This window comes from Pecten maximus, chromosome 18, assembly GCF_902652985.1.
Source record: "Pecten maximus chromosome 18, xPecMax1.1, whole genome shotgun sequence".
Lineage (NCBI taxonomy): Eukaryota > Metazoa > Mollusca > Bivalvia > Pectinida > Pectinidae > Pecten > Pecten maximus.
In genome coordinates this window covers 13,637,063-13,875,766 of record NC_047032.1, presented here as the reverse complement: position 1 = coordinate 13,875,766, position 238,704 = coordinate 13,637,063, and the positions used below count along the sequence as shown (strand labels likewise).

Here is a 238,704-nt window from a genome sequence, read left to right as displayed (position 1 = left end):
TCATTTTGGGCCAAACAATGTTGAGCTGGGGGATATGGAATTTTAAAACTTTTTGTGTGTAAGGCATTTATACATGTACACTGTCGGAGTTAAACTCACATGGTCAAGGCCTCTAGATCTATGTACATATAAAAGGGTGGTTAAAATAGTACAGACCAAATATAAAAACGAAAATAGATAGTTAATTGGAATCGGTTAAATGATGATAATGATGTGTGAAAAAAGATACAGTCTGAGAGTTATATATTTTCATAAGATTGATCGCTTTCAAATATTGTATCTAATGCCGCAGTGGTTAATAAAGTTCTACTATTTTAACTTGGAAGTGTCACAAATAAATCATAAAATTTGCAAAAGTGAATGGGGAGTCACATGAATAGCATACAAGTGGGTTTTCCCATTTTAAAAGATGCAGATGGTTAAGATAGGTATGTCCAGTGTGATGTTGAGTGAGAACCACTTCATCCTTGCTTTTGTGCTTTTGCTTTGGAGGGTCAGCACCAATATTTGGCTTGATTTGGAATAGTTTAACTGACAATCCCTAGAAAGAAGAAAATTGTTTTTGCAGTTTAATTCATTTTTACTCTACTATGTCTCCCTATTATTGCCTAATATCTTGTTTTCTGTACAAACCAACAATGATGTAGTCAGATTTTATGAACTAGTAATTATAATTTGTGTTCAGATTCTAGATACTTCGAATACATTTTTGTATATTGAAAATTTGTTACATTTCTTAGAGAATTTAATATTCCGTCTAGTCATGAAATGTTTAGGCAACTTCCACCTTGTTATCTTTGGGAATATTTAGATAAATCAATTGAACAGACAAACTAATCCTTGTAACTTCGCTGGGGTCCAATAATGGGCTATTACAGAGTTTTACATGGTTAGTGAGCCTCAATGCATGAAATCTTTTTATTTCAATTTATTAGAAAATCTGGACATGGTACTGCAGTCCTGTCTATTTTTCTAAAGGTTCATATATAATTTGTTTCCTATGGTTTAACACTAACATAAAATTTAGTATAAATATACACTTATCATAACTTATGGGCATATAGTAATTGTATTTTAATGTAGTTTATGTTAAAGTTTACAGGTAAATTGTTATTTTACTATGGGTGAAAGTATTGTATACATGTAGTTTGAATACAATTCAAAATAATGTAGTTTGAATACAATTCAAAATAATGTACAGTGTAGTTTGAATACCATTCAAAATAATGTAGTTTAAATACAATTCAAACCTTTTTTCCTCTAGTCTGCAATAAATTTGCTTTGTTTTATTTGAATTAATTTTCATATATTTTACAAGTAAGAAACTGATTATGAGCTAAATTTACTTATCAGTTTGGTTCAAAAGCATTTGTCTACTGAATTAATAGTGTACCTTGACAAAGTTTGTCTTTTTGCACGTAAAAAATTAAAACTGATTATGAAAAGCACGTTAGTTTTCACTCTGCCATTAAATCTCTAATTGATTTCTGATTAACTAGAATATGCTAGTTTTCATGAATATTTATTACAATCTTAATTGATTTCTGATTAAACTAGAATATGCAAGTTTTCATGAATATTCATTACTTTGTCCCACTTCTTTGTGCCACTTAACTTTACATTTTGATGAAATTGATAAGCATGTACATTTCACTATCAATGAAAACTTTGACTGGCGCTTCATAAAAAAAACATTTGAAATCTTCAAGTATTGAACAACTGATTTATGTTGTTATATGTCTCTGCTATGTACATTTAAATGCTAAGATTAAAAAAATAATCTGAAAGGTACCAATTTGAAACGTCAGTAGAGGTATTAAAGATGACATTTTTGTTCCACACTTCAGCTTCAAATCATAATTGTTTAATTGTGACTTTTTAAATTCTAAACAATAACAATTGTCCTGATGTAGGAAACTGCCAACAAAAGAATGAAGGTCTCTGAAACTGTCCTTGTTTGTTTTAGAGACCGCTGTATATAATGTACAGCCATTTTAGAATTATCTGAAAAATGTATATAATATCTTATTGTAAAAATAAAAATTGTTAGAAACTTACACAGGTGCCTGCATTCAGTTAGTATTTAAAAATAAGATAAAAGTATGGGATAATATATTTCAAAATATTTACTATCAACAAGATGCAAGTGCCGGTGCTAGCAGTATTTATAACATTAAATTTAAGTCTTGTAATATAGTATGATGTTCACAATGACGTCTTTTGTTCTTGGTGCATGCTTTTTTCGTGAATTGTAATAAATGTTGGTGTCCTATGGAACACTAAGGTATACATATATGTACAGAGGATTTTGTCTTTATGTGATAATGGCATTTTTGTCAATGCTGATAATACCAATCATGTGATATCCCTGTCAGTAACAGGAAAACTTGATGTACAAACTAATTTTTGTGTATAACACTGCATTAAATGCAAAAATATATTTATAAACTATTTTGAAAAGTTTTGAAATTCTTTTTCTATAGCTTAAAAAAAACATTTTAGTTACAGCTTGCTACAAACTGGAAAATATTTCCAGATTAAACTGTAAAAAGTCTAAGGAAAATTTTCTTTAATGGGTTAGTTGAATCTTCTCAAAACTGAAGCTTAGTTTCATTTCACTTAAATTCAAATTCAGAATGTTTCCTGAAAAAAAGGTTGCAACCAACCTCTGCATAAGTGAAAAAAATTCAGATAAATCCAAGCTCATAAATTTTCTATTTAAAATCAGTGAAAACAATTAAAATGGGAGGAAACAGTCTGCAAACAAATCTATAAAATCTGGTCAGGAATTCTTTGTACAGAGTATGATATATTATTGTAGTAAAAATAAAAACTACATCCATACTGTATATATCCTGTAATAAGCCCATGCTTGACAAGAAACATGGTCACTTACAGGGTTAATAGCCATATGTATTGACAACACCGAGCCAATATTGCATTTATGACATCATAATCATGATGACGTCACACTACTTCATTGTAAAAAAATCCTGTTATCAATATAAAAATATTAAAATTTGATTCTATCAGGTTGGTATAACACCATATTGACCTCACCAAAGGTCAATCCAATAAACATTTGATGTTCAATTTAACGCCAGAGTGTTAAGGTGCATAATTTATAAATATTATCGATTATTTGACATTATAAAACAAGCAGAAAAATTATGTTGTTTTTCATCTTTTCCCTTAAGGTTCTGCTTATAATTTAACTAGAGGCAGTTGGTGAAATTAAGATGATTACATTAAGAACATACAATAAGTGTATTTGATGAGGTTATGCTGTGGCCGGTCAAATATTAGTGATTTTTAGTGCTTGTGTTCATGTTTTCTTAATATTGGATTGGAACTTTTTGTTATTAATAAGTTATTATTTGAATTGATCTTTTCAACCAATAAACTTGATCTTCACAAAGGCTATCTTGTTCTTTGTCTCTTTTACTTGTAATTTGATATCCAACATTTATTCAGATCAGAAAGCAATTTGAAGAAAATAAAATGTCACATTGTAATGATATGATTGTGATGTAGGAAATATGTTCCTAGATAGGGGTAAGTAACCATTGTTTTCCTATGGGATCATATTTACATTATAATATATGTTTGTGTTTTTACCTACAATTAAGATAAAGACGCGCTTCTCCAGATAGGTTTTTTTTTTTTTTTATGGTACAAGAAATTTTATTGCCCCAGAACATTTAACAATTTGGACTGCTGCCAGGGTTGAGGCCCTGGATTCAGTATCCTGACAAATATGATAGGTTTCTTTTCACTATTTAGCCAACCATCATCAGATGATGGGCTCTTCAAATCGCCCTGTGTCTATGGTCTGCCATCCATCCGTCCGTCCCTTCATAAACAATTCTTGTTATCGTGCTATTTCTCAGCAATTACTGAAGGGACCTTTCTCAAATTTGATATATAAGTTACCCTTGGTTCCTAGTTGTTCATATTGCATTTTGGAACCAATCGGACAGGTGACTGTCTCAAATTTAATATGTAGGTCCCTAGTTGTGCAAATTGCATTTTGGGATCAATCAAAAAACAACATGGCTGACAGGCAGCCATCTTAGATTTTGATAATGAAGTTCGTTTCCAATAGATGTTTGAAAGTGATGAAGAGATCTTTCTCAAATTTCATATTGACGTTCCCCGTGGTCCCGAGTTGTGCACAAAACATTTTGAAACCGATCGTAAAACAAAATGGCCGACATACAGCCATCTTGGATTTTGACAATTAAGTTTGTTACTGCTAGTTCTCAAAAAGTACTGTAGGAATTTTCTCAACTTTCATATGTATGTTTCCCGTGGTTCCTAGTTGTGCATATTGCATTTTGGATCCGATAAGAGAATAACATAGCCAACAGGAAGCCAGCTTGGATTTTGATTATTGAAGATTGTCTCCGCTAGTTTTCGAAAAGTACTGAAAGGATCTTTCTCAAATTTCATATGTCGATTCCCCTTGGTCCCTTTAAGTTGTGCATAGTGCATTTTGGCACCGATCAGAAAACAACTTGTCCCGACAGTTGGTAATCTTGGATTTTGGCAATTGAAGTTTGTTACCGCTAGTTCTTAGAAAGTACTGAAGGGATCTTTCTCAAATTTCATAGATGGTTTCCCTTTGGTTCCTAGCTGTGGATATAACATTTCGATATCGCTAGGAAAACAACATGGCCGGCAGCGGCCCTGATTTATTTTGACAATTGCAGTTTGGTACCGCTAGTATTTACATTTTACATTTTACATTCCCCCTTGATCCCAAATTATTTTAGTTATGCATATTCCTGTATAGGACCAACTTGACAACATGGCCAACAGACAGCCATCTTCTCACAATTCTTCGGTGTTGTTAATTTTCTAGAAAAATCGAATTGCGTAATTTTCAAACCCTCTTCAGCATATGACTTTGACACGAGTGTTATAAGTAATCATGGCATAGTGATTTCTATACGGCAAAAACATTCGTATGCCTAGAGATTTCTAAATCGGCGTATTTGCAACTTCATTTTTCTTTATTTCTAATTTTTTAAATTTTACAACAATTTCGAAAAAATAGTTACACTTTGTATATCAACTTATATCAATCACTCTTGTTGGCCCGGATGGAAGCGCACGGGGAGGAAACCGGATTACCCGGGGGAAACCCACGTTGGTGGGTAGGTCAAACCAAACCTTTTCATATCCTGTCGTGGAATCGAACCCCGGTCGCCAAGGTGAAAGGCGAGTGCGGTACCGCTATGCCTCCCGACCACCCAGAAGAGTTGTCTTATTGCCCTTTGCTTCCTCCCTCCCGGTTTTTGACCGATGTTTTTTTAAACTTTGCAGATTTCATGATCATTATATGTAGTTATGATTCCCCGTTTGTTCTATAATTATTTGAGTAAGTCTTCACGTGCCAGTGACACAATATGGCGCCACCTTAATATGAAACCCAGGATGGTCAACGACAGCAATATTATTGCTGGTAAAGGAGAATGGAAAGAGCTGCAGAAGTGTTCCAATAACGAGGAAGTGAATCAGTTTAGCTTCCTCAGACAATATTCGCCCGTTCAGAAATGCATTCTATTGATATGCACATGACTTACTTTTGAAATTCAATATAAAAATATGAAAATATTGAGTTATTGTACTTTTACACCTCTACGTCCAGATTTTGACATTTCCTCCGACCATTTCGAGGTGATTTTTTTCAGTCGCCTCTGATTATATCCTTTTTAGACCCTTAGCATTACTGCCTGTTGTATGATGTCCCTAACATCGCTGACGGGTCCTAGAAAGACGAAACAACTGTATGATGTTCCTTACATCACTGACGAGTCCTAGAAAGACGAAACAACTGTATGATGTCCCTAACATCACTGGCGAGTCCTAGAAAGACGAAACAACTGTATGATGTTCCTAACATCACTGACGAGTCCTAGAAAGACGAAACAGCTGTATGGTGTCCCTAACATCGCTGACGGGTCCTAGAAAGACGAAACAACTGTATGATGTCCCTTACATCACTGACGAGTCCTAGAAAGACGAAACAACTGTATGATGTTCCTAACATCACTGACGAGTCCTAGAAAGACGAAACAACTGTATGATGTTCCTAACATCACTGTCGAGTCCTAGAAAGACATAACAGCTGTATGGTGTCCCTAACATCACTGACGAGTCCTAGAAAGACATAACAGCTGTATGGTGTCCCTAACATCACTGACGGGTCCTAGAAAGACGAAACAGCTGTATGGTGTCCCTTACATCACTGACGAGTCCTAGAAAGACGAAACAACTGTATGATGTTCCTAACATCACTGACGAGTCCTAGAAAGACGAAACAACTTTATGATGTTCCTAACATCACTGACGAGTCCTAGAAAGACATAACAGCTGTATGGTGTCCCTAACATCACTGACGAGTCCTAGAAAGACATAACAGCTGTATGGTGTCCCTAACATCACTGACGAGTCCTAGAAAGACACAACAGCTGTATGGTGTCCCTAACATCACTAACGAGTCCTAGAAAGACATAACAGCTGTATGGTGTCCCTAACATCACTGACGAGTCCTAGAAAGACGAAACAGCTGTATGGTGTCCCTAACATCACTGACGAGTCCTAGAAAGACGAAACAGCTGTATGGTGTCCCTAACATCACTGACGAGTCCTAGAAAGACGAAACAGCTGTATGGTGTCCCTAACATCACTGACGAGTCCTAGAAAGACGAAACAGCTGTATGGTGTCCCTTACATCACTGACGAGTCCTAGAAAGGCATAACAGCTGTATGGTGTTCCTAACATCACTGACGAGTCCTAGAAAGACGAAACAGCTGTATGGTGTCCCTTACATCACTGACGAGTCCTAGAAAGGCATAACAGCTGTATGGTGTTCCTAACATCACTGACGAGTCCTAGAAAGACGAAACAGCTGTATGGTGTCCCTTACATCACTGACGAGTCCTAGAAAGACATAACAGCTGTATGGTGTTCCTAACATCACTGACGAGTCCTATAAGGATGGAACAGCTGCATGGTCTCCCTAACATCACTAACGAGTCCTAGAAAGACATAACAGCTGTATAATGTCCCAAACATCACTGACTGGTCCTAGAAAGACGAAACAGCTGTATGGTGTCCCTTACATCACTGACGAGTCCTAGAAAGGCATAACAGCTGTATGGTGTTCCTAACATCACTGACGAGTCCTAGAAAGACGAAACAGCTGTATGGTGTCCCTAACATCACTGACGAGTCCTAGAAAGACATAACAGCTGTATGGTGTTCCTTACATCACTGACGAGTCCTATAAGGATGGAACAGCTGTATGGTGTCCCTTACATCACTGACGAGTCCTAGAAAGACATAACAGCTGTATGGTGTTCCTTACATCACTGACGAGTCCTATAAGGATGGAACAGCTGTATGGTGTCCCTTACATCACTGACTGGTCCTAGAAAGACGAAACAGCTGTATGGTGTCCCTTACATCACTGACGAGTCCTAGAAAGACGAAACAGCTGCATGGTGTCCCTAATATCACTGACGAGTCCTAGAAAGACGAAATAGCTGTATGATGTCTCAAACATCTGGTCCTAGAAGGACGAAACAGACATACATTGTATGATGCCGTGTAATTCATTTGACTTTACTGTACCCAACTCTCAATTTGCATAGAGGATAAACCGAGAATTATAAAAAGTGTTTGACATTGTATTGCATCAGTTCTCTGCAAGCTAAATTCGTAATATGATATCACTAAATCGTTACTGACCTTCAAAGATAAGAGCTTTTCACCAATGGGTCATTCACCATTTCTTCGAACGTATAAGGAAGGTGTATGTTATGTATAAAACTTTTCGATCAGAATTAATATCGTGAGTCATATTGGGGTCACGAGGAGTTCAGTGAAAACAAACACCTGCTAGTATAGAAAGGACGGATATAGATAAGTTTGACATTCACATATTGAAACTTGTTCTACCAGGATTGTAACGTATTCCGTCCTCTGGCTGGTGAGTATTTATGGACGTTGTTCTGTACTGAAGTAAATGTAACAGATCCCATGATCAATTTAGTTGAAATCGAGCTAAAGGTTGGTTGGTTGGTTGATTTTGTTTTACGTCCTATTAACAGCTAAGGTCATTTAAGGACGGCCTCCCGTGCGTGTGACATGCGTGCGTGTGGTGAGTGCGTATGTGTGTTTTGGGAGGCTGCGGTATGTTTGTGTGAAGTCTCCTTGTGATAGGCCGGAACTTTTGCCGATTTAGAGTGCTACCTCACTGAAGCATACTGCCGAAGACACCCAGCAGCACCCCCACCCGGTCACATTATACTGACAACGGGCCAACCAGTCGTCCCACTCCTAATATGCTGAGCGCTAAGCAGGAGTAGCAACTACCATTTTTAAAGATTGTGGTATGTCTCGGCTAAGGGACAGAACCCAAAGCCTTCCTCACAGCGGCGAACGCTCAACTAAAGGCCAAAAGTGAGGCATTGTCAAGGGAGACATTAGGAAGAAGAAAGTTTGTAAGAAAGTAGAGAAAAGATAAGATCCCAAATTCAGTCGCCTCTTACGATCATGCAATGGGGGCAGCAGGTACAATTCTTACTCCCTACCTGCAGGGCAGACCTCCTATCCAGGAAAGAACTCGTACTCGAGTCTCCAGGGGTTATAGCGATGCTTTCGCAAGCAGCGATGAATGCGGCTAGTCAGCGTCCTTGCCTCTGCCAAAGTCATATGAAAACGTTGCCTTAAAAATTGTAGAGAAGAAAGAAAGAAAAAAAGATAGAGATATGAAATTGTTAAGATATAGTTCTCACAATGGATGCAGCCAATGATATGTCAAATCTTTCCTTTCTCGATTCCAGGACGAATTATTCTGTATCCCTCTTGCTAATTTTGTCTACTCGTACCGTTTGTTGGGGTCTTTCACACAGGGACCCGAGAATTTGTTACAGTCTACGTGTATTTGGACCTTCCCTAGTGTATATAGCACATTTTCAGACGTTTTTATGGTCTGTTTTAAAATTCGGTAAAAATAACACCCCAATGTTCATTATAAAGTATGGAACGCCAGAGCTGTCTTAGGTGATCAAATATGATTATATTCGGTGGTTATGTCTTTATATGCTGTAGTTATACCATTATATGCGGTGCTTTTTACTTTATATTCGGTGGTAATGTCTTTATATGCGGCAGACACATCCTTATATTCGGTAGATACGTCTTTATATTCGGTAGACATAACCTTATATTCGGTAGATATGTCTTTATATTCGGTAGATATGTCTTTATATTCGGTAGTTATGTCCTTATATTCGGTAGATATGTCCTTATATTCGGTAGTTATGTCCTTATATTCGGTTGATATGTCTTTATATTCGGTAGATTTGTCTTTATATTCGGTAGTTATGTCCTTATATTCGGTAGATATGTCCTTATATTCGGTAGATATGTCCTTATACGCGGTGCGTTTCCCTTTATATTCGGTAGTTAAAATGAAACTTTATATGCTGTGCAAACTTCCTTATATGCGCTACAAACTTCCTTATATATGCTGTGCAAACTTCTTTATACTATGTGCAAACGTCTGTATGATGATGACCAAACCCGGAACTTTTTGAGTGGATGAATCCTACAACGACACCGTACAGAGAAGCGTCAAAGCAACCCAGACTCCAGAAACTCCAAACAAAATCTTGCTTGAAGATTTGAAACATGTTATATAATCATGAAATACTGGAGTTTCCTTAGCTGTATAACTATTTTGAAGAAAAGTTATGTTTCATTGTTGTTTAAAGGGGTATGGCGCATATTGGCATGTTTCGACCTAACGGTCACCGTTTTCAAAATCAAAAAAATAAATGTTAAAAACTGAGACCATAAATCTATAACAAATATTTTTAAGATTCTTATTTGCGAAAAATTTGTTTGTTCATTGCAATAGATATTTCATAAAATGACCGTAAAGTTGCATCATCGGGCTATTTGCAACTTTCGAGGGAAGTTTTCCCGCATTCATATCATTTTTTTTTACATAGAGCGCATCGGAAGACCAACTTTTACAATGTCTAATTTTATTCTATATATATCAAAAGATAACTAAAATCCTTTTCTTAAAAAGTGGTCCTCCGATGCGCTGGTATAGAAAAATTGAAAAAAAAATATAGTTGATAAAGCATTTTAATTTTAGCATTAACTAGACTGACTCTAAATGATAACATAAACGTTATTCCGCATAGATCATATGGTAGAACGATCGATTATCAACCCTAAGGTTTTGAGTTCGAATCACTAAGATGTATCTTATTAATATTTTGTTATGTTTCTAAAAATGATAACTTTCAATTTTTCTTGGTCATATTTGAAAGATATTTTCAACATTAAACACATATTTGATATGAATTATTTAGTATAAAGATAGAAATGTTGAGATAAAAAATTTTCACTTAGATAAAAAAAAGAATGAAATCATTACCTATTTACTCCGTATCATTCAAAGTAAAATCTTAATGAACTGAGGAAATCACTGGGGTCACGTGATATTTTACCTGTATTTTTAGCCCAGACTATCGCTGTACGTGGCCTAGGTCAGAATAATCGGAAAACGACCATACCTCTTTCTAAGTCAATGAAAATGATATTAACAATCATGATTAAATTGTCTAAACATACAGTGAGGACGTTAAGTATACCAAACTTTCCCACTAGAAAACAGACTTTGTAATTTGTTTCGTTGTGTGGAAAATGAAGCCTGTTTTTCATAACTTGTCCATTAAGCACTCACTTCTATGGTATTCCGTTAGGGCCAAATTTCCAATATCGCTCCTTCGACCTAAACGCGAAGAAGCGAAAACACGTTGGCAAAGGAGCGAAAAAAAAAACGCCATTGTATTTTCGCTCCTTCGCTCCTCCACCATCGTGTTTTCGCTCCTTCGCCATCGTAATTTCGCTCCTAATTTCGCTCCTTCGCCATCGTGTTTTCGCTCCTTCGCCATCGTAATTTTGCTCCTTCGCCATCGTAATTTTGCTCCTTCGCCATCGTGTTTTCGCTCCTTCGCTCCTTCGCCATCGTGTTTTCGCTCATTCGCCATCGTGTTTTCCCTCCTTCGCCATCTTAATTTCGCTCCTTCGCTCCTTTGCCATCGTGTTTTCGCTACTTCGCGTTTAGGTCGAAGAAGCGAAGGAGCGATATTGGAAATTCGGTCCTAACAGAACACCATACACTTCAGATTAAAAACCTCGATGTTTATAATATACACGTATCTCAAATAATAGTCAGTAAGTGAGTGATTTTGCTTCTTGTTATTTCAACCACAGAGAATGTACAAAAATGTACATACTGATATGTGTCCGTGCTTCAAAAACAAAACAAAAACAAAAACAAAACCAAAAACATGCATAAAACAAAAGATAATATACATAAACGTCGCAAGTTTTAATTGTAAATAGCTTATATAGTAATACGGTTGCCTTCTAGCCCTTTAGTTCTGTCTGAACCAGTAGGCAAGGGTCGCGGGTTCGATCCCTCCGCACTTTTACGTTGTTAGTAGCATATGAAATGTGGCAGTAGAATAATGATGTCATTATGCAGTGCACATGTCATCACGGATATGATATTTGTGATCATCTGGAATCCGACATGGCAAAGTGAAGACAATGCTTTGACAAACAATAAAAATTTCCGCCGATATACGTATAGATGTAATACATTGTGTTTACATGTTGTTGGTTTTTTTTTAATGGGGGATGTATAATTTACAGTCTATATGTATTGGATTAGGCCCTAATATTGGCCTAGTTTGTAGCATATTTTGCAGATGCGTTGTGTCATTATTTTAAATTAACATCCTCCCCCCCCCCCCCCCCCCCCCCCCCCCCACCCCCACCCCAAAAAAAATAATAACAAATGAATTAAATCTGAAAATGTGGTACATGTTCTTAGACTGTTATTCTCATGTCCCTGTGTTTCCTTCTTGATTAACAGTGAGTCAGCTGATTATAGCTGTGCTCTTCTAAGACTTTACCTTAATTCATATTATTTCATGATTATATACCATGTTTCAAATCTTAAAGCAAGATTTTGTTTGGAGTTTCTGGAGTCTGGGTTGCTTTGACGCTTCTCTGTACGGTGTCGTTTTAGGATTCATCCACTCAAAAAGTTCCGGGTTTGGTCATCATCATACAGACGTTTGCACATAGTATAAAGAAGTTTTCACAGCATATAACGAAGTTTGCACAGCATATAAGGAAGTTTGCACCGAATATAAAGTTTCATTTTAACTACCGAATATAAAGGGAAACGCACCGCATATCAGGACATATCTACCGAATATAAGGACATATCAACCGAATGTAAGGACATAACTACCGAATATAAGGACATAACTACCGAATATAAGGAAATGTCTACCGAATATAAAGACTTATCTACCGAATATAAAGACATATCTACCGAATATAAAGACATATCTACCGAATATAAGGTTATGTCTACCGAATATAAAGACGTATCTACCGAATATAAGGATGTGACTACCGCATATAAAGACATAACCACCGAATATAAAGTAAAAAGCACCGCATATAATAGTATAACTACAATATATAAAGACATAACCACCGAATATAATCATATTTGATCCCCTAAGACAGCTCTGGCGTTCCATAATAAAGAGCTGTGAACATTGAGGTGTCATTTCTAACAAATTATCACCTTCCTGTGGTATTTCATTAAAGAGGCTTGCCCGCAGAGAGATCAGAAAAATTGGCTAATAGAAAAAGATTTTTTACACATGACAGATTGTTGGAATTGTTGGGTTTTTCATTTTATTTTCCTTATAAAACGCTGAAAAGTGATATTAAAACCTCATTTTTTAAAATATTATTTATTTAATCGCAACCCGCAATAAGTCCCCGCTATAAATAAGTCTTATTTGATTGACACATCAAAGAAACAAGCACGTGCACAGTGTCGCACAGTGATAACTTCAAAGGCAGCGGCGATTTACAAAGAAGATTTGCCGTTATATTCCATACATTTCCCTCGCAGGTTGAGTTTTAAAACGTCTTTTAAATACATATTCTGTAATTGTTTTCAAGAAATAAAGTCGGAATCCTCTAATTTTGTTACATAGAAACGTGTACTGAAGTTTATTTAGTGATCGGAGATGTGCCGTTTACCGGTCCGTCTGCGGGTAAGCCTCTTTAAACAAATATACGAGCAAATACTCAGCCCCTACCGCCGATGTTTGTGTTTCAACATATGTAACTTGTGACAATTAGACAGAAATTATAACTCTATGGCGCGGGAAGGATGTCATAATTAAATATTTTTGCCTAGGCAAAAATAATATTGCCTAGGAAAAATTCGATTTCTGCCTTGGCAGAAATAATTTTGCCTAGGCATAAATCGAATATTGCCCTGGCTGAAATCGAATTTTGCCTAGGCAGAAATAGAATTTTGCATAGACAGAAATAATTTTGCCTAGGCAAAAATATTTTATTATGACTTCCTTCCCGCGCCATATAACTCTCCCTGGTTGACGTTTTTCTGGAATCAATGGTGAAAGTTCTTATTGACATCAAGATTGCTGCCCCTTCCCATCCAGATTTTGACACTTCCGTCGATCTGTTTTGATTTTTCTCCGTCGCCGACTTTTGGGATGGCGAAACAGCTTAGCCCGAGTTTCCTCTGGCCCGGCCTACACCAGACATGGTGACAGGGCCAGAGGAAACTCGGGCTAGAAACAGCTGTATGATGCATTACAATTTATTTATTTTGTTTTTTGCTCTACCGATTTGTACAAAGTAATGAAAGGCGCTCTTTCGTAAGAATCAAACTACGCCATATAGCTGTTTCGTCCTCCTAAAACTCCTCGGTGACATTATTTGGGAGTGTTAATAGGACCAAACGTCTGTATATACGTATAACAATTAAATGGAGTATCTAGTTAGATTGTTTCGCTCTACCGATTTTTATTGAAAGGTGTTAATATCTTGAATCTTTCGTGTAATCACTTTTAAACTATCACTGACGAGGACAAAACAGAGCTATATGATGCAATCATTTAATTTTTACCGACTTGTATCGAAAGGAATCAATGTTATTACACTTATTAATCTTTTCGACAGATATCAGAGATGTATAAGGGACTGTTTGGAGCCATTCTCCTGGTGTGCGTCATCATCAACGTACAAGCCTGCAGTGACCACTACCAGTCCAAACGTTGCTATTGTCTCTGCGAAGACACGCTTCTGACTCCCTGTCTCAGCGGCTGCAGCTCCCAAGCTACTTCCGCTCCAGACTCTGGACATCACCATCACCAATCGGTCTGTGATATCCGTTGCCATGACCACATGTCAGCCTGTCTCACACACTGCAATTGGGGTATATTTCCCAGCTCTCAGCCAATAGTAGGCTAGGTAACAAACAACTCTTCCGGTTTTCAACACCACCCAACGTCGACTACATATATATTTTGAAGAAAGAGATGCACTACTTTAGAAACCAACAGTGAAAATGATTTAATTTATTTGAACCAGTACAGGGCTTATATACATCAAAACCCTGTTAAAGGATCGAAAGACGCTGAAACAGTACTAAATAGTTACTCGTGCGGGTTTTTAAAGTCATCTATTATAGCTCTGTAATATTTGGATATTTGCCGTATTTTACTAGTTCGAAATAAAATATATCTCAATAACTAATTAACCTCAATAAAAATTGTGAAATTGTGTCTGTAATTATGTTTCATTTTTGTGACGCCTGCAAAAAGCAGGCGATATATACATGTAGGTACCACAATGGCGGCGGCGGCGTCCACAGAGATTTCCATGCGATAACTTGGGGCCGATCAAACTCAAACTTCATGCAAACTTCATGAAGATCTTTCTTATCACAAGTTGGGATTTCTTTTCGGGTCCAAAGGTCAAAGATTGAGGTCACTGTTACTAAAAATAGAAAATATGTTTCATGCGATTACTGAATTTAAGTTCCCTTGAGCTGATTAAATTCAAAACTTCACCAATAAAAATGATGGTTCTATGCAATAACTCTTGTAAAATTTTGACTCCTGTGACCTTGAATATGTGTCCGTCAATTTATTTTTTTTCAGCAAAATTTACCAGGCCTCTTGCCATGAATCTTCATTTTTATCTGACCTCTGTAGCAATGAATATGAACAAAGGTCATTTCATTTCAAAGACTTTGTTGAGATTTATCCAGGGAACCTACTAGCTAAATATCACCAGAAACCTTTTGAATGTGTATCACTTACTTAAAATATGGGTCAAGGTCATTTTTTGCTAACTTCATCAGGCCTCGTGCCAGGAACCTTCATATCTTTATTCTATGCCCTTTGCTGTTCATAAGCCTAAGAGTAATTCAACAATGTTGACCCCTGTTACCTCGAAAATGAGTCAAGGGAATTCCTTTGTGCAAATTCTATTGGAACCTATATGCATATCAAGAGAACCTCCTTCCCAAATATATTAACTGCATATAATCCGAGGTCGCATGAGCATATTACATGTTAGATGGTTGACCCATGTGACCTTGAATATTGGTTGATGCCATGTACATGTAGTTTTGAATATTTCTTGGGCTTGATAATGGTGATAACATATTAAATGTTGTGATTATGAATTTTTTGATTTCATGATGATGATGATGATGATGTGGGCAAGTCTGAATGAAAGTGACATGCTTTTTATGTATATTAATGTAAAACATTTAAAAAATAAACTGAATAAAAAAAAAAATTCCTTGGGCTTTACCCAAAGAACGTTTATCTACTGACTACTCTTATAAATTTTCTAAAAAGACCCATGAATGCTGTTTAATATTTTAAGGATCTTTCAAGTACACGCCTACACTTTCAAATAACAGACCAAAAGTATAATGTTAACAAATAACAAATTGAAAATTAAGATATAAATCCTCGAAATTTAGGTAAAGCTGCATTCGAAAAAAAAAATGTCTATAAAGATATTTGTATACAAAAACAAGATATGGGCAACTCACGAACCGTTACCAGGTCTTGGCAGATGATTGACTCTAGTCCAATACTCTTTCAAAAATTTTGATGAATACTAGTTTTTCTGACAATATTCTGTCTATAAACATATACACTTACATTATGAAAGAGGTATAATGCCAAAACAGTATACAGAAAAACAGAAAGCACACGTGCAAACTTCAGTGTGTGGCTGTGTGGTGACTATACATCGGTGAAGTTTCAGAACTTTCAGTTTGGACAATTGGATTTGGTCCAAAAAATAAGCCCAGGTGCACAATTTCAGAGTGTGATAACTAATCACCGAGTTTCAAAAATTTAGATTAAAACAGTAGAAGTTGTCGATACAAGGCTTTGTACACAGATTAACAGACAGATGGACAGACGGACAAACAATCTGATTACAATATATCCCCTCTATGTTACTGTGGGAATACAGATACACCAAAGCTTTTAATCAATTAATAATAACTCTTTGTTATATGATCAACAAGTTAATATTAATATTTTTATTTTCATTTATTAACTCAATATGAGTTGAACTTGTCATCCAATACTTGGATCCACCGTAACTTTGTCAACAAAGTCAAGTGGTAACAAAGAAACATCCTCCTCATCTATCCTTGAATCTGATTGGATAATAGAATCAGAATTTGAACCAATCACATGTTCACTTGTCCAGTAGCTCTGTTCACTTGAGTCAGATATTACAAAACAGTTTTCCACATACAGTGTGTCCGCAACACCTACCAGAGATTCATGGTGGTGTAATTGTTTCAATTCCTTAACATTTTCCCTATTTAATCTTTTTTGAACTTTGTCTCTTTCACGTTCCCTTTGACGGGCCTCTTCGTTCACATGTCTCACAATTTTGCGTCTTTCTCTATCCTTCCGTCTTTCCTTTTCCCGATACTCAGGGTCATTCCTCTTATTTCTCATTCTTGCTCTTGCCTGCTCCTTTTCTTTTTCTCTGAAAACATCAAGGATTGAAATTATTATTTTAACACATAACTTGACCGCTCTACCATATCATACAGTAATACTGCTATACATGTGTGTAATAAAGACTATTAAGTATGTATTATATAAATAGAAACTTTTTCAAAAATATTCACTTGTAATCTCATCAATATGATCATGTAATAAACAGAACCTTGCATGCATGGCAATGTTATAACAAGAGGCCCAGTGGGCCTGTATCGCTCACCTGGATTTCACGAGATTTGAAACAAGAATCATGATTAAGTATATTTGTCACTGGGTATTGCTATGTCAATATATCATATGCATTTTATATGGGTACGTTAGGTTTTTATGCCAAAAAATACATTAATTCATGAAATGAAATTGACTTTTGGCGCAACCTAATAGGGAATCTGCTACCACACAAATGTGAGTGATATCAATTGCTTAGTTTCACAAAAGAAGTTGTTTAAACCAATTGACCCCTTTTGACCCTGCCCTCTGTACCCCGGGGGGGGGGGGGGGGGGGGGGGGGGGGTCAGTTCCTTCCTTTATAAAATTTTGAATCCTTACCAAAAAGGATGCTACCAGTCAAACATGAGCTGTTTTAGAGAAGAAATTGATCATATCAATTTAGCAAAATTGACCCCTTTTAGCCCCACCCCTCAGTCCCCTGGTGGGGTCAACCCTAAGATTTGTGCAACTTTGAATCCCCATCCCATGACCATGCTACCATAAAAATGTGAGTGATATCCATTGGCCCTGTCATTTGTTCAATTTTGAATTTGTAACCCAAGGGAATGCTACCAGTTAGATATTAGAGATATCCATTGCTTAGTTGCAGAGAAAAAGTTGTTTATATCAATTCTGCCAAAATGACCCCTTTTGGCCCCGCCTCTCAGCCCTGAGGGAGGTCGGTTCAACTATTTGTACAATTTTGCATCCCGACCCCAAAGGGATGCTCACAGTCAAATATGAGCAATATCTTTTGCTTGGTTTCAGAGAAGTTGTTTATATAAATATAGCCAAATTGACCACATTTGGCCCCGCCCCTCAAGACCCCTGGGGGGGTCAGCCCGATCAATTGTACAATTTTGAATCCCCACCTAATAGAAGTTACTAGGCAAATATGAGCAATATCCATTGCTCGGTTTCAGAGAAGAAGTCATTTATATCAATGTAGCCCAATTGACCACATTTGGCGCCGCCCCTCAGGCCCCTGGGGAATCAGCCCCATCATTTGTACAATTTTGAATCCCAACCGAATAGTGATGCTACCAGGCAAATAGGAACAATATCCATTGCCTGGTTTCAAAGAAGTTGTTTAAATTAATATAGCCCAATTGACCACATTTGGCCCAGCCCCTCAGGCCCCTGGGGGGTCAGCCCCACTGTTTGTACAATTTTGAATCCCCTCCCAATAGTGATGCTACCAGGCAAATATGAGCAATATCAATAGATCGGATTCAGAGAATAAGTTGTGTATATCAATATAGCCAAATTGACCACATTTGGCCCCGCCCCTCAGGCCCCTGGGGGGTCAGCCCCATCATTTGAACAATTCTGAATCCCCGCCCCATAGTGATGCTACCAGGCAACTATGAGCGATATCCATTGCTTGGTTTTAGAGAAGAAGTTGTTAATATGAATATAGCTATATTGACCCCTTTTGGCCCCGCCCCTCAGGCCCCTGGGGGGTCAGCCCCACCATTTGTACAATTTTAAATCCTCACCCCATAGTGATGCTACCAGGCAAATAGGAGCAATATCCATTGCTGCGTTTCATAGAAGTCGTTTATATTAATAGAGCCAAATTGACCCCTTTTGGCCCCGCCCCTCAGACCCCTTGGGGGTCAGCCCCACCATTTGTACAATTTTTAGTTACCACCCCATAGGGATGCTTCTGACCAAATTTGGACAAATTCTGATCAGTAGTTATGAAGAAGAAGTCAATTGTTGACGAACGGATGGACGACGGACGACAGACGACGGACGAACGACGGACGCAACGGTATGGCATAAGCTCACCTTGGTCCTTCGGACCAGGTGAGCTAACAAACAAGACAATTCTGAGTCCCCATCGGATGTGAAATTATATGCCAATAATGCAAAGATGATAAAGTAATAAATAAGGTGAATACATATCCAAAGAAAAGATGTTCCAGTGACTAGCCCGGAAAAACTTTTCGATGTAGGTCAAAGGTCAAAATGTAGGTCAGAGTAACCTACTTTTGATAAATGTCACACTTCCTCACTGATTAAGAAGGACAACAATACACATTGTTTTAACTTTACATTCAGAAATGGAGAATAACACTAAATTGTCTGATATTTATACATCCCCGTGTTGACATAATATTGAATCAAAATGCTCCATTTTAATTGCAATAGATTTTCAAAATAATGTTGATAACGCACCTGAATGAAGGATTTCTACGGAGCCTCTGTTTCAGCAGTCGAGCCCTCTCTCTCTTTGTCAAGTCCTCCAGGGATAAAGCTGTCTGCGTGTCACATTCAGACATATCAGATGTAACATATGGAACGTTTTGTAGGTTGTTGTTCAAAGCTGGCCTCTGACTTTGTAAAATTAAAAAATAATGTAAATAAAAACAATAACGTTCAATACATAAGTAAAGAGAATAATCATAGAATCTTACATGGACCCATTCCGTGGACAGGTGTGTTATCTCAACCGGAGTGTAAGAGTTTAGCTGGTCAGCATGAGGATTTTCGAGTGCCAAATAACTAGCTAAACTCTTACATACTTGAAATATTCCTGTCCACAGGCCAGGCTCATGTTTGAGTTTCTTTTCACATACAGAAACAAAGAGTAATGGATTAAGTTGTTGTGAAACCTAGCTGACTCAGAAATGCCCATGAAATCAGCATCAGAATTGATGACATTTTGTGCCATGGTTACGTAACATAAAATAGTGACGCTACTCTTTTGTGAGTAACAAGTAATAAAAGATATAGATATCAACTAACATATCCACTCAGTCTTAATTCTGAGAATGCATCGATACCTGATGCTGTTAATGGTGGATGAAAACACAACAGAAAACCACAGCCAATCTAGCACATGTCACCCAGTGAGAATCCAACCCCATACTGAAGCAAGTGGTGTGCAGCTTAAGCATGCTTGACTGTATTCGGCGATTCCTAACAGAACATCACAGTTCACGGCTACTAAGGCATGAAAGGAATAACACAAGTCCTTACTGTAACAGAGCGAATGATTAACAAAATCTAAATCACTACCTCTGCTAGGGGTCCAAACCTGGGACCTCTGGCTAACTAGACTAACGCTCAACCGATTGCGCTAAACAGAAGATCTCTCTAGCCGAATGGTATAATGTGGCTAGTATTTACCAGGGCTAAATTACATTTGGCATCTCTTGAGGAAGAGCTTTAGTGTATTGCAATACACTACAATATTCCAGTGTTCTGATGATATACTGATTTTCTGTAACTGAATATAGCAAGTCCTCCTAGTACAAATTTTTCATCCTCGGCGTGACAAAAATCTTATCAGAAATGTCCCCTCATCATAGAGCTATGATATAGCAACTAAAGTTCTACATACTATTTTTTACGTAAATATATTACAGAAATCTATATTTTTCGTGATTTCTTTAATGTCAAACAAGTCTAAATTTTCATTTAGAATTGATATATGGATCACACCCTACTTACTAATGGAAGTTTTGTCTGAATCAATACTATCCATTTGGGAGGAATAGTCATAACAAGATTATTGTCACAGGCAGACAATGGGGGACATGTAGCCTAAGCTTCACCATTACATAAGCTATTCTGGTCTTTCACTAGCAGTTTCCACAAACTTAGTCATTTTCAGAAGATTTGAAAAGTAAATTGATGATAAATGAATTGTTTCCAAAATACAAATTTCTGAATACCTTGCAGTGCCAGAGTGTTCCAGACAAATATCAAGGGCGGATAACTCTGATTCTGTGATTACATCACTGGACATCAATTTATTTCCATCAGTTTCACTTGAATCGGACCCAGTGATATTTCTAACATCATCAAACAACAATGAAGGACACACAACATCATCACAGGTCTCTGATTGGGTACTGATAATATTTATTTCTGTATCATGTAGAGGCAGGTTCGTTGTCGTGACAACTGTCTCGGCCGCTATGTCAAACGACACTACAGATAAGTCTGGGTCATCTCCATCATGTGCATCTGTCAAAAATTAAATTAAAATTAACATGTAAATGAAAGAATGATTTTGGCCATATATTTTGAAAAAGTCAACATGAATTCAGTAAATAATACATGTACGAAAATATTTGAATTTGACAGATTTCTCTGAATCTGATAACACAGTTAGCATGGCTCTTGTCGGATTATCTACCAATTCAATACCACCAAGCAATATAAGCACTTGTTATATACCTAAATCCCAATGTAAGCATGAAGTCCAGACAATTTTACAACAGTGGCTGTTATATAGTGATGGGAATCAGGTTCACTTTCAGAATTGATACCGTAATCGGACACTCAAAATCGATTGATTATAAATATAATCAGTTTTCTAAATTTAGCACAGAATTGCCCTTTGCAGAATGCTTTTTTATTGCTGTACATCTCATTGATACTGTAAGACATTAGATTTTATTACAGTATACACATCTTAGCCTTTCTTATCAATATTTTTTATACTGAACACAAACAAGCATTTAACAGTTGTTAATATATTTAAATCTATTAAATCACTTATAAACAACCAATATATATCAGTAAAATATAAGATCAACTACAGTACCTCTTGGTTCGGTAATATTACAAAAATTCAGCCAAGATTTACAAACATTTTCAGAAATTTCTGATCAATTGCCTTTTGAAAATCATATTTTCTATCAAATGAGTGTAATTGTTTTTGAACTAGTTTTCAATTATTTTTGATCTTCAGCCTACTACTACTGTTATGTGCTTCAGAAACTGGAGCAGGATGGACAGTATCAAAAAGCCATTAAATACATCCAACTTCAAAGGAATGGTATCTTACCAAATTCATGTTCAAGATGGGCCATACTATGGTCTGGGATGACATGTCCATGTGGAGTGTACATTTCTACAACCTCATCGGTCTGATGGCTGTGATGACCTGTGTCATGGCAGCCATCTTTGAGATCCGAGTCATTTGCTTCTATCATCTTCCCATGTGATTGCATTGACAGCAAACACTTAAAAGACCTTTATGAAGTCATCATACCCTAATGTAAAAAAAAAAATCACTGATATATCTGTATTAACTTAGCATTTAATGGCATGCCCATATAAAAAGTAATAAGTATATATATAATATTGGTAAATGCCCATATAAAAAGTAATAAGTATATATAATATTGGTATATATATATAAATGCCCATATAAAAAGTAATAAGTATATATATAATATTGGTAAATGCCCATATAAAAAGTAATAAGTATATATATAATATTGGTAAATGCCCATATAAAAAGTAATAAGTATATATATAATATTGGTAAATGCCCATATAAAAAGTAATAAGTATATATATAATATTGGTAAATGCCCATATAAAAAGTAATAAGTATATATATAATATTGGTAAATGCCCATATAAAAAGTAATAAGTATATATATAATATTGGTAAATGCCCATATAAAAAGTAATAAGTATATATATAATATTGGTAAATGCCCATATAAAAAGTAAATAGTATATATATAATATTGGTAAATGATTAAAAGTATCAAATAATTGTTAATAAATAATTATGCACACTTTCCTGTCATGTACTCCAAAAATGTTTAGTGCCTTGATTGGGGAAGAAACAAGAAGTGGTCTAAGGGCCTTAACGGTCATCGGACTCTAAAGACCCTTGTACTATTGTAGTATACATACTCAATAGCAAGTATAGTGACACTGTTGGCCATGGCGGCCATTGCTGATTTTGAACCCATCCGAAAATAAACAACACTTGGTAAGGACCATCTCAGGATCATTTCAGGTAAGTTAGAGCTGAATTCCACTAATGGAACTTGCGAAGAAGTTTGAAATAGGTGTTGTTCATGAAAACCATAATTGTGCAATCATATTGCAAAATGGCCGTGATGCATGCATATGGCTACCATGTCAAGGTTTTTTGCGAGGCTGAAAAACAACAGCATTTTGTTGGCTCTCCTTCCTTAACATCCTCGCCAATTTCCAGCTCAATGGTACCAGTGGAACTGGAGAAGAAATTTAAAATGTGTTCAAGATGGCCGACATTGTGGCCATCTTGAATTATAGACCGACCCAAAAATTAACAACACTTGGTCACAACCATCTCAGGATCATTCCAGGCAAGTTTTAGCTAAATCCCACCAGTGGAACTAAGAAGAAATTTGAAATGTGAAAAGTTTACATACACGGCGGACGACGATGGCTATGTTACATCCAATCCATGAACAGCAAAATATCTTTAAACCTAGTTATATGTACATGTGTTTCTTCATTGTATATATGCCAATACACAAATTAAATGCATGATGCAGAATCATTGTTATGTCTTCATATACAGTATATGTAACTTACTCTTAAGCATTACCATATCACACTCCTCTCATATCGCATCATGACAGGAAAACTGGTGAGCTTAAAAAAAAAATAGACAATTACATTTAAATTAATTGTACATTTTATTTAAGACTTAGTTTCCTCCCACTCTTAGTCATGGCCACTTATACTAGTGGTAAATATATATGACATTAGAGGAAAATCCGGAGCCATTAAACTTCCCTATCAAAACCTTAATTGCAATCCACCATTTCCGATATACCTTCAATATCCATTTTCAAATATTGCAGTTATTCATGTGCATGGATTTCATGTACATAGATTCAGACTGAATCCTTTATTTGCTCTTCAGAATTGGAAAACATGAAAGGATACATTAACTTTACATGCTAGCTAAATATATTCAGTAACTGCTATTGTACAAATGGATCTTCTCTGTGTATTCATTGTCTCTTGATAAAAATGTTGTATTAAAAAAAAAGACTGTTAATTGATTTTTTTTCTGATCAGTCCCGTAATAAAACATTCGCAAATTTACATTTGGCATTTGGTGCGTTAATGTTTGGCTGCTTCGTAAGACCACAGGGGCAGGATTAGTCTTATACGATGTATTAAAATAGCCAGAAATACCTATATATACAAATGTATATAAAGTCTTTACATGATACTTTAGGTATATCTGGCTATTTTTTTAATATAAGACTAGGCATGCCTCTGTTGTATGACGCTCTGGTTTGAGTGGCTAAGCCGAAGAGTATTTTTCCCTCAGTAACTTACTGTCAACAGAGCCTTGTAGATCACGTGATATACAAGTCTCTGCTGTCAAACAGCTGTTTGAAATAGGTTTTTTTCACACGTACGACTACAAGCTACTGTACGTGCGTTTTTCAGATTTTCATGTTTCCGTCCCCTCAAAACGAGAATATGCATTTAAAACCAAAAAAGATGGACTACATCACCATAGGTAAATATATTATCATAATATTATTTTCACTGATAATGAAAACGAAACTAGAATACGTATGAAGTCCAGCGACACTACACTGTACCGATACACCTGTCAGGGTAACCATATAATCGATTTCAAAATGTTGTTACTGTGTGAAGGGATATTTGTTGTTATGAACCGATGTTTAGCGATCTATTACACAGATTTCTAGTACAATTTTTACGAACACAATCTTTTTTAAGTTTCATACCGTTACAGAAGAGAGATAGCCTTGGTTCTGTTTCTCCGGCATTCGAAAGCGGAAATGTCCCATAGATTCTAAATAGCAAAACATATAACGGTTCTTCATAATATTCCGGATTAATCAAATATTTTCGTTTGTTTATTTCTACACAGGGACTTGTCATAGGTCTCAGGTAGCTTATCATTCATTCTCAGTAATATAATACAATTTAATTTATTTTCCTGTTTCTTTTCCAAATCAATCGAACATAATCCTTTCAACTATAAATACTGTGTATTCCGTACATGTACATTTTGTATCACAGAATCACAGGCATAGTCTCGTTGAAAGCTTAGTTTAGCTGATTTATGGCACTTTATCATCATTTCTTTACTGCCTTTAATTTGTTTTAGAAAACATCGTTTCAGAGTGGCTTTACCGCGATACAAACGTTACTGCCACGATTTTAGACGATAATCATACTGCAGTTTTATTCCACTATAATTTAACCTAAAGGCATAACTGCAACGGATGTATTTTATTTGTGGAGTGTATACGTCGTATCATGCGAAAGGAAGATAAGAATATGAATAATTGTTTACGTGACCTACTTTGAAACTTTGAAATGGAATATATATTCTATAGCTATAGATTTTCCTTGTAATTTGTGGATACTACTGGATATATATACATGTAGTATATACATAAATTTCAGTTACAGATATAATATGGATAGCAAGACCGCATAAGTAGAAAAAAAAACAGGAAAAAGAAATCAAAAACAAAAAACTATTGCATTAAATTGGTTTTTATTGCAACTTAGTTTATACAGACTTAGGTTCATCACATTCAAGGACTTTTCCAAGACTTCTAGGACAGTTACTATAAATGATGAAATTTTGGAAAAATTTGATAGTACAAAATTACATAGTTTTATTTTGGTCATAGTAACATACAGTATGAAGTTTAGATAAGATCCCAAGTATAGTCACCTCACACGATGGGTAGCAGGTAGAATTAGTATTACGCCCTACCTGTAGTATGGAAAGCCGGTACGACATGCTTAATGCTTTTTGGCGAAATGCTTTATTTGAAATGCTTTATGCAAATATTTTAATTTATAATCGAACTAAAGGGATCAGTTGTAAACAAAACGACCATTTTTTGCTTCAAAATGGATAGTTTCCCTCTTTTAGGTCTAGAAAGCATTTCGCATACATGTATATAGCAATTAGGATGTATCATTTTGCATTTAATATTACGAATTTAGCATTAAGCATTTAGTAATAAGCATTTCGCATTAAGCCAAAATGCTCAACGTTGATTACAAAATGTTGTTTTGTGAAATAGCCTTACAGTTGGCCTAAGCATTTTGAAATGCTGAGCTCAGGACCAACTGTCTTTAAGCTTAGAAGCAAATCATGGGTGTTTTTTTTCTGTTTCTAGTATTGTTATCCTCAATTCATCGCCGGTTACCCATGGTTGATTGTACTACGCTACACTAATCACGTGAAAATTTAGCTTGGCGATATCCGACCACGTCCTCAATTACAAATGAACATTTATCCTAATTTTAAAACAGCGTGCGTATAATGGAAATATTTTTTTTTAAAGTACAACTCAAGCTTTTACCATTTCCCATTAATTACTGATCACATGACGATGTTTACACAGTTGACGAGGTCGATCTGTTTCTATGCCATGAAATACAGCTGAAAGGTAGGTCATCACTTTAGATATATAACATGCAATGTGACCCCAATGTAACCTCAAGCTAACCTCTAAATGTACCTATTGTTATATACGAAATGGGTCTCGCAGAAACACATAAGGCTATATGCAAAATGGGTCTCAGGGGAAAATGAAACTCACGAAAAACGTGGGTTAAGATAGTTTTTTTTTCTGTCTTTCCACACTACTCCGTCTTTCTTTGCTTTGTTTCCTTCTGTAGGTGTCTCCTTGACAGCCGTCCTCATATGACCCTGGCTGTTGGTGTCTCCTTGGCACCCGTCCTCATATGACCCTGGCTGTTGGTGTCTCCTTGGCACCCGTCCTCATATGGCCCTGGCTGTTGGTGTCTCCTTGGCACCCGTCCTCATATGACCCTAGATGTTGGTGTCTCCTTGACAGCCGTCCTCGTATGACCCTGGCTGTTGGTGTCTCCTTGACAGCCATCCTCATATGACCCTGTATGTTGGTGTCTCCTTGGCACCCATCCTCATATGACCCTAGATGTTGGTGTCTCCTTTACACCCGTCCTCATATGACCCTGGCTGTTGGTGTCTCCTTGACATCCATCCTCATATGTCCCTTTGATGTTGGTGTCCCTAGATACCCGTCCTCATATGACCCTGGATGTTGGTGTCACCTTGAAACCTGATCAATAATGCTACCTCATGATCACAGAACCATATACTGCCGAGGACACCCAGCAGGATACCTCATCCGGTGACATTATACCGACAACAGACAGACTCTCGCATTGTGAAGGGGTCATTAGGAAGAACAAAAAAGATAAGATCCCAAATTTAGTCGCCTAATACGACCAGGAAATGGGCGCAGCAGGTTCAAATCCTACGCCCTACCTGCAGGGCAGTGTAAGAATTGTACCTGCTGACCCCATCGCATGACAATAAGAGGCGATGAGAACTAAATTTGGGATATTACATTTTCTCTTTTTTCCTATCCACTGTCTCTTTTCAGTAGAAGTTGACCGAGATGTCCTTCAGCGCTTTCAGTATCAACATACCACAGCTCCCAAAATTACACTAATCATGTCATCTCGTGCACAAGGTTGGTCATCCTTAAATGAACGTTGCTGTTGATAGTACGTTAAACAATTCAGAATCAAAACTGGTAGCTCTCATAATTAATTAATATGCTTAACAACGGATTTCCTAGATAGTATTGAAATAACTAATTTCACATCGTAAATTCCTTCATGTATATGGACCTTGGTTTAAAAATACATGCCGATCCCCGTGTTTCTTATTAGATTTGACTAATTAAAATAGTTTTGTAATAAATACATCATTTATGGATCCGCGCTGTCATCCTTGACCAATTTCGTCAACTTTGAGGACGCCCTGTCCTTCAACTGCATCATGGTTGCTGTGACGTATACGTACAGCCGTTTTGAAGTGTCTTGAAGGAGGTTGAGGTTGGCCTGTATCAATGAAATTATTTCAGACCGAGACCACGGATGGCCCTGATATGCCCTGAGTATCGAGTGGATTTCCGCTTTAGTGAATTAAAGAACCAACTATTGTTTACTATTTGAATTGTGACTTATGACGTCAAAAAAAAGAGGAAATTAAAGAAAAATATAATAGAATGTTGAAATTATATGTTACCACGGGTATCCACTTGCATCAGCAGAAAATACGAAAAAAAAACACGTGTATGTATCACCGACCGAGACATCTACTTTGGCCAGTCAATGTTTAGTGAATTTCTACACAGGTAAATATATTTTTAGCTTTGATATTAAGATATATATGTAGACAGTGTGTATACATTGGTTTCCCAATGCATGATCAGGGCCTAGCCTGTCCACGTGTACATGTACATGTTATTGTCATTTGAATGAGAGTGGAATGTGTATCATGAAGCCCCTGTGTCTGTGCATGCATCTCGAGGATTTTCATAGGCGCATGCGCGGCAACATCGGCTCACACACCCCAATCCCTCGCACGTTCATTCCTAACTATGACATGGACCAGGATACATGAGTCCCCACTGATCATTCCCAACTACCTGGTAAGACAGCACAACATATAAATATATAAATATATATAATGCGCTTCTATTATATATTATCAAATATGCGTATTATATAAATTATATAAAGAACCTACTTTTATATCAATTATGTCCTTTGGACTTATACTTGTTATATTTATATTTGTAGGCTCTATTTACCAGAAATATAAAAGAAAACCCTACTACAGAGTTTGTGTTGTGATTGCATGTCCTCACAAGTCTAAATATAAATATCATTTAAAGAGGCTTACCCGCAGACAGACCGGTAAACGGCACATCTCCGATCACTAAATAAACTTCAGTACACGTTTCTATGTGACAAAATTAGAGGCTTTTCGACTTTATTTCTTGAAAACAATTACAGAATATGTATTTAAAAGACGTTTTAAAACTCAACCTGAGAGGGAAATGTATGGAATATAACGGCAAATCTTCTTTGTAAATCGCCGCTGCCTTTGAAGTTATCACTGTGCGGCACTGTGCACGTGCTTGTTTCTTTGATGTGTCAATCAAATTAGACTTATTGCGGGTTGCGATTAAATAAATAATATTTAAAAATGAGGTTTTAATATCACTTTTCAGCGTTTTATAAGGAAAATAAAATGAAAAACTCAACAATTCCAACAATCTGTCATGTGTAAAAAATCTTTTTCTATTAGCCAATTTTTCTGATCTCTCTGCGGGCAAGCCTCTTAAATATATATTTTGATATGACAAATATTATCTTAGAGCGTTCGCGATCGGTCAAGCAAGTCTAAAAGGTTGAGATTACCGTAAGGTGGCACATACCCGTGACGTATAGCGAGATACTGTGTGTAAGTCCCCACTTAACCTACGCCATTGTCGAAAAGAGAGCAGTTCCCGCTCGACATCAGAATGGGCCACCTCTCATTCATACAGATTCTGGCTCTCCTTATGGTGATTACCATAAACGCTTCTACTATATCCCGTTCAGGTAAGTTCATTTTTTTAAAACTAGAAATCATATAATTCAAATAAACATTCTACCAGAGTATTTTATACGCCCGTAAAAATGTATCAGGAGTATTACACAGGCAATATTCCTTCACGTGAATTTCACGTGATTTTTTTTTCATGTGAATTTCACGTGAAGGAATATTGCCTGTGTATGATATAGCGTTGTCAGTCGTTCATTCCAGCGCTAATTTCTCAATGTAATAGTCTTATAAGTAATAGATTTAATGTTTGTATTCAAAACTCCGTTTGAAACATTATTTTTTTTATTTTGAAAACGGTCACCGTAAAGTCGAAACAAACCAATGTGGGTAATACCTCTTTTAAAACCTAAGATGATTTAAGGGAATTTAAAACTCTCCTGTGATCTACAAACATAATAGGAGTGCCTGAATGACCTCTGAAATTTACTTTTTGTATAATATGTAAGTAAAATATAAACTTTATTTATTTTACAAAAATTGTGAAACAAGGTATATAACTTAATATTAATCACGCTTGTTTCCCGGAAAAAAAAATAAGTATAGAAAATAGTGAAATATTGAAATAAGTATAGAAAATAGTGAAATATTAAAAAAGTATAGAAAAATGTGAAATATTAAAAATGAGTATAGAAAATACATTTAGTAGTAGAATATCAAAATGAAAATAGAATATTAAAACTAGTATAGAAAATATTAAAATGTACATGTTTAGTACCCCATTTTATTGCTCATAAGTATACTATATAACAGACAATATTGTACATTACATTGTTGCAACATCACATTGTTTGAAGACTCTGTGTTGTGTGACAAGACAGTTTCATTTTGTGATTTTCATGGTATTTTATTAGTTTTCATGTTTAAATTGATAAAAGATAATAATATTCTAGTAGTGATTTTTGTTCTGTTCTGTTATAAAAATAGAATTAACCCACATGCGTATGTTTCTTGTCATCTCTATATTTAGAGTTTTAATCAAAAGTATTCGGAGTTGGCTGGTTTCTGTCATTTTCTGAGTTGCTATTCCAGAGTTTTGTAGTTGTTGGGGATAGAAGATAGTTATATAGTTGTAGTCTATAATTAAGAATATGGTATCTGTGTGGTCGTATATTTTCCTTTTTTTCAAACGTTTTTTTTTCAACCAAATATTCGTCCCTGTGAGGAAGATTTTGGGCTCTGTTCCACTGCAGCTACCAGTCTATAAAATGGTAGTTGTTACTCTGCTCAAGACTTTTTGTGAGTTGAATGTCTAGTTCGCCCGCTGCACTGCAGGTAGGGCGTAAGAATTGTACCTGTTGCCCCCATTGCATGATCGTAAGAAGCGACTAAATTTGGGATCTTATCTTTTCTCTTCTTTCTTAAAACCTTTCTTCTTCCTAATGTCTCCATTGACAATGCCTCACTTTTGGCCTTTAGTTGAGCTTTTGCCCCTGTGAGGAAGGCTCTGGGTTCTATCCCCTAGCCGAGATATACCAGAGTCTTTAAAAACGTTAGTTGCTACTCCTGCTAAGCGCGCAGCATATTAGGAGTGGGACGACTGGTTCGCCCGTTGTCAGTATAATGTGACTGGGTGGGGTGTCCTGTTGGGTGTCTTCGGCAATATGCTTCAGTGAGGTAGCACTGTAAATCGGTAAAAGTTCCGGCCTATCACATGGAGAATTAACACAAACATACGACAGCCTCCCAAAACACAGATACGCACTCACCACACGCATGCATATCGCACGCATGGGAGGTCGTCCTTAAATGACCTTAGCTGTTGATAGGACGTTAAACAAATAAAACTAAAGCAAACCAAATAGTTCGCCCGTTGACAGTATAATTAATTTTTTTCCGTCAGTAAACAAATTATATTTCTTACTTCTCAAAAACCCCTGAACCAATATCAATAAAATTTTGTAGAAATATTTCATTGCCAAAGGTCAACCAAACGTGTGGATTATGTGTCCTCAACCCCACAGAGGCCCTACGGATGGAACAAAAGGGAAAATCGACTGCAATTACAAAAATATTCTTTTCAAGACCTAGATATTGTAGAATAAAATACTCTTCATAGTTGACAGGGTCTAAATTGTGATCTTTATATCTCTAAGGTATCACGTTTCCCTCCAAGGGAAATAACATTAGTGGAGCCAAAAATTGGTCAAATTGGCTGAAATATCAACAAGGTTCTTTCCAAGACCGAGATCTATGCGATAAAACCAAATACTCTTAATTGATAGAAAAAAAAAGTATTTGGATACTTATGAATTTCTTGACACTTGAGTCTCACGATTCCCAATGGGGAGGAGGTAAAGTTTACTATAGTTTATATAGATAGATCACGTTTTTGAACATATTTGTTGAATTACTATTAGAGAAAATACTTGGTTAGAGTTACCAGTATAGGGTGGTAGTAAAATGGTATGGACATACTAGCCTTGACTGGCCCCAAGAGGCTGAAGGGCTTATATTAGAAATGAGATGACTGGTAATGCCCATTGGCCTTCTGTGAATGGAACCAACTGAACGGTCTATCTGTTGTGTATTGAATAAAACTAATGGGACGCTTTATCTGTTGTGTATCCGTAAGTGAACCTGTCACAAATTGACCCTTGATTATCGTTTTCATTTTTGTGGTGATAGCCCGTATAGTACCACGGCGATTAATGTTCAGCTTCGCCTCAACTTCACCCTGAAGGCAGATACCTTTACGTAGCGAGGATATATAGGGACATTATCAAAAATCAGAAACTAAACAAAAAAAACTTTCTTTTCATTTAAACTTACTAATCTATCTTAACAACACAAATGTATACTCCTTCCCCAGTATCAACACATTTGTACGCACCGATAACCACAGAACTAAGTGAATATGAAAGTTATGACCACCAAAAAGGGCGATTTAAGTATTCGATCACCCTCTCATAAGCGTAGTAATACGTCATTGAATGACGCAACGTTTCCTCAGAACAGGATTGAACGATGCGCGTTATAAAACCTCCGCGAAATAAAGTGCACTTGATATATAGTCAAAACCTGTGCGAACATTGAGGTTTTGATTGATAAGATCTCGATAAAAAAAGTTTGAGCAAATATACATTCTTTCTAATAATGATCCATGCACAATATATGGAGAAAACAGTTCTGTGTCGATGGCTGTTAACATATTATAAGATTAGATATTACATGTAGTTTGTTCAGAATTATAGAATATTTGTTTTGTGCCATTTAATGCATTAAATTCCCTACCAACATCTCAAGTCATTTCGGAACGGTCTCCCCTGTGAATTATGTAACGACCTATCAACATATATAATCATGTAAGGACTGCCTCCCCTGTGTATTGTTGAACATCCTATTACCAGCTATGGTCATTTAAGGACGGTCTCCCCTATGTATTATTTAACGTCCTATTACCAGCTATGGTCATTTAAGGACGGTCTCCCCTGTGTATTGTTGGACGTCGTATTACCAGCTATGGTCATTTAAGGACGGTATCCCCTGCGTATTAATTAACGTCCTATCAACAGCTATGGTCATTTAAGGATTTTCTCCCCTGTGTATAGTTGAGCATCCTATTACCAGCTATGGTCATTTAAGGACGGTCTCCCTTATGTATTATTTAACGTCCTATTACCAGCTATGGTCATTTAAGGACGGTCTCCCCTGTGTATTGTTGAACGTCCTATTACCAGCTATGGTCATTTAAGGACGGTCTCCCCTGCGTATTATTTAACGTCCTATTACCAGCTATGGTCATTTAAGGATTTTCTCTCCTGTGTATTGTTGAACGTCCTATTACCAGCTATGGTCATTTAAGGACGGTCTCCCCTATGTATTATTTAACGTCCTATTACCAGCTATGGTCATTTAAGGACGGTCTCCCCTGTGTATTGTTGAACGTCCTATTACCAGCTATGGTCATTCAAGGACGGTCTCCCCTATGTATTAATTAACGTCCTATCAACAGCTATGGTCATTTAAGGATTTTCTTTCCTATGTATTGTTGAACGTCCTATTACCAGCTATGGTCATTTAAGGACGGTCTCCCCTGCGTATTAATTAACGTCCTATCAACAGCTATGGTCATTTGAGGATTTTCTCTCCTATGTATTGTTGAACGTCCTATTATCAGCTATGGCCATTTAAGGACGGCCTCCCCTGTGTATTGTGTAACGTCCTATTACCAGTTATGGTCATTTAAGGGTGGTCTCCCCTTTGTATTGTGTAACGTCCTATTATCAGCTATGGTCATTTAAGGACGGTCTCCCCTCTGGGTATTGTGTAACGACCTATTATCAGCTATGGTCATTTAAGGACGGCCTCCCCTGTGTATTGTGTAACGACCTATTATCAGCTATGGTCATTTAAGGACGGTCTCCCCTCTGTGTATTGTGTAACGACCTATTATCAGCTATGGTCATTTAAGGACGGTCTCCCCTCTGTGTATTGTGTAACGACCTATTATCAGCTATGGTCATTTAAGGACGGCCTCCCCTGTGTATTGTGTAACGACCTATTATCAGCTATGGTCATTTAAGGACGGTCTCCCCTCTGTGTATTGTGTAACGTCCTATTATCAGCTATGGTCATTTAAGGACGGTCTCCCCTCTGGGTATTGTGTAACGACCTATTATCAGCTATGGTCATTTAAGGACGGCCTCCCCTGTGTATTGTGTAACGACCTATTATCAGCTATGGTCATTTAAGGACGGTCTCCCCTCTGTGTATTGTGTAACGACCTATTATCAGCTATGGTCATTTAAGGACGGTCTCTCCTCTGTGTATTGTGTAACGACCTATTATCAGCTATGGTCATTTAAGGACGGTCTCCCATGCGTATTGTTTAACGTCCTATTATCAGCTATGGTCATTTAAGGACGGTCTCCCCTCTGTGTATTGTGTAACGACCTATTATCAGCTATGGTCATTTAAGGACGGTCTCTCCTCTGTGTATTGCGTAACGACCTATTATCAGCTATGGTCATTTAAGGACGGTCTCTCCTCTGTGTATTGTGTAACGACCTATTATCAGCTATGGTCATTTAAGGACGGTCTCCCATGCGTATTGTTTAACGTCCTATTATCAGCTATGGTCATTTAAGGACGGTCTCCCCTCTGTGTATTGTGTAACGACCTATTATCAGCTATGGTCATTTAAGGACGGTCTCTCCTCTGTGTATTGCGTAACGACCTATTATCAGCTATGGTCATTTAAGGACGGTCTCCCCTGCGTATTGTTTAACGTCCTATCAACAGCTATGGTCATTTAAGGATTTTCTCTCCTATGTATTGTGTAACGTCCTATTACCAGCTATGGTCATTTAAGGACGGTATCCCCTGTGTGCGAGATGCATGTACTAAGTGGATGTATCCCTGGAGGCTGCGGTATGTTAGTGCCTGTCTCCTTGTGGTAACACGAATCTGATGTTGACTTTCTAGTGCTACCTCACTGAAGCATACAGCCAGACGCACCCAGGAGGATATCCCACTCGGTCACATTATACTGACAACGGGCAAACCAGTCCTGACACTACTAACTATACTGAGTTTTAAGTATTGGAGTAACGGAAGTAGATTTTTTTTATCAATTTTCAATATGTTAATTTGAACCAAAGGGACATTCCTAGTCCATACAATGATAAAGTCTATCACACAAAGATTTTGATTTAAGCACAAAGTTAATAATAAATATTCTATATTTGAAAATCTGATTTTATGTTTTATATAATCAACTACCTGTGCTCGATGAAACGTGTCCAGAAATATGCGACCATATTGTTAGAAATTGATTAGTGAAAAATAACACATTATTGATATTTTTCCACTTTTTTCCCGATTTGACCAATCAACCGGGTCTGTGAGTTCAAACTCAGACGGAAAAATATTTAAAAGAATCAGAGTAAGTCCGATATTGACACTGAATAGAACTTACTGCTACATGAGTGATGATATTCCATCATCAGGACCACAAAGTAAGCCGTGCACGCCTTGCTAGGTCTACTTGACACGTCATTTAGGATTAAGCGCTCAACGCGTAGTAATCTTGCTTGCGGGACTTTTATCAAAAAATTATATTTTGAAAACGATACGGCAACTTTTCTAAAGAAGATAAACTTAAATACATATGTAAATAAAACAATTGATTGAAATATATTTGTTTACTAGTGTTTATTTTATTTGCGGATTTTTTTGTTCTTTTGATTTTATTTTATCGTGTAGGATTGTCTAGACATGAAAGCGATAAACGTTGGCTAACCTTCGCAATAGGCCTAGTTAGCGTACACGGAAGGTTATTCGTTGAAAAAAAGATGAAATAAACAAAATATTGCGTCTTCAGTAATGTTAGAGAACTATAGAATCGTGTCTCGTTTTTGACGAATAGCATATTATATAGAATATTACTGAAATACCAATCTAATCAATACAATTATATATATTTCTTGACAATCCCTCGTTAACTCACAACCTTTGAAATGCTGCATTTATTTAATTATCTCTTATACATTGTATATTGATGCATGATTTTTTTTTTTGTGAAGGAGAGGGACGAGGGCGGGGGATGGGCTGTGCAGGACACCAACATATTTTCATGCCGATGGTAATTATTTTGTTTAGGAAAAGAAAAGGTTGATGTGGAACGTACCGAAGGGCTCGTGGAAATGCTGAGAGAATTTCTTGATGATGAGGAATTCGAAGATGATGACGAAGACTTCATAGATGATGATACCTCGCTTGATGTGAGTTTCAGTGTAGTATTACCTTGAATAAAAAGTGCAATTTTTTGAACCATTGGACGGTTTAGATTTTATTTATCAATACGAATGCAAATTCAAATAACTGTTACATATAGAACATCCACATATGATTAATAGTATAAATATGCCTCGCAGTATAATTGTCAACGATCTCGTATAATTGACAAACATACACACACATACACATTATTTATATGTATGTGTACATGCGAATATATCTTACAAATACAGTACCACCCATACATAAACAGCTAGCGTTATATCTTGTTCCACTACGTAACTAGACTATTTTTTATTACATTTTTACCAGTGAAATATCAAAAAGTATTCATTCTAAAAAAGTGATATTTCACTAGTGAAAAATATCACTTTTGCTGATTTGACCAATCAAATTAATGATTAGAAAATACCAAAATAATTGACCAATCAGAAAGCCCGACATATATGTCAGCACCTGGACAGGGGGAACTACTTTTTTGTTTACAAATTATCGCTGTAGGCCTAGTTAGCATACGGGGTAGGTTTTGAAGACACTGTTAGATATCCTCTATATATTTTGAAGAGCTGTTCCACGCAGTTCTATTTTCTTCCGCTATTACGTAATAACATATATATTTCATTTGGTTAAAACCTGGGATATTTAATACACAATCTAGCTATAGTTGTTTTAGGTATATATGTATTGTTGTCAGCTGTAATCTAAATTGTAATTATGTTATTGTTATTAGAATTATAATTTTTGTTTAATATTATGTTTAATTTGTAGGATGTGTGGCTTGATGACGAAACACGAGACAGTTTTAATGAAGACCAGGCCGCACTGATACTGCATGAAGGAGGAGAGTTCATACAGGTAGATAATTGATTAGTGGCATCATTAAAACAAACACACGTGTACGTGTGGGCTACGCGATGTTATCTGAGACATCGTTACACGTGTACGTGTGTACAAGTATGCTTAAAGCGAAATTTTTAACACTTGATTTTTCTATATATTTTGTAAATAAATCAAGAAAGACTACATTGTGTAAGAGAACACAGATGTTCAAAAACATAATTTACAGAAAATTTCATTCAAAAAATCCTTGTCTACATGATTGTGATTAATTGTAATAGTTGTACTAGAAGTTTTTTATATGTGTAGCAGGTGCAAGACCACATAATTCGATGACTTTATACACACAAAATCTCGGGAATGTCCCTTCTACATCCTTTCTAGTATTACTGAACTAATAATTAATGTAAAAATTGCAAACTAATTGCTTTATATCAACTAACATAACCAAAATTAATCTTAAAGTAATTACAAATTCGATCTCAAATTTATGGATTACTTACAGAATTAAAATTATTTGTTTGGATTTGGATTATTTCAATATTTCAAAAAAAATGTCTCAACGTGTTTCACCATATATGACTATTGTTCGATGTACAATTCATTCATGACATGCTTCATTTCTTTATTATATGTTGTGTAATACGCAAATGCATGTAGGTACGGGATATAATATGATATTGATATTTTTTCATGTTTATTGGTCGTATTTTATTTTTAGGGTTATGACGCACTGACTCATTTTGTTGATCTTGAGGAGGAATGGTTTAAGGATCATGACCAACATCTCGGCAGCGGCACTCGTGAAACACTGGGGGTAAACTTATTCATTATAATATCAACCCTTCCACAGCATACTGTATATTTGTAAATATTCCTTGGGCTGTCCCTAAAGCTGTGGATAGGACGATAAGGTATTCAAAACCAAAACCAAACGAGTAATAAAATACTTGCTGAAGCTTTGATTCATGTCTTCATACTAGAATGTTTAATTGCCGTGTTTAATTTTTTTAAGTGTTAATGCATTAATAAGACAATAACAATTTCAGATGAAACGAAATTTTGACAAAGGAACTACGACCTGGCCATCAGGACTAATACCATACACAACAAGAAACTTCGGTTTGTATTTGTTTTTATCACACCTCTACTTTATTTACTCTATGTAAAAGTTAACTGGTTATAGACTACTTCCCTCCATTTTGTTTAACCTCGCTTTGCTGTGCGCTAGTCCTGTGCGTTAGTCTTGAGAACTAGCGCACCCCTGTGCTAACACACACCTGCATCTTCGGGTATTTCCGCCGAGCCAATCAGACGCGAGGTGGGCGGAGCTTGTTTCCGAAGATGACGTTAGTAAAAACGTAGCCAAGTGGTCGGAGCTAGCTACTGAACGTGCTGCCTACTTGGCAACTGAAATGGCGCTGTGAAGATTTTCGGAGCTAGATGAAAATGATTTGAAGGTCCTAAAACACTAGGAAAACAGTGAAGGCCACTGTGGCAGTGTTTGTGCATTATTTGGAGGCAAGGGACAAAACAATTGAGGAGATTGACAGTTGTCAGTCTGCCGAATGCGATCAACTGTTAAGAAAAATTAACGCTGAATTTCAGGCGGTATTTCCCATGTAGCAGCTGATGGCTAGTCAATGAAAATTTAGTTTTGTTATGGGAAATATTTGAAATCATAATCCCTGCTTTGAATGAAAAAGGTATATCATCACTTGGCCCCTTTGCTACAGTGTATCAAAATGGTGGCTGGGACAATCACATTGAAGCTTGTTTCACAGCTTATGGTTTTAAAAAAATCTGCTAAAATAATTTCTCCAGTTTGTATCGGTATAATAAAACGGTTAAAGTATGTGGTTAAGGGATAAAGCAAGTTTCTGGTGTCCCTTGACCATGCCTATGGCTTCGTCTCGTGAAAAAGACATGGTCTCAGGACACCAGAAACTTGCTATATCCCTCACCCATATACTTTAACTGTATACTATAGTCAGAATTATATATTAATCGCCCAGAGTTTAGTTTAGGGATTCTCCTCAGATAATACTTATAATGACATGGCGTCATCAATGTTTCACATTGAGGGATCAAGTAGGAGAAGAGAAACATGTAAATGATTATTAATCCCTAGTGAGTGAGAGTTTGGAGTCTCAGCTCTCGTGGTAAGATACTTAAAATATGTTTACAGCCGAAAGCAGGAGTCTGGCAGCTATCAAAGAAGCGATACAGATAATTGGAAAGGAGACATGTGTGAAGCTCTTCGAGAAGGGAAGTTCCAGCGCTGTTGATTATATTACTTTCGACGGAAAAGGACAAGGGTAGGAAGAATTGTAATTGTACTTGTTTGAAAAAGCTAAATAATCCTGCATGTTAATATTGTGGTATAACATCATTAGAAATGATTGCAACTGATAGGAACACTTGAGATCCTAAATCTGTCCTCACTAATCTGTCTTTCTAGGTATCTTCTTGACATCCGTCTTCACATAACCCTCATATAATCCAAATTAAAAGTGTCATATAATGATAAGTTTTGTCTCGATATCAATATAAATGTAACTTTTCTGGAAAAAATTGTGGGAAAATATAAATATGAAGTAAAATATACCAAAAAAATACCTGTCACATATTTTCGGAATATTTTTTTAATGTGTCTTACATGTTACATGGGAAATCTTTTGACTGTTTCAAAATAATTTCTTTTTGTAAAAAAGGTCAATAATCTGATACATTAAAGAACATGAGAAAGGTAAACCATTTGAAAAACTTGTAAGCCTTTTAACTTTTTATCGATTCGAGTTAAGATATATTTTATCCGAACATTACCTACAGGTGTCAAAGTATCATAAGGTGACACAGTCACTGAAGCAAAGATTATTTGTTTTTTACAACCGTGATGTTGATTTATCGGTATGAAATTACATGCTTTCAGGAATAATTTTCTTTATAACCCGTGAGAAATTGATTGGTTTGGATTGGTTATTATTGTTAAACGTCCTATCAAAAAGTTGAGTACTTATGTGTGCTTTTGGAGATTGCGGTTTGTTCGTGTGGTGATAGATTGGAACTTTTGCCGTTTCATATTGGTACCACAATCAAGCATTCTGCCGAAAACACCCAGCAGGACATCCCACCCGGTCACATTATACTGACAACGCGCATGATAGATTAATTGGTTTGTTGAAATTTGGCATTTTGATGACTAGAATATATGGATGTGCATGAATGAACATAATTGAAACATTTCATTTTACATTTAAACAATGAATGGTATCATTTTAAAGACAATTTTAGAAGTGACATTATCAATAAGTAATGGGACAGTGTTTTCTTTTCTACATATATATGAATACAACTAAATACATTTCCTAAATGTTCGATTCGTTCATGTGTCGGGCACACGTAGCTCACGTACACAATATATAAAATATGCATGCACCAATTAGAATAAAATGCCTCACGAAAGTTAGTGTGCAGACACCCATTATATTTCTGAAATTTTTTAGCAGTGATTTATTTAAAATAGTTTGCCACCAAAATAAATGTCTGCATTCCTTCTTCATTGCATTGTCTCATTTCTATCGGTTTGCACAGAAAGTGTGAGTAACGAGTTCGCGCAGTGGTCTGCTTACGAGCGATATAACATTTGCATTCTTGTAGGGCCTGCTGAATTGTTGTGCTGTTGTTTTGCGGTGACTTAGGTATTTTAAAAACACAGCTGCGGACACTTTTAATTTTCGTAATAAAGGGAAAGTGTTCGTTTAATGACATATATTTTAAAAATCTTATGCCTGATAATATGTTCCTTTAGTACGTTTTACTGTTGTCGCTTCAAGAACTGAAACACATAATAAAGACGTAAATTTCATTTCATGACAGGTACCCAGTGGGCACACAACGTCTAGAGAACGTTGCAGTTACGTCAGGATGCAACGTTGCATTTAGGTTGTAGTAATGTTGCAAATGAAAGTTTGGGGAACGTTTTCATACAACGTTCCCACAACGTTACTGTGTAACGCTGTGACAACGTTTTATTTACGTTGTATAGACGTTGTCACAACGTCGTATTATTTTAATTTCTACTATTGTTACCTATTATGTACAACAAAAACTCAAGTTTTTTTAAACACTATTTTAATGTCTTTATTTCCATGTGTCCATGTGATTGCACTCCTCCCATCACTCCTATCTGATGTCTCTGATTACCTCGGTGCATCCAGTTATCACCATTTAATCTGTAAAGAAAAAATCAAAACAATAATTATTGATATACCGTAAACTTTTCGGCAATATATCATAACGTGCTCGGTTAACAAATATGCGTAAAACTAAACTTATGCCCGGTGATACCAAAAACGTACATCCGTTGTACGTACGTACGTGAAGATAAATCATAACATGTCCGATCTGTTTGTAAATAAACACAAGTCAAAATCAAACGCAGTGTAATAAACAAAATACGAATCATAAAGAACTTACCTTGAATTACTGATCTGTATTCGGGAAGAAAGCTGATTCCATATGTTATTTTGAAAGCAAATACATAATCCAGTACAGCAAGTTAACAGTCCGATTGAAATGTGTGTGTGTACGGCCCACGTGTGTTTGCAGAACAAAGAACCGGAAGTTAGAATTACCGCGCAAATATCAATACTGTTTTTTCTTCTCTTTATCTATTTCTTTTCCCGAAAAAAATTGCAACGGTTTCAACCAAAACATGATATGTTCATGCAGTTAAAACTGAAATTAAAGTCGTTTTAAAAAATATTTTTGAAATGAATGTGAATGTTTGTATTGCCCCCTGACGGATATATATTGCAACATAAAGGGAGGTAACACCGATTTGTTATCGTAACCCCGTAAGTTCGAGTTTGATCACATTTATTGGTATAAAAGGAGGTCTAACAGCAAAATTGGATCAGGAAAGGATCAATGATCGATATTATATTATAAGGGCACATTATAGGCGACGTAGATTGCTTTTAAACTAATCTAAACATATTCATTATTGACAAATAAAATTTCGAGCCAATTAGATAATTCAATTTATCATGAAATTTGATGTTTTCGTTCGGTATGTCTTTGGCATTTGTGTAAACTTGCAAGCCGTTTAAAATTAACAACAAATACACAAAGTTTGCATTAAAACCTTGTTACAACGTTGTTACAACGTCAAAAGCTAACGTTGTACTAACGTTTGACATGAAACGTTCTCACAACGTTGTAGGAAAGTCCCGGACGTTGTGACCTGAATAGGACGTTTTCCGGACGTTCTCCGAACGTTTTGTGTCCACTGGGTACATCCTGGGGCAAAAAAGCTTTTTGTTGTGTTTGACTATACAAACTACATTAATTCGAAAGTATTCGCAATCATTTAAATGTTCATTCAGGTGGCAAAACTGCCCACGGCTGGAACGGATTTTGTGACTGATTTATCTATTTACATTTATTTCAAATTCACCTTCAACACGCGTTTCTTACACTGAGATTACATCTAAATGACAAAATAAAATAAAATTTGAGCGCATGTTTCCAAATATATATGTCAAGCTATTTCTGTGATAAAAAGATTAAAAATCTCGTGTGAAAAAAAAAAATGATTCAAGAAATATGTTTTAATGTTGTTATTGGTGATATTCTAAATAAATTGGTCCCTATGGTAATTTTACATATACTTTTTCATGATATGAAGTTCACCATGTCTTCAATGATTTTTTGAAAAATAAAGTAAAATATAGTGACTGACGTTTAGAGGGGTATTATTATCATTTTCCATTTTATCTGTGGTTTTTAAAACGTGTATTACATTTTTCTTACTTACGTGAATCCCTCAAAAGACAATTTATTTGATGATAGTAGTACTACACTGACGTATGGTGATCTTAGTCTGTTCAAATAGTTTCATGGGCCATCGTCTGGCTGCCCTGCGTAGGATTTCACCTGCTATTTCCATTATATAAGTCTGAACAATCTAATCGCCTGACAGCATCTAGTCTAGATACATCATTTTAATCCCATAATATGACTGGGCTAGGAAAGGTTGTTTCAGTATTTTTTAATTTTTTTTGCGGTTTCACTCTGCTTGACGTTCAGCTTTGAATTTGAGATAAAGGGATATGCAACCTGCTATAATGTTTGGTATGGTTTTGTTTAACGTCCTACTGTAACAGCTAAGGTAATCTAAGGACGGCTTCCCGTGCTTGCGATATCCTTGCCTGTGGTGAGTGCGCATTTGTGTTTTGGGAGGATGCGGTAAGTTTGTGTTCGTCTCCTTGTGATAGCGCGGAACTGATCTGACATTATAGTGCTTCCTCACTGAAGCATACCGCCGAAGACATTCAGCAGGACACCCCACCCGGTCACATTATGATCACATCGGGCGAACCAGTCATCCCATTTTCATACGGCAAGGTGCTTAGCAGGTGTAACAACTACCAATGTTTATAGACTCAGGTATGTCTCGACCACTGTACAAAACGTAAAGCCTTCCTCTCGGGGACGATCGCTCAAATAAAGGCAAAAGTGAGGCAGTGTCAGGGAGATAGTATGAAGCTATTATGAAGAAAGGATAAAGTCCCTAAGTTAGCTCTCTTACGATAATACAATGGGACAATAGGTGGAATTGTTACGTCCTGTCTGCAGGGCAGAACTATTGGGGTGTCACGCAGTAGTGTCGATGTGTAGCATTCAAGCTTGATGACACTGTTAATTAAGCGAAAGCGGCTCGATCATTATTGGTTGCCGTCGTTACCAAACCGAACCCGAACATATTGTATCATTCCAAAACACAGATGTACACGATGTATCTCGCCCACGAGGGAGGCCATCCTTAAATCACCATAGCTGTTGATAAGAAGCAATGCAAACCAAACCTAGCCAAGTCATATGTCATAATATCGATAAGTAACCCTATATCATGTCTGTCTGTTTTTCTACAGATGTGCATCTTATGTTGGGAAAACTGGAAATCAACAAGTGGTTGACCTTCAGGAACCGGGCTGTATGACTGTAAGTAGATATGATTTCAATATCCGGTAGTTGCAGTATTTCGCAATATATATGTCTATTATCCCCCCTATCCACCAACCCCTCCCCCTTTCGAGCAATCATTTAAGGGTGCTTTTGATATTGTTTTCATTTGTAAGTGCTAACAGGAAGATCATATGTCTATATCTTCTGTGCCATTATGAACGTTTAACGGAAGCGAGACTATGGCGTTACATGTACTTGTTCGACGGCGACCGCATTTTGATTCAACTTTAAAGGAAAGAGCATGGTATGTAACTTGATCACTAAGTGGACATCGCAGCACACCATTTATGGTACATTATCCAGCTTCTATGGCCCAGTGACTCGGGTGGCTGGGGATCTGATTTGTGGTTAGATTTGTTTCTCAAAAATTACCATCAACCTTTTACTATAGATCAATTGTAATATGGAAATATCAACAAAAGTTCAGATTATAATTAATGAAATATTTATCAACTCGTCATTCAATTTATTTTAATGATGGGCTATTCAAATTGCTGTTTCGTCCGTGCCCAGTGGTCCGACTGTCCTTAAACAGTCCTTGTTTTCGCCAGTTATTGAGAAGGACAGAACGAATCTTTCATCAAACTTCACACGTAGATTCCACTTGATCCCTAGTTTTTCTGAGTCAATTTCGAGTCTGACTAGGAAAACGAAATGACGCACAGGTAGCCATTTTTTTTGCATTTTGATTGCTGAAAGTGAAGTAGTGTTATTGCTGAGTAGGTTCTTCTTGGATTTTTCTCTTATTTTGTATGTCGGTTCCCTTGGCATCTTTTCGTGCATATTGAATTTTGAGACTGATCGAAAAACAAAAGGAGTGATAGTCAGTCATTTTGAATTTGAATGTAGAAATTTGTTATCAGTATTTCTCAAAAACCTTTCTGGATCGCTCCTGATTTTTGGTAGTTCTTGAGAGATTATTATGTTCTTAGCATGGAACTGATGCCATATATATATTCTACATCACTGTATATACGAGATTGTTATATTGCTTGTTTAGTGTCTTTATTGTTTCGTTTCTTCTTTTAGCCGGAAACAGTCATACATGAAATCATGCATGCAATTGGTCAGCAACATGAACAGTCCAGAACTGACAGGGCACGTTATATAACTATGCTGTGGAAAAATATAGACAAAGGCAATTATGTCAACTACTTTACAGAATTGACACACGATGGAGTGTCTCCGTACGATTATTTCTCAACACTGCAATACGCACTTGGGGTTAGTATTAGCTGTTATTAGAAGTTGTATAGATGTTCAAATGTGAAAGAACTTATGATGTCATATTTACAGCATATATGGTTTATACAAGATACACACTATATAATCACCTTACGATATAGATTAATAGTTAGATACAATACAGTCATATCTTCTGTCAATACAGCTCTTCTCCTGAAAGCGGCTTCGAAGGATAATGATCCCAATCCCCATTATACACAACGCAAACACATATTGTTGTCTTTTCTCTACACATTTAGGGTAAGCTTGAGTCAAAAATTAATATGCATTCTGTATTAATGATTGTAGACCGAAATGAAAATACCTGACCAACGTCTCGCATTTCTCACAAGTGCCTCTAAAACACTCAGTCACTATGACGTCAAGGAGATAGTGACGGCATATAAATGTGACGGTAAGTACTCTTGAATAGTCTTCTTGTTGTTGTAGAGAAATGGTTTGATGTGTATCCATGTTGCAAGCTACGTTTAATGATTACGTGCCATAATTTTGATACTTTAATAATGAAATTGGACATCACTTACGAGAACTCGTGAGTCACAACTGTTACGATCTCTCCCCTCCAAAATCGTGCATTTGTAAACAAACATGGCGGCGCCAAAACGTTTGAATGTCGGAGACCGTGTATTTTACAACGGTGAAATTTGCCAGATTCTTAATTTCTATCAACCCAGAGCAGACTTTGCTAAACAATATGTTGTAAGGTCAATTTCCACAGGCAACATTTGGAGAGCATTTCTACATGATTTACTGGCCGACATCCCCGAAAGTTCTCGTAACGTTGCCGTCAACTGGCTTGGGATTGACGTCAGCTTTTGAATATTCATTAGCACGCGCACCTTATCGTTTTCTGTGAATTGTAACAGCCATGTAGCGACACATTTCCCGGGGTTTCGTTGCCGTTTTCCTATTAGAAAGAGGTGTATCTCAGAACTAAACAGAACATGGTAGAAAAGAAATAATCAGCATTGATTCGTGTATTGTTACAGGATATACAACTCGGACTCGGATATATTGCAATTTTAATTAATAACTCAGGCCTGCGGCCTTCGTTATTAATTTAATTGCAAAATATCCTCGTCCTCGCTGTATATCCTACAACAATACACACATCATCGTTAATTATTTCTTAAATAAATTTTCAGATGTGTATGCCTATTGTATTACTGATTTGATCTACAAAAATCTTTTTACCATGAATTACATTTTGCTTATGATATTTTCAAGAAACGTGCGGTTCTGTGGCATGTCAGAATCGCGGATTTGCACGTAAAACAGTTGCAGTCCCAGACAAATGTACTTGTCGATGTCCTAAAGGGCTGAAGGGGACATCCTGTACAGAGAGGGAAGGCGATAACGGTAAGCCTATTATATTGTATTGCAAGTGATAATCCGCTAAAGATGGGTCGTCTGGATAATCTACCACAGATACGGTACCTGGATATTCTACAACCTATATCTTATATGGATAATCCAATGCTTGTATGTTGTCTAGATCAATTACTGAAGCGTCATCTTGATAATTAAGTTTGTTATATAGATTACAGGCGATTTTATCTAGATATCCTCAAACAGTTATCTTATCCACATACTCAGCCATCAATCTGTTATCAGGAAAAGTCATCGGTTTATGTTGTTTCATATCCAGATGACGATTATTTATTTTTGCCCGGAACTCTGTTAATATTTGCAATGTATAAGGCATGATCTCATGTTAACTGAATTTAAATGATCTATTCAATTATAAATATTTCAAAAATCCCGTTATATTGTACATTTTTTATGATGAATATGCGTATGATTAAATTTTCATACCTTGTATATGAATAATTAAAGCTTCATTAATTAATTATAGATTGTGGAGGGATTATTGAATTGAATAATGGAGAATCTAGATCCATCAAAGCGCCTGGGTACGCTTCTGGAACATATACTACAGGCAAAGAGTGCATCTGGTTCATAAAGGTAAGTAGGTTTTGAATGCTTCACTTTATTGCTTTCATGTCCTTGCTGTTTTTAAGTACAGTCATCATTTACCTTATTCTATTATATGAAATACATTCATATTTTGTTTACTTGTGTCTTCATCTCGGTAACATACGCACGTTTGTGTTAAGTTATCTCAATTATGTTACTCTTCTGTCCATGTTTACTTCACTTTCATTATGATTTTATTATCATTTATACATTTGTGCTTTTGCTTTTTTCTTCTTTGTTCGACGACAGATCGTCCGTATTTTTCTAAAATTTGTTTCAGATTTCTTGGAAAATGCTTTTTTGAAAAGTCCTTACGACCATTTTTTGTGTAAACATTATTTCCCCTAAAAATATTTCCTAATCCAATACTATGTTTTGTTGTACTATTCGCTTTTTTTTCATTTTAATGATTTATTCAAAAGCTTTCCTTGATTTAAAAACTGTGATTTCTTTAAATTCAATGATGCCCATTTAATCACAACGATCTTGTCATTACCAAATATTATAAAAAATGTCCATTGATCCTCTAATAAGCCTTGTGTTGAAGCCATAATGTTGAGGGGAAACGTCATACAAAAAGTGAGACATAAGTATTTTGATGGCGTCATCTTTCTCTTGTGCGCTTAATTCTGATAGTATACTAAAGGTTTCGGTTAGTTTTGCATTGTGTAATGCCTTATTAACAGCTTAGCTTAGGACGACCTTCCCTATGTGTGAGATGTATGTGTGTGGCAAATTTGTTTGATAACATACATGTTGTTCATTGATAACTATTATTTTTGTCTACAGGGAACAGGCACAAACGCGAGAATAAAGGTAGAAGTTCAGGAACTTGACATTTTAGCCTCAACCACAACCTGTCCCCATTATCTGTCCATGCGGTACACACTTGTAGGTCAGCCAGGAGTAAAGTAAGTTCATGAACAGAGTTATTTCAATAAGATATCGCATAGCTGCTTAAAGACCTAGTAAAACCATCATATTTTCAGGATCACATGCTTGTGCTATTTTCAGGAGGCTTACTTGAAATACATTCGGTTATAGTAGACGTAGAAAACGTTAGTTAAATTTCAGTGCATTCGAATATATTAGCACAATGATGATGAATTGAAGCACCAACAAAACAATATACAAGCACTGCAATTAAAGCATTCGGAATGTTAACAAATGCACTCACAAAAAAAAACAAAAAAAAACAAAAAACAAAAAACAAAACAAACAAAAACACACAAAAAAACAACAACAAAAAACGCTGAATAAAAAAATATCTTTAAATTATTTTTTTTCTGCATTTTGTTACAGCTTTTATTTACAAGAAAGAAATACTGTATCAAATACTGTAGCAAATTGCATTTATGTTTAGCAAATTTCGTCACGACGGTCCGTATGCATGTATATTGCTAAAATATGTTTGTGTTTCCAGTCTGTGTAATAAGATCACTTCTTCAAAGACTTTCGTCAAGACTATATCTGATGAAACCAACATGTTCCTCTTCGAGTTTAACAGCAAAAAGCCTGCTGCCTCCAACATCGGGAAAAATGGCTTCAAATTATTCGTTTCTGCTTATCAGTCTGGTATGTGTTTTTATATATAACTTCAGGTATACATTGATTTAAAATGTGTACACACTTGTACTTGTGTTTATCACAGTGTGTTCAGTGCAAATAATGGAAATCACGGATGAATTTTATAGTTAACAGCGAATTTGTTCCGAATCAATTTGACAAACATTCTTTAAAAACACATTTACAATGTGAATATATGCCAAACAGCTAAAATATCAAAATAAATTATACAGTTTGCTAATTTAATCTAGTCTGATATACTTTCGTAATAACTTTTCTAGAAATAGCTGGTATTAGCTGAGCAGTTTATGCGATAGTGTTGTAGATACAATTGATTACTTTACTTATTTACAGGATGTGCACTAAAACCTTGTAAGAATTACGTTACCTGTACAGACTTGCCTAATGCGGGGTATAAATGTACCTGTCAGATTGGTTACTCAGGCGACAACTGTGACGTGGTGGCAGGTAAAATTCATAGACTCTTTATTGATTACTACAAAGATCTACGTAAGCTATTCCAAACTGGAGAATATAACTTTCTTTCATGCCGTAAACTTTCCGGAGAAATTTTTAATAAATCATTAATGTTCGTCTATCATAAGAGATTAACAGTTCCAACAAACAACTTTATATATTAAACAGAAGTCAAATTATTCTTGAACATGGTCACAATGTACTATTTCATTTCTTTGACGCACAGAACGTTCCCAACCAATACATACGGTGTTGTTATTTTTCATTTTAAAGAGATTTTAGGAATCGCTTCTTTACAGTAACGTTTACAACAAATATAATTCACTGCAGTATCCAAAACGTGTTTATTTTCTTGACGTAGAGTTTGGTTTTGTATTGTTTCAAGTCCTATAAACAGTAATGGTCATTCAATGACAGCCTCCCCTATGTGCGAGATACACGCGTGTATTGTATGTATATTTTGGAAGACTACGGTATATTTGTTATATATTGTTATATATTGACTTTAAAGTGCTAGCTCAGTGCCGAAGACATCCATCAGGACAGTTCTTCCGGTCACATTATACTAACTACGCGCGAACTAGTCGTCCAATACCCTAAAATGCTGAGCGTTAAGCAGAAGCAACAACTTCCATTTTCTTAGACTCTGCTATGCCTCAGCCAAGGGATACAAACCAATGCTTTCCTCGTGAGGGCGAATGTCAATAGATCGCATGTCCTTGGCCTGTATCTGTATGTGAAGGGGGCCACAATTTCACTAAATATTTGCAAAATATAATCACCAACTAAAAAAATAGAATCATTTATTCAAGTTATTATGTTAATGAAAAATTTGAATTATACATTTATTTTCTTACACCATTTAAATCTCATTTAAGTATGATAATCATATTGGAGTTATCTCCCTTCAATTGAATACATCTTAATTTAGATGACTATTTTTGTTTTGTTGTGTTTTGTGTTTGTGTACTGTTAATGAATGTCTGTATTTTGTACCGCTGTGTTGTTCTTAGGGAGAAGACTTATATAGGCAATGCCTGATGTCTAATCCTTTTGACAATTGTATTTTTGTCAATAAAATTGTTTGAAATTGAAAATAGATCGCAAAAAGTGAAGCAGTGTCAATGGAAACATCAGGGAAAGAAATTGTTTAGAAAAGAAGTGAGAAGTTCCCTGATGAGAATGCTATTGGAAAGCAGGAAACATACTTACGTCTCATTTGTTACCCCATTCTAACGATTTGAGTTAGGATTTTGGCACCGTTAGTAGGTCGGTTATCTCGATTGTTTTTTCTCATTAAATACTATACATTTCTATTTGTCGTTTGCTAGAAACATGTGTATGTACAATATTTTAAGAGCAGAGAAGATTAAACCGATTTTGCAAAAATATCTGGCTTGGTTCTGTACATAAAGAACACGTGTAACTTTGGTTGGTTAGGGTTATTTCATGTTTAAACGGATATTTATAGACTTGATTGATATGGTCTAACGCTCAAAAGGAGATTTGCCCATTCTTTGTTTACATGACTTGTAACTTAAAATTGATTGCGATTTAATATGATGACATAATACAATCTATTGAAATTGAAAAAAGAAACGGTAAACATATACGATTAAAGTCATTAATATATTTTCACAGCGAGTGCGGTGGTGACATGTAATTTCGAAACGGACATCGGAGGGAAGTGTTGTCTTAAGAATGACAAGTCTATAAAGAATGCAATATGGCTTGAAAAAGGGGTAAGCTACATTAAACAAACATCATGATTTATGCAGTACAAATGAAAAATTTTGATGTCATGAAAACACAATTTTACAAAAAGACGAAAATGACTTCAATCGTTTGTCTGTAGTGACATCATTATTGTAGCCATTGAGAAGGCGATAATTAACCCCGCTGTCATGACCGTTACATCTATGGAATATTTTCTGTGTAATAAGTGAATTATTCTAGTTTAAATCAAGTTGTAACCTTTAACAACTTATACATGCATGCCTTTTTGTAGTCTTTAAATTGGGCTCTCTTGGCCTAAATATTCGAATACGTTCTCCAGAGAGATAATTAGAATCGAAAAATATATTTTTTAAAAATGTGCTTTGAGGATTTTTTCTTTCAAAAGTTTTTCTTTCATAGATATAACTGGCGCTCTGTCAGCCTAAATATATTATTGCGTCATCGTGAGAGATGATTCAAATATGCACGCATGCCGGAAAAGAGTTAATTAAGAGTTCTTTTGAAATCAAAAGTAGGAAGTTGTCTTGAAACTATGTTAATGATGTCAGTGTTCACTGCTTTAACCTTTGACAATAATTGGTGTTTATTAGGTAACAATAGTTGATGTTACAGGTTTGCCTCCACAATTTTGAAAACATTAAAATTTGTCAAGCGATCAGTAACATCCACACAAATATGAAAAGAAAATGCAGTATGATTAGTTGATCAGAATTAATCAATATGTTGTAATTATATTCAACATAATTGTTTATGGTCAATACTATTTATGTTATTATGCACACAGAGCGGCCTGATTGGAGCACAGAAGGTGTACGCAAAAGACGGGGCCGTATTTGCACGTCCTTTTGGGCAATACTATGGGAATGTCGCCAAATTGCAAACGGAACTAACCTTCGCAGGTGCGTTATAATTTTTTTATCACATTATGGACCTGTTATCCAGTGAATTTGCACCTGTTTTTTTTTCCATATGTCACTAATACCAGTCAGAAATCAATTGTAGCGTCATATGTACAAAGACGTAACGTCATGAATGATGTTTATTGCAAAACTAATGGCCGTATCGATTTGTTTTAACTTGTAAATAGAGTTATTTGGTATAGATTATCTTGAAATTTGTTTTGCTATTGTAGATGGCGCCCGATGTTTACAGTTCACAGCTATAGTGGTGAAGGCACGAGAGGGAGAACAACAGTCTGGATTAGCTGTGTACACAGTTAAACAGGGAAGTCCCCTGGAAACACTTAAATCATTAGTGGAAACGACCTCCAACAACTGGCAGGAATTCAAAATACCAATTGAAACTCTTCATCAGAAAAAGGTTAGATGCATTAGAGGGTTATCCTATAATAATTTGAATTTTCAGGGCATTTATGTTTCGCAGTTGTCCCTGCTGGAACTTGTTCTCGGTTATTGATTTCGCCCAGCCATCTTCTAAAACATCAGTTTTATAAAACAGGTAAACACACCTGGACGTGTGTGTGTATGTATACAGGTATATTATAAAGATATGCAGAGATTGAAAATTCTTGGTACAAATACTTGCTGGCCATTTATGATATAGCGAAATCAAATTCACCGCGAACCCCACCACCTGTACAGCATATGCAAACCGTAATGAAAAAAAAAAAAAAAGAAAAAGAATATAGAGAAGGTCTGTTGACCGTATGTCTTACCAATGAAAGCTACATATATGTAGTTGAAAATCATAAATGTCATTGCGTCGTTGAAATTTGCATTCTCAGTCTGGTGTTGTATTCAATTTATTTGAATTGAACACTATAGTAAATTATGTTATGTAAGAATATTAATATTGGAAAAATGAAATAAGAACGATGCATTTCAGCTTCACCATTGTATCAACAAATGTATGTTGAGTATGTAGTGGTTCAATTTGATTGTGTATTATTTGACGTCATAAATATTTGTTTAATACTGACTTCATATTTTGTAAGTATTTCAGGTGCAACCTGTACAAATATGAGGAAAAACACCCAGCAATTGATTACATGAACAGTGTTTTCTTCATTTTGTAATTCCAGGTTGTTTTCGCGGGAAAAATTGGAGACACAATGTTGGGCATTGATAATGTAATCATATCAAAAGGCTGTAATGGAGAAGGGGGTATGTGTTTCCATTTCATAACTTAAGCTGACCCGGGTAAACCAACTTCCAAATGAGATTGAAAATATACAGAGTTTCAGTTTTTGAAAATCAAAAATCGACTTTAGTTATGAACACACGTGAAAAAATCAACAAATCAACAATTGTCACAACTTCTGACGGCACATGTGTTGTGACTGCAACAGATAAAGTAACATTAAGTGGGATGATCGTTAATCTAGATCGCATATCCTGATAAAGCTATTTTCACAACGGTTTGCAAAAGTATCATAATAATGACATACCAAAGATTTGTTCATTCGTTTTCATTTCATATGAAAATGACCAAACAAACCACATATCTATGTATTTGGAAGCAGTAAAGCATAATATATTAATGTATGTTTTGCAGCAAGTGTATGCGCCAATCAACCTTGTAAAAATGGTGGTGTCTGTTCGAGTTCTGGTGCTTCATTTACGTGCGAATGCAAGTCGGGTTTCAGTGGATCGACCTGTGAGATTGCCGGTAAGCATATGTGGATGAAAAAGAAGGCTTGCTTATATATGTTGTAATATCAGAATCATCTCAATGAGAATAATAAAATTTGTCACCCCTTTGATGGTGAGACAGGGGAATATCCACAGGAGAGTGGTGATTCTTAAGTTGCCAAACACAACGCTCTACCCATGGGGCCGGCGATCACAAAATCGACTATTTTTGTTGACCTTTTGGTCATGATTTCAATGAAATCGGTTCATTAGTTAATGAGAAGTGTACCAATAAATAACTTAAAGTCATCCTGACCTTTCGGTTCAGGTGAACTGCAAATCATATTGTACAAATTTAACTATTGATTGCATCTTTGGACAGCTAAACCCTGTGACGCCAAGCCATGTAAAAACAATGGACAGTGTCTCAACAAAGCTTCAGGATCAACAACGTATACCTGTGTGTGTGTGGATGGATACAAAGGCACAAACTGTAAAACAATAGGTAGGTACTCGGATGTCTATCGTTTGCTATTGTAGATCCATACAATTTAATACAAGATGCTCGCGATCCTTACCGATTACCTAAATCTTAAGCATGAAACTATCCCCTATGCATTTGCAATGCAATTCGTAACACTTCTTATATGAAATATAACCAAGTTTTAAGCAATCCCGAGTGAGAAATATGACCTTGATTTTTACAAGTACGATAAAGCAGACCCTTCAGTTTATGTTGAATATTCGATTGTGCTATATCTTGGTCTTGAAAAGATATTCGAAATTTCAATTCGACACCTGGGTCCGTCCTCTTAGTCCTAATGATTCAGCCATGGTCGTGGGGGCCATGTTTTATTTGAGGATTTTGCCTGACCTTATTCCAAGGAAGGTTTCTGCAAAATATCATCTAAATTGATTCAGGAGTATTTTAAGAGTTCGATAATGTGACAAGGTTAACGGACGACGGATGAAGACGGATCTGAAAAAGGTCATTGTGCTTCGCTAAGGTGACATAAAAAGTGTTTAACGGTACATTAATGATTGAATGCGATGCACTGAGGCTGATCCTGATGATGATGATGATGATGATGATGATGATGATATGATGATGATGATGATGATGATGAGAAATATGTAATTACTTTACTTCAGATCAATCATGTAATTCCGACCAATGGAAATGTGCCGATGGACAGTGCATAGCGAATGAATTCCGTTGTGATTGGCGTCTTTCACATTGCAATGATGGATCAGATGAAAAGGGATGCAGTAAGTGTACACATGTATTTATGTTCAATGGCATAGCGATAGTATATATATGTAAATTGTTGATTTTTCTATTAAAAAGTACATCACACAGATACATAATTTGACACCCAAATGCATAGCATGGAACAAATGAATAACAAGCCATATCGCAAAACTATAAAATGTGATATAATATGCGTATCGCCATGAAACCTTACAAACTCACCAATAATTCATCTTTATATACGTATGTAAACATGAATTATAATTAAGGGATACGTAATTTTAGCGCATTTATCTGTGAAAAAAAAAAGAATAAGATAATAAAACAAAACGGGAATCTCTGTTCGACTGGGAAATATTTGTCAATGTAGATATCTTATATACAATATATTCGATTATTTTCGATTGTAGATAAGTTTTTATTGAATGTTCATCACATTGTTATTTATACAATGTACCACCGAATCTTGTCTAAAAATATCCATTTCATGACAGTTTTTTTTAAATTACAATCGTTACTATTGTTATCATGATGTCGAAATATTTGCGAGGTGTAACATGCAAAAATAATTCATTATAATATTTAAAGCACTCGTTTATATTGCCACCAGCAAATTTGAAATGATAGAAGAGAAAGAGTATTTAATTCATATCCGTTAATACCTTTTCCCGAGAGCTACTTCCTTATTTTATATAAAGAGTATCGATGAATCAGTAACTAAGAGTACCTGATACGTCCTGATCAAACACAATTGTTAATTTATTTCATCTAAAAACAACTGAAAATTTCAATATTATTAAAATGATTAAACTCGCATAATTGTCATGTGACACTTCTCTTAGTTTAAACACCGAGTGTTGGTCAAGTTTATAAAGATCATTTCCTATCATAATCCATACATATATATGTTATATGCTAATACAAATATAGGACCAAGGGTTGGGAAGTTGTGTCTAGTAACTGTGATTGTAGTCACATTATTGTAACCAATTTGTTTATCTTACAGCCGACCACTGCTTATCAAAACCGTGTTAAAATGGTGGAAAGTGTCAAAGTGAAAAGACGACGTTTACATGTGAATGTGCTAATGGATTCGCTGGCAAAACCTGCACCGAAACACGTACGGACCCATTGTTTCCCTCAATATCATAAATGGTCGTTTCTTTTGTTTCATAATGCAATCTTTCTTTTCTTTGATAATAGAAACATATAAGTAAAGCATATTCTTTTCGTAAAATAGATCTGTTGGTTCTATATAATTCGCAAATACAAGATGTTAACTTCATCTCGACGATTACACTCAAGCATAAAGACAGAAAGATAATGTGGCTATGGTTAGTCATATCTCGTGGCAATGACCGACAGTTTTCAGATAGTAATGCTATGGTATTAGAGAAACTTTTTTTTTTAATTTTTAGACTTTAGATCAACATTTGACCATATGGAAATATACTTAATGGTACATGTGGTATGTCTTTTGAATGATGATACTACTAATTTATCGATTATATATCATTTGCAGTAGCAAATAACCTGCTAATATATCAATTATATGTAATTTATAGCAGTGAATAACCTGCTAATATAGCAATCATAGGGAATTATTGGCAGCAAATAATTTTGTTTGGATTTTATGTTAACTACAGTGACCTGCACATCAGCACAGTTTAAGTGTACCGACGGCGAGAAATGCATTCCCAAAGATTATCGTTGTGACAGTGTCCCAGACTGCAATGACAATAGTGATGAGATTAACTGTGGTAATGCATTTATTTATATATTTAAATACAAATCTTGTTCGATTTTTAATTTATGTACACTAACGTACATTGGCTACTTGATTCATACAATTTAACTATTAGGAGATTGACTAGAAATCATTTAAATATATATAGAAAATATTAGAATGGTTTTAACCCCCCCCCCCCCCCCCCACTTTGTCTGTCTGTCTGTCTGTCTGTCTCTCTCTCTGTCTCTCTCTGTCTGTCTGTCTGTCTGTCTGTCTCTCTCTCTCTCTCTCTCTCTCTCTCTCTCTCTCTCTCTCTCTCTCTCCGTTTTTCATTTATAATTCAGCGTTGTATTTACAGACACTGGCGGTACTGTCACGTGTAATGAACAGACTGAGTTTAAATGTACCAACGGGGAGTGTATCATTGGCACCTACAAATGTGATGGCATTATAGATTGTGGTGATGGAATTGATGAAGCAGGATGTCGTAAGTGTCGCCTTCTAAATTATTTACAATTTTATAAGTGTTTGTTTATTTAATACTATCCCACAATTGCAACGTACACAATCTATTTGCAGTGTTGAAAACTGAATAAACCTAGGGAAATTTTCATCGGGCAGTTTTAATGAATTTAAATACAAAAGGCATTAATTCGAATAAGGCAAAGTTCAAATTTATGCCAGAAAGTGTCAAACGAGATATTTTTGTCAAACATACATATAAAAAATTACTCACAAAGCAATCTTAATGTCAGCATATTTTACAGCGTCTACCCGGAGAGCAAAGTTGGTGGCGACTTATCCGATGAAGTCAGATGAGAAGAAGAGGACAGGTGGAAAGTTGGCAACCTCTCGATATCCTGTCAAAAAGGCTCCCGAGGAAACTGAGACGTCTTTCAAATCTACTCTGCGCAGAATGCTTATTCAACTGAGGAAACTTAACAAATCTGATGTTAGGTCTTCTCCTCAAACCAGAGCAAAGGTCAATACTAGGTCAATTCGTTAGACGACTAACGGAAACTCGTAAGTTCTGTTCTTAATTCTCATTATGTACAAGACATACAAAATATCTCAGAGGGAAAGTGGGCGCCATCCATTGACTGATTTTTACTACTGGGTATATGTAAAACTGATCATTTCTGGTCTTTGCCCTTTTTCCTATTTTCCATGATTTGAAAACTAGGGAAACCTATATACGAAATCCAAGAAGGATGCATCAGGAACTGTCTGTAAAACAGTCATTATTAACTTCAACTCGAGACAAAAACGAACGTTAAAGATCAACGAAGTAATAGAAATACGAAACTGGAATTGTTATAATCCAAGATGGTCGCCTTTTTGTCAATTTGTTTATGTGATCAAACTTTTTGAAAGTGCACAACCAAGCAACTAGACCAAAGAAACCACACATATGTAGTTTGAAGAATGTGTACGCAGGGCGCTTGAGGGAAAGGCGACAGCAAATTCTATGGTTTAAATCCAAGATGTCCCGCCTGTCGTTCATCAATCTCAAAATTTGTCATGCACAGTACAGTACCAGAGATAACCTATATATAGAATTTGAGAAAGATACATTAAGTACTTTTCGAGAAATAGCGCTACATAAAGTGCTAAAATTCAAAGTATCGTGTTGAAATATATAAAGTTGCAATAATGATTATTGTATGTATCGATTTATCAATGTAACACGCATGTATTCAATACGGCATATATAACATATTGATATCACACTATTTAATCAGTAGAATTTAAATATCCAGAAAAAAAACAGAATATGGAAAATTTCAGTATAACAGTTATATACTGAAGTGTATATAATAGTGTTTATGACAGTATATAAAACAGAGCATAATCAAAGGTACCATCTGATCAATACCGCTAATTAGTCGAGCTAGATATGTTAACTAAGATATGTAAATAAAGTATGAATTTTAGAAATTATTTTTACAATCTACATTACGAGCAAAAACTGGATGACTTCGTAAACTATTTTCGAATTACCAAATTATCGAATTTTAAGTATCGTCTTATTTTTATGTAATAATGATACCTCTCGATACAGTTGGTAGTAAATTATTAATCTCTTATTGATAATACTAATCTACAGACAGGGGTTAATGTACTATATATCGTATAAATAATACAAAGTCACGTGATCACCTTACAGTAAATATGCTGTTATATATATATATATTCATATTTCTAACACATGTGAGTAGTGCAAACAGTATACAGTAATATATTACATCATCTGTACCGGAGACCAATATATGGTCAATAAAAATGTTATTTAATGAACAACCTCAAACAAACGGAATATTTATACATTTTTAGTACATGCAAGTAGTGTAAATGTATGGAAAAAATCGTGATCACTTGCATTGGAGCTTTCAAATGATGTCATTGGTATAAATTTTCATGGTGTGTCCATGTAATGATATAATATCATTATAATACGTACAATAATATATATCTATATTCGTAATTCAACTGCAACCACGAAACAACGAACTTTTCATGTGGCACAGTATATGGTTTAAAATTACACATGGTATAGTTAATCATATCTTATGCTACAGACTTCAAAATATCAATATAGAGTAGCGGACTTAAATGATAACATGCTTCAGTTTATTCCAAATCTAAATTAATATTTCATTTGAAAAGGTTTCTTTCATGGTACATGTGTGCTTCATGTTTTCTAGGCATTGGTTGTTGACGACAAAGGATGAAGAGTTCTTCTACATTTTCTGCAGTTGTAATCGGATATGTTTACACTGACACACTGATAAACATTAGAATATACATTGATGTATTTTCTTCTGAATAAAACAGTATCCTTTAGAAACATAGACAGCGAATTTCGTTTTTCATTGCTTGATTTACTCTAGACATACTGCTTCGTATGATTATGTCTAGATCTACATGGATTCAAATCGATGAAGAGAACACAGTTTTTCGCAGAAGAGTCCGCTAAGGGTAAGCTCGATACTGTAATCAAAAGTCAATGCAACATGCAATACAATTTAAAGTTTTTCGTTAATAGAATATTCCCAAGCAAATGGAAAATTAAGTGATCGATATAGCTTACTTAATGGAGACTAATGCATTTATAAGAAAAACATAAAAAAAGAAAGACAGATAGGGAATTGAAAGGAAAACACGAACGAAAGAAAAGATAGACCACAAGAAATGCAATGATGCAGCAGATATATTTTGGTCTCTTCCGTGTCCCCTAAATAACAAACAAGAAGAAAACCCACCGATAATGTAAGTACCCCACGTTTAGTTGCCTCAGACGATCTACATACAGTGGAATACAGCGGGTCTATTTTTGGGATCTCTAATGGCCTCTGAATAGATCACGTTGGTTTTCTACCCTATTAAGGATCCAACACAGGACATTACAAGACACACAACTGACATAATTATCGACAACCTGACATGGATTATAGGCCTAATGTAAATGTAAAATAGTATGTTCAGCTTAAGACATTTGGCGAAAATAGCATACAAATGTGACTGCAGATAAAGTATATGTGTCAATAGAAAAATAAAGAAGAGAAAGTTGGCCAAATAATAATTTATAAGAGTTTCTAACAAACATTTATGACTATTTTAGCCTACAAATTAAGTGGTCTGTTTAAAAAAGTAAAGATAGTTGCCCTTAAGTTGCGATTTCACAATTGATCATATTTTATCTAAATCCGCGGCAAGTCCATTGTGATGAATTCAATTCATTTTAACTAAAAACATTGACGCATCACTGAATTCTCACATATCAAAATCCAGATCAACAGATCAACCATCTCCTTAGCAAACAAGAGTGCATCAGGACAGGACACATCTACCATGTTCTATTTAGGGGACGTTGAAAGGACGAAAATACATGTAGAACTTATGTCCCCATCCCAACACTTAATTCTGTCTTTCCATGCTTTATTTTATTCTATAGGTGTCTCCTTGACACCTATCCTCATATAACCCTGATTGTTGCAAGGACATTAACCCCCTAAAACAAACACAAACGTCTACCTTGTTGATGAGATTATACCATTCAATAGACCTGTGTATTTTAGTATAAAATGCACTACATCGTCATCTGCTGATGTATCGCATCTTATACACAACCAATCTTCCCGAGAGGTGCCCCGATAAAGTGCTAGTTTTACTTGATGTGAAGAGATTTTTGTTTTAGTCATCCTGAATTTGTATGATAGTAAGGTAATTTTTTGGTCAAAATGATGAATAGTAAAAGACAGCTTTCCATTCGAATAATGCTGGTTGGTTTTGTTTAATAATATTGTACGTCCATTCAACAGCTAAGGTCATTTAAGGAAGACAACCACGGTGTGCGAAATGCATGCATGAAGTGTATGCATGTGTGCTTTGGGGAGTTGCGGTATGATCGAGTTGAGTCTTCTTGTGACGGCGCGGAACGGATGCCGAATTACAGTTTTTTTTATTACTGAGGTCTTCTGTCAAAATCACTAAGCAGGGGAACCCTCCCGGTCACATTCATAATCAGACAAACCAGTCGTCCCACTCAATAAATGCTGAGCAGGAGTAGCAACTACTATGTTTTAAAGATGCTGGTATGTGTCGGCCAGGGAACAGAACCCAAGGCCAAAATTGAGGCATTGAATGTCAAGGGAGACATGCGCACTTTTAAAGTCTTTGGTAACTCTAGTTGCAGCCATGCCAATGCAGACATATAAATCCGAAGGAGTATAAAACCCTATATTTGGATTAATACCTAGAAATGAATACGTATCTACAGATTAAATCTTTATTTTTTTTTAAAGAGGAATTTCTGCCTGGTTTGGTGAACGTTTAAACATTAGAACATAGTATCTGGTGTTGATGTTTACTTCGCCTTCTGCTGTTCGAGTGACGGAGATAAAATAACCAGGTCGCCATCATGTAAAATTCTAATAATGCATTCTTTATAAGAACACAAATCTGGTAACTCCTCCGTGTGGGTGCAAGCAAAACACCCAGCTATAGTCACCTTAAGAGATATGTGCAAAAACATAAATGATACATAACTATGTCAGAGTTACCTTTCTTTGACGGAGGAATAGTAATTGAATGACAGACTTAATTCATCATGTATCCAGTTACAAGACAAATTACAATAGCAACGAAGTTTGATTTAGTTTAGTGTACCATCATTTCAACTAGGTAGCCCCTTTTTCAGTATCATGTGACCGGGTCGAGTATCCTGCTGGGTTTTTTCGCAGAGTACCTCAGTACGATAACACTTTAGCAGGGAAAGTCTCCCTGTAAGTGAGGAACATGCGTCAGTGAATGTTTTTGTGTTTTGGGAGGCTACGGTATATTTGTGTTTGTTTCCTTGTGAAAGCGCGGACAGATGCCGACATTATAGTACTATCCAATAAAACACACCACTCGGTTATAATGGAAGCAGGCGAGCAAGTCGACCCAAACACATGCATGCTGAATTGGTCGTTCTCATATTTCATATGGATGTTCTTTCTCTGATTAACTGTCTTCTTCCGAATGTCTCCATTGACACAGACTCGCTATTTTGCATTTAGTTGCGAGCTCGTCCCTTCGAGGAAGGCTTTTGGATCTTTCCCCTGGCCGATACGTGTGCTATGATCTTAAAATGTTTTTTTCTTAATAAGCAAGATGTCCAGATACCTGCACTAAAATGTCAACATAAGTTTTATTACGAGACAAACATAAATAAGCGTAGCCTCCCAAAACACATACACTACAGTGAAAATACGAATACACGGAGAGGGGAGGCTGTACTTAAATGTCAACAGCTAGATCGTAAAATAATGCAAAATCATGCCAAAGCATGTTTGGGAGTGGTACAAGAACAGATTTTCATTATAGTTCAACCTGATGATATGTCTTGCTGGGCGAATTAAGCAATATACGCCGGTGCTTCTCGCACACAGGGGACGTCGTCCTGAAGTGACTATAGTAGTTGAAAGGACATTAAACTAAACCAAACACCTCATTCAAACATTCATTATAATTTTGACAAGTCACTATTGTTAGTGAATATTTTTACATAAAATCAAAACAGGTCATTTAAGGATTTTTTTTTGTAATTTCATGTTGCTATTTGGTTTTGTTTTGTATTGTTTAACGTGAGTATATAGAAAGGTAAAACCTTTTGGTTATACATTCACGAACAGGGGCTAGCTACATAATTAACTAAAAGACATTGTGGATTTTATATTTTATTCACAGCTACGATATGAATTGTCCATAATGACAAGGATAATATTATGTACAGCATGCATTGTTGGTCAGTAATACGTAATTCGATACATTGTACGTTGATACAAAACGACAAAAATAAATATTGTGCCATAGAGAACGAAGATAAAATATACAAATTATTGACATACAATTACAATATTGATCTAATCAAATTAAACACAAACGCAATCATGTCCAAGCTTCCTCGGGCCCTTAATCCCTCTTGAAGAAGACAATCCACGTCAGCCTTCATTAGCCGGAGTTTGCACGAACTTCAGGCCGAGGAGATAGGGCAATATTTCCTTAATATGTCATGCGGTCCCGGTGTAATAATTTTGACACGTCTCCGTTTGAAAGAAAAGTTATTATGCAGTGTACATTTAATCCTGTACAAAACGTCGAAAGCAGAACATTTCGACAAACCTTTTTCGGAAAGGCTGTCCGAATAAACCATACAGAACAAAATTGAAAGAGTGATTTATGGCTGCACATGTGTATGCAATGGTATAGGGAACTGGGATCAGCTCCATGACACCATCCCAGCTTTTGTTGTATACGATTGCAAATAAAGATATACCGATAAATGGCAGGAAACAGAGGATAAAGAACGCAGTGACTGTAAACAACATGGTGACTGTTTTCCTGGTCGAATCCTTTATAATAGGGTGCTGAAGGCCCATTGGTCTCGTTGCCTCCAGTCAGATTTAGTCGTATGCTAGCTGACCTGTAGATTTCCTTATCATCAATATATTGAGGATGCTAATTATAAGGAATGGAATAAGAACATAATTGGACATATCGATGTAGAAACCGTATCCAAAACAGTAGTCATCGGTGAATGCTGGTGTAATACACGACGAGTGATCGTCATTCCATTCTAGACATACAACCGGAAAATTCAGTGCGACGATAACAAGAAAGGCAGCACCGACGACAATAAACGCACGTTTCCTAGTGCAGTACTTCATGACTTTAAAAGGATGACAGACAGCTATGTAGCGATCGACGGTAGCAGCTACTGTGATCCACGAGGATAAATGAGAGAATATTCGTAAACCTGCTTCGAAGAGAGAGCATGTGATTTGTATGGGGTTTTCAGCTGTTAGCTCCAGCAAAATGGAAGTTGAAACTAAAGCAATTGAAGCGATGTCGGACAGGGAAAGCAACGCAAGATACAGGTAGAATGAGGACTTGGCCAATTGAAACAATACCACAGACGTTATACTGTTTCCCACCAGTCCCACTAATGAAATGATGGCCCAGACGATTCCAGAAAAATCGAACCCAGTATCAATGTCGTTGCCATGGCGAGTGTAATTGTTGTCAACGCCACTTCCATTGAACATTTGTGACGTTTGATTTTGAAGACTAAGGTTCCGGTCTGCCATGATTTCACTGAAATTTATGAAATTAAATTCAGATCAATGTAATGAGCTATGTTAGGCCTAACACATTTAATTAACATCACCATAATTACAAAATTGTTTTTTCTTCGAGCGGGGGATATCTGTATAAGTGTGGTGGAGTTATAAGTTTTATATGATATAAAATAAAAAAATAAGATAATAAAGAGTTATTTTCATAGAAAAAAAAAGATATTGGAAATAGACTGAAAAGCTCCCATGATGGAGCGAAAGCGAAAACTAGTGTCTGTGTCAGTTTTTACTATTCTCAATATATATATTTATATACATATGGAGAAAAAAAGTTCTTGTCTATGCAGAGTTAGATATATATATATAAGAAAAACTTAACGACACACTTCCTAGCGCTTTCACAGCTCTTGCTGCTCTTCATGAAAATTTATTTTTGAAAGGACAACAAATAACGTGACGTCACAATGTATATTCGTTTACAAAACAAGTTTATTAAGTTGCGCCATTTTTGCTATAGTCTATTGAGACTAGATTTTAATATTTTCATTAGCTAGTTCTCTTTTTTCTCTCCAATAAACAGTATAGGATGAATGTAGTTGATATAAAGGAACAACATTGAATTGGTCACCAGCACAGTCATGAATATTCTTATTGACATAAATTACGTATTGAATGAGTCTTTGTTGCCTATGTAGAGTCATACGAGTTCTAAGTTCATTTAAGGGATAGTACGTTGTTTTGAGTGGCTATACTAGCGATTAGAACATGAAATTTTGGTTTGAACTCGAGACCGATAGGTCGAGAGTTTAAACCAAGTTTCATTTTCTAATCGCCAGTATAGCCACAAAAACAATGTACTATCCCCATTCTAACACGTTTACGGTTAAATATATCTAGAAACATTGTTTTACTTCGACACAAGTACGCTGTTAAGTACTCTGTGACCTCCGCTAGTGACATGTCATACTGTAGCGGACTGACCAATCAGAAAAAAATCTGTCAAAGTCGGTCAATTGGCCACGCCCATACTGGCGAGACTTCGATCTGTATGTTGACGAAGCGGTGTGTTTGGATTGTTGTGAAAGTCCTGTTACCTAAGATTTAAAGACATATTTGGATTTACTCTGCAGTATGCATAGCGATATGTACGTTTGGACAAAATCAATGTTTATGTGTTTCTATAAGCCCAATCGTTATGTGAAACTGTGTGCACTTGTTCCATTGCTTTTCGGATCTTACTTGGCTAGATGCCTACACACGGACGTTTCAATCAATAAATGACGGTAAGAATGATATTTACTATTTTTGTTCAAGATATTCAACTATTTCATCCTTTTCGATTTCTTAACTTTCATTCCAATCCCATGAGTAATCAGTCATATGCGGAGGCGAACTTGATGCAATATTGTTTTGACAAAAAACCTTGCGTGGCTAAACACGATTGATCACGGTTCTATCGCAGATTAGAACATAGTCCGTAACCAATTAAAACACGCGTTGCAAACGAATCGTGTTAGAATACTAGCCAGACAATACCCGCAGCGTATACCGCTGTGCCACATCGGCGTTCTTAAAAAAGGAACGTTTATTTATATATGTTTACTGCCGGTTGAATAAAAGATTTGTACCGTTAACAAACAAACAAGATAATCAAACAATCAAACAAAAAACAAAACCAAAAACGAATTGATATACTTAATGTTATTGTATGTAGTCAATTGGTGAATTCCAAATCCGTCAGGTATCGGAAATGTACCAATTTGCACTCGATACTAAACTACAAAATGCCAAATTTCCAATACCGTCACTGTTATGTCTTGGGAAAGCCGTTATTATTTTTAGTAAATGCCCGAAACAGAAACATACCGGCAGCTTTACGCGATGATGTACAATGGCATTCGATTACTTGATTAAAATCAAGTGTTTTATATGTGAAATGTGTATAGTCAAACTGTTTTAAGTAAACTCCCAATGTTCAACATAAGAGAAGTCTGCTTGCACACGAACTAAGATATCAATATGATTGAAATCAAGAAAAAAACATTTTTATATCGATGATTTAGAATTAACAATAATTGTGCGACAAGCATTGTATATAAAATCTCTAGAAATGAATGTTGATATGCCAAACTTTCAAGAGCATCAACACAAAATGACCCTTTTTGCCCAACTGTAACAGGGATGGTCGGTCGATTTGGTCTATAACTAGATCTGTGAGTCTAACTGATACCTTCATTACGCATTATTGCGAAGAACGGACTGCACCAGAGTACATCATGTTTTTTACTAAATAATTTGCTGTAATGTGGTGCAGTGATCGTTTTACAAAATTACGACACACACAGTTTATCAGATGTTTATATTAATTTCCATTTAGTATTGACGAAATAAACATATTGATTCTTAGCAGATACAGAGCAACGTAAAAAACAAACTATCAATGATGTCAAAGGTTGTTATTTTACCCAGACATGATTGATATTGATAAGACAGTTTTACCACACTAACAAATTCGACAAAAGACATTTTACTGTTTATAACTTTAAATGTAATTACTACTAAGAATTTCTAGCATTTTTATCTGTAACCTTTAAAGATTACATACACAATATACTTACGTTGGAATGTTGATACTCTGATGTTTCGGAGGAAAAATACAGATGATTAACAGATGGATCGGCTGAATTGATTAGTTTACCAAAATCGCGCTGCAGTGTTTAAGTAGTGAAAGTAATTCCGGAAAAAAATGATCACATAGCACAAGAGAGGTTGTGATTAGTATGGGATGCTGTGATTGGCTGAGCGACTATCCTATGCTTCGACAACATCCTCGTTAATTAATCACGTGGCGATTTCAGAGGAATTGATTGGTTCGTTGTTAGAAGGACATACAGAATTATGTTTGGCTACTTTATATGGAGTGTCGTATTGTCCACGTGTTGAACATAACGTGGCATTGGCAAGGCTTATATATCGTTTTTATGTCAATTATCGTTCACAAAACAACAGAAACGATATTTGACAAAAGCATAGTTAAGTCCGTCTTTAACGGGTACATGTACGAACTCAAACGCAACGGAACTTAAACAAACGAAACGAAACGAAAAGAAATCAAACAAAACGAAAAAATAGAAGTAAAATATTAGGCTGTTCACGGGCCTAAGTGTCCCATCCTCATCGGCGTAAAAATAACATACAGGAGAGATTAAATTTGTAGCAATATTCATTCAGTTCTTTAGGCATAAAATAACTCAGAATATATGCTCAGTCTACGATTTATAGTCATGCAAATCGCCTAGTGTATTTGGTGTACAAAACTTTTGTATATTTAACATTTGATTCCACCAAAAATAATCACATTTACTGGCGAAATATCTGTTTACCAACAACAGTATAACCATATACAGTATTTCTTAACCACCTACTTATTAATTATCACTTATAACAACTAGACTCACTTTCAGAATGAAGGGACGTTACTCTTGCAACAACATGTTTGATTTCCAGTCATTAGTTGACGTGGTTCAATTTGCTATAAGCGTTATTTTAGGCAAGTTCGGCTATTTGTATGTTATTTAATGCATGTCTGACATGGAGTTTAGATGGAAAGAACAAGTCAACCTTACGAAGAGCTCATAGCCAAGCTGAAATAAAATAAAACACATTCATTTTTCGGCCATAGGTACTCCATTTAAATAATTCAGCACTTAAATATTGCCTAAAAAATATCCAGAATTATTCAATGTTCATTAAAGGTACAGAAATGGAGTCGAGTCGTCCTATCATGCTTCCATTTTGTCCATACGCTAGACCAGCAATACGGTAACAACGTGTTGAGCCGGCGTTTTTTTTATACGAATCGTGCCTTTCAGGTATATTTATTTTTCCAAAACTCACTTTCATGGTCAGATACACAACTGGCTTTCCTACCATGAAAGGAGTAGCTTACACTCACCTCTGTCACATGGTTTGAGTGTGCACCAATACAATACCGATTTGCACGCCTATAAATCGTTGACTAAGCACATTACAATATATCAAAATAAAGCTATTTTATCTTTAAAGAACTGAGTCAATATTGCGAAACATGCATTCTTTTCTGTGTGTTGTTTTACACCGATGAGAATGGGACACTAAGGCCTATGTACAGTCTTACCACCACCCCCCCCCCCCCCCCCCCTCCCCCCAATTTTTCAATGCTCATTTTTCGTTTCATTCCGCTTGACTTCGTGTCGTTTTGCTTTCGTTTCTCACTTTTTACAGGTACCCGTCTTTAACCCAAACGAAAGTAATATTTCATTTGTCTCTCTCAAAAGAATTGTATATAGTCTGAATGTATCGGAAACTATCCTAACCCTGCAGGGTACTACAATCTGTCGCCGCTTATGCCACGCAGTGATGATAGCAGGCGTATTAGTCTCCGCCTCTAAAAGGTGGTGATGCCACTGAACTGCCACAAGATGTTCCTGGACAGAAGATGAGGACACTGACTTACAGCTCCTCCTAAAAACGACGCACAGTGAAGTCTGTTACGGGTGTTGCCCCCAATGTAGCAGTGGTCTATATCTGTATGTCAATACATTGCATCGTTGAAGAATAAAACCCCAATTTCACAATTGTTTCCAGGAAACATGAGATTAACAGGTGTAGGATTCACATTTTACCCCTTACTCTTCCCCCCGATGCCCGATAATTGTAAGGCAGAAGATAGTATACGCCAGCGGAAACAGGATTTGGTTTTATTTTGTTTAGCGTCCTATCACCAGCGAAGGCCATTTAAGGACGGCCTGCCCTGTGAGCGGTATGCATGAATTTGTTAATGTGTTTATGTTTTAGGAGGCTGCATTGGGTCTTGTTTTTCTCCTTTTGATGTCGACTTTATACTTCTACCTCAATGGAACGTACTGCCATTTCATTGGTAGAGAGGGAAGAAAAATAATACCATTGTGTTCAAGTGACATTAGTCCCGCAGTGTGAAGCAATATACGTTTATAAAATGTCATATATTACTATTTATTGCATTTTTGCCAGGTGAAATATTGAAAAAATTATCAAACTCATAAAATTATATTTTTTACTGCAGCTATTAGCAGTGAAAATATAAGATTTCCTTTTTAACCAATCAGAGCTAACCTTTGTATTCACCTCGTTGAAAATTGCTGATTTTTCCAGACGAAGCGGAGCTAGATAAATTGGGTATTTTGCTGTATTTCTGAAATATTCTGACTGGTTTTGACAAAATACTCACTTGACGTTAGCTATTCATGCACAGATTCTCCGATAACAGCAGAAAACGCTTACATTGCGTTGGTCAGTCCTTTCAAAATGGCGCCCTCAAGTTGAAGTGGAGTAACGTCACAAAGATATGACTTCATTACTGATTCTCGCACTTTTTGACACTATAATTTTTTCGATGTTTTCATTTTTTTTTTAAAGTATATGAAATGCAATAAAAAGAAAATTGAATGGCTTCCGTTTGACAGAATATTTCGATATGTTTCACTCATGCTTCGCACTAGTTAAATATTAATATTCTGTCATACTCTATATACTATATAAGAATAAGCTAAGCATCATCGTAGCGGAGGCTATGTGGCATGCTATATATCCCGTTTGTCACTACAAAGCCAATAATTACTAGTTGAATAAGAATTTCCTTGGAGAAACATAAGTTTATATCATCACTCTAAATCATTTAAATTTTCAAACAAATGACCAGGTAATCTCAAGAATAAAAAACAAATACTGAAATAAACAGAGGGCAATAACTTTTGCAAAAATTATGAAATAATTTTTGTTCTTGAAACACACAAAACTATCGTAATTTTAAAGCCTACTATAAGTTTCTAAGAAATTGGTTGATGTAGGAGGATATTTCCGGACAAAACAAAATGAATATCGAACCTTTGGTGTCCTTCGTATAATCGATCAGTATTGGCCTCGCTGTGAAATATATAAAGATGAGAAGAGAATACAACAAACAAAATAATTGTTACAAAACATCTGTAGATATTAACAATCAATCTGTACGGTAATCACAGCTTCTCAACATAATTACATGAAGCGACGGCGGTGTGGTAACTTATGAATAATTTCTTCTTGTTAATTATTCGTTACTTGAGACACATCAACATTATTCTGCAGCCACGTTAAGACGTAGCTCAAGTAGTAGCCAATTATATAGACTCTGTCTCGAATTTTGACTAAATTATTAACCACTCCATCTAAGCATATTTATTCTATCATCTATCATTTTTTGTTAAGATGATTTTCTTGTTGATGAACTTCAATCGTAAATCATATCGTTAGGGCTTGGGTGACTTCTTTTTATTAAAATATAGTATGGAATTGAACTGGCAATATTTGCGTATAAAACATGGCCACTTTTGACACAAGACCCACAGCAAATAGAAAGACAACATTTGAATTGCTTTTTTGACATTGCAATCCAATAGTTTCAACTTTTTCTGTTTGTATTTCACTTTCATGTTTTGACGGAATTTTTTCAAATCGAAACATTTCCCCCCTATTTTGCCCTCGTTTTATCGACCTTTAGATGAAATTGCGATTTCGCTAAAAGTGAGATTTTTCTCTGTTATAATAAAGCATGATATAATAGAATAACGGGTCTACTACATATTCATATTCTAATTATGACAGCGTTAACAACAAAATATAATACTGAAAATTAAGTTGGCTGATCAACACAGAAATATGTTTCTTTTATAATAGTGGTGTGACACCTTTAACGAATTTATAACGGTGTTGTGACACCTTTTACGAGTTTGTAATGGTGGTGTGACACTTTTTACGAGTTTATAATGGTGGTGTGACACCTTTTGCGAGTATATAATGGTGGTGTGACACCTTTTACGAGTTTATAATGGTGGTGTGACACCTTTTACGAGTTTATAATGGTGGTGTGACACGTTTTACGAGTTAATAATGGTGGTGTGACACCTTTTACGAGTTTATAATGGTGGTGTGACACATTTTACGAGTATATAATGGTGGTGTGACACGTTTTACGAGTTTATAATGGTGGTGTGACACCTTTTACGAGTTAATAATGGTGGTGTGACACCTTTTACGAGTTTATAATGGTGGTGTGACACCTTTTACGAGTATATAATGGTGGTGTGACACCTTTTACGAGTTTATAATGGTGGTGTGACACCTTTTACGAGTATATAATGGTGGTGTGACACCTTTTACGAGTATATAATGGTGGTGTGACACCTTTTACGAGTATATAATGGTGGTGTGACACCTTTTACGAGTATATAATGGTGGTGTGACACCTTTTACGAGTAGATAATGGTGGTGTGACACGTTTTACGAGTTTATAATGGTGGTGTGACACCTTTTACGAGTATATAATGGTGGTGTGACACATTTTACGAGTATATAATGGTGGTGTGACACCTTTTACGAGTATATAATGGTGGTGTGACACATTTTACGAGTTTATAATGGTGGTGTGACACCTTTTACGAGTATATAATGGTGGTGTGACACGTTTTACGAGTATATAATGGTGGTGTGACACATTTTACGAGTATATAATGGTGGTGTGACACATTTTACGAGTATATAATGGTGGTGTGACACATTTTACGAGTATATAATGGTGGTGTGACACCTTTACGAGTATATAATGGTGGTGTGACACCTTTTACGAGTTATAATGGTGGTGTGACACATTTTACGAGTATTATAATGGTGGTGTGACACCTTTTACGAGTATATAATGGTGGTGTGACCTTATGCATTTTACGAGTTATATAATGGTGGTGTGACACCTTTTACGAGTATATAATGGTGGTGTGACACCTTTTACGAGTATATAATGGTGGTGTGACACCTTTTACGAGTATATAATGGTGGTGTGACACCTTTTACGAGTTTATAATGGTGGTGTGACACCTTTTACGAGTATATAATGGTGGTGTGACACCTTTTACGAGTTTATAATGGTGGTGTGACACATTTTACGAGTATATAATGGTGGTGTGACACCTTTTACGAGTATATAATGGTGGTGTGACACCTTTTACGAGTTTATAATGGTGGTGTGACACATTTTACGAGTATATAATGGTGGTGTGACACCTTTTACGAGTATATAATGGTGGTGTGACACCTTTTACGAGTTTATAATGGTGGTGTGACACATTTTACGAGTATATAATGGTGGTGTGACACATTTTACGAGTTTATAATGGTGGTGTGACACATTTTACGAGTATATAATGGTGGTGTGACACATTTTACGAGTATATAATGGTGGTGTGACACCTTTTACGAGTATATAATGGTGGTGTGACACATTTTACGAGTATATAATGGTGGTGTGACACATTTTACGAGTATATAATGGTGGTGTGACACATTTTACGAGTATATAATGGTGGTGTGACACATTTTACGAGTTTATAATGGTGGTGTGACACATTTTACGAGTATATAATGGTGGTGTGACACATTTTACGAGTATATAATGGTGGTGTGACACATTTTACGAGTTTATAATGGTGGTGTGACACATTTTACGAGTATATAATGGTGGTGTGACACCTTTTACGAGTTTATAATGGTGGTGTGACACCTTTTACGAGTATATAATGGTGGTGTGACACCTTTTACGAGTATATAATGGTGGTGTGACACATTTTACGAGTATATAATGGTGGTGTGACACATTTTACGAGTTTATAATGGTGGTGTGACACCTTTTACGAGTATATAATGGTGGTGTGACACATTTTACGAGTATATAATGGTGGTGTGACAACATTTTACGAGTATATAATGGTGGTGTGACACATTTTACGAGTATATAATGGTGGTGTGACACATTTTACGAGTTATAATGGTGGTGTGACACATTTTACGAGTATATAATGGTGGTGTGACACCTTTTACGAGTTTATAATGGTGGTGTGACACATTTTACGAGTTTATAATGGTGGTGTGACACATTTTACGAGTTTATAATGGTGGTGTGACACATTTTACGAGTATATAATGGTGGTGTGACACCTTTTACGAGTATATAATGGTGGTGTGACACATTTTACGAGTATATAATGGTGGTGTGACACCTTTTACGAGTATATAATGGTGGTGTGACACATTTTACGAGTTTATAATGGTGGTGTGACACCTTTTACGAGTTTATAATGGTGGTGTGACACCTTTTACGAGTATATAATGGTGGTGTGACACATTTTACGAGTTTATAATGGTGGTGTGACACGTTTTACGAGTATATAATGGTGGTGTGACACCTTTTACGAGTTTATAATGGTGGTGTGACACCTTTTACGAGTATATAATGGTGGTGTGACACATTTTACGAGTATATAATGGTGGTGTGACACATTTTACGAGTATATAATGGTGGTGTGACACGTTTTACGAGTTTATAATGGTGGTGTGACACCTTTTACGAGTTTATAATGGTGGTGTGACACATTTTACGAGTTTATAATGGTGGTGTGACACGTTTTACGAGTTTATAATGGTGGTGTGACACCTTTTACGAGTTTATAATGGTGGTGTGACACGTTTTACGAGTATATAATGGTGGAGTGACACCTTTTACGAGTATATAATGGTGGTGTGACACCTTTTACGAGTTTATTATGGTGGTGTGACACCTTTTACGAGTTTTTAATGGTGGTGTGACACCTTTTACGAGTATATAATGGTGTTGTGACACATTTTACGAGTTTATAATGGTGGTGTGACACCTTTTACGAGTTTATAATGGTGGTGTGACACATTTTACGAGTTTATAATGGTGGTGTGACACCTTTTACGAGTTTATAATGGTGGTGTGACACGTTTTACGAGTTTATAATGGTGGTGTGACACGTTTTACGAGTTTATAATGGTGGTGTGACACCTTTTACGAGTATATAATGGTGGTGTGACACGTTTTACGAGTTTATAATGGTGGTGTGACACCTTTTACGAGTATATAATGGTGGTGTGACACGTTTTACGAGTTTATAATGGTGGTGTGACACATTTTACGAGTTTATAATGGTGGTGTGACACCTTTTACGAGTTTATAATGGTGGTGTGACACGTTTTACGAGTATATAATGGTGGTGTGACACCTTTTACGAGTTAATAATGGTGGTGTGACACATTTTACGAGTATATAATGGTGGTGTGACACGTTTTACGAGTATATAATGGTGGTGTGACACCTTTTACGAGTATATAATGGTGGTGTGACACCTTTTACGAGTATATAATGGTGGTGTGACACATTTTACGAGTTTATTATGGTGGTGTGACACATTTTACGAGTTTATAATGGTGGTGTGACACGTTTTACGAGTATATAATGGTGGTGTGACACCTTTTACGAGTTTATAATGGTGGTGTGACACCTTTTACGAGTTTATAATGGTGGTATGACACTTTTTACGAGTTTATAATGGTGGTGTGACACATTATTTTGAGTTTGAGAGCTAGATACAGCATACATTATCGCTGTATGCAATTTCATTGGTGCATCGGCGAAAAGAGCCCCGGGAATATTATTTTAACATTGAACTGTTACTAGATACCAGTAAACAGACGATATGAATACGACCTGGGTGACAGATAACGAACGATAATCCATTTTTCTATAACCCAAATTGTATTCATATCGACTGTGTACTAGCATCTGGTTGCAATTCAATGCTTACATTTGCATCCGTATGCTCTCCTTAGCTCAGCCGGTCTAAAGAACCGGTGAGCTTGCGTTCGCCGTTTGGCAACTTTTCCAAAAAAGCTACCAGTCAAGAACATCAAAATAGATTTTGACCAAATTTGGTCTGAATCATCCTTTGATAAAGGGTTACCATTTTTGTATGAACGGTTGGTCTGCCAATCCAGGGCATGATGGGCAGGGCCTGACAGTCCTAATGAGCAGAACCTAATTGAGGAAATAAGGAAAATCCTTTGAAATCCTTCTTCTGTAAGAATAGTAAAAAATTGGTCCTAATTTTGATGTGAAATATCCGTGCGTAAAAGTGGAACCAATTTTGAATAAATTGTATGTTATGTCTGGCTTTATGCGGTTCTGAGGAGCGGGCCCATTAGAGGAAACATTTCAATTTCTTTAAAATCCAGGTGAGCGATGGCGACCCTATGAGCCTTGTGTTTTTGTTTTGTTTTTTGTTTTTGTTTTTGTTTTTGTGTGTCTAAGGTAAATTCTGTTGAGCATATAAAATCCAAGAACAACCTTATTATCCATCACAAATTATATAGTTCCTTGTAGCATCGTTAATGTCAGGCCTATCCAATGGTTCCTTCATAATTGTAACTTTGTATGAATATATTTCCTTGCAGGAGCGGATCAGAATATGCCTGCTGTATCACACTACATGTTGATCGAGAAGGCGATTGAAAGTGGGTTCCCTGAATATTTGGGGAGTTTCTTCGGTGTTGTCTGTTGAGGGACATTGAAGAGACAAAAATAGTATGACATGAGGAGAGAGGCCAAAGAAACACCTAGAGTAAGAAAACAAACACAGAAAGAAAGAACATTGAGGAAAGAAAGGAAATATATATCTATGATTCAAAGTGTTGCAATCGGTGACAGAAGACATATTTTGGTATCTTTAATATTCCCTAAATGGAATACACGGAAGAAAACCCCTGATTCTCAGGGAGATAAAAAATAAGCTATGTTATGGTATGATATTTAAATTTTTATTTTTGTCAAATTTTGTTTTGATTTGCATATTTACACTGATGATACAGTGATGCAGGAGCGGTTATTATATATATTTTGATGATAGCTCCATGCATAATGTGCTATCTTTTAACAACACTCGTAAAAGTTGAGTATGGCGAAACTAAAGACAATAGACATTGCACGTCAGAGTCTTTGTTATAGTTGCTTTAGTTTCTAAAGAGTAAACTATCCTTTTTCTTAATTTGTTAGCTTTATCCGTGTCAAATTTACTAAAATTTATCAGTTTTTCTTCAGGTATTTTTACGTAGATAAGGTTGGGCCTTAACGCCTTCGTTTTTCATTGGTCCTGATTTTGCAGTATGCGATTTATAATGGTCATTGGTATTTTGTGTGTATATTGATTAAATAGACGTTACGCAATGAGTGGTTGTTGGATATGGAATTAAGTTCTCTCGAATAAGTTATGTTTTCAATGTTACAAAAGACACGAACTTTAGCGAGTGTCTTTTGTAACTTTTAAAGATAACTTGTGAGTGTAAAATGAATTCCATATTCAAAAATCATGAGTCGTGTGACCTGTTTCTACAACAATAATATCATCTAGAATCAAACGGAAACGTAGCCAAGTCTTATTTCGCGTATGTAAATAAGGTGTACAGGCGACGGCCGACCTGGTGAAGTGACGTCATTCAAATATTAGTGACGTCAATAACAATTGCATTTTGACTGCGTATATGGTAATATGCCCGCAGTTGGCAACGAAATTTTCCTATGGTTAGCGCGTTAGCATTAAACAAATCGATTAAATATAGTACGAAGTATATAAAATTCATGATGTTTTGTAACGTTGGTCACTACGGTATCCATGATTGCTAAGATAATATAGTTCCAGTAAATCGGCGTACAGACATCAGTATTGTTAACAAAATTAAAAGAAACAACTCAACAGTTTTGTCTTCGACCTTTTACGTTTTTAATTTATTGTTTTATTCACAATCAACAATTTCCGTCTCAGATTAACTTTGGTTGTCAAGCACAGCGTGTATTGACACAGATTTAGAAGTGACGTGGCCTTTGTTCTCTAAGAACTGGACGTTTCAGCCATTTGTTGTTAGCTTACCTCGTGGAGAAGTTAAATATACACCCATGTCCACAATCTTCAGTTTAGCTTTTGACAAAATATTCACTTCACGTTAGCTTTTTGTGCAGAGATCATCGGGTAACATGAGAAAACGCTTAATTTGCGTTGATCAGTCCTTTCAAAATGGCGCCGTCTAGTTGATGTACCGGTAACGTCACAAAAAGACGACGTCATAATTAAGTTACCGATTCCCGCGCTTATAAATACGCTGAGCCCTTTTTCCACTGCGTATATGCTAATTGAGTTAACCAAGCTGAAGAAAGGAGAGATGTAAATATATATGTATATATATCCAGCAGTCGGTACATTCATACAATGACTTGAGAGTTGAAAAATGTAGTAGAAATATATAATTATATATTGTTTAAATATTTTTACTGGTGCACCAATTTAACTGCCATGGACATGAAGGGGAATGCACCCTTAATATTTGTTTGTCACCTGTACCTGTCAATTGTATACTTGACATGACACCTGACTGACAGAGACATTTGATTAACAGGATTATAGAATGGGAGAAAGAAAACAGTTTTTCGACAGACGCACAGTTCGGAAACAGAAGGGGGAGCTCTGCAATAGACGAACTATTTGTATTGCAAACTTTAATTAATAAGAACGGAGAAATAAGGAAAGATTTTACTGTGGTTTTGTAAATTTTCGTAAAGCGTTCGATTTTATAGATAGAGTAAAATTATAGGATTCGGGGAAACTTTTTAAGAATCATATTTTCATTATACGAAAACGTGAAAGCATGTGTTAAACTCAATGGCCAATTGAGACAGTGCTTCCCAAACAGGACAGGGCTCTTACAAGGGGAAATATTGTCTCCGGTACTGTACTCAATATATGATTTTGAAATGAATTTCATTAATGATAATTGTTCTAGTGTAAAGCTACAAATGCTTAATCTTTTCTTTTTAATGTACATGCTGACGACACGGTCCTATTTGCTGATAGTCCAGAAGGTTTGCAATGCATGTTAAATTTCTTATCTGATTATTTTAGAAATTAAAACCTAGAAGCTAATGTCGAAAAGAAGAAAATTATTGTTTTTAGAAAAGGTGGAAACCTCAGAAGTAATGAATCATGGAAATACAACAATTTGAATGTAGATATTGTTAAAAGTTTTAAAAAGTATATATTTTTGATCATAATGGGAAGTTTACAAAAAACACAGAAACATCTCGCAGAACAAGGACACTGCTTTCGTTATCATCTTCCTTTAAAAATCATTGCTTGAACTTAGAAACGTATTGCCCAGTTTTTGATTCACATGTAAGCAGTATGCTATGTTATGCAGCCGAAATTGGGGGATTACACAAAGCACCGAATATAGAAAGTGTACATTTAATATTTGTAGGAGAATACTTAAGGTTAGACAATCTACAATGAATGACTTAGTATATTGTGAATTGGGCTGTTTACTACTAAATACAATAGTTGTTTCGGGTTTTTAATGCTAGAAGAATAAAACAATGTGATTTGTATTGATCTACATTTTTATATTAATTACATTTATCCATGCTTAGTTATTGCAATAGTAATTTAGCATTTGATATTGGTTAAATTTCCTCTACATGTAATTGAATTCATAATGTTATGTTATTATATTTTATATCAAAATATTACGTTTTTCAATCTCCTTTTTACCTGTATTCGTATGATATATTGATGCAAACTCATATGTTGTTATTTTCACCTATCGGCCAAAAGGCCTACGGAATATATGAACTGAACATAACTGAATTGATTGGTCAGTGACTTGCTAATCAAATCAGATGAGATGTTGAGATCAGGCTGGGCTAAAGGTGATACCTGAGAGGTCAGTCAGGTGAAGCATGTGTGCTGGACTGTGGGTCGACAGGATATTCACAGGTAAGTCATTCCAATGCTTGAAAGTCTTTGTCTTCGTAATAGTTTTTTGAAAGAAACCATCATATTATGGTAGTATGCTTTATGCAGTAAATGTAAAGTTTAGGTGTTATTGATATTTAGAATAAAGGTTATTAATGTATGTTTTATTAGAAAAATAGCCATGTACTTATTTTTTATATTTCAATGGCATCGAAGGTCACCATTTAATAATGTTCAGTAAAATATTCAAATTTGAGAAATAATTACTGTGTAGGTTATTGGTAAATGGCTTTGTTTAATAGTTACCTTAATTCTTTAAGCCATATACTGAGGTGTATAGATACCTAAAATGTTTCATTGTGTTTATATTGGAGATGTAAATTGAGTTTATCCCATAACCACGCTTGTTTCACAACTGATATGGCACGTGATAAAATTCGTAGCAGTGTGTTATTGTTTTTGTTTACACACCGCGGTGTGTAACCACTTTCTAAGCCTCCGATTGGTCATTTGTGACCTCCAACGAATCTGATTGGCTAACCTCTGGCCTTTGACCACGGACTATTTTTACTACTCTCACTTATCTTCTCTTTTTTTTGCCGTCTGTCTTCAAAAGATCAGCATGGACACATTTTGATGATTTTTTGGTGCTCAACATTAGCATATTAAACTGGGTGAGAGGGGTCCCCGGGTGTCCTCATGGAAATGTCGATTAATCTGGGGTTTGAGTCGTACGAAATGTAATTTGATGGTAAAATAGACGACGGAAGCGAGATATTGCATCGATTATAGGCCTACAAGTAGCGAATTAAAACTGACCCCCCCCCCCCCCCCCCCCTTTGATTCTAGATATGCAGTGGATCCCGATAGCAATGAATGAATTATCAAAACAATGAACAAATGTAATACAAAATGGTTAAATCGCTGTCTCTAAATCGTAGTCATTTGAATGAAACGGTCGCACCATCTAACGTAACTGTTAGGCAGCTTCCCTTTTAGTTGGGTGTCATTCGGTACGGACCAGGAAAAAAACCCCGAATAAACACAAGTTTTCTTATCATTCCACTTACCTTTATTACGAATATATTTATCCCAAACACAAAACTTTAAAAATCATCTTGGAATATTTGTCTCATGTCACTAAACTGACGAGATTTCTTGTAAACACACTGACAAACGTAAACTAGGTCTACATAACTGTTAGGCCTATATTGCTCAACACTCCAGCTCGGTTTCCGAAATATTTGTTGACATGCACGATGTCTTGAATGAATAAATCTCAGAATGAACATTTAACATCACAATAACCAGTAATAGCATACCTACGAAATCCAGGAAAGGACCGATAATTGAATCTGACAATGATTAGTCTAATATTCAGCGGTGACGTTCAACTTGGCGATGACGGTGTCGTCTTCTAATATTTCGAGCGGAGCTATTTAAACAAGTTACCTATTAATAAATTACACAGATACAAGGACTTTCAAACTTATATTTCGTTTTGTGAAATAATATCATTTAAAAATATAGTACAGAAGATATGAGTCGTGCATCTAAAATAGATGATAAGCTTTCGTTCATAACGACCTATATTTTGTCCCGTAGTGATTTGGTTCACGGAATTTAGTTGCTACGTTGGGAGAATTTGAACTTGACATGCTTACATTTGTAAGTAAAGAAGTTATGGGATAAACAAGTTCCCCTACTCGTGACGATTGTTTATCATTTTTATCCAACTCTCGTTAGTTAATTTTCTAATTTTGAAAAGACACTCGCTAAAGCTCGTGTCTTTTCAAAATTAGAAAATTAACTAACTCGAGTTGGATAAAAATGATAAACAATCTCCACTCGTTGGGGAACCTCTATATATACACTGTGAGGATGTACGAGTCAGATCTGTGTTAATTCCATAATGCTGGATCGTTATTAATTATATTAAATGATTAATAAAAACGTGTTCTGTGAAATGTATCTAAGGTTATACACAATGAATGTGGAATGCATAAATAGTGTTATAGAAACGTTACGCGGAAATATTAGTGTTTTTTTCTTCTAGAAAAGGGGTAAACATTGTAATTAATTGAGTCGGAGGTATTTCCCTTTCAACGCTGATTTTAACAGTGTCCATTGCATACTACGTAGTTCATATCTCGTTAGTGAATTATAGTTTACTATGTTGACAATATAATTAAGGAATATGATTCCGATTTTGTTAACTTCAGAGACTGGGTTTAACTTTGCGAAGCTGTTTTTTTTTTTTTTTTTTTTCACCAGCAAAAGCTAGACCTTTTTAAGTATATTGTCTCTTTTAGATTCAGTCTCGGTTTTTGTTCTAAACTCTCATTTTTGCAGCATTTACTGCTACTTATTACAGAGAGTAGAAATTTATTGATGACAACAGAGATATCAGAGAATTTGTAGTACTTTAAAGAACGAAATGAGTTTGAATTCAATATTTTTATTCGCACGTGTAGGTTACACGAACCAGCAGTAAAGCAGATATTTATTGTGTCCACAAGTAGTCTACATTTACCGTTACGTTTAAAGAAAACTGCATACGACTGACAAAACCTAAGAATAAATCAGGTAAATTTATTTTAAAAACAAACAGCCTCTGTCTAATACGATAACAATATGATATTTTCTTGATACTATCTAAAGCGAAGAATTGTTTTTATTGTTTTTAGGTGTTTAGGTCCTGATTTTTGTTAGCATATCTAAACAAGCTTGTTTTGAGGGGTTCAACGTATTTGAAAAGCCATGGTCATATGAAAACAAGTATCAAGGATACACCTAACACAACCAAGCACAGGATGAGTGTGCAGTGTGGGTAAGCATTTCCAATAAGAAAAGTAACCTTTAAGACCGTTTATTAAAATACACGGAAGGTCGAAATCGGAAACTGCTAACCAGGTGATGTATAAGATAACGTAGTCATCAATTGCAAGTGTCTAAAAACTTAGTCATAAAATTTTAAGTGTGTTAAGACTTAGTCATTAGTTGTAAGTGCCGAAAGACTAAGTCACAAATTGAAAGCAAGTTGAAAGACAATTGTAATTGTCTAAAGACATGGTCATGAATTGCAACTCCCTAAAGACTGAGTCATCAGTGTTGGTGAAATGACTTAAGATTCATAAGTTGTAAGTGGTCAAAGACTAAGTCATTAGTTGTAAGTGCCTATAGACTTAGGCATAGGTTGTAAGTGTCTTAGACTAAGTTACATTTTTAAGTGTCCAAAGACAAAGTCATAAGTTGTAAGTGCCTATAGACTTAGTCATAAGTTGTAAGCGTCTTAAGACTTAGTCACAAGTTTAAAGTGAAGTATCTAAAGACTTGTTCATCAATTGTAATTATCTAAAGACATGGTCATGAATTTCAAGTCCCTAAAGACTTAGTCATAACTTGTAGGTGAAGTGACTTAAGACTCATAAGTTGTAAGTGTGTAAGACTAAGTCATCAGTTGTAAGTGCCTATATACTTAGGCATAGCTTGTAAGTGGCTAAAGACTTGGTTATCATTTTAAGTGTCCAAAAACTAAGTCATCAGTTGTAACCGTCTTAAGACTTAGTCACAAGTCGTAAGTGAAGTGTCTAAAAACTTGTTCATCTATTGTAAGTGTCTAAAGACTATGACATAAGTTGTACGTGTCTACAGACCTTGACATAATTTGTACGTGTCTAAAAACTTAGTCATCATTTGTAAGCGTCTAAAAACTTGTTCATTCGAAATAGTTTTTGTCTCAACTTGGTCATCAATTGTTAGCGTCTAAAGACTTAGCCACGAGCTGTTAGTTTGATAGTGAAGTGTCTAAAGACTCATACGTTGTTAGTGCTGTGTCAAAAGACTTTAAATATAAAAAAATAATGCTTCTCCATGGCTTTTATCTCTGAGACTTTGATGTTACATTCCTTCATTGTGTAATGTCAACTTACAAGAACAAAGCTCAACAACACAGTTTTATAATACGATTATTAAATTGTAAGCGTCTAGAAACTTGAAGCCATAGACATACGTTGTAAGCGTCTAAAGAGTTAGTCACAATTTATAAATGAAGTTTCTAAAGACTCCTTAGTTGTAGGTGTCTAAAGACTAAGTCAGCAGTTGTAAGCGTCTTAAGACTTGGTTATGAATTTTAAGTGCCTATAGATTAGTCATAGGTTGTTAGTGTCTAAAGACTAGGTCATAAGCTGTATATGACTCATACCTGGTCATAAGCTGTAGGTGTCTAAAGACTAAGTCATAATTTGTAAGCGTCTTAAAACTTAATCACATGGTTTAAGTGAAGTGAATAAAGACTCATAAATTGTAGGTGTCTAAAGACTAAGTCCTCGACTGTAAGCGTCTAAAGACTTAGCCACGAGTTGTTAGTTTGATAGAGAAGTGTCTAAAGACTCATACGTTGTTAGTGCTAACTGTAAGCGTCTAAAGACTTGTTTATAAGTTGTTTGTGTCTTAAGCCTTAGTCATAAGTTGTAAGTGTCTAAAACTAAGTCATCAATTGTAAGCGTCTAAAGACTTGTCCATCAGTTGTTAGTATCTTAAGCCTTCGCCGTAAGTTGTACGTGCCTTAAGACTTACTCATATATTGAAAGTGTCTTAGACTAAGTCGTAGGTTGTAATTTCATAAAGTCTTAGTGATATATTGTAAGCGTCTAAAGACTTAGTCATGCGTTGTAAGTGTCGAAAGACTAAGTCATCAATTGTAAGCGTCTCAAGACTTAGTCACATGTTTCAAGTGTCGAAAGACTAAGTCATCAACTGTTAGCGTCTAAAGACTTAGCCACGAGTTGTTAGTGAAGTGTCTACAGATTCATAAGTTGTAAGTGTCTAAAAGGTTATTCATAAGTTGTGTCAAAAGACTTTAAATATAAAAAAAAATAATGCTGCTCCATGGCTTTTATCACTGAAACTTTTATGTTATATTCCTTCATTGTGTAATGTCAACTTACAAGAACAAAGCTCAACAACACAGTTTTATAATAAGATTATTAAACAACATTTTAATCAAGGTAGGAAATCTATATACAAGTTGAATTTGTACAAACAACTATTTACATATGAAAATAAATTGTGCTACTAGGATCAACAACTAACATTATACATTGGAGACTTCAGCAACAATGTATCGAACATTCGAAATACGCATGCGCAGACACACTCCGTCTCTATAACATGCAAATATATTTGTATATTATCAGGATAACCACACTAGGATATAGATAACTATGGCAGCTTACACAGATCATTCTCAAAACTAAAACCCCACTTAAACTCACTATAGTGTGTTGCGTAAATATTCGAACATACCATTGTTACCCTACATTAAAGCAAATACCTTAGTTTGCTACGACTAGAAATGATGTGGTGTTATAGTACAGTACTGGCCAAAGGTTTTATCTACTAGGAGATACATGTAGATGTAGCTGAATAATATTCTTCAATAATCTACGCGATGTTCACGATAGAGAACGTATCATCTAATTATTACTTTTGAAACGAAATCAAATATTTGTCCTTCTAGTGATGTTTTTTTTTTTTTTTGCTGTTTTTTTTTTTGTTAATATAACGTAAATTGTTTTGAAGCAATGTTGTATGATCTGTGGTATTTAGTAACATTAATGCTTAATTGAAGTTGGCGATATCATAAATTGATCATTATTGGACGTAGATGTTAATTTAATATTTCGTTATATTATTAGTGATGATGTTTGAAAGTTAAACTCCAATCATTTCTAAAAACCTAATGATTTCAAGAGTGCTACATCGCCGACAAACAGTTATTATCATCTATCGAAAAGAATAACCCGTTGTATATTTTTACAATTACAAAGTTACATACTTTAAGCCCTAAAGAAATTTAAACTTCCATTTATAATCTTTTAAATTTAATAATTGTAACAAATTATTCCTCATTCCGAATCTTACTTGCCTGTATATGCTGTATGTGCTATGCGGTCCTTAAGACGATCATTTTAGGGCATTGTTCATAATTGTTTGAATTATTTTTGGTGATAATTATTTGTTAATGGGTTTTATTTCTGTTTTCTTTTTCAGAAGCATTGTAAGTAAGAATTGCCAGGTAGTCATTACTTAATTAACATATTTTTTTTAAAGTTGTATTATTCATGCTCATTCGTGAAATTATATAGATATTACTCTATAATTTATAATACTAGTTCATCTGTTTAATTGTGACAGACTCCCTTTGTTTCGTTAATTTACCGAGTCTAAATCATAAGATAATATCAATGCGGTAAAATTCCTCGAGTTAAACATTTTATCTGAAACAAAAGAAGCACGATTTAATCGTGCTATACAAAATCACAAGATATCTTAACAAACTAATCAAAACAGCTTATCACAGAATATAACAACATCCGTCCACATGAAATGTTGACGACATCCAAAACTTATCCATCTCGAGAAACGTCATTAATTTCAGCTGACATAAGACAATAATAAAATTTTCAAACTATCAAAAGAGACTTGTAGTTTAATATGTATTTGATCAGGTACCGAAACTTTCTTACACTGAATGTTTTATTCATTTGTAATTGTGCATTATTCGAGATTCGGTGTTGACAAATATCAAAACAAAACTGTTAGAGCACCAGTAAGCAACAAAGATATTTAACTTTATATTACTATACTAATATCTAAGAGCAATAAAATACAGTACGCCATCGCTAAATAAGCCATCAGTGTTAAAGCTCATCAGATCATGTGTTTGTTATGTACATGTATGTTTTCTTACACTGATCAGCTGATTGACTCAATGTAATAAAAAAAACTTGAATCTGGTGCCAACTCCTGTGTCTGCTCTTACATCATTTGCTGAAACAAGCCACTACATGATCTATCTGAAATTTAACAACCACAAGCTAGTACAAACAACACAAAACATTCCTCAAACAATTGTATATCGCAGCCGAATAAAATATCTGCAGATAGATTAAACTAAGGGAAATAACTCGAAATATGAAACGCTTATACAACAGGAAAAATTGCAATAAAAGAGGGAGAATATAATTGAAAAGGTGGGTATATAATACATCTACCTGTCATCATCTTTGCTTGGAATGTTATATTGACAAACGAAATATACTTTAATTGGGGAAATCAAATACACAAAGGGAAAAGAATGAGTATTTATAGAGGTAAGTGTATCACAATAAAAAATCCGGTATAAAGTCCATATATATATATATCTTCTTTATAGTATGTCAACATATGGATTATTAGCCCTTGATTTCGCTAAGTGACGTCATTCTTTAACAAAAGATGTATTTATCTTACAACTAAGTCAATTATTCATATCACTACTTTGAAGTACTTATGAAAAGCTTCTTCCATGAAAGAGTACAATAAAATAAACATGTTTCGTCTGACAGGGATGCCATATTGAATTAATTTATATTGATTCGAATTCAGCAAAATATTCAAATGAGCCTGAATTCAGAATAATCAGTGATTGGATAGGTAAGTTTCACTGGATAACGTATATCTGAAATGTGATTGTATCATCAACATCTTTTATGATTCTTTGTTACAAACTGTTTCAGTGTCATAAGTAGCCATATAGTATCAATCCAACGAAAAAGTCTTTTAAATGAATGGAAAAAATCACGTGATAGAACGACAATTTTCACGTGATCAATAAAGAATACATGATCTTAATTTGTTGTGCATATTAAAGCGTTTCAAGCAGATTCTGTTGAAGTTATTTAAAACGTAAACAGAAGTTGTAATGTAAAAGTTATATCCATTCGCTCATTACATATTAAGACAACTCATGATGAGTTATGAGTTTTGAAGCTATAACATCCCTCCTTCAGATACCAGCGCAACACACTTTATTGTGATACGTAAGATCGTGGGTCAATATATGACATACTAAGGGAATCAAATTACTGCTCCAGCCGCCGACCAGTGTAAAACGTTAAGCGTTGTTGCCCTCCTTCACATTGACACATGTGCAATCCCCCATCGGTGTATCAACTGAGCCACTAAAACACCAGTTGTATACGCGTATAACAACGTGTATCAGCTAAGTAACTTAGACACCAATGGCCTAAAATGAAGGATATTTTCAACAGGACGCTCATCTCATTCTATGCAGCCAGTGCCTCTTGCTCTGATCAAAACAAACCAATCAGTCGTCTGTGAGTGCAGCCCCTCACAATGCTCAAATGTAAACACCAACATTCAGCATAGTTCCTCTGTCGGCTATATCCAGATAGGGTTTTCGTTTTTTTTTGTAACTGTGTGAAATTATGTTATTCAATATGAACGAAGGAAACAGTCGACCACTCTGATAGGTAGGTACACTATCTCGGGAAATAGAATATCCTCTTCTTGGTTTGTTTAGCAATGCATATATTCACGACAATATGTTTTGATGCATCAATCCCTTAGCCATTATTTTATACCTACTGTATTTACCTACACGTAAGCACTTAATTCCTTTTCTCTCTTTGTTTTATTTTCTTCCGGAATTCAATGTCAACTTCCTGTTCCGGTAAAAACGAATCACGTGATAATTTTCAGATTTATTCTGAACGAGACATAATGTAAAAAGGAGACATCGGTGTGTTACACCAAGGGAGAATAAGGGAATCGATGGCATCGGCAATAAATATATATATATATATGGAAGAAATGATTGGTCTACTCAGGTTCCGGTACTAAGTGATGCAGAAGCCGTGTAAATTCTGAAACACACAAACAATACTCATTAACATATTTGTATGCACATATCATGTGATCATATATTTACGATATATTTATGACTAATGTGCAGATTTCAAATGACGCTACCTAAATTGGAAAAGTACCTAATTTTAGCACTTTTCATATATATGACCTAATAATATTTTAAAATAATAGTAAATTGCAACTGCCTGATATGAATGTTTGAGATATTATTTAGGAGTAATAAACAGAATGAATTTTATTAGGTTTCCTCTAATTTGTAACTTATTAACTCAAATTTGCAACAAAAAATTGAACTGCCAAATATCTATAGGAAATCGTACCGAGCAACACAAAAATCTTCTTATTTTCTAACATAAATATGAAAAAGTTTATTGAAAATTAATAAATCTGAAAGTTTGAAAATTGGATCAAATGTTAAAAAATTACGCTGGACAGTTGATATTCGTATCAAAGATCTCGGTAAATAAATACTGGTGAACAAGGCATCTACGCAATACACAAAGTGAACCGCAACAAATCATTTATTACATTATACAAAATTCTTCAAACATTTCTATTATTGTAAAGCTCATCTCCAACAAAACGGATTTTTTCCGTTTTCACACCTTAAACTCTTAATTGAATATTGACTGGAGTTGATTAAGATCGTATCGATTTTGCTATTTTAGCAGCTGGTCTTATTAGTACATTTTCAGGAATCTCCATACAAATGGTTTTGTTTACCAGGCATGTAGTTTTTCTCGTTTAAACGATCCTAAATTTGAATTATGGTTTCGTTATTTTGTCGATACAAGTATTCTTTTTCAATAATGTAGGATCAATTTATTACCATTGAAATCAATCATTCCATCGCCATTAAGGTCAGCCTCCTTGAACATCTCTTTGATATCTTCTTCTGAAAGATTTTCTCCCAATCTTCGCATTGTGTATCGAAGTTCATGTTTATCTATGTAACCATTCCCATCCATATCAAATACTTTAAATGCTTCCAACTGTTTCTCGTTGCTAATGGAAGAAACGGAAGAAGATGCTGCAGCGCCATCTACTTCCGTGTTTTGATGCCATCGTCGCATCAACACTACAAATTCATCGAATTCTACAAAGCCATTTTCTGAAAAAGGAATGATTATGCGTATGTAGGTATGAGCGACATTGATAAGATTACATCAAATATTTGCTTATATTTTGCTTTGAATAAAACACATAATATTTTAAAACATTGTTCTATGGATCGCAGATCTAGTCAATATTTTTCTCTTACCACCTGATTTATTTGAACAACAGATCAAAATAGCAACATATGATATTTGTTTCCAACATTTCAAGTTACCTCCCTTACAACAGCAAATGCTACATTTGTAGAGATCCAACCTGTTCTATTCAATCATTTTCAAGATCCCTATAAACTTAATTGAAACCGGTTTTTTTTAAGATGTTAAACATGAACAAATAGCAGCAATGCCTTGAAATCACGTTTAAAGCATTTTAATTTAAACTCCAATCCTGGAGTAGTATCCGGAGATCCGGATTTGAGATATTATTCCCATAAATAATTAAAATCGACGGGAAAAAAACATGGTATTGCGTTCTACTTGGGATCAACATTTATACAAATCCCAAATAGTATATATTCTCGTATTTGATGAATAACAGGAAATCGCACTCACACTTTACTAGCCACTCCGCCATTAGTCTGGACAGTGTTTTGGAAAGTTACAACTATACATTAGGCCAGTAGCTAGAAATCAAGCTGATTAACTCTGATATACAGAGTAAAACCATATTGTAAGTCTTTAGAGAAAAAAATAAGGCGTTTCCTTGTTCTTTTTATAGGTAAATAAACGCAGGGATTATTCTAAATAATATTGTCTTACCTTGTTTTCTTTTAAATTAAAGCTTTGTGTCTTTCATCAATTGAGTTTTTTATACGTAAATATCATAATCAATACACGTATCTGCTGATTTATAATCATTTTTCAGGATGTGATTATTTGGAATAATATGCTCGTTTGTTAGCACATGCTTGAATTTGCGGTATTACAAGTATTCTTCCAAGTCGTTGACTGCATGGATAAGTCAACTGCTTAAAAACAACGTTGCAATCCATGAATTAATTCTAAATAAAAAATACCTTGATGAAAAAAAATATTCTTGGCTTAGAAATCACCCATGTAACATGAACTGTCTAGACCAGTGCAACAATGTTTTCAATAGTGGTTTTAATAAACCTTTTTTTACTCGCACATCTGAGTTTCGATTGTCTGGTATAACACTATGACATGTACAGAAATTACATACCATTGGTATCAGCATTTTTTATCATATCGTCTATATCCTCCTGAGTATAATTATGCCGGAGCATCCTCATCACACAACCGAGTTCCTCACTCGATATTTTCCCGTCATTGTTTTTGTCAAAAAGGTTGAACGCTTGTTTAAGTTCTGAAAACAGACAACAAAACATTGAAATATTCTGACAATGAATAGAATGTTTGGAATCGTTGATGAAGCAAAAGCCGCATTGAAATTTGGATTGCCGGATCCGATTTCATCAACGTTCCTTAACTAAAGAAACTCATTAAATCAGAATTTTCTATAGATATGTATAATTGGATTTATAGAAACAATCGTAGCAAAGGAATTTTGCTGAAATTCTGTAATGCGTTCCTTTAGGAAAACAATAGTAAAGGAGTTTCCGTTAAAAATACTGTGAAATTTGGGCCTGATCTTATTTCCAATGAACTTTGTTATTGCAATATACATTTTGCCCTTGATTTATCAGATATTTTACAGATTACAGATATTCTGTTGTATTTACATTGTGGTAACTTTTTACTTGATATTGTATTTTAGATTCTGTTCCTGTATGTTTATCTATATGTAGATATAATAACAAATCTAAATACAGACACGAATGACATGCCTTTGCACTAACTGTATGAATTTCCTTATCAAAATGTCACAATGCCGTTTTTTAACCTTCCAGCTAGCGAGCTGACAAAATATTCTTGAATTCCAATGGGTTTTTTTAGTCAATGCGTGGATAATAGCAACAGCCATGTGCCTTCATATATCTGCACTAACTTATCATTAATAATAACCAAGGTATGTTGTTATGGTTTAGTATTATTTAACATCGTTTCAACAGCTAAGGTTATTTAAAAGCGGTCTCTCCTGTTTGGAAAATGTGAATTTTGGTTCCAACGGCATTTGCCAACATACAGCTTCCTGTCATATCGACTATAATAACATTAAAAACACTGACCATTGCCTTAATGGATTCAATAGATACAAAAATGATCGGGGAACCCACCTGGTATCATTGTCATGTCGAAACTACTTGAAAAAATAAGTTTTCAGAATGACGAGTGCCGTTTTGGTTTTGATTGTCGAACGTCCTTTGAAATAACAATAACAGGAACATTACATATTGTTTAACGTCCTATCAACAGCTATGATCATTTAAAGACGGCCTCTCATTTGTGCAAGATGCATGAATGTAGTGTATAACTGTGTCATTTGAGAGGCTGCGGTGTGTTCATGTTTGTCTCCCATTGACAGCACGGAATTAATGACTACTTTACTTTGTAGTTCCAATGATGTTATGTATGCTTCAATATCACCATTACCTGTTACTGTCAAGTACAATACACATACATATGTATAGATAAACATGATATATATACACACTATAATCTTGGTTCTGGTGATATAAGTGTGCTGAATGTATTTACATTTTGAATTTTCACTAATTTTAATGTTGGTCAATGCGAAATAAAACAAACTAAACGCATTATGTATAATGGATTCTCTGAAGATTAGAAGTGAGAAGACTAGGAACCGACATTATATCTAACCGTATAAGCTCCTAAACAGCACAATTTATCATAACATAGCAGGGATCTGGCCGTGGGTGGTTGTACTCCGCAAGACTAGATTACGAGGATGTCCTATAATGCCGAGTTAATGTACGAGAAAATCAATGTCCCGATGTAATACAGAGGAAATGTAGGTAATCCGTATTGATAGACCATCACTTTGTTATCAGGAAAAGCTTTCCCTCAATAAAGCGATGTTTATTATCAACACGGCTATTGAACTTAGAATAGAGGTTTATAACATGCTGAACAAACAAAACGTTCAATCCGATCGCAGTGATGCAGAAGTCCTGATTTCAAATCAGAACAAAAAAATAACAAAACCCTATTTTAGTATTAGTTGTAGTGCGTCCATGATTATATTAAATATGTTTTATTGCAGGAACAAAGAAATCAGGTTTTGAATTATTAGTGATTGTTGAATTAATGTAACCTAAATTCCGATGACTACATGCACCAACTCGGAATAGTTATATGTAGGGCAATGAAGCGAGGGAGGTTATATATATATGTCAATGAAGTGAAGGAAGTTTTATATAGGACAATTGAGTGAGGGAAGTTACATGTATATACAGGGCAATGAAGTGAGTGCAGTTATATATAGAGCAATGCATTATAGGTTATATATAGGACAACGAAGTTATGGAAGCTCTGTCATTAAAGAGAGTATGAAACGAAAGATCGAGGGAACATGGTAGTAATAATCAAATATAAAATCAAGATTTCTACTGCATACAACTATTTAAACACCGCATTTGCACAAAGCTTTAATCCCAGGTCTCATAAAACTCATATTGCGTAACTAATTTCTGTGTGTGTCCATTACTTAAAACCTAATCTATCATATTGCTTATGTACTGAAGCAAAATGATGGAAGCAGCCCTTAGCGATTTGCCTGGTTAAATTCAAGAGCATGACTCACCAGGAACATCTGAAGGACGCTTCGAGCAGCTAATGGTGAGGAAATTGGGTCTATATATAGCCCAGGTTGGTCGATTAAAGCATAGACAATATCTCAAATCTACATGCTTCTGGTACCTGGCCTTCAGCCATATTCACTGTTTACACACATTCACGGTTTAATTTTGATATATGTGCAGAAATATCCCTACAGCATTCATCACAGTGTGTGTTTATTTACATACTCTATTCCTAAATAACAATTCCGGCTATTTTAGCTGTTACTCGTAAATACAACATTTACGATATGCAGACATTGATAAATGTATTTTCTTATTGATCATCACTATTATATTGTATTATTTATGTTTAACAAATTCATTTTAGCTAAGTATATCTGAATGTACATGCTCATATTTTTAAATACAGAAATTGTACATTAAAAGTTATAAAATTGATTTTTGTGAATTCTTTTTATCAATTCTTCATATGTACTTTAGGGCTTCACTAAATATCTGATTATGCTTTATGACGTCTCAATGGCAAACCACGGTAAATTGTAAGTTGCTTGCCTAGCAACTAACATTGTGATACTTTAAGTTATGACGAAAATCGATTAGCTCGTTAATGCATGATTTCGGCCGTTACACTGGTGCAAAATGACGTACAGTTTGCTATTCAGCTTCCACTTATATGTAAACAACATATCATGCATTACCATGTATCGACATGCACTGGTTAAGGCATTTGCAGCCTTTTAAACAATTCTGGTCATTGTTAGATAGGATTATATCATATATCAGCAGCAGCTGACGTATCATCTATCGGTGGATAAGAAAACATGGATTCCAGATATAAACATATATGGATAAGAACTGAATAACATTAAAAAAAAACAAATAAAAAATAAACAATTAAGAACAAAAAACAAAAAACAAAAAAACAAAAAGGGAAAATAAAAAACCCGGTAATCATAATACAGTTTATGATATAATGTTAATATTGTTAAACATTCGATCAGCGTTTACAATGACGTCATGAGAGAGTATGAATGTTCACGTTCACGTGCAATTGAAATGCTCTTTAGGTTTATAAGAAGTTTTGCTCATCGCAAAATAATTTTCTTACACAAATAAATGACTACAGATTTTAGTATCAATAATGACAATAACAAATTCTGATACGCATGCAAGATATCACACTACTTTATACGGTCAGACAATGTCAAATTACCAAACAAGGATGATAATCATTGATGTAGAAGATTACCACAGACATCGCCATTGATAAGTCTAACGGGGAACTGTCACAGTCAATTCAGAAACGGTCATTGGGAGATTAAAGATGATTCTATACTCAAAGGTGGAGTAAGATCAATGTAAAATAAACCAAATCAGATAAACTCTCTGTACCACACTTATCCACGGTTCCCGATGTGAGAGTCTTCCCTTGTTTAACACTAAGTGATCAAAGGCAAGATATTTACGCCATCAAAATGACCAGTGTTACAAGCCTGTGCATTGATCAAACATGGACCGAGAAATGTATTATACTACCGTTTTGATTATTTACCAGACAATAATACACTGGCGATTCTGAAAGCAATAGAGTGCAGTCATGTAAACATGACATCAGACAGACTTCCGTCGTGTTTTGTGACAGAAGAAAGACTTCCGCAGTGTTATGTCTGACAGAAGACAGACTTCTGTCGTGTTTTGTGACAGAAGACAGACGTCCGTCGTGTTTTGTGACAGAAGACAGACGTCCGTTGGGTTTTTGAAGACAGACGTTCGTCGTGTTATGTCTGACAGACGACAGACTTCCGTCGTGTTATGTCTGACAAACGACAGACTTCCTTCGTGTTATGTCTGAAGACAGACGTCCGTCGTGTTATGTCTGACAGACGATAGACTTCCGTCGTGTTATGTCTGACAGACGACAGACTTCCATCGTGTTATGTCTGACAGAAGACAGACTTCCGTCGTGTTATGTCTGACAGACGACAGACTTCCTTCGTGTTATGTGACAAAAGACCGACTTCCGTCGTGATGTGTGACAGAAGACAGACTTCCGTCGTGTGATGTGACAAAAGACAGACTTCTGTCGTGTTATGTGAATCAGAAGACAGACTTCCGTCGTGCTATGTGAGACAGAAGACAGACTTCCGTTGTGTTATGTGAGACAAAAGACCGACTTCCGTTGTGTTATGTGAGACAGAAGACAGACTTCCGTCGTGTTGTGTGACAAAAGACAGACTTCCGTCGTGTTATTTATGACAGAAGACAGACTTCCGTCGTGTTATTTATGACAGAAGACAGACTTCCGTCGTGTTATTTATGACAGAAGACAGACTTCTGTCGTGGTATGTGTGACAGAAGACGAATTCAACTTGTGATTCCTTTCTGGGTACAATTCCAGAATCATCTCCTTTTGGTATCAACTGTTACAGTGTGATTTGGCTTTAGGACATTTTATTGATTTGATATAAAATTTATATAGCGTTAAAATCTTGTACGAATCTACGAGATCTAACAAAACAAACACAAAACAAAAAAAACAAGAAACATCCACGTGCAAGGAGTGGTTGACTGAGCCGACATACGACAGCATGTGTTAATATCTTTTCGCCACACCTTTAGGAAACACAATTCAATTAGAGAAATTCTTTCTTCTCTGGAGTTAAATTAATACTCTGGAAATAGGTTCGTTTATGTCTCTTTCTTTGTCGTTTTTATTTCGATGACGTCAAACGGGGTATATTTCTTGTTTAAACGTTCTTAATCATCGGTATTCCTTCAGGCATACAACAATTGATATTTACACCACCGACCTCACATCACACAATCATTCAATATAGACCGTGCAATATTGACTAGCAAATACATAGGCCGATACGTTTATTTCCATGCAATATCGGCAATTCCATATAACTCATATAAGAGCATTTTCACACATATACACACATGACCAATGACCTTTAAAAGTTCCGGACACAAACATACAAATGTGGTGGTGATGAACTTCCGGTTGGCCAGACATTTCCCACACGTGGAGTCGTACTCCCAGGACGGGTCTGACCATACCCAACATGTGAAATAAATTATGTATCCGATAATTTCGTTTAAGTTAATATTCAAATATACATATATACATGTACTTTCTATTATCTGAATCATAAAGTTTTCATACGACTGAAAAGCCTTCAACATTCGGAATTGTTTCTTGTTCTTGGCACCTTGATCATCTTGATAGATGCCTATACAGTTACCTGCTTTGTGTGAATCAACATGATAATAGAAAGCAGTTTTCATCGATATATCTGTATATATAATAACAAAGGAATGTATTTTTGTTTTTTATTTCTGCCATGGCCGGGTCTCGAGCTCAAGGTATATACCTCATATTCGCCTGTTCCAGAAATATCAAGATCTTATAGCGCAATTCGACATCCGTAACATGATATGTTTTAATGCCGTAGTGATAAAAGGCAACCTACTCTGACATACGATGATCGACAGCGAGTGTACATGTACAAAAGAACAGTTATTTGTTGCTGCGATATGGTTTTTCGCTGTCGGCAATTGTATTGACCAATGCGACAGATACTTCTATTAGAGGATATAAAGCTATGGATCGCAATGCATGTATATCAATACGAAAATGTATATACATGTAGGTGTGACAGACATCATTTTAAACTGTACGCCTTTAAAGAAAACAAACAATATATAACTTCCATTGTCTAGACCGAAACGTGTTGTGGTTCAGGACTTGCATGGTGATTCAAAGTTTAGAAAACGGTTTATAATACCATTATAGAAAATACGTTATGAGTGAAAAGAGTTGATTGGAAGCCTAGTGTGGCGCTCAAACATGTTTGAATAGCCGTACCATCATAATTACAGAGGTTATTAGCTTAGAATCTACTTCGTTCGTACGCTTTACTGGTTAGTTCCTTTTAAAGAGTTTGAAGGATCCATTATCGGTACCAACAAACATACATCCTGCAAACCTACATAACCCGCTTAGTAATTTCGATTTGTCTAGACGCTCCGTGCTCTCAACAAAACTGGCTTTTCTTCGTACCATTCAAACATTTACAGGATCGGAATGCTTTAGAAAGAATTTTCAGTCGTTGCCGTGCTGGCAGTGTGTCAGGAAGGGCAGAATTGGTACAATTACCAACACATGGTCGGCTAAGTCCTCGAAATGCATCAATACGGTACTTGCTGACCAGGCCTGTATACCGGTTTTACTGAGCATTGCCTAGTCAGACAGATAGATCGACATACCAGTGGAACAAAAGAGAAAAGTAATAGGCCAAAATCGAAATTTACGTCAGATATAATGAGACAACAACACAGAAATATTTACACTTGCGTTACATTGCTTCTAAATGAAGCTAGCCCACCCCAATGTGTGCAATTGTTGATGTTTACACGAGGTGATTAAGATTGCACAAGAATACAAGACACAACTGTTAACAGAACAACTTGTCTAAAAATCACAGCTCTTGAAAAAATATTTTGTTTAAAGTGTTTAACGTCCTTGTAACAACCAAGGTCATATGGGAGCGGTTGTCAAGGAGACACCAACAACCAAGGTCATATGGGAGCGGTTGTCAAGGTGACTCCAACAACCAGGGTCATATGGGAGCGGTTGTCAAGGAGACACCAACAACCAAGGTCATATGGGAGCGGTTGTCAAGGAGACACCAACAACCAAGGTCATATGGGAGCGGTTGTCAAGGTGACTCCAACAACCAAGGTCATATGGGAGCGGTTGTCAAGGAGACACCAACAACCAAGGTCATATGGGAGCGTTTGTCAAGGAGACACATATAGTAGGAAAACAACCGCTGAAATACAGAGCAGTAGGGAAACAAAGGAAAGATTTCGATCACAAGTATTGAAGTGCTGGCAGAGGGTCTATTTCGGTTCTTTAATTTTGCCTAAGTAGAAGATACGGACGATTCTTTAGGGGGTCCCGTTATGTCGCTTTCTACAATAAACATGGGTGAGAAAATTATTTTAGGGATATCCACTAATGCAGTGAGAAATAGCACGCATTTCTTTTCCGCTCCTGCATGAATTGGTTGGAAATGAATTGTTAGATAAATTATTTACAAATGTAAAATCATATCACATTAAAAAAAAAATTATTAAATAATTCTGGCGGTAATGAAAAACATCTTGAAATGAAAACAACCTAGTTCCATTCAGATGCCAAATATGCATTTTGTCGACTGCAACTTATAACCACTGAATCCGTCCGCGGTCGATTCCTTCGGAATGTTCTACATCAACCGGGATAAAGCGGGGCAAGCTACTAAAAATGCTGAGGCTTCAACTGAATAGAGTTAGGAAGAGTGGAAGAATATTTAAAGGTTCTATTAGAATCTTACGACCTGCACATACGACCTTCGATACCCGAACTTCCGGTCTCGTTACTGCTAGCTGCACAATGACCATGCAGTATTTTCTTAGAAAATGCAATTATGATAGACTTGAATGCGTATATATTATCAAAAGAAATTATCAGAAAAAATGAATAAAAGCATTCCCTGAATTGCAGTGTCACTCTCTTTGAACTATATTGCTTATTGTTCCTAAATGACTATATGCATTGATATATACTCTTTTTGGGACAATATATACAAACATTTATCTGAATTGTGAGTGGATGGGTTGGTGCTATAACAGTCTTAACGGCCAATCAATACTGCAAAGGTACAAAACAGTTATCAGAAGAAAACATAGCTCGCCAAGTGGGTAAAAATTCAGAATAATGTCAGCAAATGTAGTACAAATGGAAGTGTGTTGTCACAAGGAACATGCATTTACATGCATTCCAAATATGAAAGCTCTATCTTGTACGGTTAGCAAACTTTAGTCAAGGTTAATTTTTTTTTCAAAAGTAGGTTAACTGTCACAGTAATGGTCAATGTACCATTGGTAGGGTCTTGTCACAAGGAACACACGCCAAATGCACTGTATCCGCATTAATAATGACACGACACCTTTTCATATATAAATATAAACATTTAGCATAGTTGTCCACTGACAACGCCGACGCCGCCAAAAGCTCCCCTTAAATTCGTCCCGGCAAAGAGCTGAATTTGAGGGGAGGGGGATGGGCAACGAAACAACATAAAACAAACAAAATAGGTTAAAATATATTGGAACACTTATTCTTAAACGTGGTTATTGTTAATCATGTTACAGACCGACAGTTTTCTGATTATCCAAAAAATTGCAGATGTTTTTCCAAAAGAAGTTGTAGACTTGGAAGCTGTCCCTTGTAGATTAGTACGACCAATCAATCGTGTTTTACTATAAATAGGTCATTGCATGCGATGCACTGGGGCTGGTCATCACGCTTCAATAAGTACAAATGTGCATGCCCGTGAGTGGGCGTTATCGCAGAGGAAGTGCGCATGCTCGTGAGTGGGCGGTATGGAAGAATAATCGATTCTGCCAGTAGCAGTGCATTAAAACATCTATTTCAAGGCGCGATGGATAAATAATGACAATTACGCGCCTTGCTACTCAGCAGTAAATATGCATTCCCAGAGAAAAACAATAAAGATACAAAGGAGTGCGCTTGATATTCTAAAGCATTTGCTATTAATGTTTAGGTGACAAGAAGTTGAAACTGTCTAGCTGTTATAGAAATGGTGCAATTGCCATTTCTCCTGTTACAATAATTTTAACTCATAACATTATATTTCCTAAAACATTATGAAAAGCAGCTCGCCACGGTGGAAAATAAGTTCGTCTATGTTTTAGTGATTCTTTGGTGACAAAATCGGTATGGTTTACAAATAAAAAATAAAAAAGGAAATACCAAGTGGATAACATTCACTCTATCTAAAATCGGTAGGACCGAAAACGGATGCTCAAACAATTTATATGCAATAATGATTCAGTAAATGGTTACATTACAAGAGGAATATTGAATGGAACTTTAAACCACATGTACCTTATGAGAACTATAAAAAACCCATTGATATGACCAACTAGAGTTTAATTTTATAACTTATGAAAAAGGAAGGGTGAAATATATGAAAACATGGTTATTTCAAAATATGAATACTGAAAAGAGCGGTAAAATGCAATTTACCATATGGGGTTATGTGTATTATAAACTCATAAAACATCAAAAATAACATTTGAGTTTTTGTTTAAGTAAATATACCTTACTTGACCCAAAGCTTCAAGTTGTCACGAATAACGCTACAACCGATCAGTTCAAGGTCTCTCACTATGACTAACATAATGTCATATCTGCGAGCTAGAGCAACACAATTTCAGACTCATAATGTTTATGGATTGAAAGTAAACAAATATATTTCCAAAAACAAATGTATGTGAACTCTTGGTTCAACAACTGTCTTTGCAATAGCAAAAACAATTTATGGCATTTCTACGCATTCTGATGTCACAACATCATGCAACATGGACCGTTGTTGGATTTACAAAGTTTGATCGATCTTTGTGTCCGTTTGGATGATATAAGGCCTGTAAAATACAGCATTAAAGATTTCATGTTGCATGCAAATTGTGCTCGGAAATATATGATTACTATGCAAAGGTGAGGTGAATTTCAGTCTTTTTGTAATGATATAAACTCTGCTACTATCATCAGAACATTTCTAACGAATACTTGCTCTAACTTATTTCCTTAGTTCGAGGTATTTTCCTATTCTATTCTAGCAACCAATTATAAATTGTGTGTACAAAGGGAACATATCCATTCATTATGGGTTTTCCTTTCTACAAATATCACGACTCTACCGAATAAATTATATCCCAGTATCATTTGCTTTGTTTTACATTGCAATGAGAAAGTTTAAAAAAAAAACAAAAAAATAAAAACAAAAATTACTGAAAGGGATCATTTAATTGTCCTGATATGAATACTAAGGAGAAAACAGTTTATCATGGACATAAATGAAAAAGACGTGCATATAAGTGATAAGTGGCGGTACTATTTATCACCTTTAGTGTACGGTATCGTTTTGATATGTGTTTTGATATATGAATAATGTATGTAAGGTTGACCAGTGGTATGATACTTTTATATTTAGTTATTAAGTTAATATGAATAGTAAATATTAATATACAAGTTTATTTTTCATTTACATTTATTTGCTGATCGGACTATTTTAGAAGATACAACAAGTACTAGACTTGCCACTTTCTCCTTAGTTTTTTTTCTTCTAGGACTTTTATTGATTTATTGATTTATCTTTTTTCTTTCTTTTTTGTAAAGAAGTGCTTAATTCAGTTCTAATACAAGATCATTTAGCTCTATTTTGAAACTTAGAATGCGACCTGCCGTAGAGACCAAAATTGTAAAGCTCAATTTTATTCATAGTAAATATTCAAGGGAAAGGCAGCAGTCTACCGTTACACACGTTTGGGGGTAACTTGCTAGAAGTCATAGTCGTAATTTGAAAGAAATGTCTTGCATACGTTAACGCTAACCATTTGGAACCTACCTTCACTTTCTTTGTCTGTGAAGCCGTTCGGAAGTTTATTACGGCTGTAACTTCCCTTCTTGTCAATGTGGTCCGCACTATGACAACCATCCATGCCGTTGGATTCTTTCACACGTTTTTTCTTGGACTTTGGACTGAGCCGGATTAGCTTTTTACACTTAGTCGACTGTAAAAGATAAAAAATGAAATATGTTTACCAAAAACCTGCCACAATATTGATCTAGTTTAAAAGAAATCAATGTGCTTGTCTCTGTACTCAGTAACCTTGAAATATACATAGGCATCGCAGTGTGTATAGCATGCTAACTCACTCTAACCGTTTTCGTTTATTTTATGTTTGGTGGGTTTTTTCCTTCTTTTTTTTCCCAATTGATTTATTTTTCTCCGGGAATGTTATACCTTTTATGATATAGAATCTGGTTTAATTTTCATTTTGAAATGTACGTCATTAAGAATGTTTTTATTAACAGCTTGTTTTTGATTTTGTGTAGTTTAACGTCATAATAGCTAAGATCATTCACAGACAGTCTCTCCTGTGTGCGAGAAACACTAGATTGTTGAATACATGTGTGGTTTGGAAGGTTGCGGTGTGTTTTTTGTTAAGTCTCCTTGTGGTAGCGCTGAACTGACGCAGACTTTATAGTGCTACCTCACTGAACGCCAGTGCCGTATACGGTGAGTGCATATTAGTGTTTCAGAAAAGTCCTAAATATTATATACATATTTCAACAGAGCGGTTATATTGAATTTCGTTTAATACAATTGCTAAGACGACATGTTCCGCTCTCCGGGACATCTTAGGCATGACTTTAATTCATCTATAAATTCCGCAAATGACGGCACATTGTATTCCTTCCGCAACCTTGAAGCAAAAGAAGGTAACACGACGCAGACAAAAAAATACCAAAAGTTTTGACAATTAAAGTATTACAATTGTTGGTTAGTTATATACAATGGACACATTCACATGACTATTCTGTCCCATTTAAATATTCTATTAAAACTAATGCTAATGAATAATGAATGTTTCTCCGAATAATTATTTCAATATGTACTTTTCCCTAATATAATGCAAAACGTTTATGTCAAAAAGAAGTATAATGTGTTTGTAATTGTTTTTTTATGAAAATGGGTTCGGAATTTGTAAGCGACACATATTTATGCTGACCGTACATAACAAGTTAGCATAGCAGCATCGTTATATAACTCCCCTATTTCATATATACAGCGATACCTCATTTAACATGAAGTACCTAAATATACAGCCTCATTCATATAACAATTTTACCTCCAAAAATGAATCTCAGTCTATAACGTCCTTCGTGTATACAACCTTGTCATAACGCCATTTACATATAACAAATATAACGCCTAATGCTTATTTACAGTTAAACTTGAATTATCATATGGAAGTGATTTATTTATAGAGGAAATTGTTACGATATACCAAAACACTCAAAAATACATTCTTGATTCATATAGATTTTAATTTCTCTCTCTCTCTCTCTCTCTCTCTCTCTCTCTCTCTCTATATATATATATATATATATATATCCTCTGCTATTGGCATCGGAATAGTTAATTTGAATTGTTTATTCAGTTGATAATCTATAATCATCAATGGTATTTATCATTTATATCATTATCTGTATTCATTAAAATAAGACCCCCTCTGTCTGTCTCTCTGTCTCTGTCTGTCTGTATGTATGTCTGTCTGTCCGTCTGTCTGTCAGTTAGTCTGTCTGTCTGTCTGTCTGTCTCTCTGTCTCTCTCTGTGTCTGTCTGTCTGTCTGTCTGTCTGTCTGTCTGTCTGTCTGTCTGTCTCTCTCTCTCTCTCTCTCTCTCTCTCTCTCTCTCTCTCTCTCTGTATATAATACGATACAATAAAATATGTTTAAATAAAAAAAAAACCGCAATATAACGCCCTAATTATATATATATATATATTATGATGAAATCGTTGTTGTACTGTGATGAATATGTATGTGTATACTTTGCATCCATGTTTTTAGAGTATATACATTTCGATCCAGGATTTCATATCATATGATAGATGACATGCACTATGGTCAAGTCAGGATATCGGGCCGACCATAACTGCGCCATTGAAACGTTCTTAATAATAGGCTGTTGGTATGTTTTGCTCGGCGATTGGATCATGAGTTCGTGGCTCGGTCAGGACACGAGCCAAAAATTTGTCTGCCTTCGTCATATGTGTTACTATGTTACATCAAATAGTAAAATAACAAAAAATCTTTGGTTTATATACAGCAATTTCCCGATATAAAGACTTTCTCTTCTATACAGTAAAACCTCAATATATCGTTATCATTATATATATATAAAGTAATAGAATGTAATTAGAGAATATAATTAAATGAAATATTAAACGTCCTTCATTGCTTATATGCAGCATCATAATGAATATCTTCTCCAAAGAATAAACCTCAAATACCGTTTAATAGTTACATGCATAAACTATTGGTATTTTACATGTCTCTCGTTTATATAATTTAAACTTCAAATACAAGTAAAAGTTCTCATTGGTCATAAATCTTACCTTCGCCGTATATTCCCCATTATCCTTTTACAATACTCCTTTGATATAGCCAAATATATTCCTAATGGCAAAATTCGATTTGTAAAACGTTTGTAGAATTACACAGTTTTAGTATATTCATCGTAGTACGCTCCATCGGTATTTGTGCCAAAAATCAGGAGAACCGCCTAGTCACCTTGGTTTAATATACATTTTTGTAGGGGTAGGATGGATGGCCACTATCGTCAATATTGTTACAAAGATGTCCAAAACAAGCAAACAAATACATGATTGTTTCGTCTGTCTATATTCTTGCCGGAATAACGCCACGTCGTTAACTCACCAAAATCTAAACAATAACCTTGGTAAAGGAAGGTCCCCCGTCAGTCTCACATATAAATGTGAATAAAGTTGCATCCAAAGTAATGTCATGCGAATTCCAAGAGCACCATTGTTACCTGTGGAATAGCTCTGCCACACTACGATTAATTGTAGCAGCACCGCCTCTTAATTGTTAAGATCAGACATGAAGCAGATTATTTAGTGATACACACTTCTGTGACTACGATAATTTATAAACTGGTTATGGCATTTTGTCATATTTCATAGTCAGGTAACATATCTCTCGGGGAATCAGAACACGTTTGCCAAACATTTAGCACGTCTGGACATTTTTTCCTGTTTGGAGTTGTTACTGACTAAGCCAACATAACTGCAAATAGCTTTTATTTGATATTGAGATATCACAATACACATGTGTTATGTTACTTAATAGTTTATTGTATTTGAAAAGAATGTAAATTCCTACATTACATTTCCGATAAAGAATATATCAATTTATTTATTTTTAAACGGACATCTAAACAGCCTGGTACACAACGATCAATGTAATCTCTTACATTTACAGAGACATTGATTAGACGACGACCTATCAGGTCCGTCTGATTAAACATGGAGCCAAAATGCAGAAGTATCGTTAGTTTATAGACACTGGTCCCCATCATTGGATTAAAAAGGTGTAAGAATTTATTTTTGCAAATTTTATCTAGTTCAATTGTTTTCTCAACAGTAGGGATTGACAATATGGCGCCGTCCCTGAAAAGAAATTCCAAAAACTTGGAAATCACAAACGGGCTTGTTTTCATAGAGTTGAACAATGATTTCTAACAGGGAATTTAAGATTTGCGAAAACACATCATTTTAGGCGTTTCATGAATCACGGGTGTAAGTTATCCTGCAATACGTTTTAAAACTCTAAATTAGAAATAGCCCAGGAAGTATATCGACAAAGCCATTAGCGATACCAGTAATATATGTGTATGTATAACCGTATATCTTTTCGTTTGATTTGGTTTATTATTGTTTAACGTCCTATCAACAGCCAAAATCATTCGTATCATTTCAGTATCTTTCCTTTGTTATAACACTGTACATACTTTACGGCAAATCGGCACTGAAATGGTCATTAATTGCAAAAACAAAACTTGGCATAGACCGAAACATCAAACAAAAACAAAACAAAAAAAAAATATGTAAAAATTATTTAAGATATATTAGTACACCCGAGTACATAAATGATATAAAAGGACAAATGTAGCTTTTGTTACTCATATTCAGTGGTACAAAGGTTATCGATAGTTCGACTTTTTGTATATGTTAAAATTTTCGAATATAGGCTTGATGCTGAAAACGTTCTCTTGTAGGTTGTAGGTTGACAATACGAGGAATTACCAGGGAATTGGCGTAGAAGAAGTGTTATTTGGAATCTCTAAATGTCTCTATCTAATGATTTGGAGGATAAGGTTTGATTTTGATTGATTTATTGATTAACGTCCTAACAGGTAAGGTCATTGAATAGTCTCATATGTGATGCGTGCAGTTAATGTGTGTTTTGGGGAAGCTGCAGTTTGTTCGTGTTTGTGCGACCTCACTGAAGCATACTGGTGAAGATACCAGTAGGACAACACAACAACAGACGAACCAATCGTCCCACTCCCAAAATGCTGAGCGCTATTCAGGAGCAGAAACTGCAATGTTTATAGACTTAATACATGTATGTCTGGACCAGGAGACAGAACCCAAAACCTTCCCATAATCATTTGCGAAGAGGAAAACAGATAAGTTCTTACGCCCTACCTGAAGGATGGAATTTTTTTTTATATAAAACCGTCCAGGTCATGGTTATAGCGAACGTTTTTTTTGCTGTCCAAGGAGTCAAGTGCGTGAAAAGGGGTTGAATTTAAGATGTACATATGTTGATTGATTTTTAAGGCTAAACATAGAAGATTTTGATACTGATGACTTCATTAGGACGCCGTATGGTGGCCCGTATTTGTAAATCCATGAATATAGACAGTAGGCAATATTAATATTGACATTGCAAAATACTACAGACACACCAATTAGCATTCAAATGAATTTGAATATAAATTTAAAGAAAAAATATCAAGACAACCGAGGGTCCCTCTCCTCAGTATTAATCATTTGCCTAACACGTTGAAAATATAACAGGTTTCTAAATATTCCGTCGTATTTTGATTTGTGCGAAATATTATAAATTTGATTTTAACTCTTTAGGTAATGAAATCGCTGACTCCTTTAACGGTAGCAGCGCTCATTTAGTCCTCATATACTCTATTATATTATCTATTATTTTATATACTTTGTATCTCTTCAAATATGCAGGATGAACGGTATATAGACAAATTAATACTTATTAATCACACAAAAATATACATAAAATAGTTCCTTCGACAATACAACGTCCATGAAAACAAGCGACATGTGTCAAAACATTCACGGAGTCTGAATTTTCCAGCTTCCGGAATTGCGTCAAAAGCACCCACACGAGTCTAAATAAAGATCGGAATGACACTTAAGATATGGCTTTTGTATTATGTTGCACGCGCAAGAGACGACAGAGGAAAAGCGTTACGTCATTGCAGTTTCAATCGTGAAGAATAATGCTATAAAAAGAATATCGATTGTTTGCAACAGAAAGACCAATTCATTGCAGTTAGCACTAGGATATGTGAGTTGTCTATTTATTTGCACTAATTGTGATAGCCAATATTGTTCGGTCGAGTATTTGTGATGCCTTTTACAGTACACGATAGCAACACTGATCAATATTCCTCATGATTTAAGCTTGCTTATCGTGCGTGCTAGAAGCATTTGTATTATGGAATAAATAATTCCAAAGCCGATTCTAATATAGTATTGATGTGACAACGGATTTGATTAATAACCAAATATCCTCACGACCATTCCATGTATAATTCAGGAAATGTCATGTTTTCAAGTTAAGAATAATGATAGCGGAAATGGAACTTTACACCATAAAAGGACCGTGCGAATGTTTCTATCTGATCATAATGGCTCCCAAAAAATTTCAAAATAACGTTTATCAGAGCATTGTTCACAACACACGCTTTTTAAGTTCTACACTTATAAGCCTAAGAATAAGATTGTCACCGTGAATATAGATGAATATGCTGTTTGGAAGCGTAACAACTGCATACTCTTGAAAACGGGGAACATTTATACCTTGTTATCTTTAAAAGACTGTACTCAAAATTTGAATGAGTCCCTAGTGCGCTTAGGTTTATGTTCTCTCGTTTGCATTTATGACTATAAAAACTACAATTGTATAGTGTCATCTCAGTGAATTTGCATAGATTAACATAATCTTAACTTTTAATCTTGTCACGGGCAGCTATCCTTCCCGAAATAATTGGCTTACGTAAATAAATCCGACATATTTCATCATACAGTCGTTACCTAAAGAAAAAAAATGATGCGTTTATACGGACACATGCGAATCAGTTGTCTCACTCCGACAATAACGAGCGTTAGCGAAAGTAGCAACTGCCATTATCATAGACCCCGGTATGTATCGGCCAGGGGACAGAACCCAAAGCCTTCCTCACAGAGGCCAAAGCCAACCTGACGGCCAAAAGTGAAGCAGAGCCAAGGGAGTCATAAGAAAGAAAAAACGTTTTGTAGAAAGAAGACAAAAGATAATATCCGCAGTTCGGTCGCCTCTTTTATCAAAGGGCCGCGGTGGCTGAGTGGTTAAGGTGTCCCGACACTTTAACACTAGCCCTCCACCACTGGGTTGCGAGTTCGAAACCTACGTGGGGCAGTTGCCAGGTACTGACCGCAGGCCGGTGGTTTTTCTCCGGGTACTCCGGCTTTCCTCCACCTCCAAACCCTGGAACGTCCTTAAATGACCCTGGCTGTTAATAGGACGTTAAACAAAAAAAAAAAAAAAAAAAAACTCTTTTATCACGCAAAGGGATCAGCAGGTACAGTTGCTATGCCCTACGTGTAGGGCAAAGGTGGCCCAGAGAAAACCTAGAAATGGTGTCATCAAAGCATTGGCACGAATAAAGAGTGAAGTAAAGGCAATGGCAAGTGCGGCAGAATGCGTTTTAAACGTCTATTTTACAAACTGGTACTACCACCATGTGGCATTAGTGTTAATCAATGACGATTAAAACATTACCTAAACAAAGCTGTTCAACTCCTTAAAATTTAACTTACATACTGTTACACACCATTTACAAAAGAAATCAATCGACTTCACAGCTTGTGTAGTTTTAACACTCGATATCCGGACCCAATATAGATTGTATGACGTCACCGATTAGATATTAATAGCAAATACAATGTACATTGTTAAAACGTTACAGAAATAGACAATAAAAGGTTAGAAGATATGTGTATATAGAGTTCAATCCCAACGTTAACGCTGTACCTAAAGATTCCTCCACAGTTCCTGCCCCCCCCCCCCCCTTGTTTAGCCAATCGTAATTTCTGCATTACATTTGATAGATTCAATCATTGAAATACTTGATAAAAAAGCGATGTACCTTTCCATTTATATGTGTACAACATAGCTCTCCATTTTGATTTATATTTTTATTCAAATTATTTCCCTTGTGTTATCGATTTAGACTCAGAATTACGGTTTCTTTATGATATCTGTAATCTGTTTACTGATGATAGTGGCCCGAAAGTAACGTGTAGCGAAGCTTTGCGGTATTCTCCTATAGCTATCAGTACTCTGTGCTATCCCCTTCTGATCCATTGCATGCAGAGTTTATCTATGAAATTGAATCCTGGTTTTGTCGATTCTTAGAGGGGTTTGTCACCAACGTTCCTTGTCCCTTTTCTCATTTTAGTATGACGTGCCATCAATTTGACTCGACTTTTCAATAAAGTAAAATTAGTTTAGTTAAGTATTGTTTAACCTCCCATCAACAGTTATTTTCATTTAACCACGGACTCCACTGTTGTGCGAAAGTCATGCTTGCAATGATTGCGTATTAGTATTGGTCTCAATGTGATAGCGCGGAACTGATGCCGCTTTCTCACCCCCTCCCACCCCAGCCGAACTAGTCGTCCACTATATCACAAACCCATAGCAGGTTTTTGATTTCATTTTTACAACGATAACCGTTTTGCCTTTTTATGCTTTTCTGATAACATTCACAAATTTGAAAAAAAACACGAAAAGAACAAGCATATCAGCTGCTGCAGTGCAAATTTTGGATAAGCAGATGACATGAAGCTTCTCATAATACAGATGGACCACATTAGTTGCCTCATACAAAGCATTGCTATGTACAATATTCTCCAAAAGGTGCACAAATGAATAGTAGTTTTGCTTAAAGCAATTATTGAAACTGTTAAATTTGAAGTTAGTCACAAAGAAATATACTTCAAATTTTATTACAGGATATATGAAAATAAACTCATGTTGCAGGGAAAAAAACGGCATAACAAAGGACCAGACGAAACTGTGAAGCAAAGGAAATAAGAAGACATATATCGAACGAAATCTTACATTGTAGCCACAGGCTGTATGAATGGGACACTCAACAAACACATTCTGGTGCCGAGGTCTAATAATATCTGACTGTCTGGTGTCGTGTCGATCGATGAAAATGCGGTACTTGTTTCCTTTGTTTCGCTGTGACGTCATTTCATTCATAAATATACGTTCTCATGTTGGATCAATGGACACTACTTCAATAAAATTTTACACGATAGCAGATTATATTTAGAACTCCGAGGCCATAATACCGTCAGTTCTATCAAGCGCAAGCGATCAATCTGAACAGGTCAGAGAATTTGAATCAATTCTTATGAATGAGAAATCGTATTGCTGTATTCGAATTTTATTCTACATCTATTCACTAGACGTGTTGTTATTAACAATTCGATACGTCTGTGCATGATATCAACTTGAAACTTTGGGCAACTGTTTTATTGATATAATAACAAGATATGTTGTGTTTGCATATAAAAGAATTACGATAGATGATATGTTATCTCCAAATGACATGTCACTTGATTTGTTTTGTTGTGTTGTCGGCAAAGCAGAACACGCTAGATCTTCCTATACACCTGGTCGTAATATTTGTTCATCTTTGCTGTGACCTTCATATGATGTTTAGTTATTGTCGAAATGCATTTATAATGGGATACAATGCCACGCACGTTCTCCTAACGCTGTGTTATTTATTATCATGCACATGTACACAAAACAGTGCAAGGACAATCCCTTTTGCCGTTTACCAGCAGTAGAAGTTAGTCTTGGATGAATGCTATATCGATAGTTAAACATATTATTAATTGCATTAAACCACGAGTAAAGAAGCAAAAGATTTATAAATAACACATATTCACACTATCATTTCCACTACATGAGTTGTTAAACACCTGCAAACAAAAAGGATCTGACTGCCGGTACCGCTTACGTCATACCAGATACTTTATCTGGCCTCGACAACGAAAACGCCTCTACTAAGTCAAAAAATTATATCTTGTGTTAAGAAACATAATGATTCAATAAGTATATTTTTCTTGAATAATATTAAGACTTACAAATATATTGTCTTTTAGTGAAAAATATATCTTGAGATTTTAGAAACGGACTCCTTGTAGAATATACAGCAATGAGGTCTTACAAGATGGTATATCGATCTCTAAAAGGTAATGACATGAACTGTGTGAAATGTGATTCCTTGTCGACAAAACACTTCAATTGGGATTTTAAAAAGAATTAAGTTGTGTTATTAATCTTGTCAGATATATTTAGGGACTGGTAGAGAAAGCAGAAATAGATGCTTACAATCAGGGAAAAGTCAATAAGAAGAACCTGGCAAGTCGTGCCAGCTTCTGCGTAATTATTACAGAGCAACGTTCGGTATCTATTACGTAGCACAAGCTATTCGCTGTCGATTTTACACGTGTGACAAAGATGCACGAAGAGTTTAAGATGAATACTGATTACACGATTGTCAATACGATAAATACAAGTTAAGGGGTTTACCTTCACTCTTTCACCACTAACAACGGACAACTCGGGAAACAAAAAGTAGGGGTAGAACCAGAAGAAGAGTCAGGAAAATGGGAGAAACAAAAGGGGTAGAATTAGGAACGGGCAATTAAAAAAAACGTAGGGGTAGAGCCAGCAGAAGGGTCAGGAAAACGGGAGGAACAAAAGGGGTAGAATTAGGAACGGGGCAATTAAAAAAACAAAATGTAGGGATAGCATTAGTGATCAGGATAACAAGAATGAACCAAAATTGAAGGGCTATATTGGAAAGCATGATGAGGGGTAAAGTGTAGGGGGTTCCTGGGATGCTGTTAGAATGAAACATTTAAGAAAACGGAACACGGGGAGAATAATATGAGATCAAGATTGGGGATGAAATGAACACGAAAGTTAAAAGGTTTAATTGATATCTGAGAATGAAGTGGGTTAACCTACCTTGGAGGTACTCATCTCGCTCTTCATGGTCGACGTGTGCTTAAATCCGAGATATATACAAAAGTCCTATTGTGTCCACAGCACGAATGTTAGATTATTATATCACGTATTAAAGCAAAATGTAGGAATGTAGTCAAATTAAACTAAAACAACAGGTAAGAAGGGTCAAAATGTTAACGAATCCTCTTATGATTTCACAACCTGCTTGTATGCAAGCAACGCGGTAAATGAAACACGTCCTTCACAACTGTAATCAGAATATACGTCACTAAAGATGATTAGACTTTCCCTGTTGTTCTCCTTCTATGTAAATCTGATATGAGTATTTACTAGATACTAAGCGCTAATGATGTGCCATTGATTCTTGAGACATCACGTATGTGTTATGGCTTTTCAATAATGATTTATTAATAATGAGATTTTCCAGCTTCAATTATGTGACGTAGATTTCGTCCTTTATACCGACATGCACATGTACGAAAGTCCGTAAGCGTTCGGGAAAGTGAATTAAGCTAGGTGATGGCTTATCGACACACTGTCTTGTATATCGTTTATATATACTGAAAATGACTCATAATAAACAGTTGATCAATATCTTAGGAATTTGCAGCAGGGTTTCCTCTGGTTCCCGCTTGTGTTTAGACAGGGTGTAAACGCGTTTGAAGTATATTGCGTATGCTTGCTAAATAGATCACCGTCCAACTCGTGTTGTATAATGTGAAAACGTAAACAAGCACGAGAGAAGCGTTTAAACGACTGGGATTTTTCTCAAGATATATAGGCTATAGTGCGTCAGTTGATATCAGCCCTATCACTGATAATTAGCGTTGTGCTCTATTTTGATTTTAGTATCAGTTGTAGCTGTCCACTATATCGATAAATATATAATAACTCCCGTGATTTGCGCCAAATTTGTATTTCCTATTTATATCTGTTTGCTGTTGTTGAATTTCCTACAAATTGAGAGGATGGTTGTAGGCTTTTGAATTTACTACGGATGCATTAAGTTTATTGCTTCATATATGATACTGACGATTATAGTCTATTATCAAATGATACTATACAAGATTCCGGAAAAGAACGCACGGACTAAGTCATCACATTGGAGAGCTATTCAAATATTAACACTTTGTAAACAAGCTATTAAGGCTAAGAGAGTTATTGGTAGGTACCGTATCCAGTTGTACCTATATATATGGCCTGTACTCTTTCCTGACACTATAATTGACGATATAGTCGAATACTTCGAATGTTTTGCATTAACATTGGTTCGAATGCACAGATGTGTGAACGCCTCTCCAGAAAATTTGGGCCAAAGTCAACAATCTTCTACATAGAATAAAGTATAAAGTGTTTCCAGGGGAAAATGCACACGATTAAATAGAAGTTACTAAACTTCACATACTATTTGTACGCTCACTTAGTCAACGTTAGAATGCCGTAGTATCCACACTACCAAAGGTATACTCCTGTTCAGGGTACAGTATATGGATAACAGATGAGCGATGATTCCTCAACACAAAATGGCCAAAAAATGATTCATTCCACACACAGAACTTTTTTGCAGACAAGACTCCCATCAGAGGTGGCAGGTCGAACTATAACGCTCTTTGTAGCCAAACTACTCTTTTATTTTGTCAGTGGTAAATCTTTGACGTCATTAAAACTCTAAAAATAGATCCCCTTTATCATCACTCTAAAAATAACCAATAATATTGATCTGCTGCTTTGCTGCGGATATGCCAGCAGTTAAGGAACTTCACGTAATTATTAACTCCTTTAACATTCCATGTTAAATAAAGAAATATTAGTGTCGAAAGCACTCCCACGGCTTTTGACGTCAGGCGGGATATCCTTCTTGGATCTATTCCGGGCGCACGGACGTTTTTGAAGATGGCATACACGTGCTCCAAGCTATGCTCATGTATATAATAAGCCTAGATAAGAAAGGAAGTAAAAAATAGAAGATATAGCAGACGCGTTGTATATAGTACACATACTGCCAACCAACAATGAGTCAGACCTTCAGACAAAATAGCACTGATCGATAGCATTATATGTTATATATAGCACTTTACAAGACATTATATTGAGAGACCAGATTTTTAAAACGGCTACCCATTACTGGTACATAACGACCATACCGCTCAAAGTCCTTACTATAGCTGGTCATATAAAAAACATCAGAAAGCTTAACTTCATTCAACGCCGAGAAAATGACGGACATTTTAAGTTTGTTTTGTTTTTCGTAGTGTTATTATTAAATTTCTATCTATATCGTGGCTATATTTGTATATTATTGACATACTTATCATTTGTTCCTAATACCAAACTGGTTTTGGTTTTGTATTATTTGAAGTCCAATCAATAGCTGATGTCTTTTAAGGACGGACATCTCTGTGTACGAGATGCGCGTGAGCATTTTTTGAAGGCTGCAGTATATGGATGCATCGATGTACATATAACTATGACGTCATATAATGTAATACATGGACTCGTAGGCAACGACTAAAAGTTTAACATTAAGATGGTCATTAGTATGAATTATTAAATTTTTATCAAATATAAACTTTATTCATTTTACAACAATCCCAAAAAGTTTTGTTATTAAATTATATTGTATATTCAAGAACTATTCTGTGCATAACACATGAAAAATGGTTGCAATTATCTCCATAAAAAGTGGTAACTTTGTCCACATGTATTTTCTTCTGATGAAATTGTTTCGTTAGGTTCTATAGTTTATGTGCAGGTGATCGTGAACTTCGTATAATAACGCGTCCACAAATATGTAGCATACTGCTAACGTACACTCACCGGTCGACGTTAAGACTTTTATTTTTTCTATTACTATATCTCAAAATCAAATCCCTCAAATAATCATGTATTCAGACACATGCTGGTATGGATTATATGCCAAGCGTCCGGGAGGGTTGTACTTTACGGGATAAAAATAGATATTCTCTCTCTCTCTCGCTTCAGAAACTGTCGACAGAAGTTCCCAGCTCTGAGTGCATACCTACACATGATTAGAGACTAGTTATTTATAGAAAGCCGAACCGACTGATACATGTTACTAATACCCACTGTTAAGTTTCCTGGTGGTGGCTGTGGTAGGAAAGAAGGGGTCGAGGAAGAGGGTTAATAACTAATAATTCATAGCCATAGGAGTCGGAGAATACGGAAGTGCCATATACATTGTAGTGCCATACGCAATATGTTTAAATACATCTCTACTAATGAATAGAATGAATATGGGCGAGTAACGATGAGTGTGTGTTTAAAATCTCATTTCCGGATGGAGGGTGAAAGACACGTCTACTTACGAATGGCCTCAATTTTCAGATACCGATATGTTCTAAGAAGTTAGAGGAATATTTGGAGCAACATATGTTGTTAAAAAGTCAGAAAATCGATAGATATACATAAACAAGGTCGTATTTTATTTCAAAATCAATAAAAACGAGGGGAATATCAACCGCTAATTAAACCACTTGAATACGCTCAAATGTTGGTCCTTCGAAAAAGAACTACGGGCATTTTAACAATAGAAACGGGACTATGAAATTATTAGAACACTTCAATACATTATAATGTTCGATACAATAATGTGATATATTATACAATCCGTACAACAAAGCTTTTTGCCCTTCTATGACTCGTAAGTGATGTCAAACACCTAAAGCGGGTACCCAAACAAACAATATAGATCGCAAAAAAAGTGCTTCCAAAAAAAAAAATATATATATATATAAACGACATTCTGCTTCATATTCCAGGAAAGAAAACTATATTTTGCATATATGAAGCATGATATACAATTTGTATATGGCGGGTTTTGTCGGGAACTCATTAAAATATTTACCAGTATTTCACAGGTAATAATTCCATAGTATGCACTTATTTGATCTGTGCTACGGATATTCTCATGTTTTTACTCTAGAAATAAAAAAAATGAAAATAAGCATCGTATGATTCGTAGAGATTATATTTAATCTTGTATGCTCCGACTGTTCCTCTTGTATTCCTTTTGTATTCTAAACAAATATGTTAAACAGTACCGGTTCAGAATATTTGTAATCTCCGGTATAATGTTTTTCATATTATATGTACACAGTATGTATATATATAACATAGGGTGCTCCATACATATTTTACATTTTACATATTAAACTTGCCTTCCAGATTTAAGTTATACTTTACTTAAATCTATTTTTTTTTAACATTTGATGTAGTAAACATTAAATTCGAGATGCATAATTCAATAAATCATGCTTATAACAATGTAATAGGATTCTTGGATATAGAAAACTATAATAAATCAGATAAAAAAAATAGCTCCATATAGGAAACCCTATTTTATATATTAAATTTTCTCTCGTTCCGTGACACAAAAAGAAACCATTTTCTTCATAAATATGAATAAGGTTTGACTTTAATTATAGAATCAAATTACAGTTTATCCAGCTGCTTCATGAATTTGATTTCTTTTTATTGTATCCCCGATGTAAACGTGTGGAAGACGCTTCCCATTCCGGATCATCTTGTCTTATTCTCCTTTTACATTTTTAAGAAATTGATATTTCTATTTCTATTCTATCGATTTTGAGCTTGAATTTGATGTTATTCGGAATTTTCTGTTATTGACTTCCATAGACAATTATGTAAGACCGAAAAAACTAAACTTTGTTAGAATTACTTTCACGAAAACACGATAAACATCATCATTATCATCCAGTATAGATTCCATGGGATTTGAACTGTTGGTCAGAAAAAACGTATATTGTTTAGTAGTAAGAAACATCACTTTCCTGTAGCAATTTTTAAACTGTAATCTGGACGTATACTACATTACTAGATAACACATATCCTCACTATGTCTTATTCCTGAAGTAGGGAAGTGAAATCTGAAGAAAATTACTATATAAAAATAAATATTCGTTGTGTATATTAATTTTCTCCTTACAGTTAGTGACGACCTCACTGAACAGGAAGACGCGCCTTAAGCCATCCAGAGGAATTATGGTCAAGTCTTTTGCAAAAAGACACAACCATAACAGCACAGACCTGCCCTTTTCTCAGATTTCTGTGAAACTCAAATCGACACGGGTTAGAAGCGTCGAACTACACACCTCGGATCCTCAACTACGTTTAAATGACCGACGCTCTGAAGAATCGTGAATTTACTTCCTTGTCCTCTATCTAGGGAACGTCGAAGAGACCAAAATATGTCTTATATCCGCATTGCAACACTTGGAATCTTAAATCCTTCTTTACTTTCCTCACTGTTCTGTCTTTCTCTAGTTTATTTTCTTTTTAAGTGTCTCCTTGACGCCTGTCCTCATATGACCCTGGCTTTTGCAAAGACGTTAAAACCCTAAAAAGGAGACCATCAGTTGTCAAGCTTTAAGTGACATTTCCAATAAATAGGGCCTAGTTCGCCTGTTATCATCATAATCTAACAGGGTTAGGTATCCTGCTGGATCCCTTCGACGGTATGCTTCAGTGGGGAGTACTATATATAGCCGGCATCAGATCCGCACAATCAAAATATGAGACAAACTATAGCATAACGCAGCCTCCATAAACACAGTCACAACACGCATGCATCTCTAACACAGGCGGAGGCAAGGGTAAAACATGACCTTGGCTGTTGATAGGACTAAAACAATAAAAACCCAAACCAAAACTCGAATGAATAAATACAATAATTCTGAAGGAGGAGAGGGGAAATGTTATGCACAGCCAACACGCGACAAAGCTAACATTTTATCGAGATTTTGCTATTGATATTCTTAAATAAACGAGTTATATTATATTAGTGTTTCGAAATACATAACACGCTGTATTTCTCTGTGGTTTATTAGTACAATGTATTAAACCTGTCGTTGATATAAACGTCAGAAACTTTAACAATACTGAACTTTATGATACAACCAACAAGCAATCACGAACATACATACGCTTTTTATGAAAATTCTTATTTCAGTGACAGTCGGTTGGAACATCCATTAAACATTATTGGCAATATACAAATAATTCAATAAGAAAGCCGGAATCGCGCATGCTCAAAGCACGAACAGACTTGTATGATAAACTTTTATTACATCGACCACAAAACCTTTTGTATGGTGGAAATCAAACGAACAATAATGCGTGTCACGTTTGGGAGAAAAAAGACGACCATATTTATTAGAAAAGATTATGTGTTTTTCATAGACAAAACATGAATCCGATGAATAAATGTTGGCTGAATATTAATAAATTCACAAAGGGGATCACCATATGGAATATTCTATCATTAAAAATCCAGATAGTAAAAAAAAAGTATATGCAGGTTGTATTTTATATATTTATATTTATTTTATTATTATATGTATATATTTATCAGGAATATACAGCACAATCCAACAAGTATATATGGCTCTCGTTAGATATATCACATCACCCAAAGTAAAAACAATTGTCGGATTTCACTTTATGGAGTTACATAGATGTCTTGATAACCCGCATTATAATACCAAACCTTGCTGTAGAAAAATTGACAGAATTGTGAGAATTCATTGGACAAATAGCGGCAATGAAGTGAGACATGGATTGGCAGTAAAAGATGGGTTTATTCACAAATAGTGAGAGTATAGCCTGGTTTTACTGAGAATTATTGGCAGTATAACAAGGTTTTACTAAGGTTTAGTGGCAGTGTAATGAGGTTTTACAGACTCAATACAGTCCTCTGAAGATACAAACGAAGGGTTTATTACAAAAATGTACACCTGTAACAAGTATTGAGAGTATAACAAGGTTTTAAAGACGAATTAAAAAGTCTACTGAGGTAGAAAAAGAAGGGTTTATTAATAGTGGCAGTATTACAAGGTTTTACTGTGGATTAGTTACAGTATAACAAGGTTATACGGATTATTTACAGTAAAACCTGTGGGTTGGTGGCAGTATAACAAGGTATTACTGTGGATTATTGGCAGTATAACAAGGTATTACTGTGGATTGGTGGCAGTATAACAAGGTTTTACTGTGGATTAGTGACAGTATAACAAGGTTTTACGGTGGATTAGTTAAAGTATAACAAGGTTATACGGATTATTTACAGTAAAACTTGTGGATTGGTGGCAGTATAACAAGGTATTACTGTGATTAGTTACAGTTTAACAAGGTTTTACTGAGGATAAGTTACAGTATAATAAAGTTTGACTGTGATTAGTTACAGTATAACAAGGTTTTACTGAGGATAAGTTACAGTATAACAAGGTTTACTGTGGATGAGTGGCAGTATAACAAAGTTTTACTGTGGATTAGTGACAGTTTAACAAGGTTTACTGAGGATTAGTTACAGTATAACAAGGTTTACTGAGGATTAGTTACAGTATAACAAGGTTTGACTGTGACTAGTTACAGTATAACAAGGTTTTACTGTGGATTGGTGGCAGTATAACAAGGTTTTACTGAGGATAAGTTACAGTATAACAAGGTTTACTGAGGATTAGTTACAGTATAACAAGGTTTGACTGTGACTAGTTACAGTATAACAAGGTTTTACTGTGGATTAGTGGCAGTATAACAAGGTTTTACTGAGGATAAGTTACAGTATAACAAGGTTTACTGTGGATGAGTGGCAGTATAACAAAGTTTTACTGTGGATTGGTGACAGTATAACAAGGTTTTTGTCAGGCGAATTCAGTAAATTGAGGTGTTGGGGACAAATAGAGAAGTCCGACAATACTGTAGAGTATATTATGATGATACTGACAAACACAAGTTAGCATATAAATGCGATGGAATAACCAGAAACTACAGACAAATGATGGCAGTATAGTAAGGTCTCACTTAGCATTACACGATAATACAGACAGTCTATCGAGATGTCACTAACAGACAGTGACAGTTTGTACATGTAAATAAGACAGTATACGGCTACTGACAAATGGCGGCGAACTACTGAGTAATTGATTCCAACTTTTCCGGTGAGCACTGGCTGGAGTACGTGTAAGAGGACCATACTTAAGATCACATTAGGATTGTAATGATTCCCTTTATCACTAGGACCGTACCGCAGAAGATAAGAAAATGAAGATTTTTTACTGTCTTTAGTAGCTAATTGGCCTGCGTATTGTAAGACGGGGCTCTGTGATAGTTGTCCATAAACTCTTATCTTTGTAGAGCAGATTAACGCTAGAACGGTAAACAACGATTGCCACGTTCCTCACTCGTCAACAAATAAAGCGGGGTGGCTGATGTAGATTTGAACTATTCAGAGGAAAGCTTAACAGAAACAGCTTTCAAGTCGCACCCAATAATCCAGGTTGTATGAATTCTGCAAGATAGACTGGGTGGGCCCTGGAGGTTTATTTTACTATTTTAAATAACCAACAGTTTTAATCCGACAAAAATATACCATGTACATAATTTACTGTCTATATTTTAATAAAAAAAAGTTCAAACATATAATTCGAGATGTAATCTTGTATTTTTTCCATCGTGGACATAAATATAATAACTATATGGAAATCCTTAGTAATCCGAATAAAGCAAACAAGAACTGCATTATATTGATTTTCGATTCAATTAAAAATGTATTTTTAATTCTGTTGATCAATATCGTAAGGAGTTTTCATCTTGAAAAAGTAAGAAAGAAAAAACACACAAGCACACACCTTTTCAGATTCGTTGGAAAAGAAGTTTCCGGATTGGATGGAACTTACTGCGTGTTTGATTTGTATGTGATTTTTTGATGATAAAAAAACACTTAACGTTGACAGTTCAAACGTAACGTCACGTCCTTGCGATCAATTGCTAGTCTACTGGACTAAGTACATCATTTTCATTAGAACGTCAATATGAAGGTTGTCTTTGTTTTCCCTACGAGACCAATCCGGATTCAAGATGCTTATGTATTTGTTTCGTTTCTAGCTGTTAAAATATACACGAGTAATGTTTAGTGCGTAGCAAAATGTGTAATGCCGAAAACAATGAATTGCGTGTAACTTATAATTTAACGAATACATGAGCTATCGACCACGGAACTTGTTTCGCGTTCTCAGCAAAGAAATTGCCATTTAACACGCACGTTTCCAGTTTGGGAGCGAAATATTACAACACGATGATCGTGATCAAAAACACTCTTGTGGCAGATTGAGAGTCTTTAAGTTATAGAGTGGCACGAACACAAGCGTCTGGTTTAAGCAGACATAACACAGTATAAATGCACAGTATAAATGTCGACTCCACTATATGACCACGCCCATTTTTTACGTTATCTACCATGACCAGTAGGTTATAATAAACATATAGGATCTCAAATAACTTTCATATTGACATTATATGTATAAAACGATTAAAACGTATTAGATTCAATACGGGAAAAGATATAATTTTTACAAGATTATTCAGGTCAATTCATAATAACTGAATATTGTGCAGAAACTATATGGAACACACTTTTATCTGTGTTTTTTTTCTTTCTATTTTATATCATTCATTATGAATCTATCTAGACTTGTTACAGTCATTGGTCGATTTATTAGAAACTCAGCAGAGAAAACTTTGTTCAACATATGTAAATATTCCAATGTACATGTATGCCATCAACGCTAAACTCGTAATTTGGTCCTGGGGAAATATCCAATCTTGCCTATGTGTATTCTGTAGTCTTCTCTTAGCAAATAGATTTGCTGTAATATACTATGTTTTGCATTAAAACCGAACCATCCAAATCAGGAATCAGATTGGCCGGAAATAGATATTACCCGAGTCACAGACATGCTTAAACACACTGTCTGTGTCATTGTTACGTTTGTTCATAAGCGCGACAGCGTTCAATACGCGAGCGTCGTAATGTCTTAGAATCACTTTACTCTGAAGATAGCGCAAGTGGTCAAACGGCTTTGATGGTTAGCGGGACAATTTTCTTGTCGGGAAATCTTATCTTAAACAGGATTCGGCAAAACTCCAGACGTTCGTTGTCTTGGCAAATTCAACTCGACACATTGACTACCCATTAAAAGCATGGTCATATTGACACAGTTCAGTAAGAACATATATTTCGAAAACTCAGCAGAAAGCGTTTTTGTGTAATTCATTACCAAAGGAAAATAAACAAAAATAGACATTTCCGTTATCACAATGGGTTTCGTAGAATGAGATAAAATGGCATTACCATCCTGAATAGGTACATTAGGAAGTCCGGTAGCGTGTCAGACTTTCGGCCATACGCCCTCCAAACTTACATGTACAACTCAGAATGAGAGCTGTTTGTTCCTCCTCGAGTGGTAATGGATTACACATGACGTCAGTATCCCAAGCATGTTTACGTATGGACAGCTTCACGCGTCAAAAATACAGCATCTTTTACCCCATAATTATCTTTGCCATATGCAAATTAATTCTTAAATCTTTGAGATTTTGTTACATCTTTATCATATTTGATACATTTCAATAATTGGTAAGTTTCTACTTTGCTTTAAAATGCTTAGCGATAGTTTATTGATCACATGCCTGTTAAGCTGACGTCAAGATAACCATGCCTGAAGTTAAAGGTTAAAGGTTCACAGGCATACAGTTCTTTGATTGTTTATTCCATCACATGCTCATAAGTACTACCTATTAGATATAATGACGTGCAGGAATTGACCATTAGTTCCAAGCTGGTTCATTTCGAAAGGACTTGGCATCTAACAAAAACAGATGAGGGATTTCCATGCGTTAACGTCATAAAGTGGCTCAAAACGTGTTTGTACTTTGACAATAGACAGGTTGTTTTAAGGTGATATATACATCTGGGAACTATTTTTTTACGATTCATATCTACATCCTGTGATAATTCCTGTCCATTTTAACACGATTATAGTGTCGTATGTTTCTTCTACACGATTGTATCTTTACTTAATATGAAAATTATTAATTTATTATTTTCTTATTTGGTTATATTCGATATAAATTATAACCGACTTCCAACCAATCAATTAATTAAAGAGCCTCCAAAAACACATATATACAGCACCCATGCATCTTCCACACAGCGGAGGCCCTCCTTTAATGACATTAGCTGCTGTATGATATTAGATACAAAACAAATCCAGCAAGCAATCAAACTATTGAGTATATATGTCAAAATCATTACGTTTGTTAAAAATTACTTCTGTTAAATATTGTTTGGAAAGCAGTGGTGTTGACGAGATCACGAGTATCACTACTACTTTGCCAGTAAGAGCGAGACATCTCAACTATCAGGATCAGATTTGCAAAGTTAATCACTCATGGTAGCATTTCTCCGATTGCAAAACATGACCTTGGTATTTCTACCGACACATCTTGTACGTACAATATGTATATTTTAAAACCAAATTTGTATATTAATCATATGTACTGTGGTACCTCTTTCACGGGTATTAGAATCTGGAATAGAAAATGTATTTGAAAAACTATGTACCATGACACCTGCATAGCTTATAAGCGTGCAAAAGGTGTCATAGAACACATAATGCGTGCACGTGCTCTCAAAGTACACAATATCTATATTCTCGCTTTTAAATGCTTGTGTAGCATTGTGTACCAGGTACGAACCGCTGCTGGCAATCTTTTGGTAATGCGTTGGTTTTTCTTTTTTTGGTACGACTAGCAATTATTCTTCTAATTATTTAATATTGCAAACATTCAATGATCTTGTCAGCTCGCCGGAACGAATTCCAAGAGTGCTATTAGAATACCCCCGCGACGTCCCGTATACAGCTCGGCTAAAATAAAGTTTAGTTTTATATGTATAAATATTAAATATATATTTATATATATAACAGTGTTGTGTCAATACTAATTAGGATACAGCTTTAGTATTTCGCATGCGTGTTCCATGCTATGAGACCTTTCTATTGGTACTACATATGCGGACTGGCTGACCTTTGCGGCGACCTTTGACCTACTTTATAAAAAGTAATTTCGAATTACAACCCGCTCGACTTGTTTTTTTTTTTTTGTCTCTTGACCACTACTGTCAATACAGTCAGCATATATATATTGTAGGAGATTAATTGGTTACTTTTGATCCCCAGTGTCATTGCGCTTCTATCTTATCCATCGTCTCTCACTCTTCAATGATCAGAAGTATACGTTACTTTTTAAAACCAAATACAACAATATTGTGTATCTAATTAACTGACAGGTAGGTTTAGGCGGCTTCATCAAGTCTGTAAGAAGTTGATAGAATCCTAATGACTAAAGAGAGATATTATGAAATTTGATTTGAGAATCGTACATAAAACCTTATCCCGCTATCACATTGAGTCTATTTTTCATATTAAAACATTAGACATAGAGATATTTGAAGCTAAAAATTACGTAAATCTTCAGATTTTTTGGGTTCACCCGGTACTTCCATTAAGACAGCAGCAAATTTCCTGGTGCTTGTGTACTTACTGATCCCCTTGGCTCTCCATCACCATAATATCTGACAGATATGTTTTGAAATAGGATATATTTTACTGGAGGCCGGAACATTTTACTTTATATTGTTATTTTCTTTCTCTAAAACTAAAATTTATCAGAGGAAAAAATCAATTTCCAAAACAGCTTCCGATAAAGCATAATAAAAACATCAACACGCATGACAACCTGTCATCAAATGTATGGTCCAGACTGGTCCTAACATAACACAAATTCAGAAATCAGCACGCTGTTGGTACTTTCTTCAACACCTCGGCATCATTGACGTCATGGAGCTATCTATTCTGTGATCCTGTATCTCAAAATTAGAGATACACAGACATGACTCTTCTCTAATGTACTCCGTTGTTTTACAGTATATTCTAGTTCTGTCCAATTATATACGTTAATTACATCAGTATCATGTCCAAATGCCACCTAAATCTATTTGTGTTTTTTCCAATGTGTATTTAACCAAACGGATTGTCATTTATAAAGATGATTGAACGAGGCCAAAATTTGAACAATACAAAAATGTACACGCATAACTTCTTCAAAATATTTGAAAACAAAAAACAAAAAACAAAAAACGACATCCAGAAAGTCAAATCACTGCCTTATTTATGGTATAGCAAATTGTAAAATTGCATTACTGTACGCCATGTATCATGCATGTTATCATATATATGTGACCTCTTGTTACACACGTTAGTGTGTCAGAGTGCTATCAGAAGAACCTTGTAACCCTACAGTTAGGGCGTAAGATTTCTACCTCCTGCCCCATTGTATGATCGTAAGAGGCGACTAAATTTAGGATCTTATATTTTCTCTTCTTTCTATTAATTTTTTTCTTTATAATATCTCCCTTTTAGGCTGACACTGTCTCACATTTGACCTTTAGTTGAGCGTTCTCCCCTGTGAGGAAGGCTTTTGGTTGTGTCGAGACATATCAGAGTCGATTAAATGATTGCTACTCTTGTTTAGCGCTAAGCGTTTCTTTGATTAGGACGACTGGTTCGTCCGATGCCAGTATAATGTAAGATTTGCGCCTGCTTATCTTGTCAGGTAGTTGAATTCTTATAATATGTTTAAATTAAGTCAGTCAATGCTGGTACTATTCTTTGTTCGCTTTATGCCCATTTAGATTCGCCCTGGTTTGGTCCTTATGGCCATGATAATGTTTACACTGAATGTGTTTTTGGTGTATGCTTCTGACCTGGCCTAACCTGTGAACAGGTTTTTATGACAATGCCTTTCTTTCTTCTACCTCTTTGATGAAATTTGTGGAGAAGAGACCAACAGGAACATTCCGCAGCCTTCCAACACACACATTTACCACAAACATTCATCTCGCACACAGGGAAGATTGTTGAAAGAACGTTAAACAATAAAAACTGATCGAACCTCCCATGACCGTTTTGTCTTTATTACATGGACATGATTAATATTTACAATAATTAACCCCTTGTTCCGGTTAATAAGTTGACTGTTATTTCTAAGGATATACTGCAAAAACTAAATATCGTTTCAATACGTATTCTATATTATATGTTCAATCTTTAAAATGTACGTACATTTAATAACGTCTGAAATACATCCCCGATATACTATATTTGATTGTTTGTCTATTTGGTTACATTGTTTGTAGTTCAATCCATGATGTGTTCATTTAGGATGTAAAATGCAAAAAAAAAAATTGTAATTCAGTTGAATACAATTCGCTTATAACGCTAATGCACAATAGTGGTTCCTATATATGCACGTGCCCGTCAGCGTATATTGTCCATACTCTTGATTATTTTCGACATTACACACACTAAGCTCGTGTATTGATTACTTATCAATGTACCATTGTTATATGATAAGGCGAGAGAGCGTGTATACAAAATTTGGTCTTTAGAATTCTGTATATCCTTGGATCAATCGTTTTATGTCTTACAGGCGTGGCCGTCTGAGAGATCAGGTTCAAAGATTAACTTCCTGTTACGATATAAATGAGGGGTTAACGGGTGCTCTAGTCTACGTCATTTGTATGTTTTAACTATACGTTGTTTAGGATGATATTCGTTGTTTATTCAATAACGACTTGACCAGAGAAACTCATTTACATAAATAATATCACATCAAAACGAATAGATATTACTCAAGTATGATTTTATGATTATCTTCCCGTTTACACCTGTAAGGTTACTTATGTCGATTCAATTATTTTTGAATGTATAAACAAATAGGGGCCGCGGTGGCCGAGTTTAAGATGTCCCGACACTTTAGCACCAGCCCTCCACCTCTGAGTTGCGAGTTCGAAACCTACAATGTACGTGGGTCAGTTGCCACGTACTGACCGTAGGCCGGTGGTTTTTCTCCGGGTACTCCGGGTTTCCTCCACCTCCAAAACCTGGCACGTCCTTAAATGACCTTGGCTGTTAACAGGACGTTAAACAAAACAAACCAAACAAACCAAAGTATAAACAAATAAGTAATAAAACAGATACTTGTATATCTCGAGTTTCCTCTGGCCGTGACATCACGCGTACGCGTACGTCTGGTATAGGACCGGAGCGCACTACTATATGAAAGCGTGGAATTCTCGGACACTGTGTGGTGTCGCTAAGATTTTGGTGCAAACACAATAAAATTGGGCGTGATATAACACCTACCTTACATATATGGATAAATAATATATTGATTCACCCCAAAACAACCATTTATTCCCAAATCGGTGTTCTATTCCTTCCGTATAGACCCTCGCCTTTACGCTAGTCAAAATTTCACACTGTTGACTCGCCATTGTGTAAGTGACAGTGCAACTAACGATCCGAAGTGGGACTCAATGGACCGAGAATTCCTCATATCATTTATTGTGATTTTCTTCTTACATAGTTTAAATCAAGAAAACTAAGCTTATTAGTCCCAAAACTTGTTATATTTAATACAAGAATAAATAATTTACAAACTGTAAGTGTTAGACTACATGTATATAGGAATAAATGTTGTATTTTTATTTTATTTTCGCTCCATCGCGCATCGATTAGGGTGATTGGGCCACCCGCGACTGGATAGTTACAAGCAATATGGCGTCGAGTCAAGTGTGAATTTTGACCAGATTAAGGCGAGGGTCTATATGGACGGACTATAACACTGATATGGGACTAAATGGGTATTTGGGGGTAATTGAATATCTCATTAGGTAGGTGTTATATCACGCCCGATTTTATTGTGTTTGCACCAAAATCTTAGCGACACCGAACGGTGTCGGAGAATTCCGCGTTGTCATTCCACGTTGTCGTATATTTTGGTGCGCCGTGGCCCTACACCAGACATGGTGTCGGGGCCAGAGGAAACTCGGGCTAGGGCCAGTACTGACATCTGCCTCCTCCGTCTTTACATTAGACGCAAGAAATGAAAGATATGAAAATTCATATCAGGCATATACATGTACTTTGTGACCCCCCCCCCCCCCCCCCCCCCCCACCACCACCACCAACAACAAGGCATGCGTAATACTTGATTAGTGTATATATAACAGTAGTATATATAACGTAAACAAGAAATAATGTATTCTGATAATTATATAAACACCGTGGCTAGTCCTATTACCGCACGTGCATGCTATAGCTAAACGCTGGCACGTGTATGGCATATTTATTAAATCAACCTCGATCGAAACTGCCGCTATATCATGCAGGGATCTGCTAACACGGCACGTAATGCACGCTCAACGAATCACTTTAGGGTAACACCTATCAGAGTGGAAATATGTTAAGGGTTCCTCAGCGTTGGCGTCTAATGATTCCTATAATACTCGGAACTCCTCGGCAGATTGCAGCTGCTCTCATCAACCGTAATGATTCGACGGCGGGGCATTGGAAGATTTATCCGAAATGAACTTACGCTGGAGGGTTATCTATGCGGTAGTAACATATTCGGAACGCATCAGTGTTATGCATCATTACCTGCTAGGTTTCGCATCAACTGACTAATATGTTCCGAATGTCGTCATTTGAACATGGGTTCCCATGTAAATAAAGTGCCGTGGTAAACTTTTTTTGGAACTGTTTCAAAAGTAAAGCGGTTCAATGTAGCGTGTAAGATAGATACCAGGTATACTATCGAGGAATTACACTTCCATATTTATTTTATCTTACCGTCACTATAAAGACGTGTACTCTCACTGTAAAGTATGAAAAACTCCCACTCGCTGACTCGTACGGAACATAATTTAAAACACAGTTCACAAATCTGTATGGATTCAAAATGGCCAACTAACGCCACGCCTATTAAAGTGTATAGTGGTGATCAAATGGTCTTCCTTAACATTTTATTTTAATGTTAACATTTCAATTCACAATTTTGAAGATAATAAATCAAAGAAAGGAATTATTTTTATTACTTTATCGGAGCAGATTTATTATCTAAGATTGTCTCGTCTGGAGGGGGTAAAAAATCAAACTGACGTGTTTTTTTGTTTGTTTGTTATGCTTTTTATAGGAGGCAATAATCGTAAATTTTCAAATTATAAATTACAACGACATAAAACATAAAAAGCACAGGCGACTCGCGAGGTCGAACGACAAGATCGACGGAAACTGTTGATATTATTATACTGCGATAATTTAGACAATACTATACTGTCGTGTAGGAGTTTATTTGAAAATCAATCAAATGAGTAAAAATTAAATGAACACAAGAAAATCTTACTTAAGAACAAGACCAGGCATCCCGGAAGGGAGAGCGTCGGAGTCATCGATAAAAAGAGAGGGAAAATCAAAGGCTAAATCGAAATTTTTGTAAGGAAACAATACAATTTTCATGAAATGGAACATTTTCTACGAAACATTGAAAGGGTGTTTTACAGCAAATACCATATACATATAATACACGCAGTAAAACCATTTTGTAACGTCACAAAATGAGACCGAAATGAAGCTACATTATCTTTCACAGCTTGCAGATTATGGTATCGTAATAAGGATTTTCAGCAAGTATTGGCCATGTCAAGTTACATTGTCACGGGTTATATAGACGAACTCTCGAAAAGCTCGCTTTATTTAAAATAATGCTTTCAACGATCTGATATGGTGAAGGGATTAGAGTAAAATATCTATATAATGTAAATTGATTGACTGATAAAAGATTTAACGGTCTATCAACATCTTTGGTCATATATAAAGCCAAACAAGGAAGAAACATACATCAACATGATGTCAGGTAAAACTATATACCAACACATGAATAAAAAACTACCTCTTATATTTTTAAAAACAATGTAGATATAGCTTTTAGCGATATAATTATCTTCATCACGAATGTGAAGATTCCGATTAAACTCGGATAAAGTTGGTAAATAAGTCCAAAGCAGCGACATATCTCCTCCAAAAACTGTTGGAACTCTCTCTTCATTCCACGCGTCCTCCTGTGAGATTTTAATCCAAAATCCGAGAGTTCGTTTAGCAATTAGTGATTAGCCCAACAAACAATTAACTATTTATCAGATAATAGGCTAATTTCAAGGTCAAGTTATTCCTGGCCGTATCTGGGTCAATTATCTAAACCGTACAAGGTATTTATCACTAACGTCAGCGCCGTGACCTTGACATTTGAGATTTATAAATAGCCTCTCACCAGAGCATGTGCAGTATACACATGGCCGCTTAGAGAGTATGTGAATTCATTCGTTTGAAGATAAGTTATCTGCATACTTCTAAACAGGATAGGGCAATCTTAAACATACACTGCTTGTATATCACCCACAATACAGAAATACAACGTATATCTTATTACCACTAATAAATGATAAGAATAAGCGTGTCCAAAAATGATCTCTCAAAAGGTTACGCAACAAATATAGAGGCGAAGGAAGAAATAATTACGCGATGCATTAATTATTAATTAACTTTAGATTTGAAGACAGACTGAGAAACTCAAATTTTTAGAGGGTGGTAATAACGTAAAGTGAATAACGTTTGGTATTATACAAAAAAAAAATGATATCATTTTTCGTTTTTAATACTTCATAATTCCTTTTCGTCGGATATGTACTGTAGAGTATTAATTGAATATCTATAAAAGGATGTGAAAAGGGATTATCATTATAGTTATAACGATATACCTACACATTGGTATACATATTTATAAAGTCACACGTTATTGTAGATTCTCAAACATATGATTTCTTCTAATATTTTGATAAATTTTCATCTGAATTAAAAATCAAACATAAAAAACCTGAATATTTCACTTCGTTTTTCTATATTTCCAAAGTTTCCACATTTGTATAACCAAGCTTCCTAAGTATATTTTGTGAGAGAAAATTTGGATGATTGTTAATTGATATAATGGCAATATCCTATCCCTTATATATTACACGATGAACAAGACTACGTATAGATGAGAAGACCGTCAATCCATTAATAGATCTAGGCAGATTTAATTACAAAATTTGTCATTGTGACAGCAGTTTCGTTTGTGTTGAGGAAACAGATATAATTGATATGGGTGTTTGGCGAATTGTTTGGCCACGTGAATGTTGATATTTTGAACTCTGACACTATTTTTAGAAACATCGGGTTAATGTTAAATTTATGATATACTCAATGTGATGCCACAGTGCCATAATGTAAATTGCTGTTATCAATATAGAGATAATGCAATTCTGCTCTTTTAAAACAAATTTCATATCATAAATGACAAGGTATCTTTGATTCGGTCAGTGTGGTACATGTATTATACCGACCTGGTTGAATGGTCCTGTGATATCTATCACCCTATTAACAGCCGAGGACCGTTACCCAGGCGTCCATAAAGGAATGACGTCATTTCAGTACATATGTGTTGGTTTATTGGTGTATGTTTAGTTAATGGATGTGACATTTCAACCTCCATATCATTGTCTGAACAGTTAATCTCACGGAGATATAATTTGGTGTTGTATTGTTTGACGTCCTATAAATAGCTAAGGCCATTTAGGGACTGTTTTCCCTGTGTGCTAGATGCATGCGTGTGGTGAATGTTCGTATTATTTGGGAGACTGGTATGTTTGTGTTGTTACCTTGTGATAGTGCGAAACTGATGCAAGCTTTATAGTGTTACCTCCCTGAAGTATACTCCCGAAGACAGCCAGCAGTACACCCACCTGTCACATATTACAGACAACAGGCGAGCTAGTCCTCCCACTCCCAAAAAATGCCGAGTGCCAAGCAGGAGCAGAAACTACCACTTTTATAGACTCTGATATATCTCGGCCAGGAGAAATACCCAAAGTCTCCAGATATGTAGAAACTATCATTACATTGATAATTACATGTACATGCTATGAAAGTCAGTAATAACGTCGGCCATCTATGTGAACAAAAGCGAAAAGCTGCTATTCTTATTTGGTATTTTCAGGTAATATTGCTAATAAACATATCTGAAGCAAGCAAAGAAACAAAACCATGCGGACAGAAATAGCCGGTCATGATGGCAAATGCCGATATCCTTACAAATAGCAAAGGTTGAGAGACAATAATGCCACGGACAGAGATATGATAGGTAAAATACCCACTCAATGACTCAGCATTCACCCTGTACCATTACTTGCATTTTGTATAACGATATCTATATATGGTATCAATAATAATTAACTTTATAATAAGTTGTGTTAACTGACACGTGTATGCCAATTTAACAATCCTCTTTAATACGTTATTCAAAAATGCGTGACCAAACAAAAAGTAATGCTTGACTTCATTTTGCACAAGTATATTGTGAACATTTGTTGTTATCAAAATGCGTCCGGTAACTTTTTTTGTGAAATTTAACTCTGCACTTTTGTTAGGTCATGGTGGAATTGACGCGACAGGAGTGCATCATAAAACGACTTGCAATCTCCGTCTCTCAACCTTTTAATTAGGACCTGTACACAGCCCTTCTTGCACGTCATATCTTTATGTAATGATTGAGCAAAAATATCAATAAGTATCGTAGTGTTTAAGGGATGTGATGAGGCCGTTCACGCAAACATCACATTAAATAATACATCATCGTCTTAAAAATCCATTTTATTTGTGAACCATTGTGAATTAAGCACCCATTTTCATACGTAATACGTAATCAGACTTAATACATTTAAAAAACAGAAAATAGATCTAACTCATTAAACGAGAACAAAATATACACACACACAATGTAGGAGATAAGGTGTTCCATGAGGTAAAGCGCTATTGCTTGGATGTCAACACTGTAATCTTGAGTGAATCAATGTTATGTAGCATCCTCCTAAAGTGAATCATGGCAGTGAAAAAAACATAATAAGTTTGTTTGTGTGATACATGTACGTCGCTATATATTTATAATCAATTATAGTGCGTTGTCGTTAAATTTCTCTGTAGAGTTAATATATCGATTATCGCACATTTTCTTGGGACAATGGCATTGGCGCGATGAAAAAGATTCGCAATAACTTACCATTAAGAACGTCAATCAAACATGGACCTGTGCCGTAGAACCGTAGATAGACACATCTCAACTCAAGTGTAAATGTTTAGCTCCGAGTACTGACCGACCAAACTTTTACATTTGGGTTGGAACAGGTAATATTTTATGTTGTCCTCGTTTGATTTTGAGCTTCTATCGCTGTTTCAATTACAATTCAGTATCTTATTTATTGAAACATTGTGATTAAACAAATATTTATCATTCATGGCAAATTTGAGAAACTGCATTGTGGTTATAAGCAGAACAGGATTGATATCGCAATCGGTTCGTGTTAATTAAGAGCAGCCGGTGTCAAAGACTAATTACCAAGTTTATGGATATTATGTCAAACTGTATCATGGAACATTACTTTTCCTAAAGAAAGATTGATATCTGCCTCTAGTTGTGCAAAAGTTGTTGCCAATTTTAATCAGTTTACATTTCAACAAAAGACGCATATATCTTCTCGGAATAGAATCCTCCCAATGGTTTTTATTCTTAACAAATAAATCTTACATGAATACAAGAAATGTCAATTTACTAATTGTCTTATTGGTGGAAATCCTACAAATGTAGACAAGATATATCAGGTTATAATACGTGCTATAATAGTAAAAGTCAGGAATAGCTACGACGCTAAGTAGATTTGTGTTCACCAGTCACCATGGAAACCTAACATTAGCATGTCCGAATCATGTTTATTTCTCGTAATAGTCTCGTTTTTGTAACGACGGTCTATTGTAAGTAACCATGTTTTGAAAAGATATCTTACTTCATTATTACCATTTAGCATTGGAATTTAGATTTCTGATTCATCCTATTATCATCTAATGGATATTAATGTTTATATGAGGAACTTCTTTAAGTTTGTTTGAGAGGCCGCGGTGGCCGAGTGGTTAAGGTGTCCCGACACTTTATCACTAGCCCTCCACCTCTGGGTTGCGAGTTCGAAACCTACGTGGGGCAGTTGCCAGGTACTGACTGTAGGCCGGTGGTTATTCTCCGGGTACTCCTGCTTTCCTCCACCTCCAAAACCTGGCACGTCCTTAAATTACCCTGGCTGTTAATAGGACGTTAAACAAAAACAAACAAACAATCTTGAAGTTTGAAGAGAAATGTATTGAAATAAGGATTCAAAATTAGGATCGGACAAGAAATGGGCATGTGAAAGATATTTTCAATAAGTTAGATGGGTAAACATGAATTCATGTACGCGTCCACGTTTAATCACCTAGACAATTATAATCGCCAAAACGAGCACGATAATATCTTTAACTAGTTTTTTTCTGTCTTGTATATGCGATGCCTGTTTTTTTTCTCGCTAACGTCAACATTTTTCTCTCCGAAAAATTGGCTTGGCATTCCACTTGCCTTGTCTACGTCATCAAATTCGGACAGTCTCAGATAACCTAATCTGATTGTTATAAGAACCAATTTCTTGAAGGTAAATTTAGAAGTAATCGAGAGGAAGCGTATAAGTAATCAAGGTTTTTGAATGTTGGCCAACAGTGAAAGGTCGTTAGATTTTTCCACGACCCTGGTAGCCAGAACCTGTCTCGGCATTTCATACGTTTTCTCCCTAATTCTCAATACTGTAAACCAACTGATATTTGCGTGCGATATATTATCGCGTTTTAAGCAAAGCGAGTAAATTTGTGAAAAATAATCGCCGCGAAATAGTATAAATCACCGGTACAGTACCCGTTTTATAACTGTAAATTGCGAAATTAAATCACGGCAAAAAATATTAGGTGTGAAAACGCGCAATTAAGTCACCACGAAAAAGATTTATTCTACAGAAACATGACATATTATTCCCTAGCGTATCTTAACTTTATGTATAGCGTTTTTTTTCGACAATATGTCATAAATATAAGATTTCTGTTTACTGCATTTTTGGTCAACTTTGCGGGGATTTAATGAAATATACATTTGTTTTGCTCAAAAATAGATTATCAGATAGTAATTATACTGTAAATGAGAAAAATGTGTTGCAAAAATACTCACAAGTGCGTGAAAAGTGTTCACTTGTTTATTTTAGACCATTTACAGGGCGGTGTTGCAAGAAATGTAATTCCATCAAGCTAGAACTGAACGAGAAAATCGCAAAATATTAGTCCCGTGAAAAAAAACCTATATAATCATTATGCTTAATTATAGATAACTGAAGAATAAAAGTAAAGGTAATTATATATTTCATATCTATTTTTATCACATTACCTTATATAAATGAGGATATATGACGAAACCTTTCTACATGTCAGAGCATCTGATAAGTGAATTGTGTGACTATTACCATGTCACTTTTTCCATTAAAAAAATAAGCAACGATCAAAAGGTCCTTTCCCTTGATAATATTATTACATCTGTGTAAAAGTTTACATTTTGTCATGTTCTTCAGCTAGCAATCTGATATGGGTATACTATTATTAGGCAGGTAACGATTAAAGTCGAGATGTATTCCCTTTCGACGAGTCAGCTGAAAAACCAACAAGATCATTCAAAACAGTCACAAACCTGTATAGGGGAAAAGCGAGTGGGCGTATTAATATTCGGTACACTCTTTTCATGGGAAATGATTTCCGGCCTTGTGTGTAAAAGATTTCATAGCAAATTGAGTAATCTTGTGTGATGGAATACGCTTTACAGCCCAATGAAAAAGGGAAAATCATCTCAGAATCTACATAAACGTATAGATAAAAAGAAAACATCACGTTTAAGACCAGACATTCAATATTCACATTTGAATCCTGTGTGGTATAGTTAAAGGAAGAGGTAGCTGAGAATTTCGTGGACAAAAGAAAAACAATTCAGGGTTTGGGTTGCAAATCAATACAATTCCAGGGAATAGGACCTGACAGCACACCGCGAGATTTTGATCACATCAGCAACTTAGGTTAAAATAATAAAAGATGCAATTAACGGAGGCGAATTAGAGAAGAGAATATCGTTTCCTGCACGATATATAAAACAAGTCGTTATACTTTGTTGGTAAGAGTTCAAGACAATATCAATCAATATATTTGTTTTAGAGCATGTTTTCATTTGAAAATGGCCATCATTGAGACACACGCAACACATTTACATAATAAACACACAAAGAAGCTCAACACACGGACAAATAGACTGGCCTCCTGTCTCTCGAATATTAAAATCATAAATAAAATTAAGCTTTATGATTTTGGTGCCTAGGATATGTCTGATTCTAGAAGTTTGAAACTCGGGACAGATTATCTAGTATTAGCATTTAGCTTGGCAATTCTGAACAAAACGAACTTAGGGTCTGGTGGTCAGTCTAACGGACAAGCTCAACTCATAGACATGACCAACAGATAGGCAAGTTCACTACATACACAAGCTCAACACGTGGACCAGGCCACTATTGATCAATTAACACTTTACCATCTTTCTAATCAGATATTGAGACCAGTTGTTAAATCACAGTATGTCTGTGACGATAAAGAGTGGCGCTAGTTATAACCTCCCCTCATTTCAATTCCTTAAAGTGCATATGAATCATGCACAGCAATTCAATAATCATGCTATCAAATACAAACCATATGCCTCGAACCACAGGCAAAAGAAACTCTCAAATACAAATATCGAAATGAGGTTACCTGTTGGCAGAGATCTAGTGCCGAAAGATAACATTGCATTGTTATGTAGATGTCGTTTATAACAAATTGGAAAATATCAAATGTAAAGAATGAACATTTTATTGAGCAACTATTTTGCCAGTTGAGGGTTTGCATATGTAATGAAGACATTGGGTTCTCTCCCCTGGTCAGGGTTGCCATATACGGATATATTTCCCTTTTGTTAAGGCATCTGTATTTTTTATTGTTTTTAGTTTGTACCTAACTACATGATTAATTGACATAGCTGAATCAATTATTAGGCGTCTTCAGTGAACCATTTAAATATGTTCAGCTGTACTGATAGATAGTGAAATATGTAATTGTCTATAGAATGATGAATCACATGACGATTCCGGTACTGTTCGCCAACCAAGGGACATGCACTTAGAATAAGTTCAGGTTTCAAGTTAAAGGAGACATGTTCTCATACAGAATTAAGCGTATCATGCAGGAAATAAATATTTCGACGAAAGTATGAAGTGGCCAGAAAAGTTGAGAAATATTAAAGAAAGAAAAGTATAGAGGAAAACATTTCTACACAAGGTATCGTTTTATAAAACGTAAGAAAATATATTTATTTCAGAGCAAGTATAAATATATTTGAAATTTCGTCTATAAAAACAAGATTAAACAAAAGCTGTATTTTGCTCCAAAACGAATGCAATATGCACGATTTATTCAATGAATTTGGCAAACGTATTAGGCGAATCAGGCTATGTTTTTCGATTTGTCCTTCACCATCACAACAGCAACATACACACACCCAGCGAATCTAGGTCAACATCTGACGATGCCTACTGTATTTTCAACACAATGGAACATCTCCAAATGGGATTCTTATGACGACCATAACACACCACCGTAGTCGTCATCATCCTACATCTCTCTCGTAACCCCGAGTTGTAAATTGCAGCCTCGACATGAGAATCGTGTTATTGAGGAAAGTCCTAGAGAACTTTGTTGGGTTGTGAAACAAGAATAACAAATAATAATGTAGAAATAGAGAGAGTTTAGTTGATGAAATAAATCTTACCTATTCATTTTAAACACATAATCGCGAAGTCTCTGTTGTAGGAGTCAAATATATCACAGGGGGAAATAAAAGGACAGACGTCAAAGCCTAAGTAGTTTTAAACGACTCTGTCAATCAATTAATAATATACACACTTGATTTGGTATATGATGAAGTGTAACTGTTCCATATAGAACATCTCGCCACGGCCAAAAAGCCAAGGCAAATGATGAATAACTTCAAAGTTTAAATAAAACAACTAAAACTGCCTTGTTGTTGTGATATATGTGTACATGTATGTATATACTCCATTCCACGGTTCGAGAGAAATCCAGAACCGCACATACATTGCATAATGGGAAAATGCGAAGTACGGCAGCAAGATAAGGATATTTTTGTTTATAAATACACATATAAACATGCACGCTTCCGCCATGTGACACACGTAAATGTAAACGCGGAAATGTGCGCGTATCTAAGTATGTTTCCGCTCTCTGTGCTATAAATAACTACTATGATAACACATCTGCTCCTGTTTGACGAGGCTTTTCCTATAAAACCTATTCACTTAAACATTAATATTAATTTTAGATGGTGGCATTCATAGCTAATTTTCATTATTCAATCTTTTCTAGTAGTCACTAACTGCGTTATAACACTATATAGTGTAACCTACTTATGACCAAACCATGTACTCTTACTGGTATTTAACTCTGGTCGTCTGTATTTACTACGTAGTAAAACACACGTGCATTTCGTTTCCCACTAAAAACACCATACGGATATCGACTTAAAGCTCCAAAGGAGAAACAAAGGGAGAAAACCGACCTATTCGCCCTCCTCGATTTGCCTCCTAAACAGCAGTCATAGTTTGCAAAAAAAAAAAAAATAATTGGATATTAATATTTAATCAAATACCATGAGTTCAGGAAGGGTAAAGGTTTCCAAGAGGACAGTTACGCACGTAAACTATATATTAAATACACACATAACGTAACTATCTACAATAGACCCTGCATGTTTAGGATGATTGAGCTAGCGATCGCCCCAATCCTACAACGAGAGTTTATGAATCTAAAGGTAGAGACAAAATTACCCTCGCGAAATAGTCAGGGGTTTACAAATGAATGTACGCTGCATGTCGTAATGGGATCCTTCATGTTTGAATCCTGTTCAAAACTGAGAATGTATTCTCGTATCCTCCACTTCGGAACATCTAAAATATTCTGATGTATTCCTTATCAAATTACGGATATATAGTCCATTATACATGTATGTCTCGGTGGCGTTAATTTGCTAATAGGGCTGAGTAGCATTTACTTAAAGGAATGAATCAATCATATAGTGAATTCATACTTGAACATAACACTGGAATGTGTGCCAGTTGGTATTTAAGTCATAAATAACCATTAATAAGACGATTAATCAAACGATGAAGTAAAAGTGTTGCCAAAGCTTTCTGTTGAATGTGTTAGCTCGCTCATAGTTCTACGAAAGAAAATAAAACAGTATCGTATTTCATTTTTTTAAACTATAACCAAAATAATGAATAAATAATTTCTTATTTTGCGTTTGCTTTTCTTCGATTTTTACCTTATTAAAGTGTTTACCTAATCCAAGTTTTCACCTAATCTTAACAGTCAGTCAGTCAGATGTAGAGGGTTTGTCTTAGTCTAGGAAAGTATTACTGTCTAATCCTGGGAATAAGTCATTGACATGGAAATATATTTCTTAAAAAAATCAATTGGTCAGTTGTAAGTACGCATGTCATTACGCTAACCAAGTTAAAGCAAAGGCATGGTCTGATTGAATTATCCCGGTAAGAATAATAGTGTGCAGTAGAAATTGAATCCTAACTGAAATAAACATTTCAAGCAGAAAATTACTAGTGACATTCTGCTGCGATACCAATATACTTCAAAACATATTGACGTACAATGGAAGTGTTATATTGGTAGGAACTAAAATTCCACACATAACTAACGGTAATGCGAATGATATACTTTGTGAAAAAGTACACGATGTGTACTAGTATTTGGAGAAACTAAAATTGCACACATATCCGCAATGCGGATGTTATACTTTGTGAACAATAACAAAATTTCTAATTCAATTTACAAACCTTTATGTTTGGTATTTTGTCACACTAGAGTTTTCAATGGTGCATTTTATTTAATCTAAAGCATGTTGTGCACAATCGATGCAACATATTTTATATTGCCGCAGCAAACATTCAGATGAGATTGCAGTCTGAATGTTCAAGCATTTGAAGCAATTAAACGAAACGCAGTATGAAGATTATTAGGAACTCCGGTCAGATTCAAATATATATTTATACCGTTTTCATTCATATACACACATGTTTATATTATGGTATATTTTGTATATCTATTACTCCACACTGCCAATTATGTGACAGGTACACTAATAATCACTTAAGCCACGTGACACTACATCATATTTTAGTCATATGACAAATTTCAAAATATATAAAAGAGGCGGAGCTTGCTACCGAACTCGCTTGTCATTTGCTACGCGACGCGAGAGAAGTGCAGCGCGTGTTATCGGGGGCGCCTCCTATGTGCATACGACAGTTTCTCTGTTTTTGATGGAAAAATATTGGTCACATGACAAAAAGTTACCTTGTATCATAATTGATCACGTGCTTAAGATATAATTGGTGTACCTTGTACTTTATATTTTGGTAACGTGACAGTTACGTTGTTTTATATTCTTAGGCCATTTGCGGCACTCTATAACATAGTCACGTGGCATTTACACGGCATCATGTATCTAGATCACGTGATTATTATCATTGATTTAATACTCTGGTCGCCTGGTTGTTAGACTTTATCTGATATACTTTTGGCCTTTAGTTGAGCGTTCGCCTCTGTTAGGAAGGCTTCGCTTCTGTCCCCTAGCCATGGTGTACCAGATTCTATAAAAAATGGTAGTTGCTCCTCCCGCTTAGTGTTCAGCATTTTCGGAGCTGAACGACCGGTTCGCCCGTTGTCAGTATAATGTGACCTAGTGGGGTGACCTGCTGGGTATCTACCACCGTATTCTTCAGTGAGTTGGAACTAAAACACACCTGCACTCGGGTATTTCCGTCTAGCCAATCAGACGAGAGGTGGGCGGAGCTTAATTCCTAACACGCCGTCAGCTGCCATGCGACGCGAGAGTGGACGGAAGGGGACGGAACTTGTTACCGAACTCGCTTTGCCAAGTGATGAAAGAGGGGGCGGGGCTGTTTACCGAAGGCGCCTTCCAGGTACATACGATCGATAGCTGTCAGGTTGATTAAAGTCGATCAAATATTTTTGAAAATTTTATTCTTAATTTCGGAATGGACATGACTATAGATAACTTTTTTTTTCTACGGACAGGAAGAACCTTAGAGACAAATCATTTGCTAAGTCGAATCCCAGCCCCGTCAAGTGAATTTTTCAAAATGAAATGTAGGTCATGGTTCTATTCTCTCTCGGATTTGGCTAAATTGTCATCAAAAAGACAGGTCACAGCTTCACAGCTTTTGTTTTACAAATATTTTACCATGGTCACCCAGAAGGTTAACTTAAAACCCTAAATCACTTGATAATTACACATTAACATAAATGTATATACCTTGTCCACGTTCTATTAAGTATTAAGGTCATGTCAAGTTATATTTAATCAGCCAATGCTATAAAAACGTTTGCCCATCAATGGAATATACCGGGACACGCGAAGTAGCTATCAATAACGTATGTACTCATTCATCCCGTTTACAATGAATCGATCGATCCGGTATTCTCTGAATACTCATGACTGTTTCCTTGAAAACATTCCGAGGGCAAATATGTTATTATTAAAATAATTTTACACTAGTTTCGTCTTTTTCAGGTTTAAGTTTACATTGAAATGAATGCCGAAGGATTCAGATAAATGTCTGGTTCACATTCGGTTTCACGACAAAGTTTTCTTAATTTGAATTTTCTCCATAAAATAGGTAGACCTAGGTTTTTTTGCATGCTTTTCTATGATATCAGATAATATTTAGTATGGACGTTGATTGATTGACGGTTCTATATTGTGCAGGTTGCGACATTATACAACAATAAATGTACGTACTAATTTGTTATGCAACCCTATATCCCCAAATTCAGGCCAGTGACAAAGACTCTGGATTAAATGTTATAATGCTTACTAGTCCGAAAAGGCTTCTACCAATCTAGACTAGTACGTTCACAACATGATCTGGGTTAGTAAATATATTGACGTAGGTAGTGAGTACCAGTTGTTTACTGCTCTCAAACACCCGGAACGTCTAAAATTATAAATATAGCATGCTTGGAGGTATAGCTTACCTTGGTATACAGAATTTCCTTCGGAATCCGGTATAAATCCCAAGACTATAAGCATCCCATTCTCGCTGGTTATGTCATCTTTTGGGTTAAAAGATGCTAAACCATGTTGCCGATACACAATACCACAGAGTTTGGCCTACTGTCACGGAATACAGTAATAGGTAGCCGAGCCCGGCTGACACAGTGTTACTCGAGATTTGGTATAAAGCTAGAACATGTGTGATATATTTCTCGGCTGTGTCCCGTTTTCATTTAATAACACAATACACTGCACATATTGATGTGTGGTAAACGGACGCTTGTAATGTCCAGGTACAGGCATTGGAGTAAGACTACGCCACACTGAGATGTTTTGCTGGTTACACAGGCCGGTGTGTGTGCGCTGGTACTACGACTTCTACGGTTGGACGATGTACCTCAGTCCTGTATGTGACTATCTGGTAGGGAGTCCCCTTTAGTTTGAACTAACACACGCACAAATCATTGCAGTATATATGCTTTTGTACCAGCACTGCAGATGGGATTGATTCAGTATTTTCTTTCTGTTATCGGGTTTATTTATATATATATATAAGCCAGGACTTGGTTCCATCCACCTTGTATGGATTTAGCTTTTTTTCTGGAAGTAAGCCTAAACTCTCATCACTGTAAATGAGACTTCTCCGGTACTGTAATTTAGTTTTATTTTCTAATTATAGTGTTTTGTTCTTCTGTACAGGAATTTATATTCCGATCTATCAGTACCAGAATTAAGTTTTCCCTCCGAAACTACAGTGTATATTACATATTCGAGACATCACAGGGAAGAAACTCTCGTCTCAAGGACAGAAATTCAATTTAACAAGACCACGGAAATCGACTAAGGCGCAGGAAGAAAAATCTGTTGACCAGGTGTGCGCGACCAGTATTTAGTAGTGATGAAAATCTCAACGTGACACCATCGAGTACAACTTAAATATTCTATAAATACCTGCTCCAATTAGCAGTAAATTATCGACAGGGGTTTGCTTTCCATTATCTAGGTTACCGGGCCGATTGACCAATTGTAAATGTTTACGATATCATAAGATTTAACACGTCTGTAAAAAAAAATGTGTTTGTCTACCAACGGCAAAAAAATATTGGTACAAATGCTCATTGTGATATACGGACAGCAATTCATGATGTGTCGTGATTTTTAATGCTTGTTAAAGAACGCTGTCTTCTGCTTAGTTTCCATTGATTCATTTATGCTACACGATATAAACTGGCCTTGTCTCTACAATATCATTTTATTTCGGAAAACCAAAAACTGTTGGCCTCTCTGTAGACTGGCCGCATTCCCTAAAAAAAATGTTAAAATTGCTTTACTTAATTTTAATACTAGATTATCTTCCAAAATTTGAAACTTTGAATCTAGAATCAGAAATTTGCTCGAGACCAAAATAATAAAGCTCAATTTGATATATAATTTTGATATTTTAGAGACAGGTGGCCAGTCTAGCCTCTCAGATATGTCCAAAGATAAGTTATATAGAATTCAGCTGGGCAGAGACGGAGTAGAAACTTGGACTGGTAGTCAAATATATGCAGTGCCATACAACAGTACAGAATCTTAAAATAGTAGTCTCAAAGTAGATGATAGCACAATGATTTCTTGATTAAGGATACGCGGAGCATCTGTCGTCGTTTGTTAGGATCGAGTAACTTTTGTAGCCAACATGGCTTTCTCTCCTCTGACCCCGTGACCTCTATATAGAAATATTGTGATAATGATATCAGAAAGTTGTAAATAAAAAGGTTTACTACTGGCATTGTGAATCTATTTCCATTCTACAAATATCAGTAATATCTAGGTATGTATAAATATAGACGACTGACGCGGTAATATTTATTTAGCTCACTGCACCAGAAACATCAGTAATATCTAGGTCTACAAGTAAGTACTAAATTATGTATAGACTACCGATGCCATGACATTTATATAACAGAATGTTCAAGAAATATCAGTGATATTAGAATTAAGCTATAGACGTACTACTGACACCATGAAATTCATATAGCGCTCAGCTTCAGAAATATCAGTAATATCACCTAGTATTGTTATCGCTGGGTGTTCATTATCAGTGATATCTAGTTATGACTATACATTACTACTGACGCCATGGAATTCATAAACACCTTCATATGTATATATCCGTTTTCTACATTAATAGATATGTTTACTACTACGTCTTCTTCAAAATTAATAGTTATAAAAATGTATCAGTTATGGACCTCGGGTGAGGTCAATATGATATTATATCTATTCAGAATACTTAGAACCAAATATTGACCGAGGCTAATACTTTAGATTAGATTGATGAATCCTGTAGTTAATCGATATCCAAAGTCAACAGTTGTTTTATTATATGTCTTATATAGAAGTAACAATCAATGTGTGAGACGTACATGTTTTACAAATAACAGGTGGTTTTCTCGTGAGCCATAAAGAACATAATTATGTAATTATAATAGGGTGTCCTCAAATTTAGGCACCGAGACTCAATTTGAAAGTAATGTTAACGTCACGTAAATTATTGCGTGGCGAACATTGCGTTTTGTCAATACATGTAGGGTCAACCAATCAGAAAACGGCAAAAATAAGAGTCCAGTAGACTTATATGTACCGACACCGAGAAATTTCAGTAATATATCGGTATAAATATATTCTTGATACCGAAATAGCGGTTGTATGTAACGCACCGCTCTGTAAACATCCAGTTATAAATACATGTATTGACGAACTAACCACACTGTGATATTTTTAGTGCGCTCTGCTCCAAAAATATCGGTAATATTAACACACCGACTTAACTACCAGTACCGTTTTTTTTTTTTTATCGGTAATGACTTGTAGTGTACACGAGATTTAAACACAAAAGCTAATGTGACAATCTGAGACATCACCATAAATATATATATATATATATAAAGTCAAATCTGATATCTTATATTCAGGTCCAAATAAAGAATATGTATGGCCGTTCACATTCAACCAATTTATCTAGTCTATATTCCTGTAGCTGCGAGTTCGAAAGTTGGCCGATGTTAATATCACCCAGAATAAAAATAGTATGACAGTCCATTTGACAATGACACACTAACCCAAAAGGACTGTTTGTTTTACCATACAATAAATCGTTTTATTTATCTCCTCTCCATCTACCCAAGACACAAACAAACAAAATCTGCGTTAACGTTTGTTTAGTTATCGGTGATGTGACCCGTGACGCCCGAAGGGGAGTATTTGAAACTACAATGTAGATCACTTACTTGTAAGTACTTTCTAAATATAGGATATTTGACCTGAATCTTCTTAACCATCGAAAATAAAGCGAAGGGCTGGGATTGAAAGCATGTCTTTTGTATAAAATGCCAAGTGATCTCATACATAATGCTTATACCGTTAATGTATGGTGTCAAAATTAATTAATTATCATGGCGGTCAAGCTTATATATACACTAAAGGGGATTTCGATTTAGAGTAATTACATGTATGAAATATTACATTTCAGTACTTTGATAAAGATGTGATTTTGACATGCATATGAGTATATATTATCGGTAAATTTGATATATTAAGGATCATATTAGGACTATGATAAATACAGTCTATTTAATATATTGAGGAAGTCGACATAATGAAATATGATACATATGGTGTATAACTTTTTATATGAAAAAAAATGTGTAAACGGAGTATTTGATATAATGCGTAGTTTGATAGAAAGTACAATCTTTTGTTACATAAAACGTAGAAATGATTTTCACTCTGAGTAAAAATCTAGATCAACAGAAGCACAACAGCAAGTAGCCTCAGATGAAAAATATCGTACAGTCATTGATAAATTTGACACTAACAGGTGAGCAACAGAGGAAAATTTCAGGTATATTTTGTATTCGTTTGTACAAGAGTAGATTTTTTTTATCAAATTAACGTAGGTGTGAATGTAATTTAAGGATTAACTTGAATATATGCTGAAAGGAAAAAGAAAAGAAATTTTATAGGATATAATAATGGTGTAATTGAAAGATCGGAAACCACTTTGTCCTCTGTGGATTTTTTATTACATATATATAGTAAGTAACTGACATATACATGTAAGAACTCTCTATGTCCGTGCATGATCTATACACAGTGGATCGCGGACACAGCGACCACTGTAAACACATGGTACTGATGCTGGGCTACGATATTCTGAAAACATAGAATCGTTAATACGGTTGACGACAGGCGTTGTTTGGTTCTTCACATTATTAAGTATGATTATTCATGAAACACGGACGATGCCTAGAACGTTTAATGCCTTTATACGTCTTACGGCTAGGGACAACTTTTCTATAAACGCTGATAACGATTTTTGTTCATTCAATTGCTTCCTTGCATAATTCAGTGATGGTGAACCCGGCCGTTGGCGTATACATCCATGTCTCAGAGAGACAACTAAACGGCCTATCGTCTTAATATACTGTATTAGTTTGTTAGGGAGTACACGTTGTTTAGGGCATGCTCTTAGGATATAATACTCAGAATATGTTTTAAAGGTGCGAGGGTGTACAGTTCAGAAACGGTGTGAGGGTGCATGGACATGTTTTAAGGGTTTATTAACATGTTTTAAGGGTTTATTAACATGTTCCCAGGGTGTATGAACATGAACTTAGGTTTAATGAACATGGACTAAAGGTGCATGAACATGTTTAAGGATTTATTAACATGTTTAAGGGTTTATTAACATGTTTCCATGGTGTATGAACATGCAATATTAGTTTATGAACATGTTTCAAGGGTTGATTTACATGTTCCCAGGTTTATGAACATGCATTAAGGGTATATGAACATGTCCTAAGTAAGTACATGTATGAACATGTTCCCAGGGTGTATGGACATGTTTCAAGGGGTAATTAACATGTACTAAAGGTGTATGAACATGCTCTAGGGTTGTATGAACATATTCCTAGGGTGTACGAACATGTACTAATGATGTATGAACATGTCCTATGTAAGTATGAACATGTTCCAAGGGTGTATGAACATGTTTCAAGGGGTAATTATCATGTTTTAGAGGTGTATAAACATACTCTAAGGTTGTATAAACATATACAAAGGGTGTTTGGACATGTTCAAAGAGAGTGTGTACATGTTCCAAGGGTGTGTATACATGTTCCCATGTAACATTTTATATTGTCCAAAATATAAGGAGGTATTTTTCAGAATTTGGTATGAGGGTGTTTTGTTCAAAATATGACCGATGGTGTATGTACATGTTATAAGGGAGTATGGCTCAGAAATTTGTCCGATTGTTAATTGTTTCGATTAGGGTCTAGGGTGTATGAACATGTTCTAATGAAAAATGGCTCAGAACATTGCATTATGGTGTATTGTTCAGAAGATGGTCAGTGTGTGAACATGAAAGGGAGTCTGGTATTTTAGCAAACGGCGAGGTAGCTGTAAATATGAGAGGCAAAACATTTCTGTATTCCAATATTGTATAGAGTTCCAAAACATCTCGATTTCAATGTTTCATTGACGTTAATAAAACAAGAGACTTTTTGTCACTGGCATAAGTGTTATATCAATAAAGTCTTTCCATATATTTTAACGAAGTAATCAGAAAAATAACAGTAGGCGAAAATATCAGGTCACTTTCGAACATAACTGCTTACGAGTTAGCGTAGTAGATGATTTGGTTTATTTGGTTTGTTTTTGTTTAACGTCCTTTTAACAGCCAGGGTCATTTAAGGACGTGCCAGGTTTTGGAGGTGGAGGAAAGCCGGAGTACCCGGAAAAAAACCACCGGCCTACGGTCAGTACCTGGCAACTGTCCCACGTAGGTTTCGAACTCGCAACCCAGAGGTGGAGGGCTAGTGATAAAGTGTCGGGACACCTTAACCACTCGGCCACCGCGGCCCCCGTAGTAGACGAAACACATCCCTACTTGCCTATTTTCAAATCTATATGGAATGATAATTGTTTTAAAATCTAGTTTAGGCAAGCGATGTTGCGCTTTCAGAGGGTTTTTCTGGTTTAAATGGCATATTTTCGGAGCTTTACAGAAGAAGAATTATTCGAAATACCACTTTCGGCGAGGTATTTCACTCTTCAATGGTTTGATACGAGTTTGAATTGTAAAATATAAATGCAACTTGCACATTTCTCTCAATGTTTCATATGAGTGATGCATTCTGTACGCTTGCTGAAATACATTGCTTACAAATATCATAAACTGCTACCGATATTCAACGTTAAAGATTGAAGATAATGACACAGATTTAAGATACAACAGGCATTTACTGTTTCCATGGTGCGTTATTTCGTCTCGTGTAAACACTAAGCTGTTTCTATTATATTGCTATATGTATGATTATGTCAGTGAAGTCATGTTTCATTCTATCACTACATCCACATTATCTAGTATAAAGAGGGAGAGGCATGAAATCATTTCTTCACAAATGAAAACAGAACATACCGAAGCCAATTTTTTTTTTTATAGACGTGTACCTTGAGTACACATCATATTGATCTAAATATATTACTATTGTGAAGTAATGTACCCAATATGCATTCAGAAAAAGTATTCTTAAAATGATTCATATTGACCAGAATTTGGGAATAGGTGTATTTTATGCAACTTTTTTTTCTGTTTTTTTTTTTTTTGCTACATTACTATGAACGACTTATCTGGAATACACTTACAAAAAAAATAAATAAATACATGAATAACAAACAAATAAATACCAATCAGTCATAAACCAATAATTTTGTAATATGACAGTCAACTAACTCATTTCCTGTAAACACCACACGTGAAATCGTCCATATTTGGAATGCTTCATTTTATGTCCACGTGTTCTGAGCACGAATGTCTATTTATATTTGTAACAATGAAAAGCCCTATATTACATGGTAATATTAAACCGTCATAAATCCCATTTTTTATATCAAATTTATTAATGAACTATTACTATCACTCGTAACGTACCTATACATCTAGATTTTAATGATGTATAAAAGTGCGTAGCCGTAATAAAACCTGGCTGGTCCATAGTAACGCTATCGTCAAATGTATCGTAAAATCGATCAAGAACTTCAGCTTTGTTATTTTCTTCAAATACGCCCGCAATCAATTGCACGTCTTTAAATCATAAATATCGATCATTTTCAGCCTAATTTCGTAAAAGATGAATATACTACATATATGCCCTTATACTTCAATGACACGTTTTGTTCCTTAATGCCATATGTTTAATCAAATTTGGGTACAGTATTTTGTTATTGTGTCACTATTCACTTTTTACAATGCATATCTTTCTGACATACAAAACCTATAATATATACCGTTCTGTGATGTGTCTGACATACAATACCTACAATATATACCGTTCTGTGACATGTCTGACATACACTACCTACAATATCTACCGTTCTGTGTTGTATCTGACATACAATACCTACACTATCTACCGTTCTATGATAAGTCTGACATACAATACTTACAATATCTACCGTTCTGTGATATGTCTGACATACAATACCTACAATATCTACAGTTCTGTGACGTATCTGACATACAATACCTACAATATATACCGTTCTGTGATGTGTCTGACATACAATACAGACAATCTCTACCGTTCTGTGTCATGTCTGACATACAATGCCTACAACATCTACCGTTCTGTGACGTATCTGACATACAATACCTACAAAATATAACGTTCTATGATGTGTCTGACATATAATACCTACAATATATACCGTTCTGGGATGTGTCTGACATACAATACCTACAATATCTACCGTTCTGTGACATGTTTGACATACAATACCTACAATATCTACAGTTCTGTGATGTGTCTGACATTCAATACCTACAATATATACCGTTCTGTGATATATTCGACATACAATACCTACAATATATAGCGTTCCTTTTAACAGACAAATTGGATCAGCTGAATTTACTGTTAAAGTTTTCTATTGATCAGTTCAGAGTAACGCTGTTTATGTACAGCGTTATACAGTGGACTTAAGTAGGAAATATAACCCTGGTCATAGCCTACACAAAAACACTTCAGTAGGAAATATAACCCTGGTCATAGCCTACACAAGAACACTTCAGTAGGAAATATAACCCTTGTCATAGCCTAAACAAAAACACTTCAGTAGGAAATATAACCCTGGTCATAGCCTACACAAGAACACTTCAGTAGGAAATATAACCCTGGTCATAGCCTTCACAAAAACACTTCAGTAGGAAATATAACCCTGGTCATAGTCTACACAAAAACACTTCAGTAGGAAATATAAACCTGATCATAGCCTACACAAAAAACACTTCAGTAGGAAATATAACCCTGGTCATAGCCTACACAAAACACTTCAGTAGGAAATATAACCCTGGTCATAGCCTTCACAAAAACACTTCAGTAGGGAATATAACCCTGGTCATAGCCTTCATAAAACACTTCAGTAGGAAATATAACCCTTGTTATAGCCTTCACAAAAACACTTCAGTAGAAATATAACCCTGGTCATAGCCTACACAAAACACTTCAGTAGGAAATATAACCCTTGTTATAGCCTTCACAAAAACACTTCAGTAGGAAATATTAACCCTGGTCATAGCCTTCACAAAAACACTTCAGTAGGAAATATAACCCAGATCATAACCTACACAAAAAACACTTCAGTAGGAAATATAACCCTGGTCATAGCCTACACAAAAACACTTCAGTAGGAAATATAACCCTTGTCATAGCCTACACAAAAACACTTCAGTAGGAAATACAATCCTGGTCATAGCCTTCACAAAACACTTCAGTAGGAAATATAACCCTGGTCATAGCCTACACAAAAACACTTCAGTAGGAAATATAAACCTGGTCATAGCCTACACAAAAACACTTCAGTAGGAAATATAATCCTGGTCATAGCCTACACAAAAACACTTCAGTAGAAATATACCTGGTTCATAACCTAACCACTTCAGGAAGTGTCATAGCCTACACAAAAACACTTCAGTAGGAAATATAACCCTGGTCATAGCCTACACAAAAACACTTCAGTAGGAAATATAACCTGGTCATAGCCTACACAAAAACACTTCAGTAGGAAATATAACCCTGGTCATAGCCTACACAAAAACACTTCAGTAGGAAATATAACCCTGGTCATAGCCTACACAAAAACACTTCAGAAGGAAATATAACCCTGGTCATAACCTTCACAAAAACACTTCAGTAGGAAATATAACCCTGGTCATAGCCTTCACAAAAACACTTCAGTAGGAAATATAACCCTGGTCATAGCCTACACAAAACACTTCAGTAGGAAATACAATCCTGGCCAAAGTCAATATTTTACCAACATAACAGACAAAAGACATCGAAGAGTCAACAAATACATATTTGGTGATATGAAATTATAGGATTATCTACAATATAATGTATATATACGAAATATTTTCTATGTGAGCAAATTGATTACCTTTCCGCTCATATTAGCGTCGCCGTTGGTAGGTATATCACAGTTCCTGTTCCATGCACAGCCGCTAATAACTGATTTACTTTAAATTAAATGCCGATACCCGCACTATTCAAACACATTCAGATATTGTCAAGGTTAAGTCGATTTTCGCGTGCCATCGAAACTGGATGAAATATCTGTTGAGATTCCTTTTAAACATAAATAAATATTCTACCAACTTCCTGTTGAAATTACCAACAATATTTCTACTTTCTTTTCGTCAGAACAATACAGTGTAGAGATAAGGTTTACAATAGAGATATACTTTTGTAGATTTTACATATATATATAACTAGACCATTACTGTCTTGAAAATGTTTATAAATCCTTTAAATGGCATTTCAGTCGATAATTTTATAAAGCATTGTTAGTTTGACTTAGTAGCATGGCGAATTATACCAAAAATATTCAATCTGAAATTTCATGTTAGAAATATATTCAACATGCAATGAATAGAATAAAATATCTATTTTAATCTGTCAACGCAGATTTCATTTTCTTTTTTTTCCTGAATACAATACAACTTTATTACATCGAAAACCGAAAGAAAATTTACTTTAAAAGTGCACCAGCCATTCGGATTTGGGTTTAAATGGGTTCAAGGTCACAGCACTAGCGCTGGTATAGCTAGTGGTAGCAGGGCACAATGATATAGACATTCCGCAATTTGAATTACCTAGTGACTACGTAAGTGTTGAAAAGACCCCCAGCTTGTCGCTGTCACCTTTAATACCACTGATACACCTGGAGAGATTTACCTTTGGTTAACCAGAAGGAGATGAAATTGTAATTCTAAAAATAAATCTTCAACGGTAATTGACGCTTTCTAAAATGGAAAACCCCGTACGTTATTTATGCATTTGTTCATTAATGTGTCAACTGTGTAAGATTTCGCTGGGACTGGTGCATCTTTTCCCATTATATTACTTACAATATTTTTTGTTAAAACAAAGATAATAAAAAGATTCTTATCTTTCCATATAGCACAAGTTACATAAAATATAAAACTATATAAGATTATATTTCACCGAAGATTCAATTCTACTGTTTCATTACTGTATGTTAAATTTTGATATAAAGTTAATAATATACAATATAACAAAAACATTTAATTCAACTCTATCTTAATTGTATGTACAATTTTAACAGAAAATGATAATCATATATAATATGGAACTAGTATTAGATTCCACTGTTTCATTCCTGTATGTATTTTTTTCACAGAATGTTATTTATATATAATTAGATATTGTGCTACATTTGAAGACCAGCTGATCTTGATCGTGACCTTTGACCTGCTTTAACAATCTGAATTTCAACCCACTCGGCGAGCAATGTATTCTTCTGACAACTCTTATCGTAGACCAGGAATATTGACATTTATCATTCCAATGGTCGTTTAATCCTATGTACATATGTATCACCGTTCACAGTCATGCTTATCGCACACTTCAGTTCGATAATATTTACTTAATGTATTGTTATATTTATTACCATGCATTATACATATAGTTACTACAAATTTCATGTTGATTTAAATTTCATTTAAAGAATTTGACTTCAATTATGAAACGTCTGTGCTTTTATTTACTTGATATCTATGTCAGTGATCAAATAAAACATCATAATGTTGAACAGTTGATAACATTCACGTTCGTTTTAATGTTTTAGATGACACTAACGCATCTAATAACGACGTTAAACACTGTTGGTGTTGACGTTTAACACAGTTATTAATGACGTTAAACACAGTTATTGATGACTTTTAACACAGTTATCAATGACCTTTAACACAGTAAGCGATGCTTTCTCATACCTATTTATGAAATTTTATATCGTTAGTGATGACGTTTTACATTTTTTATTGAAGATATATTACAATATTACAGCAATCGATGACGATTTGCACAGTTTTTGATGACGTTACAGTTATTCGTGTCGTGTTTCATAGTTTTTTTTATAACGGTAGAGGCTATTATTGATGTTATCTAACATCACCGACGAGTCCAAGAAGGACGAACTAGCTTTATGATGTTCCTAGCATCATTGACGATGTCTAGAGGGACGACAAAGCTTTGTGATGTCCCAAGCATCACGAATGAGTCCTAGAAGGTCGAATTAAATGTATGTTGTCCCTAGCATCACCGACAGGTCCTAAAATGACGAAACAGCTGTATGATGTTCCTGACATCACTGACGAGACACAGAAGGACGAAACAAGTTTTATTGAAGGTGATTATTACATTGTGTGTCCTATGTGCTGGTTTGCCCAGAGGCCAATGTAAGATTACCTCAGTCAGATGTTCAAACGGGTTGATAAACATGAGAGATATTGTCACATCATTTACAGCTTTACCGGGATTCGACGTCGAATTATAGCTATAATTCATGCTATAATCTACGTTGTACATTTGAGGATCACAGAGAAAAACGCTTGGCAATCATAATTGTATCACTCTATTATTATAATGTTGTCGAATTGGGTTACGATGTCGATAAGCAAAACTTATGTATGGACATTTAATGCCGATATACACATCAAGGAAATAACACTACCCTTGAGCACACAGGTATACCATTAATAAGACTTTAAGCACACATTGCTATATTTAGCGTCCCCTTTGACGTACATGCTAATTTTAGTCTTATTTTCAAACAATTTTAGTAGACATTAAATCAATCGTCCTAGCTACTTTGCATACAATTGTACATTAAATGACAAAGCATTTGAAATTAATTTCGTCCAGCTTTGTAGTGTCGACGCACATTGTTTAACTTTGTTTCAAATAACATATACAATGCCATAAACAATATAAGAACTTGAATTTCAGAGGAAAACGTGAATAAAAGGTGAACTGTGAAAAATATGCAATGTACAATTGTTTCAAAAGGCAAATCTAATGCCATAACATGTATCAGAACTTGAATTTCAGAGAAGAAGTGCATACTGTAGCATTGTAAGTGCAGAAAGGGCATTAAAGACGAGTGTACATTGATTGTGTCTATTTCATGTCGTAGTAAATACACCAGAAAATGTTGTGCTTTATATACTTGCAAATGCATCAATTAGTTTTGTTTAAAAGAAACCTTTGAAATGGCTATATACGTGAAGCACAAGTATCAAAGATAATGGTAGCGGCCCTGTGCTAACTTTGAGTTTGATCTCGGTTGCCTCTGGGGAAAAGTAATCAACAAAGAATTTTAGATATATATCTATAAAACTCGGATCACGGAGCATCATTCGCGTCTTGACTTGAAATGACGTCATGTACATCATGCTTTTTATGTCAGCACAGTGCGCGTAGTACATTGATCATGTGTAGATGCACTAGACTAGTACGGAGTTTGAATCAGATAAATACCTATACCACAATATCAACAAAATAACGCACGTGTACAGTATACGTATCTACGATAAATGTAAATTTATATTCAATACATTATATAATATATATAAATAACAAAAAAAACAAGACTTCTGCCCTCTCATATATATATATATATATATACATGTATATAAAGTACAAATGTCTAAAATATAATGCACATGTATCAATAAAATGATGTACATGTATGTACCTACAAAACAATAAACATGTACGTACAAAAAATGTACACGTACCTATAAAACAATGTACATGTACCTACAAAAAATGTACACGTACCTACAAAATAATGCACATGTGCCTATAAAAATGTACACGTACCTACAAAATAATGTACATGTACCTACAAAATAATATACATGTGCCTATAAAAATGTACATGTACCTACAAAATAATGTTCATGTACCTGCAAAGTAATGTACATTTATCTACAAATTAATGTATACGTATATACAAAATGATTTACATGTGCCTACCAATAAACAAGGCACAGTATCTGCGATATCATGTTAATTGATCTACAAAATTATGTACACGTATTTATAATAAACTAAAAATAATCTAAATCTGAATATGTGTCAACAGTTATTCATTTCACTGGAACAAGGTGACCATTTAAACTATTATGAGTTTGATGTTGTAATTGCTTCCTGGTGACATAAAGGTTTGAATGATAAGCGATTCCATTACTGATGGAATCAAAACAGGTGTGCAAAGAAAGTGTAAATGAGATTCGTCAGCATTTCACGAACAAAGACATGAAAAAGCAAATAAACGTTCAGAAAAAAAAATTACATGATACTTAGCATTGTAATGTTGGGGAACGCAGCACGTAATGGGACGATCATTAAAAAATATTCAACAATATTCAAATACGGCGTGTTTAGTTGACATTATTTTAGTTTAAACATATTTGAATATTTAGTTTTTAAATAATCATTTACGTACATCAGTATAGAGGAGTAAAAAAAGGTATATATGTATTCTGTTTAAACTTGCATAGACCGTTTAACAAATTAGATTGAAATTATGTACACCCTAAAAGATGTGTACATTATATAGCTAAATCATGAATGAATAATCGATATCCATGAATAGGCAATTTGTCCCACCACAGGGCATATACAGTGGTATTTAAGAAAGCCGCTGCGTTTTCAGCATGAATTGCTTAACACCGGCTATTACCAATATGATCAACATGTAATCTACATCAACAGATACAAAAACGTTATATCTATAATCTACATCAACAGATACAAAAACGTTATATCTATAATTTACATCAACAGATACAAAAACGCTATATCTATAATCTACATCAACAGATACAAAAAAGCTATATCTATAATCTACATCAACAGATATAAAAACGCTATATCTATAATGTACATCAATAGATACAAAAAAGTTATATCTATAATTTACATCAACAGATATAAAAATGCCATATCTATAATTTACATCAACAGATACAAAAACGTTATATCTAAGATAATCTACATCAACAGATACAAAAACGTTATATCTATAATTTACATCAACAGATACAAAAAAGCTATATCTATAATTTACATCAACAGATATAAAAACGCTATATCTATAATGTACATCAATATATACAAAAACGCTATATCTATAATTTACATCAACAGATACAAAAACGCTATATCTATAATTTACATCAACAGATACAAAAAAGCTATATCTATAATCTACATCAACAGATATAAAAACGCTTTATCTATAATGTACATCAATAGATACAAAAAAGTTATATCTATAATTTACATCAACAGATATAAAAATGCCATATCTATAATTTACATCAATATATACAAAAACGCTATATCTATAATTTACATCAACAGATACAAAAAAGCTATATCTTTAATTTACATCAATAGATATATAAACGCCGACTTGATATTTACATCAACAGATATAAAGACGCCGTTGCTGTAATTTACATCAACAGATATATAAACGCCGACTTGATATTTACATCAACAGATAAAAAGACGCCGTTGCTGTAATTTACATCAACAGATACAAAAACCCTATATCTATAGTTTACACCAATAGATACAAAAACGCTATATACATCAATAGATATAAAAGCGCTATATACATCAATAGATATAAAAACGCTATATACATCAATAGATATAAAAACGCTATATACATCAATAGATATAAAAACGCTATATACATCAATAGATACAAAAACGCTATATACATCAATAGATATAAAAACGCCGTTGCTGTAATTTACATCAACAGATATATAAACGCCGACTTGATATTTACATCAACAGATAGATCTATATAAACGCCGACTTGATATTTACATCAACAGATAGATCTATATAAACGCCGCAGCTGTAATTTACATCAACAGATATATAAACGCCGACTTGATATTTACATCAACAGATAGATCTATATAAACGCCGTAGCTGTAATTTACATCAACATAATCGCACCACCTGCAGTTTTACATGTTGTACATACATGCATTTGGGATATGAATTGTTATTCTCATATGAATTATTATATCTGTTTCGGGTGTTATTGTAAAATTTGATTTTATCATGTCTAGAAATTATGAAATCACTTTCGTTTGCCTGTAAATGTAACATATCAATTGTATTTTCTTCATACGACCGCAAGGGTGTTCCGTTAACTCTTAATCCCCAGACTAAAGATTGACGAATTAACACATAATAAAGAGATTATTAGATACACCAGAGTTATACAAGTTCTCACACACCTATGTTGTGTTTGCACTTCCTATACTGGTATTTTCTTATACTCTTTGTACTTGATATTCGCTTATAACAGATTGCCAAAATCTTTAACAGTAAACTTCGTCAGAGCTTCAAACTGTTTAAATGTAAATATATAATCAACCGTGGAACAAATATTTTTGTAAGAAAACTGCATGATCTGAAAAAGGTGTCACATTAGAAGATGCCAAGTTATTATATAATGTACACGTGCACGTGTTTTTGGATGTTATACGTATACACATCACTTACCGTATCATTCACAACACCTCTGCAGCTGTCATCGCATGTAGTGCACACGTCTCTAATATTTCGTGCACACGTTTCAAAACACTTGCAGACGACACTGATTCGTCGTCCGTCGTGTTATTTTGAAAGACTATTGTGGTTTGTTTACAAACGTACTTCTCCGTCTCGACACACCTGAGCAGGTTCTTGCTCCAAGTGTTTATTGTGTTCTAATATACATGTGTATGTTAGCTTATCTGTCAAAAAAAACTTGAAGTCATAACAAACCTCAGCAAATGTAGCCTTTATTCCGTAAAAAGTTTATTGCGGATCCGAGTTTTATAATGTATATGCCCAAAGCGTAATGTGTTTGGGGTTTCAAACTTTTGATATGATGACAAATATTATCACTTTAGATATACCGAACAGGTTATTACAGTTTACACTTTGCGTGTGGGGAAAGGATTCAGTGGACTCTAGACACATTCGTAAGTCTACGTCCAAATATTTCATGGCTATCTTTAAAATGAATCTAATAGATTAAAACTTTTACAAACTTTTAGCTATTTTCCATTATCTACAGCACTACTTGTAATAGTACACTTTGTACCTACTAATAAATGTCCACATGTCTACATAAAATATACATCTTATAACAAAATAATATACTTGTACGTACAAAATAATGTACATATTATATACCATTCTATCAAAAATTATTCCAGTTTCAGTTTGTAAGAGAATTCGAGAAATGATGAAAAATAATCGATTCGAATTCAATTACCACTTAAATGGTACAATACCGATTTAATCATTACATTAGGAACCTAATAAAAAGGAAAATAATTATTGCAAAAATATAGAGTACGCATTTCGGGTTTATCCTGTCACCAGTACAACATAGCTCTACACAGTTGGAACACCACGAGCTCTATAAGGGCATTAGGTACCAATCACTCATGTGACGACTTAAATTAGCATCACTGGGGGCATTTATGCATAATACATGTAGTATGTTCAGCAAACCTGCCCTTTGTGACTATTTGACTGTTTTTAATGCTTAAATATGTTACTTGAAACACGTTTTACTCAAATAATTTTATGCAATGTCAACAATTCCATCCATTCATTCATGTCCATATAATTTGGAATTTGAAGAGACGAATTGTCTAACCACAGGTAGTTAATGTTATTATATTAGATACAGCTGTCTTCAAATGTTCTACAAAAATGATCAAATAACAACCTCGACAACAAATAGTGAAAGCCTTATATAGAAACGGTCGTCTCCAATGTTCTACTAATCACATTTACAGGTGGTAGTGGGTGGCAGTGTCCAGACATATCTCGCGGAAGATGAGATTATTTGCATTCAACTGTCATCTTCCACCTGTTCATCCCACAATTAATGTCACAATAATGCATAAGTATTCTTTCCTCAACCCTTCATTTCCAATTGTTTCGTTTTCATTCATTTGTACGTCCTCCACACCCATATCCCTGAAAAAAAAACGGGTTTACTGTATGATAGCTCAATCCACGACGATTGCTTTCAAATACGCCCACTATACTGAGACAGACTTTTCCATCCTTCGAAATAATGATCTCCACACTCCTACCTTGCCAATCCTAATGCTGACACAACACTGCTAAAACAGAATACCCTCATCGACAGATCTATTTATAATACACTGGTAGTTCAACGCTCGGCACTTATGGAACAAAAAGTCATCGTAATCCTAGAAACTCAACGACAATAACTTGTAATCGAAACCATAATTCAAACTACGAATCCATAAAACAACGAAAGCATGTGATTAAAGAAAATGATTTCTAAGAATACATTTCAATATTAGAAAGATACCAAGAGCAGAAAAGGTAAGTGTCTTCCGTTTTGACCAAAACTAGTCGTCAGTAATATGTGTCATTAAGGGAAAAACAGATATGTGAAGACATGTGTCATTAATGACATTAAGGAAATGACATATATTTGCAAACATGCGTCATAAGTGAAAAAAGGAACGACGGACATATGAAGACACGTGTCATAAGTGACATTAAGGGACTGACATGCATATGAAAACACGTGTCATTAGTGACATTAAGGTACTGACGGACATATGAAGACACGTGTCATTAGTTACATTAAGGGACTGACGGACATATGAAGACACGTGTCATTAGTGACATTAAGGGACTGAAGGACATATGAAGACACGTGTCATTAGTTACATTAAGGGACTGACGGACATATGAAGACACGTGTCATAAGTGACATTAAGGGACTGACATGCATATGAAAACACGTGTCATTAGTGACATTAAGGTACTGACGGACATATGAAGACACGTGTCATTAGTTACATTAAGGGACTGACGGACATATGAAGACACGTGTCATTAGTGACATTAAGGGACTGAAGGACATATGAAAACACGTGTCATTAGTGACATTAAGGTACTGACGGACATATGAAGACACGTGTCATTAGTTACATTAAGGGACTGACGGACATATGAAGACACGTGTCATTAGTGACATTAAGGGACTGACGGACATATGAAGACACGTGTCATTAGTTACATTAAGGGACTGACGGACACATGAAGACACGTGTCATTAGTGACATTAAGGGACTGACATGCATATGAAAACACGTGTCATTATTGACATTAAGGTACTGACGGACATATGAAGACACGTGTCATTAGTTACATTAAGGGACTGACGGACATATGAAGACACGTGTCATTAGTGACATTAAGGGACTGAAGGACATATGAAGAGACGTCTCATAAGTGACATTAGGGGACTGATATGCATATGTAAATTCGTGTCATAAATGGCACTAAAAAAATGGCGGACGTTTGAAGACACGTGTCATTAGTGGCATTAAGGGACTGACGGACATATGAAGACACGTGTCATTAGTTACATTAAGGGACTGACGGACTTATGAAGACACGTGTCATTAGTGACATTAAGGGACTGAAGGACATATGAAGCCATGTGTCATAAGTGACACTACGGGACTGACGGACATATGAAGACACGTGTCATTAGTGACATTAAGGTACTGACGGACACATGAAGACACGTGTCATTAGTGACATTAAGGGACTGACGGACATATGAAGACACGTGTCATAAGTGACTTTAAGGGACTGACATGCATATGAATACACGTGTCATTAGTGACATTAAGGTACTGACGGACATATGAAGACACGTGTCATTAGTTACAATAAGGGACTGAAGGACATATGAAGACACGTGTAATAAGTGACATTAGGGGACTGACATGCATATGTAAATTCGTGTCATAAATGGCACTAAGAAAATTGCGGACGTTTGAAGACACGTGTCATTAGTGACATTAAGGGACTGACGGACATATGCAGACACGTGTCATATGTGACATTAAGGGACTGACATGCATATGTAAATTCGTGTCATAAGTGGCATTAAGAAAATGGCGGACGTTTGAAGACACGTGTCATTAGTGACAATAAGGGGAATGATAGAAGTATGAAAACACGTGTCATCAGTGACAAAAGGGAGAGATTGAACACATTGATCCTTTTCAGAACTGAAAGTCTGTCACAAATTCTAGATTAGCATCATTACGAACGTACATGTAAATTATGCATCCATTTGTGTGACTTGTGTAGACTCGTTTGATATGTATTGACGGTAAGCTCTGCCGATGGAGTTTAATCCTCTCACTCTTGTCGTTACCCTGTACGCCACATCTAAATTCGAACGAATAGTAGCACTGGTTCAGACTTTATACATTTGAGATTTTACACTTCTCGATACATTTTAATATATGTTCAGATTCCTTTCGATTTTCCTAATTAACATTCTAGATTTCCATATTTACAATCCAATTACAATCTCCGATGAGTCCTATAAGGACGGAAAAGCTGAATGTTACTTTGTTTATTATTCGACATATACAGCACCTAGTAGTACTAAATTCGTATCTAAATGTGTAAACCACTTGGCTGTGTTTCGTGCTATCCATCAACATCAGCTTCCCTCGTTCGTTAACAGTAGATATTTTACATACACGCGTACAGACTTTACAAATGCGGAAACTGATCAAAAGATAATAAAAACATATCTAATTTCCTAGGCAGTTTCGAGTATATGAATAGAGCACAGCTGTTTTGATCTGCATATTCTGTATCCTTGTATAGATTAAACAGCATTTTTTTCAAACAGATATACTGATCTGGCCGTCGCTACATTTATGCTGTAGATGCCTGTCGTTCTGACATGAGCAAGTCTATGTCAATATCGTGGTTACACTATTCGTTACGCTGGAGTAAGTAATGTTAGAGTATAACATGACAGCGTCCGACACAGGCAGACCGCTGCGTGGCTCAGCTGGTACCCTGGTTAACCAGGAGAAAACTCCTCGCGTGTGGATGAGTAAGCTGTGAGCAGGACTGTCAACATGGAGTTTTATCAACGCGTTCAGCAATGACGGGGCACACGCACAAGTTACGATATAGTGTTTACTATACATACGACTTGTCGTAACATGCGCGTGTGGACGGGGGAGGCAGATAGTTGGGTTTTATTTTGTAATGTCCTACCAACAGCTAAGGTCATTTAAGGACGGCCTCCCGTGCGTGTGACCATGCGTGTAGTGATCGAGTTCGTATGTGTGTTTTGGGAGGCTGTGGTATGTATGTGTTAAGTCTCCTTGTGTTAGTCCCGGAACGTTTGTCGATTTATATTGCCACCTCACTGAAGCAACTGCCGAGGACACCAAGCCGGACACCCCACCCGGTCATATTATACTGCCAAAGATGGGTTTCATTGCGTCAAGCAGTCAATGTCGAGGGTGTAGGACAAGAGTATGAATGTAGAAGGTTTAACATAATTATCATGTTAATCATCAAAGTGTAGGAGGGAAGAGCAGAGACATGAACGAATGAATGAATGAATGAATGAATGAATGAATGAATGAATGAATTAAGTGAGTAAGAAGTAACTTAACATCACATAGTGTCTTTTGAAGGAAGGAAAGATGAATGACAACTAATTCCCTTATTATCAAGGCACCAAATCTGTCTACTTCCCAGACAGACTACAGACTAACTCGGGCGTCATCTCCAAGGACAAAAAAATCTCTGCTCCCTAAGGACCGACCTGAATGTGTCTATTATCCATTGGGCCAAATGTTTTCTCCCCACAGAAGCAAATTTCTCTCGTTAACGGGTTAATTTCTTGAATTATATACAAAAATCTCAGGAATGGTAGGATAAATACACAGTCGTCCATATGCTACAATTTATGTCACAGAAAGTAAAACGTATGATTGGTAAAGACGTTCACCATTAAGCTGTTCCCGGATGTTCGTCAATCAGTTGCAAACAATCTTTTATAATAAACGTATGAAATAGTTATTTTATGTATTCAGAATTACCTTAAATTTATTATTGAAATTTATTCCTTAAACCAGAGCATTGAATAAACATCGTATCCATACAAATTGCTACTAGTCGGAATCTAGTCCAGTGGAGGCGGTATCTCCATGCAAGGTCATCCAGTAATGTTAGCTATAAATTGTTAACGACCCATCAACACTATAAGGTCACCAGGGCCTAAATGGTGAGAAAAAAGGTATCAAAGTATAAAATTGGCAAAACACGAAACGACATCAAAGACACGAATCATGTAAAAAGTAACTATATATTGGTTCACTCATGGTTAGTTTAAAATGAAAACGTGGATTTGTTTACTCAGATCTGTGTGATGCAGACCGACATCCCAGTAATGTAATCAAACGAATACTGAAACAGGTAACGCTCATGTAACCCAACTTTTCTGCTGTAAAGTGCTTCTACATGACGAGAGTGTAATCGGTTGCCGTAAAAAGAGAAAATAGAGTGAACCGGAGTTGTCGTAAAAATAATACTTTTGAAATAAATATTCATGAAGGTAATCGATTTCGTGTGACTAGCTCCGCCCACTTCTTACCTGAATGTAAGTTGACTGATAATGGACTACTCTCCATTAGTGGTTCAATAATTCACCCTATTGGCAGTTTTATAGCCGGATTTTTTTTCTCAATTCATGACCTCAAGGACCTCTGATCATCGGTAATGCCTCCTACAATTTGACCTAGATCTTTATCACGCATATAGAGCCATCTCACGTGAGGTTAGAATTGTATGAAAAGAGATTTATTTTGAGCAATTAAAGTGCTTCCATCCACACCCTGCCATTTGATTTGATTGTAAATATGTACAATATATATATATAGTGATGTAAGTAAAACACATGGAAAACAGATGCATTTGAGATTTTATCGATATGCCAATTCTACTATTTCAATTATTGTGAAACAATTAATAAAAATATTTTCCGGCATACTGGTTTGGCATGGGCCTCAAAAATAGAGGCAAGTTGAGCTTATCAAACTGGTCTAACTCGGTTGGTTATGCGATCTCGTTGTGAGACCGTTCTTCCTCTCATCATTTACAGAGTTTTCTTCCATTATCCCGTTTGTTTATCCCGTTTTACCTGCTCTAGATCACTCTGGTCATCCTCAAGAGAATGACAGATAACATGTGTTGACAATAATGCAATGACGTCACGGCAATACTAAATGACGTCACGTCCACAATTCAATCACGTCAGGTCAGGTCAACATGTAAAATAATAATATGATAGGAGAAAAATAACATTCTTTTGCCTTATGGATGTGACAAAGAAATCGCCAACGTTCGGAGAGAAGCTATTATTATTATTATTTTGTTTTTGTATTATTTTTCAATGCAAATATTTTATACATAAACAATTTAACCCTCATACTTGTGTATTCGTTCAATGAATATTCATTAATGATAAACTACAGAATGTATTGTGGTTAAGTCAAACTGACCTACTGCTAATTAAATCACAATTATATATATGAACATTGTTTAGAAATGATAGGAAGCAGAAAAGAAGGCCCTAGAAGATAGAAGTTTTAGATCAGAAAGTAAGACGAGACAGAGACAGAGACTGATATTAGGAGGGTTCTTTGTTTCTTTGTTTTTTGTTTAACGTCCTATTAACAGCCAGGGTCATTTAAGGACGTGCCAGGTTTTGCAGGTGGAGGAAAGCCGGAGTACCCGGAGAAAAAACACCGGCCTACGGTCAGTACCTGCCAACTGCCCCACGTAGGTTTCGAACTCGCAACCCAGTGGTGGAGGGCTAGTATTAAAGTGTCGGGACACCTTAACCACTCGGCCATCGCGGCCCCAGGAGGGTGAGAGAAGTATAGATTCTAAAGTTGTGTCAGAAAGTTATGAGGTATTAACAATGTATGCATTTAAAAATATACATTATTAAATATATTTTAAAGCTAGTGTTCATATTTTGGCTAAAACTTGGGACAGGTTTTAAAAATATCCATTAAATTTTCCCATTTTTTCCATTCAATATTAAATTTCGTTAAAGATTATTCACCTTTATTAACCGCATTATATTTCTGAGTAAGATATTGATCTTTGATAACGTTCTTGAGAGCAGCTACTGATTATGATGCTTTTAAACATCTCGCTCGGTAAATATAATGCTTTATAATTAAAATTATGGTATTACCTACCCTACTACAGATACTATTTTGACTAAATAACGCAAGAAGGAAGGTTTCTTGTTATAACCAAATGGTATAATTAATGCATCAAGAAGGAACTCAAAATTTGGCAAAAATTCTTCTCGCATTCCCATAGTGTGTGAATAATAGTCTCCGTCAAAGAGCACTATCTATCTGTAAGTGCTGCTTTAAATAGATAAGACTTTGTTGTCAGAATGAGTTATTGTAACCATTGTAATTTACAATTTTTAGTGACTGTAAAAGAAATCATATTTTTTTTTCATGTGACCTCATCAAATTCAAGCAATTCATTTGTTTTCCCCGTGGATTTGGTACTTTTTGGCACAAGAGTTCCTCTCTTACGCTCCATAAATATTTCTAAATTTAAGGGAATGTATGGATAATTAATCAAAGTATTTAAAGTATAAACACTAGACATATAGTATTTAATAGTGTTAACAATACCTTGATAAGTGAGAAAGTTAGTTTTGACATCAAATGTTTGTGAAAAATCTACAAAATTACAAAAAGTATTAAAATTTTCTTTTGACATAAAGTCATTTATAATTATAACAGCATTTTTAAACCATTGCTTATAAAAAATGTTCTTGTTTCCTACTTTAAAATATTTATTATACCAAATATATTTTCAGGATACATTGTAGATAATATTATTTCTGTTTGTCTTCACTTTGCCAGAGCCTGGGATTAGACAGCTAAAAAATAACCCCTATCGAGTTGGGATTTTCTTTACCAGATCCTCAAGGTATGAGATGATGGGTATACTCATCTACCACGAAGTAGGGAAAGATGAAAGAAAACTGACACGCGCTAAAACTTCATAACAATGAATTGTCGACGTGTCGCTATTGCATTGTTGGAAATCGCTAATATCCTTCTCAATCATGATTTTTTTTTTATTTATGTTCATCTTTTTAGGTTACCTGAGATGAAGTCTTAGTTGACCTATTCTGATCGCCTTTTGTTCGGCGTCGTCCGTGTGCGTCGTGCGTCGTGCGTGTGCGTCGTGCGTCGTAAACAATTTACATTTTCAACTTCTTCTCAATTACCAACAGGCCCAGAGACCTGATATTGGGTCTGTAGCATGATGGGATGAAGGGCTACAAATTTTGTTCAAATGGGTGACCTTGACTTCCATTCAAGGTCACAGGGTTCAAATATGCTAAAATATTTGAACAACTTCTTCTTGATAACCAAAAGGTCCAGATACCTAATATCGGGCCTGTAGCATGCTTGGATGAAGGGCTACCAAGTTTGTTCAAATGGATGACATTGACCTTCATTCAAGGTCACAGGGGTCAAATATACTACAATCTTTGAACGACATCTTCGTGATAACCAAAAGGCCCAGAGACCCAATGTTATATATATATAGCTACTGGGATGAAGGGCTACCAAGTTTGTTCAAATGGATGACATTGACCTTCATTCAAGGTCACAGGGGTCAAATATACTACAATCTTTGAACGACATCTTCGTGATAACCAAAAGGCCCAGAGACCCAATGTTATATATATATAGCTACTGGGATGAATGGCTACCAAGCTTGTTCAAATGGATGACCTTGACCTCATTCAAGGTCACAGGGGTCAAATACACTACAATCTTTGAACGACTTCTTCTTGATAACCAAAAGGCGCAGAGACCCAATATTAGGTCTGTAGCATGCTGGGATAAAAAGCTACCAAGTTTGTTCAAATGGATGACCTTGGTCTTCGTTCAAGGTCACAGGGGTCAAATATGCTGACATCTTTGAACGACATCTTCGTGATGACCAAAAGGCCCAGAGACCCAATGTTATATCTATAGCTACTGGGATGAATGGCTACCAAGTTTGTTCAAATGGATGACCTTGACCTCATTCAAGGTCACAGGGGTCAAATATACTAAAATCTTTGAACGACTTCTTCTTGATAACCAAAAGGCGCAGAGACCCAATATTAGGTCTGTAGCATGCTGGGATAAAAAGCTACCAAGTTTGTTCAAATGGATGACCCTGATCTTCGTTCAAGGTCACAGGGGGCCAAATGTGCTAAAATATATCAACACTCAGGTGACCGTTAAGGCCGATGGGCCTCTTGTTTAACAACTTTTCATTTGGTTTTTTTTCGGAAGAATTGAATTCATGTTTATTCCGAGTGAAATTGGTATGTATGTGAGAAAAAGAACGAGATACATGTCAACCGTCGTGTGTTAGTTTGGCTTGCCAGCACGTGGCAAGTTACGTGCTGACTAGCCTAACATATACGCTCGGTTTACATCATGCCTATCAGTCACCTGTAAGATGATATTTAATCTCACTGTCTAAGTACAACCCTGTCAAGACGGTTCTTTTCTTCACTCTTGCAATCAATTTTTGCTGATCGCAAATCTAATATGTTGTGCATTGTGAAGATTTTAAACGAAAATAACTACACTGTTATACAGTATCACATTTAAAATCAGTTGAAGTAATATAATGCAAAGAAAACGGTGGAAATGATCCATCACGGAAAAGCCGTGGTCAATAATAGAACAAAATCAATCAAACAAATGTTGTACTCGAGTCATTAACGACTACATCCGTCCATAAACGGGGTCAACATCAAAATCAAACGAAAAGTAATATTTCAATACTCTAGAATGTGTTCTTTTTAAATGTACTACACCTCTTCACTAGATATGGCTATGAAAACACAGGTCACTTAGTTTAAAACCATGTGTCGAACGTCTGAAATCATCCTTTTAAAATTTAGATGAATAGAGCTAAAGAAGCTTTACATATTTTGTTTAAAACATATTTTCATGGTGAAACATATTGTGGCTTCATACACAATGACTAAATAAACAGCTGATTGAAATTTGATATGTCGAATTGTGCCTCAATGGCGAACATCTTAATTTAACAAAGCTTTAAACAAATGATTCATGTATGTCGGTCGATAACTCCGAACTTGATGAACCTCCAACAATGTCTTTACCAGGGTTCATATTATTACCAATATCCACTGATATGTTTAACATCATAACTTTCCCCCAGATAACGTTCCATACACTCACGTTGATACAAGAATATTAACATTTTGGGTAAACTATGGATATGCGTATATATTTTATATTGATTTGGGTTGGTAAGGCAGTAAAGATATACATCAATAAAGATTTCTATTACAACAATATGTGCAATGCAATAATAACATTGATGCCTTAAGAATTACTAAAAATATATGTATGGATAATGTGATACCTATGAAATTGACACTGTATATCAATTTCGTTATTATATCTTTGTATTACTATCCCGATTCCCACTGTAAACCTGGTCACATTTCAATAAACTCTATAACAACATGATTATAAATTGTCTAATACAAACAATATGCTGAAATTATTGACAAGTTGAATACTAAGTGTAAAAACATGATTGGTTTGTGAAACTCATATCATAGTTTGTATACAATAATTGTTTGCTAGTTCTTTGTTTTTAATCTATTTATTCGTAATTTTCTAAATATAAGTAAATACCATCCAATACATCTTTGAAATCAATTGACAGGTTCTTTCCTTACTCAGCTAGTCTTGTCTGTACTCTTGTCATGGCGAAATCGGAGAATACCAGTTAGCCATTTAATTGGTGACAGTTAATCTACAATATTATGATAATAAACAAGAAATATTTTTAAACATGAAATATCTTTAAAAAAAGATAAGCGGCATAGTTTTAATGCTGGTAGTTATATTGTAAAACTGCTCGTGAAATAAATCAACGAACTAATGCGTTTCAGCACGGATAACAAAATTATATCGGTTTGAATAATTTTTGGTGATAATAAGACTGCATTTGAATCAGGAATATAGTTTTATTAATGTGTCATTTGAAAAGAAAGATACATCCACTTATTCAGCTTTCATTCAATCTAATCTTTGTTTCGTTTTTAAATGCATATCTGCATTTGCATCTACCGCTACATTGACTAATCACATACTTCATCTTGACCAGTAACGCCACCTGTCGCGTCATATCCGGGACCAAAAGAATATTAGACGACTATGCCGAAAAAAATCCAACTGCTGCCAATTGCTAGGCATATCCTTTAAAGATACCAAAGGCATCCATTCAAACTAAAGTCGCTCATTATGATTTTTTTTTTCTGTTGTGGCATCTTTTTTTTTATCAGTACCAATCAAATCACGTGTGAATCGTAAAAGTCTCTATATTAGTTCTCTCGTTTCCTTCGCAAAATTGAGTGTATAATCCTGGTTATGAGAATGATAAATTCCATAACTGTATAGAATATATGCCCACATAGAGAATGGAACCCTTGAATACCTACGATGAGAGGGAAACGAGTGAAAAAGCATAAAACGGTCGCTAATGGTGCTGGTATAAAGTTTCTTGACAGCGACTTGTCGTTAACATACAAACAAACGATACATGCAAGGTCGTTTAAGGAAGACCTTCCCTTTGTGTGAAATGTCTACATGTGATGAGTGCGTTTTTTGAACGGCTGCGGTATGTTAGTGTTTGTCTTTGTGTGCTTTTCCTTTCAAAGTGTCGTCAAAGAATAGTCAGCCATGGCAGGGACCTTAGATTCAATGTTCTGAACAAAATTTCCTCATAAGAAAGGACTCCATTCATTCATTCATTCATTCATTCATTCATTCATTCATTTATTCATTCATTCTTTGATTCATTAATCCATTTATTTATTTACATTTCTTTTATTCGTTTCCTTTTTACAGAATTGCATGTTTATTTTTGCCTGTATATGTATGTTTGGGCAGGGAGAAGTTATTTCTGTCAGAGCTAAGACAACGAAAGTTGTGTTGTGGATAAAAGTATCTGGCTAATACTATTTGACATCCCTTTCCTTCAAAAGAGGATTATCGACTTTATTAAGAGATCAACAACCGACAAACGATACGTTTGTACATAATTCATTTCGGTTTATTGGAAATTTCGCAATCAACCTTATACAATGTCACTTCCGTCAGTTTTAAGTACTAACTATCAAAAAAAAATAATAAATTGGATTTATATGCTATATTATGGATATATAACATGAAAAAGTGTGTCAATGATAAGGGTACACTCCGTTGTTTTTTTTTTATTAATATAAAAAATATTCAAGTTAATTCATACAATTTCATTTACTATGAACAATTACTGTGGAAATGCACTTTTAATGGTGAACTCTTTAATTACAAAATATTACGCAGATGTATCAGCCAATCAACAGCGACGGTACAAACTACGACGTCTGTTTATTTACGTTAATCACTGAAAACATTAATTACTTGTGCAAATGGAGAGGCTTTTTACAAACAAGATTTAATTTGATTGGATATTTCAAATTCAGCCAAAACAAAACAAAAAGACAAAATATAAAACAGGCCCATTTAAGTTGCTCCTCGGTGAAATTGGCGGTAAAATATTTTGCGTAGCTCTGGCCTTGTACATGTATCTAAATAGATAAACATGCCTTATCACAGAAATAATCAGCGTTTCCTGAGGTGTTCTATAGTTCCTGGTATTACACTTCATTGTGACACTTTCGCCAAGAAAACGTCATTCTCGATGGAATGAGTGACTGCAATCGGCACTGCTCCCGATAACACGTCACGATAAATATATACATCAGTCATAGTTTCCATGGAAACGCTACACCAGAACCGACAGATTTACTGTGTATATACTCTCTTTCGGTCCCGTACTTATCACAGTATGGCAAATTACACCTTGGCGACTATAAACAAAATCGTTTAATAAAAAAATAATGTCTGCGTCTAACAAAAAGTAATATTTTGCATGAAACAATATGGCGTACCGGGAACTAGTTTTTTTTCAATCAGGATTATCTTGACTTATTTTCTCAAGACATTTCTTACTTCGGCCATACCTGCCTACTATCTCGCATAAAAGGCAAATCATTTGTAAAGAGTTTGTTTTACCTGTATTTTATCTTGTAGTTTAAATACATCGGGTGTGGCGTCTAGATGGAACATTTTCACCGAAATATGTTCTTCAAAATGATAAAACTTTCCCACTTCACCAGCAAAAATTGTTATGTATGGTGCCAGCAAATGTTCATAACACGTGAGTTCTCTGTAGAAATGGCGTCTAGCCTGGGTTGTCAGCGGTTGAAAACACAGTTTTATCTACGATGCAACCAATAATATGACAATGCTACACTGACTTTAACACTGACACATACATAACATGTCTGGAAGTAAGTTAAAATGTATTTGACATAGATAAGATCGATACATTAATATGATTTTATCTCCCCATTTTAGAGCCCTATGCGAACTCGACCGTTATTGATAATTTGGATTAATCTCATACTTTCATATTATAGCAATACCAAAATACAGAACGGAAAGAAATATGATTACAGACTGTTGCATTACTTTCAGTGCGATTAAAATTACTTCGTTTTCAAATCTGCCATGCGATTGCTAAATTTCACAGGGTTTTGAAGAAGTCGGATGTTAAAGCCGGACATGCTGGAACGGAATGCAAATGTTGGAATGGCAGAGACAAATAATTGGAAGTGCTAAGACACGAACAATCGTTAAACACAGTATCGCTTTCCACGATGTCGTTTCAAGTTCCAAACGAAGGAGGCATTTCATATACATTTATCATATTTCGCCTCAACAAAAACAACTGAATAGTACTTCTATCATTGCGGAAATTACCAGACAAGTAACCTCACGTGCAATTGGTAGAAGAATTGCACGTGCATCTTCTATTTCCTTTTTGAGATGAGTGGTCTGGACGTTGACCAAGCAACACGAACAGCGCAATCCAGATGGCGCCTTTACAAGAATGTTCCGGAAAGTGATGGAGACAATCTGATGGCGTCACTCAACGAATGCCGATTCCGATTCTATGGGGTGATGCTAAATAAGGAGTGACAATTCGTGAGTATTGAGGTTTGCACGCCACTGTGTTATACTAAAGGCAATTAGTGCTATCCGTGTGCATCAAACCAGTGTCCTTGGTCTCCACGCTCCAGGCGCACGTGCCAGACATAGGCTTAGCAATTGACTTTTGAACTTTTGACCATTATGTCGATGCAAAACATATTAGACATCGGCTCAAGATTTTTTTTTTAAATCTAGAAACATGGACGTTTGGACATTTTCTCCATTTTTCTATTCTGTAGGGGCTTGACTTTTTTCATGTTCAGAACAGCTAAATATTAATCGATCTTCATTATTACAAAGTAATATCTAATGGTCGCTTAAATCATTGACAGTATAAAACAATAATCAGCCCTTAACACCCAGAACTGTATACTAAATGTATATTTCAATGTAAAATCTAAAATTATACATAATCAAGTATTTTTAAGTAAAACAGAAATATGTGTATAATAAAAAAAACAAAAACAAAACAAAACAGAACAAAGCCAATAAAAAAACAAGCAAAACAAAAAACATTGATACTATATCAATGATTTTAAATCAACCTCTCTTACTCTTCTACCGCAGCCTAACAAAACACACACATACTGCATACACAGGGGAGGCCGTCCTTAAATGACCTTAGCTGTTGAAAGGACGTTAAATAATACCAAACCAAACCAAACCAAGCCAAACTACCTTACTTTTTACTTTATTTTTCTCAAAGGTTTGGCGGCGATGACATGTTAGAAAGCATTACATCAGACTGTCTCTTAAAGTTGCCACAAATGCAGGACGTACCCATTACATATATTTCTACAACACATCAGCTTACAATGCTCTATCATAGCAAAACGAACAAGATGATTTATCCCAAGTTTTCTTAATAAGCACACATGTCAATATAGATATTTACTACAATGTATCAGTAATTTGTTTTAGCAATTTAGAACCTCCTGGGTTTTTTGGAGGGTCAAACACACATTAGTCTTCTCGTAGAATTATGATAGGAATCATAAACATAACATATACATTATGTAACAAAAGAACAAAATTTCTTTATGACGCTAGTTTATTGGTCACTATGTCTTTCATTGTGTTTGATATATAATTTTGTTACGTTTATCTCATCAAGGAAACAACGTTACATTGACATTCCCTGATAAAGTAACTGCAAGTAAGACTTCAATTGCATGTTCAATATATAACAAAAAGCTTGACAAATTAAATGCATTTTAATGCCTCCACTTGTGATCGCAACCAGTACCTCTGGAGTACTAGTCTTACGCTCAACCGATCGAACTAAATAGTATATTAGTTCTTTCTGGTCGAGAGGTATATTACGGCTAGTATTTTACCAGGGTTACACATAATCCCATAGGACAACACACAATATATGGATTGTCATGGATACACTTGAAACAATACTAGAGTAATAGCCCCAGGTGTTCCGGAAGGGTTAGTGTCTTCTGCTTCATCCGGGTCATCAGGTTACATCAGCAGCATGGCGAAAATGATTCAATTATAAATATTATGGATCATCAAACATGATTCGATATTACACGAGGAAATATAATATTTCTGGACTCAGCTATGAATAAAAGCAAATTATTATGTATTAAACATAAATACATGTATTTATCTTGGAAGGTACGTGAACAGTTCCAGTCTTTTTGGTATTTGATTTTTAACCTTACGTCGTATTGCCTCTTTAAACCCCGCTAGGTTTGATGTTTGACACAGCAGCTGACTCTATGGACAACGGATCGATAGATCGATCGCCAGACGTGATTGGAATTGATCAGGCGCATAGATAATTATCGAGTTGGATAACGACCTGCAATCTACTCCAATCACTCTACGGACTGTTTGTTACTGTTAAGTGTTTCCTTATTTTGATAGAAATAATTAAGATCTTAGAATAACATTGAAATGAACCGATTTTACGATCAATATCCGCTTGTATTCACAGTGTTGTTAGGTTTACCAGCTTTGCTAATATAGCCGAGTCATTTACGTGAACGCAGAATTTTAACATGCCCAGAAGGGGCGAAAGAATATTTTTGATATGTATATATATGGCTGCATGTCGACTAATTGTTTCTACTGCAGGACCCTTAACAGTTCCTCCAGTGTCCATAAACGATACATCGGAGAACCAAAGGAAAACACCCAGGGTGGCACAATGCATGTTGAACGTACGAGGTGGATACATGTTTACCTCCTGCAAGATGGAGATTTTATCATGACTTCAGCTTTGAGGACACCGAATGGACCAAAACGGATCGACCGTCTACAAGTACATGGCATATGTCGTAAAAATTGTAGCTGTGGTCACTATTGAATGGCTAGGAGGATGTGACTAAATTGGATCTTATTTTTCAATTCCCTATAGACAGTTTTCTTCTTCCTAATGTCTCCATTGACATTCAGCCTTCAGTGGTGCTCCTTTTAGGAAGGTTTTCGGTTGTCAACTGGTCGAAACATACCAGAGTCTCTAAAATGGTAGTTTCTACTCCTACTTAACGGTCATCAATGTTGAGGTTGGACGACTGGTTCGTCCGCTGTCACAAAGACGTAAACACGAACATGGTACAGCCTCCCAAAGCACACACACCACACGCATACATCTCGCAATCAGGAAAGGCGTCATAGCATGTGAAGGACATTAAACAATACAAGCCAAACCGAACCTACTTTGCAACACTTCAGATCTTATCATAATTTTTTTTTCTCTATTTTTTATACAGTATTGTTACGCCATCTTCATCCCGACATTTGTTTTAATCCACGCTCCTTCGTAATATAACACCTGATTGCATCTGATTACAACACATTTCCCCGGACGTTAGGTAACAGTACCACAATACACTTTGTTTGTCTGAAGACTATCTAGGAATGACGTCAGAGAGAATTAACAGGAGTGTATTTATCAACATTCCCTTTCGACATGCTTGACATACTGGCTGCCTGAGGAAATCATTTCAGACTAGTCTAGGCCAAGTACTGCCAACGTATTGTTGGCTTCCCCTCTAAAGTGTTAGCCTTAGGTCCCAGGGTTTCTACAGCAGAGATAAGGTCTACTGTTTAACTTTCGTGTGATGAAGTTTCCTGGTATAGACAGTGTAAAATAATGTACATAGTGAATTGATTACGTAAACCATTAACAAACTGAAAGTATTCCTATCTGATGTTTTAAAAATTGATAAAAAAAAAATTCCAGGTAGTTTTTTTTTTTTTTTTTTTTTCCTGTTAAGATCATTTTATTGCTAAAGAAAGGAAAAAACATGCAATAAACTGCCCTCACGCAGGAGGGGATCCGTTCGACATACCGAAAATTAATACCTTAGATATATGTTTTAATTTTGATATTAAGATGTATCAGGTAAACAAAAAATATCGAAAATGAAAAAAACCCAACAACAACAACAACAAAACAAAACAAAAATGTGGTCTGTTGTCTTTATAATGTGTCCGGGTAAGGTGTCCTTCTGGGTATCTTCGGCAGTACACTTCAGTCCCGCGCTATCACAAGGAAACAAACAAACCTACCGAAGCCTCCTAAAACACACGCATGAATATCGCTCACACGGGAGGCTGTCATCAAGTGACCCGAGCTTTTGATAGGATGTTAAACAATAATTTAAATGAAACATTTGTAGCATGCCTACTTCGAAAGCGCAAATCGGAAATCCGATCAGGTATTGGTATATCTAGAATGGCCAGAATTACAGGCGGTGTATGTATTTGTTACTAGACTGGCAACCAGCAGTTTGATTTCCTCGAGACCAAAATTATAAATTTCAGTTTAATTTATAATTGAAATATTCAAGAGACAGGCGACCAGTTTGATTTGTTTTGTATCTATATATCTATATGTCAAAATCATCCGTGATCTTTATATATAGGAGGGCTGTACAGGAACCATTTCGTATTGTTTATAGTCATTGTAAATAGCCAGTGGTCAGGGCACGATTAGTAACTATCCTGCAAGCAATATAGATTTAATCCATTATTTTATCGATTTATAATGTTATAGGATGGTAGAATTTATTGACGTCTCTCTACTAAACTGATAAGATAAACGCCCTCGAGTGTATGTAAACTGAAATGATCAACATATCGGGACCTCAATGTGACCAGTGACTATTTTGTTCGACATCTACGGGTTACATAGTCGATAAACAACAGGTATACATTCTCTGCAACCTTTGTTTTTCTCAAGCTCGCCATCAAGTTATTTGATCAGTTATAGAAACGAATAATTGGCTTTTGTTTGTTGTTTGTCCATGATTTTAAAGTAGGATATTAGCTTCGTTTTGATGTCGGTATTCTCTACTCGTGTTGGTAATGTACTTTATATTTTTTTCAAAACTTCATTATTTTTAGGTTGTGCTTAATTTCCAGGAAAGCATAACAAGACCACGAAAGTGAATGAAACGAGACAACAATGTAGGGAAGTAAACGAGCAGACAATAGACGGGGAGCACAACGAGAAGACAACAGAACGAAAGCACATCGAGAGGAAAATAGAAGAGGAGCGTAACGAGAAAACAAAAGAATGAAAGCACAACGAGAAGAGAATATAAGGGAAACACAACAAGAAGACAACAGAAATGAAACAAAACGAAAAGACAACAGAAGAAAAACTGAGAAAACTATAGAAGGGAAATACAGCGAGAAGACATCATAATGGGAGCACAACGAAAAGACAACAGAAAGAAGAACAACGAGAAGACAATAGAAGGAAAGGACAATGAGAAGGCATTATAAAGGAACCACAACGGGAAGATATAAGAAGGAAAGCATAACGAGAAGACAATTGAAAGGAAACACAATGAGAAGACAACAGAAAGAAGCATAATGAGAAGACAAAAGAAGGAAAGCACAACGAGAAGGCAAAAGGATGGAAGTACAACGAGAAAACAACAGAAGGGAAGCAAAACAAAACAACGGAAGTAGAGTACAAAATAGGAAGAGGAACGGTGAAGAAGGCGAACATTTTGGTAATCAACCAATGTATTTTCTGTATATCTGCGTTGAATTGTTTTATCGTTTTGTATTTTGAAAATGTAATTTTCCCGTTTCATTCATTGAGGTATGGTTTTCAATTGTTTAACTCCTATCAACAATCAAGGTCACTTAAGGACGGTATCCATTGTGTGCGAGATGCATGCGTGTGGTGAATGTGTTTTGGGAGACTGCGGTTTGTTAGTGTTTGTCTCCTTGTGATAGCGAAGAACTAATGCCGAATTTATAGTGCTACCTCACTGAAGCATACTACCGAAGACACCCAGTAGGGTATTCCATCCGGTCACATTATACTCACATTAGACTGACAACGGATGAACCAGTCATCCAACTCATTTATTAAGTTGAACTCCAACTACAAGTATAATGGTTTTGATTTGGTTGGTCTTTACACGTATTTAGGTCATGTCTGTGTAGGTAAACCATAACCTACTGAAGATGATCTTACAGAAATAGCTACAACGGCCTTCTCCCACATGTACATGTAAAGCTCCAACTCAAACATTTCTTTTTTCATGTCATTGTCTTCAAAACAAACGATTGGGTGATTGGCTCGTATCCAGTAAATGGTGAAATAAAAAATTAAAACAAATAATTACACAAGCTGTCTTGATCACACCTTGATATTTAGGAATCGATTATCTCTTTGATAATATCAAGTAGTTGACCTTTCCATGGTAGAGAAGCTTTCTACCACTAAGATCGAGCCTTGCACGTGAAGACCACGTGCCCTGTTTAACGTATACACAGACGAAACTACAAATGCATTCTCTATATGGTACATCTCAGTGCAGTTATGCATGTTAGGACGATGGAGTCAGACACTGAAATGCGGTCTGACGTTTGTAAACAGGTATAAGGTATAGCTGATGATTGTAGTAAATTACATATAGCATGACAGTAACATGGCATGTATAATTATAGATGTCATATTCATATTAACCAAAATGTTGATGCACGTGCGCAGTAGCATCGCTATATCTCGGTCATTATCTAAAGAGGAAATTTCATAGAACGTCTACAATATGTGTTCATATCTACAAAAAATCAGCCATTTTGGTTTAAATGTACTTTATAAGACATTAGTGTAATTCGTAGACAGATATATCTGGGTTTGGTATACTGGTTCAAAATATATATCGGAAAGTATCTAAAATGTTGGGTTCATATAGACTTATTTCAACTTCATTCAAGGGCAGTATTTAAAAAAAAAACAAGTAATGATCGTGACGACAAATAATACACATTTACAGTAATATCTCTTGTAAACTAAAGGTTGGGCTCTGTTCATTGTATTAATATGTCTTCTATACGTAGGAGAAAGGTATCGATATCGAAACCCTTGGATTCTGAATGTGTAATGATACAATCCTCGTAACACCTAGTAAGGCCAGTGATTGTAATAATAGATGCATATTACATACGATAACAGCAAGATTAACAGGTTTTAAGCGAAATAATTTACATATGTTAAAGCGCCGACAGCCTATACACTATCTTCACATAAAATTGTACTCGCTGTATAAAAAAACATCTAATCAACTCCAACAAATCAAATAAGCAATAAAAGTGCCCAATCAGTGTTCGTTTTTACAAAGGCGTCTGCATCTGGTAAATAGTCACTCTCAATTTTATTAAGTTCAATCTGACTAAAATATAAAATGTGCAACTTCAGTAACGGAATTTGGTTTAGAATCCTTAAATATCAATGCATGTTATTCCTTTGTCCTGTGACAATCATTTAAAAATGATAAAATTGACCACGATGAATCGCTTGTGGAACTGAAGTAGGCTATATATATAAAAGCATTTTAGCAATGGTCTATCTGATTGGTCGACAGTTCTGTAAACAATATTAACTATAATAGTCGACCAATTAGACTGTCTGTTTTAAAACAGCTGTGCGATAGATACTTTACTTCCGTTCCATAGTAGATGTATACTCCGATCTTCAAGTGTAACACCTTGTTGATATAGATGGAGTTGAGAGCTTATATATTTTTTTCTATAAAACTACCCATATGCAGACGCATGTGGTTTTTAAAACCTAAATTTATAAATCTTCCTGAATGACCTGTCGTGTTAACCTTTGATTGGCAGACGAGTCGATTTTCTCGTTGGGGAATAAGTATGCTGCATATGTGTTTATAGAAAATCTTTAAATGATGAGACATTTTACATTGATGTATCAGTCATGAGGATAAAATGACAACGTCGGTACGTACAGGGTATAAGTGTAGAGCTTTGCTGGATTTTATAACAAAAAAAGTTATTTTTGTTGATGAGTTGTTTGTCTGTAGTTTTGTTTCATGTGCTGTTTGTGTGTGAATTTTTTGTTGGTATTTTGTTGATGAGTGCATTTTGTATCTATTGCATCTGTTTTTCTGTCTCCTTTTTAAATTTGTTTCTGTTCTTTCTTTTTTGCTTCCTTCAATTTTATATTCCATTATTTTCGTCTTCCTTGTTGAGGGGCGGTGGCCGAGTGGTTAAGGTGTCCCGACACTTTATCACTACCCCTCCACCTCTAGGTTGCGAGTTCGAAACCTACATGGGGCAGTTGCCAGGTACTGACTGTAGGCCGGTGGTTTTTCTCCGGGTACTCCGGCTTTCCTTCACCTCCAAAAACCTGGCACGTCCTTAAATGACCCTGGCTGTTAATAGGATGTTAAATTAAACCAAACCAAACCAAAGTCATCCTTGTTGACATAATCATTTTTCAACGAGATACTCCGACGAAAAGAATTATTCAATTTGAAAAAAAAAATATTATCAAAATACAATTGCATATATGTAATGCGTTGTATAGTTTTAATGCTATTTAGCCTATACAAATAAGCGAAGATACTTGCTTACTTCCTTTTTCTCTGATTTTACTTGTGAGAACAGGCACATTGAGTTTGTGACACAGGTACCAACTCTACAATATTAATCTACAGCACTATTTGTCAGTTAAATGATAATACAAAGTCGAGAAAGTGTCAACACAGCGTCAAAGCAATGCAATACTGGAAAGTCATCGTTTGATATGTTGCAGCTAAGATGACTTTTGATTTCGTTGACTGCTAATATTGCTCGTCCTTGTAGCATGACAAAATCAAATGAAATAAAAACATAAAAACTAACAAAAGCAGACAAAAACAAAAGTGAAAAAAGAAAATACACATAAATGGAGACTGATAACAAATACTGCATGCTCAGCGAAATCGTCACGACATACACACATTTCATTGATGCTTGTTTATCGATCCGGTCGAGCGGACGTCATGCAGGCGGAGACGGCTGATCCGCAGACAACTATCCGTATCAATGGGCTTGCTTGAATCACAGGACAATATCAAAAAAAGTCGATTATCTGGACCAGTAAAGATCCTATTAACTGATAGTGATAACCAAAATAGCTTGACATTGTTCTGCATAACAGTATATTGATATTAATAATTCTATCAAACTAGCAATGGTGTGGATGACTATACCCCAGTGACTTAATAGCCACACGGCCTAATCAAATGATAGTTTTCCACACATCAGGAAATCATGTAAATAAAGACGTCTTCCGACAACTAGTCCAATATGTGGTCTATAAATATAAAAAAAGCTGTATTAATATTTTTTATTTGTTTGTTATGAGAGTTTGATGTCATTATCAAAGGGCGATGACGATAAAGTGTTTGAAACAGCCATTGTGTGTCGTAAGCCAATATCCATCAAAAAAGATCAGTGTAGTTTATATACACATATCCATGGACACATTGGAAATGCTGTTATCACATAAATATAAATACATTTATGTTGCTGATGAAACAACTTTCCAACAGGCATAAAGGGACATTAAAGACTTCCTCCAATAATATATCGAATTTTATAATTGGAGCTCAACCCTGATTTGACCTTTTGAATGGCTGGTGTCGTCCATGAAGACATTAAAAAGGTTCTTTACGTTCGGCGACAATTTATGATAATGGTCAAACAACTAATAAATAAGGTTTTAAGGTGTATATAAAACAAAATCAGGATCACAGGAAACTTTTCGAAATCAATGAATATATACATCTATCATTCTTGTCCTACGCTCGGTTCTTGTCTACATACTTTCGTCCAATTCTGGAATCCTACATAAAGACTTCATCATCATCTTAAAAGAACAGGTATGTACAATTTAATTGTTAAACGTGCGTTGATTAATAGAAGAATGTCTTACAATTTGACAAATTATACTGTTTTTGATGATAGACTTTAACTGTTTTAAATTGATAATGCAATAAAACGGCGGGGAATGCTAGCCGTGGTATCACCTTATCCCGTACACTAATAACAGCGACAAAGCCATTTATAGCTCCCATGCAGCATGGAGCTAATTAAATTGTACAAAGGTGTTTAATAACATAATCCCGCCAGCACATGTTCATCTAATGCAATACACTCCCGGTGGTATTTTACATTGGTACTTTTGCATGAACACGTTCCAGCTGCCCAAGGGAATCTTCTTTAATTCGACGACCTACAGTCGGCGTATCCTTAATTGAGGTTGGCAGCAGTATGCTGGCTGTAAGTCGAACATGCACCAGCTACCAAGGACAAACCATTCTAAAGTGTCACTGTGCTTTAAATTACTGCCAATGTTATTGCGTCTGTTTAGATATTGATAGCACTAAGGGATAAGGCCAGCGGATATGGAAAGTGGATAGGAGGAATAATTGTAAAGATAAGACATATAAGGAAGATGTTACACAATATATAGTGTAACTACGAAATAATCAGGGATGCGTTATGCCAGCTGCTTTTTTTTCAATGTTGAAAACCGGTAACAACGAAGCTAGCGTGACACGTTCGTCAAGTCTTCGTCCTGATAGCAGTGGTAAATGGTAAGAGGCGACTTAATTTGGGATTTTACCTTTTCGTTCTCTTCTTTCTAAACAAGTATAGATTAAAATGTCTGCTCTTAATACCGCCTTACTTTTGGCCTTTAGTTGAGCGTTCACTCATGTGAGGGAGGTTTACGGTCAGGTCAATACTACCATTACAAAGCGACTGCCCTTTATCGCACAAACTTGCTTGTCATTGTGATGAAAGGTTAACGACAACTTTAACTACATAAATTGTATACGTAGAAGAAGAAACGATTGCCGACGATTTCTGTAAGGAGAGTTAATCCATCAGCGTTATATGGTAGCCTGAGTATCTTTTTTGTAAATCTCCAATCATTAGTGCATCGCTTATTCCCGTAAAAGTCTTCAAATGCCATTTGCTGAGTCTAGAATTTGACCACATAATGTCGTATACTGGTGATTACCAGCCGACACAATCAGTTAAATCACTTTTTGACGATAATCTCTTAATCGCTTAGTTTTAGGTTTGTCTACACGCAAATCCAAGTCCACGGTATAAGATTGACAGCTTCCTAAATAAGGCTTTCAGTGTTGGCGCTGTAATGTGAAGGCTAACCCTTGACTATTGCGTTCAAACCATCAACCGAATTCTCTTTATCGATCATTCGCGGGTGTTCATGATACTGTGTGTCTGCGACCTTGGAAAATTCATTTGGATTTTAAGATAAATGTTCAGGTTATATAGTTCAGGGGATGTAACTCATGTTTAGAAATAATTTGGATTAAATGGTTGTGTATATCAAGGATGCTATATTGCCGATAGTGCGTATACGGCTTGTCAAAAAAAATTGCATAACATGGCACAAACGATACCGAAATATATTTCTACCACAGTAGATAGGTTTTATTAAATTCTTATACCATAAACTAATCATATAAACTATTGTATAAACATACAGTATATACGTCGTGGAATGAACTGTAAATGCGCTTTCATTGGCTGACTCGATCAAAACTAACCGGGGCTACTTTTTGATCACATGGTTCATGGCGTTTTGATTGGTTGACACTTGGCGGCTGTCTCATGCGGTCGTGGAAATGATAACATGTAGAAAGTAGTTCGCATATGTTCTTGTTCATATTATTTTCAATGTTAAGTTCTACAATTTAATCCGTTAATGATAAGTAACTTGTGAATTACATACTATGATTAGTAATTAAATGAATACAGATTTTCACATTTTCTGAAACTACCTGTTCTTCATATTAAGTAGAGGCATCTTTTTACTACATGTCATGTCCTTACGCCTCAAATAATAGGAAAACAAAACGCAGGGCTAACTTCATCCTCGGAATAGCTTTTTATTGAGCAAGAATCAGGTCACAACAACTTGTGATTGTTCAAAATTTACAAAAATACTCGCTATAGCTGGTGTTTTTGTATTTTTTGAAAAAAAATATACAATATACAACTATCACTGGTTGCGTAACGTCTATCAAATTAACACAGGTAATTAGTAAAACTAATAACAACGGCCAAACAATAATCAAACTTAACATAAAACATAGAAATACAGAGGCGGACTACCAAAGATTATTTTCGGGATGAAATTAAAAAGTTTAAAACTTAATTAAATTTAAAAGATAAAAACACAAGCTCAACATTTTGAAGGTTGTAATAGCTCAAAGTATCCGACGGTAAATATTGTATAAGAATATACAAACATCAACACTTTATTCTTATTTTCAATCAAACTTAATAAATATTGTTTACGAGATGTTTTACCTTTAATGAAATGTATTTTAGAGTTTCAACACACAACGAAAAGATGGCGACCATTCTAACATCGACACTAACACCCCCCCCCCCCCCCCCCCCCCCCCCTCTTTTTTTCTACTTTAGTTTGTTCATTTATGTTATTATAATTAAGTGTATTAACTCGACTTTAGAGACATTCTTTCTACTTGTAACTACGTAGCTATGGCAACGTACAAGTAATGGGGTCATTTAGTGAATGTACATCTATATACGAGTATAGAAAACAAATAATATTTTGGTCCAGAAGCTATCTACATGAAAATTGTTCATATACATGTACATGTATGCTATGTCCGTATGTTCAAAATATACATCACCACTCTAGTATCAGAGTGGCGCTGTTCAAACCATAGCTTGCGTTACAAAAACACTTGTAACAAGAATCTAAATTTAACTCACAGTAATTAGTATCATCGTATCAGCGGAGGAAAAAAATCTATAAAAGATATTTACATTTAGCAAATCGGTATTGAATAGCTTACATTGCAATAATGCGAATGTCTATACTTAAAAATAAACCATGGCTCATTGAGATCGTGTCATATTTGACATAGTGTATTCGCAAAATCAGCTTCACTTCTAGAAGACAATTGTAAACCGATATCAACATAACAATAATAAATCTCAGCATTCATCAATTCCAGTATTGATTTTAATGCCCGAAATAGGCCTAGTGTCTATACCGAGGCAAAGATCGTATACAATGTAATGTCTAATTTACAGATAGCATTTATTACCGGAATTTTCTTTCCGAATTATTTTGATCGTAAATCTTGTTGACTTATAAATCAACTAACGGTTAGATTAAAGATAAAAATTCAAATACTACATGAAATGTTACTATTTCTCGAATACCTCCTAAATTTAAAGGCTTTAGATATAGCATGCGTGTAAATCCAGTTTATCTTTAAATTACAGCGAGATACAGAAGCTGTGTTTAAAATATAACTAATTAACCCTGGGTTAATCAATGCATTATTTACGGTAGAACAATGGGAATTGCTTCGGTTTATAGACCTATAAGGTTACCTGTTAGGGAAAAATGATGTATTCGATAACCTGGATTCAAATTAAATAACTTATTTAATATGTAGCTTATCCTGCAATTAAGTACAATATTATCAAACTTGACAATATACTGGAACTAATGAATAAAAATGAACCTACCTTGTGCCCCATACAATCCATGATGATAGTATTAATTCAAAATATGACACAATGTCTTCAGTTTTCCAAATATCGAAGATCGTTCAGGTAGCATTTCACAATTAAGTAGACTGTGCTCATGCAGCAATATAAACAGAACTCCGAGAACATTTCATTGTCTGCAGGCTTGTAATCTCAAGAGGCGGTACAGTAAGGATAGTGTTGCAACAACAGCATTGCCAACATATCTGCAACAACGCTTATTTAATGCATTCCGTCGTGTTTATGAGTAAGAGGGACAGGTAAGGGTATGGCGTTGTTTACCTGGACAAGATTAAGAAAAACACCACCCGCAGAAGTCTTTATATATGTATATATAGATATATACGCTCGTCTCTGTATATAGGTGATCGATTCTCAATAGGCGAGGAATTGCCTTCACGATAAATAACACGCTCAGTTAATACATTACCCGACATATAATGATAAAGCCTGGTTTACCGGCGCAGAACTGGGTCCGGAATTAATTGGTCCGGAAAAATAACCATTTCCGTTTGTTATAATGTCGCTTAACTCCGTTTTGTTCGAGGTACGCTCATGAATGTGTCGTGCTATTGTTTGTGAGATGTGTGTAATTATATCATAGCGTGGAATGTTTATATGCGATCATTGCACGTGACTAATTGGAAAATCCTGACGTGTCGCATGTTGATTGCACACGAAGAAGGAAAAGCATCGAGCTGAAGGCTCTACAACTGCATCTCGGGTAAACACGTGTACACTATATTATATATAGATGACAACCACTTGCCGCAATAATGATGCACGTCATCTCCTAGATCTTCTGTAGTCTTGATTTGTGTGTATCGCGTTATGATATAAGTATATATATATATATATATTGTCTTTTTACATAAGATCTGTTTTCCAGATGAATTGCACGTGATTTGATTGTAACAATTTCACAAATTACAGTCGATTCTGTTCTAAAAAAACAACTAGTATATAAAGAGGGCTGTCTATATATACCACCTGTTCCAGTTCTTAACACTTCTTTGTGTATGAACCTCTAAATAAATATCCTCTTAATATGATCTCCATGCATAGACAGGTATGCATGTGTATTAGTGATGAGAACTAGTATTTTGCACTTGCTGCAAAATCCATTCAAACGTTTAAAACAATTTAAAATTTGTGAAAAATATCACGCAAGCTTCGTCTGTAGATCGCCTACTTTCGATATTTAGTAATTACATTATACGATGTTAAAATACCATCCGTGTGTGGTGAGTTCACTTACTAAAATAAATTGTAAACAGATACAAAATGTACGTCACAACAGACACGTGGTCAACCTTTTTTTCGCCGTTATGTGAAACGCCAATTTTCCACACGTAAAACGGATCCAAAACTAACAAATGCAGTTAAACTGTGTAACGTTCACAGGGTATCGGATCGTTCCTCAACATTCAACCTTTTCATATAGTGTTCAACCTTTGGACTGCATGCAGTTCCCAACAACAAAGTAATACAAAGTTGGGGTAAAACTGTTAACATGCTCTGTGTGTACCTACATCCAAACTACGACATGCTTCAGACGGGTTTCTAATATACAAATTGGCCAGCGGCCAAAACTGCAAAACAGAAATCAGCTGATCTCTAAGTTAAAAGAGAGTTGAGTTTTACTATACCGTTTACACGGCTGGGAATCTCGTGCATCACCAGGGGGCGCCTCGAGGGAATCGCGGTTAATACATTTATTTCCGATTTATTACATTTCAATACGATTATTCTATAAAGACTACAAAATTCATTCAAATCTTTGTAGACGAAATTCGGTCAACCAATCACATCAATGGAAATTAGATATCAGCCAATCATATTCCATGGATGGCTGGAAATACAGGTAATGTCATTGGTCGTGTAATTTGTCCGGTTTCGTGCTTTATAACAACCAGAACACCTATTGATATGGTAGCTGATTAGATGATAAAAAAATCGGTTTGCTGGCGTTTGGATATATGGCTTCCTACTGTAAATCAAACATGTGACTTTTCTATATTTATGTGTGGTTTTGGATGGCAGGGCGAGGAATCGTCTTTTCGGATTTTACAGTATAGCAGTACTTCGCAGCACCATCAAAATGTCCAATGCCAGGCTCGTGTATTTTATATTGGTTTCTTACACGCAAACCTTCCGTGTATGCGTGCTAAGAAACATTATTATTTTACAAACTTCGAAAAAAGGTTCAGACAGCATTGTGTAGACTTTTACCTTTATCATGGAATTCAAATGTGTCGGATCTGTTTATAGTCAGTCTGTCTGATACTTGTTACAAAGGTTTACACCAGTTGATTACTGTAATATGTATATGGACATCCAATGTAATTCACATGGACAGCCAATGCAATATGCATATGGACAGTCAATGTAATATTTATATGGACAGCCAATGTAATATTTATATGGACAACCAATGTAATATTTATATTGACAGCCAATGTAATATTTATATGGACAGTCAATGTAATTCATATGGACAGCCAATGTAATATTTATATGGACAGCCAATGTAATATTTATATGGACAGCCAATGTAATATTTATATGGACAGCCAATGTAATATTTATATGGACAGTCAATGTAATATTTATATTGACAGCCAATGTAATATTTATATGGACAGCCAATGTAATATTTATATGGACAGCCAATGTAATATTAATATTGACAGCCAATGTAATATTCATATGGACAGCCAATGTAATATTTATATGGACAGCCAATGTAGTATTCATATGGACAGCCAATGTAATATTCATATGGACAGCCAATGTAATATTCATATGGACAGCCAATGTAATATGTATATGGACAGCCAATGTAATATTCATATTGACAGCCAATGTAATATTCATATGGACAGCCAATGTAATATTCATATGGACAGCCAATGTAGTATTTATATGGACAGCCAATGTAATATTTATATGGACAGCCAATGTAATATTCATATGGACAGCCAATGTAATATTCATATGGACAGCCAATGTAATATTTATATGGACAGTCAATGTAATATTCATATGGACAGCCAATGTAATATTTATATTGAAAGCCAATGTAATATTCATATGGACAGCCAATGTAATATTCATATGGACAGCAAATGTAATATTCATATGGACAGCCAATGTACTATTTATATTGACAGCCAATGTATTATTTATATTGACAGCCAATGTAATATTTATATGGACAGCCAATGTAATATTTATATGGACAGCCAATGTAATATTTATATGGACAGCCAATGTAATATTTATATGGACAGCCAATGTAATATTCATATGGACAGCCAATGTAATATTCATATGGACATTGGACAGCCAATGTAATATGTATATGGACAGCCAATGTAATATGTATATGGACAGCCAATGTAATATTCATATGGACAGCCAATGTAATATTCATATGGACAGCCAATGTAATATTCATATGGACAGCCAATGTAGTATTTATATGGACAGCCAATGTAATATTCATATGGACAGCCAATGTAATATTCATATGGACAGCCAATGTAATATGTATATGGACAGCCAATGTAATATTTATATGGACAGCCAATGTAATATTCATATGGACAGCCAATGTAATATTCATATGGACAGCCAATGTAATATTTATATGGACAGTCAATGTAATATTCATATGGACAGCCAATGTAATATTTATATGGACAGCCAATGTAATATTTATATTGAAAGCCAATGTAATATTCATATGGACAGCCAATGTAATATTCATATGGACAGCAAATGTAATATTCATATGGACAGCCAATATACTATTTATATTGACAGCCAATGTATTATTTATATTGACAGCCAATGTAATATTTATATGGACAGCCAATGTAATATTTATATGGACAGCCAATGTAATATTTATATGGACAGCTAATGTAATGTTTATATGGGCAGCTAATGTAATATTTATATGGACAGCTAATGTAATATTTATATGGACAGCCAATGTAATATTTATATGGACAGCTAATGTGATATTTATATGGACAGCTAATGTAATATTTATATGGACAGCTAATGTAATATTTATATGGACAGCTAATGTAATATTTATATGGACAGCTAATGTAATATCTACGTACGAGAGTCAATTTAATGCGCTTATTTTTCTGTATACATCCACAAGCACAGTGAACCGAGCCTAATCCACTCGATTCGATACTATACGATGTGGCTACATTTAATTATTAACATGTCTTACCTTGACTGATTCAAGGGAATAATCGTCGCAAATATCTTTATTTTCAATCTTATTCCCACTTCAAAGTCTTGACATTGAAGTAAACCTCCCCTGTGGAATTCGCGTTTTACGTATTTTGTATATATGTCAGTTGAAATTAATAGAATATTTATAGCTTAAATCTGATATGATTTACTATTATCAATATATTGAGCAAATTAATATATGAAAATAGGGATGACAATACAAAAATGTTGATACCGGTGTAGCTACTCCTGCTTAGAGCTCAGCATTTTGACACTGGTTTACCTTTTGTCAGTACCAGTGACCGGATGGGTTGTCCTGCTTGTTGTCTCATCGGCAGTATGTTTCAGTGAGGCAGACCTATAAACTTGGCATCAGTTCCGATGTCACTCGAAGTTAAAATCATGAAAAAATGCATATTTAATTATCATCGGGTACTTTAACTGATGAAATAAAAAATAATCATAATGTAAATAAAAGGAATGGAATTTATTTTTCAACATTTTATTGCTAACGCGATTCATAGAATATGATTAGAAGCCAATATTGTTATGACCTTCTGAATGTTGAAAAATAAATTCATTCCTTGAATACATGCAATACGGCGTGACGTCATGACATTTTAATTATGACGTCATTCTGTCTATAGGGATTTCCTCTTCACCCGGTAGAGGATGTTTATCTGAGAGATGGTAGCTGGTTGATATGTAGCATTGTCTTTGAATTCATTTAAGATAAAATAGATGCAAACTAAACCTTCATATAAGTTTTCACAAATTTTCAAAATTCTTTAACTAACGTCTTATACATTTGTATGTCGATATCACCAAAAATTATTCAGAAATGACAAATAATTTGTGCATTTCAAATAATATTTTTTTAATTAATTTACACATTTCAAGATGACCTTACTGTCGAACGTATGGATATGTCCTTGAGCTTCCTTCTTATTTACAGCTGTTTAAAAATTAAACATAAATTACTGTGCCTGTAAGTCCAATAATGTTAATGTCTTTTTCTTAATTACAAGACAATTAGGCAGGCGTTCAAAAGCCCTTTCCTCGGAATGTTAATGGCTTTCCTGGTATGTCAAATCACCAGCTCTACTGTCGTAATCATTGTGGTGTGTTTGACGCAGGTAGCTGTTTTACAACCAATGATACTCTCTCATGTTTGCCGAAGTGTAAGCTGCACAATCTCATTTTTTCCGCTAATGGGTATGTTCGCACCGAGTGTCGTTACTTTGAGATATTTTTGAGAAGTTCCAAAGGCTAAACTGAAATGGTTCATGACCGTAATTACATTTATTGGTAATTTTCGCCTTCTGATTTTACCAGGGACAATTAATCAACATTTGTGAATCGACAAATCGGTTTTAGATGGGCGTTTTTTTGTGTGTATTTCGTAATCCTCTTGTTTAACATATTGCTTCTTGTTCGCCGGAAAGCATTATATACCAGTTGGCGGTATAACGTGTCGGTCAGGACATTGGGACGCCAGTTGCCAGAACAATGTGACAGTTTGGACATTTGGACGCCCGTTGTCAGTAGAATGTGATTGTTAGGACATTGGAATACCCGTTTCAGTATAATGTGACGGTTATGACACTGGGACGCCCTCTGTCAGTATAATGTGATTGTTAGGACATTGGGACGCCCTCTGTCAGTATATTGTGACGGTTAGGATATTTGGACGCCCTCTGTCAGTATAATGTGACGGTTAGGACACTGGGACGCCCTCTGTCAGTATAATGTGACGGTTAGGACATCGGGACGCCCTCTGTCAGTATAATGTGACGGTTATGACACTGGGACGCCCTCTGTCTGTATAATGTGATTGTTAGGACATTGGGACGCCCTCTGTCAGTGGAATGTGACGGTTAGGACATTGGGACGCCCTCTGTCTGTATAATGTGACGGTTAGGACATTTGGACGCCCGTTGTCAGTAGAATGTGAAGGTTAGGACATTTGGACGCCCGTTGTAAGTAGAATGTGATTGTAAGGACATTGGGACGCTCTCTGTCAGTGGAATGTGACGGTTAGGATATTTGGACGCCCTCTGTCAGTATAATGTGACGGTTAGGACACTGGGACACCCTCTGTCAGTATAATGTGATTGTTAGGACATTGGGACGCCCTCTGTCAGTAGAATGTGACGGTTAGGACATTGGGACGCCCTCTGTCAGTATAAAGTGACGGTTAGGACATTGGGACGCCAGTTGTCAGTATAATGTGACGGTTAGGACATTGGGACGCCCGTTGCCAGTATAATACGATGGTTAGGACATTGAGACGCCCTCTGTCAGTATAATGTGACGGTTGGGATATTGGGACGCCCTCTGTCAGTATAAAGTGTCGGTAAGGACATCGGGACGCCCGTTGTCAGTATAAACTGTCGGTTAGGACATTTGGACGCCCTCTGTCAGTAGAATGTGACGGTTAGGACATTGGGACGCCCTCTGTCAGTAGAATGTGACGGTTAGGACATTGGGACACCCTCTGTCAGTAGAATGTGACGGTTGGGACATTCGGATGCCCTCTGTCAGTAGAATGTGACGGTTAGGACATTGGGACGCCCTCTGTCAGTAGAATGTGACGGTTAGGACATTGGGACGCCCTCTGTCAGTATAATGTGACGGTTAGGACATTGGGACGCCCTCTGTTAGTAGAATGTGACGGTTAGGACATTGGGACGCCCTTTGTCAGTAGAATGTGACGGTTGGGACATTGGGACGCCCTCTGTCAGTATAAAGTGTCGGTTAGGACATTGGGACGCCTGTTGTCAATATAATGTGACGGTTAGGACATTGGGACGCCCTCTGTCAGTAGAATGTGACGGTTAGGACATTGGGACGCCCTCTGTCAGTATAATGTGACGGTTAGGACATTGGGACGCCCTCTGTCAGTATAAAGTGTCGGTTAGGACATTGGGTCGCCCTCTGTCAGTAGAATGTGACGGTTGGGACATTGGGACGCCCTTTGTCAGTATAATGTGACGGTTAGGACATTGGGACGCCCTTTGTCAGTAGAATGTGACGGTTGGGACATTTGGACGCCCTCTGTCAGTAGAATGTGACGGTTAGGACATTTGGAACGCCCGTTTCAGTATAATATGATGGTTTGGACATCGGGCGCCCTCTGTCAGTATGATATGACGGGTTAATTCAGGTAGCATGCTGATGTGGCCCGTTACTCTACATTTAGGACAAAATCGCTCGTTGACAGTATAATGCAAGTAAAATGGCACTATAGCGCGGGTTGGTTCTGTGATCTATAGACACTCTCTTACATGTTGATCGGCTAGAAAACCTCAAAACAGTTTTACTCTCAACTCAGCCGGTGTAATTTAATTTCTACCACAATACCCCGTGTTATTCAACTCTCAGACCATCAGTTAATCATTACAGCCGTTGATTAACAATCTGTTTATACCACACGTGGTATAAACTCTGTACGCATTTCGATTGGCTAACACGGTGAACTTTGACCCAAGCTGCAATTGTTATTGACGTCATCAATAATCTAATGACGTCACATCACCGGGTTCCGGACGTCACCGGTACACTTTATTTGCATACGCGAAATAATACTTGGCCACGTTTCCCTTTGATTCAAGCCGATATTATTGTGGTAGAAACAGGTCACACGACTCGAAATTGTTGGATATGGAATTTATTTCACACTCGTAAGTTATTTTTTAAAAGTTGCAAAAAACACTCGCTAAAGCTCGTGTCTTTTGTAACTTTTAAAAAATAACTTACTCGTGTGAAATAAATTCCATATCCAACAACCACTCGTTGTGTAACCTCTATTTACATCATACTGTAAACCAACTTTTTTGCGGTGTCTTAATTTCGCGTTTTCGTGCCCAACGATTTTTTCACGGCGATAAAACTCCGCGATGTAGTGTCATTTAAGGCCTAGTGTACCTTTGATTGAAACAATTTATCGACGATTATTTTTCGGAATTTTTAATCGCCCGCGAAATACGCGAAAATTAAGCACACACGAAAACAGATTGGGTTACAGTAATACCTTGATATATGTATACCAACTATTCATTACATACTTCCCTAGTAAATCAAACAAGCCTTATCAAACTTCTAGCTTTCTTTTACATTTAAGTACTTTAAACATAGTGTAACAGTCGTATTAGGACATTGCTTATTCCACAGATAGGAATGAGCGTAATGTAGAATACAGATGTATTAATTTGGTCCAAGACCATATCAATTAGAGACTGGCAAATCTGAACACTCATATTATGTACAATGCTACCTAATACAGATCTGTTTCTTTAAAAAGGATGAAATGCACAGCATGCATATTGACACATCGAGTAGTATATTTGCCTGTGCTGCGAAATCGTTATTTATGGAACAAAGAAATTTATGACAAGATACGTATTACCTATCATTTGAAAACCCTTTTACAGACAATTACAGCTTCCTAGAAGCTAAATATAATTTCTATACTCTAAGCAGCACGCTTGTATACGGGGGCTGTCGGATGATGTTCCAGTCGTGTATTTCTCCCCCTTGACAATTTCAATATATTTCAATTCGACAGACCCTAAGGTTTCATAATAGAATTGATAACAACATATAGATGAATTATAATACAACCACAAAGATAGAGGCAATAACAACATAAAATAGATAGAAACAATTGCCTAAAACAGTACTTCTTTCAGCTGCTCAAAGTTGACAGTGAATGGCACATAGAGTCTACATTGTAAGTGTCCATGATAACATTAAAGTATTTTGGCTTCTTATGAAAGGCCTAGTTTACGAACATTAAGTCTGCTAAATGAGTTGCAAAATAAGGATTTTGCACTATTCCTAAGATGTCAACTAGGTACATGGTAAGACACAGAATTTACCACGTAAGAGCTGTCAAAGAGGCTATGGACACATTTGACATGGAAACAGTGTCTAAGTATTTCCATCGACATTCGAGACTTGCTAAATTAGAATGTTTATAAACATGTGTATAACATTGGCATCAAAACTTATATTTGCTTTAAAAAACAAAAATCTTTAAAAAATTGCTTTGAAACATTTCTAAACGGTTGATGAAAGTGACAATGCCTTGCCTTTGGCATATAGTTGACCGTTCGCTCCTGTGAGCAAGGTTTTGATTCTGACCCCTGACCCGGACATACCTGAGGAGTCTATTAAACTGGTTGTTGCAGCTCCCGCTTAGCGCTCAGGATTTCAGGAGTATGACGACTAGCTCGCCCTTTGTCAGTATAATGTGACCGGTTGGGGTATTCTGCTGGGTGTCTTTGGCAGTATGTTTCAGTGAGGTAGCACTATAATGTTTCTGCAGTTCCGTGCTATCACAAAGAGACAAAAACGAACATACCGCAGCCTCCCAAAACACAACAATACACCACACGCATGTACCTCGAACATATGGGAGGTTCCTTCAATGGCCATAGCTGCCGATAATGCGTTAATTAATATGTTGGTAATATTCGCGTAATATTTGTTTTTCACTACATTCGCGACCATTGAATTAAGCGCGAAAATAAATCCCCAAAGAATATAGCTATTTACTGCAGATTGTTTAAAAGTCGGTGTCACGCGTAAATTAGTACTTGCAAAATAGTTCCCACTAGGACAGCCGCGAAATATTTACCCTACGAAATTTAACATATTTACACTACTAAACAGAATCAAATCTATTTCTGGATATGTTTAAATTGAAATAGGTTTCTATCTTCAAGAACACGTAGTACAGTATATGATATAATCGAATTTTAGTAACCAACACTTTGGTGATTCGGCCATTCTTAAAAAGATACGTCTACAAAATGAAAACGTTAGCTTTCATAATAAAAGAACAGCATTGTCGAGACCGGAGTTAATGTCAGTGTATTTTTGGAATCTGAATATTATGAGAACTGTCAGTCGTTTAACTACAAGGCCTGGGAATTTCCATTGAAATTTATATCTAGGTGTCGTTTGGACATTTGCCGTTCTGAATCTTATCAATGGATGCCACTGACAATAGTTCTAAAGACATTTATTGCATTTTCCTTATCACAAAAATAAACGATTAAAGGCTTCGACTGTAAACATCTCACAAATGATTCATTACTTTACTTTAACGATAATTCGTTTTTACTAGATATTGCGTATGTGTTATTTCATTTGGAACACTTTTGTAAAGCTCTGACCAAATTAGAAACATTTATCGTCTATTGTAGAAACAGGCTTTAATATGGCTTCTATCACGAGCCCTTTGTATATTAATTCAGTGTTTAAATACATACCGGCTTATTCAGCTTGAATGATTGGCGGCAAAATTATATATGAATATATAATCAAAAAGATTATATTCTAATTTCAACCTTTTTCAAGATAAATCCCGACTTGCTACGGTAATATACACAGGCAAAATTCCTTCACGTGAAATTCACGCGAATTATTTTCATATGAATTTCACTTTTTTGTCCCTTTTACGTGAAATTCACGTGAAAATTTTCATGTGAATTTTAAGTGAAGGAATTTTGCCTGTGTATCGCCAAAAATAGCAATGTAAAACAAATAAAATCGGTACCTTTCCAGTTAAACAACAAATGGCTAACTCCGTGTCATTGCCAACAGTAAAAACAGCGCCTGATAGCAAATGGCCTGTCAGTTTCGTTTGCTTAATATGAAACATTGCATTGTACCTATAAACGATTTAGCAGTAGGCGGATCCTCTGCTGGAACGCATGGTCCTCATTTTTTCTATGGTAGAACATTCGTTAGTGTTCATTGAATTTGATATGGGATTTATTCTAAATCGATATCAGTTTTTGCTCATGAATTCAAATATCAAGTTGCGAGCTTGCCTGTAGCAGTTTACGGTAAACAATGAATGAAATCGGCATCATTTAATGTGTCACAAAAGAACATTTTAATATTTCAAGATGAATAGAAATAACATATATTGAAGGTTTATATATATATATAGGTTTCCTAAGCTGGCGGTGGTACTCGATACTAGATTGTGGCTTGGAGTTTGTAGACATTCTCACATAAACTTATTGGCAGTAAAAATAGAATTGTCAAAATGCCATCACATTACGCCTGATGTCGACACAAATTACAATTACTACTAATGAAACGCCGTAATTAACTGGAAACTCTGTGTTATAAAATATTTAATTGTCTACAGCTTTCTCTGTAATTACAGGAAATTAATTCATTACCCGGAAATGGGGTATACACAGGAAGATATGACGGATTGGAGAGTGGCGTTTTATTATATAAGTTGTATGAAGAAGTGTCAATAGTTAAATCAACACAAATAATTTGTTATCTTTGTAAACAATATAACAGTGAGACGGAATACCTAGGCTTCTTGTGAAACATGTGCAGTGTTTTTTTTTTTTTAGTGTACATGCAAAATTAGCATGCTCTTATCTGATACGCATTGGCATGGATTCAATTATGTCTTTTTTATTATTTTTTTTACTGGTAATGTAATTATTTTGCGCACTCAAAATTTAGTGCACAGCAGAATTTTCGACGTTTTTGTGAAAGTAAACAACATAGCATCATGCCTTCAACGCTCAGATAATATAAGTTGTCGCTTTGAAATGTTCTTCAGAATATTCCTTCGATATTTCTTTAAATGTACATTTCTGTATTATATGACGGCTCGTTAAGGCCAAATATCAAATCTCACATTCTCACTCTCTCGACCTTAGTTCGAAAACGCGAGAATGCGAAAACGTGACGGCGAGGGGGCGAAAACGCTAGAATGCGAAAGAGCTAAAACGCGTTCGCACTCTCGCTCCCACGCGTAAAAACAAGTATATCAATATATAGCTAACGGACTGTATAAGCGGACTTACATACGCGTGCGAGGACGGCCACTTAGGCATAATCTCGCGTTTTCGATCTACGGTTAAAGACGGCAATTATACGAGATTAATTTCGTGTTTACGAATTCTCGCGTTTTCGCTCTTTCGCATTCTCGCGTTTTCGCTCCTACGCCGTCGCGTTTTCGCATTTTCAAAGGTCGGGAGAGCAAGAATGCGAGATTTGATACTTGGCCCTAACGAGCCACCAGAGTATTCAGATTACTATATCAATATTTATCTTGTAAATACAACACCAAACTAATAACATCACCTAGTCAGCAGATAGGGTCCCTCTCTATAGTCAAACCTGTCTCTAAAGGTCATTTAGGGAGTAGAGAAAAGTGGTGCTTATTGGACGGTTGTCTTCATATTGAGGTTCCATTACTATGGACTGTGTAACTTTGGGAGCCATAACAAATAGCATTGGTTTGTTTTGTTTAACGTCCTATTAACAGCCAGGGTCATTTAAGGACGTGACAGGTTTTGGAGGTGGAGGAAAGCCCGAGTAAACAGAAAAGCCAACGGCCTATGGTCAGTACCTGGCAATTGCCCCACGTAGGTTTCGAACTCGCAACCCAGAGGTGGGTGGGTGGGTGGGTTTGGAGAGGGGGGGGGGGGGGGGGCTAGTGATAATGTGTCGGGTCACCTTAACCACTCTTACCACAACGACCTCTAACAAATAGCATTTATAGACAGACTTCAGTTACAATGTGCATAGATATGGTCTTTAAAGCAGAACAATTTCTTCTTCCTTAAAGTCTCCCTTGACGCTGCCTCACTTTTGGCCTTTAGGTATGCTTTCGCTCCTGTAATTTACCCTGATCTAGACATGACAACGTCACTAAACATGATAGTTGCTACTCCTGTGGGACTACTGGCCCGCCCTTTGTCGGTGCAATGTATGATGAGAAGGCTTGCTGGGCACGTATGGCAGAATGCTACTATGGAGGTATATTGTGGCAGTATAAAGTCGACATTAGTCCCGCGCTAAACCTCCCCCCCCCCCCCCCCCCCCCCCCCCCCCCCAAAAAAAAACCAACAACAACAACAACAACAAACAAACAAAACACACGTTAAATGCTCATACGAGGGGCTGATTGATATGTTGTGAGCCTCATATTGGAGGATTTGAATTTCGCCGAAAAAAAATGTATTGTTTTTCAATATAATCCCCTTCAGTATCTATACACTTGACATGCCTTCTAGGACTGGGCTCATCCTCAAGACTCTGTCGGCCGCGTTTAAATTCCGCCATCCACATTTTCACTTTAGCATATGAAGGGGCATCTTTACCTAGTATTACCACAATATCATTATGTATATCCTTAGATGTTAAACCTTTTTATGCAAATATCGGATCACAGCTCTTTCATCGATTTTGTCCATTTTGCAAAAGCCGCTTGTCTTGTTTACTTTAGAGTGCTACCTCGTCAATATAAACTAACCAAATGAGACCAGTCCTTGGGTACACGGTCCAACACAGTCAGAGAATAGTAGGACTTAAAAAGAACATCCTTGAGTACTTCTTTCAATACGAGGTCCACAACATATCAATCATCCCTCGTAGTTGTTAAGGGGCATCTCCGGCATCTCCGGTCAAAACAGTGATTTTTCAAAACCCTATTAATTGCTGCTATGGTGTGATTTAACAGAAATGACTGGAAGAACTTTTAGTATGTATCATGGCAAACCGCGGAACTTGCTGTTGACATGTTATTTGTCATGCTGTTAATTTTAACAAAACATGCGAAAAATGCAAGTATCAGGGGGACATAATTAGCTCATTTGTATCGCATATATTCCACAAACTAGCCATGTGGTTTATCTCAAAAATGTCAAAAGCACAAAATAGGACCATTGGTTTGACCAGAATTGACTTTATTATATGTATAAGCACTGTTATTATTTTGACCTTGAAATGCAAATGGCGGTCGTGAATGATATATGACAAATATGACAGGTAAGGAGGTATTTCAAACATCAAAAATGCTCTTATTAGACGCTATAACGAACTCCAGAAATGGCAAGAATACTGCTTTTAGAAAAAAAAATGTTCAACCGTTGAGTTTGGTGTAAAATATGCCTATTTCTGAAAAAGGCCACAAACTCACCAGTTTAGCAATTTGGCTTAAAAGGTCCTTCTTACTATGATCAGATGTCATAAAAGTATGATATATGAGGATTGTATTTCTTGAATTACCTCCCTATATGCCATATTTGTATGACAGTATTGGCAGTCGCCATTTGCATTTCAAGGTCAAAACAAAATAAGTTTTTATAAGTGCATAAAGTAAAATCCGGTCAAACAAATGTTCCTACCCTGTGCTATAGACACTTTTGAGCATAACAGCTTGGCTATTTTCCAGGTTTGGCCATTTCCGTGACCTAGAATTATGCTATGCATTTTACCACAAAGTAACTCTGTAGGAGAAACTGATAGCATCTAAAGCAAATTATTGCTGATTGCAAGAAACTACATGTCCAAGCAAACATTTGGTATATTGCATGACTAATCTTGAGATATTTATTCATGTTTGAAATTCAACATAATTCTGCTCTATAGATGACCCTTAATAGGACGTTAACGAAACTGTACAGTTTGTTATATTCGTGGGTGATTTATTTTCGCTATAATTTAATTTTGCTTGTAACAAGCATTTTCATTGGCTCAAAAAATTGTGTTATCATCTCATAACATAAAAAAAAAAAAAAACTGTGACGTCAGCGGAGTAATCTTTGTTCACGGGATTTTGTATTTATTGATGCGTTTTTAAATATCTGGAGCAAAATAAACATGTTAAACTTAATGAAAATATTTCTTATCGTTGTTAATTAAATTATAAGGGTTAACTGTAATATTTTTTTTACGTTATTGAGCAATAACACAAAAAACTGGGGTGTACTCTTTTCATAAACCGCTTCGCGGTTTATTCAGAGTACACCCCAGTTTTTTGTGTTATTGCTCAATAACGTAAAACAAATATTACAGTTAACCCTTAAATATTTAACAATACTAAACAGAACCAAACCAAACCTAAACCTGTAAAGTATATTTGACTGTATTTAGGTAAACGAATGCATGGATATGTCACTACCATTTATCACTGAGATTTTCGCGAGGACATTGGTTGCCTTATGTTCTTTAGCTTGTTTTCATAATCAGTGTTGAAATAGCCCAATTTTACTTCTTCATCAAAAGTAAGTTAACAACCCTCTTCAACCTTAGGTGTGTTTATGCCCTCTTTGATTCGATATCCAACTAATTCCTCCTAATATAATTACTGTTGTGACAGACATCAATACTATAATCTCATCGGGAAGTATTATGTTTCCTTGTGCGATCTGAAGCTTTGCGTGTTCGGTATTCGTTGATATGCATGATGATTCCATTGTCAGCACCCTGTTTCTCACTTTGAGAACATTACCCGGATTTTACCTAGGTTTTGATGCAAGATGTTCATGCTTCCCCTTCCGAAACCTTACTTTTCTTAACATTCTGTTAATGGTGTTCGGTCAATCTGTGTTTTGTTTGTATTGTGTCCTCGTTGATCAATGCTGATACTGTAAAGGAGTTGTAAAAACAGAAGAAAAAAACAAGAAGAAAAAAAATGAAGGGGCTGATATTTCACGGTGACTGTCGTACCTAATTTTTACGGGTATTGAATTTCGCTCAACCACGTCATGTAGATACTTGCAGTAAATACTTCTACACATTTGTTTGTAAAAAAGAAGAAAACATTGGCTGTATACAATGACAACAAATAGGGGAATTAAAATCCCCGCAAATATTACCATATCAACAATTAACGGTTAAGTATATGTCGAATATTGGAAATGTTACAAATGCGGCATTGTTTAACACAAATACATGATTAAAATAGGAATCATTGAGTTTGTCGCTGTGAACATATATATGTAACAAACCTAAGCACAATATTATATATTTCATATAATAGGCGATAATTGTTAAACCATTTATAATATGTAATAGGAAAACATCATTTCTTAAGATTTCTAAAAACATATTGGCGATACCGGGACTGAAATGTTTCTGATAGTGGCTGTCTCAATATTTCCTATAAATAAACAGAATCTATAAATAGAACTGATTTGTTTCTCAGAATCGTGAATGGCTCCCCCACCGATCAATCTTGTTTCCAGTAAAGGTCAAATCCCACAAGATCGGTGTTATGTATGATTTTCCTTGCCGTAAGCGACTGGCGTATTTTTGATGGCATAATCTTTGGATAATTGTCCATTTGGGATTTGAGAGCTCTTGATTTTTTTCACAAATTGTTAACAGAAGGTAATTAGTCTTGTCATGAAGCAACAGTGATTTCAGCTTTGGCCATCCATTCTTCTAAGAGAATTCACAGTTTAGCTCGAGACGCCAGGTTACTGCCAGGCAAACTAGCACCATTAGGGATATGTTTGTCAACATATGAACTGCTGGATTTTCCTGACATTCGCAAAATACAGTGTATATAGCTGTGCCTTTAATTAAAGCTATAATGTTTATTTTAGATTACATTAAAGTTTGAGTGTTGGTTCTTAAAAATGGTTAAGTCCAAGTTACTAATACCTTCTGAAAAATATATGGTCCATAATCGAACTTGAGTGGGGTATCACCGTTCTCGTTTCTGGGAACAGAAATCTTTCATGACAAGAGAACGGAAGCGTTGCCAGTTGGCTACTGGGTGTACATAGTGAGAATATTCAGTAGCATGTTAATAATAATTAAACGATGTCAAAGTAAATAATATTTTTGAGTTTCAGAATCCAATATAAAAGTTGAAGGTCAGTATCTTTGTCATTTTCCATAAATCTTAAAGATTGGATCGCTGAAACGTAATAGGCTGTTGTTTCGTCTTTGGAAAACTGAGGAAGTGCATATCAAGTAATCCTTCATATTTCTGCGAACAGGAAATGTATTAGTGCTTGCAGGAAATGCAAGCTGTGCTAGTTTTTTTTAGAATGATGGGTCTAATAATTTGAATCAATTCTTAAAGTGTAATTTATTTTTTACGCATGCGCATAATGCATATTGTATGAAAGGCTCTCCCAGTTAAACGTTGAACGGGGACATGTTAAATGTGGAGTTTTACGTATGGTTAAATATCATTGTTCAGGTAAATGTCTTATTGTTTCTGCAAAATGTTTAAATGTCATTGTAGTATATCCGTTTCTGTAGAACATACGTACATCTCGAATGATCGTCTAGGTTATTGTTACATTGAGAACTTAGTAACCAGGATAATTGGTTAGCACTTTGATTACACATTCGCCATTTACCTATAGGGACCACAGAACCAAATAAAAAAAAAAAGATTCTGGATTTTACCCGTTTTGGCAGAAGATTTAATAGGAAGGTGAATACATCGGGGCCTACTGATTGGATATTCAGGTGAGAGAAGTTTCCAAAGTTTTATGTGTGATTTTTTTGGCGAATTCAATACAAGATGGTGCCCCCTCCCATTAAAAAAATTTCAAATTGGAAGATTTTTTAAATATTCTATTTACAGGTTTACGAGATGACATTCTTCAAAACTATGGCAAGTAGACCAGTGTTGAAAACTCCATTTAAACACGACAGTTGTAAACGTAAACATTATCGTCTATGGGAAACCAGTCGGTTCCGTGGTTCTTATAGCAGGGGTTAATTCCCAGATTTCAGATTTCAGATTTTTATTGATCACTCAGACACACACATGTGTATTACAAGAGGGTCAAACATAAACAGCCAATTTTATACATGGCGGAACAAAACCAATCCCATACACTCTTTATATTTTTTTCAAGCATTTCAACAAATTTACATACATTTGAGAGCACACGGATATTAAATAGTGATGGGGCGTGGGAAGGTATGGGGTCATCTGTCCGACAACGAGGTTTTTCTCCGGGTATTCCGGTTTCCTCCCACAGTATTTAACACTCGCGCGCTTCCACCTGGGCCCCCCAAGCGTGATTAATATAAACTTATTCAGCTTTTCAACGATTGTTGTAAAATAAAGCTTAAAATTTAGTCTACCAAAACTCCACTTTCCCCAGATCTAATAAGGAATGGAACTCCCAGATGAGATTAATACATTTCCATTCTGGCGTACGAGGGAAATGTATGTTCTATCTAACGACCAGTCATAATTCAATTTCCTATTCAATCATTTTAAAGATGTAAAAGCAAAGCTTCGAGAAAGCTTGGGAATCCGTATTACATGATCTGTGATCTGTCCGTATGACGTAATGCTTCACAACAAGTAGGTGCCATTTTGAATGGACTTCCCAATGCAATTTCAGCGTTTCCCGTCGTTAACTGGTAAGTTGTGTTAATAAACGCATTGTCTAATGAGTATTTCATTTAAAAAATTAATAAATCTTGTAAAGTACGGCAAAACCAAACAAACAAAAAACCCCAAAAAAACCCATTTGATCAGTGGATTTAATTTCGGTGAATAGAAAGCGACCTTCTGATTGGTCAAAAGCAAGTTATAGAGTTTACACAACGAGTGATTGTTAGATATGGTATATTGATTTCACACTCGTTAGTTACGCGAGATTTTGCTCTTTTATAAGTTTTAATAAATGACTGACGATGGTGAAATCCATACCATATCTAATAACCACGAGTCATGTGACCTGCTTCTTCGCCATGGCAATGATATGAGCCGATAGAGGTTGGATTGTTACCTAGTTTACATGCATACATGTACATGTACGTGTTTACTGCATGTCATATGGAAATAAGGAATGGCGATATCATGACATGTAAAACAAAATTTTCAAATTTATTTAGTCAGAAATGACTATATGACAAACTCACGGTAGTTATTGTTAATGTACCGCCGTAAATGCATCCTGTGCGACAGATATTCTTCCATTCTGTCGTTTTTCCCCGAAAGGAATCTCGACTTTCTTCACGTCATCAATTAAGCATTGATGTCATTTTTTTTTTAGTTTCATCGGGGTATGAAACAAATTTTGTTTGCAAACTGTATGAATCCGCGTAGCGTATAGCGGATTCTTACAGAAGTTTGCAAACAAAATTTCAACGCTCATAATTAATTTTGAAAATGATTTTCTAATTTAAAACATGTTTTATGTACAATTTTACTGGTTTTAAATGGGATTCTTTTTCTGAAATCAATACGCAACGTCAATTGTCGTATTGTGACGTCACATTTTTCGCGCCATTCTCGAAATTTCTTTCATAGAAGAATGAAAAGAATTTTTCGACCAATCACATTTGAGTATTTACCATGAAAACAAAGAAAAATTAATTATCAGTAATTGTGTTCTGATTCAACATAGCAATCAATAACAAAATACTAGATGGAATCTGTGCATGATAAGTCGTTAAATGGATCATGGATATTAAGGTTGGGAACCGTAGCAGTTTTCGACACCATGACTGATCTAGATCTAAGTAGCATTTTGTAGATCAAGTCACATCATGGACACTACGGTTTGACGTCGAAACGATTCTTTATGACGATAACAAAAGATCACGTGACACGAAGCACGCGAGAAAAATGTAGTTCGGGTCAAAGTTCAAAATATCAACTAATCAGAAGCCCAGAAGGTCATATGCCAAAAGTGGTATATCGATACATAATTACCAACTGTAACCAGGTTAACAAGATAGTGTAGAATAACACAGCGTATTGTGGTATAGATATTGAAGTTTCCCAACGAGTGTCGGTTATTTAAAATGTTTACCTAATTAGATAAACATGGTATACAACGCCACTCGTTGGTAAACATGTTTATTTCATAACTGATTGACCTTCAAATTCTCTCAATTATCAAATATATTCTGCGAGCCGAATCACTACGCGACAAAATATAGTTAGTAATGAAGGGAAGTTTATTATCTACAACTGATGAACGGCTAATAGATATGGTAATTTATTTGTAAAATATAAAATTTGGCAATCTGAAATATTAGTATAACAATAATTGTGTTTGTGTTTCTTTATTAATAGAACAAATGCTAAATGACTCCGAGCAAATTTCCATTGATGACACCGCGAGGTCGAACGTCATAGCTAAAATTAGACAAATTTCTGTCGGGGTCAATGGTCGGTCTTTTCTTTGACAAGGTACTGGTATGCATTTAATATCTATGTCAATGTTAAAATTTCACCCTAAGTTTTGTTCATGCTAGGCATCAAGCATTTCAAAAAATATTTCGGAAACTGAGCTTAAGCAAATTTATGAATTTCACATTTTTAGTTTGTTTACATGAAACCTCTATCAAATTACTGATACGAGTTTTCAAAATAGACATTGATATTTTTGTGTTTGTTTTGGATGATATTCATACCGAGTGACACCAACCTACTAATGTACCAAGGAAAGGGAAGCTCGAATCTTAGGCCTACACATCATCGTCGGAAACACACGAGACTTGCTCTACCCGATAGAGCAGAGTCTCGTGGATTTCCGACAAAGGTGATTGGCAGGTTGTGTCACATGTCAGGGACTAACGTCTTAATACAGTAGCTGCAATTGTAAAGTACCATTGATTTAAACGTGTTACATTGTCCGATAAAGCGACAAATGAATGCGTTCCTTCAACAATTATCATTCACATGTTGTGAAAGCCGTGAAGTTACTATGGAGAAGTGGAAACGGGAAATTTCGTCATGCTTAACACGGAACATCAGGGCGATATCTCCCTGTCAGTAAGTAAATCCTGTTAAGCGGCCGATATTGACTAATCTTTTGTGTCTTTGACTCAATGTTCATACGATGTAAAAAAAAAAAAAAAAAACTAGAAAAAAAATTATGAAGACATTTCCTTAACGCCAATACCAATTCTATCAGAATATTCATGACGAAATCATATACGGGGCTACAATTACAATTAAAACTTTTTTTAAAACATAAGAAAATTGAATTTGATCATTCCCTATCAAAATTGTTGGGTTTTTTTTTCAGATGGCTTATATTTAATTGCCACAATAAATTTAAGCGGATGGAAATTGATCCCCACCGAATTTATCCATATTATCTTCATTTTACATTTCTATCACCCTATATTTCGGTAATTTTCTTCTTTCGGAAACAGAAATTAGTTTTGTTTTGCTTTGTATTGTCCTAAATCCAATCAAATCAAGTCATTTAAGAACGGCTCCACTGTATGCAAGATGGATGCTTTTGATGAATTTGTATGTGGGTTGGGAGATGGTGGTATGTTTGTGTTTGACTTGTTGTCGAACTCATGCCGACTTTATAGTGCTACCTCACTGAAAAATACTACCGAAGACACACAACGGTATACCCCAGCCGGTCACATGATACTGACAACAGGCGATACAGTCGTCCCAGAAATGAACTGTGTTTGAAGTACATAAAGTATCATTAAAATTGTCAAAGAAAAAAATATATTCACATTTTTCTCTGAATAACTGCAAAGATAAAATTTAGAAAATTTTATTCAAATGACGAAACTAACATATATTTTTAGCATAGGTGAATTCAAGTTGTTATCCACACCCTTACGTGTGCTAGATTTATAACGTCACTTCCGTCCCCGTGCAGAACAGTCGCTCTAGTCGTAAAACAGGGTTTATCTGACACTTGAGATACGTTAACCCAAATTTACGATTCCGAAACTTAATAGGGTTTCAACTGTATTGACTAAATTAGAGTGCTTTTTCATAAAACTCGATTTCTACTTTCATGAAACGTATATTATATACATGTACATGTATATATGCTTTCCGACCAATTGTATATATATATATATATATATATATACAATGTATACTGTATGAGTCCCTAGGGAACATCCGGGGTAATTATGAAGGTTTAATTCCGGAAAGAGTCTTCCTTTCAACCAATGTATCGGCTATCTGTTGTGGCTATTAGTTTTATCATCAGTTCTCGGTATACTCCCGTGGCGGTCATCCACCGACCAAAGCACTATCAGGTAATGTTAGACAAGGCCAATGGATGTTCCCGTCATAATACATTGGCTTTTTGCTTTTGATGGATAAGTCGCCGAGATCATATGTTATGAGCGGTATGGCGATGTACCAGATTTTCCTCCCACGCGGGAGGTCTCATACCAAAAGGTTTATATTCAATATTTCTGTTTTTAAAATCAATGATAACTTCTATTCGCCCGGCTCGCATTAGACTTTGTTTTAGTGATTAACATGGACATATTTTATGTTGAAAAAGTGAGGTTCAAGATGGCCGCCATTACTTTTCATTGGCCGAGACAATACACAACAGTTAAACATTAATTTGTATTTGAATGAATTTGGGCATACAGACATTCATGCTTTTATGTACTTTCATGTACTTTCATGTTCTCTGAGATAAACATTTACGTTAGTACTCTAGGAGGCCACTGTAGCCCCGATCAAATTCGAGAAAGCTAATGTCTTCATAGCTATCGCCGTTCTATGCATGTCGGTTTAGATGTAACCGAAATTGAGTGTTTCATTGCAGGAACGAAAATGTGTTTTAATTTGCCTGGTGTTTCTGTACATGTGTATGTACAAGAGTGGCACTAGTTATCAATTGTAACAAAAATCAATAAAATACATCAAATGAATGGAATACCATGTAAATTGTATATAGATATGTTATCATGCCAATTAATCATCAATTTCGGTAAAGCCATAACGTTTATCCAAATAAAATTCCATGTTGATAATTTTGAAATGTGATTTCATCTAGCTGATGAATTCGATTGCATTGTTTTTTTCTTCTTTTTTGTCGAGTGATAACGTCTCCATGTGGGGATATATAATTTAAGCCTTGTAAAGTTTGTGTTTGAAGATAGCTTTGTCCTGGAAAATACGCCCTGAAAAATCTAGATATGTAGCAGCTAACGTATACAATATTGACAAATTCGCGTGTAGAGATGTTATCAAATCCTGCTACTGAGGTCATTTCGTACTTTAACATTTTAAAACGAGGTCAATGTACAAAAATAAAGCGTGCATGTGATCTTGAACATCAATGTGCAAACTGTATTGAAAGCATGTTTGTATCGCAAAACAATTCTAATAAAATTTCATTAGCGTTGTCATTCAATTTAGTTTTTTTTATGTAAAATTTCAATTTCTAAAACAAAAGCATGCGATAGTTAATAAAAAGACCTTTTGTTTCCATGGCTAATATTGATTTTGTGTTAAGTTTTTACGGCCTTTGTCGCTCAGCCTCTGTAGCCAAGGACAGTATCTAGATATCCTTGAGTTGTACATGTTACACGTAGCAGTTTCAGCGTTACGTGTACCTAATTAATTTTACATTGTTTACATTGAATGTTGATTATGTCAGAAATACAACCACACTTGTTACATTTTAGGGATTTTTTGCTCAAGTATTCACTGACTTTTAAACATTTCACAATAGCAATTTAAAAGATATTTCTGAAACAAATGCAAAACAGTTATATCAACTGATATTAATCATTCGTGTTTGCCGGATGAATATACGTTTGCAAACGCCTTCGTGCATACTGAATGTAAATATATTTCTATGAACGCAATAAGACCATGAGTCATCTATTACCATTGTGAAATCCAAGCATTCTGGCGTCGTTGGTACTGACGAATTCAATAGCACATATATGTACCGTAGAACCTCGCTATACCGTCCCCCGTTGTATCGCCAAAATCTACACCCCACAGAAGGTGACGGTATATACGGGGGACGACTCTATGTCACAGCGCATTTGTCTTCCAATATCCACATTTAAAAACAGTAATGATTGCATGGTTGATTAAAGAAATCTTCTTCCACACTTTGTGTTTTAACATTGAATAAGATCGCTAATCATGTAACGGTATCCTATCCGATCACTACCGAAAACTGAATTCACTCCCCCTCGTGAGCCCCAAAGACCTTAAATATATGCACGTGCTTGTACCTTTTAGTACAGTATCTGACCGTTTAACAAATATAAATTTGTGTATATATTCCAAAACATTAAATAACTGAGCCGAGATAAATTCATATCAGCGTAAATAGGCGGGTTATCGCCGTAGGTATATCAAGAGTTGATGTAAGAGAAACATAAAACCCGAAACAGAAGCTCCTATAGACAAAACACTGATACGGATTCACGTGTAGACACAGTATGTCACATGATTAGTGTTATACCTGTATAGATTTTCCCGTTAAACGACCTTGCGTTATCCAGTAAACAAGACAAGTGCTGTAAAATTAAGTTTCGTAATAGATGCTTCTTATATCTGATTTGTCTATCAAATTATAGTCGTACATCTGTTTTTCTCTCTAGTAACTTCGGTGGCTGATTTGTACCCGAAATGTCGAAAAATAAAAGTCTTAATTCTCGTTCTTTCGTGTTTTCGCCCCGAATGGACGAAAATCAACCAACCTTAAATTTCGTCTTTCCACCCCGAAAAGACGAAAGGGCGAGACTTAAGGTATTTAATTTTCGTCTTTTCGGGCTACGGATGTGACACTTAAAAATCCCATCCCTTTATTGGAGATTTCTTGATTGTACCTTTACTTAGAGAAATGCTCATCTCGAAGGGGGCTATAGACAATTTGTTGTCGATGAAAATATATTCAATTGCAGAAAACACATGGAATACAATAGACGCGGAATAAACAAACACAGAGGTATAGATATGTTATTGAAATGAATCTCGATAGAATGAAATTAAATATGTCAGAAGATGAAAATAATCATTACTTCTTTGTCATCTGCTAACTAAGGAGAGTGAGATTACATCAAGTAAAATCTAATTATCTATTTTGTGGAACCTTTATGTATGTTTGTAGATATATTGTCGACAAATTACGTGTGTAATTACAATTGTGCAAGAAACATTTGAGTTTAATTGAATTGAATTGTACTTTAAATACATTACTAGACCATTCATTGTTGGATCTTTCAGATATATTACAAAATATGCAAATAACACGTTTTATAATTTTAGTACTTAAACGTCTTCTTTGGAAATTTGTGGTCCTATAATTCTCACAGACTTGCAGACAAATTAAATCTGTGAGAATTATACGACCATAACTTTCTAAAGAAGACAGTTTGATACAAATATTTCCCTTTTAAATTTAAGTTTATCTTATAGTCATTGTGTAATAGCATTCCGCAGTCAAATTTTACGCTTACAATGGGACCGTTCTGTGACGTCACGACTACTGGCGACGGTTCTGGCGACAAAATATAGTTCGTGGACATAAACACAGTGGTCAATTTGATTTCAACATTTGTATCTGTCTATTCTTCCTTGGTAATATTAACCTTTTATACGGCATAACTATATAAATTGGTGCATGATACATTGATCAATAGGTATTTCTTTATTCCGGGTCCACGGATTCTCGTGACGTCAAAAATACACTTAATATAGTGACGTCAGACAAAACGACGTGAGTTAGTGATGACGTCACGAACATTTGTCTTTATATCACTACACAATTATGAGTTATGAGATAATTACGGTCTGATAAATTGTCATCTTGTTTGGTAAGGGTTTATCAACATACAGTGATAATACGAAACAATTGGAAACATTCAACAATAACAAAATCAAATAATGTATATAGACATGTGTATAGTTTACAAAATATTAAATCTCGGAGCTGCCAAAACGCATATTTCATATTTCATCCTTTTACATAAACACTCTGAAAGATATTTTTGACGAATAGCTTAAATATGCCATTTTTCACATTCGAAGTGCACGTGGTAATTGACCTATATAGAGCCTATATCTATGAGCGCCGTAACACTTTAAACGTCCGTGAGATTAAGCGCGCGAGGAACTGTTAACGGCAGGGTTACAGTACAGGAACAGGTGTATATAGGTATCGGGATCCATCAAAGTATCCTCTGCTCGTCAGTAAACAAACGGCCTATACATTGTAACAGAAAACGTACATCCATTTATCATACGTTTTTTCATGTCTTCCCTTCTACATTTCTTACTAAGAAATGTAAAATTGTGTTAATGTGCACAGGGACTTGGCACAGGTTCGAGTCTAACGCCAATGACATACCCATGTAACCTGTATGGATCATGGGTTGAGAATGTTTGCTATGGGTAGCAGTGTACAGTAAAAATGCCCAATTCTGAAAGATAAGGCACATGTTTTAGATATGTAAACATAGCCAGTTAACCCTACATATTACCTATATTAAAGTGTATGTATTTGTAAACACACCGTCGGAAAATCCGGATAATTTAAAATCCGGAACCAATTTATTTATTTTAGTTTTATCAAATGTGAGCCTGTATGTACTTTTTCATAATGAATATACCAAACATAGTGTACTTTTTTTTCATTTCTTATGCATATCATAATACAGGAGTTATTTGCTTAACAAAAAAATCCCCATGGCCACGCAGTCTTTCTGTAGTCTGCTACAAATGTCCCTGTGTCCACATCTTTACTTGTTCGAGGACAAATATATGGATCCATATTTCAAAAGTGATCTCCCTTTTTATTACGCCTTGTCTTGAACACAGGGACTATAGTATTAGTAACCATTGATTTTGAATAGGAACAATTTGTAATAACACACAAAATTGCACAGGGCCTTGGGCTGATCATAACAATCAGAAGCAATCGAAATAGGGTATTCAAAACTAAATCCCATGTCATTATCCATATTGAGAAATTTGCTTTGAGTAAATCTTTAACTACAGCAAAAGACTGTCGATACCACGATTTTTGTTGTATTTATTTATTTACATATTATTTGTTTGTTTGCTGAAATTGTTTTGTTTTATTGTTTGGTTTTATTTTTTGTTTCTTTTATTTCACATAACCGATGCTTTATAACCATTTGTTGGTAAATTATGACATACGATCATGAACTTTCTCCTCATTATGGTTTGGTTTATTTGGTTTAACGTCCTATTAACAGCCATGGTCATTTAAGGACATACCAGGTTTTGGAGGTGGAGGAAAGCCGGGGTACCCGGAGGAAAACCACCGGCCTACGGTCAGTACCTGACAACTGCCCCACGCGGGGTTTAAACTCGCAACCTAGAGGTAGAGGGCTAGTGATAAAGTGTCGGGACACCTTCACCAACCAGACGAATGCCCAGTTCCAAGGCTAAACTTTAGAAAGCAGAGCTGTTCCGAAAAAAAAAATATGAAGATCGCCTCTAACGAATCCGGCAATGATTAACATTGTCGAGATGTGTCAGTATTCAATCCGTAAACTTATATTAAACCATACATAATACAGGAACATAACACCGCATAAAATAATACAAAACTTTAATAAGTAGTTCGCGAAAAAAACGTTCCCGCGAATATAAAGTGAAAAACAGTAACAACGCCTACATCACATACCTGGCTGTGGCGTTTATAGACAAGTCGAATACCAAGAATTACATACACATCCCCTACAGTATAGCAAATTTTAACACGTGTGTGTAATGTTTGTGCTATATGTTAACAACACTAAGTCTGATATATGGGACCCTCCCTTACCCAAATACCAGCATTCCCACACCGAATCTAACATTGATGATCTGGGCACCTCCATAGCGACAACATAGTGAGACAATGGACTGTTCACTACTTAGGTAAGACCGCCAAAAGTTTATCTTTCTACTAAAAGATGAAACCGACAATTGTACAATGTACCAGCTGTATAAACTGATGAGAATCGTCATTTTAAATTCATCAAAACGTAAATAAACCTGTTCTTCAACTCAAAACTGTTTAAAATGAATTAAAGACCTAGACCACATGAAACGTACATCAAAGTCTTGATTTGCTCTCGAGAGGACGTTGTTAGTTGGTTTTGTCGCCCCGTGACCCGTCAGGGTTATTTTAAGCCAGGGTTTCTTTGTAGTAGTTGTTGACTACCTCACTAAACAACTTACGGGAGAACCCTCGCATGTCATCCAGAGCAGACACAACCACGACAGCACAGACCAGCCCGTTTCTCAGCTTCCCAATAAACAATCCGACACCGGAAGAGAGCGTGTAACCAAGCAACCGTCACCTTGGTTACCAGGGGTACAGCATGACAACGAACACGGTACAATATTATATTACCGATTTAACTGGAATCAACAGTCTCCGATGAAATGATGACGGTGATCATAATTCAAGATTTAATTTTTGCTATGTGTTTGTATTTTGCAAGAATAGTATACACGTACATTGTGTGGCAATGGCTGCACCTGTTGTCTCGTGCGCACACGTACATTCCTCCCTCAGTACAACGCCGGGCCAAATTTCTAATGAAACTATCAACAGAACCGTTCTCAACCAGAGATTTTAATAACTCCGTTTTAATTGCATGTAAAACATTCGGGTCTCATCCATAAAATACATATGCATGCACGTGTACTACATCACGCTTATGTGAAATATTAAATATACTTACAAAAGACATAATGGCTGATCAGGTTAAGCAAAGGATCGGCGAAACACTTGGTTGGAATGATTCCTATAGCCACTTAAATTTCATAATTTCTCCAATTTTATATAACTTCGTAAATCCATACTGATTCTCACTGGACCACTGACTGAACACAGCATATGTACCTGAGCTCTAACGTATTCCAAGATCGCGCGCGCAGAGAGGCTGCCTCGAGTTTTTAAGATGTAGATTATTTTTAAAGTTAATGCTATGTGTATACCTTCTAACGTAATAGGAACTACATAGCGAGCTCTCTTACTGGCGTTTCGCCAACGAAATGAAACGCAACATTACTTTCTCATCATAGATTGCTATTGTTTGTGAAAATACCACAAAGAATATCATCATTAATACCTACTTGTATTTAATAATTATATAAGAAATAAGTTTTGTTGTATGCATTTATTATACAATGCATATAGTTTCTATGTACTTAACTCTGCTGTTTGCCAATATTATCGGTGAGTGCAATTGGCAAGCATAGTTGTTTCACGCGCATCGTCACGAGAGAGTGAAATGTAGCATTTTCAGATCTAGATAAATCTTTATCACAAGGTATGCAAAGATTTTGCATGAGGGTAGTCAGGTACATGTATGTGTCACATGGAATTTATCAAATGAATTCAATAATTTGATACACACGAACGAACGAGTTCAATAAAGTCCATATGACATAGCCACGAGTGTAAGATTATATTTATCACAGAACTGATATTTATGAGCATGTAAGTGAAAACTCGCCAATTTATTTCTATATAAGAGGTGACATTCGACTGCCGTCGGTATTTGTTTTCTCTACACCGTCCAGAGTTTGATAGCCATGGGTTCAAGTCCATGGCATTTTTCACCAAAGCAATTATTTAATGTATCATACTTTAATATTTTCCATTCATTAAGTTTAATAGTACTGAGCACTAAACACAAGACAGTTTACCGTACTCCTATACTCAAATTATTATTTGGCAATCACAAAACCAGCTGGGATGATAGCTAAACACTTCAAATAGGATTCCACATTCAAAGATATAACATCAGGTAACACATACTTGAACTTTTGGGTTTACTGCATTTTGTTACAGATCCGGAGAAATATCCTAGTCTTTCACATCCACGTATGACTAAATCATCAAAGTACGGTATTTTCTCATCGACCGGAAGTCTACCATATTGCTGATGTCATGACGTCACGCCATGGTTACAGTTGAGTTTGGATGCAGAAACACGTATGTATCAATAATAGACTTTTGGTGAGGACAATATGGTATTATACAGACCTGACAGAATCAAATATTAATCGAGGGCGAAACACGATGTTATTATTTTTTATTCTTCCAGGTTGGTATATCACCATATTTACCGAATCGAAAGTCCTTCATCCTTAAATCAGATGTGAAACTTATTTGCAAAAGGATGGAAATGCATCAATTTTTATATTTACCTTTATAATAAAATTACACTGGGGCATTAATTGTGATTTCATCATGAGTATTAAGTTATTAACGCTATATTGACTACATATCTTCTAAAAACAGAAATATCAGGTTAATACCAGAAAATATTAACCATCATGTGACCATGTTTTAGCCAATGAAAAATGAGCAAATGGGGCCATATCTAATAAGACAGTTCATATTTTTAGCATTCAGTTCACTACCATGCAATACAAAAATTGGAATTATTTCAAACACAATAAACTCTTTCACGCCAAGAGTTTTTTTGTTTTTTTTTTATTATAGGAATGGCCAGACAAAAAACATTTATGAGTTTTTTTCATGTGTAGTAGTCGACAACACAGCCTCCAAATTGTATATACCTGCCTGTCAGCCATGTTGTTTCCCGACTGGTCCCAAAATGCAATATGCATAACTAGGGAGCAAGGGGAACCTACATATGAAGTTTCAGAAAGATCCCTTCAGTACTTTATGAGAAATAGCGATAACAAATTTGAATGGTCAAAATACAAGATGGCTGCCTGTTGGCCATGTTATTTTCCGACTGGTCCTAAAATGAAATATGCATAACTAGGGACCGAGGGGAACCTAAATATACAATTTCAGGAAGATTCATTCAGGACTTTCTGAGAAATAGTGATAACAAACTTCAATTGTCAAAATCCAGGATGGCTGCCTGTCGGCCATGTTGTTTTCCGACTGGTCCTAAAATGAAATATGCATAACTAGGGACCGAGGGGAACCTAAATATACAATTTCAGGAAGATTCATTCAGGACTTTCTGAGAAATAGTGATAACAAACTTCAATTGTCAAAATCCAGGATGGCTGCCTGTCGGCCATGTTGTTTTCCGACTGGTCCCAAAATGCAATTTACATAACTAGGGGCCAAGAGGAGCCTACATATGAAATTTCAGAAAGGTCCTGTCAGTATCTTCTGTGAAATAGCGATAACAAACTTCAATGGTCAAAATCCAAGATGGCTACCTGTCGGCCATGTTGTTTTCCGATTGGTCCCAAAATGCAATATCCATAACAATGGACCAAGGGAAACCTACATATGAAATTTGAGAAAGATCCCTTCAGTACTTTCTGGGGGAAAGCGATAAGAAGAATTTTTAACGGACTGACGGACGGACCACGGACGCAAGGCGATTTGAATAGCCCACCATCTGATGATGGTTGAAAAAAATAATGTTTTGAAATTTGAAAGACTATGTCCATGCCCTTGTCAATAATAAGTTGTACAGATGTCGGACCCTGGGGTAAATTTTTCCTCCTGGGTCATAAGAACGTTTTAAGCTCCTGTAGATGTGAGTATTAGTTATAAGTGTTATCGGACAACGTTTAAAATAAGTGACACCTTTAACTGTGACAAAAGGTGCAACACTGTTTCAATAGCCAAAATAGCACTGTAGTTTTCTTACGTGACAGGCCTACCTTGTAATAGTGGAACATTTGTAAATAAGTATGTTGAGATAACTCTTTTTACATGTATTCGAATATCATGGTGTTTTTTTTGTTTTTTGTTTTAATTTTTATCAAGTGGATCATATACGTTTCTTTACCTGTAAATATCTATAAATAGATGAACTTAAAACAAAATACGACCTTTTGTGATACTTAAGATGTAAGATACGGGATCCTGGGGTTTATATACCGGCAACGAACGTACAACTCAGAATAATGTCATGCTAAGTAAAACCCGAATGACGTCAATACAGCATTTTATTACACTCGTGGCTCCAGCAAGTGTAGTATGTCAACCGACAATGTGTATACAACGTTTAATAACACCATTGTTATCAAAATGGATCTAATCAATTTAAAATTGCCTGTGTGATTGACTTCGTTCCTTTGTATGGGTTTTCTCATATAACAACAAGTGGTAGGTTAGGAAACAATAGGGAGTAAATTACATACTGTTTCATATAGGCCGTCTTTTTACCTGTATATTTACCAGAGATTTGCCTGTGTTTTACATTGGATATTTCCAAATTTGCATAAGGATTTGATCTAAACCGGTCGTTTATACTTTTCAACTCGACTTAGCAGTCCATGTTAGAACGACAGGCATAAGCAAATATATATATATATATATATAGCCTGAATTTCTCCCATATAAATACTGTTTGGTGTGTATTGATCATTTATCGAAATCTTCTCTATGTGGTAAAAACATTCTACCATTTTTAGTTTGTCCTTTGTTTTTCCTGTGAACAACCAGGGTCACTTTGAATTATCGTTGTTGTAGTTAGTGACTACCTCGATGAACAACATAAAGGGAGGAGGGACTTCTCATGTTATCTTGAGCAATAAGGGCAAAGTGTCTTGCCCAAGAACACAACCACGCCAGTACAGACCACAGGCGCTTGCATAGAATATGTGATTTTCATTTTTTTTTATTTGACATTGGTATGTGTAATCTGTTAAGCTCTTAAACAGTACACATACCACTGGTATCATTTTTTTTTTTCTTTTTTTTTTCTAATTTTCTATGAAAACGCCTGTGGTACAGACCTGCCAGTTTCTCAGCTTCCCGAGAAACACAAACCGACACGGGTACGGAGCGTCGAACTACGCACGTGAGCGTCGAGCCACGCACCTCAGACGTTATGTTGCCGGCGCTCTAACCAACCGAGCTATCGCGGGGAAACCATTTTCAATGAGGGCACAGTTGAGGGATATTTATCTCTCTTACCTTGTAGGGAGGTGTATATCTTTTACCAGTTTTAGTAGGAACTCTATCGAGGGAGATGTGTCTCTCTTTCTATATAGGGAGTTGTTTTCAATGAGAACACAATCGGGGGAGATGAATATTACTTACTATATAAGAAGTTGTGCCTTTTAGCCAGTTTTAGTGAGAACCCAGTCGAGGGGGATACTTCTCTTTAACGTCAATAAGAATGTGTCTCTTTAACAATCTTCGCCAAGAGTATACTCGAACGAGATGTGTCTGTAATACCATATTGGGAATTACGCCTCTCGAGCCTGTTTTACCGAGAACGCAGTCGAGGGAATTGTGTCGCCCTAACAATGTAGGGAGATATGTCTATCTGACGGTTTTGAGTTAGAATGCAATCGAAGAAAATGTGTCTTTCTAACCATTTTAGTGAGTTTAAACATTGTCAGTGATATTACAGTCGAGGGATGTGTATATATTTAACCATTTTACAGAGAGATTACGCTCGCGGGAGATGTGTGAAAATAAAAAGGAGGAAGCTAGGTACACCGACAGAACATGCAAGTCAATCAATCAAACATGCACGTGCCGTTCATGTGTGCCACGCGTCAAAACACGCCAGTCATACTTTAAGAAAATATCAACCAACAGTCATACACTTATAATGTTTGTAAACACACATCCTGAAAATCGTTTCAATTCCTGCATTTCGTTGATCATATGCACAGTTTAGCATATCTCTTTACATCGATCAGAAGCCGTATCAGATTTCGCTTCATCAGATGAAAAAAAATCCACCTCGTTTGAAGTTAATGTCATGATATACAGGGACCTGATAAATCATCACAGTCTATAGCACAGTGACCTGATAATGTATTACAGTCTATAGCACAGGGACCTGATAAATTAAAACAGTCTATAACACAGGGTCCTGATAATGTATTACAGTCTATAGCACAGGGACCTGAGAATGTATAACAGTCTATAGCACAGGGACCTGAGAATGTATAACAGTCTATAGCACAGGGACCTGAGAATGTATAACAGTCTATAGCACAGGGACCTGATAAATTAAAACAGTCTATAACACAGGGTCCTGATAATGTATTACAGTCTATAGCACAGGGTCCTGATAATGTATTACAGTCTATAGCACAGGGTCCTGATAATGTATTACAGTCTATAGCACAGGGACCTGAGAATGTATAACAGTCTATAGCACAGGGTCCTGATAATGTATTACAGTCTATAGCACAGGGACCTGAGAATGTATAACATTCTATAGCACAGGGACCTGATAATGTATTACAGTCTATAGCACAGGGACCTGAGAATGTATAACAGTCTATAGCACAGGGACCTGATAAATTAAAACAGTCTATAGCACAGGGTCCTGATAATGTATTACAGTCTATAGCACAGGGACCTGAGAATGTATAACAGTCTATAGCACAGGGACCTGAGAATGTATAACAGTCTATAGCACAGGGACCTGAGAATGTATAACAGTCTATAGCACAGGGACCTGAGAATGTATAACAGTCTATAGCACAGGGTCCTGACAATGTATTACAGTCTATAGCACAGGGACCTGAGAATGTATAACAGTCTATAGCACAGGGACCTGAGAATGTATAACAGTCTATAGCACAGGGACCTGAGAATGTATAACAGTCTATAGCACAGGGACCTGAGAATGTATAACAGTCTATAGCACAGGGACATGAGAATGTATAACAGTCTATAGCACAGGGACCTGAGAATGTATAACAGTCTATAGCACAGGGACCTGAGAATGTATAACAGTCTATAGCACAGGGACCTGAGAATGTATAACAGTCTATAGCACAGGGACCTGAGAATGTATAACAGTCTATAGCACAGGGACCTGAGAATGTATAACATTCTATAGCACAGGGACCTGAGAATGTATAACAGTCTATAGCACAGGGACCTGAGAATGTATAACAGTCTATAGCACAGGAACCTGAGATTGTATAACAGTCTATAGCATAGGGACCTGAGAATGTATTACAGTCTATAGCACAGGGACCTGAGAATGTATAACATTCTATAGTACAGGGACCTGAGAATGTATAACAGTCTATAGCACAGGGACCTGAGAATGTATAACAGTCTATAGCACAGGGACCTGAGAATGTATAACAGTCTATAGCACAGGGACCTGAGAATGTATACTAGTCTATAGCACAGGGACCTGAGAATGTATTACAATCTATAGTACAGGGATCTGAGAATGTATTACAGTCTATAGGTGTATTTGAACCTCCTCTTGTGTGTGTAGGATGAACTGTGATTAGTCCAATCATCGTTTGAACAACTGGGCCCAGGAGCACACGATGGATGACGTCATAGGATTATCTAAATTTTGTATATAAAATTATGTGAAATTGCATATTTTGTTAAATTATATACACGACAGAAAAAATATAAATGGGCGAAACATTTTTATTTTTGAAGTAATAAAATCATCACAGGCAAGAGTAAATATAGTAAGATATCTTAGCATGTTACGCCAGGTAATAATAAAATATCACATTTCTAAAGGTTCTTTAAATAGACGAAATTGAATTAGCCTATGACGTAGGAAGAAATCTTTATGAATGTTTGCCGTGAATAAATTTCACGGATTATGGTAATAGATAGCTAGTATGACAACAAAAAGGTGTTTGTGTGGCTTGAATCGGTACGACTAGAGTTCACCGTTCTTTAAAACGCGATAAAAAATGAAAAGAAAAAATCTTAACTTTATGACGTCAGAGATTTCTCACCTGGGTGTCAAATTGACTGATGATAAAACTATGGACCTTCAAGGTGGCCATAGAGGCAATGTTTATGTCTTTAAAGAAACACGTTCTGTAAGTTATTTCGACAAATGATTATTGAATGGATTTAAGGCCAGGTTTTTCCTCCTAAAATTAATAATGAATCAGAGAATATATGCATTGATAGGGCATATCTTATAAGATTATAATTAAAATAAACTTTATATTAAAACAAATGTTAGAGCAAATCACAAAAAAATGATAAAGATCATTATTAGTTACTTAAAATATCAAGAAAGCATTAAAAATATTCAAACAGCAATAAAGTTTTTCACAGTGAATACAATTAGTTATCCTTGATCTAAATATTTCCTCCATATATGTATATATATATATATATACGTGTACATATGCAGTCTACGTTGTTATTTGCATGTGTGTTTATAAAACCTGCATAAACATGTACAATGTACATGCAATCACAGGCGTCTGTTATGATTAGTATTAATAGAAACAAAATATTAGACTCTACTCCTACGCTGATATAGTAAGAGTAGGGTCTAATATTTTGTCTATTAGTACTTACCAGAACAGACGCCTGTGATGAAATCAACACTTGTTACACAGTGTGAGGATTATTATTATCATATATCTGGTTTCTGTCTTGACGTTTTTTTAATGAATTCATTTTGTACATAAATTATCAGCTCATTTGAATTATTTTATATGGTCACGTGTCTGGTGCTTTGTATCCATGTACTGCATTTCTTATTTCTGAGCTGTGAGTGTTGTTATTGGTACATATATGTATGTAGCTTAACGTGCTACCGTCATTAAATAAAAGAGGGTGGAAAGGTGGCGAGGGGAGTAATGATACTAGAGATACTAAAAATTAAGTACCAGACTTATACAAACTATAATGTCCAATAGCAAAAGGTTTGCATGTAACTGATCATATTAATGGGACTCCAAAAGTCAAATATATGGAATTATTCGGACTAATGAAGCACTATTTTCAAAATATATGAAAACACGTTCGGACTATTCCAATCAAAGTGGAAAAGTTGCTAATTTAAGTCTTGTATCAGAACTATCTTATAAACAAGTCCAGACTAATGAAGTCGACTGTAAAAATACACACAAGAGTCCGGACTAATGAAGTCATCTAGTAAAAATACACCTAATGGTCCGGACTAATGAAACTATATTGTAAAAATACCTGAAAGTATCCGGACTAATGAAGTCGTACTGTAAAAATACACCCAAGAGTCCGGACTAATGAAGTCATTTAGTAAAAATACACCTAATGGTCCGGACTAATGAAACTATATTGTAAAAATACATGAAAGTATCCGGACTAATGAAGTCAAAGTGTAAAAATACACCCAAGAGTCCGGACTAATGAAGTCATTTAGTAAAAATACACCTAATGGTCCGGACTAATGAAACTATATTGTAAAAATACATGAAAGTACATGTATCCGGACTAATGAAGTCATTTAGTAAAAAATACATCTAATGGTCCGGACTAATGAAACTATAATGTAAAAATACATGAAAGTATCCGGACTAATGAAGTCATAGTGTAAAAATACACCCAAGAGTCCGGACTAATGAAGTCATTTATTAAAAATACACCTAATGGTCCGGACTAATGAAGTCATTTAGTAAAAATACATCTAATGGTCCGGACTAATGAAACTATATTGTAAAAATACATGAAAGTATCCGGACTAATGAAGTCATAGTGTAAAAATACACCCAAGAGTCCGGACTAATGAAACTTTATTGTAAAAATACACCTAATGGTCCGGACTAATGAAACTATTTTGTAAAAAAAAAAAACATGAAAGTATCCTGACTAATGAAGTCATTTAGTAAAAATACATCTAATGGTCCGGACTAATGAAACTTTATTGTAAAAATACATGGAAGTATCCTGACTAATGAAGTCATTTAGTAAAAATACATCTAATGGTCCGGACTAATGAAACTATAATGTAAAAATACATGGAAGTATCCGGACTAATGAAGTCGTACTGTAAAAGTACACCTAAGTAACTCTACTAATGAAGTTATCCTGGAAAAAAATACATGAAAGCGTTCTGACTAATGAATTCGTACTGTAAAAATACATGAGAGTATCCGGACTAATGAAGTCGTACTGTAAAAAATACACCTAAGTGACCGGACTAATGAAGTTATCATGAAAAAAAAATACATTAAAAAGCGTCCTAACAAATGAAGTTGTACTGCAAAATACACCAAATTAAAATGTCCGGGCTAATGAAATCGTACTATAAGAATACACTAAAGTGTCCTGACTAATGAAGTCATCCCGTCAAAATACATGTACAGTGTATATGAAATTATCCGGGCTAGTGAAGTTATAATGCAAGAATACATGAAAGCGCCTGGACTAGTGAAGTCCTACTGTAAAAGATATACGAAAGTGTCCGGACTATTATGTCATGATAAAGTCATGGAAATATTGTATCAAATTGTCCCAAGCTGTATTTATTTCCCTGGTTGATATTATGCATAACTAATTATTTACGTATGTTTGTGATACTGTATAGACTAGTTTTACTTCATTTAGAGAATTATTTACTGAAACCCAGATATCATATACCGATTTTTTTTATTTGTTATTGCTATCCAGTACGGTTTTCCCATGTATCTGTGATATGCTTGAACTGCTTGGTGCATTTCTTAATTAACTCTTACTTTTGTTTGTTTGTTTGTTTTTGTTTAACGTCCTATTAACAGCCAGGGTCATTTAAGGACGTGCCAGGTTTTGGAGGTGGAGGAAAGCCGGAGTACCCGGAGAAAAACCACCGACCTACGGTCAGTACCTGGCAACTGCCCCACGTGGGATTCGAACTCGCGACCCAGAGGTGGAGGGCTCTTACTCTGATATTTAATGTTACTGAATTTTTAATGCTATTTTATCATAGTAATTAAATCACCTTGCATGCTGTGATCTTTTGCCTACTTAGTTTACAACCTAATTTACACATGTTAGTTGTAAAATAATTCTTAAAGCTAATGTTGTGGAAATTTTCTTACATGCATCTTGGAGGAAATTTATGAAGACAAAGGGACATAACTCCTAGAACTTTATCTGTAGTACGTTACGAAGTAGTGTATAATGGCTAATGTGGTATCGATCTGATCTGACATAAAGCGGGTGTGTAAACAGTACGTGTTAACTAATGGGTCAACGTTGGCGTGTCTGAGATGAAGTCGTTAACGTTTTAGGAAAAGAGTAAATCGATGTAAATTAGCTAGGAATCTCAACAAAACAAAGCCGGATTCCGGGCCATAAGTTCCGGAATCGCATACTAGATGTCTTTAACCAATGAGATATCTATTGACATCACTTAAAGTTTAAGTGTAAAAAATGTCAGTCGATAAATTAAATCCACAGCATTTTATAGATTGTCTTAATTTCATGAAAAGTTTTCATACTATGATATATTTTTTTTTCACTTCAATAATCATCAAATCTTCATGTGTACGAAAGTTTTTCAAACTTTGATATAATTCTAAATAAGATTTTCCGAAACTAAAGGCATCTACTTGTAATATATTTTAATATTCTCATTAAGAACATTCTCACAAGCCATATAATGAATACCAGAGTTCCTTACCGTTAAAGATGTTTTTTTCCAGCAGAGGAATACCGGAAATCGATAATGGCCCGGTCATCTTTGTCTGCACGATGGAACACTGCTGATCTAGCTTAATTATTTATACTAATAATCACAAAATTGCTGGTTCGAATTTTCCGGACGAATTAACATTCTTTTCGCCTCACTAAATGAACGTGCTAAACCCACACTTTATATCCCGGTCATCGCCCCTTGTTATCGCCTGGTCGATTCCTACTGACCATTCTGGATCCTAAAATGTGTTCAAGGCCATATAATACCCATTATACAATGTTAGCACTAAGTTAGTTGTCCGTGTGGTCAATTAAATGTGTCTATTATTCAATGTTCGTGTCCTCCTCAGGCACACGTCCAGGTTCATGGAATGGTCTTATGGGTAGGGCACTAGGGTACAAAAAGGGTATCTAGACAGGGCTCTAGGGTACGACTTGTGTATATGGAGAGGACACTAGGATACGAATTGAGTATATGGAGAGGGAACTAGGGTACGACTTGGGTATATGGAGAGGACACTAGGGTACGACTTGGGTATATGGAGAGGACACTAGGGTACGAATAGGATATATGGAGAGGACACTAGGGTACGAATAGGATATATGGACAGAACACTAGGGTACAAATAGAGTATATGGAGAAGGCTCTAAGGTACAGATAGGGTATATGGACAGAACACTAGGGTACAAATAGGGTATATGGAGAGGGCATTAGGGCTCGAATTTGGAATATGGAGAGGGCACTAAGGTACAACTACGGTTTATTGAGAGGACACTATGGTACGAATTCGGTGAATGGAGAGGTCACTAGGGCACGGATGGGGTATATGGAGAGGACACTAGGGTACAACTTGGGTATATGGAGAGGACACTAGGGTACAACTTGGGTATATGGAGAGGACACTAGGGTACAACTACGGTATATGGAGAGGGCACTAGGGTACAACTACGGTATATGGAGAGGGCACTAGGGCACGGATGGGGTATATGGAGAGGACACTAGGGTACAACTTGGGTATATGGAGAGGACACTAGGGTACAACTTGGGTATATAGAGAGGACACTAGGGTACAACTACGGTATATGGAGAGGGCACTATGGTACGAATTCGGTGAATGGAGAGGTCACTAGGGCACGGATGGGGTATATGGAGAGGACACTAGGGTACAACTTGGGTATATGGAGAGGACACTAGGGTACAACTTGGGTATATGGAGAGGGCACTAAGGTACAACTACGGTTTATTGAGAGGACACTATGGTACGAATTCGGTGAATGGAGAGGTCACTAGGGCACGGATGGGGTATATGGAGAGGACACTAGGGTACAACTTGGGTATATGGAGAGGACACTAGGGTACAACTTGGGTATATGGAGAGGGCACTAGGGTACAACTTTGGTGTATGGAGAGGGCACTAGAGTACGACTTGGGTATATGGAGAGGGCACTAGGGTAGGAATTTGGTGTATGGAGAGGGCACTAAGGTAGGAATTTGGTATATGGAGATGTTACAATGATATATATATACGGAGAGGACATTAAGATATATAGAGGTAAGACAACGAGTAGTTGTTTTATATGATATTTCTTCACTCGAGTTAGTTATTTTTCAAAAGCTATAAAAAACACCAGCTTTAGCGAGTGTTTTTGTAATTTTGGAATGATAATTAACGAGAATGAAAGAAATTCCATGTTCAACAAGCACGAGCTTGTGTGACCTGTTTCTACCACAATAGAAAAAGTAACTCTGAGGATGATTTTTTCTGGTTTGTGTCAACGTGTGTTCTTTTCACAATATCAGGTGTGACGTAAGGATATGACCTAAATTGAAATGTCACTAACCAATATGCAAAACATAAAATATATATGGAAATATTACAACTGATTACAAATTATAATTTGGTTTGGTTTGTTTTTGTTTAACGTCCTATAAACAGCCAGGGTAAATTTAAGGACGTGCCAGGTTTTGGAGGTGGAGGAAAGCCGGAGTACCCGGAGAAAAACCACCGGCCCACGGTCAGTACCTGGCAACTGCCCCACGTAGGTTTCGAACTCGCGACCCAGAGGTGGAGGGCTAGGGTTAAAGTGTCGGGACACCTTAACCACTCGGCCACCGCGGCCCCGTGTCGGGACACCTTAACCACTCGGCCACCGCGGCCCCTTACAAATTATAACAAGTGATAAGTAAGTTTATTCTTTTCAAAACAATAAAATGATAGAAATCCATATTTATTTTCAACAATATGACAAAAACAACTGCGAACTAATTATTGCACATTTCCGGGACATCTTGAAGCACTTTCAACTGTTAGCCAATCAAAACGCTTTGAACCATGTGCTTTTCAAAAAGTCTCGGTAAAAGCGGTAAGGTCACCACGTCATCCAATCAACATGCAATTAGAGTTTATTCCATGTGTGGTATAATGTTAATTTTATTTAACAGTTGTGATGATAATTTCATGCCTTCGGAGTTGAATAACACCCAACTATTGTGGTAGAAATGATCTATGACATAGTCTTCCCTCCCATATAATCGGTAAAATCATTCCAAACACCGTAATGGGAATACGGAAGAGGGCAATGTAGGGTTTATAATGTGTATGCGGGGAGGGCATCGAGATATTTTATGTAACAACGCACCCTCTCCCATATCCACAATATGGCCATTCCAACCATCTTATTGTATACACGGGGAATTGCCCTAAGGTTTAGACGTCACATCTGATATAATTGGGATACTAATAAGATATTGTATATACTATAGAACCCTATTCCAATAAGACCATTCCATCGTAATGTACGCCGTCAAATGTTAATTGATTTAAGACAATACACCATAGGGACTGTTTCATTCAACAGAATTCACTCTCAAACTACAAATACAATTATAATATTTTCCCATTTCGGAATCCGCCACTAGTACTATGCATGGGAGTAAGCACTTTCCGTTTAAGTAGTTGATGAGTAGTTATTGACTTGAAAAACACCCCACTTTAATAAACTCTATTGACTTCTTATTGACTCTTCAACTTTGAATCATCTATGTATATGATTTTATTTAGCTAATCAAATCGAATGAAGCGTACAGCATTATTCTCATAAACGAAATGAAAGCCGAATTCTTGCCAAATTGGAGAAACACGTCTAGCTGACGGAGAATTACATCCGGGTTATATAATGGTGGCTAGCGTGAGGACAATCTGCGCGTGCCTTATGTATAGTATGACTTCATTAGATAAAATGCGGAACGATCAATTCCTTGTTCACGGTTGAGTGACGGGAGTTTAGACCTTATTCGTGATGTCAATGACAGGACCCTGCGTTCATTTGTGTGGAAAATTGAGGAAACTACTGACAGTTACAGACACGTGTAGGTATTCTTTGTAATTCGTAATCTCCATGGAAACTGCACAGCCAACAACGATGACCTATATTCTGGTAGTGCCCGGACATGTCACTAACCAAATACGTAATAAGCAGTCTCTCTATATATGGCAATGGTCGGAGTGTTTCTGACTAACCCTTTAATATACTGCAGCCGTAGTACGGATGACAGTCAGACTTCCTTGCTATGTTGTACGTCAATACGACCCGGAAATGGAGGCGGACGTCTGAGGATGGTTCCGCTGTTGAGAGGTAGCGAGTTTATTTCGATATCACGATTCAATAGAAATAGCAGATACATTGTACATGTATCTATAAACCACATTCAGTGACAGGTACATGTACATGATATTCTTACAGTTTATTGGACCCTTCCTAGCGCTCGTATTGAAATTTTCATTTTTTTTTTTATAGTTTTGTTGTTGTTGTTTTGTTGTTATGTGGCTTTTTGTTTGTTTATTTTCCCTCTTTTTTATTTCTTGGGATGGGGGCTGGAGGGCGGGGCTAGCAGATTACATCCGTAATTATACTTAACGGAATTTAATGAGGTTCACTTTCTCGCACTTTGCAACTCGCAACTCGCAACTCGAAGAAAAGAAGCCCTCGGCTTTAATGGACGCAGGGTTATGTCAATATCAGTAAATATTTTTCAAACTTCAATGTATAACATAATTATATAACAGAATATCAATTATCGTACATTACATCTTTTAAGTGATCATCCACTTATTTTTCAAAATGAACAATTGATTGAGAATTTACAGCATGTATCAGGAGACTATTCCATGTATCAACCACTCTATATTTACATTCTGTGTTGCATTTGTCTATATGTCGTTAGTAAACCAAATTGTATTCATGAGACTGTATACTACATGTACAATTTACAGTGATTCAGTCATTGTAGGATAACAGCTCCATGTGTTGAAGGTTAAACAATGGCCGCCAGTTACTCTCGGCCTAGAGAGCTTTCAAATGCTGGCATATATTTACAGTAGCTACAACGAAAAATAAAGCAGGACACGTCAACATTAAAAGTATTTATAAAAAAAAATCGGGAGTATCAACGTGGTTTCCGGTTGTGTATGTATACTGGAACTGGATTGAAGTTTTGTAGTTATTCGCTGATGTCAAAGGCCTACTTTACATTACAAAATCGAGCCCCGGTGAAGTTGAAAATCGACTGCTAAGTTAGCGACACTGATGTGGTCAGACTGGAATCCGTTTCGAACGAAATATCCTTGGAATCGTTTTCACCTACTGTCAAGACGACTTTCCTTTAGAATTAAAGAGCTGATATCCTTCTGAAAATAACGTAAATCCAGTCGATAGAAACAAAAGTGTTTCCGAGGAATCGAGTCTGTCCTGTGCGATGTCCGTTCAACGCCGCATCACTTCTAAATCTTAACCGTATATCATTGCGCAGAAAAACGGGTTCGATTTTAAACAATCAGAAATTATGCAATTATGAACAATTTGACGATACCTTCAAACGTATACAAAATAAAAAAATAAAGCCAAATTTGTGCAAAAAACATTTTATGTGTTCGCTATTAATAACGTCATGAGCGACTATATTACTCCTTCTGGAAATTTCGGCTGTTCCGGTATTTGAACTTGATGGCGTCAGTGATAAGGTAAGCGGCAAATTTAAACGCGTCATAACCTACAGTAAATAAAAAATCTTTATAAATGTAAATATAAGCATTGAACTGTTACCAAATGGTAGTATACAGTCGATATGAATGCAATTTGGGTGACAGATAAATATTCATGTCGCCTTAACGGTTAGGGCGACATTCTATGTTTCTGTCACCCAAATTGTATTCATATCGACTGTATATTACCATTTGGTAACAGTCCAATGCTTAAATATGTGAACAAGTTTCGCTTCAGCTGTGATTGTGAATCACAAGGGAATGGAATCCATGAAAAGTCAAAGAAAACAAGAATGTCCTCTCATTGCCAATTCTATTGAGTTAGGGCCGAGATACACGAGAGAAAAGCAAATAAACAGAATAAAACAATTATGTTCTAAATCCAAGAAAGTACATTACTGTCGTTAGAATAATTATCTAAATATAGCACGAGATAATGGGCGCCACTGACATACCGGCAGCGCATGATGTACGGGTTAAAGAGAGAAAGCGATTGTTGATAATTACAACACAATTGATGGCGTTTAAGAATTGTGTGGATGTCAACAAACAACACTCATTTAGAATGGAATGAGGTGAGCCCTGGCCTATCTCTTTATTAAGATTATGATTTTTCTTTCCACCAAGAATTGAAAAAGACGCACCGTGTGTTGTGTTTTGAAGGTTACGTTAAAGTGACTTACTCCCAAAGAAATATTAATACATGTTTACATTTTGACTCTTAACAGATTTCAGACTTAATAGATACTAAATGTACCTAACAAAGTATCGCGAATCAGAAATTTGAGAAAATTAAATTTGTATTTATGAAAGTGTGAGGGAAATTCCCAAAAATAATAACTAGGTCCGGGCGACCGACTAAGTTTATATCCAAACTTGTCCCACAATGCAACGGGGAGGTTATCAGTCAACAACAACAATTGCGGAATACCGGAAAAACATGTGCATGCCAAAACACAGATAGATTCTGCAAAAAAAAAAAAAAGGGGGGGGGGGGGGGGGGGGGGATACACTTGAATTCCGATGTTGCCGGACGTCTATTGGATGCTGGTTAGCTTTTTCCGTATTCCTCATACATTGTCAACTTTACCGATCTATTTTTTATCGATGTTTTGTTGTATTGATATTGCTATATTTCAAAATAAGTATTAAGTTGTATGTTTGTTTATATTGGTCTGTAATTACGGGAATATTTTGCTAATATGTTCAAATGAAAGCATTAATAAGCAAGTTCACGTATACTATATGTAAACAACGGCCATCAACTAACTACCAAGCGTTGATTACACGAAACCTTAAGGAACCGACACGACAATGGTATTGACGACGACGATGACGATGACGACGATGATGATGATGATGACTTTACCTTACACTTCGAGTGTAGCGAAGTCAGATTGTCTGACAAGGACTTTGAAACACGTGCAGGGCTTGCGCATGCCTATTGAGACAAATTGTTAGAATACTCCAAAGACAAATCAATACAGAACGTTTCTTAGCGCATGTAAAACCTCTAACCCAATAACTCTGAAAACGTTTACAGGCTATAGTTACTGTTTTTAGACAATTCCACAGCTGACAGACTATTAAACCTTGACATGTTATATACTAATCAGCGTAAGTTCGGGCAAGTTACACAATAGAACTGTTAAAACGTCAGCAATTATGATATAACAGAACATTCGTTTGGTCGTCCTGTATTGTGGATATGACCTACATTATGTAAGTATGTAATTATCGCTGGCTTGAAATGACACCTGGGGAGTTTAGTTTAGTTTAGTTTATTCAACTTGAAGCCTTACGGCTCATAAGTATAACACAGAAGCATCAACATACACATATATACAATACGTAACTAATTGTTATAGAGGATGAACAAAACAGTAGGCGTAACTGGTGAAAAGCATCCGCAAACATTGATTTTAACAACAAAAGCACAATTTGTATTCAGAGGGTGGACAAAATAATAAACATAACTGGAGACGAGTACCTTAAGTCATTAATAAAAAGTAAATAATACAGTTTGTAAGAGTAGATAGATAGTAGTTACCAAACAATAGGTATAACTAATATAAGTATCTAGGATTTTTCAAATGCAAATATATAATAATGTGAGAATAATTACATGATGAACAAACAATATATATAAACAGATATAAATAGAGATAAGTAACTAACATCGTTAATACAACACTAAATACAAAGTGTACATAATTTAGATGAATAGTTAGGGTATGAACAAAAAATAGGTATAGCTGGAGATAAACACGTACAAACGATATTGATCTATACTAAAGGTTGGAATCCCGACCGTAGTAACCAGCTTGACTGTAAATATTTTCCAAGATTACATAACTCTTTTTTATTGTGAACAGAAAGCAATTGGACAAGTTTAAAAGAAGACGGGTGATTCCACTAATATATTTTAATGAATCTTTTTCGAATATCAACATATAGTGGACAAATAAGGATGAAATGGAATTCGTCCTCTACTTGGTTCTGGTTGCAATAACGACATAACCTATTTGACCTTGGAATATTACGATACCGGCCTTCTTCTATATAAAGCTTATGCGATGAACGTCTTAATTTCGAAATAAGTTTACGATACGGATCAGGAATAGATTTTGTTAGATAGAATTGCAGTGTGAAAGTGTCAACAATATATTTATACAGATAACATTTAGAAGATCTTTCAATAAATTCATTTCTTGCTTGAATAAAAGCATCAATCAAACTCTGCTTAAAGCAATGTAAAAATACCTTTTCATTATCAATATAATGAGTTAACGAGACACTACCGAAACCAGAAGACAATAATAATTTTTTAACTTGGCAACGCCAATTACAATTTCTGTGGTTGCAATCCTCCATCTCTTCATAAACCGACTTAAGAACAATATTCTCACATTTGATCAATTTCAGCCAATATTTTATTATTCGACATTTCCTGACGATATGCAACGGCAAACGTCCTAATTCCGAATATATCATGAAGGAAGGCGTACTTGTCTTAACAACAAGGATCTTTCTCAAAAAATCAACATGAACCTTTTCTACTTTGTCTGCAACATGGAAGCCCCATGTTTCGCAACCATAATTGAGAAAAGAGGAGACGTAAACATCAAAAACGTTCAATTTAGATTCTACATTAAGAGATAAATTATTACAAATTTTCAACACATTATACATACATTTACGGCCTTGTTCTGCAATAACACCTAGAGTTTTTGTGAACTTACCATTAAAGTTAAATACTATACCTAGGTAGTTAAAACGATCAACAATCTCTATTTCATTGCCATTAAAGTAAAAAATTTCGACAACTCGCAATCTACCACTATTACGAAATACAACCATTTTGGTTTTATCAGTATTGACTGTTAATTGCCAATTGTCACTATATTGTTTTAAGGAATCTAACATTTTTTGTAAGCCAGAAGCAGTTTCTGAGAAAAGGACAGTGTCATCGGCATACATAAGAAGAAAAGGGAAACATCTCTTAAAAACAAACCGTCACTGGAGGAATTAATTAGTTCATTTTCGAAATCATAGTGTAAAGAAAGGGAGACAACCCCTCCCCTTGCATCAAATCTCGGGAGCAAAAGAAAAAATCAGACAATTCAGACTTAAATCTAACACATGATTTCAGACCTTTATATAAAGACTTCAAAACATTTAATAATTTCCCTCTGATTCCACTGTGAAAAAGTTTCAAAAACAATTTATTTCTATTCACGCTATCAAAAGCCTTACGATAATCAACAAAACAGCAATAAAGTTTACGATTGTTTGAAAGCATTTTCTTAATTATACCATGTAAAGCAAAAAACAGCATCATTGGTTCCAAAACCAGGTTTAAAACCAAATTGGGCATCAGAGACGATGTTATTCTCCCTAGACCAATCCAGCAATCTATTGTTTAAAACACTAGTAAATAATTTAGATAAACAGCTTACTAGAGTTATTCCTCTATAATTGTTTGTATCGTTGGCATCGCCCTTTTTGAACAAAGGAAAAATTATACCCTTTGACCATATTGAAGCAAAAACACCAGCATCAAAAATTACATTAAAAAGTTTGGATAAAATTGGAGCAAATGACTCCTTATATTTTACAAAATTATCATTAAGAATATTATCAATCCCAGGAGTTTTATCCAATTTGGCACTTTTTAAAACATTCATAACTTCATTATCAGTTATAGTAGAGTCTAAATCAACATAAATCTCTGAATTGTCAAAATCTGAAATATCTGGATTATCGGAAACAACATCATCACTACTAACAGCTTTGAAATTATCAAAAAAGTCCCCAAAAGTTAAGTGGTTTGTTGGACAGTTGGACTTTTTCTTAAAATATTTATAAAAAAGTTTCGGATTTTTTTTACGCAACAAGCTTAGACGGTCCCCTTCTGATCTGAAATATTTACGTTTAACTCTTCTTTCATAACGTTTATACGCACGTTTGGCTTCAACAAGGGACAACCTGTTTAAAGGGGTTCTATCAGAATTAAAAGAAAATAAGTTACGTCGATACAATCTGTATAAGCGTTTACATTTATCGTCAAACCAGGGTTTATGTGTACGATGTTTTGGTTTACTCTCAGACGGGTTCTTAGGAGATGATTGGCAGCAGGGGCTGAATATTTCATTTAAAACTGAAGAAAAGATATCGATGCCATGATCTACAGAGACAGTAGAGGACTGCATATCATTAACAATATTATGTAGTAAATGGATGTTATCATCTAAATTACTCTTCATTTGAATTTCTTCATCAACATTCCATTTATAAAAAGTTGGTGATAAGTTAGTATCAACGTTATCTATATGAATATCAATACTTACATGTGCTTCATGCGAATTTGATAACACATTTAAATTAAAACCAATTGGCGAATGATCAGACAATACATTAAAATCACACACATTGAATTCAGTGATCATATTAAAGAAATCTTTATGTATAAGGACATAATCGATTACACTTGACCCCAAATGATTATAAAAAGTAAATTTACCCGTGTTTTCACCAGATGATCTACCATTACATACCCGAAGACCAGTACTTTTACACAGTTGTAACAGTTTACGCCCGAAGTTATTAACAACGCCATCATCAGATTCACGATTAGGCATAACAGTATCGTTGTTATATACAAAGTTATTTGCAAGCGTATTACAAATTGACCTCGGTATGGAATCAGACTCTATGTAATCAACTGAATTACCCATCCTACTATTCAGATCACCGGCAATGATAACAGTACCAAGCTGTGAGTAATAGCCCACATCATTCTGAATAATATCGAAAACATCAACATCATACAGAGTGTAATATACATTATTTACAGGTGGAATATAAGAGAAGCAAATATAAATATCTTCGGCACCAAATTGCTTAATTTTAACCCACAGTAGAGTGTCTACTTCAAACTTTACAACAGAAATGTCAAAAACTTCTTATTAAACAATAAAACCATACCTCCACCTTTACCCTTTTGACGAGGATAAGACAAAATCGTGTAGTCATCACGGAGAAGACTACGGTTTAAGGCAGGAAAATTAAATCAGAACCGGAAATAACGTCAACGAAATCAGGGTCAGCTAATTTGCGTTCTAAAGCACGATTAACATTCCATAAAGTTACTTTCACGAGTACACTCGAGATTTAGGCCAACTGTATATTTTGCTGAATGCATCTCCAATGCTGATTATTATACGTGCAGTACATGTGCTACTTTTAGAGAATCATGGAAGAGGACGATCGAAAATTGCAGAAGTCGGTCAATGTTGTTAGATGCATGCTTCGTTTAAATAAGGCAAAGCATGATTCTATAGCATGATTCTATAGCATGCTTCTTGTTACAATAATAGTCGTCTTTCTCTCAGCGGAAAGACAAAAATCTTCGCTCTGTCGCCCCATGTAACAAAAAGCCGAAAATTTTAAAAGATATGGTATTTTCGTTTTGCGGGAGGTATGGGGGAAAACACTACTGTTCTGTTGCTTCATCTTCTGTATTAAAAGAATAAACAACTCTTCAAGGTTTGTGTTTTTGGATCACGATAGTTTATTTTTATTTTTTCAATAATTGCGAAACGAGTTATATCAATGTATATTAAACACGCTTGTTGGCCGGATTGAAGCGCGCGAGGGGTCTTGCCGTAGGAGTTTCAACTGTGCCACTCGACTACCCGAATGTATATTGTTAAACAGAGAGGACGTTGAGGAGATGTTAAGTTAATATATTATAGTCCCATGCACATCTCGGTCAAATATGGTCAACACAAACTATCTTTAAAATATGTCACTAATTGAAAATTGCGTGTGCTAACGTGTCTGTCAACGGTCCTCCACTTCACATCTTCCGAGTTCTGCAATAAGAATGTCTCATTTAGTCAGTATGTTTGATAACTCCTTTGTTTTCAATTACTTTGTTCACGGCATAATGTTAACGACAAGTTACTTTAACGGACTGGATGTGAAGAAAGGTTTCCATGACTTTAAAAGCTTTCTTTGGCACCAGATGATTGCATGTTTACATGATTTCAACTCGATGAAGGAAAGGGGCCGCGATAGCTCAGTCGGTTAGAGCGCCCGAAACGTAACCTCAGGTGAAGATCCGAGGTGCGTGGTCCGACGCCCCCTACCGGTGAAGGTGGGAAACGGGCTGGTCTGAGCCTGTCGTGGCTGTGTCATTGGGTAAGACACTTTACCCTTATTGCTCTGGATTGCATGTGGCGGATATCCCGCGTGTTGTTCAGTAGGGGAAGTCACCAACTACTACAGGAGACCCCGCCTCAAAATGATCCTGGCAGTTCACTGGGTGACTAACAAACGATTACGCAAATTGTCTTGGAGCAGGTGGCTCTTTTTTTTTGTAATTGTTTCCGTATACACTTTTCTTTTACGCATTACTATTTCTGCTTCAATGAAACTTGAATTAACTTAAATCATGTGTAATATTTTATAATACATATATCTCTTGTTAGTGATCATTGTCATAATGTCACTTATAAGTCAAGCAAGAAAAAAACTTATGATATGTTTGCAATGTAATCAGCATGTCAATCATTTGTTTCTTTGATGCAATTGTCGTTGTATTGTTTCATCGTTGTGTTTTGTTTTGTGTTTGTTTTTTAAGATAGAATCACGACTTCGTTACACGTTGACACCCACTTTTCTAGGAAGTTAATCCTGATTATCCATTAAAGCGACATGGGTAATTAGGTGTTAGACTTATAAATATATAAATCGATTGATTCCTTCCAAAGAGTAGTTCTACGATCCCCAGCCATCGATGGTGACTACTCATTTCAACATAACGATGCTGCTGCGTATACCATAAACAACGCACAGCCACTTGAAGATTATAAAATTACTTCAGATTCTCTTTGGTTCCTTTTGTCAAAGGAAAAAATGAAAAATGTACGTACACTAGATTTCTCAGTGTAGACATTTTCTCCTACCTTGGTCGACATACGACGCAAAATAAAAATCGAAAAGCTTAAAAGGACACCGACCTAATCCTGTCTGGTATATCAGTAGCACCAAGGATGATAATAGCCATTGCAATCGTTTATAACTACGATGTTACCAGCTCAATCCAATATTTACTTTCACCCTAACCAACATGTTATGCTTTAACTTATTACAACCATATATAAAACTATAATAAATTCTAAAATCTATGTTGAATTTTCCATTTCTTGATAGTAGCATCGCTAATTCCCCCACCTGCGGCATTTGTTTTGTGCAGTTAATGTTTAGTGTTACAATAATACATGGTTGTTTAAGTGCACACAGCAGTTTTATCTTACAATAATAACTGAATAGTTGGTAATATTCGCATGCGATCTATTTTCGCTGTATTCGCGACTAATGAATATACCGCGAAATTTTATAAAATTAATACACATAGACGTATTAAACCATTTACTTCAAAATGTTTACAAGTCGGTACTTCCCGAAATTTAGCACCTAAGAATTATTTCCAACAGGGACAATCACGAAGTTTCTGCCTCGCGACATTTACCAACTAAACAGCAACCCGTTGTCATGTAAATCAAATTTGTTGATTCAATATTCTTCAACCTGTAACAAAAGCGTCCATATTGTAGATTTCTATTTGTCCTTTTATCTATGTTATAGATTCATTGAAATGTTTACTTCATTACTTGAGCATATCAAACCAAGTCTGGCCCGTCACATTAACGTTATAACGGACCAATGATTGATTTATTGATTGACTGATTGATTGATTGATTGACTGATTAATTGATTGATTGATTGATGGGGCTTAACATCTTTGTTCCGGTTATAACCGAACCTAGGATTTAACGGGCCAATATGAACAGTCCTCAATATATACATGATGTTATCACGGACGGACCAATCAGTGCGGTCCTCAGTATATACATGATGTTATCACGGACGGACCAATCAGTGCGGTCCCCAATATATACATGATGTTATCACGGACGGACAAATCAGTGCGGTCCTCAATATATACATGATGTTATCACGGACGGACCAATCAGTGCGGTCCTCAATATATACATGATGTTATCACGGACGGACCAATCAGTGCGGTCCTCAATATATACATGATGTTATCACGGACGGACCAATCAGTGCGGTCCTCAATATTTACATGATGTGATCACGGGCGGACCAGTCAGAGCGGTCCTCTATCGTATATACATAATGTTATCACGGACGGACCAGTTAGTGCGGTCCTCAATATATACATGATGTTATCATGGACGGACCAATCAGAGCGGTCCTCAATATATACATGATGTTATCACGGACGGACCAATCAATTCGGTCCTCAATATATACATGATGTTATCACGGACGGACCAGTCAGTGCGGTCCTCAATATATACATGATGTTATCACGGACGGACCAATCAGTGCGGTCCTCAATATATACATGATGTTATCACGGACGGACCAGTCAGAGCGGTCCTCAATATATACATGATGTTATCACGGACGGACCAATCAGTGCGGTCCTCAATATATACATGATGTTATCACGGACGGACCAGTCAGTGCGGTCCTCAATATATACATGATGTGATCACGGACGAACCAATCTGAGCGGTCCTCAATATATACATGATGTGATCACAGACGGACCAATCTGAGCGGTCCTTAGATTTCCCTATGGTCTCTCAGTTATCCCACTGGTTTCAAAATTGAAATAAGAATTAATTGCACATGGCACTCACAAGCAATGTGGCATTTACGCGAAAGGGCAAATGGCGGTTAAAGCTTAAAAAATATGCATCTAAAAAGGTAATATTTAAGACTCACCAGAAGTTATAGTGTAATACAAAATCATTCTCATTGACATCGGCATATGTAGTACGTGTTTAGATACGACGCATGTATTATTGATCTTCAAACGTCCCATAGAACCTGAATTTTAAAAGTTTGATGGACGACTCTGTACCATTATCAGAAATGCAGCTGCTGTGAGGTGGAAATGGTATGTTAACGGGCTGTTCAATGTTTATGTGTATCCCGGTGATGGATGGTTGACACGAAAGTTCACAAGCGTCTGGAAGATTGAGATGCTGTGTCAAAGGTCACTCTGTCGGGTTGATTGAACGTTGTCACGCCAAAGGTTACAAGCGCGTGACTGATGGTGATTAAATGTCAAAAGTCACGAGCACCGTTTATAGGAAATTTGTAAACAACTTTACTTCACTTAGTGAGGGAATAAAAACAGCATGCATCGTGCTATTTTTGTGTAACGACACTTAAAACTGAATGAAAGACAAACAACTTTGTGGCAAAATCGAAATGTTTGTATTATTACACAGCGAATCAGGAACACACTTGCTACTGTTCTATTGACATTACGATTACTGAATCAATTTTTGATACAATTTCTCTTTGAAAAGAGATAAAATAACAACTGTCTGTACTTAATCAGTGGTACATTGTACATTGAATCCATTGTTTAAGGATATATTTATTACATACCTGTGTATGACATGTTGTGTTATTGGCTTAAAGCCCCACGCAAATATAATCCCTGTTTCGTTTACTGTCCGTGGGTTTTTTTAGTGTTGACAAAACTCCATGGTTTATGTTCCAGA

General features: G+C 35.7%; 4 protein-coding genes and 1 long non-coding RNA gene across 12 annotated transcripts; 2 read left to right on the top strand and 3 right to left on the bottom strand.

Annotated features, from left to right (window-relative positions):
* Window positions 1-7,786: 7,786 nt before the first annotated feature.
* LOC117316614 lies at window positions 7,787-14,725 on the top strand. Its single transcript, XR_004529955.1, has 2 exons — window positions 7,787-8,000; window positions 14,123-14,725. It is a non-coding gene; the product is annotated as an uncharacterized LOC117316614 (long non-coding RNA).
* Window positions 14,726-16,493: 1,768 nt separating this feature from the next.
* On the bottom strand, window positions 16,494-24,797 carry LOC117316613 (chromatin assembly factor 1 subunit A-like). 2 transcript variants are annotated; one of them, XM_033871285.1, is made up of 6 exons: window positions 24,729-24,797; window positions 23,548-23,607; window positions 22,010-22,217; window positions 20,889-21,183; window positions 19,387-19,545; window positions 16,494-16,975 (listed from the first exon to the last, which is right to left on the bottom strand). In XM_033871285.1, the coding sequence occupies exons 3-6, from the start codon at window positions 22,173-22,175 to the stop codon at window positions 16,552-16,554; spliced, it is 1,044 nt and encodes a 347-aa protein (XP_033727176.1). In that variant the 5' UTR covers window positions 22,176-22,217; window positions 23,548-23,607; window positions 24,729-24,797; the 3' UTR covers window positions 16,494-16,551. The 2 variants fall into 2 exon arrangements, with proteins under 2 accessions (XP_033727176.1, XP_033727178.1); XM_033871287.1 differs by having other exon boundaries at window positions 23,561-23,607; window positions 24,729-24,757.
* Window positions 24,798-28,333: 3,536 nt separating this feature from the next.
* LOC117316612 (zinc metalloproteinase nas-36-like) lies at window positions 28,334-59,462 on the top strand. 2 transcript variants are annotated; one of them, XM_033871283.1, is made up of 27 exons: window positions 28,334-28,460; window positions 29,193-29,418; window positions 36,023-36,144; window positions 36,929-37,015; window positions 37,719-37,814; window positions 38,047-38,119; window positions 39,186-39,315; window positions 43,936-44,005; window positions 45,059-45,253; window positions 45,563-45,668; window positions 46,502-46,633; window positions 47,130-47,239; window positions 48,041-48,162; window positions 48,675-48,826; window positions 49,172-49,285; window positions 50,936-51,036; window positions 51,816-51,930; window positions 52,164-52,351; window positions 53,073-53,154; window positions 53,546-53,659; window positions 54,005-54,127; window positions 54,775-54,891; window positions 55,881-55,994; window positions 56,521-56,634; window positions 56,962-57,090; window positions 57,371-57,626; window positions 59,309-59,462. In XM_033871283.1, the coding sequence occupies exons 2-23, from the start codon at window positions 29,340-29,342 to the stop codon at window positions 55,907-55,909; spliced, it is 2,457 nt and encodes an 818-aa protein (XP_033727174.1). In that variant the 5' UTR covers window positions 28,334-28,460; window positions 29,193-29,339; the 3' UTR covers window positions 55,910-55,994; window positions 56,521-56,634; window positions 56,962-57,090; window positions 57,371-57,626; window positions 59,309-59,462. The 2 variants fall into 2 exon arrangements, with proteins under 2 accessions (XP_033727174.1, XP_033727175.1); XM_033871284.1 differs by having other exon boundaries at window positions 57,359-57,626.
* A 3,658-nt stretch (window positions 59,463-63,120) lies between these two features.
* LOC117316241 (FMRFamide receptor-like) lies at window positions 63,121-64,234 on the bottom strand. Its single transcript, XM_033870779.1, has 2 exons — window positions 63,571-64,234; window positions 63,121-63,462 (listed from the first exon to the last, which is right to left on the bottom strand). The coding sequence occupies exons 1-2, from the start codon at window positions 64,232-64,234 to the stop codon at window positions 63,227-63,229; spliced, it is 900 nt and encodes a 299-aa protein (XP_033726670.1). The 3' UTR covers window positions 63,121-63,226.
* Window positions 64,235-83,893: 19,659 nt separating this feature from the next.
* Window positions 83,894-212,968, bottom strand: LOC117316410 (calmodulin-beta-like). Of its 6 annotated transcripts, none has more exons than XM_033870968.1 (5): window positions 212,923-212,968; window positions 100,918-101,083; window positions 89,935-90,078; window positions 88,466-88,747; window positions 83,894-87,632 (listed from the first exon to the last, which is right to left on the bottom strand). In XM_033870968.1, exons 1-5 carry the CDS (start codon window positions 212,929-212,931, stop codon window positions 87,589-87,591), a joined length of 645 nt encoding a protein of 214 aa, XP_033726859.1. In that variant the 5' UTR covers window positions 212,932-212,968; the 3' UTR covers window positions 83,894-87,588. The 6 variants fall into 6 exon arrangements, with proteins under 6 accessions (XP_033726859.1, XP_033726857.1, XP_033726861.1 ...); XM_033870966.1 differs by lacking the exon at window positions 212,923-212,968 and adding an exon at window positions 184,420-185,032; XM_033870970.1 differs by lacking the exon at window positions 212,923-212,968 and adding an exon at window positions 157,088-157,187.
* Window positions 212,969-238,704: the final 25,736 nt, after the last annotated feature.

Bases quoted from the DNA above. Each gene is read 5' to 3' on its own strand.
- LOC117316410 (XM_033870965.1), bottom strand. From the start codon at position 111,266: ATGAAGAGCGAGATGAGTACCTCCAAG. The intron at 88,748-89,934 runs GTATGTAATTTC...TTCCTTTTTCAG, and splicing joins AAAAAATGCTGATACCAATG to AAAATGGCTTTGTAGAATTC. The intron at 87,633-88,465 runs GTAATAAATTGA...TGTGTGTTTCAG, and splicing joins TGGAATGATTGATTTCAATG to AATTTACACGGCTTCTGCAT.
- LOC117316241 (XM_033870779.1), bottom strand. From the start codon at position 64,234: ATGGCAGACCGGAACCTTAGTCTTCAAAATCAAACGTCACAAATGTTC. The intron at 63,463-63,570 runs GTCAGCTAGCAT...TGTTGTTTACAG, and splicing joins GATGATAAGGAAATCTACAG to TCACTGCGTTCTTTATCCTC.
- LOC117316613 (XM_033871285.1), bottom strand. From the start codon at position 22,175: ATGCAATCACATGGGAAGATGATAGAAGCAAATGACTCGGATCTCAAA. The intron at 21,184-22,009 runs GTAAGATACCAT...AATTTTTGACAG, and splicing joins CCATCTTGAACATGAATTTG to ATGCACATGATGGAGATGAC. The intron at 19,546-20,888 runs GTATTCAGAAAT...AATTTTACAAAG, and splicing joins GAACACTCTGGCACTGCAAG to TCAGAGGCCAGCTTTGAACA.
- LOC117316612 (XM_033871283.1), top strand. From the start codon at position 29,340: ATGGGCCACCTCTCATTCATACAGATTCTGGCTCTCCTTATGGTGATT. The intron at 39,316-43,935 runs GTAGGAAGAATT...GTTTTTCTACAG, and splicing joins TTCGACGGAAAAGGACAAGG to ATGTGCATCTTATGTTGGGA. The intron at 45,254-45,562 runs GTTAGTATTAGC...TAATGATTGTAG, and splicing joins CACTGCAATACGCACTTGGG to ACCGAAATGAAAATACCTGA.